At 47.8% G+C, this 288,358-nt stretch overlaps 6 protein-coding genes and 1 non-coding gene across 10 annotated transcripts; 2 read left to right on the top strand and 5 right to left on the bottom strand.

Moving 5' to 3' along the window:
- Positions 1–27,851: 27,851 nt before the first annotated feature.
- LOC144157781 (complement C1s subcomponent-like) lies at positions 27,852–35,104 on the bottom strand. Its single transcript, XM_077688541.1, has 2 exons — positions 34,915–35,104; positions 27,852–28,240 (listed from the first exon to the last, which is right to left on the bottom strand). The coding sequence occupies exons 1-2, from the start codon at positions 35,015–35,017 to the stop codon at positions 27,969–27,971; spliced, it is 375 nt and encodes a 124-aa protein (XP_077544667.1). The 5' UTR covers positions 35,018–35,104; the 3' UTR covers positions 27,852–27,968.
- A 25,325-nt stretch (positions 35,105–60,429) lies between these two features.
- Positions 60,430–118,480, bottom strand: LOC144158723 (P-selectin-like). Of its 4 annotated transcripts, none has more exons than XM_077689803.1 (10): positions 118,056–118,427; positions 101,633–101,731; positions 97,546–97,767; positions 91,947–92,156; positions 85,153–85,356; positions 78,636–78,830; positions 74,179–74,370; positions 71,506–71,577; positions 69,699–69,866; positions 60,430–64,992 (listed from the first exon to the last, which is right to left on the bottom strand). In XM_077689803.1, exons 2-10 carry the CDS (start codon positions 101,706–101,708, stop codon positions 64,766–64,768), a joined length of 1,566 nt encoding a protein of 521 aa, XP_077545929.1. In that variant the 5' UTR covers positions 101,709–101,731; positions 118,056–118,427; the 3' UTR covers positions 60,430–64,765. The 4 variants fall into 4 exon arrangements, with proteins under 4 accessions (XP_077545929.1, XP_077545930.1, XP_077545932.1 ...); XM_077689804.1 differs by lacking the exon at positions 118,056–118,427 and adding an exon at positions 117,525–117,905; XM_077689806.1 differs by lacking the exon at positions 91,947–92,156 and having other exon boundaries at positions 118,056–118,410.
- Positions 118,481–119,094: 614 nt separating this feature from the next.
- Positions 119,095–157,079, bottom strand: Uqcr-c1 (Ubiquinol-cytochrome c reductase core protein 1). The gene is made up of 13 exons (XM_077689801.1): positions 156,974–157,079; positions 151,582–151,803; positions 149,475–149,604; positions 148,420–148,618; positions 143,680–143,759; positions 139,993–140,108; positions 138,715–138,819; positions 135,133–135,272; positions 133,517–133,585; positions 130,188–130,304; positions 128,579–128,636; positions 122,287–122,362; positions 119,095–119,250 (listed from the first exon to the last, which is right to left on the bottom strand). Exons 1-13 carry the CDS (start codon positions 157,037–157,039, stop codon positions 119,186–119,188), a joined length of 1,443 nt encoding a protein of 480 aa, XP_077545927.1. The 5' UTR covers positions 157,040–157,079; the 3' UTR covers positions 119,095–119,185.
- A 271-nt stretch (positions 157,080–157,350) lies between these two features.
- On the top strand, positions 157,351–190,135 carry LOC144158722 (uncharacterized). Its single transcript, XM_077689802.1, has 7 exons — positions 157,351–157,771; positions 161,769–161,933; positions 166,035–166,207; positions 169,669–169,830; positions 171,199–171,363; positions 172,920–173,171; positions 182,314–190,135. The coding sequence occupies exons 1-7, from the start codon at positions 157,587–157,589 to the stop codon at positions 182,535–182,537; spliced, it is 1,326 nt and encodes a 441-aa protein (XP_077545928.1). The 5' UTR covers positions 157,351–157,586; the 3' UTR covers positions 182,538–190,135.
- A 7,261-nt stretch (positions 190,136–197,396) lies between these two features.
- Positions 197,397–197,499, bottom strand: LOC144160180 (U6 spliceosomal RNA). The gene has a single exon (XR_013320367.1). It is a non-coding gene; the product is annotated as a U6 spliceosomal RNA (small nuclear RNA).
- A 15,854-nt stretch (positions 197,500–213,353) lies between these two features.
- On the bottom strand, positions 213,354–248,717 carry LOC144159891 (uncharacterized). Its single transcript, XM_077691548.1, has 5 exons — positions 248,704–248,717; positions 248,003–248,252; positions 222,633–223,017; positions 221,793–221,980; positions 213,354–220,391 (listed from the first exon to the last, which is right to left on the bottom strand). Exons 1-5 carry the CDS (start codon positions 248,715–248,717, stop codon positions 220,242–220,244), a joined length of 987 nt encoding a protein of 328 aa, XP_077547674.1. The 3' UTR covers positions 213,354–220,241.
- A 3,495-nt stretch (positions 248,718–252,212) lies between these two features.
- On the top strand, positions 252,213–253,960 carry LOC144158720 (uncharacterized). The gene has a single exon (XM_077689800.1). The coding sequence runs from the start codon at positions 252,560–252,562 to the stop codon at positions 253,772–253,774; it is 1,215 nt and encodes a 404-aa protein (XP_077545926.1). The 5' UTR covers positions 252,213–252,559; the 3' UTR covers positions 253,775–253,960.
- Positions 253,961–288,358: the final 34,398 nt, after the last annotated feature.

Below are 288,358 nucleotides of genomic sequence, written 5' to 3'. Positions count from 1 at the left end.
TAATACGGTGTACTAAAAAGTGCGAGGTCCCAGGTTATACACGGCCCCCACAGATGTTTTCCAGTTGAAGGTTTTGTCGATCTTTACAGATCTCCAAGTGTTCTAAAATTAGTCCGTGATTCCCCATTACGGCGCGTTTAACAGCCTAGGTGCAAGTTCGGCTCACAAAACCCAATATAAATTGCGTTCTTGGCACCTTCGTAAGCATTAGCAGCCAGAAACGTGTAGACGTCGTCCGCAAAAACAACGCTCACCCGCGTCCAACGGTCACTAGGCCGAAGCCGACATGGTCCCCCACAGTGCAGCCTCTGGCTTCGAGGGCAAATGCAGCGACCCTCCTGGAAGATCTGAAGAACCACCTGTATCCCCCACCCGTCCTTATCTACCACTCGCCCACCCATCTTAGCCATCGCGTTAATCGTTGGTGTCCCCGGTTCACAGTGGACAGGAAGGGTGCCGCAAGATAGCGCACTAGCGGTGCCACAAAACGAACTCAAATGGGGCGGGTTCTTTAACGTGTGTCTGATGGAATGTTTGTAGCTTGCTTCCAACAGAGATACAGCCTGCGAGGCCGGGAGTCCAACCAGCTCTCTTGGTGCGTAGAAAAACAACGACTTAGCTAGCAGGCCACCAAGGGGTAAGCCTAACGTCCCTTTACGCCTTGAATAAGCGCTCCGCGTTGTCGCTCGCTTTCTTCGTCCTGTTCTGAGAGCTGTCCCTCGTTTCCACAGAGTACGAACCACACTCACACGCGCACGCGCGCACACACCGCAGGACACACACGTCACAGGTCCGGTTGTCTAGGCCAGCGGCGCCGCGCCGGAGGCCTGCGAGCCCGAAGGAGGAGGGGCCACGGCGGCCACTCGAGGCTTACGGTAGGACTTGATCACGAAGAAGCCCAGGCAGCCGGCGGCCGCGATCACCAGGCCCGCGACGGAGATGGCGATCAGCGCCGTGGACAGGCCGCCCGCGCCGTTGCCTGTGGAACCGGCATCCCGCTTGTCGTCGTCCCCACCACCGCCATTGGCACCGCCTGGGGGACGGTGCCAATCTGAGCAGCGCGCGAGCCGCCGCTCGAGTGAAGAAGCGTCACCGCTTGCGGCGGGACGTCACCCGGCGTCGCCACGGTGGAACAGCTCGAAGGCTCCTTCGGGTACTACGTACGATTGTGGTGAGTGCCCGGAGGGGAGTATCTTCAAAAAGGGGGGTTACAGCGCGCCGACACACCGCACTGTAACCCCCCTTTTAAAGGAGCCACGAATACAAAATACAAAAAAATTTGAAAGAACGGGCCCTTGGTAACTCCTTTAGTTCCATTGCAGCCAGGAGAGATCGTTTCTAACCTAAAAAAACGGTAGAAAAATCTTAGAAACTTTCAGATTTCGCGCTGCAGTGACGTAATACGGGCCGGATTGACGTAATGTGAGACACTGAACACATAATCATCCGTGTGTAAACAGGGCGCAAGCATTAAAGTGAAGCGATCAAACGGAACTGGAGGCCCTACTACAATCGCTCGGTCATGTTTCTTCGCGGTTGCTTTGGTCGGTGGCCATCAATCACACAAACAAGATACTGTGACGTCTCAGAGAATGCCGGCAAGAGGCTGAGGAGTAGCCTTTCCTCGCTCGTATGCTTTCTTTAATATCTCGATTATTCGCTTCCAGTTTGCAGTAGGACTTGTATCATTGTTATCGGGCGACGTAAACTTTTTATTAAACGAAACTTGTATTTTGCCTCCATGGCCCCTTTAAAGAAACAGTCACAGTCGAACCTCGTTATTATTAAGAAGTAGTATCTCGGCAGTAAATTATTTCGTTATATCCGATATTCGTCATACGGTAGAGGTAAACAGCGGCTCTAATAAATCGGCAATCGAGTTGGAGCACGATTACTAGATAAAAAACGCGTTGTTCTAGGCTTGGAACCCACTACGTACAAACGAGGTAGTCCTTATTTGTCTCCTTGTGGCATTTCACACTAAACAGACCGGAACGTGAGAACGTGGAATCACAACAAAACGAAGTTCGTTCGGCCAAACAGGACGGCCTTCTTATTTACTTGAAGGAGGATGCGGCCTTCGCCTGGTGGCTTTTCACAGACATTGTCCACGTAACAAAGGGCCTTAAGTTAATAAAAACTGGATGTTCTGTCTCACTTTTTAAAATTTTGCTTTTATTATGCTAGCTGTCGAGTTTTGAGCCTCGCTGAGGGAACCAAATATTTCTTCGATATAGCCGATATCGCGCGGCTCTCGAGGTTTCGGTTTCCTTATAAACAGAACAGGTGTCATTTAAATGAAGCGTGACCAAACAAACTTCGTATTTAATTCGCTATATCCGATAATTCGCTATATCAGTGTTCGCTATAACGAGGTTCGACTGTACTCGATATATACCAGTTGCGAAACTCCCGATAGGCCCCATGTATCAACAGCCGGTCCACGGTTGGCCCCCCTGCGCTGAGGCAAACAGGGGCAAGTTGACGTGCCTGTCATCTGTCGGCAGAAAGTTGGAGTACTACTCAAGTGCTTGCGGCTGCTGCCGTAAGTCATAAAAAGGAGAAAAAAAACAAAGAAATATAAATAAATATTAACCCAGTTATGTTTCCTAATTTTAAAGGGAAGCTCTTGTTTTATGAAGTTTTGTTTTTCAGAAAGTGTTCTTCAAGGTCCAGTTTTTGTCTCCTAGGTGCCGCGCGCGTACACTTGCCCCTCAGCTTCCGTGCCCTCAGCTTTAACGGAGCAGGGGGGTTTCGCAACTGCTATATATTGAAGAACTGTTTAAAGCTGCATCCCTAACTAGCCCACCAAGCCGTCGTCGGGAGGGATACTGTTAGGTGCTCGTGACGCCACCTACATCGGTGTTCAGGGAAGGGGTCTCGGGGGGGTTCCAGCGACATCCAATAATAGTACAGGTATGCATTTTACCAGGGCACCTTTTCAAAACGTACATCCTCGGTGAAGCTCATATACGTATTCGACTGCGATGCCATATCAGGATTTTCGAACCGATTTTAAATGTACCGTAGTTTTAGTGGTCAATCGCAGATTTTTGGGAATTGTGGCTAACCACGACAGCTTTGCGTTCGGCTAGTGTTTTACACGAAATGAATATTGATGAAAATGACTGTTGATAAACGGTAATAAAGATTGACCCAGTGGTCTCTTGTCAGAAAGTATGGTGTTCCGTTGACGCGCAAAGGAATGCCGAATAATTGGTCGAGATACTCCGTTCTGAATGGCGGTATGTCTAGTATGGGAAAACTATTGAAACGCTGCGCATCTTTGCCATATACTTCCGTTTAGTCACGTCTCTCACGACACTTCCGTTAAGCAATCTTGTTACGCCTTCTCGTTACTTTTCAGTTGAAAACAATGCACGCTCCACAAAGGCATGCTGCGCTTAAACAACAGCAATTCCTCCAGTGCATACTGCTTGAATATCCGGGAGTGTTTATTGTGCCTCGACAAGCAATTGCTTGGCGCTTGTTTTCTTATTTCTCCTGCCTTTATTTGCATTTGCCTGTTGTCGTGGTTATTCTTACCCATCGAAGACACCTAACTTAGCGCTTATTATGCAGTGGTTACGCCTAAGTGACGTTGACAGAGAAAGCGTCGTATTTACCCAGTTTAGCTGACGTCACGCGACGACTCCCACTCGCGCGTGCGACACAACGGAAAGTCCATCTGTGGAGAAAGTGGCTACTGACCACGGACGACTAGGTCCACTACCAACTGTTGCTGTTAATATATAAGGCAGTAAGGAAGTATAGGTAGAAAGGAATCGGTAACGTGTGTAAGCCGGCCTGGAGACGGATTGGCGCAATGCCAGTTCGCAGTTCGTATACGTTGACGCAAAACTTTCTGGCTTATCTGAAAGGTAGACTGCTTAGGTGTGTTATCAACCACGACTGTTCTTAGCGACAGTTCGTAAATCTCACGCGCACAGCGCCCGCCGTCATAAACAATTTTTTTAGGCCTTCCTTGTGAAATATACTTTCACGTAGTCAAGAAGAACAACGCAGGTTGATTCTGAGGAACAAGGTTTACTGGAGCGAACTTGCGCTCCGCTACAAACAAGAAGTAAACGCAAGCGGCAAAGTAGCGGTCAACAAAGCGACACGTACGGCATTCAGCGTCGACGAATTGAATGCAGTGGCGTTTACCCTGCGAGAATTGGTTCCCGCGTTCCGGAACCGTCGAATGAGATGGAGTACACTGGCGATAAAATAAGAACATTGTAGTCTATTGACGCTGCTACCCCCAACCAATAAGATAGCGTGTGCGCATACAAAATAAATCAAAGGAAACACGCGCTTCGCTTAACCCACGAGACCGCCGGGCGCGGCCAGACCCTGGCAAGAAAACACGCAAGTAAACAAAACAAAGGACATTGTTCGTATCAATACATACTACCCTGATCACACCTCAAGACCAACTTAAATGTGAGAGAGAGAATCAACTTGTATTGAGCCCAATAAAGGTATTGGCTAGTGCACGCAGGCACCGGACGGGGTGGAACCCTCTCCCGGAGTACCGTATGCGTCCAGCAGCTCCTGGCCCTTGGCTGCCAGCGAGCTCCTGGCCCTTGGCTGCCAGCGCGAGCTGGATCGTCAGGTCGGGCTAGACAACAAGGTCTCCCATCTCTCTCAGAGGTCGCGTGCGGGAATAGGAGTGAAAGGGAGTCGCACTGGGCAAGGGCATGTGCCAGACGCCTTTTCTTTTCTTGCAGAACGGGCAAGTACCCTCGTACCTGTCCGGGTACATCTTGTTTAGTAGTGCGGAATACGCTAGCGACCCCGACTGTATCCGTTGTGTCTGTTGTTTGCAGCTCAACTGCGGGTGAGGACCGGTGAACCTGCACCTGCGCTCTGTGCACATTTCGGTCATTTCTTTGTAGCTCGTGACGGGGCGCAGCAGCGCCGGCTCGTCCTCGGCCCGGAAGAACAACTCTCGTGCGTGGTAGTCGGCGAGTTCATTTCCTTCCACCTTCGAATGAGCCGGCATCCACACCAGCTCTAAGGCTCGCCCCGGGGGCCTCCGCTTGGACAGTATCGCACGTGCCGCGGAGGACACCCTCCCCTTTCGGAAGTTGGCGCACGCCCTCTTGGAGTCCGGGACTATGGTGCTGGCCCTGGGCTACGTTAGCGCGAGGGCCACGGCAACTTCCCCCGCTTCGACGGGTTGGGTCGTGCGGACCGACGCGCAGGTCACCAGGGTGTCTATGGTGGTGACTACCCCCCTCACCTTGGTTCCGTACTTGGGAAGCGCCGCGTTAGCGTAGAGGACGTCGGGGTCCTCTTCCAGCTGGCGGGCCAGCGCCCTAGCCCTTGCGGACCGCCTCCCGTCGTCCTTCCGGGCTGCATGTTCCTGGGATGCGGCTTGGTGTTTACGACGTCCGTACACTCGGGAGGTAACGTCTGGTGTCCGGTTGCGGTTCGATGCTCCATCCCATTTTGCGCAGGATGGCCCGTCCGTATTCGGTCTGACTCAGTCTTATCCTTTGGTTAGAGAGGTCCACCATTTTGTCCACCGTGTTGTGCCTGCCCATGCCCAGCAGTTTCTGTGTGTACGAGTGGACAGACACTCCCACGTGAGCTTGGTCGCCTTTCTGACCTCCGTGTCCAAAGCCTCGCGGTCCACCTTCGTCAGCTAGAGGTACGGGGCGCAGTAAGTGATGCGGGACACAATGAACGCCCGCCCCAACTTCAGGCCGTCATCTTCTTTGATTCCTCGGTTCTTGTTGGTGACTCTCCTGATCATGCTCGAGACCTGCTCGGAGACGGTCTTGATCTTGTACGTGGCCGCGGTGGCCTTGCCGTCGTCGCGTAGCAGCAGGCCCAGGATGCGGACCTGCTGCGTGGCTCGATCTTTTTGCCGTCGACCATGACAACCACGTTCGGCAGCGGTTCCTTCTTGGGCCTGCCGGGCTGCACCATCAACAGCTCCGACTTCTCTGGGGCCCAGCTCAGCCCAGAGGTCTTGGCGTTCTCATGGACGGTCTTCGCCGCCCGCTGCAAGGCTTCCTCTGCCCAGGCGTCGGAGCCCGCTCTGGACGTACACACCGTTATGTCATCGGCGTAAAATGCGTAAATGCGTGGTCCACGCCTTTGGTCTTTAGGATTAACTTAGGCAGGGGCAGGAGGGCATGTTGAAGAGCAGCAGTGACAAGACCGACCTTTTGCGGAGTACCCCTGTCTCCGAGCTCGATCGGTTCCTACTGTTCATCTCCTATCCTTATGGTCGCCGTGCGCTTGGTCAGAAAGTTCTCGACGTAGCCGTACGTGCTGCTGCCGCCGCCCGTCTTGCGGAGGTTCTCAAGCACGCTCCCGTGGGGCCAGTTGTCGAAGGCCCCTTGAGGTCACAAGTATCCCGCGGGGGAGTGCCTCGTGGCCTTCTTGAATACGAGTTAGTTTAGCTTTGGGAGGACGTCTTGGGTGAACAGGTGCCGACCGAAATCGAAGTCCTGCGGTACGACCTGCAGTAGGCGCTCATCACGAACAGGTTCTCTTCGCTGCCTATAGTTCTCATGTGTATCTCGACCAGGGTATGTTCGCAGCCCTTCTGGGCCTAGAGGTGCTGGGTGGCTGCCACGTTGCAGTGCACCAGGTCCACCGTTCCTTCTTTCCACGGGTCAAGTCACGTATCCCGGGATTCTGGGTCTGCCGCGGGTTTCCTGGAGCGTGATCCAGTCCCGCTTCTGGTCGAGGCTCTCGATGTGTAATTTAAGCTCTGCCGATTTTTTCTTGATTCCCTTGCAGTTCCATTGATAAAAGATCGTCGTCTCTCCCCGACTGTTGCGTCTGGTCTCTTATTGTTGTTGTTCCTCTTCATCGCCGTCCGAGATCACCTGGCCGTGCCGACTCGCGACCACTCCCATGATTTTACTGGTACTCGTGCGCCCCCTCCTCTTCCCGGAAAGGTCCGTGTGCCGCATTTTCGCCTCCAAGGACGAGGTCTTGGCGGCTTGTTGTTTCAGCTTGGTGGAGAAATCCTCCATCCTGTTCTCCAGCTCGATCATTTCGAGCTTCAGGATTTCCACTTGGGACCCTAGGAGCTCCAGCTTCGTTTGCATGTTGTTCTGCTGTTTGGTTAGTTGCTTAAATGCTGCGAGGACCGCCACCAGGCCGTCCTGTAGCTTTTGCATCTGACTGGGCTGTAGCGACGCGCCCTCCGGCTTCGAGGTCTCGGCGTCCACGTTCTCCTGATGGGGCGACGACGACGTGGACGGTCGCGCCTCCCGGTCGGGTCGGGGTGCGGGGTCCCGCCACCGCACCTTGCGTTTCGTGTTGGCGTCCCCGTACGCTTCGTTTGATTGAACTGCTCCAGCTAGTCTGCCGCTAGCTGATCTGCAGGTGCTGTTGTTGGATTTGACCGTGTTCTGCTTTTCGATTTGCTTTTTGAGATCCGCGCATTCGATACACTCGGCGGTAGTGGCGTTTTGTTTAGAGGGGGAAGAAGGGGAGGAAGGGGTGCCGAGGGGAGGGAATTTCTTGTTGCATGCGAGAGCAACGGAGACCTGTCGCACCTGTTTCTCGACGTGCCTGCGTCGAAGGGACCCAGCCCGGGACTTGGACTTGGAACGGGACTCTGCTTCGTCGGCTGCTGCTCCAGCCACACCTGGCACCGGCCGACGTTGGCGCCCGGCGGCGGCCCCAGGGGCCAGTCGATGTCGTCCGGCCCACGCCCCTCGCGCCGCGGGGCGTGGAGCATCGTCGGCTCTGGTGGCCCCCCTTGCGGGCCGGTGTTGCCGACCGGCGGCGAGGGGTGTTGCTGCGTTGGGGTCGCGCTGTCGGATTACTGGGTTCTTGACTTCTTTCGGCATTGTCCCGTCGGCGCTTTGCAGGTTCGATCTGCACTGAAGGCGGTTGCCCCCGCAGGGTCCGCCCTTTGGGTCACAGCTGTGTTTGAAGTCCGGGTTGGCGACGCTGCAACCCTTGCAGATTCGGTTTTAGGGATTGGGGCACACGTCCATCCGATGACCGACGCGGCCGTACTGGTAACAGATATCAATCTGCTTGCGCTACAGCGAGCACGTACTCGACCATGAGGTAACGGACGTAACGGACGTAGTTAGGGACCTTGGGCCCCGCGAAGGCGATGAGAACGGGCTTGGTCTTGCCTGTCCAGCTCGCCTGGAGGGCCGACAAGTTTTGCTCGTGCGCCACGAGTTCTTGGATTTCTCGGGCGGTGTCCGTCAGCGGAACGCCCCGTATCACTCCCTTGTATCACTCCCTTGACCATCCCGTGAGGCGCCGACTCCCAAGCGCTCACCCCGTGGGGCGTTCCGTCGATGACGAGCGCTCCACCATGGGCGTACTCGGCGTTCTCTCTCTTTGGTGTGCTAACGATGACGATGTTCTGTTGTCGATTCGGGCATACTACATCGCCCTTGGCCTTGACCCCGCCGACTTGCGCCGCCACGGTGGTGGCTCCACCTATCTCCACTCGAGACACCTCGCAGTATTGGAGGCCGCCCCGGGGTCTCATGACGATATTGATGTCATCGGGCGAGAGTTCCGGCGTGCGGGCGGCCCGCAGCAGTCTCCCCTTGTTCAAACTTCCCGCCTTGTAGTGACGTGGGTGTCCTCCGGTGGTGCCTACTGGAGCGCCGCTATCTTGGGTTCCACGTCAACGACTCCTACATTGTCCACGTCGACCATCGCCATTGGCGGGTCCTCGGCCATCTTGGCGATCTTGGTGAACTTGCGTTAGGTTTAGCTTTCCGTACTTTTTCTGTTTGCGCTTTTCGCCGGCGGTTTTCCACCCCAGCCCTTCTGAGTCTTGTTCTGGTAAAATGTCTTCGCCTTCAACTTCGTCTCCAATAACGGTCGACATTTTAGGTCAATATTTTAGGTACAGTGACCGAGGTCGGGTCTTTGTTCTTAACGACGAGTGCCTCTCGGGGATCCGTATCCACAAAAGGGACTTTAGCTGTTGAAAAATGGCCCCCTGCCCCGGATTCGGGTGTTCCGATGGTCCTTGAGACTTCATGAATCCGTGCGATGCACTTTCGGCGGGGTCCGAGTGGATTAACCGACGTAATCAGCATAAAAAGGCAGAGCCGGGGCGAAGCACGTCCACACAACTCTCCATCCGGTGGCGCCCCCTCTCCCAACCTAAATAAAGGCGACTTAGATGCGAACGTTTTCTTTTTTCTGCACGAATTCTGCCATGTATGTCCACGCAGGCAACGGTGAGTCAACGTTAGAGTGCGAGTCACTGTTAAGCTCTTGCTTGTACAAGGCTTTCACGCGGAGCGTTAAGGGCCTCATTGCGCAGAAAAGACGGCGGCGGCGTCGACCGTGCCAGAAGGGTTAGGTTAGGTATAACTTTATTGTTGCCTGCAAAACGACGGTTTCTACTCGCCGCGACGCGGGCCTGGCATCGACCTAGGGTTTGCTGTTACTCTGCACAGCGCCAACGCACCCCGTTGCCGGGTCGCCTGGTCTGTGTTTTTCGAGCGCACCCCGGGCCTGCTGGACGGCCCAAAGTTGAACGTCCTTGTCGTTACTGCGCACTGCTTCTTGGAGTTTCGGCGGACAGCTTTGTGTTCTGTCCTCCGGACGGAGACAGGCGGGGGACATATGAGGCAATAGGCTCTCTATAACGGCTATGACGACGCGAAATTAGGAAGGAATAGCAGCGACATTTCTAACAGCAGTGCACATTTTTTTCCACAAACACCTGTAGGCGCGATATACAAACACGGTAATTTAACATATTGCATCCCAACAAAAGAGCCGGGCTTGTACCCATCTTCAAACGGAATACTATCGCTTCCCTAAACAACTGAGAGTTTTAGCTGACAGTCTTCGACGGTCCGCTCCGGACCGGCGGCCCGCTCAGCGCAACCGGAGCCAATGCCGGTAGCGGCAAAGCGCGCCACGCATGCGCAAGAGCGCTTCCGCTTGCTATCGGAGCGGAGCCGACCGTGTAAAACGGTCAGCTAAAGCTCATTGATGCCTTCAGGGGCAATATTCTCGTGTTTTGTCCGTTTTGTGTTCGTTTCAAAAGTGTCCGTTTTAAGCAAGCCCTGATTGGCTAAAAGCGAACGCCCAGATGTGACGCCATGCAAGCACGGCGGACTATGAGCCGCCAGAGTTACTTGCTACGTCGAAGAGCTGCTTCTCGGAGCAGACGATTTTTCGTCTGCTTGCATGGTTCGCCTTGCATGGTTCGCTGGCGGAGCAATAAGCACATAAAATACAGTTTCAAATAGGTTTAGTCGTTTAAAATGTGTTTACAAGGACAGTTGCGCAAACGTCAACCCAAAGCCCGCCTACAACTGAAAGTACGTCACAACGAAACGGACGCAAAACGGACGTTTCTAAAACAGACAAACACGAGAATACCGGCCCTTATTTAATTACTCATGCCTTTTTGCCAGCTCCTGGTCGCGCCGGGCTATCTTATCTGTGTTTAAAGGGGCACTGACACAAAAAATTTGCATCTTGTTTTTTTTGTTGCGATAAGTAGCTAGTGACCTACTTATAACCTGTACAAACCTCATTTGCTTCAGCGTGCGACTGTTGTTTAATTAGAGGCATTTTAAATGCGGCCAGTCGCAGTTTCGGTTTCAGCGAGTGCCGCGAAACGATGGATTTGTGGATTTTGTGTGCACAAAGCTGACCACGTGACCGTCGGAGGGATATCACAGAGCAGAGCCACCGTAGCACTGTCGAATCCGCATCGACGGCAGTTTCTGCGAATGCCCCCACGTACTGATCTCGTGAGGCGCTTAATTAAAAAGCGACCGTGGATGTGACGCAGGCGCTGCGAGTGCAAATACTACCGCGGCTAAAGAACGACGCGCGACGCTCGAGACGGTGGGTGGCAAGACGCGCGCTGGGAGCAGCCGGCCGGTCTGCCTACAGGTCCGCCTACAGATGTGTTCGGCTTAGCACTGCGGCGGATATTCGAGTGCCGCTCTCGTAAGCGGTGCAGATGACAATTTTTAATGCAACCCGCCATCACATCATTAACTCCTTTCTCATGTAAGCCACCATGGTCGGGACTTGGGGGCAATTTCGTGCAGCGGTAACAAGCTATCACTCGAGCTACCTGCGCCGGCCTGGGCCACTGCGCGGCCGTGGCCGCCGCCTGCACAGCGACCGTGCGGCTAGCTCAGTGGGCTTTTCGTGCCTCGGGCGCGTTTTCGCATCCAATGGTAATAAACAGTAATAGAAACAGAGTGCCTGGAATCGCTGTAGAACTTTGGTCGCGGCCAGCTGCCCCATGAGCTGACGAAATCACGGCGCCTCCGCCGCAAACGATCGGGTCGTTCGTTCTCGAGAGTAGAAGCTCCGCCCTCCGGCCCTCCGATTGGAGCGGCGAGCCGGGCGAACCGGCGTAAAACGCCGGCAGTGCGGAAGCGGCAAACACAAACTCGTGACGTATTTGGATATTGTTTATTTACACGATATCCTCGGGATGTCGATTGCGCGTGGTCTTCTGCTGGCAGGTCGGTTCAGTTTCGCACACTTTAAAATTGATTTTAAATATGTTCTAGGCTGTATTCGCCGCTGATATTTTGCAGATGATGTATATGTGTTCCCACCAATCTATCTCCGAAGTTATCTCGCCTTCAAAATTTTGTGTCAGTGCCCCTTTAAAGCGAAGCGCGTGTTTCCTCCTTTTGTGTGCCGAACCGGCAATCTTATTTGATACGCAAAGAGTGTTGCTTTGCCGCCACTATCCTAGACTGTTCTTGTTTAATAGGAAATGTTCTCGATCTAAATCGATGTTAGCACAAACGATAGCAGTAAAGATAAACACGTGCAGAGCAAACGCGGCGGCATTCGTTTCGCCGAAGATCGTCTGTGCACGACACTTTGTTGCAGCGCAAGTTCGCTCCAAGCAATTTAATTTCCTCAAGCCGTGCGTTGTCCTTGGCTACGTGACGATATCATACAAGAAAAGTTGACCAAGGTGCTTCCGTTGTATACTATTGGCACTGCGCAAAATTATTCCGGAAACTGCTGTGGCGCGAGCGCTTACAGCAGTTCCGTTAACCGAGGGTACACCATAGGGTTCCACTTACCGCGGTTTTCTGTGGGTACCGTCGATGACTGCTGCGTAGTTTCCAATGGCGAAGAAGGTGTCCCAGAAGGTGAGGGTGGCGGTATAGAAGGAGGAGGAGGAGGTGGGGGAGGCGGAGGTGGCGGAGGTGGTGGAGGTGGAGGAGGTGGCGGCGGTGGCGAAGATGGGGGAGGTGGCGGAGGTGCACGAGACGGAGAAGGCGGGGGTGGCGGGGGATGGGTTGGAGGCGGCGGCTGAACTGCATGACAAAGACAGGAAAACCTCAGTCCCAGAAGTAGCTTCATGAATTGAGGCATCTTACACGCATACTTTACCACATATTTTTTGTGCGTGCGTGTCTGTGTGCATGCGCGTGTGCTTGCGTGCGTGTGTGCGTGGCGTGTGCGAGTGCGCGTGCGTGCGTGCGTGTACGCATGTGCGCGTGTGTGTGTGCGTGTGCGCGCGTGTGCGTCCGTGTGCGAGTGTGTGCGTGTTTGTGCGCGTGTGAGTGTGTATGAGTGTGTGCGTGTGTGAGTGTGTATGAGTGTGTGTGCGTGTGCGTGTGCGTGTGCGCGTGTGCACGCATGGGCTTTCGTGTGCGCGTGTTTTTACGTCTAGTTCATTCCCGATCATGAAGGGGCGCCGCAATGCCCGTCTGTTGAAGATTACCTCCGATTTTTCGTGCTTATTTTTAACCCTGCATCTGAACAAGCTTACGGAGTATGGTTTTCGAAGCATTTCGCGCAAGCAAGCACTGGCGGGATTTACTCCCTGGTACTGTGCCCCCTGGGAATTGAAACGATTTACGCACGTCCCATTGAACCGTTACCCTATCTTCGCTTCGCAACTACGCTTTTTAAGCACGCCCACTGGTCCTAGCGTAAATACCGTTAAACCTGGACATAACGAAGTTGACAGAAATTCGCATTTTTTCGTTACATGCAGGTTTTCGTTACATGCGGATTTCGAGTTAAATCTCGCGGGAATGAAGCAGAAACGAAACCAATCCGGTAGGCATCAGTAATGCTGAACTCACGCTTGTTCGAGGATATAGTTCACACTGAAAAACTGAGTGAATTGCGCTTGCTGCTACTGCACGGAATCCCAATTGCTTTTTGATACTTTTCGGTGCCTTGACGCGTTTCAAGAATTACACTTATGCTGAAAGGGTGCCTTTCGCGAAATTCAGGCTGTTTTCTGCAGTTAAAAATGTTGAAGGGATGCTAGATGGGACACTGTACCGTAGGGCAGTGACGTCCTTCTTTCTCGCCGGCGGACACGGCATTTAAAATTTCGAGCTTTGTCTTGAAATGAGAAATTTTATCCTATCCAGGCAGCAGAAATGGTCCATGAACAAATACGACAGATATCAGGGGACAGACGCGACTACACGCCGACAGGTATAGGCCTATCACCTAACCGACACACCGCACTCACGCGTGGAAACGCACGAGAAATTGCGGTGCGGGAGGAATTCGCTAAATTAGTACATTTTGCCAGCCGATTTTTCATTAAAAGGGCAAGAAAGCTTGACTCATCAGCGTAGCAAATTCGTTTCATCCAGGTTAACCGTCGCAACTCCTTCGTTACACAGAGGTCTCAAACACGTGGGCTTCAGTGAAGCTGGAAAAGGGGAATTGACAAACGTCTTTAAATCCAGGAATTTGTCACATATAGGTTCATTACATCCAGGTTTAACTGTAGTTGCGGGGAGATCGTGTCCCCCTACCAGGCAGCATTTCTGATAAGGAACTTCCAAGTTTTTTCCTGTGGAGGTGAAACACCCTTGAGTACCCTTGACGATACCCTTGAACAGGGCTGCGTAGGTATCTTCAATTACATCATGTTTCAGTGCTTTCAACATCACGGTCGTGACCACTCAGATTTAGAAATACAGAGAAGAAAAAATTGTTTGCCCTTTCGAGTCCACTGGGTTTCCTAATTGGTGGGTCTTCCAGACGTTTGGCAGAACTGGCCTATGGCCTTCCGGACAAACACTACCATCGATAGCCGCTGCTGGAGCGTTTCATTCAGCCATTCCCTGAGAATAGAGTTTCAATATAAGTTAGGACACAGCTTTTGATTGGACGGTACGTGGCGTACCCCACATAATGGGGGAAACGTTGATACGGCCTTCCTTTGAACATGTATATGTTTCAAGTGTCAGCAGTAATCGCGTTTGCGTCAGCATTACTCTGGTTTGCTGTTTCCTGGGCATTTTCCTGCGTGGAAGAGTACATTTGCGTCTTCTGTTTTTGTATTCTTTAAGTAGTAGTTTTGGCTGGATCATGGGCTTTTCGCTTTGGCCTCCGTTGGCAGCTGCACGGAGAAGTGTTTCGCGAGCGTGCAGGTTTGCCCTTTATTTTCCTTCCAAACCGGTGTATCCCGGTGTCCAGTGAACTTTCATCATGCCATCAAAGCGCTTAAGGTCTTCCAAAGCAGTTTCGGAATTGGGCCTTGTGTCACTAGGGCGCAGACTGTCTCCCTCTCGGTGCATATGTTAGTAAAATTATGTTATATTGCGGTGCGGCCTGCTTCCCAAGCTATTGCTGAGGCCTCGGATTCGACGGAATGTCCATTGGCCTGGTTTGTTCTTTGCTGACCTGAACTGCTCGTAAATGCGCATCGGTGTAAATGTGGACCTGACGCGCGGCGCTGCTGGCTTTTTTGGCATAAAATTTGGCCCGGGTGAGTCTTTCCGCTCAATTGCATTCCTTGGACATATTTCTTGGGGCAGGTGCTGCTTGAATTTGTTTCAGCAGTTGTGGTAGCAATATAGAGAGCTCTCCGTTAGCTGGTTACATTCTCGAATAATTGTTCGCTTGGGTTCGTAGACCGCAGTACATACAATGTTCTGGTCTTTTGCAGGTAATTCGCAGTTGATCTTGTTGGTTGTGTCTGCGAACTGCCAGTGCTTCTTCGAGTGCATTGATAGTGCCTGTGTCTAGTAGCAGCTTAGTGCTGGCCTACGAAGGAATTCTAAGAATGATCTTTCGGGGCTTTCTGGAGGGGAATGTTCAATGTACTCACCTGCGTCTTACTGATATTGATGTACGGTATTTGGTACCTGAACGGAACGGAATAACCTACGCATAATGAATACCTTCTTCTGTAAACGGGAGAGTCGGAAGTGGACCTGGAGGAGCCCGAATGGGGAGCACAAAAATGAAATAGACTTCATATTATGCGATAACCCTGGCGTCGTGCAGGATGTGGAAGTGCTCGGAAGGGTAAGGTGTAGTGACCACCGTATGGTAAGATCTCGAATTAGGCTAGAGTTGAGGAGGGACCGCAACAAGCTAGTACGAAAGAAGCCGATAAATGAGCAAACAGTAAGACGTAAAGTAGAAGAATTCAGGATCGCGCTGCAGAACCGATATTCCGCCCTTAACGAGGAAGCCGAGCTTACGACACAGGAAGCCAGCGATAACCTTACACGCATTCTCACCGAGTGTGCAGTAGAAGTCGGGGGCACTATGGCTAGACAGGATACTGGTAAACTTTCACAGGAGACGAAAGATCTAATCAGGAAACGGCAAACCATGAGAATCTCCACCGCATCTGACAGAATAGAACTAGCAGAGCTCTCGAAGTTAATCAATAAGCGCAAGACAGCTGACATACGGAAGTATAATATGGAGAGGATCGAATACGCTGTAAAGAACGGAGGTAGCCTGAAAGCAGTAAAGAGACGTCTTGGCGTGGGGAAAAATCAGATGTATGCACTTAAGGATAAGCAAGGCAATGTCATCACAAATAGGGATAAAATAGTCACAGTGGCCGAGGAGTTCTATAGGGATCGGTACAGTAGCCCGGACATACAGGATAATGCCGAACGAGACAGTAGTTCAGAGGAGATAGACATCCCACCAGTAACGACTGAAGAAGTAAGGAAGGCTTTGAAAGAAATGAAAGGGGGCAAAGCACCTGGTGAGGATCAGAAAACAGCAGACCTCTTGAAGGATGGCGGAGAAATTGTACTTGAAAAACTGGCAAACCTGTATACGCAATGCCTAATGACCGCAATGGTACCGGAATCTTGGAAGAACGCGAACATCATCCTAATCCATAAGAAAGGCGACATGAAGGACTTGAAAAACTACAGGCCGATCAGCTTACTGTCAGTCGTCTACAAGGTATTTACCAAGGTAATCGCTAACCGAATCTCTGCAACCTTAGATTTCAGTCAACCTAAAGAACAAGCAGGGTTCCGTAAAGGTTATTCAACAATGGACCATATCCACACGATCAATCAGGTGATAGAGAAGTGCGCTGAGTATACTCAACCCCTATATATAGCCTTCATAGATTATGAGAAAGCATTTGACTCGGTCGAAACCCTAGCAGTCATTAAGGCATTACGGAACCAGGGGGTAGATGAGCATTATGTAAGAATACTAGAGGATATCTATAATGGGTCTACAGCTACCATCATCCTCCATAAGGAGAGCAGTAAAATACCTATAAGGAAGGGTGTCAGACAAGGAGACACAATCTCTCCAATGTTATTCACAGCATGCTTACAAGAAGTATTCAGAACGTTGGATTGGGAACAGGTGGGAGTAAGGGTTAATGGAGAATACCTCAGTAACCTCAGATTTGCTGATGACGTTGCCTTGCTAAGTAACTCGGGGGACGAATTGCAAAGCATGCTTTCCGCACTGGGCGAACAGAGTAGAGCCGTGGGCCTGAAAATTAATATGCAGAAAACTAAAGTAATCATCAATAACCTCGGGACAGCACAGCAGTTTGAGATAGATGGCGAGGCAGTGGAAGTGGTAAGCGAATATATCTACTTAGGCCAAGTTGTGACCCCAGATCCCAACCATGAGGCAGAGATAATTAGAAGGATCAGAATGGGGTGGGGTGCATATGGCAGACATTATCAGATAATGAATAGCAGCCTACCATTGTCGTTGAAGAAGAAAGTGTATGACAGCTGCATCTTACCGGTACTCACCTACGGGGCAGAAACTTGGAGGCTCACTAAGAGGGTTCAACTTAAATTGAGAACGACTCAGCGAGCAATGGAGCGGAAAATGATAGGTGTAACATTAAGGGACAAGAAGAGAGCGGAGTGGGTCAGGGAGCAAACTGGTGTTAAAGACATATTAGTAGAAATTAAGAAGAAGAAATGGACTTGGGCAGGGCATGTAATGCGAAGGCAAGATAACCGCTGGTCATTAAGGGTAACAGAGTGGATCCCTAGAGAAGGCAAGCGCTGCAGGGGGTGGCAGAAAGTTAGATGGGCAGATGAGATCAAGAAGTTTGCGGGGATAAATTGGTCACAGTTGGCACAGGACCGAGGTAATTGGAGAATAATGGGAGAGGCCTTTGCCCTGCAGTGGGCGTAGACAGGCTGGTGATGATGATGATGATGATGATGATGATGATGATGATTTGGTACCTGATTTTGGATTTTGGAGGTGATTAGTGCACACCTCAGACTAAAACGGTCGCCGCCTAGGAATACTCTTTTTGTCAGAGATTCTCCGAAACATGTGCAGCATATGTCCTCCATGTCTGATAATGTAAGTTACTGTGATGTGTCCGTCTCCGTCACTCTAGAGTGGCAAGTCATAGAACCATGATGTGCTTGCCCAGAATGATGGTGGGCCCATCGATGACACCCGAAGTTGTGGAACATTCCATCGATGACTATCGACTCGCCAGAAACTGTTTTCTCCACGGAGAATTTTCTCTCAAGTTTAATCATATCTTTATAATACATAGTGGCTTCTGTAGCGTCGATAGCCTGCTGTAGCAGTTCTTGTACGAGTCCAGGACTTCCCGTGTTTACCCATACGGTAACATCGTACGCGTACGGGGTGCGTCAGATGTGTGGCACCGATTCCGAGACCCGGTGAATCTTTAGCTTATGCAGGTTAAACAATGTCGGGAATAGAACCGAACCTTGGGATATTCCTTTCTTTGCGGGAGTGGAAATTCTTCAGATATGTGTCCAACAATACCAACCGTTAGCACTCTGCCTCGTAAAATGTTTCTGACACAATTTCAGAGTCGTATCTCAGCGGTCAGTTTTAGCGAGTTCATCTAACGTTACATCTTGACACTCGCTGTCAAAAGTTTCGTTGAGATCTGTTGATAGTATAGCTTTCACTTGGGAATCGCTGGGCTATTTAGTAATATATTCGGAAATTTTAAGCAGTGCATCCTGTGTGGAAATGTTGGATTGGTACTCCACCGCGTTGTATTGTAGAGTTCCGTTCCTTTCAAGATGACCCTGAATGCGGTACAAGGTCATACGTTCCATGATTTTGCCAGAGTTTGAGGTTAATTGATAGGTCGTAAATTTTTGACTCGCATTGGCTTTCCTAGCTTAGGAATACAAACCATGTTGCTAACCTTCCATTTCTTCGCCACAGGTTGTCGTCCCAGCCACATACTGATGATGATGGTTGGTGTTTCATGGCGCAAGGCCAACGAGGGCAAAGAGCGCCAGCCACCTACTGTAAATTTCAAAAGTACCGACGCAACTTCCTCGGCTAGGTCCCTCAGAAGAGCCGTGGTTATAGCGTCCGGACCCGATGGCTTGTTTCCTTTTATCTCACCTGTTAATAATCTAACTTAATGCCGTCTTCATTAATCTTAATAGGTCCTAATTACACCTTAATAATCATTACCATTAGTCCTTATCCAGCCACTAATACATTTTACTCCACGTTTATCCCCCCTTACAAATGTGTGTCATCAATCCCCAATCAATCCTCAACTTTGGTAGTCTTTTATAGACGGTTAGCATGCTTTGGTTCGCTTCTGGCGCTTCTGGGGTCACGTGAATTTTTGTTCGTGTCGATTCCGGGATCCCTCAAGGTAACCTTCCAATGAAACACAATTAAGTCTTTGGCGTTGATAACGCGGCACAAAAAAAATTAAAGAGCGCATGGATTCCACACGTTATTCTACTGAATTAACGATCACTGTCCCCAATGTGGACAGAGATTGTCACCCGATCATTTTCTGAGTAATGCGAAGATTGTGTGTGGGATTGCATGCGAACGAGTTTCTTCAAAATGTGCATGAGCCCGTATACATTTGTTTTCCCACTGTCGAGGACGAACCATTTTATCTATTGAATGCTCCGATGATAGAATGTTCCGGCGACGAATGCTCTGCGAAGCGACGGCGTCGAGAAGAGGCGAGAATGAAAGACAGCCCGCGCATGCGCGCGGACCGCACGAAGCGGTATCAGCCGCGTGTCGTCTGTTACAGCGCGTAGCTGCTACTTGCGAGCATACAGTTCCATACTAATATATACTAGAAGGAAATCTGTCGCTGCAATCGCGGGCCGCCGGGGGCGGCGCCATCGCCGCGAGCGACGTTCCTCGCCTACTTGGCATAGCTAGCCACATGGCTTCTTTTTTGTCTCGAAGCCAAAATCAACAAAAAAGGGTAACATTTTTTTTCTTGTTCATCGTGCATGAAGGAGTCAGCATATTATCTCTATGGCATGAAGCTTCTGCATAATCACTGACAAATTATTCTTTTTGGTGGCTCAATTTTACAAAAATAAAACAAATTTCATGAACCTTCTACAGTAATATTGTTGCTCTGTTGCAGTCAGAGCCAACTTTTCAGCCTGTTTATGAGCCATGCCAAGGACAAGTGGAACGTGGCTGGCCGGTACATGACGGAACGCTCGCCGAAGCGCGGCTCCCCTGGACAGTGGCGCCAGATTTCCCTCTAGTGTATATTAGTATGAAACTCTATGCTTCTGAGAGCTGGAAAATCTCGCACTCGAAGGCTGAATTAAAAGAGATCAATATTCGTTTCTTTTTTTTTTTCGCTCTGAAAATAAGAGAACGTTATTCCGGATATATACTTATTATCAAAAACACTGCCCCTTCTTCTAGTTTCCAACAGGGCCAGCATCGTATTTCATTCCTATACTCGACAACAAGATAAGAACGGCAATACCTCATGCACGGTACCACTCCGCCTAAGCGACGGACCCGGATGTCAGCGGGCTTGCGCGTTTTGAAAGGAGATTGCTATGAATACGTGATATCGTCTGCCTTTCCTCACGTGATTTGTTTGCCACCGCTGCAGTCGTTCATAAGCATAATAAGTCCAAAAAATCACGGAAACGGCTCGTGGCATGTTCGAAATATTCCCAATAACGCACTTCGTGCGCCGCGCGGAGTAACATCGTAACATCCGACTGCGGTGATGAGGCTCAGCGGCAACTTCCGTTTGTGGGGAAGTATTTGTGGGGAAGCATTCACAAAATGATGGGGTATGCGTGGTCTGCGGAAAAGAAACAGGAACTGTGCTACACATTGTGTTGGAATGTGATGGTATCCATCCAAATCTACATGAAGGGAATATTGGGCTTCCAGAAGCCCTAGGATTTAAGGGTACCACAGAGGAAGTTAACTTCAAGGCTGTCGAGGCGACGAAGAGACGATTAGAGTACTGGTGGACGAAAAGCAGAGAGGGAAATATTGCCTAGGACAGTTACCACCTGTAACAGAAAAAAAAAAAGTATTTTGTGCCTAATAAGCCTTTTGTTCCTGCCCTGCTAGTATTAAACCAAGAGTGTAAAACATGGGTATATTAGTCCTTTTTGGTAAGATTACATGTCATCACCCCGCTACAAAGGGGAAACCAATAGCAATCATCATCATCATAATAATAATCGTTGCTGTTCTTAAGTTGTACCGGAGTATAGCCCTTTTTGTGACCATAGCCGGGGCTCAGGCACGCTGTAGACACCGGAATGAAATGGTTGGATGCTCCTAAGACGAGGTTATGTATACAGTAGAACCCCGCTCTTACGTTCCTCGGTGCTGCGTTTTCCCGGCTGCTACGTTGTTTTTTGTCTATTCCCAGCGATGCCCACATAGAGTCCCACGCATTAAAATCCTCACTGTTACGTCGTGGCTCAGAGTATGTTCCCGGATCATGCGTCGCGATCTGACACTCCGAAGCTGCCCGGGCAACATGCACAAACAGCCATTTTGACGTTTGATGAGGCTTGGCCGGGCCAAGAAGTTTGCGGCGATAAATTGGTCGCAGTCAGCACAGGACCGGGGTAATTGGATGTTAATGGGAGAGGCCTTTGCCCTGCAGTGGGCGTAGATAGGCTGGTGGTGGGGATGATGATGATGATGATGACCAGGCTTGGCTACGGAACTGACTGCATGAAGCCGCATGCGGGTGCAGTTCGTCACCACTAGATGGCCCTATGTTACTCTGTTCTATCACCGTCATCACTGCGCCTACAACGGAAGTATCACTTCGGAATGCCGGAAGTGCATGTTTGCCATAAAAGCACCACCTCAAGAATAGCGCGCGCTCTCGCCATCAACGTGCGCTTCAAGCTTTGAGAACACCGTTGAACTTGCAACCGCGAACTTTGTCGTGCCTTGCATGGCGTCGCGAAAACTGGAGGCGCTTTCCCTTCAGGAAAAGCTTGACGTACTGCACAGTAGACAAGCAGCCAGCGCGGAAGAGAGTCTACATCGCTAGGGACCTTGCGTTGCGACGCGTGGTGTTTTCCAGCAATCGCAAAACGCGGCGACCCTGCATTTTCGAGTTTTTAAGGTTTCAAAGCCAAAGTTGCAGAAATATGTGGTCGCAAGTCAAAGGTACGATATTTTCGTTCATTTTCGAAGGTGTCCTCACTGCTGCGTTTTCCTGGTTGTTACGTTTTGTTTTCCCGGTCCGGTGGAAAACGTATGAACGGGGTTCCACTGTATATTGTGTTTCCGTCATATGACATCATAGTTTTAAAAGTAAAGATTATCTCCTCTTCGCTCTTCGTGTAAATTTGGTTTGCGTATATTTTTTTGAGTGTGAGATCAACAACATTCCCACATCAGACGGACTCATTACAGCATCCGAGGCAGCAGGTCTGTGAGCGTTAAGTATCTTCGGCGGTGTCCCGCTTGCATATCCCGCGCACGTAACCAACGACGCGTCGGGGACACTCACCAGTCCGTTGACACGTTGGCTCGCTATCTGACCAGTTGGCATAGTTCGTGCAGAGTCGAACGGCGGTTCCCACAAGGTTGTAGCCCTGGTCGCACCGGTACTCCGCCTTCGCGCCTTCGTTGAGGACCCCCACGGCCGGCGTGAGGTCGACTTGGCCGTTCGCGATGGGCGCCGGGGGCGCGCACACAACCTCTGGAACCGAAGGGAACGTTCAGCGGGCTTAAAGTCGTCTGCTTTGTCCACACGACAATGATGCAGATTTGATCGCAAACTTCAAACAAACAATCTACATACTATTAGAGAAAACATACGAAGCAGAGGCAGCTCCCATCCACTCTCCAATGACGCCTTTATGACGTCACAGAATCTTGCTCGTGCCATCGGCGACCACCAACCAAAGTCGACGCTAAGGAACATAAACGGGCGATCGTAGCGCGGCCTCCATGGTCCTGTTTTGATAGTACAACTTGGATGCTAGCGCGCAGTTAACACACTGGTAACTGTGTTTTAGTACTGGTCCATATTACGTCACTGTAGCGCGCAATTTGAAAATGCACTAAGTATTAGGTGCGTTTTTTAAATGCGGAGCATTTCTTAGGCTCGCGATGTCACTCGTCGATGTTGTCGGCGCCGTCCACACGCTCACTGCGCATGCGCGTCGCGTCGAGGCGCAGGTGCGCGTCTCTCCCCCGTACCCTCCTCGCTCTCAACAACGGCGGTGCGGGAGGAGCGCGCTCCGTCGCTCTCAACAACAGCTGCGGCGGTGCGGGGGGAGCGCGTCTGTGCGCGCATGCGTCGTAGCTACCCGTGCGCTGCGTCGCGCTCAACAGTAACGGCGGCAGGGCGTGTACACGTGATAACGGCGTGGTGGGTGCGTGGAAAGTTCGCGCGCTTGTGTACGGAAGTGTGCGCATGCGCGTCTCTCCCCCGTACTCCTCTCCCTCGAACGCGGGCGGTGTGTATATAAGCGGCGGAGCGCGCGTTCGGAATTCAGTCAAGGGCGTCTTTGCTTGGCTTTCGCTTAACTTGACGCTTTGCTTGACGGCACCAAGCAGTAAAGACAGACCTTAACTTTACACTCCTTGCCTTCGCTTCTCCTTCATTCAATAAATAAGAATAATAAAGACGAAATAACAATTAAGCATTCCCAAACCATACCCAATTACGCTACATTCCCGCGATACCCCCACCACTCTGCGACGCATTTACTCGAGTTCCCCCCGTGGGAAGATGCGGGCGGGTTTTTTTCGTTAAAAAACTTCTCTCGTAGCTGGAATGCAGCAGAGTAACCTAACGAAAGGCTGATTATTTCAGATTAAACAATGTTGTATTTGGTCTTCATACTCCGTTCAAAGAGGATAGCGCTTTCGTTTTGGAGTCCCGTCGATGTGCGATGCCAATGTTTTAACTGCGACAGTAGTCAAACCCTGGCCCAGAATATAAACAAGAAAATAAGATGTGAGTACGGGTCGTTCGGTACTCTTTCCGGGGGTTCTTATTAATCGTCTACCAGCCATTCACCGAACGGCTGAGTATACAAAAACTGCGGCGGCACTCTGGCAAGACAGAATCGTAAACAGCTATCTCTCTCTACATAGGCACAACGTGTTTTATCTAAAGGAATTTATTTTGACAAATATAAACCGCAACTCCGCAAACACTTTTTTCGCAGGGAGGTTTTATGACCCGGCGGAAATTTTTTTCCGATAGGCAACAGACCTTCCAGTTTCAAAATATGAAGAAATTGCATTTTTATTAATGTTTTCAGAGCCCTTTTTTTTTTGTAAAATGGATGCAACTCGTGAAAAAAACTACGCGACCTCAGAAATTAAACCTGAGTCTGGTTTGAGGTTTAGAGATACGCGTTCTCAAAGTTCACCATCCCATGCATAGGCGTTCCACGTCGTATTTTGTGGCTAACGGTAGAGTGGCGAGCAAGGTTATAACCTTAATTGCGCGCCACTCTACCATAGACATATGATGTCAAAATGTGCACAAAACCCACGCACTAACAGTTGCAGGTATACGATTTGTGTTCGCGCTGGTTCCTATACAGGGCAAAAATTGCTGGCAAAATTACGTTTCCTTGGGTTGTATATGGTGATGGTCATCGCAATCCGCTGGACTCATTTCGTCGGTTCGGGACCACGGACAAAACATACAGTCACCACTACACTGCCGAGTCTAAGCAGCAATCAAAGCAGTGGGCAGCGCCACGGAAAAATCGCTGTAAAGCGAGCAAATGTCATTTTGTGGGCTACAGACCTCTGTTGTCTGGTAAACCACACTCTTAACAAAAAAATGCGCGCCAATCCACCCTGTAAAGGTGGTTGGAAAAAAGCGAAGCTGTAAACGACACCCACAACGATTACCCATGCGACGTCACTTGAATTCACACGCGTGGCTCTACAAAGATTGATTGATTGATTGATTGATTGATTGATTGATTGATTGATTGATTGATTGATTGATTGATTGATTGATTGATTGATTGTAGGGTTTAACGCGCCGATGCAACGCAGGCGATGAGGCGTGCCGTAGTGGAGGGCTTCGGATTAATTTTGACCACCTGGGGATCTTTAACGTGCGCCGAAATCTCTACACACGGGCGTTTTTGCTTTTCGCCTCCATCAGAAAAGCTGCCGCCGCGGCCGGTAATCGAACCCGCGACCTCGTGCTGAGCAGCGCAACTCTACAAAGAGTGAAACCACAGAGAAGTGAAATGCACTCAATTACACCCTTTATTACTTCAACGAGATATTCTTTGCTAAGGTTAAACCAATGCATGATCTATGAATGGTGGTTGGTTGAGTTGTATTGGTGGAGCACATGAGTGGAAACTCTATTTCTTTTTTTTTTTTTTTTTTACAAAATCAAAGGAAGCTCAAACCCGGTGTTGGACGATCTCACTTCTCCTCCGTTTCTGCCGCCGCCGACGGAAACGACGAGATTGGCGGCAGAGGCAGAGGAGAAGCGAGACGCCATGCGTTGGTGTGAACTTCTAACTCCTAGCGCATGCGCAAGGCGCGCACACGGCCGCTACCCGTGCAGTGGGCGGGGCGCACAGCGGCGCGAGAGGTGACGTGACGCTATCACGGGGTATTCAGCGCTAGAACGCAGGGGGTCAACCCGCAGATGAGCTCAGTGAGTGCGATTCGCCTGTCTCCCCCATCTTCGCATGGACTCGTAGCTAAATCGGTAAGATAACGGGGTCTCGCTCCGGTTCTCTCTTCGTTTCTTAGCGGTGCCAGTAACTTCTTTTATTTGTTCTCAGGAGTTTTCTGTTGACCCCAGCGGTCGCGGAAGAACCCTTGGGGGTAGATGTAAAAAGCTTCGCTTTAAAAGGACAGTAAAAAGGTAGTAACGGGTCGTATTTACTAACTCCTTACGAACTTTACTACCCCAAACAATGGTACGTAGGTGCTGGCACTAAATATGGACCCTAAATTCTATCGTTACTAGTTTAGACCGTGAACTTAGTAACAGCTGCTTGTTTGATACTAACATCCAGAGAGAATAACAAAATTCTATGACTCATTGAACATAATAATTACAGCACCTTCTCCACTCCACCTCACGATAAAAAAGGTTCTCAGAAATCCACATGTTGGTTTCATACGATCACTTTAAAATGCATAATTAAACCAAATTATCGCTAAAATATTTGATTTTTGTGACAAGCCCACCGACTGTATCAGAGGTCTTCCCGCTGCTGGTTATAAACGCAAGAACAGGTGTATTTCTAAGGTAACTAAGTGATACTCGCCCTCCCCGTGCGTATCGTTGGTTTTCTTGCTCAATTTATTTGTCTAAGTGTGATATGTGCGTGTTGAGTGTGTCTCTACGTCTTGCTGCGCTCTCAGCCGCTCCGCATTGTCACGCTAGCTTTTTACTATACTCGGTTACAACTCAAGAACGGCACTACCTCATGTAGTGTATCAATCCGCCAAAACGCCGGACCCGGGACGTCAGTGCGCGCGCGTTTTGAAAGGGGGTTGCTATGAATGCGTGATATCGTTGCTTTGCCTCACGCAGTTTGTCGTCACTGGAGGAGGAGGAATCAACTTTTACTGAGCCCAAGAAATCGGTGGTGCGCTCTGGCACCAGACGGGGTGGTTCCCTAGTTACGGGACCCATATGTTCCCAGCAGCTCCTGGCCCCTGTCTGTCAGTGCGAGCTGAGTCGGCAGGGCGGGGCTGGTCAACAAGGTCTCCCATCGCTCAAGGGGTTGGGGATTGGGGGTGTTGTGGGGAAGGGAAGGAGGGGGGGTCTTGAGTTCTGTACACTGGAGTCGTTTATAAGCATATTAAGTCCAAAAAATCACGGGAACGGCTCACGCCATGTTCAAAATATTCCCAGTAACGCCCTACTTGCGCCGCGCGGGGAAACATCCGGCTACGGTGATGAGGCACAGCGGCAACTTCCGGTGCCGTTCTTAAGTTGTCACCGAGTATAGGTCATGCGTGGCCAGTCAGTAAAAGCGTGCAGTTACTACCTCCAGTTACTCGGTACTAGTTACTAGTGGATGCTGCGACAAGTAACTGGTTAGCGTTCGATTAGTAAATGCCACCACCTTTTATTTTAAGAATGCATGCTTATCGACTAATGGCGGAACCGATAAGACGGAGTCGATGTTGGAACATCGCACGCTGCTATCGGGCCCCCAAAGGCGGAAAAAACAATTACAGCCGGAACTTTCGCGATATCTGCATTATTGTGGAAATGCCGGATTTTCCGTAATTTTCCGTTAATTTTTCAGTAATATTCCGTAAATTTTCCTTAGCATTTTCCGTAATCTTATTTTTTTTTTATTTCTCAGTTTTTCAAAATTTCGTCCGACCAATTATCTCTATTTGCGTTATTACAACGATTACATTTGGAACTTTCGCGAAATCTGCATTATAGGGGAAACGCAGGGTGTTACACGATTCGCCATTTTCCGTAATTATTTTATATTTTTCTTATTTTTTAGTTTTTCAAATTTTGTTCGACCAATTATCTCTATTCACGTTATTATAACGATTACAGGTTGAACTTTCCCGAAATCTGCATGATTGTGGAAATGCCATCCGGTATACGTTTTGACATTTTCCGTAATTTTTCAGTATTTTTGTTTTATTTTAGTTTTTTCAAAATTTCGTCCGACCAATTACCTCTATTTACGTTACTGTAAGGATTACAGGTGAAACTTTCGCGAAATCTGCATTATTGTGGAAAAGCAGGGCGTTACACGTTTCGCCATCTCCCCTATTTTTTTATATTTTTTTAGTTTTCAGTTTTTAAAAATTTTGTCCGGCCAGTTATTTCCATGATTACAGGTGGAACTTCCGCTATACCTGCACTTTTTTTGAAGTGCAGGGCGTTACACGTCCTGGCTGTGGGGGGTACTCGACAAAGAATTCTCCGCATTAAAAAAAAAATTGGGCCCATCTCCCCGCGAAGGGGACTCGAGTAAATGCGTCGCATAGGGGGTGGGTGTATTGCGTTAACGTTTAGTGTTTGGGGAGTTGGTGGTAGTGAATGCGTTGTATCAGCAGCTTCTTGACGTAGTTTGATGAGTCAAGGATATAAGGCGCGTTCGTTGCCTTTGATTCTGTGTCGGTTTTGTGGCGCAGTGGGAAGAGCACCATGTACCTCGCGTTCCGCCCACAGGTAGTGAATGCGTTGTATCAGCAGCTTCTTGACGTAGTTTGAATGAGTCAAGGATATAAGGCGCGTTCGTAGCCTTCCATTCTGTGTCGGCTTTGTGGCGCAGTGGGAAGAGCACCATGTACTTCGCGTTCCGCCCGCAGGGTCGTGGGATCGAAACCAGGCGCCGATAAGTATTATTTTTTTAATAGTGTAGGGGGAGCGGTGCGGACCTGTTGTTGAGAGCGAGGAGGGTAGCGTGATGCGGGAGAGGAGGAGTGGGGGAGAGGGCGCACCTGCGCGCTGAGCTGTTGCGGACGGACGGCGGACGCTACATGTGAGTTAAAGAAATGCTCTGCATTTAAAAAACGAAACCAACGCGAGGGGGTACGTATTTCGCGCCAGCAATGTTGCGCACCCACTCACCTATGCACATGGGTGCGGGGCGGTTCCACTTCCCGTCGCTCTGGCACTGGAGGATCTTGGTTCCCCACTCGCTGCCGTCGTGGGCCACCAGGCGGTAGCCGGGATCGCAGGTAATTTTGATGATGGTCGGGAAGTTGAACACCAGCGAGTCCGCTCGTCCGTGTGGGATGACGACGCCGGAGCCGAATGGGCTGCCGCACGATACGGCTGCGATTCCAGAGCGAGGGCGCTGCAGTCACACACCACCACGCACTGAACGCCTCATGAGAGCACTGGATACGGCCACTCGTTGAGAAAGAGTGAGAAAGTGAGCTGTTTCTTTCGCTCTTACGACGAACAAAATGAAAGAATGGCTCCAATCCACGCTGTGAAGGTGGTTGGAAAGAAAAAGCTGTAAACGACACCCGCAACAATTGCCCACGCGACGTCGCTTCAATTCACACACGTGACTCTCCAAAGAGTGAAACCACAGATTCCGCCTGCCGTTACCTAGAATTCGCAGGGGTGGCGTCCTGAATGCAGAAGCGTCGGCCACGCCCGACGCCACCGCTGTAGCCCGGACTTGCGTCGGCAGACATAAAAGGGGAGTACAGTCATTCGAAGGGTGAGACAGCGGAACCTAGCCATCCCCATGTGCTAGTTCGGGGCTACATCACCGCGCGACACAAGCGCGGACAGCGAAAAAATTCGGCATGTGGGCTTAGTTATTCCCATTTATACCGATTTAAACTAGTTAGTTTACTAAGTTTGAGAATGGCGAGAACGCTGAGGGAACCTTTGTGATCGCTATTTACAGGTACTAGTTCCTCCTTTCGCCTTTTGTACTGCCAGTTAAAACACAACCAAATTGGTCTTCACCAATTTAGAAAACCGAGTTCCATTCGTGGCAAGCAGTGCGAAGAAGGTATATTGGCCGGATATCTGTATGTGGTTTCTGCATTTTGTTTTCCCGCCCTGCAAAACAATCTTTTACGTATCTTTGCCGTACGACCACTTAATTCCGTCGGGTCCGGGTTACCGAAGAGGTGGTATCGAACAAGTTGATCAAGCCGTGCGAGGGAAGCACGCAATTGGCGCGACGCTGTGCCTAAGCAGGCCCAAAACAACCGTCGTTAAAGCAGACGACAAAGCCGGGTCGCGCCGATGAGCCCACCGGCGTGAGCGCGCGGGGAACGCTGGGTAAATTCGCCGCGCCATCTACACTGCGCTCCGTGAGGGAAAACCTCCCTTACCTCCGCAGCCGCGTTGTGAGTTTCTTGTCCCGCACGCCACGAAAGAACCGTAGGCTGACAGAGGAAAAAAGCTTTGCTTTAAAATGGCTGCGGCTTAGCTCGGCTAACTATGGATATGCAAAAAAAAGCTTGGCTTAGTCTAGTTAAGTCTTGGTTTCACTTGGTTAACCTTTGATTTAGCTGTAATCATTATACCGTCCGTCAAAAGCCTGTATTTGCCTGCGTTTGTGGTGCCGCTTCCGGTGTTTCCTAAGCCTAAAGGCTCGCTCTTACTTACCGTTTCCGCCTACGTCTCAAAACTTCTAACTCCCGCGCAATGCTCAGAGGGTGGTGGTGGTGGTGATTTATTAAGAAAGCAGGGCACAGAAAAGAACTGGGGATATTGTTGAACTCAGTCGGGTAGTTCACCCTCATACAACCGAGTGCAGAGAAGGGGGGGGGGGGGGTTCAAAGGATAGGAAGAGAGAAAGAGAGAGAAGAAGGAGGTGAGTGGGGGACAGTCTATGTCACGTTCGTCTCGTCCACGGCTCGACGGCTGGAAACGCTGCACAGAACCGACGTCCCGGCACCGCTCTCACTCATGGCCAAGGTCGCATGCACGCGGCGAGTCACGTGGCCAGGCGGCGAACCGGGTGGGAAGAGCGCATGCGCCAAGCCTGAACTGGCAGAGGCGCCGGGCTAGGGAGCCGCTGACGGCAGATCTCGGCCCGGCAAGTCACGTGGGGCGCAGCTGGAGCCAAAGGAAGGTAAAATCCTCCACAACGGCGAAACCGCTGCACGAGATTAGTGAAGCAAGCCAGTTCCGTATCTGTGTAATCTGCTGAAACGGCAAAGCTGACTTCGGAACGCAGGCGGCCACCTCCCGCAGTGGCCGGGGGCCGCTCACAACGCCAGTCGCCGCGGAATGTACATACTCGGGGCTGACCCCGGAAGGTCTGGACCGTCTAGTGTGTCCATATAAGGGAATGAATGTGCGCCGAGCGCAGTGGACGTCAGTCGAAGCAGCGGCACCATCTGTCGGCCCAGCGGGATACCATCGCCTGGCGTGACGGGCATCATTTACCAACGTTGGGAGTCACTGAACAGAGCTGTTTAGTGCAATAGTGCAATAACCTCGGGAGAGCACAGCGGTTTGAGATAGGTGGCGAGGCAGTGGAAGTGGTAAACAAATATATCTACTTAGGCCAAGTTGTGACCCCTGATCCCAACCATGAGGAAGAGATAATTAGAAGGATAAGAATGGGGTGCAGTGCATTCGGCAGGCATTCTCAGGTAATGAATGGCAGCCTACCATTGTCCCCGAAGAAGAAAGTGTGTGACAGCTGCAGCTTACCGGTACTCACCTACGGGGCAGAAACTTGGAGGCTCACCAAGAGGCTTCAACTTAAACTGAGGACGACTCAGCGAGCTATGGAACGGAAGATGATAGGTGTAACATTAAGGGACAATAAGAGAGCGGAGTGGGTTGATCAGGGAACAAACGCGTGTCAAGGACATATTAGTAGAAATTGAGTAGGTGGGCATGGCATGTAATACCAAGGCAAGATAGCCGTTGGTCATTAAGAGTAACACGATACACGATCTCTCCAATATTGTTCCCAGCATTTTCACAAGAGGTATTCAGAACATTGGATTGGGAACAGGTGGGCAGTATAAAGGTTAACGTAGAATACATCAGTAACCTCAGATTTGCTGACGACGTTGCCTTGCTAAGTAAATTGGGGGACGAATTGCAAAGCATGATTACCGCACCGGACAAGCACAGTAGAACCGTGGGTCTGAAAATAATATGAAGAAAACTCAAGTAATGCCCAACAGCCTAAATAGAGGGAGATAGGTGGCGAGGCAGTGGAACTGGTAAGCAAATATACGTACTACCTAGGCAAAGTAGTGACCTCGGATCCCAACTATGAGGCAGAGATAATTAGAAGGATAAGAATGAGGAGGTGGGGTGCGTTCGGCAGCCATTCTCAGACTATGAATGGCAGCCTACCATTGTCCCTGAAGAAGAAACAGTATGAAAGCTGCATCTTACTGGTACTCGCGCACGGGGCAGAAACTTAGAGGCTCACTACAAGGGCTCAACTTAAAGGAGCCATGAAGAGAAAACACAAGTTTGGTTCATTCAAAAGATTGTCTCGTTAGAATCATACTGACACCACTTTTAACGTAAACTTCGCTCAAATAAGCTACATAATTAGGAAAAACGGGAATGGTCATGCGACCCACCAGCTCATTTCCCGCAACAGAACCTATTTGATGTCACATGAGCTAAGCTCTGTGATTGGCGGAGGCTGGCAGAAGCAGACGCAAATTAGGTAGAGCTTACAAACTAGACGAACGAGCGATTTGCGCTTAAATTTAGGGCACATTCTTTACAAAACAATAAGAATGATGGGACAAACAGTGGAAGTTACGAAAGCACATGTAAACATAGAAGTACTGATGCGTTCTGCTGTTCGTACTGCGCACAGCATGCTTGGTTTAGCTGCACAGCACTACGGGGCTTGGGGTTGTCTCAGACGACACTGGCCGATTGACGCAAGCAACGGTGTCTTACGTGACCCCATTTGTCGAGCGAGCACTGTTTCAGGGAACGAATATTTTCTCCCAGAACAAAAACAAGCCAGGTTTAAATGCGGGCAAAAACAAACCAAACGCTTGCCACGGTATGGTGGCGCCATCTAGGTTACGGAACGTAAAGAAACGCGGGAACAAACCAACACCGCTGTACAGGGTGGAGACAACCTTTGAACGGTCCCGTGCCGCCGCAATTGGGCCAACGGGCTCAACGCGTTATTCTTTTCGTTTCCCACGAGACCTAGCAACGCGAAACAGACTTAATCAAACTTCTTCAGTAAACCACGTTGCTGGGATAATTTTAGCGCGGTTTTGACACAATGACTTGCTTCGGCGGCGAGCGAGCAACCGAAAATGGCGGCGCCAGCGTATACGTGTCTCTACCCTGTACGGCGGATGCGTGAATGAAGGTACTCTAGGCTGCAGAGTGGTCGGTTCCTGTGATGTCATTTGGGACCACGAAAACGCACGATTGAGCGGGAAGATCAAAATTTTAACCTAAATTGTTTAATTTCTCAGTGAATAAAGCACCGTTTGTATCCGGACAAGCGCTGGGGGCACGAAATCTTTCGAATAAAACCAACTTGCATTCTCTCTTCATGGCTCCTTTAAAAGTGAGGACGACTCATCAGAATGGAACGGAAGATGGTAGGTGTAACATTAAGGGACAAGAGAGCTGAGTGTGTCAGGGAAAAACACGTATTGGGGACATATTAGTATAGTAGAAATTAAGAAGAAATTGGTGTGGGTGGGCATGTAATGCGAAGGCAAGATAACCGTAGGTCATTAAGGGTAACACAGTGGATCACTAGCGAAGGCAAGCGTGGCAGGGGGCGGCAGAAAGTTAAATGGGCAGATTGTATCAAGATGTTTGCGGGGATAAATTGTTCGCAGTTAGCACAGGACCGGGGTAATTGGAGATTAATGGGAGAGGCCTTTGCCCTGCAGTGGGCGTAGATAGTCTGGTGGTGATGATGGTGATGATGATGGAACAGCTCGGCTGTTAATATTGTGGGTGAACTTTCATTTCGATAAAATTGGTACAGACCACCGTATACGACGTGAGGCGATGCGCAACACTCGTGCCGATTTCGATTTTTACCGTAAACGGATAATTTTTTGCGCGAGCCCAAGCACGCGTCCTAATATTTATGACAGGATGTTTTCAAATATGGTTGCCACACCCAGTACAACTCTTGACTCTAGCAAACACCGACACAAAAAAGTGTCGCTTTCTAGAAAGCGCCAAAACCTGGTCAGAAAAAGGAAGAGAAATCTTGGTTCGTACGCTGAAGAACGCCGGTCCACAATCGGATATGTAAGTTAGCGTAATTGTTTTTCACGTGTGGGCGACTTTTTATACCTTTTCACCGCGCTCTCTTCGAGCTTGTCTAATTCCTACACACGTGCACGCAAGCACTCGCACGTATATATATATATATATATATATATATATATATATATAAGGCATTTTATATATATATATATATATATATATATCAAGTATGTGGTATGAGGGATTCTGTAAGAATCCACATCAAGGATGCAGTCTATATTGCCAGGGCTATATAGAGGAACGATTAGACTTGGAAGGTGCACTGACGGGAGACACAAGCAAACGCTTCGGACAAGGTAGCTGTATAGCTCTCCGCCTGGTGTGAACGTTGAGATAAGACTTCGTCGGGGCAACGCGGCCGTCCGGCACATTCTGCACAGGTGTACGTCCCCTCAGAGAGAACTGAGAGAGGAGGAGGCTGCAGGACAGCTTAGGGAAAGGGCTTATATTTGCTGTAATTATAGGCAGGAAGGGAACAGGAATAATTATGCTGTAACCGATGTGTTTGTGATCAACTGCCACCTCCTAATACCTTCATCCCGGTGGTGGCTTCTACAGAATCAAACGCCTCGTTGTAATCTAGCGGGGTTCATTCTATCCCGCAGATTTCTAAATCACCTGTCTGGCGGCATAGACATGATACTCTGTAGCGCGTCACTGCAGCCTCTCACTGCAGCCTCTCCTATAGGTCGATGGAAATTGAGGGTGTCGCCGCATGAAGTTAATACGTAGCCGAACAGCCTGAGCTGAGAACCCGCTGATGGGTCCCTAACTCTCTAACATCACCCATCCTGAGAGTTAGAACTGGGGCGGTATTCCCGTGTTTTGTCCCTTTTGTGTCCCTTTCAAAAGTGTCCCTTTTGAGCAAGCCCTGATTGGCTGAAAGGGAACACCCGGATGTGACGCCATGCAAGCACGGCGGGGCTATGAGCCATGGCTACTCGGAGCAGATGATTTGGAGCAGACGATTTTTCTTCGCCTTATTGTTGGTTCGCTCGCGGAACAATAAACACATAAAAGATACTCTGATACGGTTTCAGTTCCTTAAAATGCGTTTGCAAGAACAGTTACGGTATTTAAATCAAATGCCCACTGCTTAACCGGAAGTACGTCACGAAGAAAGGGACGCAAAAGGGACGTTTTCAAAAGGGACAGTTACGAGAATACCGCCCCACTGGAGCGCTCCTTTTCCAGGGGCGGTATTCTCGTAACAGTCCCTTTTGAAAACGTCCCTTTTGCGTCTTTTACATCGTGACGTACTTCCGGTTAAACAGTGGGCCTTTGATTCAAATACCGTAACTGTTTTTCCAAACGCATTCTAAAGAACTGAAACCGAATCAGAGTATCTTTAATGTGTAGATTGTTCTGCGAGCGAACCAACAATAAGGCGAAGAAAAATCGTCTGCTCCAAATCGTCTGCGTCGAGCAGCCACGGCTCATAGCTCCACCGTGCTTGCATGGCGTCACATCCGGGTGTTCGCTTTTAGCCAATCAGGGCTCGCTCAAAAGGGACACTTTTGAAAGGGACACAAAAGGGACAAAACACGGGAATACCGCCCCAGGTTGGTATGTCTGAAGGCCCCAGCGTGGTGTGAGAGTGATTCTGCGAGCCTTAGCCATACCGCGGTACAAGGCAATGCGAGAGTGCACAGAAAAACGCAGCGTACTCTTCCCATTCCGTGACCATCACATAGATTACACTGGCGCCGGCTCCTTTTTAACCGCACACTCACGTCGGCAGACCAACGGGTTGTTCGTGTTCAGGATCCATTTGTTGTTGGTGCAGACGGCAGTCCGCGTGGGTTTCCCCGGCGAACTGGCATAGTAGCCACCCATACATTCGTAGTCAAGAGTCTCGCCATCCTTGAAGTCGTCTTTCGCGAAATTAGCTGATTGGATGTGCAACGTGTAGTCCTCGAGGTCGTCATTTTTACAGTCGCATCCTGCGGGCAGAAAAGAGAAGTTAGCGTCGCTTCACACCATAGAGTTTCAGGCTATACTTATATACAGTGTGTTGCGACGATAACTGGAACACTTTAAAAATTTTTCCTGAGCGATCCGCCGCTCTGTTCACGCTCAAACTTCACACAAAGGTCGCATTTTGTGGTCTATTTTGTTTGACACCGGGAACAACAACGGTAGTTACCTGTTTATTCTGAAAATAAATAAAAACGATTTTCGCCTATGGGAAAATGGCGGCGATTTGGACGTGCGAGCCCGAAAACCGGGTTTTCGGATCGTCTGTTAGCTCATTTCTAGGTGCATTTTCTGATCGTCTGCTGCACCATTTGGCTCCGTACGTGAATCCCAAGCATGCGTTTCACTCTGCAGGTGGTTCCGTCGTTCCAACATCAACTTGCGCTGGCTCGCACGTCCAAATCAGCGGCCATTTTCCCATAGGCGAAAATCGTTTTTATTTATTTTCAGAATAAACAGGTAAGTACCGTTGTTGTTCCCGGTGTCAAACAAAATAGACCACAAAATGCGACCTTTGTGTGAAGTTTGAGCGCGAACAGAGCGGCGGATCGCTCAGGAAAATTTTTTAAAGTGTTCCAGTTATCGTCGCAACACCCTGTATACCAGATATATACAGTGTGTTGCGACGATAACTGGAACACTTTAAAAATTTTTCCTGAGCGATCGGCCGCTCTGTTCGCGCTCAAACTTCACACAAAGGTCGCATTTTGTGGTCTATTTTGTTTGACACCGGGAACAACAACGGTAGTTACCTGTTTATTCTGAAAATAAATAAAAACGATTTTCGCCTATGGGAAAATGGCGGCGATTTGGACGTGCGAGCCCGAAAACCGGGTTTTCTGATCGTCTGTTAGCTCATTTCTAGGTGCATTTTCTGATCGTCTGCTGCACCATTTGGCTCCGTACGTGAATCCCAAACATGCGTTTCACTCTGCAGGTGGTTCCGTCGTTCCAACATCAACTTGCGCTGGCTCGCACGTCCAAATCAGCGGCCATTTTCCCATAGGCGAAAATCGTTTTTATTTATTTTCAGAATAAACAGGTAAGTACCGTTGTTGTTCCCGGTGTCAAACAAAATAGACCACAAAATGCGACCTTTGTGTGAAGTTTGAGCGCGAACAGAGCGGCGGATCGCCCAGGAAAATTTTTTAAAGTGTTCCAGTTATCGCCGCAACACCCTGTACACTAGAGGGACGAGAAGGAAATCTGAAATATATACCAGAGGGAAATCTGGCGCTGCAATCGCCGGCCGTCGTGGGTGCGGCCACTGCAGCCAGCGACGTTCCTCGCCTACTTGGCTTGGCTTCTCTTTTGTTTTGAAGCTAAAGTAAACAAAAAGGGTAACATTTTTTCTCGTTCATCTTGAATAAATCCTCTAAATAATCCCTGCCAAATAAATCTTTTTACAGCTTCATTTTTATGATAAAACAAATTTGATTAATCATCTACAGAAATATTGTTACTTTTCTGCAGACAGAGGCAACTTTCCAGCCTGGTTACGAGCCATGCCACGGAGAAGTGGAAAGTATAGTGAACTAGAATACTTGTATTCTAGTTCACTATAGTGGAAAGTGCCTGCCCGGAACATGCCCTAACGCTCGCTGAAGCGCGGCGATCGCCTGTAGACAGTGGCGCCAGATTTCCCTCTAGTATATATTAGTATGAGTTTCCATGCTTCCCGCGATGCATCCGAGTCAACGCAAGCCCTAGAGTGTGTGTGTGTAGGGGGGGGGGGGTGCTGTTTGTGAAGCAGGGCCCATAGAAAGTTTCGCTTCACCCGTGCCTACAGAAACGTTACTCCACACGTACACTGCGCATACAGAAGCCAGAAGAGACAGAGCCGAACCAGGTGGCGCAGCGAAGCGCAAGGAATGATTTCAGGCCAACGTAGGGCCACTCCCGAATGCTGCGAAGCTGTCAAAGGAGCTCAGTTTTTCCGTGAGGTCAGGCATTTTTAAGGGCGACGCCCCTGAGGGGCTGGGGCTGTTGGCGTCGCCCGTCGTCGTCATAATCGTCCCCTCATGTAGTCACAGAACTAAAACACCACGGGAAACTCGTTTACGCCTCGCGCTACGACGTAACGAGAACTAAAAAAATGGCCGCGTATCTGCTCCTTTCGTTGCAAATGTCGACGAAAGACGATAGTCGTCGGGCGCGCCTGCCAAGTAAATGCCTCCCTTCTCTTTTCCGCTCACCTCTCATGCTGTTACTCTTCCGTCTCCTTCCTCCCAAGATAACACGCTAGAGGTTTGCTCAAGTCAATTTAAATTTACCGTGTTCCACTGCTCCAAGTCGGGTGCCTCGATGCCAGCGCTGCCGTACGGCGGAGGGGCGCGTGAATCAGGCACCCTACTCCAACGTTTATAGAACCACGTTTTCCTACTCCATGAGCGTTCCAAGCGGAACGTGGAACCTATCCAGTAGAACCTTTCGTTAGTGTTGCCGTTTGATTTCTTAACTGCCGCCAGGAGCTATAGTAGCGCGGGCAACAGCAGGCGACGGTTTTCTGCAGTTTATGTAGTATTACATTTGCTATCGCAAAAACCAAGCATCCATGAATTTTTAATAAAGGAACACTGCAACTATCGTGTCGGGCGCTTCGACGCACCAACTGGCGCTGGCCGTGGGACGAGCAGTGCACAAATGAAACGCACGTGTCGCGCGGCGCCTTGAAACGCCGCGCATTCGGAGGAAGGTCCCGCCTGCTAGCACCGGATGCGCTAATGGCCACCACATGGGGTTGGACCCCCACGAAGGACTCGCTCCTCCCCCTTCCCCGGCCCCAGCGGCAAGACGAATGGAAAATGAAGACAGAGAGACGCGGTGCGGGCGCAGGAGAGCTCGGCCCGTCGTCTTCGGGCTCCGCGCGAGTACTGTTTTTTAGTCGCCCGCCGGGCTGTAAATAAATGTACAGTTTTGTATCGGAGGCTGAGTTTGTCGGTTGAGGATACCCGGGGTCAGATCCTCAGCGCTACTGCGGCTTGGAGGAGAAGCCCCGGGGAAAAGAACATCAATAAGATAACTTATCACTTATGTATTTATTTTCTGCGTTATATTTGCGCAATGTTTTGTTCTTGTTCAACCAAGTTGTCAAGTATGAACATTGACACCGAGCTTGGACGTTTAGATGTGGCTGTGAGTATATAAACCTAATGCGCAGTTTCTGTTTCACTTTGACCTGGTGGCTGAATCGAATCACACTGAGACAGACAGACTCACAGGCAGACCAAAATTTCTGCGTTTAATTAGCCCAAGAAAGACTATCGTTCTCAAAAAACATCGGGACGCTCGTTTACGCCCCGCGCTAAGAGCTTCATGCTTCAAAGACGCGAGACTTTTACAGCAAATCTATATACCTCTACCCCCAGAGGTTTCATTTCCGGTGGCAAAAGCGCCACGGCGCCAAGAATACACTTATACGCTGCATGCTTCGCCCCTCCCCAGGTTTCACGTAAGTGGAGATGGCCCGGGATTTTTTTGGTCTGTCTGTCTGTCTGTCTGTCTGTCTGTCTGTCTGTCTGTCTGTCTGTCTGTCTGGCCCTCGAACCACTCTTCCGGCCAAAAGTTGAAACAATTTGTCAAAAAGAAGTTTACTCAGGCAGAACCGCCCCAAACTACTAAACCTGCTGGCACTATACTCACACATGTCCTCATCATCTAGCGAAAGGAAACCTGAGACACATTTGAGATACTACAGTAAGTTCGGTTGGTTTTTACGACAGCAAGTGAATAAACAAGGCGTTGAAAGTGGCGACAGAAAGGCTGCAGCTCGTTAGAGATAAAAGGAAGCACAAAAAAAAATGGCCGCAGACACAGGCGACGGCCTTCTGCCGACCCTGCCACGTAAATAGCGCTCTTTTCTCCCACACACTCAGCTCACGCTCTTCTCCTCCCGCCTGGCTCCTCCCACGATAGACACGGTGGAGACATGCTCAATTCAATTCAATTTCTCCACGTTCCTTTGCCCCGCCATCTACTCGAACTTATGTTGTTGTTCTATTTGGAACACTGCCACAACAGGGCACCACGAGCGCTTTTTGTATTTTTAAGTCGGAACATTTTTTTTTCCAAAGGCGTGTTTTTATTTGCTATCGCAAGAATCAAGCATGCGCGTATTTTGTATTAAAAGAACAATGCCAATGTCACTTATGTATTGACGTCTTGCCTCAAATAGGCCTAATGTCTTCTTTTTGCTCAACAATGTTGACAAAAGTGAGCGTTGCTATCGGATTTAGTAGTATGGAAATCTTTTGCCTATGTAAACGTCTCGTTCAAGAATTCGTTTAACTCTTGGCGGGGCGGCTGAATCGAGACAGACCAAAATTTTCACGTTTAAGTACTTAAGCGCAAGAACACAGTTTACGTTAGCGCTGTTCCAGGAGGAACATGGACAACGAATAAAGAAAATACATGTTTTCTCCCAAAAGATGGCGCGCAAGCTGCGCGAAGGCGCAAACTTTGAATTGCATTGAACAAACCTTCGTTCAATTCATCGCGAGAGAGGGGAAGGGCGTGAGGAGCGGGGGCGGAGAGCAGCCAATGGATTGCGTCGCAGAGATGGCAGAAGACTTTCGACGACATTTGCAGTGGAGCAGGCAGATACGCGGCCAATATTTTCTTGCACTGACGATGTTTTTTTTTTTTTTCACCTTTGGACCTTTTCCCGGCAGGCACTGCGAAAGTATTTTGAGGGTGTAGGGGGCTCAAGACATTCAATCAGCGCGATCGATGATGGTGATTTTTAACGCTACAGTGATTAATTGCTGTCCACACCATCATTTCACTGACGTCATATCCGTCACAGAAGTGGCGCCAGTGCAACGAAGCAAGCGGCCTGTAAAGGGTGCACCCCTGCACACACGGTCTCCTTGCGGGGAAGCAACCTTTAGTACTTAGGGTTGTTCGTTTTCAGGTTTTGTATTTTAACAGGAAAGTGTTTTCTGCCGGGACAGACCAAGATTTCACAGGTGTAATGTCCGTCATGGAAATGACGCCGATACACCTTTGCCGAAGCAGCCCGACAGCAGGACGTCGCTCGCCAAGCACACCCAAAAGACAGCCGCCTACCCGCAAATCGTGCTCAGCTGCAGATTTCACTGCACATTTCCCTTTTGTGTTTTAGCGATTCCTATCACAGAGGAATCAACCACAGTTTTTTAAATGGTTTTTAAGCGCAAGGACTCCTTTTGCTCTAGCCCAGTTTTTCTGCTACCCAGGTTCGTGCACGCCAACATTTCGCCTTTTCTTGAGGCATTCTGTGCTTCTAGAAACGAAAGTGCGTATTATTTCGGCGTCTCAATAGTATTTTCACGAGGTAGGCTTTCGCTTTCCCAACGGAATCTCTAGTGAAACAGGGATTCATTTCAAGTAAAGTATCTTCATCGTATTCAAAATCCCTATAATAGTACAATAATTCTCTTATTCCTTCAGTTGGGCGAGATCAATCGCACGTTCTGCGTGGCATTCGAAATGTCGACATGCACTTGCGAGGCCTTCACGCGTAATGCTTTCGTCAATAAAGGGCGAAACTCATTTGCACTAGATTTTTTTTTTGTAGAATTGTTTGTTCAGCAACCTAATTTCCTACTATGTGATGTCCACCTGGGCCCTTACGGTACCTAAATAAATACAAAAATAAAACATAGCCCCCTACATAGGAATTGCAAAACTTTAATGATAGTAATGTGAGTTTTCACGGCTGGGAAACTGTGATCATCCGTCGGATTCAGACAGGAACACTGCTCACACCGTTTTTACTCCCCCGCTTTCATCGCCGTGGGGCAGCTTCCAGTGTCCCGAACACCTATACTAGGGCTGATCTACAACATCTAGTGTGGGACTGCCCCCGCTACAGTAATCCTCGGTACCATGCCCTCACCAACGTGTGAGTTGTACCCTGGCCCACGTCTCTCCAGTCCTGGTCCTGTCCGCCACCAAAAGCTCCGGCTGGGTACGCTGCTAGCTTCTGGCGCGCCCTGCTGCTTTTTCTCTTGGACCCCGCAGCACCAGTCGTTGGTGACCGGCTTTGCGGCGACGCGCAGGACACTACGACGGCTACGACTCCAGGCGACCATGGTGTTGCACCCAGGCCGCTGACGCAATAAGTTGGAGCATAATTATCCTTTCCCACTTTCTCCTTCCCTACCGATCCCCCCCCAAACCCTATGATTATCCATAGCAGCGCCCAAGCGCAACAAAATGGAATAAACATGTCTTCAACCCATGAATCAATCAGTAGCAAGCCATAATATGAAACGAATAGATGCGAATGGGGAATTAAATATTGTCACGAGTAAAACTGGGCGCTACCGCACACCGATCATCTCCGAGAAACTTAAAGTGGGTGGATTGCATTATAAAAGCAGGATCCACGTTAGATTCAATTCAAATGACAAAAAAGGGGCATGTGATCCCTCCCGACTCTGTGTACACGATGGAATACTCCCAAACACAATGTCGCCAGATTTACTTGTCACTTTAAGGAACGCAATCTCTCTTTTTCTGTTTTTAATATAATTCGTAGCAACCTGCATCTTCGTCGACTCTGCACCTAGCACGGGCGTCTCTACCTTATGCCCGTCTGCGTTTGTGGCTATCGTCTGATGTTTCTCAAGGGCGTTTCGACCTAGCTCTAATTGTTATATGACTTACTGGCTGTTTCGCGAAATTGAATGCAAGTGCAATTTTTTAAAGAGGGTAGTCTTTCTTGGGCTACTTAAACGCAGAATTTTTTGTCTGTCTGTATGTCTGTTTGTCTGTCTGTCTGGGACTCGATTCAACCACACAGCCAAAGTGAAATGAAAGCTGCGCAATAGTCTTATATACTCACAGCCAAATCTAAACGTCTAAGTCCGGTGTGAGTGTTTATACTTGTCAACATTGTTGAACAAGAACAAGACATTACGCAAATACAAGGCAGCAAATCAATACATAAGATATATTTGCAGTGTTCATTTAGCAAAAAATTCATGGATGCTTGGTTTTTGCGATTGAAAATGAAATACTACATCAACGACAGAAAACCGTCACCTCCTGTTGCCAGCGCTACCTCCTGGCGGCATTTGAGAAATCAAGCAATAGCAACGAAAAGTTCCAGTTGAGATTCACGTTCCGCTTGGAACGCTCGTGGAGAAGGGCAACGTGGTTCTATAAACGTTGTAGTAGGGTGCCTCAATTCACGCGCGTCTCCGCCGTACGGCAGCGCTGGCATCGAGACACCCAACTTGGAGCAGGGAAAGGCGGTAAATTTAAATCGACTTGAGCGAACCTCTAGCGTGTTATCTTTTTGGGAAAGAAATTGGGAAAGTAATTGGGAAAGTAATGAGTAATTTCCATAAAATTACTGGCCTGAAGTTTTTTTATTACATTACTAAATTACCAACACTCAAAAGTAATTCATTACATACTCGTAACAGCAAAAAGTAATTTAGTCACTATAATTTCATTAATTACTGCCAAAGTCTGATCGCAAGTGAAACCACGTACGTCACGATTAAAATGGGCGCGAAATGGGCCATGATTTGAAGCGCAACAAAAACACATGGACGAAGAACAGAGTAGACGAGCAGGCGCTTCTTAGTCCGTGTGTTTTTGTTGCGCTTCAAATAATGGCATCTATTCACCAACTTTCCCAGCAAGAAGTTCTTCTCAGCAAAATGGGCCCTTTTGAAATGGGCAAAATCAGAATTCCTAATCAAAATGAGATCATTTGTCCTCTAACGAGTCGTGCAGAGAGAAGCGAGCAGCACCGTACCGGTGGGCACGGGCTGTAGGATGACCAGGATGAAAAGGACGGAGGGCAGGGCACCGCCCTGCCACCCGCGCGGGTGCATGCCTCCGCCGCCACCGTATCCCTGTCAACCTGCAAGGGAAATGCGAGATGTCAGAAGGCAGTGCCAGAGTCGGTAAAGAAACAGAGTTAGAAAAGATAATTATGCGGTTTACGGATGAAGGAAGAGATACTTCCTTTCTTAAGTATAGCTCGAACTATGGTGAGTTCTAAGCCCCAATGAGTTGCGAGCCCAAGTGAATCCACATGAGCCGTGAGCCTTTGGTGAGCATTTGTGAGTTCGTCTCCCGATAAGTGCGTCCATGCCCAAACTAGCGTAAGGATCCGCAATACCATTGAGGAGCTCGTCGAACGACACATTTCTAGTCAACGCTCGACTCGGCCAAACCAAGGCAGGCCATGCGGTCCTGCAACATATCCAATGGTCGTGCTCTGATTAGCCCCACCAGGTCCACCAGTCCACCTCTCTCACCGAGCCGCTGAGACCGGGAGTGTTACCGTACCTATTCTCACCTACTAAGAAATCCCCCAGCACAATAGCACCACAAGACCAACCTTCCCCAGTCCTCACGCATATTTGACCAAAAGCCAAGAAGAAACTCTCAGGCATATTCAAGGATGCCCTTTTCCCCACCCAGTTCGTGCGCATTTACCGTTCCCCACACAACACTCAGCTGAATGTAAATTGTGCAGGAACCCGGCCGGAACAATGAAACACATAATATTCTACTGCGCAAAAAACTCAGACCTTCCGCCCTTGATCCGGTCCCCTTTCCCTGATCAGTGGGAGATACTGCTGCCCAGCTGTCGGCCTGAGGGCCAGCTCCTGCTTGTGACCAGGGCTACGGCAGCCTGGACAGCGCACGGGCTCCTGGACTGAGGAACCGCTCTCACATCATTGTGTAATAAAGTTTCCTCTCACTCTTGTCTGCTTGATACTATCTTGCTCTGGTTGAAAGCCTGAATATTAACGGGAACGTATGAGCGCGGCAGCGGTGAGGCTCTGCCTAGATGATTTGGGTAGTGACTGGTCTAAGCGAGGGGCCATTCCAGAATACATTCGGTAGTGAGTTAGAGCCAGAAGCTGGAACTTTGTCGAGGTATGGTCGGTGATGGCGATCATTATTAATATCTCCTTTATGTAAAGTTGGTGGCAAGGGCCGTCTCCTGTTGGGATTACACATACACACTTGGGAAGCTTTGGGAGGTTAATGTGGCCGCTTAACACAATTTTCACATAATTCCCAAAGGGCCGCGTGACACCTGAACGTGATAGTGCGTGAGTGTGACAGGTGCACACCAGCCGCGCAGAATCCCTATTCTCCGGAAGCCGTACGTGGCGTGTGCCAGTGTGCTTGCTGATGTAATTTGTAATGTAATTCGCTGATGTAAGCGAAAGAGACATACAGGGTGTAGCAGAAACGAAGCCGATCGAAGTAATTTGCGCCAAAACACAAAGAAACAAAAGCGGAGAGAGAGATACAATGCGATGTAGCAATAAACAACTTGAAAGAGTGTAAGTACCCCAAGGAATCATTTTGACTGATCCTCCTGGCATTTGGCTCTTTCGACTCTCATAAAAATGTTTACCAAGATTTAATAAACCTGTTATAGAGATTGCTCAAAAGAATCTTATAAACATTTTGTAAACATTCTATAGAATATTTATATTGAGTTTCCATTACAAATTAGCCACCGCGTCTTAATTAAAAGTCTATAGAGCCAAGTCAATAGAGCTTATCGGTTCTGAATGTAGTTTCTTATGAGTTTCTTATGAGGTTCTTATAAAAGAAATTTAGTAAGTTTTCTGTGCGATTCTTACTGAGTACAGTCGCAACAGCCTCTTGAGTGGGAGTCAGTTTTGAATAGAGTTTCTGGCGAATTTTTATTAAATTTATGGTAATTAATTTTTTAAAATTCTTATGGAGTATAGTCATAACACGCTGTTGCGTGTAGATAAAGTTTGAATGGAATTTTTGATGAGTTTTTATTAAATTTGCCGGCATTAGCTTTCTTAAAATTATTATTGGGTATGGTTTTAACAACCTGTTGCATGTGAGTTAGCTTTGAATACAGTTTCTAGCGGGTTTCTATTAAATTTATCTCAATTAGAATTCTATAAAATTCTTATAGTGTCCATTCATCACAACCTGTTGCATATGAGCTAAGTCTGAACAGACTATCTGATGAGCTTTATTAAATTTATATCTATTAGCTCTCTATAAAATTCTTATTGAGTGTAGTCGTAATATCCTGTTGCCTGTCAGTCAGGTTTTCAGCCAAGTTTTAACAGAGGAACTTTGTAGGGGCTCGGACTGTCCGGCGGTGATGTCCGTCACCCCAGGCGCCACCGCTCTCAAGTGCTCCCAAGACGAAGTGATGGTACGTCCATCGCGCGATCTCGGTTGATGCGGCGGGGCAGGCGGCGCAATAGCACCCCATTATATGCACCGAAAAGCTACCAGACCTCCGTGGGTGGGCTATAGAAACCCCATAGAGAGTCTATAGAAACTCAACATAATGAAGGCAATAAGATGTTTGCTGCGTGTTTGTTATAAAAAGATTATTGCCTGTCGAATGACCACCGTCCACACATTAGGAGTTCGATCGATCCTATAGAAAGGCACCACAGAGTTTTTTAAAACTCAGTATAGTGAAGACGATAAAATTCATGTTGCATTTTAGCAATAAAAGTTCATTGATTTTATACTGGCCGCAGTTTTTAAGACGAGAGATTTGGTTCACTTTATAGAAACGCAATATGAAGTGTATTAAAACTCAATGTCTTGAAGACAATAATATATGTTGGTTGAGTTTCTGCAATATAAAGTTTGTTGACTTTTTAACGAGCAGAGAGTATAAGCGATCAGTTTTAATTGACCTTTTATTGACTCTATAGGAACTCGATAGGGGGTCTATTAAAACTCAACGTCCATTTTCATAAGGACCGTGTACGCGGACGACGTTACGGTGCGGACCATACTCCCAGACCTGACTGTGCAATCCGTAACCGTTCAAAATCCATGTTATCCTGACAAAACTAAAGAAAGTGATGAGAAATAATACCTGCACCAGCTTGCCTTGCAGGTTTATCGCCAATCAAAAATGGAAAAATAATTAGGGGGCAAACGCCCGCGAAATATTTTTGTTAAAAAGCCAATCTATCGTTGAAGGATAACGAAATCACAATCCTGCAACCGTTTCACCGCTAAATATCAGGCACGTACATCAAACTATAGTAGAATCAACTTTATTAGTAAGGAAAGCCAAAGGCCGCTTTGGGGCAGAGGAAGAGGAGTATGGGAGAATATATATTAGTGTCTTCTTCCATACAGGGACGTGGCAGCTTTGCGGGGACCAGAGTACACTGCCCGTGCTAGGCCACTTTTGATGGGCAACAGTCCTATCGTGTGCAGTGGAGATTTCTCCGTGGATCGATAGTCTACTGGAGTGATTGTGGGTGCGTGGAAAGACGTGACGATGTCTGAGCGATGTTGCGAGAAGAAGGAGCAATCAGAAAATAGATGCTTCAGTAAAATGTGCTGTTGGGCTAGTTGGTGCATTATGAATTACGAAAATTGGGCTAAAAGGACAAAGGAAAAATGACGGACAATGCGCAACTCACAACTGTGAGTTGCGCATTGTCTGTCGTCCTTCCTCTGTTTGTCCTTTTAGTGCAATTTTCGTAATTCAGAAAGTAGATGCTTGAGGTGGGCAAAAACGAGTGTATTGCACGACGTACATTTAGGAGGGAAGTTGGGTGAGAACCATTTTCGGATAATGTGCGGGGTGTAGGTGGCATTTGCTTGGAGCTTGTTGTGAAATACCTCGCCGGCTCGTGGCAGGGGAGGAGAACCCTTGAGGGGTGGCAGCGATGTAGCGGTTCCTCTTGTCGCGTTTATGTGGAAGTAATTACTGCAGGTCAGGAGGCAGCGGTGTCGGAGACGGCGTACTGGGAACCAACGGGGGTGTACTACTCTCCTGTCCCGCAGTATGGGCGACCTGGTTACCCGTGCAAGCTGACTCGTGGCCAGGAACTCAATCAATGCTACAGATACCCCGTTGCGATGGGGTAGGGCAACATGGGTCAGGATTTGCTGTGTGAAGGGACTGAGAGGATGGGCTTTAGAGTTATTTAATCAGGCCGAACGAGTCCGTGAGGATACGAATGTGGGATCGGGGCACCTGCGAAACGTCAAAGCATATGAGTTTGTGGTGCAGAATACGGCATGGCGCTCAGCCTTTAACGACGTGATGAGGGCAAGAGTGAGAATAGAATGACGGAAATGAGATGAGTATACAATACAATCACACAAACCAATCTAGCACACTTCAGCAGCAGCCGGCGGAGCATATATACCAAAGGTACTCCATCGATGCACAACACTTTGTTACCGGGAAGTGCTCGCTGCTATCGCGGTGACTCCTATCGCCCAAGCGCAAAAGCACTTAAGGCTTAACAAGGTGCTCACACCGCGGGTCTGAAGCGTAGATGGTTGTGTACGCGAAGGAGAGTACATTTCACCCCAACACACACAAAGGCATCAAAGCATTTCACCGGTGATCGAAAAAACACACACACACAGCGCAAGAACACACCGAAACGTCGCCTCACCGAGCCCTGCAGACGCATGCACACATTTTCACCTGAGCAGACATAGGCCAAACCCCGTTCCTTCATCCTGACTGACACGCAAAAATGATGCGAATACGCTGGACTTACTGTCAGACGATAAGACAGCCATTTCGTTTGTGGCCAGTGCATGGAGTACGTCGCCGACTGTAAATGTCCCCGATAATACTACAACTTTCCGGACACCCTGTGCTCGCTGCCATCTCGCTTAGCGTGCTAGGATTAGAGATTTCTCCGTCTGGGCCAGCTGCCTCGTGGCTCCGATCTGCCCGCCAAATGGCAGGCAGATGCTCCACCGGATCCGCCGCATCTGACAGACACCTGCTGGCTCCTGTTCCAACGTGGCCCCTCTGTTGGCGCAGTTGGTTCTGCAGCCTCCGCTTGCCTACCAGGCTGAATTCCAGCAAACGACACGGATGGAGTGGGCTAGCCTTAAAGCAATCAACACAGCTGCAATGCGCACCATCGCCTGCCTCCCTAGACTAACACCGATACTATCTGTTGAAGCACTGCTAAAAACGCTGAATGAGCTTGTCCGTCAACGTCGCTACCGTAGAAGAAGTGACAACTGGGCTAGTTGGTAATACATTTGGAACATCTTGAAGGTAGCGCACTTGAACGTGGGCACTATAGGAAAAGAGACGACAAACCACAGCGCTGTGGTTGGTCGTCTCTTCTCCTTAGTGCCCGTGTTTAAGTGCGCTACCACCGACCAACCAATAACCCCTGACTGAACCCCACATATTCGATCGTCTGGAAATGCAGACGCGCACACCGCGGGAAAATAAGCACTGGCGGCTGAGACCCACGTTGCACAAGTCTTTGTGGACGCCGGGTCCTAAGACGGTGTAGTGATTACAGCGACTCAATGTCCCGCCTTCCCAGACGCTGCTCAGATTTACGCCTATCAAACACCTCGCATTTTGCTCCTTATATGCTGGCGGAGCTGCAGCCGTTCGGGATGGTCTACAGGTGCTGACGACGGCCGCAGGGATTTACGCCGTGTTGCCTGCAGGTGCACTGTCCCATACTGGGCACGTGTTCCTGCCTTCTCTGTATTTTGTGGGTTCGACTTAATGCGCCCCCTGCACACATTTCGGGGAGCGCACTATGACATCCTATTTATTCGACGGCCGCTGCCGTTGCTTGAGACCGCTCCACAGGAAACTTCCTTTAACAAAGGAAAGGTCTGCGTCGCGCCACACGTGCCCCAATCCTTGTGGAACAGACCTCCCCAGTAGGCTCGCTCGCTGGGAGGTCTTGCTGAGTACAGTTCATGGAACAGCCATCTCCCACTTCCAGCCACTTCCAGCGGGGGTAAGCTCATCGCACTGACGGCACTGAGCATGCACTCAAGTATGCACTGACGGCGGCGTTTCTTCTAGGTTTGGTTCCGTTAAAATCAATGAGGCGTTAAGATGCTTCACGCTTTATAGCCAACTCAATCTAACCAGAGTGTTGAAGTTCATTGGTCTGCTCTTCGCGGTGAGCCAATTTTGAGACGAAAAGCGGAGCGGCATAAATTCACACACTCCAGAAGAATTTTCTTCGGTGGGAGTTATCTTTCGTGCAGCTTCTTGCGTATCACCTCATGTTCTGACGTACTTTCGATAATGTCCATAACTGAGGTAGAGAAAAAAAACTAAATGGTTAATCTCCGAATACGTTCAACGACGACTACCTTACCAAGTCCGTTACGGCGTCGACTGAGGATGCGAAGCCACGCAGATTGGTCGCGTAGAAGGGTCGTTAACCCGCGTGGCTGCGTTTTCTCCGGGAACACAGGGCATGGCATTCCAACGGGACACTAAATAAAGGCGTAGAATCCATGCATGGATGCCTTCTTGCGAGTGGACGTCCGCACAAAACACGCGAGAGAAACTCCGAGAATAAGGCTGAATGATTTTCGCGTCCTCAAACAGCGCTCAAGCGCTGTAAGAGCACTGCGAAGACAAAATAGAACGGACACTCGGTCTCTGTAAAAGGCGACATGACGCGGAGACGTGCTTCGTCTTGGAGACCTCGCTTGCCTGAGAGTAAATTGGGGGCAACAGCGATTAAGAGAGAGTCGGAGACTCGATCGATGCGAGCTCAGTACTCACTGATGTCACGCCAGACGCCGCGGTCACGCATCCTTCCCTAGCCGTCGCCTCTTGGGTGGCATGACGAGGTCAGGGAGCCTGCTGTGGTATCGTCACGAAGGCAAGCTATAATAGGGTCAGGGTGTTCGAGCGCACGGTGCCGCCGTCTCCACACTTCAAAAACGACGGCAAAACCGCGTCCTCCGAAGTCCTCGACGCCCTGCGTTCTTCCGGAGCGGAACCACGGAATTAATTTCACCGGGTTACGCCCTCGAAAGCTGCGGAGCGCCGCCGACCTCCCATCGGACACCGCTCTCCCCGCCCTGTGGACAGCACGACACGGCGCACGATGACAATTTTGATGATGATGATTATGATAGCTGTGATGATTAGGAGAAGCCAAAACAGAAAAATGACGCGTATACTGTTGTAAAACATCTGCCAGGACCTCTGGCGCTACACGCACATGTTCCCAAACGTTCGAGACTTCTTATGGACCTCCACCGGTGCTTGCAGTTGGCAGACACTATGAAGCGCTTGGATGCGGACAACTGTACCATCATGATGATTGAAATGAAACCGACGCCCAGAAAATAGGAGAAATAACCATTTATTGAACTGTATGAGTTCCGTTGTAGAGGCCTCCTTAGTCCAGGAAGCCTTGGCCCTTGGCTGCCCGGCGTCCCCTGTCCACCAGTCGTTGTCGGCCTTGAGGGCGTGAGCTGGTCAGCTGGTCCTCCCACTGCTCCACGGTGGGGTTTGGTAGGGGGTTTAATGATGGTGACTGACGGCACTCCCACGCCATATGGTGGGGAGTGTTGGGTGTGGGGCAGTGTTGACAAGTCAGTGTGATATATGTTGCTGGGCACTTGGTCTCTGTAAAGGATGGCATGGAGTAGTGTTCCGTGGGTATATGTGTTAGTTTGCCGCTGCCTGAGGGTAATGGCGTCCTCTCTGGTCATCTTAGGTAGAAAAAATTCCCTCGCACTTCCCCGAGGGGGAGAGTGTGTAAGTGCGAATGCACGGTTGTTGATTGCGCGATTACGGTGGATATCGTGATCTTGGAGTGGAGAGGAGGCGCCCAACACCCGCAGTCACTGAGCGTAGAGAGGAGGAGGAGAGTAGCGCCCGCCGTTACGGCGAGGGCTACACGAGCGCCCTCACGCGTCGGAATGCGGAGCGCCCGCTACGCGAGCGAGAGCTCTCCCGCCCGAAGTGGAGAGGAGGCGCCCAACACCCGCAGTCACTGAGCGGAGAGAGGAGGAGGAGAGTAGCGCGCGCCCATCTCCCCCCGTTGCTAGGGAAGACGAGGAGGAAGACGAGGAGCGCGCGCACCCGCAGCTGTTGCTATGCGGACGACGGCGGCGGACGATTCAGGCTCGCTTAAGAAGTGCATTCGCACTTAAAACATTTTTATGTAGTATGGTGTAAAACTGGGCGAGCTGGTACGGTTGATAGCGCGAAGGAAGACAAGACAGCACAAGCGCGCTTTTCCTCAGTCACTCTGTGCGGCTCCGTGCAGTGGGTCGTCTTCTTTTGCGAAAATGCAACATTTTCTCTGTCCTCCACCCTGTTGCGCATGATTAGAAGCTCGTGGTCGGTTATATATATGTTTTCCAGCCACGCTCCCATCATTGGTGCCTACCTTGGGAGCTCATGGCACGACCGGCTTTATGGCTCTAGGTAAACTTCCTCAGCAGTGAGTGAGCTACTACCCAAGCGCTTTGAACTCCACCCTTGTTTAAATGCACTTATTAATAATCCACTCGGCTGTTACAATGCAAAAAAAAAACATCCTTCCTAAATTTCCCCTCTGGTGCGACACCGTCACACAAACAAATCGAGCATCTACCCAAAACCTATCGGCCATCGGATCCGCGTCGTGGTGACGAAGAGACAACACGCCTCTTATAGCAGGCTAAAACATCTTCTCCCTCCCCCACCTGTACTACTTGTTCTCCTTGTTCATCCATCCCCCCTCATTGCTTCGAATGCAACCCACAATCCCCTCGACCACATCCTGGGAGCTCTGGATGACACCCCCGCTGATGGACGCTCTATGTACACACGTGCACCGTGTCCGCGCAAATATCCTTGAACACTACGCGGACACGGTGGACTGAAAAGCACCACTAAAAGCAGGTCTTCTGGATAAAAATGGGTGAGGTTTAACTCTTGTAAACCTAGTTATAACGAGCGAAAGGTCTGTTTGGCTTGGTTTTGAAAAGATTATGCACACACTGCTTCATGAGGCTACCGTATGATTAGATTCAGTCTGTCGCTTGCGCTGAAGCGCGCGCACACGCGGCTCAGCCGGCGAGCCATCCATGGCGGTACTGAGCGACCAAGCGCCGTCTAAGCAACCGTTTAATCGCCTATTGATGCGGTATCAAATCGGCGAGGCCCCGAGGGATCGCAGCTGCGACACCTCTCCGCAGCCGATCACGTGGCATGACGTCACACATGTCACACTTTCACCCCGGAGGCTCAAAGTCATTGCGACGCTATGAATGACCTTGCAAGACATGGCGCAGTAGAGCTTTCGCTTCAACAAAGTGAGCCAGTCAAGCATGTTTCACGAGAAAACACGAAAAAAAGGTGAGGCCACTTATTTTCACGCGAAGGCATAAATGGCCCGATACGCAAGAAGGACGGCGTCCCCCCCTCCCAAGTACTGACCGAGCCCAATTTATGTAATTTTTATGCAATAAATTGACTGTGGAGAAAAGAAACTTTTCACGTTTCGCCGCTCAACGTTTGAAGCGGAAAAAGACTAGAAATTACGTAATCCTAAACGAAAAATAAAAATGCGGCCTGTGCGTTCATTAATAACTCCCAAATACAGTAATAAACTCCTCTGCAGCACTTATAGCAAGCGCACAAAAACAAAAACAAAAAAAAAAAACCTCGAATGCAGGTCAACACTGAACGCGCCCCCTGAAAAAAAAAAAAAGGGACGGTGTGTAGCGTCCGTAGAAGCGAAAGGGCACTGGCTGCGACATGGTTCATAGCCGCTGTAGTTTCACTACTATACTCGGTTACAACTCAAGAACGGCACCACCTCATGAAGTGTATCACTCCGCCAAAGAGCCGGACCCGTGACGTCAGTGCACGCGCGTTTTGAATCACCACACGTCATGACAACCGCCATCCCTCATTGGTCTTTGTGCTCTGGGGAACGGCAGAAATGGGTCTCGGTTCTATTCGCTCTGCGGCAAGGAAAACGCGCCGTTCTCGGCGAAAACAGGTTGCCAGCGGCTGCCGACGACGGCAAGCTGCCCGCGGCACGGCACGGCGCCGCTAGTGTGCCCGTACCTTAGAGCGGCAGACACACGTGCGTCGGAGCGATCCGGTTTCCGACGCGGCCCGGAAAAATATTTACAGCAGGTTGGATGCGCGTGGGAGATGCCCATGCGGTGGTCTTCCGGCAGCCAAACTGGTTTTTGGAGCCCGAGACGCGCGCATACGCGTTCTTTTCCGCTCATCTGCCACTCGCCAGGGCGGGAACAGTTGCGCACACAAGAAAAAATCACGCCATATCCACGGAATGAATGATGATAAGTGGGGCGAAGCTCGAGAGGGGGAGATCATCGGTAACCGTAACTCTCCTGTGAAAGTTCGCCCATTATAATGGGCGTCATTAATACATAATACATCATTAAGAAAGACGTAAGACTGTGTGCGTACATTCTACAAATCAACTTTTAGTTTGTTCTTGTTCGTTTGTTGTTGTTGTTGTAGGGTTCGTGAGGCTGCAAGCAAGCGCTCGTATCGGCAGGCAAACCCCGATGCAGTGAGAGCTCGCGAGGCGGCTGCAAAACGCATCAAGCAAGCTCAGCCCGAAGCTGCCGACGCGCGGTTTAAGCGCGACTTTCTAGACGAGATGCTTCGGCCTCTCTTTCGCGCACGGCGGGATCCTATCGGCGAGCGCGCGCTGCCGCCGCCCTGCGCGCCCTCCGCTCCGCAGCCTTGTCAACAACCGCCTCCTCCATCCGGTGACTCGTTGCGAAAGCGGAAGCGCGTCAACAGCGATTGCCTTTTATAGTGTCAGTCACGTGCAAGTGACGTCATCATGACGTCACTCACACCAGCGCCACCTGCGAGTGAGTCATCGAACTAGGCGGTCACGTACCACGAGACACAAGGGATGGACAGACCAACGGCTTTAGGAGCTTCGCCCCTAAAAACCCGAAATTATAGTGGGGAGAAGAAATGCGCTACGGATCCTCGTTCGCGGTGCTAGTGGAAGTAAGCATGTGCCACAATACTAAGCGTAAAGTCATCTCCGTGGACCGACCACGGAGAGAACCAGTATAATCTCAGGGATTCGAAACCACCGCCGCAGAACCGTCCAGCCCACGCGGCGTAAGGTGATTGGCGCGTGGCAGGCTACCCTCGTTTGAAGGGGTGCCTTTGGGTCCGTTCGTTTCACCTGCACCGGGTGAACCAGGTGCCGACGGGTACAGGACCACGTCATGGCTTTTGCGGCACTAACTGCCGGGTAGGTGCAGAAGCAGACGAAAAATTGGGCCCATCTCCCCACGAAGGGGGACTCGAGTAAATGCGTCGCGTAGGGGGTGGGTGTATTGCGTTAACGTTAGTGTTTGGGGGGTGGTGGTGGGGTGGTAGTGAATGTGTTAACTATTATTGCTTATTACTATTAATTATTATTATTTCTTTCATATATTAATTATTACTTTCGTGATTTTGCGACTCGAGTCCCCCTCGTGGAGAGATGGGCCCAATTTTTAAATGCAGAGCATTTCAGTAACTCACGATGTCACCCGCGTTGGCGTCCGTAGTTAAGGTGGCTAGAATGGGAAGGTGTGAGTACCGCGGCGCCTTCCTTCGGCCGCGCGTGACTCCCTTGCGCGCAGATGACACCAGGGAAAATGTGGCGCTGCCCGTCGAGGCGCGGTAGCCGCAGCCGGCCGCGCCGTCCTGCCCGCGCTCTCCCTGCCCTCGCCGTGGCCAGCTTCGTCGTACGTTGTGGACTGTCTCACGTCGTTCTCCCGTTCGGGCATCTGTTCGGGGTGCGATGCTGTCGACAGCAAAGAGGACGACGGAGCAAACGGAGAAAACAAACTAACTTGCGCATTCAGCGTAACACGTTTGCATGCTAAAGCTGCGGCAGAAATTCGCTAGTCAATGGGTGATGTGCCGCAGATTGGCTGCCGAGACCATTCTGCTGCCCTGAGCTTCACGCTATACGGTTTTATTGCCTTAGGAGGATACAGTTTCTACTTAAGGTGTGAACTAGCACGGTAATGAGAAGAAACTGAATGCAGTGAAACCTTGGATGATGCAGGCTGAATTTTACAATTTTTTTTTAATTCTTCACTTATAAAAAAATTCAGGGAAGCTTGCATTCACGCGCAATACTTGAATGACGAAGCTCTTGTAGTTGGGCATTGCCAGACGCATAGTTAAGTTTTTAGTATCATTGTTTAGTTGCATTGTTTGGGAGCTAGTAATCGTCGTAATATGCATCGAAGATGCCGTCGTCTTCGCGGCGAGTGGTAGATGCAAAGTCATCCTCAGTATTGTAGACTTCCACGTACCGTGCTCTTCTCATCAATTCTCGAGGCAGCGGTGGCGGGAACTTCCGCATTAGCGCTGAAGTTTTTTTTTTGTTTTTTCTTTTTACATGGGCGGTAGGGCTTGACGACAGCGCTGTTTTTTTTTTTTTTTTTTAACTAAAGGCACTGCCCGTGCCGAAGGCGCTCGGTGGTCGCCGCGAGGCACGCGCTCACGAGGGCTCGGCATTTTCTTGGTATCTATTTTCTGCTACGGCGAACTTACGGCTTGTACAACAGCTCCGCTGTTAATACTTTTTCTTTTCCCCCCAATAAATATACTTTTGTTCTCTCTTCACCTGTAAATACTTTTTGTTTCTTCATTACCTGTCAGTAGTTTGTTTTTCTTCGTCTGAAAATAGTTTTTCCTACTTCATATCTTCTTTTAGTATCCTCACTATGAACATTTTTTTTTTTCACCTGTTAACGCTTTTTTTTTGTTTCTTCTTCACGTGCAAATAGTTCTTCCCCGGCGAATAGTTCTTGTTTTCTTTTCAGCGGTAAATGCTTTTTGTGTGTTTCTTATATACAGGTTGATTGATTGATTGTAGGGTTTAACGCGCCGACGCAACGCAGGCGATGAGGCGCGCCGTAGTGGAGGGCTCCGGATTAATTTTGACCACCTGGGGATCTTTAACGTGCGCCGAAATCTCGTACACACGGGCGTTTTTGCTTTTCGCCTCCATCAGAAAAGCGCTTATATATACAGGTGCTAATGGGCACCTGTAAATATAGTTAAATTTGTATCTTCACATGTCAATAAACCGTTTTTTTTTTTCATTGTAAATAAACGATTTCATGACGAGACCAGATGGGTTGCTTCGATGTCTGCTATCATTTCTGATGTGAGCGGGATAACTGCATGCGGTCTAGCGGTTTGTTAAGGGTAGCAGAAAGCGCGGTGTACTCCGAGACGCCTTCAGTTATTGACAGTTTGCAGGCCCATTGGGTGTGCCGATCTCGAGGACGGCGGCCGTATTTCGAGGGAAGCGAAATGCAAGGCGCCTGCCTCTGTACCGGGTGGTGTCAGTGCACATTATACAACTACAAGTTGTTTTTTTTAATAGAAGCCGGAGCCACTTCACGTAATGTGCAAACGTGCTTTTGAAACTGCATGCAAAGCGAACTGTTCCCGTAAAACTAAATTTCATGGGTGTAATGAAATGGGCTCATAAAATTTTTTTAGTGATAAATATTCTCTCTTACTCTTCCAGAAAGCTCGCCATATCACAACGGGTTCGTTTCCCCCTTGATGGTAGAAATGCAGCCGACGCGATGCCGGCGGCGCGCTCATTCCAGCTGCGCGCTTGCCGCGCCTTGGTCAACAGCGCCGCCCGTGGCATCTGCGCGCTTTGGAGTCATGTTTCCGCCGCCGGTACTCACACCTCCCCATTCTAGCCACCTTACCGTAGTCCGCACGCTCACTGCGCATGCGCGTCGAGTCGAGGCGATAGCGAACACTGTTTTGCGAGGGGCATTGGATTGGATTCGAACACTCTCTCGCGAGGGGCATTGGATTAAATTCAATTGGATTGACTTGGCTTGGCTTAGATTTGGATTGGATTGGATTAAAGTGGATTGTGTTGGATTGTGTTGCGTCATATCCGCGGCACGTTGCGTCATAGCCGCGGCAGACGCGCTGGGGCCGGCGCATGTGCAGTACTCTCTCTTCCGCGATTTCCTCTCCTTCGGGCGCGCTGCGCATATAACCGGTGTGCCGTTCTCCGGCGAAGCAACATCTGCGCTTGGCTCAAACACCTCCACGCCGCTTTACAAGTACGCCAACGTCGTCGACTGGGACCGGCTTACGCAGTCCCCTCAACGTATATAAGCGGCGGAGCGCGCGTTCGGAAGTCAGTCAAGGGCGTCTTTGCTTGGCTTTCGCTTGACGTGACGCTTTGCTTGACTCGAGTAGATGCGACGCATTTACTCGAGTTCCCACCGTGGGAAGATGCGGGCGGCCTTTTCTTTTTTTTTGTGACGCAAGAAGTGAAGGCAAGAAGTAGGTTGTTGTAAGTCGTTATTTATTTATTTGTTGCAGTTGTCGTTGTATTTGACGCTGAGAACGACGGCTTCGTGGTCGCTTAAGTAAGCAGCGGCCGTGCGTTGCAGCAACTGGTGAAGACGAGATCGATGCAACTGCTGCCGTGTATCAGCAGCTTCTTGACGTAGTTTGAATGAGTCAAGGATATAAGGCGCGTTCGTACCCTTTGATTCTGTGTCGCTTTTGTGGCGCAGTTGTGGCGCACCATGTACCTCGCGTTCCGTCCACAGGGTCGTGGGATCGAAACCAGGCGCCGATAACTATTGTTTTTTTTTTATATAGTGTAGGGGGAGCGGTGCGGGCCTGTTGTTGAGAGCGAGGAGGGTAGCGTGATGCGGGAGAGGAGTGGGGGAGAGGGCGCACCTGCGCACTGAGCTGTTGCGGACGGACGGCGGACGCTACATGTGAGTTAAAGAAATGCTCTGCATTTAAAAGTGCGGGTCTGCATGGTTCCGCCGGACTATGCAGGATGGCGGAGCCGGCTTTTTGCACTGCTGTGAACTGTTTCGGGAGGTGCAGCTGAGTCGAACGGACCCCCTTTTTTTTAATACAGACGCTTTCAGGAAGGTTTGTGAAATGCTTGGCTACCACATTTTGTTCCTGTCATTTTCCGACGCAATTACAAAAAACTGCCTTGAGAGCCCCGACTTGCCTTAATTATAACCATTCTTTTTTCCATTCCGGCATTCTGGGCTACGGCAGCTATAGCTTAGTGTGTTGTTTTCGTGTGTCGTTTGCAAGAAATGGATTGAGCACTTTCTCCACAAAAAACTCTCGCGCACATTCTGGCCGTGAAGGCGCGGCGCGCTATGTACACGCCTGCCTAAGGTCCCTGTCCTGCCCGCACGGCGCGACACGTGGCGCGCGTGAACTGACGTACGTGGGCAGCAGCAGCCATGGCTTGCCACCAGAATGAAATTCATGGTGAAAACAAAGTTAAACATGCAGTAAATGGTATAATATTACTGGGAGAAATTGCACTGCGAATTTATACCCTTGCTTCTAGCGAAAGCTACGATGAAATGTATGCCAAAATGCTAGGCCTAAAGTTTTTATGCGAACCTGCCATGGAGGGGCATGGTTGACACGCGTGCATTGAAAACAGCGTGCGTCCTTCCCTGTTGGCTGGTGCAAGGTTGAAGCCCCGCCCACACAATATGCAGATTGGCGCATCCTGCGTCTCGTTTGCAACTGCCTAACTTGCTCGGCCTCTTCCGACCCTTACGGAAGGCTGCCTTATGGCATAAAGTAAGTCCGATATTTAAATATTGCGGGCAACTTAACAAGGAAAGGCCACCATGCGTTTCACCTCAACGTGCAGCCCATTTTAAGCACCTACCAACGAGGCTAGTGCACGAAGTGCATATATATATACACCGCATGTGGCGGCTGGACTCCTGTACCAATAGGCAAAGCGACGCCCACTGCAATGGTTTCAGAGCACTTACATCCAGAGCCGTAGCCGGGGGGGGGGGGGGGGGGTACGTTTGGGGGTTCGAACCCCTCCCGAAATCTTTTCCAGACAGCGCATAACTGTTGCTTTCGGCAAAACTACCCCCTTCCCAAAACCCATACCCCCCCCCCCCCCCCACCCCCCTGAAAAAAAATTCTGGCTACGGCCCTATTTACATCAACCAAGCCAGGCCGGCCCATGTAGAGAAATTTAGGCTTAGCGCTGTACCAGGTATTCCATCGCCCCTTCCATTAGCAGTGCGGATGACGATCTTCAACGCAATTCTTCCCTGCGTTGTTATGCCCTTTCCCACATCTGCACCTTGGTTTTCACCATGAATGTCACTCTGTCGAATAGAAGCTGTTGCAGCAGCCTACATTGGTTTGTGCACACAGGCAGCACAATGCTACCACCTCGCACAGCCCAAACGTGCACAAGACGCTTCTCTTTTGAGCTTTATCCATGTCTTGTGAACGACATACGAAATCAACACGCACGGCCACGAGTGTCGGCAGGATTTTGTATTGAGGGCGGCATGTGGCCTTTTTGGTACCCTGCCAACGTTCACGTGCAAAGCTGCTGCCATAGCCCGCAATGTTGATAGGGCAAAGGAACGGTCAAGGTAGGTAAGGGGCTGCTCTAATCGAGAGCGTGCACTTCGACAAATTAATGAAGGCAAGTGACAGTGTGTTTAACTTTGCTGCTTAGCTTGTAGCTTTGTTACTTTGCATGCTGGCCAGGCTGACATAGCACAAGAGGGGTGCGAAGTGCAGTGCAGCTAGCAGTGACTATGCTCGAAGGGGACAGGAAGGGGTCAGCCTCACCAACAGTTGGTCAGGAGCGATTGTTTAGAGGGGTGTTCTGTTTGCTAGATCATTGGGTTGCCAAAATTAATCTGAAGCCGTTTGCTACATGCCTGATAGCCCAGGTGTGGCTTTGGCACATTCAACACTGCAAATTTGAAGAGACCACAACTAGACACTGTTCAAATGACTTTGCACACACCGTTCTGCCCTTCAAGTTTGGCTAACTGGTGAACTTTATGCTACGAGAGTTAAACGTACGGGAATCCACGAGTCAGGACCCTGAAAGCTTGCCAGCTAATTTGACGCTAGGCGAGCGTGGACCAAGGGGGAACATGCCAGTCAATGAACAGTGCACACAAGACACTCCCGAGTGCAGATTCACTTGTAAGCATTAATCTGCAGTTATGCTCACCTATGGATGGGTCAGGGAACAAACCTGTGTTAAGGACATATTAGTAGAAATTAAGAAGAAGAAATGGGCATGGGCAAGGCATGTAATGCGAAGGCAAGATAACCGTTGGTCATTGAGGGTAGCAGAGTGGATCCCTAGAGAAGGCAAGCGTGGTAGGGGGCGGCAGAAAATTAGATGGGCAGATAAGATCAAGAAGTTTGCGGGGATAAATTGGTCGCAGTTAGCACAGGATCGGGGTAATGGAAGATCTATGGGAGAGGCCTTTGCACTGCAGTTGGCGTAGATAGGCTGGTGATGACGATGACGACAATGAAGCACACACGACACAGGGAATGCACTTGTGGCACAGCCATATCCTTGAGTACCCTGCGATAGTAATTGTCTAGCAATAAGTCTTCCTTTCATTTGCTCATATGAAGCTCCTACAACAGACATCCCCCCTTTCCCCCCACAAATAGAAACACACACAACACGCACTCATGGTTTTTCACTTTTTAGTACAGTTTGTACACTTGGATGGGTGGCCCACACACGGCTCACGCAGGCACAAAATCAATTTAGGCAATGGCAGCAAGCCTGCACTTGCCCCGAAGGCCGTCTCGCACACGAACGTGATCCACTAGGCAAGGCTTCAGGCGAAGGGACTTGGTAATGCCCAAAAAATAGATTGCGCATGTGCGACAGGAATGCTGGGCCCCTGCTGTAAATAATTGTACCGTGGGAACTTCAGCAAGCCTTTGCCGACAGTCTGGACCAAAAATGAGCCATATCAAATGCCTACAGAATCCTTGCAAAACATCCAACGTTGCCTTAAATTGCAAGATGAAATGCGACTGCATCTGAAGAGCAATCATGGCTGACGGGCTCACGACATTTAAACAACCACAACAAAAAATGTCACGTTTAACATGGGATTTTTGCACCACAAAAAACAAAATTACGATAGCGGAGCATTTTGGTCAAGAAAGCCTTGCGTGCTGGCGAGTTGGGCAGCGACAACGTTGTGTGTTCCTATAATGCTGCTGAGCTTTATACAAACTTTCTGCAAAATTTCCGCATCACTCAGCCAAAGCGCAAGACTCGAAACGTGCTCAACTGAAACTTTCCATTGGCGTATGGCACTAACTCAAGTCCAGGACTTTACATATACAGCAGATATCAAATGCTCACTTTGCGAAACGAAACAACCACTGCTAGCATTTCGAACAGACACTACAGCACAGCTGAATAGACTCCAGCAACAAACAAAATGTGCAGAACAAGTACTAGAGAGAAAGTGTAAGACTTAGCAATGGTTGTCACACGTATTGACAAAACCAAAAGGTTTGTTTGATTGGTAGGGACAATTCAACGGCACACGCAAAATAGGTAACAAGAACGCGAAAAGAAAAGAGAGCGTCGATTGTGGCACGACATGCGCTGAGATTCTTAAAAAACCGGTTGCTTCTGGGTAGACAGTCAGTCTCCCAAACACAAACTTCGATGTGAACGGTGCAAAAAACGGTCCGTTCAAAAATCACCGCTTTAAGCATTGCGCGGGCGATTATAAAATAAGACCACTCAGTCGGACTTTCACAGACTAGCCAGGGTACCAATAGAGCAAGTGCATTTCTAGGGCATGTATGACCACAAATCCACTGATGGTATGGATTGGCTTACGAAGAAACCACAAACAGCTTCTTAAGGTACAAAAAGCTAAGCAGACAACTTTTGCATACTCTACATATTGCATGGAAGGTTGCGAGCTTTATGACAGCAGCTAACTTCATTAAGTACGTGCTGTTATCATCATCAGCAGTGTTGCCGCACTGCGGCTCTGGTAACTCGCTACCCATCAGTCATTGGCAGCACGACCTATTCAGGGTATAAACGTGAAAACACTGCACGTCGAAGGCACAAGCGGCGCACACCGCAACCTACAATGTGCACGGCAGAAGCAGTACACTGCAAAGACAGTTGAAACATCCTAGACAGGATCCATACAAAAACAGTTCAAGCAAGACTTCTGGAAAATTCAGAGATATTTCAGATGCCCACGGGCCTCTTAGTTGTCACCCGTAGTGTAGCCACTGAATCAAGACAACGATATTAATAATACAAACGGGGAAGTGAAATTGCGACTTACATTGTAGCACAATTTGATGCCAAGACTGCATTTCGAACAAACGATACAAACAGAGCCTAACAACAATAGCGCAACTGACACAATGTTCCAGGTTCTGTATGCTTTGCTAGAAGCGTACTTGTTCCTTCCACAGACATTGTTATATCAGCACTGAAAAACGTTACACATAGTAGGTTTGCAGCGCACAAAAATGAAGGTACATAAATAAGGGCTTGTTATCAAGAGAGAGTACCCGTCGATCGCCTATTTTCATGTTTAGCAACACCCCTATCACCTCTCAAAATGGAAACACTCAACACAGACGCAAATGCAACAAAGAAATGCAAAATTGCACATAACTCGTGCCTTCAGTCCATCGGTACATTATCTGTTTCGTTTTTATCATAGAGCCGGATTTCCCCCTCGATATCTTCTTCAAAAAAGCATAACCTCATATGCCCATGACGAAAATGCTGTAACTACGACGCCCATGAGGCTTTTAATGATGCGCAATTAAAACCATTCAGAACTGTGAGAAAATGTGCTAACCAAACATAGCGGGTCAGTACATGCCCTGTCTTCGCACCGACCTACTTGAAGCAAGTATAACCTGGCCCCAGTGAGAACATCAAGCTTAGAGAACATCAGACTGAAATGAATCATTCGTGTAGCTCATTCTTAGGAGTCTCATTCGTGTAGCTCATTCTTAGGAGTCAAGTGTCGCGGGTGTCTTCCCTCACCACACAAACAGTACGCAACAGTCAATGATCGCACTTAATTTAAAAGGGGGGCAAGAAACGGCTCTGATGAATTGTGCGGAACTATTGAACAAAAACACAAAATATGGGCACAGCAAGTCTTTCTTTGGCCTCACCTAAAACACAACTGACACAAGTTTCTGAAGAACTGAATAGGCAGACGATCCCACGAGACATGCGCAGCAACCCTAGATTTTTACCTGAGTGTAGGCATTACTATGCAGGCACTACTATCTTCAGCATCGCAGCGCTGATGACGAAAACATAGGCATCTTGAACTGTATACAAATTCAGTATGCACCACCGAGAAATGAAATAGACTGCGGTGTCAGTTTTTTTTCTTGTCTCTTTTTTAAACCAAGGCACAGTTCAGGCCTAGTGTCATTTCTACGCATTCACAGCCTAGCCATGTCTGAAGCTTAGCTTACAGCAGAAAAGCGCATCAATAGGTCAAAGGTGCGGCGCTCCAGACATCTGGCAAGCTACTCTTGGCAAGCTACTTTGTACCCCGACTTAAAAAGCGCATCAAATTTCTCAATTTTTGACTGTCAAGGGCGGCGTGGTGGGAGAGAGAAAACCTGAAGCAGAAAAAGATGCCGTAAAGCACAGCACGATAGCTCGATACGTGGGTTTCCCGCACATTAGCGTCTTCTCCTCACGCAGCCTTTTTATACCCCCGCAGAGGCTGGTTATTACAGGCCACGCCTGTGACAGCCTAGTCCTTACATACAGATGTCTAGGAAATACCGTAGCTATCAGAGACCTGGTGACAGTTTCACTTACTTGTGAGTCTTCCCCAGTGTGAATCCACTTTTTGCAGAGTTCATTTTCGGACAGCCTTTCGACAATTCGCGATACAGTACTGCACTCGAACTAGAGTCCTGTCTGCCTCTTTTCAAAAGTAGCGACTTTGAAAATTAACAACAGTGGCACACTAGTGCATGGACACTGCCACTAACATTTGCTGCAGCCGCAATGTGTGGCCGGTCGGCCTTCCTTTGAACAGTGAAGACAGCTGGTGGTTCCTCACAAAGCGCGCATGATTTGCCGACTCCTCTTTTTTTTTTACGCAACGCTGTGTACCACAGACTGCGCGCGCACCAATCTAGAAATGCAAGTGCCCGTCACAAAACTGGGTAACTACGTTCCTCTTTGCCCTAGCCACACCCTTAAAGTTGGTTAAGACTGTTTAAAGTACAGTCACCAGAGCATGCGTCAAATCGGTCGCCAGCGAGAACTTCGTGAACGAGGCTCACTGCTGCTGACTGACGAGTACAGCAATAATGCCAAAGAGAATCCACCCAGCAACAAAAAGTTCGCTGAATAACAGGCGTGTCAAAGTACAAATGCGCTTGACTGCTCTAATTGTACGCACGATTATTTCACGGGTGCCGTACCAATCGCCGACTTGCAAAAGGTTAACATCCTGCAACAAGAACAGCGTCCATCTTGGATACCGAAGGCAAACATGCTTCTCGCCGGAAGTGCTTCCAGGCTTGACGACCGCGCCACTGGCACACCTTCTTGCAGCAACACTTGTGACGATACACCGTCGGCATGCTCAAACACCTGCAAACTGTTCGCCACATTTCACTGGTCCGACGCACAAAGAAAGCTGGACACGTTTAAACCGCGGCATGTTGAAGAGAGGTTCTTGTATGCACCCTTCAAGCAGTCCTGGCACACAGGTCGAAAGTCGACGCACGTTTTCTTCTGCACGACAGTTGGGAACGGCCTGCTGGTAGCCGCCCCTCCAATTCAGCCTCTGGTCACGTGTCAGTCACAGGTCTCATCATAAGCTTGTGGCGGGGAGCGGCTTTTTCAGCTGTCCTATCATAAGCTCACGGCGGGAAGTGCTTTCCAGGCCATCCAATCACAAGCTCGCGGCGGGAAGCGGCTTTCCCGGCTGTCCCATCATAGGCCCGTGGAGGCAAGGGGCTTTGCGAGCCCCTCATAGGCTCGTGGTGGGAAGCGGCTTTCCCAGCCTGGCCACCTCGTCGTTGGATATTGCATCGTACGGTCCCGGCTTGCGGATCTGCCGCCGGTAGCCCTGGGCGGGGGGCGTCCGCCGCCGCCGCCGCCGCATGATGTAGAAGAATCCCAGGCAGCACAGCACCAGAGACGCTAACACTGCCAGGCAAACACTGAGGATGATGATCCAGGGCGGAGGGGCCGTGCCTGAAAAAAGAGAACAGACGCCACGGGTTCGTTGCGGTGAGTGATATATATATATATATATATATATATATATATATATATATATATATATATATATCAGGGTGTCGAACCGGAACCGAACCGAACCGGAAACCGGAACTGAACCGGTATTTTTGCCGGAACTGAACCCGAACCCGAACCGTTATTTTTTGAGCACGCTGAACCCGAACCGGAACTGAACCGAAAAAATAAATAACGGTTACCGGTTCATGCCGAAACGGTTCGACCCTCCGTTGTTGATATTGCACAGTCAACGTGATTCAGGCCTTTTTTTTTCTGTCACGTACAGTCGGCAAAAGGCTTGTCTATAACGCTTGAGCGGCGTGTTCCGGACTGCGCGGGAGACACCTAGTGATAACGCATGGTTTGAGATTGTAGAATGTTAGCATGCGCGGCCCGCATCAGCACGATGGCTGTGTGCCTCCTCGCTGTGCCACAACTGTGGTGCAACTTCGTACCCGCTCGCGCACTTGTCCCTCCAGACAATTGAACACTATCACGCTCTATGTAACAACAGGGAAAATGAATGAGGACCAATGTAGCAATGGTCTGTTGCTGCTGGAAGAGCGAGCGTAGTGCAAGCAGACCAAACGAAATGTAACTCTCCGTAGCTTGCAGGGGATATAAAACGACTTTGCCCTTCCCTAGCTGCGACTTTATTGGAGCAATCAGGCTGCAGGAGTGCTCCACTGCGCAACAGCGAAAGCCCACACTTGATGTGTGCAAACTTTTTGCATTTCGTAATTTGTTTAAAAGGTCCGACACCTGCAAATTGTTAATACTTGACAAGTGTGACCGCAGGAGCTGCTCAGTGGCTAAGCCGTTTGCTGCTGATGCAGTCTTGTCTCTTTCAGATCTGCAGTTTTTCGAATGTGCACTTGTACTGACTGCCCAACTCGCTACATTACTTCTACTGCTCGTTCCGGAGGGGAGTACTGCTGTGGACGAATTAGCGAGCGTCTACCCATAAAAGTCCCATCCCATGCTCCGCGCGTAAAATTTCCCTTTCATTTTGTAACAGAATAATTTGTTATATGATTCCGCAATGTAGCACATGAACGATGGCCGGGGGTCAGGCCGTACGATGACATACTGCATGATTGTAATGCACACATCCGGTATAGCTATCGCAAAATGAATTGCAGCGGTCAGAGCATCAATGCAGTGACTGAGCGTTAACTAAAGCTTACTTTTAACAAAAGTGTGGCTAACACATTCGATAAGGTGACAGCTAACAAATTATTCACCGTTACCAAATAATCTAATTCATTGGTACTATTTATGTGCCTGTTGTAGAATTTTTCTGTTTTGTTACAAATATAAAGAATGTGCGCCATTGGTATTAAGCGCTGGTATTTGAACGCGCCAGTACGCAGGCCTAAATTTAAGGATTCAAGGTTAGCGTGATGAGCGATTCCATAGCGACGATTGCAATTTCAACAAAAAAGGAAAGGGCGGAAAATATGAATAGTCGCTAGGACAACATAAAGTCTGGGTGAGAAAGTAGGTGGTAAATCGTCGCCACTTCACCTGCTTTTGTAATATCTGGTAATTGTTTAAATTTGCTTTGAAATTGCGCCACTGCCCTTGGGGAACAGCAGCATTTTGAATTTTTGTTTATATTTTGATTTGACTGTCGTTTGAAACTACGAAATGTTTTTTTTTTAATTTCAGGGATAATTCAAGTTATCGAACCGGTTCGCGAATCGGTTCAAGCTCCCGAACCGGTTCGCGAACCGATTCGGTATGTGATTTTGTCGAACCGGAACTGAACCGGAACGAAATGATTTCGCCTGAACCAGAACCGTAACCGAACCGGTATTTTTTTCGGTTCGACACACTGATATATATATATATATAAATCTAGAGAAAGCTAAAACTCACAAAGCATGCAGAAATAGTATAAGTAAAGAGTTGGATACACAGCAAGAACAATAACAAAGAACGTTTACTTGCATAGCGACAACGGGACTTGCCTTCATCAGAGTACAGTTACATGATTTCATAACTGTACTCTGATGAAGGCAAGTCCCATTGCCGCTACGTAAGTAAACGTTCTTTGTTATTGTCCTTGCTGTGTATCCGACTCTTTACTTATACTATATATATACATATATATATATAGAGAGAGAGAGAGAGAGAGAGAGCTTCAGCTAGTCAGTTTCCAATTAGGAAAAAAAAAATAAAAATAAAAACGGGCCATCTCCACTAACGTGAAACCTGGGGATAGGCGAGCATGCAGCGTATAAATGTATTCTTGGCGCCTTGGCGTTTTTGCCAATGGAGATGAAACCGTTGGAGGGTAGTGGTATTCAAAGTCTCATGTCTTTGATGCAAAAAACATTCTAGCGCGAGGCGTAAACGCCCGGTGTTTTTTTAATACGCGTTACGTTCTAGCGCAAGGCGTCAATGAGTTTCTCGGTGTTTTAGTGCTGTGACTACAGGGACAAACAATGATTACGACGACGACGACAGGAGACGCCAACAGCCCCTGGTCCTAAGGGGCATTACCCTTAAAACCCCGTGTCCTTGTCGTATGTCTGGTTTCATACACCCCCGCAGCTTACCTCACCTTCAAATGAGAACATCGTGTGCAACATTCATGGGTTTCACACAGATTTAAATAATACATTCCGCTGTAGCTTAGAGCACCTTGGCAAGTTAAGATCAGCATGCCGAAAACTCAAACTTGAGGAAACACAACATAACTGGCGTTCGGGGCCAAAATGATAGCCCCAAATTATTTTACACCAACTCGGATTGAATACCTAATAAGGAGAATTCTCCATGTGTAGAAAGATGATTTTTAAGAAAAATTAGCACCGTCTGAAACAGGCAGAAAGCAATGACTGAACTCCACGCAGCTCAAGCAAAAAAAGGAAAAGAAACAAACCCCAAAGCATTGAAATAATTTTGGATAAAAGGGTGGTCAAATTTCTCAAGTCCCGAAGCTTGACAATTTTAGCGGGTGAAAGGAAGCCCTGAAGGATTACCCTAAAGAGAAACTAGTCACAAGACTTTTCAGCGATTTTCAGCGATTCAGAAATTTCAGAATTTTCAGCGATTCAGAAGACTTTCAGCAAGCGATTTGCTGACCTCTGACGTCTGTAAATTCAAAATCTCTTATTTTCCTATTTAGTGAAAGTCTGCAGCAGTAGTTCATCTTAGAAGTTTGCTTGAAGAGGAAACATCAGAGAAAAAATTTAGTACTATTGAATGCCCTTTGCTTTTAGGAGAAAAAAAAACCAGAAACTTGGCCGAGAAATATTTTTAAACATGGGCTAGATGCTCTCAGTCAACAGCTAGAAACAGTCATCAGACATTTCCACCTTGATTCAGTGTCTTTACCATGAGCCAAAGGACATGACAAACTTTCTTAGTCACGTCCCAAGAGCCCTTCGAGGGTGCCATGCACGACTATAATTTCCCGGAAGCTTACTTCGTAGACGCTTTAAAGCTTGTGACAAAATGGTGTCATCCCGCAACGACCGCACATGCCAAAGAACTTGACCAAATGAGCAGTTTAACTCTTTCGGGACCGCTCCATAGGCCATCGATCACATATGATCGATGGTTTCACGAGCCTGCAGAATACAAATTTTCGCTCGATGAACACCTAGCGACATCTAGGAGATAGTTTGAAAACTATAGTTTTCTCTTTTGTGAAGTTTCTTTTTTTATCGCCAGGCGGCAACACATCAGATATTTTATTCTGACGGGCAGTGGTTTCGAATGTAAACAAACTGGCGTCATACTCGCGCGAGCGCGATAAGAAATCCGCCTCATCTCGTCTCGCATATCTCCGCCTTCTACTGTGGATTTTAACGATGAGAGTGGCAGTGAAGAGTCGGAATGCGGCTTTAGAGATCGGATTTCAGCTCGAGTGAGGATTTAGGTGTCGATCAGCCTGGAACATCAAATCGCACTCAAAGGTGGGTGTTGGTTTCGGTTTCAATTGTCTCTGGAGTAGGTATGTGCGCTTGAAGTATGTTCTGGCTGGTTTATATTTGTTCGCTAGGGTGTTAACTACCTATGGTGGTGATCTCCTGCCACCATCTCAGAAAGGGATCAAGTTTTCGCCGAGATGAAAGCCCGGGTGTACCTGGGCGACGACGTAGCCATGGCCCTAGTGCCAAAGAGATCACGCACAAAACAAAAAACCCAGTTATACTAGCCGCATCAAACTTTCGCGATGAAGAAACGAAGCATTGTGTTAGATTTTGTATATCCTGAAATAATTTTATTCTTTTTTAATATTTTTATATTTACGCTTTCTTCTATCTTTTTCTGTAGTTTTTTTACAAAGTTCTTACTTTAAGATTTTTTCATGGTTCTATCGTCAGTGTTGAAGTAAAACTTGGTATTGTATGTCAAAGAACATATAATTAGCTGCATTTTGGTATATGCTAAGGTAGGATGGTGCCTTTGCTTTATGTAATAAAAAATTTGTAGCGAGACCTCACTTTTTCGGGTGGTCCTGAAAGAGTTAAATTCGCCTCTAGTGGGTAGATCTATGTATTTATAAACTGATTTATATATATAAACTATAAAGCCACATATATACGTATATATAATTTATAAACTATAAAGAGATGCATTTATAAACTGACACTTGGTGCTTCGCCAACGAAATGCTTGCCTCCCCCGAACACCCCAGCAGCACTCACAGGTGGGCGTGGTGGGCGGATCCCAGGCGCCGCTCGGCCTGCAGACCAGGGTGGACGGCCCCCGCAGGGTGTACCCCTCGTCGCAGCTGAACACCACCGAGGCGTTGATCCGGAAACCGTCCACGCTGAACAGCCTGCCGCTGGCCGGGCTCGACAGGGGGCTGCACTCTGTGCGGCCGCCGGGCAACCGCCGGGCAATTGCCGAGCATTGTGCACAGAGGGAGGTGGGAGGGAGGGTAATGGAGGAACCAAGGGAATGCAGGAAGGAGAACCCGGGGAGACCAAGCATGTGGGGAGGTTGTCAACAGAAGGGGATAAAGAAACGTTCGGCGAGTAATAGAGAAAAAGGATTGACAGCGGGAGACGGAATCAGGCGGAGGTAAGCCATTGAACCAACATTGGTCACAGGAGGAGGCAACCGCAACACACAAAGTACGAAAGGCCGAAGGTCAGGCGAACGCATAGTAAGTAAGGAAGCAGAGGAAGCAGGAATAAAAGATGGGTGGCGAGAAAGATGGAAGTGCTTCGCAGTTGAGCAAAGTGCAGAAAGAGAGGCAGTAAAAGTGGTCCAGACAAAAAGGTTGAATGGCAGGGGACACAAAAGCGAAGGTGGCAAGGAGTTGAGATGAAGGGTGAAACAAAAAAAAGGAAGCAAAGACACACATTAGGCATGTGACAAGTGCAAAAATTCCAAACAAATACAGCCCCACAGAGAGAGGTACTGCTTCTGTACTTCATTTCGGGGAAATTCAATGAAAATTATTAAAAACGAGTGGGGGAAAAAAAAAGGCGCTGACTCAAACCTACAATACTTAAAAACGATGACGACGGTTGAACGCGAAGCTTTCTCGTGACAGATTCTTTGGTTGTCGTTGGAGTTTTCCAAACCGCTCCAACTATGTCGAACTGGAGCAATGTGACAGACGCCGGTTTCACAACGCGCATGTGCCAGGTTCGATTCCGGCCACTGGAAGCGGTTCGTTCTTCCGTTTTGCCGTTTTCGTGTTACAGGCACCACCAGTGAGTGGGAACACTAAAGGTTCGCTTTAAAATGTTCCCTATTTGTTGCCCCTTACGAGGTACTAGACTGGCTTTTCTAAGAAAACAAGGACAGAACAAGACCCTGCTGAATGTCATGAGGAAGAAGTAGGCCATTCTTAAAGCAAAGCCAATCTCTAACTGCAAATCGGGCTTCTAGGAGAACTTTTGCACATACTTTGCAGAACTTTTCTGACGGAAATGGCTACTCAGCAAGAATTTGTAGCTCTTGTACCCTAATCAGAGAGTAGAACCTGGGGCCAAATTGATGATGCTCACCGGTGGTTCAACTCTAAAAAAAATAATAGTAATTTTTAAAAAAAATAAATAAAAGAAAAGAATAGTTGCATTGTTTGGCACCCACACTTTCTGCACAAGTTTTGTTTATTTAGGTAACTAGAAAAAGTAAATTGCTCTTCCTTTTTTTAAAGATGCACCCAACTGGCTGCAAGCTTGCCAAATTGAACAATAAAACACTTCCTTTGAAAAGCAACACGTTCTTGAAAACCCTCCTCACCCAGTCAAAGCATGACAAGATTTTTTTTTTCTTCCGTTCACCCCGTCTACACCTTTATAAAAAGCCACCAGCACGTTTTAACCCTGACCCATGTCGAGAGCACACATGCTGATTCCTAAATCGCTCATCATTAGCAGACTTTCGCTTCCTGCTGTTTCAACCACAAGTCATAATGAATAGTATCATCAAAACTCGAAAGAGTCTGAGAGCTCTCCTCTAAAGAGTTAAAAAGCCATTTTTCTTAATACTAACGTGTCGCTGGTGCCCTTGTAGTTGTAGTTGTGGTCGTAGTTGTAGTAGTTGATGATGATGATGACGATGGTGCTAGTGTTGATAAGACGATGGGAAGGAAAAAAAAAAAAAAAGTTACACGAGTGCAGCCAAGCGTCCACTCCTGACGTCACAATATGTCAGCATCACTTCTTGACGTGTAAAAGCATATATGTTGGTGGGTATGTCAATGGTGCAGCCACTATGAAACTGGTGAATCGGACATGAGAGCTTCTGATGGCTGCTGTTATCGACACTGGCCAATTCACTAAGTGGGCATGCAAGAATTTTGCTTTGGTACGTTGACGCAGGCTAATTGGAATCACAGAACCAGCCGTGACCTTTAACGAATCACCCATGCTAGTTATTTAATTATTAATTAATTAACGAATCAGCCATGAATTTCTGACAGCTGCTGCCACTGTCACTAGCAACTCCACTTGGGTCTTTGCAAGGCCATGTAGCCAATTACCCGAAAGGAATTTTCAAATTCGATTACAGTTTTTGGGCTCCACGGAGACAATAGGAAACTTTGCCCGCAGGACTCAGCTATGAGGATCTGGGGAGGACACATTTTTTCACCCACTGAACCGAGTGATGCACTAGTGATGCTCACGCATTAAAAAAAAAAAAAAAAAAAGGAAGGGCATACAGCTCAGGACAACTGAATAAATCAAAAGTAAAATGAGTCTGCACTAAAGAGAGAGAGAGAGAAACTTTATTGCGTGTCCGGCAGAGTGAATTAGGCCGTGGGGGTCGGCCCCGATCCCGGGTGGGTCGAGCCCGTAATGGTTTGCGCCACCGCAGGTCCTTCCCGCTGTCGGGTCAGGGCTTCCTCCACCTGCCGGACGGCCTGGAGTTGTGTGTTGTAGTCTGAGGAGGTGATGGCTTCACGCACTTTTGGTGGCAATTCTTGTGCTTCAGAGTGTGTTTGTAGGCCAGTGAAATCGTTGAGGATGTGCGCTGTCGTAGCGGGGGCGGTCTTGCAGATTATGCAACGGTCGGTGTTGTATAGCGTTGGGCAGATGTATCTGGCGAGCACGGGTGTCAGGATTGAGTCCGTCTGTAGCTGGCGGTATAGCACGCCTTCGCGGCGCGTTAGTTGCGGGTGTGGGGCAGGGAGTCGCTGCCTGTTGTGGCGGTACCATCTCAGGATGTCTCCGTACGTCTCCAGTGGTACTGGTTCGCTCTCTTCGGCTCGCAGTTGGCTGTTCCGATTGCGGTCCGAGTGTTGGCTGGTGTGCGTCGCACGGTACGCAAGTCCTCGCGCTGCGCGGTCAGCCTCCTCGTTCCGGTTACGGATCCGCCCCTCCGGGTCGAGCGGCGTGTGCAGGATACCAACTGATAAAGATCGGGTGCTGGCGCGTTTGGCCCGTCCTGTGGAGGAAGCGAACCGTACTGGTGCTTGTTGTGTTGTTCGCAAAGCGGAGGATCGCTGTTCGTGAGTCGCTAAGTATCGTTCTACATCGAGGGTCGGTCGCGGCGAGGGCGATCGCGAGCTCTTCTGCGTGATGCGAGTCCGTGGCCTTGAAGCTGCCGACCGTGCGGATTGTTCCATCGGATGCTGCGATTGCGACTGCCGTGTAGTAGTTGGGCCGGGCGCGGTCTTCCGCCGCGTCGACGTAGTATGCGGTGTTATCCGCGGCGTACGTGGAGGCTAGCGATCGGGCTCTAGCCAGCCGGCGTTCTGGATGGTGTTAAGTAAAAAGAAACATAAAAGAGCAAAAAGGAGAAAGTAGTGGCTAAGGTGTAGGGATAGGCGAGAGCTTATTCCTTTTTAAACACCCAAGAAAATAGTTAACTGCATGCAGTCCTTTGCTTCTATGCCTTCAAGGACTTTTTGGAGCCCATTAGAAATGCTTCCTTCCAGTCCGCACAAAATGCAATGGGCCGAACAAACTAGCCTTTCAGTACAAGTGGGTAATACATACTTAGCTTTTATGGTTTATAGAGACAGACATTTCATTTAAGCAAAAATAAAAGTATCCTCAAAGGAAGAGCAGGGCATATTCGAGTGAGAAAAAAAAGAAGAAGAAAGTTTTAATTTCATGGCTTGAGTTCCTGACTGAAGGCCAGCACTGAAAGCCAAGGGTTCCAAAAAGCAGAACATGAAACAACTCTAGAAAGACGGGTTATCCAAGTCGGATCAGTTACCACGAACCAGACAGCCACACAAAGAAAGACATCCGTGCAAGCTATTTGGAGCCGCTAAAAGTAGTGCCTTGGCAGAGTTTGAAGAAAAAACAGGGCGCAGTAATGAACTCCGTCAAATCAGGCTAATGCATTCACACTGGAACGCAGACAACAGAAATGCAAATCAGCGTGAAAAAAAAATATATATACATTTTGCAAAGAGAATGTGGCCATTGTCAAGAGAGGGCCTGGGAGCAAAGAAATATCACATTTTGTTTGGCTCAGCTAAGACGAACGAAAAACGAAATCAGTTGGCGTCAAGGCGCAACCCTGCGGCACACCGAAAACCAGCACAAAGGGGCAAGTAGGGGCGATACAAATAGGGAAAAGTAATTACTGTCATACGGCAGAAGGCAAATTTCACCAGAAGCATGCACAAGAGCGGAAATTCTAACTGCAGGGAGGAACTCTGGGATAGTACTAAAAGGGGGGAGGGGAACACAGGAAAAGGAGGCAACAGACTTTTCGTGGCGGAGCACACGGGCGGCTCGGGGTTCCAGCTCCCCAACGGCAGGCACTTGGACGACGTTTTACTGCCATCATCACAGGCTAGGATGACGGTGGTGTCGTACGGGTAGTAGCTGATGTTGCCCAGCATCTCCGCTTTCACGGCCACAACGCGGCCGTTCGGGAGATCCGGCTTCACGCACCCGTCTGGAAGCGACAGAACATCCGCGACGTCAGAAGGCCTCGCTAACAGCCGATGTTAGCCGCAAACAACAGATGCGCAAGAACGTTTTGTGTGATTTTAAAGAGGCCATGAAAACAAAATAAAACCTTGCTTAATTTGAAAGAATCAGCATTTGGCAACCCACTCAAGCACCAATGCAGCCACACAAGAAATTTATTTAACCAAAACAAGAAGAGGCAATAGACATGTTGAAAAACTTACACCTGCAGTGACGCAATAAAGTGAACACTAAAAACAGAGTTATCAGTTTGCTGCCTGCATGTTCGCATTCGAGTGATACCATCAAACGCAACTAGAGGCCCCACTGCAATCAGCCCCATTAAAGGGACACTGCCACCAATTTTTGATGTTAATATTATTACACAGTTCGCTTCCTTTACTCAACAGACTACCGTGGCTGAAATGTGAGCGGCCTGCGACGCATGGAACATACCGTGAAAACCTGCGTATAATACGAGTTTTTTTTCAAAATTTTACTATGTAAAATTTATGCCTCGTATTATATGTGGATCCCAAAGTTTTCAGCCGAAAATTTGCACTTTCGGTTTCGATTTCAGCGGAGGGTGCGCCATCTTGCGGTGGCGTTAGCTGGCTGCTGCTTCTCTCAGCCGGCGCCATTTTGATTGTTTTGACCACGCGAAGGACGCGAAGGATCGGCACGTTCACCGCAAGCATGGAGGAAACCGCAAGTCTATCACGATGTCGGGTGCACGAAGGCAGTATTCAGCTGCAATTAAAACAAAAGTTATTTTATGTGCCGAGACCATCAGGAATTGCGCCGCAGGACGGCAGTTCGGCGTCACCGAAGGCAGCATTCGCGGGTGGAGAAAGCAACTGGTGCTTGACTGGATAAAGTTAGAGGCACTAAATAAGCTACGCTTCAAAATCTTTATTTAGGGACGCTAGATAAAGTCTGTGTGGTGTCGGCGGCCTGGAGCACTGTTGGGGGTTCCCGTCAGTGCTCGTGTTGGACGCCTTTCGCTGCCACCTGGCCGATTCCGTGAAGAAGTTGTTGCGCGAACCCCGCACCGAACTCATTGTCATTCCAGGAGGAATGACATCCCAGCTGCAACCACTAGACATTTGCATCAACAAGCCTTTCAAAGACTGCATCAGGTCCTGCTACCAAGAGTGGATGAGGTCAGGAGACCCGTAAGTGACAGCTACCAGATGGCTGACGCGGGCTTCTCCAGCGGTGCTTTGTGGCTGGATCGCGGATGCGTGGGCCAGCATCCCAGAGGAGCTCGTCAGTCGCTCTTTTAAGAAATGCGGCATCTCGAACACTCTTGATGGCACTGAGGACCACTTTCTGTGGGAAAACATTTCCGACAAGGCGACTTCAGGAGACAGCGGCAGCGAACCTGACGATGACTGAACGGACATCGGGAGACAGTGCCAGCGAAAACTGACAATGACTGAAAGGTAACTGCAGTGCAAATAAATGTTTTCTGTGCTCTTTACCTCGCATTGTATGTGGATGAAAACTTTTTTTCTGATGTTGCTGTCCCAGAATTACACCTCGTATTATACGTGGGTCCGTATTATCCACGGGTTTTTACGGTACTTCGATTTTATCTGATTTGCAGCGCCGACGGAAGAGCACACGGAGTGGTGCACAGCAAATGGACATCAGCGTGACATCACTCCGTGAGAGGGAAAAGAAGTGACGAAGCCGTCTGCCTCCAACACTCGTCAGAAACTCGTGACGTCACTACAGGCGTGCGACCCGGCGAGCGGCGATTGGGCGCTGGCGCGTTCACGAAGTGATACATGTAGCCAGAGCTATAGGCATAACCGCTATGCAAAAAGACACTCTTGCCAAAAATAAGTTCCACGCGCGGGAAAGAAGCCAATAATAAAGCCCAGAATCGCAACAGAAGCCGCTATCAGGTCTTTTATTGAAAGCGATCATCAAATTTCCGCCTCAATGCTAGGCCTAACGCCTTCAGGCAGCTCATCTACTAAGCTCCGGCGGTGGGGCGGTCAAAACAGCGCCTCCTCTGGCCTTCGCAGCGTTTTGACGTTCGCACAAAATGGTGAAGTCATTCCGTGATTCTGTCACACGCGCCCTCTGGGCTGGAAGCGCGGGAAACCAAAACGGACGATTTTCAGGCCGTTCCATGTAATTAATTGAAGCGCGCTCAAGCACTTAAAGTGCTGTTTCAGGTTCACCTTGCTGTTAAGCATTAATATATCAATAAAAAAGGAACATAAAATTTTGGTGTCAGCACTCCTGTAAGTGGCCCGCTACAGAAGCTTATTCATGGCGGACCCTATCCAAACGGTGACCTTGGAGGTCGCACCCAGCAGTGACATCCGCACTGATGACAACTTTACACTTCATAGTTTAAGACATCTTTATGAGCAGCCTTTAAGCGGAGTATCTAAAACTGGTTAGCGCACTAATTAAAATTGCCTTTGCAGTGCAACACCTGCTGGTTTTGAGCAACAAACCAGTTTGCATACACTGATAAATTAGTGTGCCTAACATAATTAAAATACATCATGGACAGAGCTGCTTAAAGGTGCCATGCAGACAAAATAGAAGCTTGTTTTAATCGAAAGATTTCCTGTTTTGTGGCGCCCCCAGGGCTTGTCCCGAAGCAAACAATGCTTTATTCACCGGAAAATTAGTCAACTTAAATTAAAACTTTGATTCTGTTGCCAAATCGTGTGTTTTTGTGACGGCTGTAATAACGTCATATGTGCTGCGGAGACTTGTTTACCATTAGTCCTCCTAGAGAATACCGCAGCGGACTTATATCTGCCTTTGCTTTTGACCAGATTTGTACCTGGCTTGTTTTTTGTTCAGGGAGAAAATAATTGCCTTGTGCAACATGGTGTTTGCTCGACAAATATGGTCACGTGAGACACCGTCGCTTACGCCAATCGCCCAGTGACGTCCGAGACGACCCCAAAGCACCGCAGTGCAGCTACAAGAGCATAGTGCGCGCAGTACCAATGGCTGTACGCATCGGTACTTCTAAGTACGTGTACTTTCGTAACTTCCACTCTTCACCCCACCATTCTTACTGCTATAAAAAAAGCCCTGCATAAGTTGCGTTTGCTTTTTCCGGCCTCTGCCAATCGCAGTGCTGCCACATACGACATCATAGGTTCCGTTGCGAGAAATGGGCTAGTGGTTTGCATGGCCACTCCCTTTTTCCTAATTACGCAGCTTATTTGAGCGAAGTGTGCGTTAACAGCGGTGTCAGTATGATTCTAACGAGGCAATCTTTCGAATGAACCCAACTGGTGTTTTGCCTGCGTGGCCCTAAAATGATAAGATTAACAGAACACACACAGCGTAGCAGAAGCAGAACCCTGCCAACACGAGATGTGACGCTGCAAATCACAGAAGCGAGGCGCCAGGCTACTTTCACAGCTGCTGCTGGGACAGCTTCGTTACTGGTATGTAATTAGGTGAGAAAAATGAATTCCACTTCACTGGTCAAGGGTCCAAGCAGAGAAAGCCCCTTCCACCACTGGGTAAAGCAACGAAAGGAACAATCTCTGCCATCCTAACACAAGAACTCAACCTTCCTTTAGTGTTCCTGCAATGTCTAGTTCAGCAATCCTAAAAAAAGCTTTACCGGACAAGCACCAGGATTGCTGGCTTTGCTTTGTTTAGCAATCTTCACAGCTGGTCTTTGCTTTCTTTTTTTGCTCTCGAATGAAACAACAATCACAAGCCTTACTACGTCAACATGTCTGGAAGAGCGCTGGTTAAAATCGTAGTTACGAAGCCATTCAACCACGGTACCCAGTCAAGGCACGGGTCACACAATGTATAATGTCATAAAAAAAAGGCCATATAATGCACAAACTTGTTTGCAAATTTTTTTGGGAAAAAAAAAAAAGCTACTTTGCACGACACCTCAGTTTTATCCATATCTTCCTTGGAACAGTTGCGTACGTTCCAGAGGCAACCTCGCCGAAGTCTCACCAACCTGGTGCAATTTTCAACAACATTTTCACAAGGGTCAGTTGGCCCCGTGAGTGAGTGCTGAGCAAGCGAGTGGGCGAGTGAGTGAGTGAGTGAATGAGTAAGTAAGTAAGTAAGTAAGTAAGTAAGTAAGTAAGTAAATAAATAAATGAGGGCTGCGTGAACAACAGACACGCCTTGTTGGATTGGAGGCGGCTCAAGTGAACGGCACAAACGTGCCACACAGAGACTCGCGTGAGCAAGTAAGCCAAGCCTACGGACACGATGGCAGCTCCCACTCACCAAATCCCTGGCAGATTGGCTCTGTGTCTGACCAGGTGCCATCATTCTGGCAGCGTCGCACAGCAGGTCCCTTGAGGACGTAGTTCTTCCCGCTGCACTGGTACGTGGCCGTCGCATTCTCGTGCAGGGGCCCCCCCGCCGGACTGTGGATGACACGGCCGTGTGGGATGTCGCGGGTTGGCTGACACACCACCTCTGTGGGGGAAAAAAAAGAGCATCATTATCACCACTACCGTCATCATCATTAACCTGCTTGAGACCACGTCACAATACTCCATTCCAAGATGGGTACAAGCCAGGGTATTCCGCTGCGAAGCTGAGCATTAATTAAGGGGTGACACTGCTCTTAAAGCAACTCGTAATTTTTAAGCAAACTCTGTGAAGCTTGTCAGTCCTGCTGCTTTTTCCCCCACTGATTTTTTCAAATGTGGCATTACTTTTGGAGTCAGTCAATTATTTCCCGAGATAAGTGGAAATAACTAGCCATTTTTGGAGGAACAATAGAGAAAACAGTGTTAGTCGTACCATCGTACTCTTCATATCGTCTGGTACTATCAACCCTGGTGAGTGCAATAAGAGAATCGGTTTTTCGATGCACCACTTGGAACTAATTTTACAGCTCATTAAACTTCGGTGTTTGAAATGGGCATCCGAAATGGTTCCCCGCCACTGATGCCACCAAAGTTTAATGAGCTGTAAAATTAGTTCCAAGTGGTGCATCGAAAAACCGATTCTCTTATTGCACTCACCAGGGTTGATAGTACCAGAAGATATGAAGAGTACGATGGTACGACTAACACTGTTTTCTCTATTGTTCCTCCAAAAATGGCTAGTTATTTCCACTTATCGTGGGAAATAATTGACAGACTCCAAAAGTAATGCCACATTTGAAAAAAATCAGTGGGGGAAAAAGCAGCAGGACTGACAAGTTTCACAGAGTTTGCTTAGAAATTAAGAGGAGCTGTTTTAAGAGTCATGCCCCCCTTAAACGTGCTGAAGTGCTGCGCTCTACTTCTACACCGACCTAAAAGATACCATATCACCCCTATATAATGAAAAGGAGGTGCTGAATTGAGCTACGAGAACATTTTACAGTGAGAAAAATTAAAAAAAAAAATGGCAGCATCTCCACTCCGTGGATGATGGCTAGAATGCGGATTACGGGGACTCGAAATGACATCCAAGTTGTGCCTAGAGTGACATCCGATTTGTGCCCCGACCGTCATTCGATTTGAGCCGTGAGTTGCACCGTGATTATTCCCTAAATGAAACTGCAACTTACGGCGCAAATCGAATTTCGCTTGATTTTCGCTTGATGGTGGTGTGCGCGCGGATGGACGCGGACGGACATTGGGAGGTCCTAGAAGTCCTAAGGTACTCGGCACCGTTACAGGCGAGGGACTAAGCCGTTTGACTCTCGGGTACTGACTCATGGTCATAGCCCAGTGAGTAAGACGACTGACACTAACTCTGTCTGGTCTACCAGTCACAGGCTCGAATCCTGCCGGTGCCTGTGTGATTTTTTGCGATGGTAAATGCTACGCGTACGGACGCGGACAGACATTGTGCGGTCCTAAGGTACTCCGCACGTAAAATATTGGCACTGCTGGAGCTCGAACCCAGGACGTTCAGTCCAAATCCGCGATTCCACCCCTAGGCTACTGAAGCAGAACCGCGGAGTTGTTTCAGCAGTTGCGTAAAAGAATACGAGAAGTGCTCCGAGCAAACCAGCAGATGGTGCAGGGTGCACGCAGGAAGTGCCGCGCTTGTGTCCCCGGGGAAATGCAGTCTCGCTGTGTCCCCCACACGACCCATATAGTTTCATACAATATTAACTAGAGTGGAAACTGGAGCTTGTGTCAATGCAAACTCCAAGAAGACGCTTACGCTTCGATGGGAATGATGGGTAGTTATGGAACCGGACTGCGTAGGATCGAAACCGGCCTATGGTTGCGTAAATTGTGTTTTTTAGAAAAAAAAAAAAACTTACACCCGGTTCGCTGTTTACAAATTATATGGTGAACAAGAAAGTTACTGACCAAAAACTGGTTTCGTACGTAATAAAACGGCGCGCTTAAATAAAAAGGCAGATGCGGAGCCAAGTTGGTTTGCGGAGTAGGTTTGCCATTTTCCGCCAACTACAGTTTTGGCACTTGTAGCTTTTAATATAACAAAAAAAATTGTGTGCTCTTAAAAAAAAAAAAAAAAAGAAAAGAAACCGATTAGCTTTGGAGAAGTTATTCTAACCTGAATTAGCGACATTCATCAAGCTGCGTTCCTAACAGCCGCCGGTACTGCTGGTCTACACCGTACGAGCCAGCGTTTGCATGAAAAGTGTAGCTGCTTCAAGCCGTTCACAACCAGTGCCAGCTTCAAAAGTACATTGCTTTGCCAAATGCGCAGTGCTGCAACTCCTAATTCGCAGGCGCACTCGCCCCAAACAGCACAGTCATTTGTGTTTTCAGGCTCGCTGTGCCGGCAATGAATTGATAACCCACCCAATTTAAAACTCTGGGTATAAAACATTTCCACTCAGGACGGCGTCAGTGCTCGTGCGGCATTCTATTCAAGGAGAAACGTATTTTTGAATGCTTCTTCCAGCATAGGCAAATGCGTTCACGCAAGTGCAAAACAAAAACAAAACTGGCTGCACGATCCAATCCATGATAACTTCTGCAAGCCATCGAGTGCCAATCCGAATCCAGATCTACTCACCATGCCCATTGCGGTGGACGATCGCAGCGCCAGATTCCTCTCTAGTTGTTATTGTATAAAGCTCTATGACCCGATCAAATCCTGTCCAATGCTCGCCAGCTAATTCCTGTATCGCATAGCCCAAGCCCCATCTCTGCCTCCGAACTTTCTCATAGCCTCCGATGTTTATAAAATACATAGCTTGCACTGACGTCACTGTAGCGGCCATCTTGGAGCACCGCTCGCACGGTGGAAGGCCGTGAACTTATCTCCCCCTCCGATCTCGAGTAGCACTGGGAAAGTGGAGAGCGGTACTCCAAAAAGGGCTGTGGGGACGTCACATGCAAGCTATGTATACTGTAGCTGCGGCGATGCCGCGACAAAAACGCATTTCAGTGCAGCCGTGGAACTTTTCTGTGCTTCGGCATTCAAATTCCCGCCAATGCAGGGAAAGTGGTGCCATCTGACTGCTTTACTTGGAAATGAAATGCGACGAAGCGGTGTTGCTCAACTAAACACTGACTTTTAGGATTTGAAATTTACAGTATATTATAGTTTCATGTATCTTACATTGGTCATTAAAGGGGCCATGAAGGCAAAATACAAGTTTGTGTTATTCGAAAGATTTCGTGTTCTATAGTGCCCGTAGCAGTTTTCAGGAAGCAAACGATGCTTCATTCACTGTGAAATTAATCAATTTAGGCTAAAATTTTGATTCTCACGCCAAAACGTGTGTTCAAACAACGTTTGCAATGACATCATAAGAACAGGTCTTTTAGCTAAACTTGGTGTGGAGCGGAGACTTGCTTACTGTTAGTCAACCTAGATGGCGCCACCACACCACAGCAAGTCGTTTTCTGCCTTTGGTTTGTTTGTGATCGTATATAAACCTGGCTTGTTTTTGTTCATGGAAAAAATCGTTTCGTGAAACATGGTGCCCGCTCGACAAATATGGTCACTTAAGACACTGTTGCTTGCGTCAATCGGCCAGTGTCGTCTGAGTCAACCCCAGAGCCCCACAGTGCTCTGCACCTAAACAAAGCATAGTGCACGCAGTACTAACAGCAGTATGCATCGGTACTTCTATGTTTACATGTGCTTTCGTAACTTGCACTGTTTGTCCGACCATTCTTACTGATATAAAAAGAATGTGCCCTAAATTTAAGTGCAAATAGCTCATCCGGCAAGCTTATAATTTAGGCTGTGGCTAGCGTTCCGTCCAGACGAAACGATATACAAGTGCTAAAGTTCCATCCAGACGGAACAGAGCGCTGCGGGTTATCCTTCCGTCCAGACGGAAGCAAAACCGGCTGATTAGACGCCGTGCTCACTCTTCAGATTTGGTGCAGAGGTTGCGCCTCAGATAATGGCGCTAATGTACCGGGTTCGATTCCCCCCGGACATACTTTTTTTCTTGCGCAGTTGTGCCAGTGTTTTGTAACAGCTAACTTCGTGCCCACTTTACAATTGACGTGGTGAGAGCAGTAGGCTTTGAGCCGCTCCGGTATACCGCTCACTAGAGCCAAGGCCGACTTATCCATTGCCAGAGTTCCGATCATCTGTAGTTCTTAACGGTGATCACTAAAACTGTTATTCTGGCTAGTCAATGAGCGGAAGCGGTTCGTTCGGCTGGGTAAATATCAAGAAAGCCTGTTTAGCCGTAGTTACTAAACTTTAACCGCGGTTATCGCAAACTGCGGTTTTGGCTGTTACACGCGAAATTTTAAGTGTGGTGACCGCGGTCACTTGGTTGTGAGCGTAACAAAAATAAATTAACACACTTTTAACTTCACAATAAAAAACAAAATGGAAGCAGTGTAGACAAAAGGAAACATCGTTAAAACAGTCGCTTCAGACCCAAACGCAACGCACTCGCGCGCGGCGAGATTTAGGTGAGGGGCTTCCACAACAGCTCGCAACCGGCTAGGTCTTCTCGCGCCTGCTCGGTGTTGGGAACTTTAGGCTTAGCGTCGCGGTGGATATTTGACCGCCGTTATCTTTACAACTGCGAATTTCAATCCATAGCACAATTTTTCACCACACTAACATTTACTTTCTCGCATGTGGAAGTTCTTTTCCGCGATCAGATTGATTTCGAAGAGCGTCGTTCAGCTGTTGCTGCCGTGGTCTGGGCCGGTTCCAGCCGCTTTCAGTGCCGTGCTAGCAGGAGCGCCGGCATGTTTGCAGGCTCGGCCGACGTGCGCACCGATCGTTTCAGAGTGAGTGCTAAAAACGCACCATGATTGCCTGCTTTGGCGAACGACGCCTGGAATTTACAAATTTAGCACGGCTTTTGTCGTAGTTGATCGGGTGGATTGGGAAACGAGCCGCTGCTGACGGGCAGTCGCGCGGACTGCGAGAGCGACGCAAAGAACGCAAGCGCCTCTTGGGGGCAGCTTTGGGGCACCCGCTATTTGAGAACTTTCGTCTCCTCTGAACGCCAGGTGATTTTTTTTTCGCCTCCGCTGATGCGCCGCCACTTGCATCCAAACGGACTTGTGTGATTTGGAGCACTGCTGCTGCAGGAACTGCGGTTAGCGTGACCGAAGTGAGGTGGCCAAGCTCAGTGTGCATTAACCACGGGTAACCGCAGTTTCGTCTGTCGTGTAACGCAGCAAACTGCGGTTTTGTCTAACCGCGGTTCACTTAACCGTGGGAAACTGTGCCCGTGTAAACCGCTTCCGCTCATTGACTAGCCAGAATAACCGTGAATTAGTGATCACCATTACGAACTACAGATGATCGGAACTCTGGCGATGGATAAGTCGGCCTTGGCTCTAGTGAGCGGTATACCAGAGCGGCCGGTTGAGTGCAAAATCAAAGCCTACTTACTGCTCTCACCGCGTCAATTGTAAAGTGGGCACGAAGTTAGCCGTTACAAAACGCTGGCACAACCACGCAAAAAAAAAAAAGTATGCCCGGGGGGAATTGAACCCGGTACATTAGCGCCATTATCCGAGGCGCAACCACTACACCAAATCTGAAGAGTGAGCACGGCGTCTAATCAGCCGGTTTTGCTTCCGTCTGGACGGAACTGTACAAATTTCACGTCGGCTCCGTTTGGACGGAACTCTAAGCTCTCAGTTGTATTTTGTCTGGACGGAAGGATAACCCGCAGCGCTCCGTTCCGTCTGGACGGAACTTTAGCACTTGTATATCGTTCCGTGTGGACGGAACGCTAGCCACAGCCTATAATTTATGCCTAATTTGTGTTTGCTTTTTCTGGCCTCTGCCAATCGCAGAGATAGCTGGTATGACATCATAGGTGCTGTTGGAGGAAATGAGCTAGTGGGTCGCATGGCCATTCCCTTTTTTCCTAATTATATAGGTTATTTGAGCGAAGTGTGTATTAAAAGTGGTGTCGGCATGATTCTAACGAGGCCACCTTTTGAATGAACCAAACTTGCATTTTGTCTTCACGGCCCCTTTAAGGCTAGCAGAGTGGATCCCTAGAGAAGGCTAGTGTTGCAGGGGGCGGCAGAAAGTTCGATGGGCAGATGAGATCAAGAAGCTTGCGGGAATAAATTGGTTGCAGTTAGCATAGGACCGGAATATTCGGAGATCCATGGGAGGTACCTTTGCCCTGCAGCGGGCGAAAGTAGCTTGATGACGACGATGATGATGATATCTTACACTACCGTGTGCATCTCCTGCACAACCTAAGTGAAGATGATACTTTGAAACTTTTATCTTTAGAATTGGAGCTTTGAGATTATAACCACAGAGACAATTTTTTCTCACAGTTTTCAAAGCCATGACTAGTTTTATGTGTCCGCATGGGTGTTCCCTCTGTGCAAAAGAAGGCTGCCCCCGTTGCACTCACGCATGCACTTGGGCGCCTGCCGGTTCCACTGGCCGTTGCTCTGACAAGAGAGGATCTTCGTTCCCCACTCGCTGCCGTCGTGGGCCACCAGGCGGTAGCCCGGGTTGCACGTCACTTTGATGATGGATGGGAAGTTGAACACCAGCGAGTCTGGCCGGCCGTTGGACAGTGAGCCACCGGGGAAAGGGTTGCCGCAAGACACACCTGTGGCCGTTACAGAAAAAAAAAAAAAAAAAAAGGGGGACACACACGGCATTGTAAATCTTTGAAGAGGCCACAAAGAGAAAATACAAGTTTGGTTTCGTAAAGGAGCCATGAAGAGAAAATACAACTTCGTTTAATTTGAAAGAACTAGGATTCAGCATCTCACTCAGCTCCATTACAGCCACAGATGTTTTTTTAACGAAAAAAAAAAAACCAAGCAGTATTTAAAAACTTTCAAATTTTGCGCCACAGTGACGTGTTATGAGCAAGAATGACATCATACAGGCCAACAATAATATATAATTTTCAGTGCGTTAACTGCACGTTAGCATTCAAGTGATGCGGTCAAATGGAACTAGAGGCTCCATTACAGACGTCCAGTCATGTGTCGTCGCGACTGGTCAGTTAGGCGGCCGCCAATCGCACAAACAAGGTTCCGTGATGTCGTAGAAAAGTTGCGGGAAATTGGCTAGGGGGTCGCGACTGCTTCACACGTTTTCTTTAGTATCTCCGTTATTTGTTCGAAGATTGCGATGATATTGGTATCATTGTTATTGGGACTAAGCAGTATTTCTAATAAACCCAACTTGTATTTTGTCTTCATGGCTCCTTTAAAAGGACTGCGTTGTCCTGGCAACAGTAATACCCAATTTTACGGGGGCACATGGGTCTTTGATCAAAATGTTTATTTTTACAGTAATAATGATGACAATTGAGGGACGCACATATTTGGTTTTTCGTCCTGGTTGTAGATATAAAATTTGTTTTTGTGTAAAACGACTACTTTCAAATTCATTCCGATTTTTATAATTGATTTTTCGACAGCTGTGAAAAAACTGCCTGAGTGATGCAGCTGAACAAGGTACCAGTGAACTGTGCACAAATCAAGGAGTGCTTTAAGACTAACGGTATCATTCTATCTGGTCTGTAGCAGAAGTTACAATAGTGCAAAGTTTGAGCTTCAAAGGTGGAAAAACTAGAAAAACCGGTTTTGCCTTCCACGCCTGAACTTCGCACCGTCGTAACTTCTGCTGCGCTGTGTGTGTCAAAAAGTTTGGTTTATGAGGCGGTTGCATTATGGATCTCTGTTTCCTGAATCAGGTGCCCAGTTGCTAGTACAGTAAAACCTCGTTAGTAGAGACACTTAAGGGACCTAGAAAACATGTCTCTTGTAACCAAGGTCTCTTGTATGTAATGTTGTTAACATTGCGAACATAGGAAAACAAACCAAACCGCCTTCATTCAAATGTCTCTTATAACCAATTGCGAACATAGGAAAACCAACCAAACTGCTTTTATTCAAATGTCTCTTATTACCAAGTGTCTCTTGTAACAGTGTCTCTTGTAACGAGGCTTTAGCACATCATTCTGTTTTACCTTTTAGCCTGGGTCATCAATTCATCCGTGCCTTTTTCTACGATGTATCAAAACCAACTTTCACAACTTTCTGCCGTGCTGCACCAAGGCTTAATCTTAAGACTTCCCTCCACCCAACATTTCCCGCCAAAATGTGAGGACACAAGTTTCACACAGCCTAGGTAAATCCACCTGATTTGTTAGGCAAAGGGCATCCCATTGTCTCGATGACCGAACAATCGCTGAAGCACACTCCCCATCTTCTCAGGCAAGATCACCGAAAATAATAGGGTGACAGTCATGCGATTCAAAAAGCACAACAAATTTTTCTTCTAGACAGGGCTGCGACAAGGCATACGCTGCTTTAGGGCAGCAAATGATAATGCATCAAAGGTTTTCCCTTCTATAGGCAGTAGACAAAATGAAGACTGACCAAGTTAGCTGAGCAACATTCGAAGTCATAACTTTTAAGGGCACAGGGCAAGCCCTATACTTCGCACGCATGTTTGGCCATTCGGAGGTACATTTTTCTCGGCATCTACTACAGGTATTTACATAATGCATACATCATTTTCTTTCAAATTTTACGCTCTTTCAACTGCACCAAAATTATTAAAAACAGACTAAAATTAAAATTTTTATTATTTTTTTTCGCCAGTACCTAAATTTTGGCTTAATTTAGATATCGAAAATTCTGTAACGAAAAAAAAAAAAAAAACGCTATGCACATATTTTCGATTCTGATACATTAGACGTGACAACTTATGTAGATGACAGGAAAAAAAGAATCAGCCAGTTATCCTGGAAGATATAGGAAATATCGGTACCTATGTAATTAAAAAAAAACTGTTTTGAGATAACCGAGTTTGAAGTAAGAATTAAAAGACATGAAAAACAATACTTTTTTTGCCACAAACACCACTCGAGTCATTTATTTAGTAATCACTAGCTTCGTAATCACTGTCGAAGTCATTTTTTTGCTTTTCAGCCAGTCGTCTGTCCAGCCTTGCCCATTTTGTGAACTGTCGTGCAAGCTCTGTTCGCAAAGTATCGTTGCTTGTGGTCAACCTCCTCTTTTAGCCACTTGATGGTGGTGTTGCACCCAGGGTTCAATCCAAATTATTCTGAAATGCCGGCTCGCGTGATGATACCATCATAAATGAAAGAACGGCATCCATTGTTGCAATATTGAGAGTGTGAAGCCCAACAAAGCCATTTTTTGGCGCGCGGCTCCGAAGCAGAAATGTGGAATATTGAACATGCACAGCATCTTTGGATTGCCTTGGCTGAAAAATCAGCTATGCAATGGTTGCCAAGCAATTTCTTAATACAGCTAGTTCCAGACTAGCATTTTTTTTAATCTGGAACTGTGAGTTTCTTGATATGAAAAAATGATGACAATAAAAACGGAGCTGCACATTCTAAAATGGGACGTGGTCACTTAGTACTTGTTTACAAAAAAGCTGTTTTTGAGCCAGATGTACAACATTTTAAGTTAAGTGCGATTATGGAAAATGTGCACAAGGAGGTGAACCTTCCTAATTGCGAAAAAAAAAATAAGCCACCTTTTTTTTATATTTCGCCTTACCCCTGTACCCTTTAAATGGCGAGTTTGCTTCCAATAACAAACGTGAAGGCAAAGTAGTGATTGCCGCAACAAGCAAACTGTGGGCAATTGGAACTTATCGCTGACACGAGTGTCATTCTTCACCAAAGTTGCACGACACATGCAACAAGACACAAAACAAGCTCACTGAACACAATATTCGGGTGGGACCAGACGGCAAATGTGAAGATCAAGAAGTTGCGTACACACATTCCTTAACGCATACACTACAGCCGCCATTAATGTATACACAAATACTCTCTCGCAACTATATATGATCAAACAGTACATAAACATTCCTGTGTGCTCAGCTAAAACCAAGGCATCCCTTTTAAGCAACTTTTTGAATACTTACGCCACCAGTAGGGGGGGTTATTAACTATAATGCACTTAATTTCAGGACTACAATTCTAAGAACACTCACAATTCAGCACAGAAATTAAAGACCATCTACCGTCACTTTTAAATAACTCATGCAATGGTTCATAATCTCGAATTATTTGAATAAATTATTCATTCTAACAAATAGTAACGCAATATTAATAAACTGGGTTAAATGCAATAAATAAAATCAACATTTAACTTTACAGGCACAATCACTTGATTCACCCTTGCCATTTTTCAACAAAACAGTTCTGCAAAAAAAAAAAAAAAGGAAAAGGAGAAAAGAGCTCTTGTGGTCTTCAGCAGTTTCCAAGTTAGTGGATAATGGAATGCCAATGACAAAGATAAAAGAACATCGTGGAGTAAACCCTTGCCATTAAATTGGCAGCTCGAAAAGAACTGTTTCTGACATCATCTAAGAAGCTTCAAGCCGCAGCAGCCTATACGACTGGGTCCATTCCAGTGACTCGGGGCTTGTGTATCAACTCCAACAACTTCTTGGGGGCCAAAAAAAAGTACCTACCATAAAAAGGCTAGCTCTCATTCAAGTAAATTTTCAGCCAATCAAGTATAATAAAGCCAACCCGTGTCAACTCTTGGTGTGCCAATGAAATCTGGCAGAAAAATACAAAGGGCTCTAAATTTCACTGAATCAAGTGACAAAATCGAGTTAACTGCGGTCGAATAAATCCATTTTACTAACAGCTCGAGAAATGCGCAGCACGGAAAATTCACTATAAAGGGAGTCGGGATAAGCACTTAAGGGGGGCCACTGGTCTTGAGGACCAACAATTTGCCAAAAAATCAATTTTCTGCATTAATTTTATTTGCAGTCTATAGGTCCCAAAGAATGTACCTGCAAAGTATTATAGCTGTACCGTAAGTATTTACAAAGCTATCACCATTTTAAGTTGGCTAAATGGCCATTTTCCCCTCCATTTCCGAACTTTGTGCCTTGTTTTCTCAAAACCAGTTTTTTTCCCATGAGGTCAACTGCCGGGCACAATATCTTGGGATGTACTGGTCGGATTTGCGTCATTCTTGCTGCATTTGAAAGCTTAAGAACTGAACAGTGCAATAAAACCAGAAAAATATAAAATTTCTTTGTACCAGTACAATTTTTTATGCATTTTATTTTACGAAAACATTGATAATTGATGACCTGACATTTCATAAGTTCAGAGCAATTGCAGAAACAGTGATAAAATTACTGCTGTGGTATAGTTGCACTCCCTGGTCCTTCTAGAGCACAAAGGAACAAGAATTATTCAAGTATATCATACGCAGATAATTAAAAAATTGCCCGAAATGGAATGACATAATGTGTTGCAAAACTCTGAACTTAGTATATAGATGAAAACTGACTGCCTATTTGTGCTCAGGATGCTAAAGCACACTTAATGTGCAAATTTCAAGGAGATTGGTTCAAAAATAACAAAAGTGTCTTCAAGACCAGTGTCCCCCCTTAAGCTCAGGAACCAAAGTTGCTTGAAAGCCAACTGAAACATTTATGGCCTACAAGCTCCACCTTTCACAGGTATCTGTTCGTGCAACCAATGCTAGAGACACTCCTCTGTTTTTTTTTTTTTTTTCCTTTCTAGAAATCCAGAAAACGCTGCCGCTGCTGGAGAAATTTGGGGCAATTGAGAGAGAAACTTAATGTTGCATTCATACAATCAGAAACCTGGACTGGAATTCAAGGGGTACCCATACAGTAGAACGGACAATTGGGCTAGTTGGTAGCTGTTCATCTTGAAGGTGGAAGCGCTCACAAAACAGGAACGAAAGTAGAAAAAAAAAAGTAGAAAGTAGCGCCGTGTTGTCTATGTTTTTTCTACTTTCGTCCCTGTTTTGTGAGCGCTTCCACCTTCAAGATGAACAGTACCCATACAGTCCATGAATAAAGGCGCACATGTAAGACCCGCCTCAGCAAAACTGAACTTTGCTTTCGTGAGGTCAATAAATGCAGAGCATGACATGAAGCAGTCATGGCTCGTATAGACAACCTAGGATATCGAAGAAGATGGGCTTCACTGCGAGTTTCTGGCTCATAGTATCTTTCACTGCAAGCTTAACCTGCCCAACTGATTCAAACAGATGCCAATATCTGTAGCCCGTGCTGCACCCCAAGCACTGTGCGCTAACGTAATTACTCGAAGCACAAGCAGGCCCCCATACACACAATTCATTTGATGTTTCGCGCGACGAATTCTCAATTCAACTTTTCAATATTTGCCTCGCTGCTGTATATTACTTCCTTCAAATATAACTGCCGCTAAAATACCAGTACTCTCTCGCCTGTAGTTTTTCTCGCTGAAAATGGAATAACACCCTCTCTGTCAAATACACTCAACACTAAACTCCAGCATCTTCCGTCAATCCAAGTCACAGCTCTACAGAGACTGAACAACAGATCATCACACGATTCATAGGCCAATGTAAAGTTTCGCGAGCGGCCAGTGAAAAAAAAAGCTGGTCCCGCTTTAAAAAAGATGGCAGCATATCTGTTCCTTTCGTTTCAAATGTCGTTGAAAGACGATAGTCCACTGGCGCCCTGCCAAGTGATTGCTTCCCTTCTCTTTCCTGCTGACCTCTCATGCTGGTACTCTCCCGTCTCCTTCCTCCCAAGATAACACGCTAGAGGTTCGCTCAAGTCAATTTAAATTTACCGCCTTCCACTGCTCCAAGTCGGGTGCCTCGATGCCAGCGCTGCCGTACGGCAGAGATGCGCGTGAACTGAGGCACCCTACTACAACGTTTATAGAACCACGTAGCTCTACTCCACGAGCGTTGCAAGCGGAACGTGGATCCCATCTAGTGGAACCTTTCGTTGCCGTTGCCGTTTGATTTGCTATTGCCGCCAGGGGGTAGCGCTGGCAACAGCAGGCGACGGTTTTCTGCCGTTGATGTAGTATTTCATTTGCTATCGCAAAAACCAAGCATCCATGAATTTTTTGCTAAATGAACACTGGAAATACCTCTTATGTATTGATTTACTGCCTGTATTTGCGTAATGTCTTGTTCATGTTCAACAATGTTGACAAGCATGAACACTGACACCAGGCTTAAACGTTTAAATGTGGCTGTAGTTATATAAACCTACTGCGCAGCATCTGTGTTGCTTTGGCCAGCTGGCTGAATCGAGTGGCAGACAGGCAGACAGACATACAGACAGACCAAAATTTCCAAGTTTAAGTAGCCCAAGAAAGACTATCGTCTTTAAAAAAGACAAAAGTCGACGGACTTGTCAGCACGGTGCACGTGGGCGGCTTGCTGCTCCAGTCCCCTGACTGCAGGCACCTGGCCGACGTTCTCTGTCCGTCGTCGCAGTCGAAGATGGCGATGGCGTCAAAGTCGTGGTAGACGACGCTGCCGACACTGTGACGGCCGGGCCCTATGATCCGGCCGTGCGGAAAGTGCGGCTCCACACATCCTTGCGGAAGTTGTGGCCGGCCTAATGCAAGGAGCAACACCGGGAAACAGAGTTGAGCAGGCCCTGCCCAACTGTCAGCATGCACCTCGGGCAAGGGCGGCAGATAGCATGCACCGCTGCGTGGGAGATTAGTCGCTCTAGGTGCACTGTGGCGAGGCTTTCATACGCAGGTCGGCAGGCTTGCGCATGCGTGCACTCGCTGACCACTCATGAGTGACAGGTACTTGGGATGGACCCACGAGTGACAGCGCCACTCGCTGCGAACCCCACTTAATGCTCTTAAAACAGCTCCTGTTAATTTTCAAGTAAACTGCAAAACTGGCCAGACTTGCTGCTTTTTAAATGCAGAGCATTTCTTAGCCTCGCCTGTTCCTGCGTCGGACGGTGTCAACAGTTCCGCGTCCGCAGCAGGTGCGCCTCTCCTTCCCTCCTCTCTCTCAACAGCAGCTGGCGCGCGCATGCGTCGTAGTCAGCCCGTTCGCTCCGTCGCGGTCTCGGCCTAACAGGTGCGTGATAGCAGCGCGGTGGGGCGTGGAAGGCCGCGCGCTGCTTGCGCATGCGCGCTCTCCCCCCCGTACTGCTCTCCCTCTACTGCGCGCGCTGCAAATATAGCGGCTAGCGGTCGCTCGTGTTTCCCTCACTGTGTTGCTCCTTCCTTCCTTCCTTCCTTGGTTGACGCTCGTGCCCACGTTTACTCGTGTCTGCTGCTCCAGCATCACGGAAGAAGCGATGGAAGCAACACTGCCTTCAATCAGTACTGAGGCCCCAATGCTCTGCATTTACTCGTGTTCCCCTCGCGGGAAGGCGCGGGAATTTTTTCACCACTGATTTCAAATATGGCATTATTTTTTGAGCAATTCAATTAGTTCTAAAGATAATTAGAGATAATTAGTCCTTTTTGGGGGAACATTAGACAAAACAGTGTTGTTGGTCATAAAACTGTAATCTTTACATTTTCCAATATTATGAATATTATAAGCGCAATATGAATCGGCTTTCTGATGCACCGCTTGGAACTAATTTGACAGCTCATTAAACTTTGGCGTTTGAAATGGGCATTCAAAATGATTCCTTGCTACTGGTGCCACCAAAGTTTAGTGAGCTGTGAAATTAGTTCCAAGCGGACCGCTCCGGTTACTGCACTCACCAGGGTTCATAGTATTGGAAAATATATAGATTACAGTTCTACGACTAACGCTGTTTCGTCTATTGTTCCTCCATAAATGACTATCTGTAATTATCTTGGGAACTAATTGACTTAATCAAAAAAATAATGGCATATTTGAAATCAGTGGGGAAAAAAGCCGCAAGATTTCCAAGCTTTGCAGAGTTTACTGATAAATTAAAAGGAGCTGTTTTAAGAGCAGTGTCCCCCCCTTTACGTGCACTCAGGAGTTTGAGCACCACTCAAACTCACAACTTGGGATGAAAGGTGCTGCTCCCTTTGAGTGGAGCTCCCACATCAGTCCCCACTTGAGTCACATTTGAGTGTGAGTGGCGCTTGCTCTTGCGAGTCCTTCCAAGTCACTCTCACTAACGACTGAGCCTTCCAACCCGTGGTTTGGTAACAGCAGGCCTTACAACGAAACTAGTGTGGACATGCACATGCAGCGGCAAAAGCATGCACACTGATAACAAAGATCTGTGGCAACAATGGAAGCACGTCAAACACAGCAATAGCTTCAACAGAAAAACTGCGTTAATGCGGGCTTGTCGGTACATACTTAGTTTGATAACAGCGCTAGGACAGGACACAGAGAAGGCGACACGAGACTGGGCGCTGACTAACAACAAAGGGTTTATTTCGCCGCAGCCCCGGGAAATAAAAACAATAAAACATACAAAATAATAAAATTGCGAAGGCAAGGGCTTGTCGCTACAAAAATGCACATGCGCTAAGATTACAATCAATGACTTAGGTAATCGTGCTCCTTTTTAGTCAGCGCCCAGTCTCGTGTCACCTTCTCCGTGTCCTGTCCTAGCGATGTTATCAAACTAAGCTTCAACAGAGTTGTGGGCCAAGTCTTTGGACTGAGCACCGTTACGAAGTTGCCTGATTTGTGCCTCTGTCTGGAGTTTGGCCACGTGTTACAAATCAATTAGCATGCATAGTTGTGCGTGACACTGGCGAAATCGAAACGTGAATGTGCAAATGAGCAAGCGTCAGTGAGCTAGCAGGTACGCAGGCCAGAAGCAAAAGCCTCCTTCTAGAGACATGCCTGCACGATGCTAGAGTGCAACGAGAGTTGCTTGCAGTCACAAATGAAGTTCGAACACTTCTACAACCAGTCAGCATACACATTGGCACCTCGCGTCGGTGAAACTGAAATGTCAGCTCACTTAACAATTAAGCTGCTTCCCTCAGCTCCATGCTTGTCTGAACAGCAAGACACACGCACACATGCAGGCACATTTGTGACCGCAGAACATGGCAGGGCGGCGATAATGCTTAGAGTCGCACCATTTCAAGTGACAGTGAACACTATGACGCATACACCACCTCGCAAGTTGTTGGCACCACGGTGAAACGGACGGCAGTTACTCGAATCTAACGTGCACCTTTTTTTTCCGGAAAAATAGGGTCCCAAAATTGCATGCGCGTTACAATCGAGTACAACTCAAAATTGCAGCGCCGTATCGCCATTGACGTTTCAAGATGGCTGCTTGACTACCGAACGCGTAGCCAGCGCTTCGTAGTCGGCGCATGTTCGCCTTTGTTGTCTAGTCCTTTTTTCCGTTCCTCTGTTCTTTTCGCCATAGAATTTCGCACTGCGAAGGCACGGCGGGTTCACCACGATGCTGCGTTTAAGAAGAAAGTAATCTTGGGCGCGGAAAGCGAAGGAAATAGGGCCGCGTCGCATGCGTTCAGTGTTCCGGACACTTGCGTGCGGGACAGGCGCAAACAGAAAGAGAAAATCTTCGCAAGAAAGGGGACACGGAAAGGGTGCAGCAGACCAAAGAGGGGGCGATATCCCCAAATAGAAGACCGGCTGGCAGAGTACGTGCAGCAGCAGCGAGCTCCTCATAGACTACAGTTGAATCCCGCTACAGCGAAATTGACGGGACATGCGAAAAATTTCGTTGAAGCGAGAATTCGTTGAGGGGAAATATTTGCCCCAACACAACACGGAAATGCCAGAAAAATAGCCCCGTATGTTTCCGTATCATTGGCAGCGTAATACAATGTTTAGAAAAAGTAGTGACGCGCAATAACGTCACGTTTATTCGGATAACAAACATACCAATGGCTACCTGTTTTTTCACTGCACGCAAAGAACGCGTTTCGGAGGGGGGTGAAGAAATGCAGGCGCAAAACGTATTGCTGTACAACAAGGTGTATCTCCTGAGCTGATTATTTGCAGATAGCTGCCAGGCCGTCGGAAGCCCCCTCTCGCTTGTGGAAGGAGCAGTGCCGTTATCTTATCCTCTGACCAAGCACGGCAGCTACTGACGTTGGCAGGCAAGACGCGCGCGCTTGCATTTAACATGACCGCGCGCTCGCGACTAATATAAGATGACTTGGCTTCAAGACCAAACACGCACACATGATTTTTGCTCTTGGCTATGAAGAATGGTAGAAGGAAAATGGCAAGGAAAGCTGCTCACAACGCATACATGACGGTGCCGTGTCAGCAGCGGGGCACATTCGTGCGATTTCAACGGGATACGGATTGGCTGTAGCTCCGGCTTGGTGAACTTGGCCTCCACCTCATGTAAAGACGGCCAGCCACATCGTTACCACCATCAAACAACGGCGTCCGCTATCAGTTTGTTTTGTTTTGGGTGGCGGTGTGGGCGCACGACGCATGTTTTCGGTGAAACTAAGCGTCCTGGATGCATAAAAAGTTACAGATAGCTGGCGCTATGCTTATTTAATTGTAAAATAATGGTTCAAACCCAGCCCAAATCATCGAAAATTTCGTTGAAGGGAAAGCAAGCCTGACAAATGGTTCGTTGTGGCGAGGACTTCGTTGCATTGACTTCTATGGCTAGCTGACGGGGAATTGGAAACATTTTGTTGAAGTGGAAATTTCGTCGAAGCGGAGTTCGTTGTAGCGGGGTTTGACTGTAGTAATGACAGAGCGGCCGAGGCAGCGACGGCGCTGCCCCGGACCGTTGTCGTGGTGACTGTCTTGCCGGCAATAACTGGCAAATTTCATTTCCTGCCACCTTTGCAATAAACCTTGCTTGCTCCAAGTGAGAAAAAGTTGCACTTTTGTATTCAATATTGAAAGTCTAGTGCGCGTTACAATCGAGGACATAGTGTTTTTTCTTCTTCGGACCGCAAAAAAAAAACGGGTGCGCATTACAATCGAGGGCGCGTTAGATTCGAGTAAATACGGTAGCCGGATGTCAACCAGGAAAGACCTGTCGGCCTGCGGTACAGGGCTGGGGAGCATAGATGGCGAGCGGCTTAGCAAGTGCACAGATGACAGTACAACACAGCGTCAGCAGGAGACAGAAGTGCAGCAATAAGGACTGGCGCAGCACGGCAGTGCAAGACGAGAAAGAGAAAGAAAAGCAGTAGAACATGACGGGAGAGTGAGATACCAGGGACAGTCGTAAGGCACTTCTTCACCGGATGCCATAAGAAGGAAGGAACTGTATGCGAGATTCTCGGAGGCCCCGTGAGTTTATTGCAAAAAGACAAAGACGATGAACACAAGAGAGAAAGCCCAAGCTGCCTGAGAGAAAGAACAGAGGAGGGCCTTAGATGGAACCAAGGGGACATAAGCCTTGGCCTTGGAACTTGGCACTCATCCAACAGCACTCAATTACCAATTAGAGCTACATGACCGCTAAGCAGCTGACATGGACGGGAAAAAAATTGAAGCCGTTCCACTCAATGTGAAAGCTGTCCGAGGTGTAGAGCAGTGGTTCGCCATAATGGGCTGTAGCGCCGTTATCCGCTCACTGCCAACACCCAATGCAATTCAAATTTCCCGCCTTCGCAGTGCTCGCCGCACCCCCTGCCTGAAACTGCATCAGCGAGAGTTCTGTTCTCTTTGCGCTTGCTTTCCCTCCCACATATGTCAGCGTTGCACTGCCACATTTTTTTCGCTTACTATCGTAAAAACCAACTTCACCAGCCTTCCAACTAAATGAATGCGGGCGCTGCCGCTTAATTACGTATATTTTGCCTCAACTGCACCTGCAGTTTTCTTTGCGCTAAACAACGGGGAGATGTATGACAAGCGCCAGCGGTTCACGAGTTTCGAACGCTTATGACTATATAAACCATTTGGCTTTTGAAGCCTCTGGGTTACGCCACGACGACAGCCGCTACGACAGAACGCTGCGTGACTCTACTTGGGTCCAACGAGTGAGCTACAACGACAAGGCGAGCCCCTAAATTGCTCTGCACTTAAAAAAGACTTCTGCTCCTCCCCCCTCCGCACCCACCACTCACCCACGCAAGTCAGTGGACTCTGACCACTCTTGTCCCAGCGGCCATTGCGGCAGACGGCAGTCCGGTACTGGGTCACGGGTCCCGGTGCCTTGGGGTAGAAGCCGCCCTGACACATGTACTGCACCGTCTCGCCCTCCCCGTAGGTGTCCTTGTTCGTGGCACCGTACACCGGTTCCGTGTGCTCAGTGTAGTCACTCAGGTCGTCATGTTGGCAGTCGGCCACTGCGGCAGACAGACACACACACGGGGAAATAAATGGAGCATGCTTGACGGGTTGCCGGCGAGAGAAGTTTGTTAAACTGAACTTTCCCATACGAAAGGCTCTTTCAACTCTTAAAAAACAGTGCACGAAAACTTGCATAAAGTAGAAGACAACTATACTAGCGCCGTGGTTGTCGTCTACTTCAACCCAAGTTTTCGCGCTGTTTTCTTTTCAAGCAATAATGAGTTGGACGTCAAGTTCTTTCAACTGAAATATTTTCATAATGGTGGGTGCAGTGACGCGATGGCGAAAAATTTCACGACAGTTCGTTTCGCTGAAAAGTTGGCTCGAGTGAACTTTGTTCAGGCGAAGTTGTACAGTATGTTGAAGAAGTCCGCATTTCTTTACTCCTCCCTAGCATCTTTAGTAGTGGCACGGATATTATGGAGCCACACTGGCTCACGATGACAACCAGCAATGTTTCCAACATCAGTGAAGGCATCTTTCCTCTTCCACTTCATTCCTTCATTTCGACGCAGGATGGTGGCACCATTTTTTGCGAGTCTGATGATGCTCTCAACCTAAAGAGAGAGTTCTCTCCTTTCTCCCCCAATGATGATGATGATGATGATAAAGGTACCTGAAAACTGCTACGTATTTCTAGAAAATCAGGTTACGGTGTTGATTTTGGGTCTCCCCAGAGGAGTTCCTACAAATCCCCCTCCCGCCGCCCTTAATCTGCTGCGAAGGTACAGAGTGCCAATGCAACACAGTCCAAGGTTCATTTGTAACAGAATCAGTTTTGCTGCTACGACAGAACGGCACAACTTGGCCTTCCGATTTGTTGTAGCCCCTGCCATTCCGCACACGTGTGTGGCACTTTCCGGAAGAGCCCCCATGCTTTTTTACTTGCCTGCTTGCTTCGCCAGACAATAACACCAGTTCTTAAATAATGGCAAAACAAAAAAAAAATTTTTTTTTTAGGGATGACTACACAAGGGTGTTGAGGCTTTCACTGTTGACTACTGATCCACTGCAATTATCCAGTTGATTGGCTATTCTTTCATCAAGCACTGGCCAATCTAACCCCTGTACATATCTGTTCCTGTGTAGGGACTTTTTTTTGTATTTCTGTAAATGTTAACCACACCATATAGTATCCTGAACACATGGCCATCCAGCGACGACAGCTGATGGTATAAACAATCCAAGGCGTTCCCACAAGCTAGCATTCACGCCCAGGTAACATCTCTGCTACTACATATTTCCCATCTTAATCTAGTTTAAATTAATTTAGACCATGTTCAGCTAGATCCGAGATTTTGTTCCAGTTTTGCGCTGTCATTTCATGCTAGTGCGCAAACCCGGCAATTATCGCCGAGATCTTGCCCCACCAGCTTTGAAACACAAACAGAAAGTCTTTGCTCACAAGGTTAACTATAACATAAGCATGCGTATGCCTTCAAATGAAGTGCATTTTTGCCGAGCCAACACAGCAGAGACATGCACTTCCACGAAGGAGTGACTTATCTACCAAATATTTCAGATAACAACAAAAAAAAAATTACACAAGAGGGGGGGGGGGGGGGGAAGGAAGGTGTTCCCATACAACACAACAACTCACATACCAGAGGATAAGATAAGCTAGGATGAGATACGATTTTTGGCCCCCAAACATCTGATAATTAAAGTGAGGCACTTATCAGCATGGCAAACGCCCTCCTTGCTCCAATAAAATAATCAATCAATCAATCAATCAATCAATCAATCAATCAATCAATCAATCAATCAATCAATCAATCAATCAATCAATCAATCAATCACTCAATCAGCACTGAGGTCAGTAAATCGAGCTAACGATGAGCTGTCTTTACGGTCAAACCACAAAACAGATTTCCGGTACTAATCCATACCCGAAGGAAATCAGTCCCTCCAATCGTGTGTCGACACGGGTGCAAAGCATAGCAGGTAGCAGCGTTCCTTGCCTATTCGGCTTGGCTAGCCACATGGCTTCTTTCCACTCTTGAAGCCAAAATCAACGAGGAAAGGGCAACATTTATTCATCTTGTTTGGCTTGCATGAAGCTTCTAATTCCTGACAAATAAAGCTTTTGGGGCTCCAAATTTTTATTCATAACGCAGCCTTAAGAGGGGACACCGGTGCTGAGGACATTTTGTTATTTTTTAAACCTATGTGCTTGCAATTTATTTACCGATTGAGTGTATTTTAACATCCTGAGCACTAATATGCGGTCAGGTTTCGTCTATGGGGTGCAAGTTTAGGCTTGTGCAGCATGTTATGCCACCCGATACGGGAAAATGTTTTCATTATCTATCTATGAAACAGTTGAATAGCTTTGTCCCTTTATGCTCTAGAAAGACCAGGGAGTGCAAGTATACCACAGCAGTAATTTTAGCATTGTTTCTGCAAATGCTGTAAACTTCATAGATATCAGGTCATCAACCAATGTTTCTGTAACACTAACTACATAAAATCTTGTCCTAGCAAAAAGAAATTCTATACTCTTGTGGTTTTATTGCACTCTTCAGTTCATAAGCTTTCGAATGCAGCAAAAATGATGTAAATCAAACCAGTACATCCCAAGATATTGTACCCGGCAGCTGACCTCGTGGGGAAAAAAATTGGTTCCGAGAAAACAGCGCACAAAGTTTCGAAACATTGGCAAAAACGGTCATTTAGGCGACTTCAAAGGGCGACAACTTTATGAATACTTATGATACAGCTATAATATTTTGCAGGTACATTCTTCGGGACCTGTAGACTGTTAATGCAGAAAATTGATTCTTTGGCAAATTTTCGGTTCTCTAGACCAGTATCCCCAACCCCCCTAATTATTCCTTACAATATTGTTCTTGCTTCTTTCTAACAATTAAACAGCTATAAATAATTTTTATATCATTGTGTGTTTTTTTTTGCAGCCCCACGCAACCTTTTGGCCTGTTAATAAGCAGTGGCAAAAACAGGTGGAACGCCTCTACTCGGTACACGATGGTGCGCTTGCTAAAGCCCAGGTCGCCTAGATACTGGCGCCAGATTTCTCTAGAGGATGTGTTACACCCGCGCCACACGTGCACGAAAAATGAAATTAAGTGCTTAATGCCTTAAGTTCTCATGCCATTAATTCGCTGCTACATACAAAAAATCTAATGCCATTCGCTCTAATGCCCTTTTTGGTTTAAGGAGTTCCGCACAACTGATTCGCCTTCACGAATGCCTTAAATCTGCCTACTCGCGAACGTGATGACCACCAAATGAAACCAAGAGAGAGAGAAACAACTTTATTGAATCGCGAAACTCTCAGCACTAGAGTGTTGACGCGGAAACGTAGCTGAACTTCGAAATAAGACAGTTTTTTGGGCACTCTTGGTGGCGAAGTTTTGAAGAAGACGAAGTTCACTAAAACAGCGGCAAAAGGCAGAACATCACATCACTCGCGGTTTGGAATTTTTTGGATTTGGCTACTGCTGGCAGGCGACGGCAGCTGCTGAAGCCACTTTTAGAAACGGCTCACATTAAGAAAGCAGCACTATTTCTCGTAACCCTTTCTTCCACAAAAAAACATTTTAACCTTTGTAAGATGTTTTTCTCTACATTAACGACTTTTAAAATATGAGTGAATTTCTCTTTTTTGCTATGACCACCATCGTTCCTAACAAATTGAATGCCTCTGCGTTTTCCCGTGTAGCATGGCTCGCCCTATTAATGTCATTCAGTATCTTAAGGCCTTGAATATTTAATGTCATTTTTCGCGTACGTGTGGCACGGGTATTATTAGTACGAAACGCTATGCAACAAAATTACCCGGTTGCCCAATACAACACGGCGGTGCCTCCAAACGAGGCAGAGGGGTGAGAAAGGCAGTACCTGACGGCAGCACTTGCAGGGCGAGCAGCAGGATGACAGGCACCAGGACACCACCCTGCCACCCGTGGGGCTCCATGACACCGCCGTTTCCGCCTCACTCTGCAAGGCGACGAAGAAGGGGAGGGAGATGGAGGCCCGAGAACAATCCTTCCAGGAGACAAACTCTGCGCGAATAATAGAAGTGACTTCGCGAAAATGTGAAGAACCAAAAAGGATTATACTCGGGCACGAGTTAACAACGGCAGTAACAGCTCGTGCAGTGTTATCACTCCGCTGAAGCGACAGACCCGAATGTCAACGTGTGCGTTTCGAAAGGAGATTGCGCCTACTGCGCTACATCGTCCGCTTTTCCTCGCGTATTTTGCTTGGCGTCACTGCAGTAGCTTGTAAGCAGATTAAGTCCAAGAAATCGCGTTCAAGACACCCACAGTAATGCACTCTTTGCACTGCACTGAGGAACAGCTGGCTGCGGTGATGAGGCACGGGGGCAACCTCTGTTGTCGCTTTGAGGTTGTACCCGAGAATAGTAAAACATGTTTTCAGTTTGCCAGAAGATTGTGTACACTAACAGCGATAACTGCTCGAAAGCCGTCTTGAAGAAATAAATTTAGCAAAAAAAAAAAAAAAGCTCCAGGCCAATTCCCATTTTTATTGAAGCAGTCAAAACGGACAATGGTGACAGCTAATGGCTTCATTCACAGACAAAAATGGGCACCCACTTCTGAAGTGATCTCAAATGCGACACGCAGTGGATGACACTTGCAGTTGCTCTTTACGAGAAGGATCGTTACTTGTAACTGCCTTTTACGGAGATGAGGAATCACGATGACGATGTTTCAGGGAAAAACAGCTGCACGCCATTTTCGATGCCTTTACCAGACTCCCTCAAGATGGGCGTAATAGCAATTCTGGTTTTAACAGTGGAGAGCCGTTTAGGCTCTCGGTTCCGCCGTGGAGCGTTACCAGAAAACTATCATCATCGGCGAGGTACAGAGGGTGAAAATGCGAGGCCAAGGAGTGGGAGGGAAAAGTGGCGAGGAGGAAAGGAGCCCACGAGCAGGTGTTGAGGGTGTGCGCCTCAAAAAAAAAACAACAATGAAAAGAAGCGTCTCGTGGTCGGTATCGAACCGGGGCCCCTCGCATTATGAAACCAGCCTCTACCAAATTTTGCTATCATCGCATTCGGGGCGCACAGCATTTTGCTTTGGGTTCGTAGCACAGAGATAACGCAGACTTCTGTGAGTTGAAACATATTTTGGCTTTGGACTTCGGCAGTTTCAATTTTGGTTGATTGATCGATTGTAGGGTTTAACGCGCCGACGCAACGCAGGCGATGAGGCGCGCCGTAGTGGAGGGCTCCGGATTAATTTTGACCACCTGGGGATCTTTAACGTGCGCCGAAATCTCGTACACACGGGCGTTTTTGCTTTTCGCCTCCATCAGAAAAGCGGCCGCCGCGGCCGGGAATCGAACCCGCGACCTCGTGCTCAGCAGCGCAACGCCTTAGCATGAGCCACTGCGGCGGGTCCAGTTTCAATTTTGGATTTAGGTATGTGGATTGTGGACGCACTTTGATTTAAGGGGGCACACTGCTCTTAAAACAACTTCTTTTAATTTTCAAGTAAACTTTGCAAAACTGGTCAATCGTGCTGCTTTTTCTACAGCAATTTCATATATGCCATTATTTTTTCAGTCGGTCAATTAGTTCCCAAGATAATTAGAGATAATTAGTCATTTTTGGAGGAACAATAGACAGAACAGTGTTGGTCACAAAACTGTAATCTTTATATTTTCCAATACTATGAACCCTGGTGAATGCAATAAGAAAATGTTGATACACCACTTGGAACTAATTTTACAGCTCATTTTAAACTTTCGTATTTGAAAAGGGCACTCAAAATGGTTCCTTGCCACTGGTGCCAGCAAAGTTTAACGAGCTGTAAAATTAGTTCCAAGCAATGCATCAAAAAACCGATTCTCCTTGTAGTGAAGGGATCGTGCAGAGTGGGGGCCAATCCGCCGGTACCGGTGGCGTAACGTGCGCGCTAGAGAAAGCAGTATCGAGGAAGCAGGGAAGAAGAAGGACGTCGGAAGCTGTTCGTTTCGGAGGCAGCAAGACGGCCACCCTCGTGGTGTAGGCCCGAGGACCGTCGCCGGCTCTCCCGTCTGAGCCACCGCCCGGGCTGTCAACGAGACAACGGCCGACGAGACCACAAGAAGGTGTTGCGCCCGTGGGAGTGATCGTGGTTCCGGTGGCGGGGAGCGCGGGCAGCGAGGCCTCGGCATGGCGCAGGCCTAAGCACTTCCGTCCCGCCGCTAGCCATCGGCCACCGTCACGTCCCTGCCAGCGAGAGGACAACTCCTCATCGACTTCACTAGTCTGCCCCGTCGCCTTCCAGAGAAGTACGTCTCCGCGTCGTCGCATCAGCGATCGTCTCGTCGCGCGATCGGCGTCTGTGAGCGCGTGACTTTCTTCATGACTTTGTGTACTGTCTCCCGCACTTGAATCTTCCCGCATCTAGTTCGCTCGTGTGCTACAGTGTCTGTTCCGGCTTTCTCCATTATCCAGCTAATAGACAGATTTAGTTGGGCGTTCCGGGCGTTAGCGTATTGCTGGGCGTAAAGCGGAGCGTACGCTCGTCGCGACGCGCCCATGGATAGTTTTAGTACAGCGTTTTTCGTAGCGTGCGCTAACGCTTGTGGCGTCACCTGTTGAACCCAACGCGAAGTACCCAAATTTAACCTTGCGGCGCCACCTGTTGAACCCAACGCGAAGTACCCAAATTTAACGTTTTTTACGTGGCTAACCAAGGCAAACTGTAGCTGGACGGCGTTTCTTTTTTTTTTTTTTTAATGCGTTGACGCTGGTTTCGATTGTGAAAATCTTGCAAGTACGATAAAAAATACCCTCTTACCTTGATTCAGTATTAGGGAAAAATGTGCACCCGTCGCGATTGTTTTGCTCAACCGCGCGACGCCGAAGTTTTGAAGCAACACGCAGTGCTCGGGATACTCACTTTATTCAGCTCTGAAATATGGCAGGACCATGCGACAAATACAACTGAGCATGGCATGCGACGCTAATGCGACGCGCAAAATGAAACAGCGGTTAGGCTGGCACGGCGGTTTGGTGATACACTTCACCCGGGTGTAGCAACTCAATAAGATACACGATGCGTTCCTATTACTCACTTCCTCTTATTCGTGGAGTCCAACTACAAATCCTTCACGTTTCACACGGTAGCGCAACGTCCCCGGCTCGCACCCGAGGGCGCGACGACGGCGCAGGCGAAAATTCTTGAATTCCCTAAATGGAGGCCGCCGATCTGCACCAACACTGCGCGCATTCCCCCGCCGCGACACGCACACAAACACCGCCGCCCGCTTCGGGAGCCATCCAGGTTGTCCTTGGTCGCTCATTTCTGGTCTGCATGCCTGTTGGAACTGAAACGTTGTCGCCTAACGAGAAAAACACGCGACGGTCCGCGTTTTCAGTCGGGGAACCTCCTGCCACGACCAGCCGCCGACATCGCCGAGGCAGCAGCCATTTTGAAAGCAAGGGGCCTCCCAGCAGGTCCGCAGCGCCCCGCAAGCGCCCCGGAGCATACGCTCCCAGCCGTTGCGTGCGTAGCACCGCATCGCCGGGGCGTTTGCGTAGCGTACTGCGCATGCGCAGTCGCGAGCCGCCCCGCCGGGGCGTACGCTCGTCCGGAGCGCGCGATTTAGTTGGGCGCGCGCTCCGGACGAGCGTACGCCCCGGCGGGGCGGCTCGCGACTGCGCATGCGCAGTACGCTACGTAAACGCCCCGGCGATGCGGTGCTACGCACGCAACGGCTGGGAGCGTACACGCTCCGGGGCGCTTGCGGGGCGCTGCGGACCTGCTGGGAGGCCCCTTGCTTTCAAAATGGCTGCTGCCTCGGCGATGTCGGCGGCCGGTCGTGGCAGGAGGTTCCCCGACTGAAAACGTGGACTGTCGCGTGTTTTTCTCGTTTGGCGACAACGTTTCAGTTCCAACAGGCATGCAGACCAGAAATGAGCGACCAAGGACAACCTGGATGCCTCCCGAAGCGGGCGGCGGTGTTTGTGTGCGTGTCGCGGCGGTGGAATGCGCGCAGTGTTGGTGCAGATCGGCGGCCTCCATTTAGGGAATTCAAGAGTTTTCGCCTGCGCCGTCGTCGCGCCTTCGGGTGCGAGCCGAGGATGTTGCGCTACCGTGTGAAACGTGAAGGATTTGTAGTTGGACTCCACAAATAAGAGGAAGTGAGTAATAGGAACGCATCGTGTATCTGATTGAGTTGCTACACCCGGGTGAAGCGTATCACTAAACCGCCGTGCCAGCCTACCCGCTGTTTCATTTTGCGCGTCGCATTAGCGTCGCATGCCATGCTCAGTTGTATTTGTCGCATGGTCCTGCCATATTTCAGAGCTGAATAAAGTGAGTATCCCGAGTACTGCGTGTTGCTTCAAAACTTCGGCGTCGCGCGGTTGAGCAAAACAATCGCGACGGGTGTATCATATTTTTCCCTAATACTGAATCAAGGTAAGAGAACTTTTTATCGTACTTGCAAGATTTTTACAATCGAAACCAGCGTTAACGCATTGAAAAAAAAAAAAAAAAAACGCCGTCCAGCTACAGTTTGCCTTGGTTAGCCACGTAAAAAAGTTAAATTTGGGTACTTCGCGTTGGGTTCAACAGGTGGCGCAGCAAGGTTAAATTTGGGTACTTCGCGTTAGGTTCAACAGGTGGCGCCACAAGCGTTAGCGCACGCTACGAAAAACGCTGTACTAAAACTATCCATGGGCGCGTCGCGACGAGCGTACGCTCCGCTTTACGCCCAGCAATACGCTAACGCCCGGAACGCCCAACTAAATCTGTCTAATCTGTCTAATATAATGTTGTGTGTGCGTGTGCGAGAACACAGTAGTCAAGGCTCGTGACTTTCTATGCGGCCCGGCCCAACATTCTTTACAAAAGTGGCGAGCCTCTTCAGAAAGTTCTTAGGAGAACTATTCTGGAGACGCTGATGAGGGTGGAGGCGATTCCTTATCGAAGAGGTGGTAAAAAAAAACTGATCCATCTAGCAAAGACATATAGCACAGTCACCGTGTCCGTGTTCGTAGAAAAAAAAACAGTTCACACACCAAAATTCAAGCACGTCACCAGAAACAGGAAAGTCTACGGCGTCGTCTCTTTAAGTGCCCCACAAGACCAAGAAGACGGGCACAAAGCTATGTACAGCCGGAAACTGTCATTGAGAGTCATTTCCAGATCCTTGCATGCGTCTACACCAGAAGAGCCTACGGTTGCCTATACCACTCGGCGCCTCTTCCGCGTCGGGCAGCACGACCCTCTGCTATGGAACACACCGCGATTCCCATTCCTGCGCCTCTTAGTAGAGTGTGTATGCATAGTTAATCCGGTAGGAACAGGGCTGTATTGCCATGTGATGAGCATGTCACGTTTCTTGCGGAATCGTGGTTTTTTCCTCCGCTTGCGTCTGATCTTAATCCGTTTGCGCGGATGCTTGAGTGAAGTCGTTTTACCCTGCGTACGGCTTCGCGGAGGTATCCCGACAGCGGCGGTTAATCCTGTGTAAAGGTTGCACATCCTTAGACTCCTACGAAATAATGAGCCGATTGAAAATCTCTCAGCGTGGCGCATGACATGGCATTTGCTTTTGCGACTCAGCTTAGGCAAACGTCGAGTCTTGCAATGCTTAAAACGCCCTTGACAATCTTGCGCATGACATGGCATTTGCTTTTGCGACTCAGCTTAGGCAAACGTCGAGTCTTGCAATGCTTAAAACGCCCTTGACAATCTTGCTTTTGGGATACGCGGCTATGCGGAGTACAGACGGATGTTTTAGATTCTTTCGTGGCTGAGTTCATCGCAGTCTTCTTGCGGCTCTTTCGTTTCCGCGGTAGCCTTTGTGAGCTCGAAAACATCTCGCTGCTGCCACCTTGGCGTTCTTTTGGAATGATGTCTTCCGGGCCGTTATTTGAACATGCTTCCGGACGAAGTGAACCCTGTGGCTCATCTGTCTCAGGACCTTCTGCGTTAACGTCATTGGTGTCAGGTGCTTGTAAGTCAAGTTCTGGTTGAACTGGCACTGAGCTACAAGCTGGGGGGCTATGTTCGGAGCCTGGCACATGTACGGGGGGAAGAGATAGGTCTTTAGGACGAACGAGGCATGCTCGTGATTCCAGAGCGGCGATCTGCTTCTTGAGGGCGGCTATCCTTCGTTCATCCTCTTCCTTCCTCTTCTCATACTCCCTCAGTGCATCCCTTTCCTCTTCTTTGGGCAAACCACTTTGTCTTAATACAGCAACATCGAAGCCAAGTCGCCTGGCCTCTCTGTTCAGAGCTAACTCCACTTTAAGTTTCTCGCGCTCGCTGTCGAAGTAGTTCCGAAGCTCTTCGCCGGTCAAGCCTAGCCCCTGTCCGGCTTTCATTATTTTTTCCAGTCCGGCTATATACATTTTGATGTGCCGGCGAAATGCGAAGAACACTAGTAGGGCTCCTCTCTAAACTGCGGATCCTGGCAGGCTCGCCACTTTTGTTATGAATGGGCCGTGGACCACGCAGGCAGGCAGTAGACGAACACTGGTCAACACGTCGAAGACTATATTTAAGAGGACGGAGGACAAGCACAGGACGGTAGACGCTGGGACGTTAAAGACAGGACGGGCTTGGGTCACACGGTCGCGCAGCCCGTAGTTAGAAGGTACACAAAATAGTCTCGTAGTTGGGAAGGTCCGAGAGCAATGCCGAATAGGCAAGTTAGCTCACGCTCAGTCGCGACGCGTTTCTAACGGCTCCAACAGTAGGAAGGTACACAAAATAGTCTCGTAGTTGGGAAGGTCCGAGAGCAATGCCGAATAGGCAAGTTAGCTCACGCTCAGTCGCGACGCGTTTCTAACGGCTCCAACAGTAGGAAGGGCAGCGCCCAACAGCCTGACCGGAACGTCAGCAGTCGGCACACCAGCGCCACGATGACGGCGCCCAGACGCGCCCTCGAGCCTCGGCGGAGGGTAGCGCGGTCCCGTCTAGGGTGGCCCAGGCGCCTCACGGGGTAGTTCCCACGGACCGCGCCCTATTCCGCCGCTTCGCTTCCAGCCGTTGCCGTTTCAGCCTCCGCGATCGCTTACGCCCGGTTCCTCTTCTTTGTCATCGTCGTTGTCGTTTTGCTGGCTCACTCGCATGGCCAATCACTCTCGTGGCCATTCGTCACACTCCTATTGCATTCGCCAGGGTTCATAGTATTGGAAAATATAAAGATTACAGTTTTATGACCAACACTGTTCTGTCTATTGCTCGACCAAAAATGACTGATTATCTCTAATTATTTTGTGGGAACTAATTGACCGAGCGAAAAAAATAATGGCATATTTGAAATCACTTGGAAAAAAAACAGCAAGACTGACAAGTTTTGCAAAGTTTACTGGAAAATTAAAAGAAGTTGTTTTAAGACCAGTGTTCCCTTAGCTAAATCTGCATGGAGAAAACTTCGCTTTTTCGCCATCTTTCTCTTAAGAAAGGGGCAGACCTAACAAAAGCCATGCTAAAACTAGTGCAGACCACCATCGCCGTTTCCTCAGCCCTGGCATCTCAACTGCGAAGATGGACGGATTTTTTTGTCATCACGCTCTCCACTAACATGAGGAGGATGAAAAGCGGGATTATTTCGATCCCAATATTAATTTGCTCGTCCCAGTAGCCAGAAGAAGGCCACCACTATAACGATGGATGCGCAATGACCCTACAAAATGTGGCTTGAGCGAGGCAAGGTTGCAACACAGGCATGTGGTTACCACTGGCAATGCAGAGGCAGCCATAGGCACAGCAATGTTGCAACCAAAAGTAACACTTGAGAATGACCTTGCTTGAGCAATATTACGCAAGTGCAATTCTTTGACACGTGGCTGCTTGCACTACGAGTGGTTATACTTTGTGTCGCTTGGCACTGATTGTGGCTCCACAATCGTTCACAAGGGCTTTGTGTTTGGTTAGAGAGCCTTGATCCATCCAAATGGAAAAATATATCTCAAAACTGCCCCTAATTACTTTAATCGTCCACTGGCATCAGCCCTGCTCTTGCTAACGATCACCCCACCATAAAACATACCCTAACAAGTGCAAGGAAGCTCCAAACACAATACCACACACAAACAAGGTGGGGGGGACGTGGAACCATTACATGCCCCCCCGGTTTAGGCACTCCTGTTAGGTGCAACCACATACTGATTCGCTAAACTGATGTGCTAATAAATGATGCCATTATACTAATACACTAACCTGTTAGTATGCTACCCATGTCCAGTAAAGTAGTTTTAAAGCGGCAAAATTACAATTTTCGATCGCCATTGGAGCTGCACAAAAGCAAATTTGTAGCAACAGGGTACAATGCTCTAATACCTTTTGTAGCCCTACCACGAAACATTTTCCCTAGCAAAAATTCAAGCTCCAAACATTCTGCTGTAGCCTGGTGGCTACCAGCTACATTCAGATTGAAGCTCCCAGCGAAGTAGCTTTAACTACCCAGGACAGCAACATCGTATTTCGTACCCCTTCCCAATGGAGCCCTTCCCCTACCATATTTGTCCTGTGCTTTTATGAAAGCACGTAGCCAGTGTGGAATCCATAACTTCCCTGTTATATTTTGAAAAGCGGAAGATTTGGCACAAGCTCACCTGCAGTTCAAGGACTAGAGGCAGGTATGATCGGCAAAGCCGTCTAAGAAGCGAGGTTGCCTGCAGATCAGTGCCAAGGACAACCTTTGAGTACAGTTGAACCTCGTTATAACGAACACTGATAAAGAGAATTACCGGCTATAGCAGACTAAATAGAAAATTTGGTCGGTCTCACTTTATTTCAATGAAACTTACTCTTCTATAACGAAGCTGAAACCGTGAGACCCCCGTGCGATATTGGATACTACGAAGGCATATTTCACCAGGAGTTTGAAGAGCTACTTGAAGAAGAAGAGGAAGAAGAAGAAGAAGAAGAAGGAAAAGAATAAGAAGAGAGAGAAGAAGAAGAAAGAGAAGAAGATGAAGAAAAGAAGAAGGAGAAGAAGAAAGAGTAAAGAAAGAAAGGAAGACAAAAAGAAGAAGGAGAAGAAGAAAGAGTAAAGAAAGAAAGGAAGACAAAAAGAAGGAGAAAAGAAGAAGAAGAAAAAGAAGAAGAAGGGGAGGAGGAGGAGGAGGAGAAGAGGAGGATGAGAAGAAGAAGAAGAAGAAGAAGAAAGAGGAGGAGGAGAAGTAGAAGAAAAAGAAGAAAGAGGAAAAGAAGAAGAAAGAGGGGGAGGAGAAAAAGAAGAAGAAAAAAACCGTCGTCCGAAACCACAGAAGTATAAAGGCCCTTTTGTTCGTGGACACTATGGAAAACATCCTGCTCAGTGCTGTAAGCAGCCACCAGACGAACATCACATCGTTTATCAAATAAATAAGAATACAGGCCTGTTTTGTCAAGTGAACCTTGTTCTGATGTAATTTCAGGTACTGATGTTCCGGTTCATTGAGGTTGAAATGCAACAAGGAGAAAGGTAAGGGTTACCTCGTTTATGGCGGATTCCTATAGCCTTAAAAAACGCATTTTTGCATCAAGTATTCTTGCGAGAGTCAGATTTTCGATCTGTTAGAGCCAATTTTTACCTCTACTGGTACAACGAACATCGGATATAACCAACTAATTTGCTGTCCCGATACTACTTCATTATAACGAGGTTTGACTGCATACGTGCACTATAGTGGTGCATTAGCAGTGCACAGTCACCTGTCGCCAAAGCTGAACCGACCGGGCGAAGACCAACCGATACGAGAAGCCAAGCACAGGCACGAAAACAGGGACTTGCGTATCAGCGTGCGATAGAGATGGCCTGTCTTCGCTGCTGCCCGAATCAGTCACTCAACATGATTATCTTGAATACATGTGAACGAAAGCTGCAGTCAATCATGATCAGAGTAGCAGCAGCACATCTTTGCAAAGGCAGCTGCTGTGCTCGATCTCGTCAGCACGCCTTAAGTTCCTGTTCTCCTGTTTGAGCCGTACCACAGGCAACCTTCAGCCACTGCTCGGTCATTTCAGCTTGTGTGGCCTTCGACTTCCCGATATTATTAACGCAAAAGCAAATGCCGATAAAAAAAAAGGTTTTAAAGAACTGTGGCATGTGACCTAGGCTGATAAAGAAAACAATGCTGATAACGCAACTATGAGATCACAACAGAGGTACAGAATTCCAGAGATAATTCTTGATTACAAGTCAATGTTAGCGAGCGAGCGAATACACTTTATGGAACAGCAAACACGACATTCAGGCACTGTCCCAGTGAGAGGTGTCTATAGTCCAGGATACCTTGGTGCAGGATTATGTAAGAATACTAGAGGATATCTACAATGGGTCTACAGCTACCATCATCCTCCATAGGGAGAGCAGTAAAATACCTATAAGGAAGGGTGTCAGACAAGGAGACACAACCTCTCCAATGTTATTCACAGCATGCTTACAAGAAGTATTCAGAACGTTGGATTGGGAACAGGTGGGAGTAAGGGTTAATGGAGAATACCTCAGTAACCTCAGATTTGCTGATGACGTTGCCTTGCTAAGTAACTCGGGGGACGAATTGCAAAGCATGCTTTCCGCACTGGGCGAACAGAGTAGAACCGTGGGTCTGAAAATTAATATGCAGAAAACTAAAGTAATGATCAATAACCTCGGGACAGCACAGCAGTTTGAGATAGGTGGCGAGGCAGTGGAAGTGGTAAGCGAATATATCTACTTAGGCCAAGTTGTTACCCCAGATCCCAACCATGAGACAGAGGTAATTAGAAGGATCAGAATGGGGTGGGGTGCATATGACAGACATTCTCAGATAATGAATAGCAGCCTACCATTGTCGCTGAAGAAGAAAGTGTATGACAGTGTCACGCGTCTCACGCGGCCGAGAAATGAGGCTCAAGTTGATTCATTTGATGGCAACACACTATATTTACATAACAAAACCACTCAAACGAACGAAATCATAGTGACTGAACACACATATATCACACTAAACAGCAAGAACAGGCACGACCTCACACTACCAACACTCTACTCCTAAAGTCACTATAATACATTAACTGTATCTGTCAGATTCACACAAATCCTACCGCCGGTACCACGGTGCGATGCCGATGACGTGGCCCAGTGGGTCGGTTGGGTTACGCGTCACCCAACGTCGCCGAACGTCGCGATGGCCCGTGCTGGTGCGTCGTGGTCCGGAGCTTCCCGCTGTGCGATGACTCGGCTTCGCTGAGCAGCGCGGCTCAGCAGGCGGCCAGCAGGGTGAAGCTGCTGGTAATCGGTGGTCTTGAGCTGCCCGCTGCCAGACGGTGCGATGCCGCTGGTGCGTCGTGGGGCACGGCTCGACGGGTCGCCGGCGGTGCGATGCCGCCGGTCAGCAGGAGGCCAGCAGAGCGAAGCTGCTGGTAATCGGTGGTTCCGGGCAGCCCGCTGCCAAACGGTGCGGTGCCGCTGGTGCGTTGTGGGGCACGGCCCGAACTTGCCACCGTTCCTCCAAAGAACCCGTTCCACTCTGTCTACTCCAACTTTGTTCTCTTCCTCTTCACCTCGCATTCTACCTCTTCGATTACCCTGTGTTTCTTCTCCATTGGTCACTCCAAAATCCTTCTCACCATCCCGTATGCTGATTTTTCTTTCTCTTCATCTTTTCTGACAACAACATCTTCTGGGGCCAATCCCCCTTCGGGTATGGGCTCTTCTTACCACATGACAGACAGCTGCATCTTACCGGTACTCACCTACGGGGCAGAAATCTGGAGGCTCACTAAGAGGGTTCAACTTAAATTGAGAGCGACTCAGCGGGCAATGGAGCGGAAAATGATAGGTGTAACATTAAGGGACAAGAAGAGAGCGGAGTGGGTCAGGGAGCAAACTGGTGTTAAAGACATATTAGTAGAAATTAAGAAGAACAAATGGACGTGGGCAGGGCATGTAATGCGAAGGCAAGATAACCACTGGTCATTAAGGGTAACAGAGTGGATTCCTAGAGAAGGCAAGAGTTGCAGGGGGCGGCAGAAAGTTAGACGGGCAGATGAGATCAAGAAGTTTGCGGGGATAAATTGGTCACAATTGGCACAGGACCGAGGTAATTGGAGAATAATGGGAGAGGCCTTTGTCCTGCAGTGGACGTAGATAGGCTGGTGATGATGATGACCTTGGTGCTTCCTGGCGAGTATTCGCTGGAAGGCTAGGACTAGTGTCACTGAACAAGATACAGAGCACCGTTCCTGAGGCACGCACATGAGCAACGGCAGCAATTTTGGTGTCTATCAGTGTTGCCAGATTACCGCTTCTGCGGCCTCAACGCTAACTTTGACCAGGTCATTTGTAAACAACACTGCTGAAAACGCAGCAAAGTGGCATCTTTAGACACACTTCTGCAGCTGGAATGCTGCGAAGCGTGGTGTCTTTGATTGGTGTTCGGATTCCAAGCGATGCATAAAAAAAAAAACGATTTTCTTACTGCATTCACCAGGGTTCATAGCATTGGAAAATATAAAGATTACAGTTTTATGACTGACACTGACTCGTCTATTGTTCCTGCAAAAGTGGCTAATTATATCTAATTATCTTGGTAACTAATTGACTGAGTCAAAAAATAACCCCATATTTGAAATCAGTGGGGGAAAAGCAGCAAGACTGGCAAGTTTTGCGAAGTTTATTTGAAAATTAAAAGAAATTGTTTTAAGAGCCATGTCCCCCCTTAAAGTCAGCTTCATTACTCTACCCGAAAGCACTGCTCGGAAGACAGTTTTCCAGGAGAAATACAAGAAAATGCAAAGGCCGTAGTACTTTTTATTTGCACCGGCTTCGGACCACGCAGCTTTGTTACGTGGATCTGTGGGCACCGCGTTTTCCACCAACTGAGTCAACTAACATGCGGTGCTCACACACCAAACTAGAGACATCTGGGTGGAAATAAACAAAATGTTCTTGCATTTAAAACAAAAACCTAAGCAGTTCGCAAGGACTTGTTTAGCCACAGTGGCACAACACGTTCCCTATGGGCTGAAGAATGCTATCTAAAGCACCAGGCAACCGAGACAAAAACATTGGAAAGAATCCAAACATATTACAAGGGTCGCGCAGGGAGTACCACAGTCCTGCTTGCAAGTGACAAGCGCTGTAGTGAGTGTGCACTTATGTGTTGCAAGACGTTTTGGACAGCTGAATAAACAACTAAGTGACACGTACACTCTTGCTTGGGCTATACTGCTGTTGAGACTAAGCGGAATTCGACACAGCTACTGGTGCGAGGGGGGGGACAAGGATTGCCACAGTGTGCTTAATCACGAGACTGTTGCCCCAGCCTGTGCAAGTGCAGTGCAGATAGGAAGAACGGAAGGAAGGAAATGAAAGAAGAGAGAGGAGGATGGAGGGATAGACAAGCTGCAGCTGCCCTGTCTGCCTGCCTTACGTTTACCTTTTTTTTTTCTCTCTCTCTTTCGCCTACAGCAGTTTCCAAAGTGGTGACAGGCTGGCAAGAAGGCCTGCCGCGACGCAGCACATGTTACTCACTCGCCTGTGACCCTCACAGCTGCCACGCGCAATGCCACATGGCTGCTTTTGTAGAACACTGAATTATACAGCTGAAAAGTGTCCTGCCTGAACTGAACGTTACTGGTTAAACAATCCCCTGCGTGCGGTTAACTTCACCGCTCATTTCTTTTTTATTTCGTTTCCTCGGTCGTCTACAACCCTTTATCAGGGAAGTGTGAGCGCACGTCATTTCTTTGCCCTTGCGAGGCAAAGCGGTCTACGGCCGTTTTCCCTTGCCATCAGGAAAACCATTGCGGACAATGTCAAAAGTGTGTCTTGGGATCAGCAAAACCCCACCTCAACCAGTGAGCAACCACAAGCGAGTCGTCTGCATAGATTTGAAGTTAATTCTTCCAAGTAAGAATTTGAAGGGAAAGCTTTCTTCGTGGGACTGGGCTACCACAGCGAGTCGTCTGCATAGATCTGAAGCTAATCCTTCTAAGATTTTGAAGGGAAAGCTTTCTTCGTGGGACCGGTGACATTCCGAAAAAAAAAAGTGAGTTTTCCCATAGACTGGTTGGTAGACCAAAAAGCTCTGACAAGAACTCCGGACAAACAGCGTGTGTGTGAAAGTGGGCTTGCATTGCGTCAGATTGGTTATTTGAAAATTGCGAAAAAAGGAACGGTTGTAGATAAGGCAGTACCGGCATCGATCATGAAGGAGGAGTACAAAAGTATACCTCTATATCATAAACCTCGTATCAATATACAGTTAGATCACTCGTAGATGTGTGTACTTAGTGAGCGAAAAATTCTCGCATGGGTTCGTTTGCGTCTTGGGTCTTTGAGGGTTTAATTACGATCGACTGGACGTACATCTAGTGAAGGTTGAACTCAGTTTCAGCTTTCGCACTTCTTTCAACTGTCATTAGGAGGGGAGCGGGCGGTAAATTTTTTACATTACATCCGTGATAAACACACTGCAACGTATGTGTGCAAATTTTTATCACGCTTCTTCAACATTAAAACAAGCATCGAACACAATTGATCCCCCTTAATTAGGCAAATGAATGGCAGCAGTGCAAACACGTCTTGCCAATCAACGCGGCTTGCAAGCGAACCCTACAATCAGCACCACCTCGCTCGCCGTGGCTCCAGTAATTGAGAGAGAGCATTTGAAATCGAGACAATTATGCACGAATTGCACAGTCCACATTTCTCCCGAGTATGGTTGAATGAGTTTAGACAGCACCGATAAAAAACTGGGCAAGTTAGTAAGGAAGCATCACCGAAAAAGACGTGGAAAAGACAGCAGCATAGAATATAAACTAACCAGAACGGCGCGCTGCTTGCAATTCTAGTTGCTATTAGCGTATAATCCTATGCAGCTTAAATTTCATGTTACCTGTCTTCTTCGGTGCCTTTTTCCGTAAAATTTTAGCCCATTACACCCCACGAAGGGAAGGAAAAAAGAAGCCAATGGCTACGTTGTTACACAGCATAACTCAATTAACCACCCACTACATTCCACTGTAGGTTTCATTGGTTATTATAAGTTTGTAGTTCCTGGTCAATGACATCTGTTGGTGTCGACTCAGTGTAGCTAAAGCACGTCGAAGAGCCTTTGATGCATCATATTATTGTGATGAAGGTAGAAAATTTGAAATTCACCTTTTTAAACCTCGATTCCCCTGTGTCGGCAGCAACGTTTCCATCGAACTAAACTGTTAGCCCAACCTTTTGAATAACACAACGTTATGTGCCATTTTAGAAAAGCAACACGCGCCCAAAAAAAGAGGCACAAACATAGTGCAACTAATTTTCTTGCCGTCCAATGAAAAAAGCAGATTATGTACCAGTGACAGAAAAATACTGGCACAACTGAGACCGCACTAAACCGCCGACACTTCTACCGGCCCCGAACGTCGCCTTCATCAAAAATACCGCCGCCATGGCCGTCAGTCGAACCCACGACCTCACAAGTGCCAACCGAGCAAGCCACTATCGAAACTTCAGCCCGAGGTCGTTTCGGTCATTGCGACAACCCCCTGCGCTTTCCCATTAACTGAAAAACGAGCTTGATAACCATTAAAGCAGCAAAAATACTGTTTCCAACGCCCAGCACTTACTTCACTACAAGAAGAAGCTAGTTGGCTAACTGGGCTTCTCGGAAGAGCAAACTAAAACGAAACGAAAGCGGAGCGAATGGCACCACGGAAAGCGTAGCTGTCAGCAGAAACATCTGTTGTCGGCAATCCCTAATATTCGGTCGTGAGCGGACAAGTAGTTCGAGTTTGGGACCTCTAATTGGTTTGAAACTTGCAAACAGGCTCAAGAATAACCTTCTTACCAGTCGGGCTTCGGGACCGACAGAAGACAGGAGCACGATATCGTCGAGGTCAGCAGAGTCATTTGGTTCAAAATTGTGCGGCTATCGTTTTACGAGCTGCAGAAAACACATTTTTTTTTTCTTTTACAGCGGGGTATTCACGTAGTAAACTAGCTGGGTAGTCGCTGCTGTTACGTTTCTAGGCCTTGGGATTATTTACGAGTGCACGCCCACACAAACCAGATCGCACTGAAACGAACGACGGATGGAACGTGTACTTCTTTATCGCCTCAAGCTCTGCTGCTCGCACAGGGCGTGGCGAGAGTTCCCTGTGCGAGCAAAGGGGCTCGCGACGCCGAGACACGATAAAACGCAGCGAGCTCGAACGAAATCACAAGGCGGAAGCTATATCGCCGAGCGTAGGATGTGTCACCACTGCAACCGCGGCGATCCGACGACTCATCCGGGTTCCTCGCCGCCCGATTTTCGAAATGGGGTTTGGGCTGTTCGGGGATTGAGGGCTTCGGCCGACGCAAGCTCTGTAATACTTACGGTTGTCACGCCACCGGTGAAGCACCTTCATGCAGCCTTCTCGCATCGTCGCCTCTTGGGCGGCATGATGGAGACGAGGGGACTTCGAGCACGGTTCCGCCTTCACCGCGCGTCTCAGGGACGGCGGGCGGTTCGTTTCCGGAGTCCCCGACCCCCTCGGTGCTTTCGAGCCAGGAGCATGGGATCAATTACACCGAGAGATGCTCTATAAACTGGCTAGACGACTACTGCTCGTCGGTTACGCTCGCACAAGCCCGCAGCTCACAGCGCACATTCGCGCATCCACATCTGCTTGTGAACTTCCGCCGACGCCACTCAGCCGACAGAAAGCGGCCGACGCTTCGTATTTCACAGGAACTGCAGCTGACTACAGTACGAAGTTCAGGTGATGTCCAACGACTTCGCCCTAAGGGCTGATGAAGTAAGTTTTGTAATAAAATCTACATATTTTATAGTATTTATAAGTTTCATAAAGGAATATCTAAAATCTCGGCATACCGAATGTTCGGACTCGCGTATCTTTTTTAGGGAGAGGTCTGTACACGTTATTACTGAATGTAGCTGTAGTAAATACAACTAACTCCCGAAAAAAAAAATCCAAATTATAAGCAGCCACTCCAACCATGGTATGCAGCCCAACAAGTCTGCAATTCCAAAGCACAAATTGCAGTGCAATACCTCTACTACTACCAGCAGTTTTTGCGGAGACAAGGCATCGGGAATTAACGCAGAAACAAGACAAAATCGCGATTTGTCAGATGTGTCCTTATTGCAATATGCACAAACACTGCCTGTTCAGATGCGTGACATCTGATGCTACAACAAGGATTCACGTAATTTTTTTTTTCTTTCAAAAAGTGACATTCGAGCTGCTATTACAAGCCATGGGGTGCATTTCTCAAATTCGGAATGACTTTACCAGAAGCCCACACCAAGATGAGGCTAGGCATAACACGGCTGACAAAAATAGGCTTAGCTTTGAGACTCGTACAGGCACGTACGAAAGGTCAGGTGTGGTGTAAAGAAGGCAGCCAACCACTTTCTGGGGGGCCCTCAGGAGGGCATCTTTATTGGTGGTGAACGCCAAACACTACTATACACGACTCGGCTGGCAAGAAGAATCACTGCACCTAGAATCGGATGCGGTACATGTTGCTCCTCAGCTGGTTGTAGTCGGTCAGAGCCTCCACAGGGCCTGCAGAGACAAGACAAGCATGACGTCAATGAACTGCGCTTTTCCGAGGGATCAACATCGCATTCATTAACATCATCATGAGCCAGTTAACATTCACTGCGTGATGAAGCCCTATACACCCATCACACATCTCAAATGCGAGATTCCGTTCCTCTGTGGGTAACAAGCCCACCACCTCATTTACACACCCCACGCCATCTACTGGTTCACTTTGACCACTCAGCTATTGTTCCGAGAATGTGCTAAACGGGCCCCGCTGTTCCACTTCAGTTGCCTAAAGGGTAGAACTACGGGTTTTGGTACTAACTAGCGTCACTAAATAAGCTGCGCTTAAGAGTACCGCCACTTCGTGCACCTGGAAGTGTCTGGGGGCCATTTTGTTTCTGGCTGGAAGTGTTGCCATCTCTCCAAACGAAACCGCTGGTGGTTGTGACGGAGATACAGTGTGACCGGCCGCTCTAGCGTCCGCGCAGTAGAGAGGGAGAGAGGAGAGGCACACAGAAACAAAATGGCTGCGTCCACATGTAAACAAATATCACGTGGTGCCGGCCGACCAATGAAAATCCTGGCGGCACATAACAATGAGTGGAGAGAGTGCCGATACTCTAAAAGCCTTTATTTAGTGACGTTAGTACTCACTGCCCAAGTTCAAGCCCCAGCAGTGCAGAATTTTTTGCACGCACAGCACAGTAAATTGTTCTTTTACATCAGTTCTACACATTCTTTTCGTAATTAAGGTTTGTTATCTTTTAGGTCAGTTTAGAAGCAGGGCGCAGCATTCCAACACGATTAAATAGCATTCTACTTCACATCGGATGTGCCTGGCTTGAGCCTATCTCAGAACGGAATGCCGATTCTCAAATCCAACAGTCGGTGGTCTGCTATCTCAAAGTCTCCATCCATGCCTCTTATCTAGCAGTCACAGAGTCCACGCCTCTTATCTAGCTGTCCTGTACTCAGGGGTGAAAAGCAGCCTTTTGGAGCAGCGCAGGAAGCAGGAATAACACTTTTATTTCGAAGCACGAAAAGGCAAATTTCTGAGCAGTGCAAGCCTGTTTGGGAGCACATTTCTAGAGTAAATCATCATTTATTTGCAATTTTTAATTTCTGGTAAACACAAAAATCCGAAATTCAAATGGCTATAACTCAACATTTGATCCATACCGAGCCAGCCACTTTCTCAACAAGGTGGAAAAATAGACATTCCGAGAATTTAAGGCATCAAAAGCTGACAGAGACACAGGTAACTAAGCGAAAACTAGGGATAGAAGCGACGCTTTCAGACAAGTGAAAAATAAGCGTTCCTGTTATTACAACACCATTACAGCCACGAGAAGACCAGAGATAAGCAAAATGATAAGATAAGAGGTTTATCTTTATTCTATACCTAACGAGACTCTAGACAAATGAAAAAACTAACAAGAACTACGAGAGGCAGAAATTAAGAGGGAGATATACTAAGAGGAAACAACCAACAGATAACCTGAACTAAGTCTGACTAGACCTTAGCAAAATTAACAATAAATGTTCATGGTTACAAATCAAACAAAATAATATATTCTAGTGCATTACCCACAACATTGATCAATCTCATCTATGCAAAAATAGTGGAACTAAGTGGTGTTTATCAAAAGAAAAAAACTATGGGTGTTCATCAACCTTTTTTAGAGTGTAAACAGCAGGCCCATCGGAGGGTGGGTGAAGGTACCCCTCCCCCTCCCCCCCCCCCCCCCCTCAAAAAAAAAGAAGAAGAAGAAGAAGAGAGCTGCTAGCTTATTAGAGGAAGCTTCTCTCTTGCTTCTGCCAGGGCCGCACTGTTATCTCATCTTGTTGAACACGGCACTGGGGCATCGTGATAAGAAAAAATGGCGAGGGTGCCACTGAAGAGGAAACCTATTTTATTCTGTGTTTCGACAAAAAGCGGAAAGATTGCAATGACGGCTGGTGACGATGCATGCATCACGACACAGCGTGTGGTGCTATGAAGCTACATTTAGGGACATGGTCTGCAGATTGCCTGCACTCCAAGTTGTTGGCTTCCAAGTGTGTACCATAAAACCCTGCGGCCACTTGGAAACCATGAAGTTGCGATGAGTGGCTCAGAGCGTTAGTCCTTTAGGGAGTCCGCCGGAGCACGCCACATCGTGAATGACAGCTGAACGAAAGAGTCCCTAGTGCTCCCTCCCTGCACAATGCGATCATCATCTCACAGTTGCTTCCCATTCTGCGGCACCATGCTCGGGAGCAGTTTCGGCGGAATACAGTCGAAGCTCGTAATAACGAAGTAGTACCGGGACAGCAAATTAGTTGGTTACAACCGATATTCGCTATAACAGTAGAGGTAAAAGTTGGCTATAGCAAATCGACAATCTGGATCGTGCAAAAATACTTGATACAAAAACGCATCTTTTTGAGGCTTCGAATCCGCTGTAAACAAGGTAGCCCATACCTTCCTCCTTGTTGAATTTCGAGCTCAATGAACAGGAAGATGAGTACGTGAAATTACAACAGAACAGAGTTCACTTGACAAAACAGGACTGCGTCCTTATTTATTTGACGAAGGATGTGATCTTCGTCTGGTGGATACTCACAGCACTGAGCAGCATGAAGTTTTCCACAGTGTCCATGGACAAAAGGACCTTTATACTTCTGCAGTTTAGGACTACCGGGGTTTTTCCGATTACCTTCTCAGCCTCCTGGTCAAATACATATTTCTTCGTTATCTCTGATATCGCACGTGTGTCTGACGGTTTCAGTTTTGTTATAAAAGAATAAGTGTCACTGAAATAAAGCGTGACCAACAAAAGCCTGTATTTAGTTCGCTATAGCCGATAATTCCCTATATCAGAGTTCGTTATAACGAGGTCCAACTGTACTGCCTTTTGGAGCAGGATGGCGCAGTAAAAGCGGATTGGAGCAGCGCGGCGCAAATGGTGCAGTGCCTCCACCCCTGCCTGGACTGCTCGTGAGTTAGCTATTCCCCACAGCAAAACCGAGGTGACCAAAAAGTAGCACGCAACATCCCGATCAACTTACCGACACCAGCGACGGCGGGGCAGCGGTCGTACAGGTATTTGGTGCACACGTCCCGCACAGTCTGCGACGTCACCGCCTGCAGTGCACAGAAAGGGAGCACTCAGCAGGTGGTACGGAAGCAGTCACTCTCGTTTTAACAGCGAAGATGTTTAGCAAATCGCAATTCTTCCTGTCCGCAGTTTAAAATACCCAAGAAATTGCCGAGCGTGCGCACGGGAGCGCGGGCCTTGCGGCGACCGCACGGCAGTTACCAAAACCAAGAAAATGAGTAGCGCTTGTGGGTGCGAGCCTCGCAACGACCGCCCAGCGTCCCCTGCACACGTTTGTCAAGCCAAGAATGTCCACTTGAAAAGATTGCCCCCCCCCCCCCCCAAAAAAAAGAAAAAAAAAAAAAAAGAAAGAAAGAAAGAAAGAAAGAAAACAAACTTCAGCAACCGCCGTAATCCTAGCAAGACTTGCTCAGAATAAGAAACACACGTCATAGTGTATGCCCCTCTAAGTGACGCACAATGAGTAAAACTTCCAAAAAAATGAAAATGAAGTCATCAAAGTGGTTGCGGCTGCAAAGCAGCAGCAAACCGGCTGCAATCGTGGACTTAAACCATCGTGATGGTCATGACGGCTGCATACAGCTTTGTTATCTGCAAGTCTTGCGCGTTAGTTTGAGCTTCCTTCATGTTTTTCATTTTGTCCTCGCATGTTTTTCATGCGTGAAATTGAAAGAGTGTGCGAAGAGATTTGCAAAACAGGCATCCAAATGACCAAAGGACGAGGAACCAATGGCCATAAAGCATTTTACACACATGACATGAAAGCGACAAAAGTTTAAACTGGGATCCCGCGCACTGAAGGCTACACCTATGTCATGAGGCACACTGTTAGAGAAGCAGCTATGAGAATTTATTTTGATTGCCTGGAGCTTTTCATTCAAACGCGCGCCAAAATCTCACGCACGGGTGTCTTACTTTTCGCCTTCATTAGAAGATTAGCCCCAGCAGCACAGAATGACTCTGCTGCTCTGAAATTTCTGGTCCTTGACATACCATAAAGAATCGCACAAGCTAACTTAAAGGGGCCATGCAGACAAAACACAAGTTTGGGTCATTCGAAAGATTCCCTCGTTAGGAAAAAAGGGAATGGCCATGCGACCCACTAGCCCATTTCCCGAAACACAACCTATGATGTCATATGCCCAGTTGTGCGATTGGCTGAGGCCGGAAAAAGCAAACGCAAATTAGGCAGGGCTTATAAATGCCAAATGAGCTATTTTCACTTAAATGTAGGGTACATTCTTTTTATAGCTGTAAGAATGGTGGGATAAACAGTGGACGTTACAAAAGCAGATGTAAACATAGAAGCACCGATGCGTACTGCTGTAGGTACTGTGCGCACTATGCTTGTTTTAGCTGCATAGCACTGCAACTCTTTGGGGTTGTCTCGGATGACACTGGCCGATTGGCATAAGCAATGGTGTCTTACGGGACCGTATTGGTTGAGCGAGCACCATGTTTCACAAAACGATTATTTTCTCTTTGAACAAAAACAAGCAAGTACAAATACGGCCAAAAAGAAAGCAAAGGCAGAAAACGGCCCGCTGCGGTATGGTGGCGCCATCTAGGTTGACTAATGGTAAACAAGTCTTTGCTTCACCAGAAGTTTAGCTTGAAGACCCGTTCTTATGACGTCATTGCGGACGTAAAAACACACGATTTGGTGAGCGAATCAAAATTGTAACTTAAACTGTTTAATTTCTCAGTGAATAAAGCCCCGTCTGCTTCCGGACAAGCACTGGGGGCACTATAAAACACGAAATATTTCGAATAAAACTAACTTGTATTTTGTCTGCATGGCCCCCTTAAAGAATGTTGTTACCAAGCTACTTACCCTTTAAACCGTAAATTCATCTTTTAATAAGCAAAGCTTATTGACCCAAATTGAACCCAACGAACGGTTCATTCCTGGCACCATCCACCTGACCTTCAAGCCAAGCCAAGGTCAAGCCGACGACTTGTGTGGTTGAGCAGTGGAAGCGTCTAATTGCTACTTCGTTCCATGGGGAGGGGGATTCGCACCTACAACACGACTGGGCCAAGAAGCGCCTGTGTTTTGCCTCACGGTGCAATTGTGCGCGTGTTCACTGCGAGATCTCAGCGCAAAAATCGAGTTATCGGTCTACAAACTTAGTTTAATTGCGTTCAACCACAGCAGAGTTTAGGCCCATAATTTCATGTATGCATCGTGTTCAAGACTTTTAACAGTTTCTTCAGAATGACTGCCGTCAAAGCCCGAGAGAAATAAAATTTTCTCGCACCGGGGTGAAAGTGGGCTGGAGCCTTTCGGAGTAGCTAGACTGTAGGAATAATGCTGTTTTGGAGCGGCTTTGGAGCAGTAAAAGGGCAGTTTGGGAGCAGTGCAAGTCTATTTGAGAGCCCCTTTCCATGTTCATTTTTCGCATTTTTTTTGTTTCTGCTAAACACACACAAAAAGATTAAGTGGCTTTTACTCAACATTTCATACTGAACCTGACCCCACTTATGTCAGATTATGTTCCTTTCGTCAAATATGTTCCCCTAATAAAAACCCCACAGCTGATGCCACCAGCATCAACCAAGTGAAAACTACATGTAAGCAATACTTTGAATAGTTCCACCTGACATGACTTCAGAGAAGAAAAAAAAAATCACTGTTATTACAACGCTGTTGCTGGCATAACAAACAACCAAGACTAGAGAAGTGAAAAGTTGTTCCCTTTTGCAGCTAACAATAAAAAGGCAACTTCATCTTACACCTCACAAGACTACAGACAAATAAAAAAAAAATGCTCCCCTTATTATGCCTTTAATCGCATAAGAAGCTATGAGGGAACTAGAGATAAACAATGCACTGCATACTAAACCAGACTACAGCTCAGAGAGATCGAAAATAAATGCAGCAAGAAAAAAAACTCCTAGTGTGCTATTGCATTCTTGACCACTAATGCAAGCTTGTATCAATGTCAAAAAAAAAAAAAAAAAGAAAAAGAAGGAAAAAAAAAAAAAAAACCAAAGGGACAGTGAACGTACTCCTGTTTATCAAGCTGTTTTTATCGCACGTAAACAGCGCACTCCTGCATCACTTGTTTGGAGCTTGTATCTCGTCATGTGTGACTAAGCACTGAAGCATAGCCTTCGGAGCATCAAGTGCACTCGAGATAAGATAACGTGGTGTGGGCTTGACTGAACAGTAAAACTACTTCAGTTCTGCTTTTTACAATAAGCGGAAACATTGCGATGGCAGCTGGTGGCAACACATGCATCAAGGAGCAGCGAGGTGAAGCCGTATTTCAGGGCGAAATTCACGTTTAAACCTCCAGTTGAACTTCACTCCCAAGTCCTGCCAAAGAATGTTGTAAGCAATAGAAGAAAATTGTGAGGAGTGACACAGAGCGCGAGTCCTTAAAGGGGGGTTACGCAGACAAAAAACAAGTTTGGCTCATTCGAAAGATTGCCTCGTTAAAATCTAACACTGACACCACTTTAACGCACGCTCCACTCAAGTAGTAAGCTATATACAGTTAAACCTCGTTATAACGAGACGGGCTATAACGAAATAATGGATATAACGAGCAAATCGTAATTCCCCTTGAAAGTCCCCATAGAAACCAAGGTATTTAAAACCTCGTTTTAACGAGGTAAAATTTGCCCGTTACGGGATATAACGAACTAATTTCGTTGAGAAATCAAATTTTGAGCTAATTTTTAAACTGCGCAACGCGGATTTGAGACAGCGCGCGACGCGGCAACTGTATTAGCAGTTCAAAACTCCCGCCACGCACGCGAAGCTGGATGGCGCGCCATGCGGACGTGGCGCCCGCGAAGCCATTCCCACCCTCCTCTCACTGCGCATGGCAAGAGGCCTTCAATATACAGTCTCGGACTTACCGCGGGCTTCCCGAGAAGCAGTCCGACGTTCGATTTTCACATGCATCCCTATGGCTTCGGGGAATCCTCGGACTACCCGCGGACTATTCGCGGTGAGTCCGAGAAGAGCCCCAATGCGTTGCCTTACTCCCCCCCCCCCCCTATGCCCCTGTTCGTATCGCCGACGTCGATGCGTAGTTGTGTGTGTGTGTGGGTTTTGGCAGTCTTCAGCCTTATCTTTTATCGTACTACTCGTGTGATTCCAAACACGCCAGTGCGACAGGCGGGAAGCGAAAGCGAAAGACTATCACGCTTGAACAGAAGATGGCTATGATAAAAGCCGTCGCATCGGGCGCGAAGGAAGGTAAGGTGCACTTCGTGGTAAGGTGGCAAGAGACTGACGCGTGGACGAGTACGCTGTTCACCATTGTGAGCAACTGAGTCCATCGTCAGTGCTGTTGCACGTGGCGTGAAAGGAAGCGCTAAGGACGGCGTCGGAGGCACTAGATGCGGTGGACGTGCTGCGCCGCTACTTCGGTGCGCACGAGGGCGGCGAAGATGGCGTGAACATAGCGGCCGCAGCTGAGTGAGCCATCGCTCGCATCAGGAAGGTGCATCAATGTCCAATTACGGACTTCTTCGAGCCAAGTCTGTTTGAAATACGAGTTTCGAACTACAATAAAGTAGGTTCGTAACTTCTCCTTTTTACCTCCGGAATGTGTTTATTTTACTGACTACCGTCGTGCGCCAAGATGCTATTTCGCTCGCTTTTTGTTTTAGGCAACTACAATGCGTATTATTTGCAGTAAATGTCGGCTACGGCTATAACGAAATATTGGCTATAACGAGCAAATCGCGGTGCCCCTTCAATTTCGTTATAACTAGGTTTAACTGTAATTAGGAAAAAAGAGGATGGCCATGCAACTCACTCGCCTGTTTCTCGCACTAGAACCCACGACGTTTATGGGCAGCTGTGCGATTGGCCGAGGCCGCAAAAGCAAACGCAACTTAGGCAGGGCTTATAAGTTTGCTGAATGAGCTGTTTTCACTTAAATATAGTGCCTATTTATTTTATAGCAGTAAGAATGGTGGGGTAAACAGTGGAAGTTACAAAAGCACACGTAAACATAGATGCACCAGGGTGTACTGATGTTGGTACTGTGCGCACTATGCTTGTTTTAGCTGCACAGCATTGCGGCGCTTTGGAGTCGTCTTACACGGCACTGGCCGACTGTGGCGTATAAGCGACGTTGTCTTACGTGACCCTGTTTGTCGAACATACTCAATATCTTAATATACCAGATTTAGGGGAAATCCCCAAGGTGGAGTAAGTTTCTTCAACTGCAAAGTTTCTGAGGAAGCTGTACAGCTTTCCTTAGCAGCCGTACGACTGCATTCAGGTGGATGTCAAACTTTCCTTTGCATACCCAATATCTCACGGAACGATTACTTTCTGCCGCAACAAAAAACAAGCGAGGTGCAAACACGGTCAGAAACAAAGTGAGTGTGGATAGCAGTCCTGAGCGCCATTGTGGCGGCATCTAGGAGGACTGACAGTAAACAAGACGTTTTGCCATTCGCGGAAGCCCTAGTGGGCATACTAACGTTCGCTTTAAAGTGCCTGCCTTAGATATGTCATCACAGACGCCATCAGACACACGATTAAGCGGGCGAATCAAAATTCTGGCTTAAATTGTTCAATCTCCCAGTGAATAAAGCATTGCTTACTGCCGGACAAGCGCTGGCGGCAGTATGAAACGCCGAACCTCTCGAACAAAACTTGTATTTTGTCTTCATAGCTCCTTTAAGGGGGTCCCCACCTTAGTGCGGCACATCACGATTGGTTGGCAGCTCAACGAATGTGATTGTCGTTAAACACTCTCACTGTTGCCTTGCACTCTGAGGCACACGGAGGCACTACGTGGGAGCAGTTTCGGTGCAGTACTGTCTCCTGGAGCAGAATGGTGCATAAAAAAGCAGATGGGTGCACAGGTAATGCAAATGGCAGAGCACTTCCAGCCCTGCTCATACCTTTTCGCCTAAATTCTGTCCCCCGCATGTCGCGTGCTAAAAAGCTTCACTGGTCATTCAAGTGGAAAGGCTTACGGTTTTATTCCCTTTTGCACTGCACACACGTTACCTCAGTTGGGCGGATAACGTGCGGCTAAAGTGCTATTTTTAAATGTAGCCAATTTCTTGTGTTCTCTCGTACGGAAACTTTCGGACACGGTCGGGAAAATGCGCGGCCAGGGGCCCCGCCTATTTTCACGAAGAAAGATCTTTGCTAGTGCTCCGGTCCTCAGCAAAAAAAGGCTTCGTGTAAACTGCCTTGCCAGGCAAAGCGGGGACAGACATGAACAGGAGCGCATCAAACATGCTCGGGGGGCACTCACGTCGATTCTTGCCTCCAGCTCGGGCAGCGGAATGCGGCGTCCGTAGCACAGCATTTGCCTGCAACAGAGCAGAACGGTTAACATTCAGGGTGGTCTCAAAATACGTCATCCACGAAGGTGAAACCTGAGCAAGGCAACGAAACAAAAGTGTTCCGATTTCAACATTTTAGCTAACTTTCACGACTGCAGAAAAATGGCTGATTTTAAGTGCTTCCAGAATTTTTTTTCTTCTCTTGAGCTACTGGACGCATTTAGCATTGCTATGCATGAAATTGTAGCTGATAGATTTCTCTTTCAAGCGCATAACAGCAGTTTTGTGAAAGGTGTGATTATTTAGAGTTTACTGGTCAATAAAACAAACAAAAAAAAAAGCACGGAAAAAGTGTATCAAAACACAAATAGGCGATTTTACTGAGCCCAAAAATTATTTCAAGATATAGGAATTGTTGCTACGTTCCTAAGCTACGATTCAGTATACACATCAATGCTGCGCACCAAGGTCTGGATTTTTGTGGGCCCACCAACCTAACGGCCCCGACGGCTGTGCCACTCCGCGAAGCCACTCGAGAGTCATTCGGTCCCTCCAAATATGCATTCAAGCATGCTTGTCTGTGTTCTCGCACAAAATCCTTATCACTGCTTGTTTCAGCCTGACAGTTTCAGGTCCCAGTCAATGGCTGATTTTTCGAACTGATGGGGATGGCAAAAATATTCGATGAAGAGGAACTGAGAAAACTTTGGTTCCCCAAACAAAATCACTGACATTTCACGGGGCAGTTCGATGAAAATGCTGAAGCTGCCACAAACACCAGAAAATTTGGTGTGGGGTAAGTTGGATGGTGACTTCAAGGGCACCAGCAACACTTCTGCACCCTACACGGGTCAGGAGCTGGGCTCACAACGCTGTGCTTTTGCAGTACTACGGGCAAGAAGGCAAACTCCACGGTGAAGCTGTGGAGTTTTAAGGGGGACTTCTTTTAATTTTCAAGCAAACTTCGTGAAATTTGCCTGTCTTGCTGCTTTTTTCCCACTGATTTCAAATGTGGCACTATTTCTTGAGTAAGCCAATTAGTTACCAAGGTAATTAGAGATAATTAGACATTTTTGGAGGAACAACAGACAAAACAGTGTTGCTCAAAAAACTGTAAACTTTACATTTTCCAGTGCTATGAACCCTGGTGAGTGCAATAAGAGAGGATAGGTTTTTTGCTACACCACTTGCAACTAATTTCACGGCTCATTAAACTTTGGTGTTTGAAAAAATGGGCACTCAAAATGGTGCCTTGCCACTGGTGCCACCAAGGTTTAACGAGCTGTAAAATTAGTTCCAAGCAGTGCATCAAAAAACCGATTCTCTTACTGCACTCACCAGGGTTCATAGCACTGGAAAATATAAAGATTACATTTTTGTGACCAACACTGTTTTGCGTAATGTTTGACCAAAATTGGCTAATTATCTCTAATTATCTAGGGAACTAATTGACCAGAGAGAGAGAGAGAGAGAGAGAGAGAGAGAGAGAGAGAGAGAGAGAGAGAGAGAGAGAGAGAGAGAGAGAGAGAGAGAGAGAGAGAGAGAGAGAGAGAGAGAGAGAGAGAGAGAGAGACCCACCGGCCGATGTCCTCGCAGATGGGCGTCGTGCCGTCCAGCTGCAGCAGCATGTTGGTCTTCAGGAGGTTCTTGGCTCGCGTAACTTCCCCCTCTGTGGCACTCATGCAGATGCGCATCCTGTGTCAAAAAAGAGGGGAAGGGTCACTCGCCAGGCTGTAGCAGAAAACGGGATACATCAACCCCACGACCCAACACAGGGCATGGATTTGCGGACTGTTTCAGAGCTTCGTAAGGGAAACTCACCCGTTAACATTCCTACGGGACTTACTACTTCATGACCTGTGGACTTAAGGGGGCTCACTGGTCTTAAACCAAAAAAGTTTATTTTTGCAGGTATTATGATGAAAATTGGGGGGCATATGTAGTTTTTCATTCTGATTGTAGATATAAAATTTGTTTTTGAGTAAAAAGATTATGTTCAGATTTATTTGGATTTTTATATTCGATTTTTTGACAGCCTTTGTAAAAAAACTGCTGGAGGGATGCAGTTAAACAGGGTACCAGTGAACTGTGCACAAATCGAGGAGTGCAATAAGACTACCATTATCGTTCTATCTGGTCTGTAGCAGAAGTTACAACCGTTTGAAATTTGGGCTTCTAAGGTGGCAACCAGAAAAACCGGTTTTCCCTTCCAACCCCAAATTTCAAACGGTTGTAACTTCTGCTACAGACCAGATAGAACGATAATGGTAGTCTTATTGCACTCCTCGATTTGTGCACAGTTCACTGGTACCCTGTTTAACTGCATCCCTCCAGCAGTTTTTTTACAAAGGCTGTCAAAAAATCGAATATAAAAATCCAAATAAATCTGAATATAATCTTTTTACTCAAAAACAAATTTTATATCTACAATCAGAATGAAAAACTACATATGCCCCCCAATTTTCATCATCATAACTGCAAAAATAAACTTTTAGATCAAAGACCAGTGAGCCCCCTTAAAAAGGTTTTACAAATTAATAGACATGTGCACAGCAGCCTAGTTTGCTTATTTTAGATATCGCATTCACTCGAATCTTACGTGCACCTTTTTTTTCCGGAAAAATAGGTCCCAAAATAACATGCGCGTTACAACTGAGTACGACTCAAAACTGCGGTGCCGTATTGCCATCGACGTTTCAAGATGGCCAGCTATTCGTAGTCAGCGCAGTATTTTTTTGCGTTCCTCTAAAGTTTCTGCCATGGAATTTCTCACTGCGAAGACACGGCGGGCTCACCGCGATGCTGCGTTTAAGAAGAAAGTAATCTTGTGCGCCGAAAGCGATGAAAATCGGGCCGCGTCACGTGCGTTCAGTGTTCCAAACACTTGCGTGCGGGACTGGCGCAAACAGAAAGAGAAAATCTTTGCAAGCAAGGCGACACGGAAAGGCATACCTACCAACCTGGTGACTTGGAAATTCGTAAAACCCGCGGTCCAAGGGGGGGGGGCAGCGCACTAATGTTTTACAAGTTTAAAAGGACTAACGTTCTGTGCCAAGCGCTCTCACGTTTTCACAACCATAAGTGAAATTCGCCAGTCTTGAAGAGTAATGAGCAACAAGGCAGGAGGAGCAAATTCTGTCGTGTACGATTTTACAAACACTCGGTACAGTATTGTCGCGGCTTCGCGTCATTGCACTGCGAAGCACCTACCGCGGTCGTGCCACAGGTCGTAGTGCATTGGTCGCGGCAGTCATACGAAGAGCGACGTGAACACGGAGGTCCTAACTGGCCCCCGAACGACGTGCTCTAAACAGGCTGGTCGAGGTGGAAGCGAATTCCGGACATGGATGTGTAGCCCACCCCGAGAAGGCGACAAAGTCGCAGCTTCTGCTGATGATGATAACAAGAGTACGTACTGCCCTTTCGTGGCGGCGCAAGGGGGCAGTGTCGTTTTAATGGATATTCCCTTTTTTTCGAAAATCAAAATATTTTCCGTAAAATTTCGGGCAAGATTCGTAAAATCGTAAGACTGGTCGAAATTCGTACATTTTACGGAAAATTCGGAAGAGTTGGCAGGTATGGAAAGGGTTCAGCGGACCAAAGAGGGGGCAATATCCCTAAATTGAAAACCCGCTGGCAGACTACATGTAGCAGCAGCGAGTGGCTCAGAAACCCATAACGACAGATCCGTCGCTGCCCCAGACAGTCTTCGCGGTGACTGTCTTGCCGGCAATAACCGGCACATTTCATTTCGTGCCACCTTTGGAACAAACTTTGCTTGTTCCAAGTGAAAAAAAAGTTGCATTTTTGTATTAAACAATGAAAGTCTCGTGCACGTTACAATATAAGACAGCGTATTTTCTTCTGTGCAGAAATAAAAAAAAAAATAGAACTCAAAAGGAAGACCGCTAGCGCCATCTAATGAAAACCAGATAAAATAGAATGCATTTCTTGTTTGTTTTTTATTTCAGTAAACATGTGCTATGTTCCTAAAAGAAGCAAACTAGCCCGTTAGGAACATTTCGATGGGTTTGTAAAACTTTTCGCATCGGCGCACGATGCTTTTTTATATCGCGGGTTATGAATTTTACTAATCCCATAGAAAAGCAATCAGGTGAGTCCCCCCCACCCATAAAGGTGTCGACTGCCAAGTCACCCAGTTTACTTGGCACCTGCCAATTCCACTCCGTGCACGACACTGTCCACTTGCAAGTACGGTACCCAAACAGTTCCTAACAAACAGCCACCAAGGCAAGCGACGCCTTGCACCCATAACTATGCCTTACAACGGCGCTCGATAAAGGTTGAAGGGGGAAAGGAGAGGTCACACACAGAGCTTGTTCTAACAGCAGAGTAAGTAATTGTTATAACAGCACTAATCATTTTTATACGGATGAACTTCCTTAACACATTTTACTCTTCTACACAGTTTTGCAGACGTTGCACAGTGAGCAGATCAGTTCAGTCCTACCAAAAGTTTCGTCATTCAGTAACGCACCGATGATAGTTTCGTAAGACACAAGTTTTTCTTCTGTCGCAGTTGCTAAGAAAACAAACTTGTACACGAGATGCTGCTCCATACTGATTGAAATTATCCCCCACTGTAAAACTTTCACAGCATATCTGATAAAAGCGTGGAACCCTTTAAAAAAATAGGCATTGCAGTGTTTTTTTACTGGGCAAGTAAAATAAAAGCATTTGCATTTGCCTCCGAAACGCTGCAGCAGAACATCCTTCAATGCAAGAAACACACCCAAAGATGCCTTTCTCCACATCAGAATGAACATCCAAAGGTTTGCACATACAGTAAAGATGCTGTGCCCATTTTGATGTCGAAGTTATTTCTTTGTTCACGTTTGTGAGTTTCTGTGCAAACGAGTAGTACCAGCTTCAACGTGTGCACTCACCATTCCCGCTGGATGGCGTGCACAAAGAAATCCATCTCCTCGCGGCCCTCGGAGACAAAGTAGATGCCCCTGAAAGACAGGCAGAAAGACACACAAGTTGGCAGAGGAACAAGCCAAACACTTACAGTAGAATCTCAATAAACGGAAATCGCTTAAACGGTACAGTAGCCTGTAAGTTGGTTGGTTTTGTATTCAGATAACGTAAAAAAAACTCTCAGCAATCGGAACTAAAATTTCCGCATCACCGTGTAAGCGGAACCCGAAATGGAGCTTCCTGTGAAACCCATTGGCATGTAAATCAGCTTTTTACGATTCTGGCTGTTTGGTTTTTTTTTTTTTTTTTCCCCACATTTTGTTTTAGCCTCGTTGGACTCACAAGCCTCATCTCGTTAGTGGTCGGCCATGTTCACGCAATGAATGCAACATAGCAGTTCTTGTTCAAGTCGTTCGGTCTCGATTCAAGACTCCCCGAGATTACAGGGCTCAGCTGCTGCTGCCTCGTTCGCGCCATCATGGAGCTATTTATTAGCACTTCATTACCGCGTTGCCATCTTCGAAATTCGGGGGCTCATAAGAACTCACGAAGTTGAGGCCTCTAGCCTCCGTGAAGATACAGTTGCAAGGACTCAAACAAAAATATTTCATGCATTTTGTAGCGCACAGTGACTCATTGTTGCCAAACCAGCTTTGTGGATGTTGCGCCTAAACCTCTTGTAGTTTTCTTGCTTTCTGAAAAGCAATAAGCTAAATTCACCTTTTAGTGCTTAGAGTTCCACGAAATGGTATTGAGAGTGTGCACGCACACAAATGTGCACTTCCACACATCTATCTCGGTAAACGGAACTCAATTTTTCGGTCCCTTGAAATTTCGTTAACCGAGAGTCTACTGTAGTTCCCACTTCAGTATTTCGGGAAAGCAGGGGGCAAATACGTCATACCCCAGAAGTTCAGAGCTGGAGTTTCCTTTCATCCGGAGGGTAAATTCCTTTTTACAAACAGCAGGTGAGTACCAGCGAGTGCCGCATCAAAAATAGTGTGCACAAACAACGAAGAAATAGGCGGGCACTAAAACGCGGCACTCGCACTCTTCGCAACACAGTGGAGCCAGTAGCATTGTGAAAACTAACAGTGGTCCCTCCCTTGTTGTTAAAACACTGCAGCTGGCCTTTTTCTGTTGCAACAAGGGTCTGGTTACTTTGGCCATGCTTGTTAAATTTGATAGGGAAAAAAAAAAAAAAAAAAAAAAAAAAAAAAAAAAAAAAAAAAAAAAAAAAAAAAGCCTCTGTGCGCACCCACGCAGTGAAGACAGGTTTCTGCAGCTGTCAGATTTGCCGGGGGGGAAACCAGCTAGCAAACTGTTCTTCTGGCTGACCTGCACAGCTCTCCCGTAAAGCCCCACTATATCCCTCAAGAGTTTAAGCAGGGTCATGTTCCGAAGGTAAAGAGCTTGTGATGTGACCCTTGAATTGTGCCTCTGTAGTCGTATTCGGCAAAATAATAACGGCCGAATTGTTGCGATGACACCATGTTGTTTGAACGTCTGAGAAAGGCAGCCCTTGTGGTAGAGTGAGATTCTGAAAAGTAAAAACACCACCTTTCTCTCCTCTTTTACGCACCAGAGTCCCGTGTCCTTGTAGCAGGTGTTGAACGACTGGAAGCTGTGGCAAGGGTTGTGGGGGTCTTTGGCGCACTCAGCCGCCAGCCGGCTGGAAACGTTGCTGCCGCCTCCGTGCGAACGGTCCCAGTTGCCAATCAGCTGCACCAACCAAGGCAGAAACAGAGAGACACGCCTGGTCAGAGGGAAAGGCAACTGCAAACAACTCCTTCAAAGGAAACAACAGTGGAAACAAGTTAGCACAAGCCAGGCACATCTGGTATACCCCAAGGATGCGCACTAGTGCCGACCTTATTTAAGGGGAGACGCGGGTCTTGGAATCTTGAAATTTGGCCAAAAAATCGATTTTTAGAAATCGCCATTTTCGGAAAGTAGAGCTATTTTTCTACCGGTTAGCAAAATATCCAGACCCAGGAGTACGTATTTGAGCCATAATATCAATTTATAGCACCGACGCCCGCTAAAATCGGCCAAGATTCGACGCGAAAATAGCATTTTTTCGACAACTTGCCCCTCGGGTTCTACTTGCACCACGGCGTCCATCTTGGTCTCATTCGAAAGCGCGTCTTTTCGTTTTCAATTCCCCGCCAGAACCACTCCGTTTCGTCCGTTGGTTGCGAGTAAAACTGGGGTAGAAAAGAGACGGATCGCGCCGCCTAATTGGTTACTGACTGCACGTGACCGCAGGGCGCAACCTCATTGGCTGGGTGCCGTGGGTCGTCTGCTCGGCACTCTCATCACAGGGCAACGGCAGCCCCGCATGGCGTAAAAATAAAGTAAAGATGTCTATCGATAACCGAAAGGAAGAACAGGTATTATTAAAAGCGCCTGAAATACGATTTTCTGCTCCTGTGATGACGACTTATCGCGAGAACGGCGCCGAGACAGAGGTAGGCTTAGCGCCCGCGCGGGCTGCCGAGACGATAGCGTAGCGATATGATTACGCCTGCGGGGGCACTAAGGTGCGTCTATCTTTCGATCAGTAGCAAATAGAAAAAAAAAGAAATGATAAAGTGGAGGATGCCGCATGCCGACGTTGCAAGGGAAGTGTGTTCATTCTGTTATCAACGATGCTGCGGCGGTTCGGCCCGCACTCCGGCGCGCGCATACTCGTCGGCAGGTTACCATATAGATGAGCGATTTGAGAATTATAAATGTTCGCACTGTGCACAATGCGCGTTGGTGACGTGATATACGAGTAGATTAAACCGAAAACGTGGTTATGCCACCTAGCCAAGCGCATGCACGTTATAGAACAGTGGCGGGCATTCCGTTACCAGCCCCTTCGCTGCAACTCGCTTCCCGCGATGCAAATCCGATTTGATTGCTACAAATGAAGCAGTAACATAACAAAATAGCGTTTACAACTGTGGTGCACGCTCGGCACCTCAGCCCTAGTCGCCGAAGAGAGACGGCGCGATGCCAACAGCATAAAAATTGAAGCAACGTTCTGGCTTTGCTTTTGTTCAGTTTTTCTGCCAGGTGCCATCTGTAGACAGAGGATTTCATAATTTTCCCACCAACTGATTTCAGCAGACTTGGTATGCTCGTGTTGAGCGAAACGCGAGCTACATTCTTTCTTTTTTTCATATGCTCAATAGATAAAACTGTCACTTGTAGTAAAACTTCAACTGCGATTTTCTCAGCTTCCCTTTTTTTGCATATGTGCCTAGCCTTACAGGGGTTTTGAGGTAGTTTTTTTCAAAGGATTTCTACAAGTGTTATACCGTTGAATTCGGGATAAAATGAACTGCATGCTGAAGCTATTTTAATTGGCTCATTTTGCTTCAAATAAATGTTATGAGTAATAATTAGAGGTCATTAAGTTTTCAGAAAACTGTACTTGGCATAATTAGATTAATTCTATCCAATCAACTATCTTTACAGGAATATAAATAGCTTCAGCATGCATGGCAGGTCTTAAGCTACACATCCATACCGTTTATTTAAAAAAAAATGGAATAAAAAGTTCCTTAAAGGCCCGTAAGAAATTACTTAATTAGGCTCCAGTGTTTTCTTTATAACTCAAAAAATAATTCTACCACTTGAAAACTAATTACATATTTGAAATGAGGAAGACAAAACACACATGCACAGTGATTTTCATTATCACAGACCAATTAATAAAAAAGTTCATTTCAAGACCCACGCCCTTAACCCTTTGTGGTCCACCGTCGCCCGACAATGCAACACAGCTGTAGCAGTCTGCTTCGGGCGCCATTCGACAAGGGTGTTGGTGGTTAACTTTGCGTTTTTCTTCACTGCGATGTGCACGCATTCTTTGTAACATAATGCGCCACCTATTGAGGGATAGTGCGCGCTATTTTTGTATACATGATGCGCCATCACTTGAGGGTCAAGTAAACTTTGTTGAAGTTTACTTCTTTTTGGGCTAGGGTGTAGCACATTATTCAGCATGGGCCTTCTGGATCCCAGAGCATTATCAGTTGCACACTGTTCGTTGAGAAGCATGGCCGCTTTCTCACCGCGTGCATTTTACACTGCTGCATTTAGCAAAAGCAACGATGATATTAGTGAGGAAGAGAATTTTCACCGTGTGGTTTTATGCTGGTGCATTTAGTGAAAGCAATGATACCTGAAAGTGAAAGCAATGATAGTGATAGTGAATAGTGAAAGCAATGATCACCTCCATCAGGAGGTGATGGCAGTGATTCGACAAAAGTGAGTGCCCAAATATCGGTAAAGGAGTTGCGAGCAGAATGCAAGAGAAAAAAAAAGGTGAAAACGGGCATGCGATCCCACTCTGGTTCAATGTAAGCTCCATGCAGGGAAATGACTACCGTAAAACACCAAGCAAGCGCCCCCCAAAACGTGTAGATAATTGGCTTAGAGATAGGGAGGGGGCCCTTATTCGGATCGGGCCCCAAACTCAAGATGGCGGCACAAAATGGCGGCGATCGCGAGAAAGGCACTGTAGCCTTCATTATGCAAAATGTTTATTTATGAGTCATGACACTTCTAGGCAATGATAAAAACGTAAATTTTCACATTCACTTCAATCACTGTTAAATCCGCAAAACGATTCTTCAGAATTTGATCCCAAAATAAGGTTCAGGCCCTCGGTCTGCAGCTCGTCTGGGTCCTCGGGGACAAAAAAGTTTTGTTGCAGCAAAACTTCGTAGTTCTTATCCCACTCACGTATACTTTTACCGTCCTATTTGGACATGCGAGAAGTGAGGTGCACGTTTCTGCCATTTTTCAGATGCCAGTCCACTACTTCGAGCTTCTTTTTTACTGTGTACGAATGCATAGTGAACAAAGGCCACCGCTCCCGAAAAAAAATGGCGGCGATGACTGGTAACGCGTTCTCGTAGCAGCAACGACTTGTATTGGATAGGATTCGGCATCCAAAAGCCTGAAAAAAAAAAAAAACGCTTTCGGAATGACGTGTACAGAAATTCTAAATTCCAGGAAAATGCTTGGGGGGCGCTTGCATGGGTGGGGGCGCTTGATCAGTATTTTACGGTAGGTTTTGTTCACGCTTCAAAGCAGGTCTCTTGCGCAGCAAACCTCTCACACCCCTCTTTTCCCTGACCCTTCGTAAACGGATTCTACGTCGTACCGTGTTGGCCACCATGAGCGGAATGTTGTCTGGATCCGCCCAGCCGCAGCTCTCGACGGCGATGGCCACGTGCGCATACGGCATGTCGTCGTCCCGGACTCGGACCTGCATGAAAAAGGCCCAGCACTGTTGCACAAGCAAACCTCCAAACCAAGCCAGAGAGACACAAACCATGCCGTCCTGATAGCCAAGTGTTCCGGTCTGTAAAGACCAATACTGTTTCTCCCAAAATGCCTAAAACGCGCAATGTCAGTAACACTTATGCAAGTTTGGTATCATACAATTGAATGTCATGCCAGTGCAACTAACTGTGTGGGGTTGACCAAATGGGGCTCTCCAAAAAAAATGGGTCCTCCCAAATTGCTGTGAAATGGTTCATGTGACAATTCCCTCACAGGTGCAACCTCTAAAGCTCCCTCCTTCCACCATGGGAAGGAGTGGCCCAGCCCTCCCCAAGTTCGTGAAAGGCTAATGCATCCGAATTTCACCAAGTTCGGAATCACTAAAGTTGAGTAAAGGCGTGCCATTAAAAAAAGAAAAGTAAGCCATAAGTAAGCCAAGTGGGACAACTGACAAGAAGTGGTTTGGAGCTTGATGGTAGCAAGTGTTGAGACCGAGATGAGAATGACTAGGAGCAGCCAAGCCTATTGCCTGTAAACGCAGATGTGTGACACGATAACATAGCCCCGATACTACTGTTTCTTTCTCCAGGAAGTCCTGGAACTCTCACTGATATACAGGAGCACTTCAGGGGCAATGAACACGCGCAGCTCACCGCATCGCAAATTTGTTCCACTTTGCAAACTTTTTTAAAAAAATGTTGCTCGAGTGCATGAAAGGGCGAACTTGTGAGCACGACCGAGAGCCTGTGAACAAGGACGAAATACAGCTGCTTCTCGGCACCTGCATTTGGCAACGCATAGTGCAGAACCAGACACCGGCAAGCTACTTTACATAAACACCGCTTTTAGAGACGCCGATTTCCCACAAAACATTCACAGAGACAACAGACTCAGTGACGACAGACCGACGACAGAGAGGCGACAGACGACAAAGAAAAAATATGTTCGAACAAAATTTAACCGAAAAAGTTGTTCAATTGGTAGTTCAATTGTAGTTCAGTAGTACAATTACCCAGTCCGAAGGTTGACCGCGCCTTCAGAGGACGTTGACCTTAGCCAGAAAGTTATGCAGGATTGAGCACTACGTGGGACACATATGTAGGACACCCTTTCCCTGCCCTCACAAGTGACAACGTGTGAAGAAGAGGGCACGCACCTCGCTGCCGGTGAAGCGGCACGGCAGGTCGACGGGGGGCACCTGGGCTTCATAGTTGGTCTTCACCGAGCCAAAGTGTTGCTGGGCCAGCTTCACCAGCTCGTCGTGCTTCACCCCTGCGGCCACCACAAGAGGAAGAGGGAAAATGAACGTGGTTTCTTGCAAATGAATGCCGCTTCTTTTTGCGTTCTCATTTTAGGTGCAGAGCACCTTAGGACCGCACAATGTCCGTCCGCGTCCGTACGCACAGCAGTTACAATTGCAAAAAATCACATTGGCACTGGCACGATTCGAGCCTGTGTCTGGTAGACCAGACAGAGTTAGTGTCAGTCGTCTTACCCACTGGGCTACGACCGTGAGTTAGTAACCGAGAGTCAAACAGCTTACTCCCAATGTTCGTCCGCGTCTGTACGTGCGCACACTCGCCATCAAGCGATTTAGGGAATAATCAAGGTTCAAATACGGCTCAAATAGAATGACGGTCGGGGCGAAAATCGGATGTCACTCGGGGCGCAACTTGGATGTCATTTCGAGTCCCCGTACTCCGCACCCTCGTCCTGAACTGAGAAAACCGCCCGCTTGACTCCTCTCATTAAATAAAGTTTATTCTCTCTCTCTCTCACTCGCCATCATCCACAGAGTGGAGATGCTACCATTTTTGCTTTTTTCCAACTTGTAACAATCTCACAATTACTTAGGAATGTTAAATTACCCTAGTTTTCTTTCCTGTATAATTTTCGTTTTTTTTCTTTTTTGCCGTTCTGTTGTCGAGTAGCTTGTGTTGCCTACAATGTATTCTATTTTTTGTTTTTCGCCACTACTGTCTGCTGCTTCAAATAGATTTTTTTATGTTCACTAACACAGGAGGCCCCGATTCAGTCTCCGGCTGTGGGCCCTCCTTCTGTATACAAAAATTTTGTAATTTATCAATTGCCTAATAAAATGCTTTCCGGCTCTGACTCTGAAAAGTGCGGAAAGAGACGAAAAACATGCGTTTCTTTTCTCTGGCTCCTTCGAGAAGATGTAACACGGGTGCAAGATGCACTTAAAGAGGCCATGAAGACAAAACGCAAGTTTGTGTTATTCGAAAGATTTTGTCTGAATGCAAACGATGCTTTATTCACTGAGAGATTAATTAATTTAAGTTAAAATTTTTATTTTCCTGCTAAATTGTGCATTTTCGGTCTGCAAGGACATCACAGGACCAACCGCTCCGCAGCCGATTGGGAACACGGCCGGACTGGAGGAGCGGCGGGTGAGCACTTCCTTGGTTACCGTTAGTGAACCTAGATGGCGCCACCATGCCGTGGCAAGCTGTTTTCTGCCTTTGGTTTGTGTTTTGACCGTACTTTAAACATAGCTAGTTTTCGTTCGGGGAGAAAATAATCTTTTTGTGAAACAAAGTGCTCGCTCGACAAATATGGCCATGTAAGACACTGTTGCTTGCGTCAATCGGCCAGTGTCATCTGAGACAACCCCAAAGCCCCGTAATCCTGTGCAGCTAAACCAAGCATAGTGCGCGCAGTACCAACAGCAGTACACATCGGTACTTCTATGTTTACGTCTGCTTTCATAACTTCCACGGTTTGTCCCACGATCCTTACTGCTTTAAAAAGAATGCGCCCTAAATTTATGCGCAAATATCTCGTTCGGCAAGCTTATAAGATCTTCCTAATTTGCGTTTGCTTTTTTCCGCCCTCCGCCAATCGCAGAGCTGGCTGGTATGACATCATAGGTTCTGTTGCGGGAAATGAGCTAGTGGGTCGCACGGCCATTCCCTTTTTCCTAATTATACAGCTTATTTGAGCAATGTTTACGTTAAAAGTGCTGTCAGCATGATTCTGACGAGGCAATCCTCTGAATGAACTAAACTTGCATTTTGTCTTGGTGGCCCCTTTAACTCTTTCGCTACCGCGCCTATCAAAATCGATCAATTTGATCGATACTTTTGGGAGCGCCTTTTCATAGCGTTCCAGGCGTTTCTCGAACAAGTAAAGCTGTTCGGAGTTAGATCAGAAAATGGCCTTTCAAAAGCAGTTTTGTTTTCATTTTTGCAACGGAAACGTGATTTTTGACACGCTTTTGAATCACCTGGGTATGGAAAAGGGGCGTGGTCATCGCGCGTCACGGCTACCAACGAAGAATGCGTGCAACTCGTAATTACTCTGCACCAGCGCTTGTTTTTTGCTATCAGGGCGTGAATGGGGAACTAGCGAACGATTTTCAATCGTCAGGTTCGCGCTCTGACAGTAATAATCCCAGAAATCGGCTGAAAATGTCAAGCAGTGGCTGGTTGCAAAGCTACTTTATGATTTTAGGCAGTTTTATTGCCTTTTCGCAAGTTGTCCTAAGTACTCTGGTAGTTCTACTTACCCCAGAACCATTCGCAAACAGTTTACAACAGTTTCGGTTTCGTTTCTGCATCGCGAAATTCATATTTAGCGCTACTACGCAGTTACCCAACTTCAAGGCTACCTGCCATGGCGCCTGAAGCGTCCGCGACTGATCCTCGAACAAAGCACGGCGCTCCTGATTTCCCCCCACCCTAACCCGATTTCTGCGATAAGAACTTCAGATGCAAGTCAAAAGGTCACACCCAGTCGCCAGATATCTGTTCCGCCGAGGACAGCGCTTCAAACTGGTCTTAGACTGCCAGCTGTTCGCCTTCCAGTTTCGTTTCCATGCAAGGGTATATCCGGGTGTCTAATGTTGCTGCTTAGTTGAACTGTCTATTCGGACGGAGTCTCTGATAAGTTTTTGTACTGTTTCATTTGAAAAATGTTAGGTGGCGCTGCAAAGAGGAGGCTCGTTGTGCTGATCTTTTTCAGCGCGCAGCTGCTACTCGGCCAAAGATCGCAGGGCACGATTCTAGCTCATCGTACCTCATTTTTGCGAGCAAGGCTACAATTGCGAGTAAGAAGATGATAATAAAGCTCAGCTTTATGTTTTGAGAGATAACTGACCGTGAACGACAACAAGCATCAGCCACGGCGTTCCGTTTTCAGCTTCATGCATGTTTTTTTCCGCATCAAGTGCTTGTCCCAAATATTGTGCTCGCTGTAAATGCAAAGTCAGCCATTGACAAGATGTTTTTATGTTATGTGGGGGCAAATTGGTGCCTCTGATAACGTCAAACCGCCAGATTTATTCCAGGGAACCACCCGAAATTGCACATTTTGAATTAGAGGTTGGGCTTCACCGCACGACACGAGCACCGTGCATGCTAACATTTTTTTTTTATATCTGAAAAACTGTTCCGCGCAAGTCGACAATTTCTTTAGGGTGTGTTTTTGAAATGTTTCCCTACAAAATGTATATTCTAATTTTTTTCTACTACCGGTGGTTTGATATACACAACTCCTTTTTTATCATTTTTTTCGACAACTGGACAAAAATTTTGATTTTGATATTTTTTTTCACAACTATGATATACGAAAACCTTTAAAAAACTGGTGTTATTGGAAAGGCCGTTAAATATTCTGCATTTTGTGCTCCTGCAATTAGTGCCTAACCAATTTTTTACCAGAAAAAAAAATGTTTTCTTGGACCCCTAAAAATTGGTCAATTTTCTGCGGTAGCGAAAGAGTTAAAGTTCGTGTCCTAATGACAAGAGTAAGGTGTGGAATGAAAACAGACGGAGCGCAGAGGAAGAGAACAATTCAGGGAGCAAGGAATGCGGAAACCTACCCCCAGCTCCTGCAATGACGATGCGAGGTGCCTTGTAGTGCAGACTGATGTAGTCGATGAGATCCTGCCTCTGAATGCTCCTGTGAAACAGAGAAGAAAGAGGGGGAAGGGGGAGGGGGGGGGCGTGAAGAGACCATCCCACACTCGCTCACTTCGACATGACAAGCACGCAATTCCTCCAGGTTCCCACAATGAACCATACAATCTAAAAACACCTTCCCGTTCCCGGCCTATTTTTTTCCTTTTCTTTTTCTTCTTTCCTCCAAAACACATTTCAACCTAAATGTGGATGGCAATCAGGAAAAGAGGCAACTAAACACTATGTATCGATCTACTATGATTTCCCTCAGAAAAGTCCCATAGATTTACACGGACTATTAGGCTTTGTGTGAATAGTCATGTTTTAGATCGAAGCGAATTCGAAGCGAAAAGTCCTTGGGGTCGAACACTTTCGAAGCGAATTCGAATAGTAGTCAGGTGTCACTGAGCTTCCAGGCCTGGCGAGATCTTCATAAAAAAGTTCTGTATCGGGTTGGCACGCGTGGATGCATTGACCATGTGACTTGACTAACTGAAGCCACTAATGTCCACTGAAGTTTAAGTGCAGAGTACAACCAGCAGCTCCTTACTGCACACGTGCCACACGGTAACCAAATTTTTATGTTACCATTTCATTGTTTGAAAGAGTCAAATGGGAGCCTTGACTACTTTGACGAACGTGTGTGCGTATAATGGCTACGACAACACTCCAAATGTGGCTTAGCTTGTCTTGGCTCCACACGTAGTCAAGATGTAGGCCCGATGTCAATGGCACTGCGACTTGCCTAACGAAACCAAAACTCCTCATAGTACTTGAATGCAGTTTTGATATTCAATCACCCCGAAAAATTCGGGAATTTTAAATTCGGGTTGAAGAGACTTCGAATATTCGCACAAAACTACCGACAATCCCATCCATGTATAAAACAAATAAGATGAAGAATATCCATCCCCAGTCTGCAGCTGATAAATCCCATTCTACCTCAGGGGCTGTCATCAAAACGTTCTGTCAGCCTTTGCTAAAGGCAATACAGTCGAACCCCGCTACAACGAACGCCGCTTCAACGAAATTTCCGCTTCAACGAAATATTTCCAATTCCCCGTCAGCCAGCCATAGAAGTCCATGCAACAAAGTCCTCGCCACAACGAACCATTTGTCAGGCTTGCTTTCGCTTCAACGAAATTTTCAATGATTTGGGCTGGGTTTGAACAATTATTTTACAATAAAATAAGCATAGCGCCAGCTTTATGTAACTTTTTATACATTCAGGACCCTTAGTTTCACCGAAAACATGCGCGGTGCGACCACACCGCCAAAAAAAAAAAAAAAAAAACACTCATAGGCGGACGCCATTGTTTGATGGTGATAACGATGTGGCTGGCCGTCTTTACATGAGGCGCAGGCCCGGTTCACCAAGCCGGAGCTACAGCCAATCCGTATCCAGTTGAAATCGCACAAATGTGCTCCGCTGCTGGCGCGGCGCCGTCATGTATGCGTTGTGAGCAGCTGTCCTTGCCGTTTTCCGTCTACCATTCTTCATAGCCAAGAGCAAAAATCATGTTTGCATGTTTGGTCTTGAAGCCAAGTCATCCTATCTTAGTCATGAGCGCGCAGTTGTGTTAAAGGGGTCCTGAAATACCTTCCGCCGATGCGTGGATGTGCATGTAACCAAATAAAGCAATGTATTAGCAATCTCCTCCCGAAAGAATTTTGTTGAAGCGATGAGTATTAGCTGAGAAATCGTAAATCAAAAACCGCGCATTATCGTCGCGCCGCGTTTCCTCCTCCTTTCAACTTACTCTCCGCTGTTGACGCCGAGCGAGCCTTCCCTCCCATGATGCTGCGCTCCTCGGCGGTGACGTACTTCCGCTATTGCGCTGCTCACACGGCCGTCTGCTACTGGCAAGCTTTGTTGACACCATGAATCCCGCACACCGCTCAAGGCTGGAAAAGCGAACGAAAAATCTGGCCCCATGTGTGCGGCGGCCTGGCCTTGCCCCTTCGCGGTGTACGTTGCTGAAGTTCATATCGGCGGCGCGTGACTTTTTATCGGCGGCGAACTCGCAGCCGCACGGGGAGGATCCTGCGCTCGCTCCCTTGGATGCACAGCGCACTGTTCATCCAAAAAGCGCCGTATCAGATGTGGCCCCGCTGGTGCCGGGTCTTATTTTGTGGCCGTGGTAATTCCTGCCAGCGGCATGTGAAAAAGACATTTTAAACCGATGCAGAACCCGTGCACAAAACGCCAGTTCAGCTTGGGGCGGCGCGTGGTGGAGAGCGGCAACGTTGGCAAAACATGCTCCGCCACGGCTCTGAGCTTCCTCGCGCTGGAGCGAGCACCATTTCTTTGACAATATCAAACATAGGTTGTCCTGGCAACAAGGCACCAACCGCTCTAGAAGTCAGTTACGGTTGCGTGATCCCGGTTCAGCTTGGTGCCCCACCTCGCGGCATATGGGCACTGCAGGCATACTACTCACTCCCATTTGGAAGTGCGAGATGCGTTTGGCATTACAGGAGGCGATGGTGAGTGTGTTGTGGACGCCTTTGTTTCGCGATGAAATGCGACGTTGTGCTTCTGCGGGTGGATAGTGCTTCCCATGGTCTGGATTATCTTTCTCAAGCGGCGTACGACTGAACCTCGCATGGGGTATGTGCAGTGTGCGTGGCTAAAAGCCATCTCGGCTTGTGCGCCAGAGTTAAGTGACTTGCTGTTCGTCCCCGCAAACCGCGCGCGAGGTGAGTGCCGAATTTACGAGGGGTAGGAGGAGGCAACCCATCGTCTGTCAATCGCGGTTCGGACTTGCAACGCATGTTGTGACGTTGTGTTCGTTCGAAACGCATCTCTGGATTGTTTGGAAGTTGAATAAAATGTATGCGTCAAACCCGGGCATTCGGCTCAGGGCGTTCTCTGCGATTGCAAGAAAGAAGTGCCACGGGGCTTCAACGCTTTCTTTATGGAACGTACTCAAGTACGAGAATATTCATGTCGTGTCATGGCCCTGTTGCATTCAATACAAACGGTTAAGCGTTTATTTACACTTGTTTCGTTTGTCGTAAAATGTCCAAGCACTGCGGCACTCCGCTGGCAGATCAGCCGGCGAGCCGACGCTGAGCAGACGACTCATCTCTTTGCCGGAAGTGCGTGAAAAAGCCGCCCAATAGCAGGATGTCTAGCTCATGACGAACATCTGGGAATCGATGATGTAGACATGTGAAGATGGCGGCGTCCAAAAACACGAAGGAAAGGGTGAGAAAAAAGCGACAAACTTTGCAACAAAAGTGTGAGCTTTCCGCTGCGCGTAAAAGAGTAATACTTGGCACAGATGATGTTGACGACCCAATCTAACGATTGCGCTAGTAAATTTAGTGTGCTCAAAACGCCTTTCAGGGCCCCTTTAAATGCAAGCGCGCGCGTCTAACCTGCCAAGGTCAGTAGCTGCCGCGCGTGTCAGATGATAAGATAACGGCACTGCTCCTGCTACAAGTGAGAGGGGGGCTTCCAACGGCCTAGCAGCTATCTGCAAGTAATCAGCTCGGTGGACACGCCTTGTTGTACAGCAATACGTTTTGCGCCTGCATTTCTTCACCCCAGTCCGCAACGCGTTCTTCGCGTGCAGTGAAAGAACGGATAACCATTGGTATGTTTGTTATCCGAATAAACATGACGTTATTGCGCGTCACTCCTTTTTCTAAACATTGTATTATGCTGCCAATGATGCGGAAGCATACGGGGCTATTTTTCTGGCCTTTCCGTGGTGTGTTGCGGCAGATTTCACCTCAACGAATTTTCGCTTCAACGAAATTTTTCGCACGTCCCGTCAATTTCGTTGTAGCGGGATTCGACTGTACCCCTCTACCCCACACCGCCTCCCCTTCCAAAACATCTGCAAGACACAGTGACTTTGAATGTCATCTCAATTATACCCGTTAGGTTCTCCAGTGGGGGAATCGCGATTTGGACAGATTTGGGAGGATTTAAATGTCTGTGTGGTTGGCTGAGTAGGTTGGGGTGCGGTCGCGGTACGAGCCAAGGCCACAAAAGGGGGAGGACGGTAAGAATGATGGGAACGAAAATGATGATGAAAAGGTGGAGGAGGGTGATGATGATGTTCACATTGTTGATAAGGAAAATGAGGAGGATGAAAGAGTTGTGGTTATAATGATGATAAAATGATAGGAGGAGTCTGACTAAAAAAGGGGAGGTGGCAAATGATGGGGATGAAGATGATGAAAAGGGTGATGATGATGTGCATGTTGGTGATAAAGAAAATAAGGACAAGGACGAAAGAGGGTTGCGTTTATGATGATGATGATACGAGGAGTCTGACTAAAAGGTGCAGCAGGATGAGGATGATAATGATGAAAACATAACGAGAAGGTGAAGAAGGGTGATGATTAAATGGACAACGGTGATGAGGAGGAAAAATAAATGATAAGGAGTCGGATTAAGAGGCAGAAGACAAGGACGATAAGGAGGAGGAGGAGGAGAAGGATGAGAACAGGAAGTTTTAGCATAGCAGCTAGCGTACGCTTTGCCAGCGACGGTGGGTACTGGGATGGGCTGGGCATGTGCGCATTTGTTCCAATGCGGAACCGTCCACCCTCTCTCTAATGGTGGTGGTGGTGGTGGTGGTGGTGGTGGTGATGATGATGCTGATGATGATAAGGAGGAGGAGGAGGACACTGCCGTCACTCACTTGATGTTCTCGGTGGGGCCCAGGATGGTGAGCCCCAGGGAGGTGCCCTGGTAGGCGACGGAGTGAAGGTGGTCGAAGACCACCTCCTGCAGGTTGGTCTCCACCTCCTGCATCTCGCGCAGGATCACCCCCCGCTCGCGCTCGATCTCCGCCTCCCCAAACTTGCTGTTCTGCAGAATGTCAGCCAGGATCTCCACCGCTGCGTTGCCAGGCAGAGAGGAAAAGACCACCCGAGCTCAGGCATCAACTGTTCATTTTGCTGGGGGATTAAAAATATTTTTGTGCAGGCAGTCCCCAGAAAGGATTACAGTAGAATCGCAATGCTGCAAATCTCGTGGGACGGCGAAAAATATTTGTATCATGCGAAATTCGTATGAACCAGCCAAGACTAAGAAAGTTAGCACTAAAAAAAAGTTTTAGTTTATTTTTTTCTTACTTTCACGTGAAGAAATCCGTGATTTTTTTCTGCTTTTTTTGTAAACCTCCATGTTGCCAGGCAGTCCTTCCTTCGCACTTTCTTCGCAAGTAAAACTTCACGCTCGTCTCCTCACTCGCGGTGCCCAAGCTTACTACACGCCGCAACAAATAAGGCATGAACCGCATGGCGCGTTCACGTGCAATCTTTTCACACCCACGTCGACGGTTGTGCGCTTGTGGAAGCTTCTGCCTCGGTTAGAAAATGACGCGCGACGCGTGTGGCTGTGGGAGGCGCCTGACGATTTGTGCCAATGGAAAGGCGCACGCCTCACGACAGCAGTTTTGAAGCGCTCGAGACAGCTAGCCCGCTCCACTGAAGATGTTTAGGCTTACCACCACGGCAGATTTTGATGGGTGCTTTCACTAGCGGTGCGGATGAAGTTTTGCTCCTGTGAAGGCCCCTTTCACTTTCGTGTTTTGCCGGTTCCCATAAAAGAGGGATCAACCACAATTTTTGGCCACCTGGGGATCTTTAACATGCGCTAAAATCTTGAACACGCGGGCGTTCTTGCTTTTTGACAAGCGGCCACGTCCTCGTGCTCCAGCTACCAGTAGTTGCTCCTTGCAGCCCTGCTTACCCCTGGGCATGTCCTTGGAGAGACACTTGGCATAGTAGACGGTCTGCTCCCGCGACGTGTACGCGTTCAGGTGGGCGCCCATGTTCTCCACCTCCAGCTCGAGGTCCATCTGCGACCGCTTGGCTGTGCCCTGCACCCCAATCAAGGGACAAGTTACGTGCGGTACGTAACCAAGCTACGTAACCCTTCTGGTTGCGACAAACTGGATGGAGAACGAAAAAGAAAAATGCCCGCTTTAATTGTTTCTCCCTAAACACACAAACCATCGTTTGCTGTCTAAAAAAAGCCATATGAGGTTCAAAAGGCGTTGGTCTTTCACTTCACGCAACAAGTCAATCAGCCATTAGTGCCCCTTGAAGAGCTGTGACTACTATCCGGCAACCACAAGTGCATCTACAAATACGCCGTTTGGGCTACTTCACCTAGGTGCACGGCTTTCAGCATGGTTGATGCATAACAAACTTTGTACACCGCCATTGTGAAGCACCCAGAAACTTCTGCACTTTAGCCAACTAAGTGAAACTGGAAATAAATTGCGTGACTGTCTGTTGGTTTCGCACGTATCGCAGCAGCAATCAGGGGCTGTGGCCACGAAAGAATTACGCACGATGCTTTAATTAAACTTTCTCAGAATGTGAAGGCGAAAGACTAGTTGGGGGGGCCTTCTATTAATCTCCTGCTGAACTTCTCGTGTCAAACTTTGTGGCTGCGCCCTTCAATACCAAATCAACCCTTCGACAGCACCCTCCGAAGCTTGTTCCACTCGCATGCCATCGCCAGGAGTCCCCTGTTCGACTCCATTGGTACCTCCACCTCTCAAGGAGGCTTGTAATGCAGCAGCAGCAGCAGCCCCATCCTCCTTTGGCGCAGCCATTTCCCTTTCCAATGCGCTCAGTGTTGCCCTTTCTCAGAGCCCTCCTAATAACCCTCCTCCTGCACTGCTGCTTCTATTTTGTTGTCACACGACCCCCAGCTCACGCTCCTCAGCTTGCGCCCTTTCCTGGTGCACTATCCCCGCCTTCCACTACTGGGCTCACATAACTACAACATTTTTCAGGCCACCTATTTTCAGTTAAAACGGTAGGTTGTGCACGTAGGTACATCATTAAAAGGATAACCAGTGCAAAACAACAAAACACATTGGGAGCTTGCTAGTTAAAACACTGCGCTAAATTGACATTGAGCTCTTAGTGAGACTGCAAGAAAAAGAGGTGACCATAACAACTATCAAGAATTGAGCACAGATAGTGTTTTGTGTGGCAATTTGGAATGTCTTTCTTTCTATGTCTATGTTCCCAATGTTTTTCTGATAGGGTCGGAAAATGAAGGCCAGTTGAAAATGCGCTTTTGTAATGTGTTTATATTGTGTTCCGCCATCCTTCGTCTTCGTCAACGTCAATTTAGCGAAGGGTTTTATAGCAAGTGGAAGGGTACAAAAAGGCAAAGCGCCGATTCACAGCAGAAATATTCAACTGAACGCAGTGCCTTTTTACAGCAAGCATCCAGCCAAAAGAAAACAGGGGCTACAGACGATTACAATTAGCACAACAGCCCACGCACAGATTTTCCCTTGCACCCCACGACACACGTGCTCCAACAATAGAGATCTGAACCTTTCGCCTTAAAGGGACCCTGCAACACTTTCAATAAATGCTTTCACTCTTTCCTTCGCATCTGGAAGCACTGCGAAAGCTATGGTTATCGCCAGCACGGAGCACCACTGCGTGATTTGCTTGTCACGGCAAAAACACCTTCCGTTTCTGCTTTGCTTCTGTAGCTTTCTTGTTAAAGCGGCAGTCAAATGCGTTCATTGCTGCAAATGAAGGAAAACCGGCCAACAGCCACTACATGGCCTTAATGACGCAATTCGAGCGGTCGAAGAACGCCAAGACCAAGGAAGAGAGAAAAACCTTTTGAGCGAGTTTCCAAGTTACCTGATGGGCAAATTGGGCATAGAGCCCTCATTTTTGGCCGAGGCACTTTGCAACCCTTTAATCCAAGTACTGGGTGTGTTGGATGACTACGTTCTGCAAGCATTTAAGATTTTATAGAGATGCTGAAAAAAAAAAAGTGTTTCAGGATCCCTTCAAAAATGGCCGCCACTTGCCTTGAAGGCCATGTGCTCGAGGAAGTGGGCGACGCCGTTGTTCTTCTCGCTCTCGTACCGGCTGCCGGCGTCAATCCAGACGCCCACGGTGCACGTCGGGTTGCCCGCGTCCTCCGTGGCCACCCGCAGTCCATTGTCCAGAGTGGTCACCACTGTCTCGGGCACGTTGAGCAGTGCCTGGCTGAGCCGGGTCGACGCCAGCTGGTGAGCGCGCCGAGCGACCTGCGACCCCAAAACACGAGCGGCTTTGTGGTTAAAGGAGCACTGAAACCAAAAATTTATGCTCCTTTTTTATTGATTTTATCAATGCTTAACGGCCTGGTGAACCCGAAGCAGCACTTGAGCGCGCAATAATTAATTACACTGAATGGCCTGAAAATCGCCCGCTTTGGTTTCCTGCACTTCTAGCCCGGAGGGCACGCGTGACAGAACCCCGGAATGACCACACTGTTTTGTGCTGACGTCAAAACACTGCTACGTGACTTTTTTTTCCCTCTCACGGAGTGATGTCACGCTGATGTCCATTGGCTGCGCACCGCTCCGCGTGCTGTTCCGTCAGCGCGATAAATCAGATCAAACTGAAACGTGTTCCCCGCGTCGCAGGCCGCTCATATTTCAGCCAGGGTATTCTGTTGTGCAAAAGAAGCAAACTCTGTAATAACATTAATAGCAAAAATTGGTGTCGGTACTCCTTTAAGGGGGCACGTGGGTCTTCGGGACCGAAAAATTGCCCAAAAACAGCATTTGTTTGGTATCACTTTTCTCTCGATTTGCACAGCTTTTCCTCCGAAAATTCTGTACGTGGAAGAGTACGACGTACCTATAAAAGCCATAGAGGCCCGATTTCAACAAATCAATAACAATTTTCCCACAATTCCCCACTTTTTCGACACGAGTGGTATCGCGGTGAAATGAAATTCTCAAGAGGAACATCCCAGCATGTAGTGCAGCCAGGAAGATCATTTATTTTGCAATGTGAAGCTGAATGTTCAAACCACCCCATAAGGGAAGCAGATCTTACATTTTGTGCTTCAGTGGTTGTTTAATTAGCATTACATTCAGTCGGTTAGCAGGAGTACTTCAAACCTAGAAGTTAAAATTGATGTAAACGTGTATGTGATTGCAAAAAAAAAAAAAAAAAACCTGCTTCCCACATTTCATTCTCCACAACTTCTGGTATCTATTCATGCCTTGCTGGTAATGTTTTGTTGAATAGTTTTTTTTTTCCTATGTTCTCAAGAACAATCAAGGAAAATATTTAACTCAGAAACTAATTACCTCACATCAAAACTAATTAGATATTTGAAATCAGATAAAAAACTGAACAAGCCCATGAAGGAGCCATGAAGACAAAATACAACTTTGGTTTATTAGAAAGGCTGCTTTGTCCGGATAAAAAGGATACCAATTTCGTTGCAAACTTCCAAAAAATAATGGAGATATTAAAGAAAACGTGTGGAGCTGTGGCGACTCGCTAGCAGTCTTAGGCAGTAACTAGTTACTAGTAACGCGTTACCGGTAACTAGTTACTTTTTTCAGTAACTCGTAACTGTAACTAGTTACTTTTAAGTTAGAGGAACTTGTAACTGTAACGATAATTATTGTTACAGTTACTTTGTTTCTATAAAAAAAAATATCCAACAGCAACACTCATTAATGACCGTTGTACAGTTTGCGCGTTTTACTTTTTCGTCCTTTCCCCCAGAGAACCTTCGTCTACTTCATCTATGCCAGCTCACTCCCTTTGCATAGGTGAAAAAGATCTGAACTTGAAATGTTTAGGCGTGCACGTGGTGTTCTACGTGGTCCACTCAGGGCTCGAAGTTTCTAAGCTGCAGTATTTTCCTCAGCAGCGCGACATCGCTCTCACCCATACCCTGCGACACGCGCCTAAGCACACGTGGATGCATGTTGACGCCCCTCGCCACATCTGGAGTGCAGTGAACAGGAATAGAAAAATCGATTTTGTAGAATTCAAATTTGGCGCCCTTCCAAGACCGCCTCATAGTCTTTACAATGGCAGAAAGAAGGCGCCAGGAGTCCGCTAGAAGTAGGAGTTCCTGTATAAACATCCCCCTCGCGAGGGGCACGATCAAATGCAGAGCATTTCCTGGGGCGCACGACGTTAAGTAGTTTGCGTTACGTCAATGTAGTTGCACTTGTGGCAACTGCTGACGAGAGAGCGCTCGTCAGCAGTAATTTGAATGTGTCAACAATATAAGGCGCGTTCATAGAGTCCCATTCTGTGTCGGCTTTGTGGCGCAGTCGGTAGAGCACCATACACATTGCGCTCCGCCCGCAAGGTCGAGGGATCGAAACCTGGCGCCGGATAGTATTTTCTTTTATATAGTGTAGGGGGAGGGGTGCGGACAAGGACGGTGCGGACTACGACGGGACAATGCGGGTGACATCGTGAGTTACTGAAATGCTCTGCATTTAAAACAAAGGCTAAACGGAATACAAAGGCGAACAGGAAAACAAACACCCACAAACGTCGCACAACGCACTGAAACCTCTGCACCTTCGCCAAAGCCTGGAAAACTCCGGTCAGGGCGTCTCTTTCTCATTAGCGACGTGCAGCCCCGTTTGCAGGGTCATAAAACGCCGCGGGGAGTCTCTCGGCGGCCTCGCACTCGTCCAGCCCTAAGCGCAATGTAGAGTGTTCGATTCAGTGTCGCACTTGCGACCATTGTGCGAGATCCCTGGCCGTATTTGGGACCATGCATTTGGGACCTGTGGTCTAGAAGAGGCTTCATAGAGCTGTCAACAGTGCTCGAACGAGGTCGAGGAAGTAATAAATTTCATGCCCCTCCACACATACGACGACCCCAACAATCGTGGCCCCCGATTGCCCTCACACCAGCCAGTATCTTGGCCGGCAGACGTCTGACCACACTGCCACTGCACGAAGAAATGCTCTAGGAAAGCCTCGCGACTTCGTTTAGAAGGCTGTGGCCGAAACGAAAACAGTAGCTACATCTGCGCCTGAAGGTTGGGTGCAAGGAATACTTGGGCGAGCTTCGTTCGGCCTACGCCTCAAAGCAAACGAAGGGAGGGGTTCCTGGGATCGGCGACGTGACTGCTGTGGAAGGCTGGGATTGTGAAAGCAGTGTTTTCCGGTCGAGACGGCAAAATCCGCCTTTGTGAGGGGGGAGGAGGAGGAGGGGGGAAACAGCAAAGCGTTCATTTCAGTCTCTATTCCCTTTGGAAATATCTTGTCTCATTCCGGGGATGGGGGTGGCTGGGGGCTGGTGCGGGAGAACGACTCCAAGGGCCCACGGACAAACGTCGCCTCGGCAACGGCTCAAATTGGTCCCCGTCTCCGACCACAAGTACGAAATAAAAAGTTAACGAAGCGCTTCCAAAAACACTTCGACAACCGAAGTACTCCCACGTCCGTTTCCCCTTTCCTCCAAGGGCCTTCCGTCGATCCGCCACCTCCGCCCCCCCTTTCCCCCTTTCTCTCACCACGCGGGGCGGTCAAGCGACAGCATTGTAGGCGAAAATAAGTTCAGTTGACATTGAAAGATTGTTTCAGCTGTGTCGTCCTGCAGCTCTGTATGGTATAAGTTCGGCTTTTAAAAACAACTAATTCTATGCTACAATGATGTCTGCAAATAAATTTCTTGCAGCGAGAGTGTAGCGACAAAATAATAAAGTTCCTTATGATGGATAGCAACACCTCGTAATAAAAAAATGAGGCGTACACAACGATTGTTGGTTTGGGCATGAAAGTGCATCACTTAAGGTTCCCCTCGTGTAGGCTTTACTAGGTGTAATTTTTACTACCTGCATGCCTTCTTGCGTTTTTATTAAATAAGCCAAATCTTTTTAGCTATTACATAGTTTTATACAGTAACGGAAAAGTAACGACGTTACTTTTTTGCAGTAACTGTAACTGTAACAGGTACTTTTTTGGGTTAGGTAACTGTAACTGTAACACTGTTACTTTTTTTCGGTAACGTGCCCATGACTGCTCGCTAGCCAGTTTCTAGCAACTTTTCTATGACGTCACAGAATCTTGTTTGGGCGATTGACGGCAGCCGAACTGATCAATCGCCAGAACACATGACTGGACGATCGTAGTGGGGGGCCGCTAGTTCCGTTTGATCGAATCACTCGAATGCTAACGTGCACCTAACCCCCTGAAAATTTTGTTTTTATTGCTGGCCCATATGACGTCACTCGTGCCGATAACACGTCACTGTGGTGCAAAAGTCCTCAAGTATATTTCTTGCGTTTTTCTCGGTTAAAAAACATCTTTCGTGGACGGAATGAAGCTGAGTGAGGTACTGAACTCTAACTCTTTAAAGTTAAACAAAGTTGTATTTTTTCTTCATGGACCCTTTAAGACACGGGTGAAAGTGAACGTGGCATTTCACAAGCGCAGGTCTGATATCCAGCCAGAGTACGCAACCTTTTAAAGCGAAGCTATTTATGCCTCCCTGACGTTAACAAAAAATCCCATGTGCGATCGCCTCAACCAACAGCCTTTCAAAAAACAAATAGAACCTCTAGCAAACCTTAAAACGAAATAAGTATTATCTAAACAGAAATCAACGTCTGTGGTCAAGCAATTGAAAACTCCCATCAGCGATCACCTCAACAAATCACCCAGCGATCCTAAAAGTAAATCAGCGTTTTCTAAAAAGAAATCAGTCTCCGGACAAGTAGCCTGGCAACTGCCCTCAAAATTCTGAGTTCTTAACAGTTAGCAGGCGCTCCTGCGGTGTGCTGTACAGCCGTTTGCTTCGACTTCCTGCTGTTCTTTACCAGCAAGCAACGGTAAACTTGAAGGTCAACTGTATCCCCACACAAATCCGTCATAGACGCAGCAATGAACTCGTTCGCGACCTTTTTACACAGTTCAACGCTAAGTTTCTAGGTCCGTTTCCGAGCAAAAGTCTCCCACACGAACTCACGGAACAACCATTGGCCGAATGCTTCACAGCAGAAGGCCCCCAAAAGTTCCTCTGGTGCTTTAAGGCAACCAAAGCCAGGAATTTGCGCCAAATGTGCCTACAAGCACGAACTAAGTGACAGTTCATTCATGCTCTTCGGTCTGACCTAGCTTCTAGGGCAGCGCGTGTACCGGCGCCCGGCAACACGCTGAAGCATCAGTTAATGGACGGCGCACGAGCCTTGGAGCTACTTCAGCCACAGAAGGCACCTGTGACAGCAATTCCACAATCGCGCTGACAGAACATCGGCACAGGGCAAACCTAAAGCGGTCACAGAAGGTCAACCTGGCTTCCACATTGCACGAGCCGCCTCCAACCTCACCTCCTCTGGCTCGCTATCAGGCACGCTTAAAGAAGTATTCTACCCGAACGTGCGCTGCGTTAAACAACTACCTTTAAGATTAAGAACTTTGATAGTTGAGACAACTTACGGGCGACTTCTTGGCCGCATTTCGAAGAAGAATCGCGGTACCCTTGAGCAGCCTCGAGGTCGCCATTTTTTGCCGAGTGCTCTCGCCCCGACCGGAACTTGCGAATCTGCCGGAAATTCAAAACTCTTCAGGACAAATTACCCCCATTCCTGTCGCCCTGCTAACACAGAAGCGAAGCAGTATGAGCGCCACTTCAAAGGTAATTTCGACTTCTTGTTACTACCAATCCAGTTAATACAAAAAGTAATAAATGAAAACAAATACTATAATAATATAAATATTACGATTATAAACAATATATTAGAGAGAAAATGCACAGAAACTGTGATATTTTGTAAACTTTCATTGTTCACGCGTCAGTTGAGCAGGCTACCCTGAGCGAGACATGTGACGGGGTTTCGGAGGGGGATGGGCGCAGCCCGCCGTCGGAAACAACAACGTCGTTGCAGCGCAGAATTCACCTTCTCTGACGCACGTACTCGCTGTTTATCTTTGCGAAACAGCTTCTAAGCATTGATCGTCGGGGTCGCCCTGTCGGCGCCGTCGTTCGAGTCGGTGCGGGCGCGGCGGTCGCCTTGTTTTTGTGCGCACGCCGGGAGCAGACGACGACGATATGTCGGCCTCGGCTCCTCCGTTGACGACCATCGGCTCACCGGACGTCTCGTCGTTCCCGCCGTCTTACAGCGAAGCGACCCGGCAACACGCGTCCCTGGGCGGTGGACTGAGCTTCGTGGACTTCTTGCCTTATTGCATCAGCTCGGGGGGACTTTTCAGCACGCCGACATTCGAGCAGTTCAGGTATACGCGCGCGGCTTTGTGGGTCGCCTTTAGCGCGTGCGCTCCGACGTCCTTGGGGGTAATGTTCTGCTATTTTGCGACACGTTAAGGAAAAAACACGCTGTTCGTGATTGCGAGGGAAGTGGTGTCGAAGTTTAATGGCTGAATCATGCACAGGCACTCTGTTTCAGACGCGCAATTTACACGGGAATCTTTAAGAAATTACGATTGCCTGGATGCGAGGCAACACATTTCGACGGCCTGTGACGTACGGGAATCAAGTTTCACTGGGCGGTCGCAAGTCCGCGTCCTTGGTGCGTAGTCTAGTAGCGGATATGTTTACACCATCAGTGGCAAAGTCAAAGGGCGTGCTGGAGGAAAAAGGGGGGTACGTACTCGTCTCCATGGCCGGGAGGTCATCTCAGCTGAAAAGCACGTGAACCGTCTCAGCACTTGCTTTATTTTTGAACCACTAAGCATATACGGGAAAAAGTTCGCAAATATTTTACCCTATGTGTATGAATAATTAATGTCTGCACTCTGAGGTGGCACATCTAGTAAACTAACGTTGCACCCGTGTGTCAAAAAGAAAAGAACATCCAGCCGCCGTGCACATATATGCAAAAAAAAAAAGAGTGGTATAGGTTCAATTGCTTCGATCATGGTTCGATTGTACATGGTACATGATTGTACATGGTCCATCATGGTTCGATTGTACAATTTTGTATGTCACACACAATCCAAAAAGAGTGCAGGCGTAATTTGGACACCAGTATGTGCAACGGCACTCAAACACCCAACACGCTGTGTAGTATGACCATAACAAGACAAAGTTTCCAGGCAGAACGATTGTGTGTGATACATTCCACCTTTTGTTACACGACGGAACCACCGGTGCCTTAGTGCATTTAATCATTTAACGGTACACGGTGCAGCATGGTGATACTTGACACAGGCACCCGTCATCTTCCGTACGCGGTTTAGTCACTATACCGTGCCCCTGTTTTCTCACTCATCTAGATGCGGGTTCGATTACAACCGGAGACTCCACCGAAAGTTCTTTTCTAGCTGTCCAACTCGTTTTTTGAGGTGAACGGCAGAGAGACAGGGGCAAAATATCAACATTTACATATCCCAAGAAAGATGTCATGTCTAGAAAAACCTGCCTGTCTTGAGAACAAGATTCATGTGCTCTGGACTGAAGCGGTGACATCTTCAAGTACTACCAGGTTTAAAATAGCTTACGCTTGAGCACACCTCAACTTTAGATACCGTATTTTCTGGTCCGTAAGTCGCACCCCCCTCAAAACTGCAGTTTTTCAGAGAAAAAAAAAACGTTATAAGTCACAAAGGTGTATAAGATGCACCAGTGTACAAAACGCATTTGTTAATCAGGTAAACTCATAGAGGATCAGTTCGTCAGAAAGTGCAGCGAAAGTACACATGGTTGCAGCGGCCGCCTCCTCTGAACGCATCCCCCGGAAAGCAGTGCTAGACACATGCATCTACCGTCCAAAGTGCACCGGTGGATGAGACGCACCAACGAAAATTTCAGAAAAAAGTCGCGACTTATACACAGGAAAATACGGTACTTCAATGTTAAAATGCAGAGCAAAAGCTGAGATAACATTACTCAATGTTCCAAGCTCTGTTTTTATCGATTTTTCTTTTTCTAGCCCAGTGCAGCCTACAATGTTTTTGAGGAGGAACGGGAAATCTGAAGCAGCGGCAAGAAACAGAGGGGGAAAGGACTAGGCAGACCTATTAATGGGGCCGCATGTACCCCGACACAGGTTATCTCAAAAGCAAGGTGTTATCAGCAGACGTTGTATCAGTTCACAGTCCAGAGCACACCATTCGTGCATTCCACACGAGCATGTAGTTGTGTACATTGTGTTGGCCATTTGCTCGGCTTTTGTGCATTCACACATATGACTCCTCAATCATTTTATTCATCAATGGTTGCATTGTGTGTCAACGAACCGTCGGAAAGTGCAACGTATTAAAGAATTAACTCTTATGAAAATTTTAAAGCGTAGCAATTTCAATGTGCTAACACTTCATGCAGCGATAGTATTTTATGGGTCAATTTTTTTTAGGCAACTTCGGTGGCAATACGTGCTCGACTGATTTGCTTGCCTTGCAACAATCGAACAGTAATTTTTTGCCTTGGTTAAGGTTACTGTTGCTTCACGGGTCATTGTGGTGCTGAGAAGATCTGAAATGAAGTGAGATAAGGTCTATTGTATTTAATTTGGCCTCGGTTAATGCAGTCAACATGTAAATGTATGTTGGAAACATGTACAGACACCTATGCCAGTGCTATCATTCGGAATGTAGCCGTGTTGGCATTGCCAAGCAAAGATATTGAGGTATGTGCCAGCTCACGGTAAGGAGGGGAAGGAGGAAACGTTGCGAAGAGAAAAGTGTAAAGGTGAACCTAGTGAACGCACCTGTCAAATTAGGAATGTGTATTAGAGGCACGTACTGAGGTGTACAGCCATGGACTAACGAAACGCGGACACGAAAATATGAACCAGAACACATGAAATTGAGAAATACTGTTCTTCGAGGTCCAATATTGGCATGCTATTGGTATATTTGGAAATTGATTTGATTGATTGTGGGGTTTAACGCGGCGACGCAATGCAGGCGATGAGATGCGCCGTAGTGGAGGTCTTCGGAGTAATTTTGATCACCTGGAGAACATTAACGTGCACCGAAATCTCGTACACACGGGCATTTTTGCTTTTCGCCTCCATCAGAAAAGCGGCTGCCGCGGCCGAGAATCGAACCCACGACCTCGTGCTCAGCAGCGGAACGCTTTAGCCACTGAGCCACCGCGGCGGGTTACATCGTAAGGAGTCATTAAAGGAGCCATGAAGAGAAAACACAAGTTTGGTTCATTCAAAAGATTGTCTCGTTAGAATCATACTGACACCACTTTTAACGTAAACTTCGCTCAAATAAGCAACATAATTAGGAAAAACGGGAATGGTCATGCGACCCACCAGCTCATTTCCCGCAACAGAACCTGTGATGTCACATGGGCTAAGCTCTGCGATTGGCGGAGGCTGGCAGAAGCAGACGCAAATTAGGTAGAGCTTACAAACTAGACGAACGAGCGATTTGCGCTTAAATTTAGGGCACATTCTTTACAAAGCAATAGGAATGATGGGACAAACAGTGGAAGTTACGAAAGCACATGTAAACATAGAAGTACTGATGCGTTCTGCTGTTCGTACTGTGCACAGCATGCTTTGGTTTAGCTGCACAGCACTATGGGGCTTGGGGTTGTCTCAGGCGACACTGGCCGATTGACGCAAGCAACGGTGTCTTACGTGACCCCATTTGTCGAGCGAGCACTGTTTCAGGGAACGAATATTTTCTCCCAGAACAAAAACAAGCCAGGTTTAAATGCGGGCAAAAACAAACCAAACGCTTGACACGGTATGGTGGCGCCATCTAGGTTACGGAACGTAAAGAAACGCGGGAACAAACCAACACCGCTACAGGGTGGAGACAACCTTTGAACGGTCCCGTGCCGCCGCAATTGGGCCAACGGGCTCAACGCGTTATTCTTTTCGTTTCCCACGAGACCTAGCAACGCGAAACAGACAATATGATTCAAACTTCTTAAGTAAACCGCGTTGCGGCGATAATTTTAGCGCGGTTTTGACACAATGACTTGCTTCGGCGGCGAGCGAGCAACGGAACATGGCGGCGCCAGCGTTACGTGTCTCTACCCTGTACGGCGGATGCGTGAATGAAGGTACTCTAGGCTGCAGAGCGGTCGGTTCCCGTGATGTCACTTGGGACCACGAAAACGCACGATTGAGCGGGAAAATCAAAATTTTAACCTAAATTGTTTAATTTCTCAGTGAATAAAGCACCGTTTGTATCCGGACAAGCGCTGGGGGCACTATAAAACACGAAATCTTTCGAATAAAACCAACTTGCATTTTCTCTTCATGGCTCCTTTAAGTGTGCTCATACTTTTTTCTCCATTGAACTGCAGGGTACTGGTGCAGCGTGCAAACGACTGGCTGAAGGAGAACGGCACGTGGGAGGTGAAGACATGCGAGAGCGTCGAGTTCAAGACCTCCTCCGAGGTGGTCAACACCGAGCGCATGACCTACTACGAGTACGGCGAGCAGAGCACACGCTACGTCCGCAGCCTGAGGTGGGTTCTCCGGGCACTGGCTGCATGCTGTACTGTGCCAACGTCACGGTCTCGTTTGTGTGTGTTGTTTTTGAAAGGGGCCATGAAGACAAAAGGCAAGTTTGGTTCATTCAGAAGATTGCCTCGTTAGAATCATGCTGAGACCACCTTTAACGTAAACTTCGCTCAAATAAGCTGTATAGTTAGGAATAAAAAGGGAATGGCCATGCGACCCACTAGCTCATTTCCCGCAACAGAACCTATGATGTCATATCAGCCAGCTCTGCGATTGGCGGAGGCAAACAAAAGCCAACACGAATTAGGCAGAACTTGTAAGCTTGCCAAACAAGCTATTTGCACTTAAATTTAGGGCACATTCTCTTTATATCAATAAGAATGGTGGGACAAACAGTGGGAGTTATGAAAGCCCACGTAAACATAAAAGTACCGATGCGTACTGCTGTTAGTGCTGCGCGCACTATGCTTTGTTTAACTGCACAGCACTGCGGGGCTTTGGAGTTGTCCCAGACGACACTGGCCGATTGAAGCAAGCGACAATGTCTTACGAGACCATATTTGTCGAGTGAGCACCATGTTTCACGAAACGAATATTTTCTCCATTAACAAAAACAAGCCAGGTTTAAATACGGTCACAAACGAACCAAAGGCAGAAAAGGGCTTGCTGCGGTGTGGTGGCGCCGTCTAGGTGGACTAACAGTAAGCAAGTCTCCGCCCCACACCAATTTTAGCTGAAAGACCCGTTCTTCTGATGTCATTGCAGACGTCGTTCAAACACACGTTTTGGCGGGAGAATCAAATTGTTAACCTTAAACTGATTAATTTCGCAGTGAATAAAGCATCGAACGAACCAAAGGCAGAAAAGGGCTTGCTGCGGTGTGGTGGCGCTGTCTAGGTTGGCTAACAGCAAGCAAGTCTCCGCTCCACACCAATTTTAGCTGAAAGGCCCGTTCTTCTGATGTCATTGCAGACGTCGTTCAAACACACGTTTTGGCGGGAGAATCAAAATTTTAACCTTAAACTGATTAATTTCGCAGTGAATAAAGCATCGTTCGCTTCCGCACAAGCGCTGCGGGCACTATAGAACACGAAACCTTTCGAGTAAAACAAACTTGTATTTTGTCTTCACGGCCCCTTTAAGAAGACGGCTTTGTTGCAATGATGATGATAGCAAGGTCATCGCAGACTTTGAACATGTAATGGAGATATTGTGGCAAACAGATGTGCCAGTGGTGATGCCCCAGCTACTTTCCTGCGACGTCTCTATGACGTCGTCGTCCATCCGAAGCCATCCAAAGCCACGAGACATGGCTGGGCAGTTGCAGCGGGACTTCTGTGTCCGTTCGATCACACCACTTGAATGCTAACCTGTAGTTAATGCACTGATAACCATGTGTTTATGGCCGGAATCTGCTGCATTATTTCTGCCCATTTTACGTCACCGTAGCTCGAGATTTGAAAGTTTCAATATCTATCGCATTTTTTTTTTGTTACAAAAATGTGCGTGTATGGGGGGGGGGCTGGAAGCTAGTCTTTCATTGTTGAAAATTAAGCGCAAACTATAAAACACGCACAAGAAGAAGGACGACACCGGCACTTACTAACAACTGAAAGGTTTATTTTCACAGAAAACACATACATATACAATATAATACCCTCAGAGCCACCAAAACAAACACGTGTATTTGCTGCATATGTGCGTATGTGGGTAAGACAAGAAACTTGGCTGACCCCCGTACCTACCCTCTTGCCTGAAGAGCTGTTACTTCTTCTTTCGCAGAAATACTGAGAGAGAATTGGCCAACACATCCCGAGCCCGTAATCTGTATGTGGAATGCTTCGGCCAGTTCTTTTGTTGTGCGATCACGGTGCTTGAAAAGTACTCCCGTGTTGCAAAAAGCTCATTTCACAGCCACATTTGGAACAATATGAGAGGCCAAATGCGTGCAAGGTTTCCCTTTCAAAGAAGAGTGATGCTCCCCGAGGCATACAATAGTGCAGCGGCCAGTCTGGGCCACTTACACACGACCACAGGTCAGAATAATGCAGTAGACGACATTAGTCTTGCGTGGTACAAGACGCATTCCAGAATTAATTGTACACCCACGTTATGCAGCAGCACACCCACCGGTGTCAGGTCTGTAGCCAACCATTGAGCATAGACTGCTCAGTTTATACTTGGCAGAAAAAAAAACCACCCGAAGGCGGAATCTGTCAGCTGTCTTTTTCGAACGGCAAGACAGCGCATGCACATACGGTATAGCAGCCACTTTTTCGCTTTCGTCCAGATTAGGGTAGATAGGGGGTTAGCCCAGTTTTTTTGTCTTACCCACATATGCGCATGTGCAGCGGTGACAGGTGTTTGTTTTGGTGGCTCTGAGGGTATTATATAGTATGTGTGTTTTCTGTGAAAACAAACCTTTACGTTGTTAGTAAGCGCTGGTGTTGTCCTTCTTTCTTGTTCGTGTTTTATAGTTTGTGGTTAATTTTCAACAACGTATGTTCACCAATTAGCTCCACTGTCAATTTTACTTTAGTTCTTTAAAAGTGAACAAAGTTGTATTTTCTCTTTATAGTCCCTTTAAGTGTGTATGGAACTTCTGAAGTATTAAATGTGAGCATGTGTGTTATGTTTCTCACTTTTTGTGTGTGTGGCATTGAAAAGGCATTCAAGCCAATTTTTATGATGCCCTGAAAGAAGCATACTTCTGTGAATTCCTTACTACATGGATTGAAAGAAGCCCAAAATGTCTAATCTGCTTTCTGGAGGCCAGAGTGTGTGTAGTAGTCGAGAGTGCTATGGGTAGTGTAAGGGTTCTTCCTGTCATGAGTATGGAAATATGCATGGTAAAACTCAACTGGGCCGCCGTACGACCGAATGAAAAACTTGCAGCTCAGACGACATGCAGCAGTGTAGTAGTTGTGGTAGTACTTATTTTTGTTACGATGTCAGCCAGATACAAGTGTTGGTCGGTTGGCAAACTTGCTGGGTTTCTTTGTACAGTTGTACGTTTGTTGCACTGAGCTTGAGTACAAATTGTGGAAAACTTGAGAGGAGGTAGAATGGATCAGAATTAGGTAGCCTATGGTTGCACTGTTGCCATATGATTGTCAGTTTGTGATTTGCATGCCCGTAAGGGTCTTCGAAGTCTTCTACATGGTTTCTGGGCCTCTCTTTCTGCCAAAATTTGCTGCCATGGATATGCGAAATTCCGTCTTTGCAAAGCTCGCGTTTTTTTTTTTTTTTCTCATAATTTTATGTACATTGATAAATTGGATGTCTTGCACAGCATGAGGGCTGTGTGGGGAAGCTAGACACAAAGGTTGCGCAAGAAATAAAAGCACGAGCTAATGCATTGCATACTAAGCACTGGGCCACAGGTTTTATTCTCTGCTGTTGCAGGATTTTTTCTTTTTTCTTTGACATAGGTGGAAAACAAAAAAGGCCTCCTTGTGTCGAGATTTCGGTGCATGTTACAAGATGTCCAGGTGATCAGAATTAATCCGCAGCCCTCTCATAACTTTCCTGTGGCACATAAGGCCCAGTCTGACTCTAGATGCAAGAGCCAGTTGGTTTGGAAATCGAACAACCCCTCCCCCTGCTCTGTGCAGTCCCCCTGTGCTTCTGTTGTTCCCCCTAAAAAAAGATCTCTGGCACATTCGTGGCTGACAACCACTGCACTATTGGTTTGTGCAAAGACTTGTAACAGTCAGATACAGGCAGCGATGGCAACCAGTCTCATACAAATAAAGTGGCAGCCCATAATATTAATAAATCACAATTGTCTCGTGTCTTAGCAGCACCCCATTAATGCATTATTCATTCCTTTTGTGAATAAAAGTCTTTTTCACCATGACTTCCTCATCAGAAGAGTGCTTGAGCGACACAGTTTCTCAGCTCCTCCACTTTCTTTTGATTCTGTAGTGAAGTCATGTAAGAGGCTCTAGGCTGCCAAGGCTGTCTCTCACTACAAGGGGACTGTGTTTCAGAAGAGATTACCTTTGCCGTTACAATCGAGCAGCTGGATATATGCGAGTGTGTGACGATACTACTGCCCTGGGGCTTCAGTTGGCTTTGGCTGCGGCTTCTGCTGCTGCACGCAGGCTGTGGCTTGTGCCCCGGCTGGACCAGACGCGCCCTGCCCAGCAGCTGGAGTACCGCAACCTGATCCCCCAACAGACTGGCCACGCGGGGCTCTTTGGCATGCCCACCTTTGAAACGCTGCACGAGGTGCTCGAGCGGTACAACCGGGAGCTCATGTACCAGCCTGCGCCAGGTACTGTCCATGGGGGAGCTTTTGTCATCACTGTCATCATCATGATCATCACCAGCCTATCTACGCCCACTGCAGGGCAAAGGCCTCTCCCATTAATCTCCAATTACCCCAGTCCTGTGCTAACTGCGACCAATTTATCCCCGCAGACTTCTTGATCCCGTCTGCCCACCTAAATTTCTGCCGCCCCCTGAAACGCTTGCCTTCTCTAGGGACCCACTCCATTGCCCTTAATGACCAACGGTTATATGGCCTTCGCATTATATGCCCTGCCCACGCCCATTTCTTCTTAATTTCTACTAATATGTCCTTAACACGCGTTCGTTTCCTGACCCACTCCGCTCTCTCGCACCATCGTCATCAGCGTATTTATGGCCACTGGGGAACGAAGGCCTCTCCCATAGAGTACTATCTCCTCCTTTCCCGCATCCTCCAAATCCAATCTTTGCCCCCAAATTATCTTGTCCCAATCAGCTACTGAGTCTTCTACTATATTTCTCACCGGTCACTATGCTGCTGAATCAGTAGTCATTCTGTTCTATACATGTTCGTTCATTCATTCATACATTCATTCATTCATAGATTAATTTATTTATTCATCCATTCATTCATTCATTCCTTCATTTATTGTTTCATTTGGGCAGTACAGTGCAGAAATGACGGCGAGGCAAAGCAAAAGGAGGCATACCCTCCTGACCACGCTTCACCCCGCTTCAGCAGCAGTAAAAGCAAACAACAAACAACATGCAGTACATATATAAAAATAGTCTTCAGACATGAAGAAATAAGAAAAAAAAAACATTTCACTTTAATGCCGTAGGATAACGTCATAATAATTTTTTTAGTAAGAGCACACATCAGCTCGGGCAACATAAACCAGTACAAGGAATCACGAGGACAAAGATGGCACTTTAAAGTACTCGAACATACAAATTTGCATCATTGTAATGATAACTCATTCGCGGAATGAATGTATATTTATATATATATTTATTCATTCATACATTGATTGATTGATTGAGATAACTTGTAGGGCCATTGCGGCATTATATAGCAGTACAGTATTATGGGATGGCTACATATTTACAAATACCTTGACTAGGCAATAACGTAAAACTGTAGAAACCCAGCTATAGGATCAGTGTCGTACAGGACAAAAGGTATAGCAGCTTAAAAAAAAATGACGTGGGCACTATGTGACAAATGCAAATACGGTCGAAGAAAGCAGGAACTTTTAAGCCAGCAAAATGGCTGTGGCAACACGAGGCAATGAAAACGCCGAGCCACAGAACAACACATATATTTAGAACACGTCAGCAGCTGCCGGGCCGAATGCTCGGAGTTCCTTGGAGCACTGACCGCTCGCGCGAGGAGGCTCGCGTAGTGAGCCTCTGAATAGTGTTTCATCGTGTTCGTCTTCGTCGATGCTGCATGGCGGAGCCGTGGAGTAAACCGGAAGGATGCTTTTAGAGGCCGTCTTGTGGGTGTTGTTGTCTGTTGTGGCTGGGGAGGGTGATCCACAATTAGTATTGTGGATTCGTCTGGTTGTGCAGAAAGCGGCTCCTCAATAAAGGCTGGTTTGAGGCAATCAACAGAAATAGTGTCCTGTCTGCCATCCAAGTCCACTGGGAAATGCTTATCAGCACAATGAATGACGCGGTAGAGTCCGTCGCAAGGAGGCTGAAGTGGTTTGCACACAGCGTCATGGCGGACAGAAATGTAGGGGGACTTTGTCAGCTTGATGGGCACATGGGTGTCCACACGCTGCTGGCGGCGTGGTGCAGGCGCACGAAGTGAGCGAAACGAACCTCGTAGTTTGGTCACGTAGTCGGTCGCAATCAGGGCACGGTTGTGATTCGGAATCAGTGAAAAACTCTCCCGGCAGGCGTAGCGGTGCACCAAAGACGATCTCTGTGGGTGTGGAGTGCAGATCCTGCTCCAAAGTAGCCCGAAGGCCCAGCAGAACCAACAGAAGGGAGGTGGACTATTGTGTAGCGTCCGGCTGTGCCCTGAATGCGGTCTTGAGGGAGCGGTTAAAACGCTCCACGAGCCCGTTGCAATGGTGGTAGGCTGTGGTGCGGATGCAGGAAGTGCCAAGAACGGTCAGCAGGTTATTGAAGAGTGCCGACTTGAACTGGCGACCTCGGTCAGTGGTGATAGTTGATTGAACACCATAGCGGGAAACCCAGTTCGCAACAAATGCGTTGACGATGGTTTCACTATGGATCTCAAGAAGAGGAGACGCTTTGGGCTCACGCATGAAGCGATCCACGCAAGTTATAGTAGATATGCGTACCCTTTTGGTGGACATCCAACAATAATTGAAAACTGAATGCTAGCAAAACCAAAGCCGTACTTTTTCATCCACGTCGTAAAATCAGCGCAGTTGCACCTATTGTAATCAATCAGACTCCAGTCAAATTTGTTAAATGTTTCAAAACACTAGGTGTCTATTTCGAAGAAGCTGCATCATAGATTAAACACACTGACTATTTAATCCAGAAATTATCCCAGATCTCCGGCCTTATGCGCCGTTATTGTTGTTCTTTTCCAATCTCAGTTAACTTTCTACTTTACAATTGTATTTTTAGCTCTGTGCTTAAGTACAGCGTACTAATCTGGGCTACCACAACTCGAAAAAATATAGGAAAAATAACAGTTTTACAAAAACGAACTATTCGCCTAGTCAGCGAGGTTCTGTATCTTTCTCCTACATGAGAACTATTTAAAAAGTACAGTGTTATTCGCATGGATTCTTTTTAAAGTTATAAACTGTGCTGACGTTACAAACAAGCAGTAGTAAATAACGGCTCACTAATTATTCTAGCTGGTCTAGAAAAGCTCTCTTCGACATATTCTACTCGCAATCCTGAAACCTGGAAAGTGAAAAAAATGCCGAACAAATGTTGCGACGCAGATTGCCGTCTTTACTGAATAATTTTGAGGAAATTTCTGCCATTCCCTTTGACCATATGCGCAGCATCTTTATACTTAACTCATGATGTTGTTATAAGAATATTTTCCTCGTTCTCGCTACTGTATTTTTAAGTTCCTATTTTTCCAAACCCTGTTTAGTATGTATTCGAGTAGTGTTTATAGTCACTGCTTACATTGTATATACGTTGCGTTTTTTTGTTTGTATTGATTTTTGTTAATATTGGCCAATGCCACTTGCCACCTGTCGCACTGGGGGCTGGTGCTAGTCAAGCTGTTTTACGGCTTTTTTCCCAGCTCCCTTGGCGCGAACGTGTTTGTTGTTTTTTCGCGCAAGAATAAAATCGCATCACATCACATCATCACAAGCAATTGCTGCAGCTGCAATGAGATGATAGCTCAACGTATTATATATGTATTTCCACACCGCCCGAGCCTATCTTTTCTTTCACCCTCGTGTGTTTGGGAAGTTTTAACACTAACTCTCCCCTGGCAGATGGTGATTGGCGATGCCCTCGTATGCCCTGCAGGTCGGGTGCTGGCTGTTGAGACGCAGGAGATGAAGATCCCCAGCTACTCGAACTTTGACCCCGACCGGTCGTACTGGTCCGAGTACGGCGGTCGCAACCGGCACTTTCTCTTTGTGGTCCGCGTCTTCTACGAGCTGGGAACCATCGGCTGTGAGGAGATCGGTGAGTGGGGTCTGAGCAAGCTTGGCCACTCTAGAGGGACTGTGGGAAGCATTGCTTTGCTACAATTTGTAAAGGATGGGGACTTTTTAATCATCATCATCATCATCATCATCACCAGCCTGTCTACGCCCACTGCAGGGCAAAGGTCTCCCCCATTAATCTCCAATTACACCTTTCCTGCGCTAACTGCGACCACTTTATCTCTGCAAACTTCTTGATCTCATCTGCCCATCTAACTTTCTGCCGCCCCTGCAACGCCTGCCTTCTCTAGGGATCCGCTCTGTTACCCCTAATGACCAGCGGTTATCTTGCCTTCGCATTACATGCCCTGCCCACGTCCATTTCTTTTTCTTAATCTCTACTAATACATATGTCCTTAACACGTGTCTGTTCCCTGACCCACTCCACTCTCTTCTTGTCCCTTAATGTTACACCTATCATCTTCCACTCCATTGCCCGCTGAGTCGTTCTTGATTTAAGTTGAACCCTCTTAGTGAGCCCCCAAGTTTCTGCCCCGTAGGTGAGTACCAGTAAGATGCAGCTGTCATACACTTTCTTCTTCAGGGACAATGGTAAGCTGCCATTCGCTATCTGAGAATGCCTGACATATGCGCTCCACCCCATTCTTATCCTTCTAATTATGTCTGCCTCATAATGCACAGTTGCAATTCTGATGACGTGTATGTCTGTGTGGGGCCATGTTTTCTGCATATCTACATGCGAAGGAACTAGCTCTTAAGGTGACTTGCTCACTGTGTACACGACAAAGCGCTGGCACTGAAAAATAGCTCCTCAGGGTTGGAAACTGTAATTGGGGCCCCTGTAAATAAGGGGGGGGTGTTGGAAGAACTTTGTGGGCTTGGTGGTGGTGTTTGAGGCTGTTGCATTGCATTAGTCGGAGCAGCCCTAATTTCAACGGAATTTCTACCAGGGCATGTGGTTACATCTGCTGCTTTGTATCACAACTGGGGGTGTATGCCTGACTTGAAGCAAAAACTTGCTCACATATGTGCATGCACATGTCACAACACATCGCCATCATCATCATCAGTGTAACGAGGTGTACAATCATAATATACCACTACCTGTGTGTCGCTGTTTCCCATACACACCCGCAGATAGACTCCTAAAAGTTACGAGAATACTCGAGTGGTGCTTGTTGCACTGAAGCACACCCCATTGTCACATTTGATGTTCCACGTCATTCCTCCGAAAAGGCAAGGACTGTAATTTCCTGAAACTGAAAATGAACACTGCAAGCTTTTTGAATTCCCCGAGGAATGTTTTTGGCGTGAGTTGCTCAGCCGTTGTTCACTTCAGAAGTATCTTGCCTGTGGCACACGATTTTTAATGGTTGTGTGGTCGCAGGGGCGGCCGACTTCGTGCCCCTGCGGGAGTCGACGGGCGGCCTCTTCTCGTTCCCGCGGTACGAGCCCTTCAGCAACGTCATTGGCCGAGCTGCCCAGTGGTGCTCCCAGCAGTCGTCCCTGCGTTTCTGCAACGCCCAGTCCCTCGAGATCAAGCTCAAGTCGGGTGAGCGTCTGGCAGCGTCGTGGTCGCGGGATTTAAACAGCGAAGCTGTTTGGCCAATCGCAACTTCTCGTGTCCGCACTTAAAAATACCAGGAAATTGCCGAGCCCCCACACGTGAGTGCGGGCCTCGCGGCGACCGCCCGACAGTTAACAAAACCAAGAAAATGCCTAGCGCTCGTGTGTGCATGCCTCGTGAGGGCTGCCCAGCGTCCCCGGCGCACGTTTGTCAAGCCAAGCATACCCACTTAAAAACATTGGCCGAGATTGGCCAAAAAAAAAAAAACTAGCATTCGCTGTAATCGTGGAAACCTTGCTCGGAACGAGGAAGACACGTCATAGCTTACATGCACCCCTCCAAGGTGATGTGCAATAATTACCACTTCAAAAAAAAAATGAATGAAGCTCACACTTATAGCAGTAATGATGGAGTAAAGGTCGTTGCGGCAGCGAAGAAGAAGCAAATTGGCTGCATTTGGGAAATTGGACCCTAGTGATGGTCGTGAAGGTTGCCTACAGCTTCACCACTCCCAAGTCTTGCGCGTTGGTGTGAGCTTCCTTTTTTTTTTTTTTTTTTTTTTTTTTTGTAGTAGCAACTTTGGGTCTGTCCGTTAAGATATGCTGTAGGGCTGTTCACCGGATAACTGCGTGAAAATCGAAGCTTTTAATGTGTAGAATTTTTTGCCAAGTATCCTCGCAGCCCCGACCATGCAACGTCCTCCATTTGCAAAAACATGCATAATTGGCGGAGTTAGCACACTTGGGCATCATAATAGCAGAAATGGCGATAATTGGTCCAATGGAGTATTGGAAGACCTTCAAATAGAAGAAACGAAAGTTTAAAAAATCATGCAAGCGAACTTATGAAATCAGAAACAACGATCTTGCACACTTTCCCTCAAAGTGATGGCAAAAACAAAGAAGTCTGGAAAACAACAATGGGAACAAGAATAAAAAAATCGCAGCAATGCACCGACCGTTTCAAGCCTTGCATTTGCACAAAAATGCATGATTGGCAGGGTTAAGGCAGTTGTAAATGTAAATCATTCAAAAAAGCAGAGGAAGCAGAGGAAAGGTATAAAGCAATAAAATAACCCAGCATATTTGCTAACTCATAGCCAAATGCAGCTATAAAAACTCAAGATAAAAACTCAAGATATAATCACTCAAAACAGCTTCCCTTAATTGTTAGGTAAACTCTGTGAAACTTGTCAGTCTTGCTGCTTTTTTTTCCCGCCGATTTCAAGTACCCGTGGCATCATTTTCTGAGTCAGCCAATTAGTTCCCAAGATAATTAGAGATAATGAGCCATTTTTGGAGCAACTATAAACCAAACAGTGTGGGTCATAAAGCTGCCATCTTTATATTTTCCAATACCATGAACCCTGGCGAATGCAATAGGAGAGTCGGTTTTTTGATGCAATGCTTAGAACTAATTTTATAGGTCATTAAACTTTAGCGGCACCAGTGGCAAGGAACCATTTCGAATACCCATTTTAAACGTTGAAGTTGAATGAATGCCCCCCTTGCAAACCCTGTACACTCCTTCCCTTTTCGCAGGCACCGTGGCGGACACGCAACGCATGTCGTACACGGAGCACGCGGAGCGGACCACCTTCTACGTGCGGGTGCTGCGGGTGGCCTACAGCAAGGAGCCCGCACCCCTGGAGGGGGGCCTTCCCCCCTCCCCCCCGCTGTCCCTGCACTGCAAGACCTTCATGCCCCTGCAGCTGACGCGCGGGATCTTCGTGCCCGAGTTCGAGAGCCTCTCGGCCACCAAGAAGCGCATCGAGGCCTGGATACGGGCCACCGGTGAGCAGGCTTGAGCCGCTACTGTTAACGGCGTTACACACAGTTCTCCGGTAATATTCAGTGAAACCCTGATAATACGGCTTTCAAGAGACCGTATGAAAGCGTCGTATGTCCGCGGTGTTGTATGATCAGGGTGCGGGTAAATGCAGGCTTAGTAGACAGTCTCACGTGACAGGTGGCTAAGGACTTACTTATATTACTATATTTAGCAAGTCCTTGCGTTATTTGCGAAATCGCTAACTGAAATCCTAAGTTTAAAAAAAAAAGAAGAAGCAGCACCTGCTTTGTGCCCCCATCCCTTCAACGTTGTCTGCGCTAGCCCGCCAGCCATGCACTGTGTGCCATGTGACCCCCACGCTGTCTGGTGGTAGGCCGGCAGCCGTGAACTTCACGCATGCCAGATAAGCTGGGAAAAGCGACGCGGCCTAGCAAATTGAGAGGGAAGAGGGCGAGAGTGTGGAACTGCCAATGCCAAGCGAAACGAATGACAGTACGAGGCGGTGATGGGGGAAAAAAGGCACAAAGAAAGGAGCGGAGTGGCGATGCTGCTTTGAGAGACACTGATAAGCAGAGAGCAGAGATAGAGGGCAAGAGAGCGCCGTGAAAGGAAGAAACTTGGGTTGAGCGGGCGAGGGAAGCGGATGTTCAGTCGTCGTCGTGGGGTCGTGTCGTATGTGTTCTCACGTTTGTCGGCTCGATGGGAGCTCCAAATTCACGGTCCACCAGCCATCTAGACTGACTTGCGCGGTTGGCACATTGGTGTTCTGCTGCCGCGTGGGGCCTTCAAATGTTAACTCCCGCCCGCCCGCACCCATCTGCTTGCTTGAGTCTGTTCGGCAAGTGGTGTGGCCCGCCTTTGGACCTTTGCACACCAAGCAGCGTCAAACGGGGGTTAAGAATAAAGAAAGGTCGGGACGAGGCAGCGAAACGGTGTAAGAGGGGGCAAAAACACCGGTTTATTCCTGCCAGGGTCCATCATATTGATACGAGCTAGACCAGTCAGTTACAGAAGGCATGGTATGAGAGAGCGGCCACCCAAGCAAGAAACCGAACTACACGCGCGTCTCTGTCAGCATCTTCTTCATCTTCCCTCCTTGATGATGATCCCGACTCACAGCTCATCCGTGTACCCTTTACAGCGAGCGTATCAAATGTCTCGTAACAGAACCCCCCTCCCGTAAGAGCACCGAGCTCAGGGCGAAACTGTAGGCTGTGAACGGTTTGGCTTTAGACGGACGGCATGGACTACATCAGTCTCGGAGGGCGGGATGAGTTAGACGGAACGACAGGGGTGATTTGATAGTTCACAGCAGTCACTTGATGCAGTACACGGTATGGGCCGTAGTAACGGGCGAGGAGCTCCTCGGAACACCCTACTTGGCGTGCAGGACACCAGAGCAGCACAGGGGATCCAGGCGCAAAGTGGTGGGCGCTGTGGCGTCGATCGTAATGGGACTTTTGAGAACCCTGGGATGACGTAAGCCTGGTGCGTGCTATGCTGCGGTCAAAGTCAACCAGGGCAATGGCATCTTGTGAATAGCTAGAAGGCGGTGTGGTTTGTTTGAGTAAAGTGTCCACAGGCAATACGTGCTCTCGACCGAAGAGGAGGTAAAAAGGAGAAAATCCGGCGGTATCATGACGGGTTGAGTTGTATGCGAATGTAATGAAAGGCAAAGCAATGTCCCAGTCGCGATGGTCATCCGAAACGTACATGGAAAGCATATGCGTTAGAGTTCTGTTACGTCACTCTGTAAGACCGTTGGTCTGCGGATGGTAGGAAGTTGTAAATTTGTGCGTGCTTGCACAGGAGCGAAGGACGTCATCGACTACTCGCCACAGGAAGTTTCGTCCGCGGTCAGTCAATAGCTGACGAGGAGCACCATGATGGAGGATCACCTCGTAAAGGAGAAAATCTACCGCATAGGTAGCACAGCTGGTTGGAAGGACCCGTGTTATTGCACAACATGTCGCATAATCAGTGGCCACTGCGATCCACCGATTTCCGGCCGCAGACTGGGGAAAGGGGCCAAGCAGGTCTAAACCAACGCGGAAAGATGGTTCGACCGGTATGTCCGGTGGCTGAAGAGGGCCGACAGGCAGCATCGTCTGTGCTTGCTGACGTTGGCACTTGTCGCATGCATCGACGTAACGGCGAATAGAGCGGTAAAGCCCTGGCCAGAAGAAACGCTGTCGGACACGCTCGTATGTTCTGGAAACTCCTAAATGACCAGCTGTTGGATGGTCGTTGGATGAGGGGGAAATATAAGTTTACTAAGAGTTTTTAGAAGCAGTATTTCTTGGTTTATAACTGAAGTTTCTTCTCTGGTGACGTGCCACTGCTGTCGGGGCTACTGACTTGGCTGCTGAATGAGCTTCCGAACCTCGGTTGCCGCTAAATCTCATTCGCCTCAAATGACATTCGGTATTCTCGTGCAGCGCCAAAATAATGACATTTACTCTAAATATCATTAGATCTGCCGTGTGACAGGGGTATTAAGTTGGTCCATAGGGTCTATGGCGAAGGTGTAAGACAGCCCTGGCATGACCCCTGCCATATGTGGCAGTAAACTGTGGGGCCACGTACGAAACTGCGACTTTGCACCGTCCCTGTTATTAATGCAAAAGCAATAATTAACTCTGTGGGTGGGAATTCCGGCATCCGCAGGTTGAAGAATGGCCAGATTGGCTACAAATTGCACAGGGAATTGCTCCTGCAGACAAAGTGAAGACACTGAGGTGGAAATGAAATTTCTAAAAAAAAAATCTGGTTAATTCCTCTGTCATAGGAATCGGTGAAACGCAGAAGTGAAATGTGCAGCGAATTCTGCAACTGAGCATGATTTGCTGGTCGGCGGCTGTCTTGTGGGTGTGCTTGGCGAGCGACGCCCTGCTGGCGGGGCGCTTCGTCAAAGGTGTACTGGCGTCATTTTTGTGATGGATATGACGTCAGTGAAATATGGGTGTATACCGGCATAAAACACTTTCGTGTCAAAATATAAAACCCAAAAACGAACAACCCTAAGTGTAATGTACTCTTTAGTGCTAAAGGTTGCTTTCCCGCAAGGAGACCTTGTGTGCAGGGGTACACCATTCACAGGCCGCTTGCTTCGTTGTTCGGGAGTCATTTCCGTGACGGATATCACGTCAGTGAAATCTTGGTGGAGCCAGGAATAAAACACTTTCGTGTTAATTTGTGTCTGGGTGGGGTTTGAATCATGGACCTCGGCAGTACAAGACGAGCGTCCGTTCACAAAATCGGCGCATCTTCGTGGCTCTACCCAGTGTATGCGTTGTGGCTTTTGTAATAAAAATGTGTGTTACCGGCATGTGCCGAGACCTACATGACTAACAGTCGAGTCCACTTATAACGATACCATCTACAGTAGAATCCCAAGAAACGGAAATCGCTTAAATGGAATTGCCCCTTAAACGGAACAGTAGCCCGTACGTTGGTTGGTTTTGTATTCAGATAATGTAAAGAAACTCTCGGCAATCGGAACTAACATTTACGTGTCACAGTGTAAACGGAACAACTTCTTGTGAAACCCATTGGCATGAGAATCAGCTTTTTACGGTTCCGGCTGGCTCATTTTTTTTTCTTCCACGTTTTTTTTTAGCCTCGTTGGCCTCGTCAGCCTCATCTTGTTTGTGGTCAGACGTGTTAGCGCAACGAATGCAACATTGCAGTTCTTGTTCAAGTCGATCGGTCTCGATTCAGGACTCCAGAGATTACAGGGCTCAGCTTTTGCCGTCTCGTTCGTTCAATCGTGGTGCTATTCACGCTTCATTACCGCGTTGCCATCTAAATTCGGTGGCTCGTAAGAACTCATGAAGTTGAAGCCTCTAGCCTTTGTGAAGATACAGTTGCAAGGACTCAAACAAAAATAATTGATGCATTTTGTAGTGCACAACAAATCATTGTTGTCAAATCAACTTTGTGAATGCTGTGCCTAAACCTCTTTGTAGTTTCCTTGCTTTCTGAAAAACTATCAGCTACATTCACCGTCTAGTGCTTAGAGTTCCATGAAATGGTATTAAGAGAGTGTGCGCACATAAATTCGCACTTTCACACATCCATCTCAGTAAACGAAACTCTTGTTAACCTTTTGAGGGTCACGGCCGTACATGAACGGCATTGGCAAACACTTTCAAAATGGTGAATGACGTACATGTACGGCATCGCTTGTATCTTTAGAAAAAGCACGCCTTTTTCACCAACTTCTCTTGCTTGGCATGTGCTGCCACACTTCGGAAATACGTGAAATTTTTTTCTTGCACCGATGGCTTTTTTTATTTTTTTTTATAATTTACTTCAGCGGCGCGCCGGCTATCCCTTGCGCATCCGCTAACGAGGGGGCGCGCTGGGTATCGCCCACAGGGTACCCGGGCGCCTCTTGCTTCTTGCGCCTGCCACAGACCAAGGTCGCCTGCGAAACTGATGAGGCTCTTTTCTCGTTTTTTTTGTATTTTATGAGCGGTGCGCCATCCATCGCTCCCGCATCCGGCCGCGCGCGCCGGCGGCCGCGCAGCGGCTGGTTTCGGTTTTGTCTGCAGGGCGCTTCCCGCTTTTTGCGCCCGCGAAACTGGTGTTATCTGATTTTGATTCACTCAAAAGCTGCCGGCTTGTTACTCTCTCGTTTTTATTTAGAATTTTTCTTGTGTAACGCCATAATAAACCACATGTATGTAACAACACAAATGATTTTTTTTTTCACTTTACGGTCACCCAAAAAAATTTTTGGTTTTTTTATGTCGGTATAGATTCGTCCGTAGAATTTAAATCAGCAATAAAAAACATCGACCATGGGGGGATGCATTTGGGGAAAAAATTCGACCCTCCAAGGGTTAAAGGGAACTAATTTTTTCGGTCCCTTGAAGTTCCGTTTATCGAGAGTCTACTGTATAACAAAGTATCGGATATAACGATGGACTACTATGGCACCGTCCACTTTTGTATGTGTTCTACAGTAAAATAAACCGCTTACTATTTAAAAATAAACTGCCTCGCATCCCGTCGACCCCCTAGAAAACAAGTCAACTACGTCAGTTACAAGGAATCGAAGGGAGGAGGGGAGCAGTTTTCCTTCCAAACCCCCTCTCGGCGCCGCCGCTTTGCCACTGCCCCCGTGCCCACTTTGAATTTGACTGAGTGCCTCTTCAACTGCCTCCATTTCTCCACAGAAGGGACGTCGGGGCCAATGTTTTGGAAATGTCCGAGTTTCTCACTGAAAAGGCGATAGTTGTGCGGGTGTTGCGGACAGCGGTCACAGTGACGACTCTGACTACACAGTTGCGCGGCCTATTCGGGTAGTGTCTACACAGGAGGCCCAACGCATGATACTGTCCCTCAGGGACTTCCTTTCCACCAAGGAACCGTCCCTCAGCTAGGTGAAGCACCTATAGATGCTCTTGAAAAAGATGCGCGTGAGCTTCGCGTGTGGTACACAAAGCTGATCGCCTATTTCTGCAAATAAGTAGTAGTACGATCTTGCTTGCATGCGAATAAAATGTTTTGAGCTCTGTTTCGTCTTTTTTTTCCGTGACCGGCTTACAACAATTATCGGTTCTAACGATGAAATTTCCTTGGCACATGGATATAAGTGGACTCGACTGTAATACGAGCCTGCTAATTACAGGAGTAGGAATTAGGCGAGTAGCAAAGCAAAACACGTTCCTGCTAAATATCCTCTTTGATTGGTGGTACGAATGCAGGCATGTGGTTGAGTCAGAGCAGTCAAGATAGCAAGAAAATGTGCAAAGTGAAAAGGATGACCATAATAACGACAGGACACATTCAGCAATCGGACGCTTATACTTTTTCAATCGCTACATCATGAGAGGAGTTTTGGTGCCCTTGTATTCTTATGCTCACCCAAGCAAAAGCTTCTTTGCTTTGAGACAACTCGTTTTAACATGTAAGACATCTGTTTCAAAAAATATTCAAATTTTGGGTGTCTAATGCACCAAGGCAACCCCTGGGCTAGAGGTTCACTGAAGCGGAGGCCTCCGGACCAATTTGACCTCCTCGGGATTTTTAAAGGGACCCTGCAACACTGTCAATAAATGCTTTCACTCGTTCCTTCGCACCTGGAACCATTGTGAAAGCTTCAGTTATCCCCAGCACGGAGTGGCACTGTGTGATTTGCTCGTCACAGCAGCACTACCCGCCTTCTGTTTCTGCTGTGCTTTTGTGGCTTTCTTTTAAAAGTGGCTATCGAATACGTTCATCGCTGCAACTGAAGGAACACCGCCCAATAGAAGCTACACTGCTGTGATGATGTAATTCCAGCGATCGAAGAACGCCAGGAGTGGGAAAGAGAGAAAAATCTTTTGATCAAGTTTCTAACTAACCTAATGGGCGTAGAGCAGCAATTCGTAGCTGAGGCACTGTGCAGCCCTGTAATTTAAGTACTGGGTATGTTGGTTGACTACGTTCTGCGAGCGTTTAAGATTTCGAAAGAAGTTAAAAAAAGTGTTGCAGGGCCCCTTTAACATGCGCTGAAATCTTGACACATAGGCCTTTTCACTTTTTGCTTTCATCTGTGGCACTGTGCAACCCTTTAATTTAAGTACTGGGTATGTTGGTTGACTACGTTCTGCGAGCGTTTAAGATTTCGAAAGAAGTTAAAAAAAGTGTTGCAGGACCCCTTTAACATGCGCCCAAATCTTGGCACATAGGCCTTTCCACTTTTTGCCTTCATCTGTGGCACTGTGCAACCCTTTAATTTAAGTACTGGGTATGTTGGCTGACTACGTTCTGCGAGCGTTTAAGATTTCGAAAGAAGTTAAAAAAAGTGTTGCAGGGCCCCTTTAACATGCGCCCAAATCTTGGCACATAGGCCTTTCCACTTTTTGCCTTCATCTGTGGCACTGTGCAACCCTTTAATTTAAGTACTGGGTATGTTGGTTCACTACGTTCTGCGATCATTTAATATGATTTCGAAAGAAGTTAAAAAAAGTGTTGCAGGGCCCCTTTAACATGCGCTGAAATCTTGACACATAGGCCTTTTCACTTTTTTCTTTCATCTGTGGCACTGTGCAACCCTTTAATTTAGGTACTGGGTATGTTGGTTGACTACGTTCTGCGAGCATTTATCGTGATTTCGAAAGAAGTTTAAAAAAAGTGTTGCAGGGCCCCTTTAAAGGGACACTGAAGTGATTTGTAAACATTGCGGGATTACTAGCGCAAATTGTAGTTCGGAGTCCGTAGGCATTGTTTCGACCACTCTGGCCGCGTTTACGCGAATTTATTTAGTAGAAAATCAATTCGAAAATACTGTCCTCCTCTCTTTACGCTCACCCATTTTCTGTGGCGTTTTCGTGTGACGTCAGCAGGAGATGAGCTGGAAAATGGCTGCGCTACTGCACGGTTCGCCGACCAGCCGACCTACCGATCGAGTCAGTCGGCCCAGCGTTTCGTCCGCCGGCCGCCGACGGGTCGTCGCTATTCGCTCGCTCAATTGAAACTAAGCCACAACACCTTTGTGAATGAAAGAATGTGCCTTTCCTTACTTTGTTAGTTTGTACACTGTGTCAAACTCAGAGTCCCGGTCGCTCCACACAAGCGCTGCACAAGTGCACATGCGACGCTTCGCTGACTTTACGCTAGTAGGAAAATCTAAGGCCAATTGAAGGCGGGAGAAGAGTCAGCGAAGTCAATATAGGTACTAAGAAAATAAAATCACCTGAAACTTTTACCGTACAGCGCAAAACTAGGGAGCAGGAAGCACTTTTTGCGCTGGGTAAACAAGCACAGCGGTCAGCAGCACGACCGCACATCTGCGAACGCTTTTCCGTCAAAGAAATGCAATTGCTAGACGTGAGATATTGTGGAAGTTTGGGGGACACTTACTGCAGGAGTGATATACAACAAACAGTCACATAAAGTACTTAAAATGCCTAAAATAAATAAAAGTGTAAACTGGTCATACATTATAAACGTTATATATCCATCCCGGCCTGTGCCGGCTCGTGGCCTATCGGTCTGAGGTGCTGGAATTTGGTTTGAAAGTCGTAAGTTCGAATCCCCGAGGGAACATGTATTTTTTTTTTTTTTGTGAGGTTGATTTTTTTGTATGCGGCCGATGTTTTCTGAACTGAGTTCACCATTTTTGGGCCGTGACGTTCACTGCTCCACGAGTGAGATCGCAGAACGCGCGCATACTGACAATGACGCGCTAGCGAGTTCTCGTTGGCGTGCTGTTGCCACAAGCACCGACTGCTTGCGGGCAGTGGGCCCAGGCCTGAATCAGCACACCCTTGGCCTGGTGCGAACTAGCTTTTTACGAACAGACATGAGTGAGGCAAGCTTCGAATATGCGGGAAAAGCGCATGGCATTTGAGAGTCTGCGGTGACGCGGAGGGCGTTCATCCACTGCGTAGGCCTCGTCTAGTGATTTCTACGATTCCAAGCCGACCTGGGAGGTTTATCTTAGACATTTGACAGCCGAGAACATGGCAGAAGCGCGGTACGGCGATAATTGAGAAATCGAGAATGCCCATCCAACAACGCCATCAGATGTCAAGAATGTTGTTTTACAGAACCGAAACCGAAACTTTTGATTGCTAACCTTGGGCATCGTCCAATCACGGTGCCCCCCCCCTCCTGACGTCACAGCCTTTAGTTGGTGCGGCCGCCGCAAACCGCGCATAGTAGTTTTTCTTCTTTCGCGCTTTGTAAAATAATTACCGATTTGTCAACCGGATAAACGATGAATAGTGTGTTAATTTGAGCCAGTCTACACAGTGCAAGCAAAAACGGGAGCTTGACAAATTCACTTCAGTGTCCCTTTAACATGACCCGAAATCTTGACACATAGGCCTTTTCACTTTTTGCCTTCATCTGTGGCACTGTGCAACCCTTTAATTTAAGTACTGGGTATGTTGGTTGACTACGTTCTGCGAGCGTTTAAGATTTCGAAAGAAGTTAAACTGTTGCAGGGCCCCTTTAACATGCGCCGGAATCTTGACACATAGGCCGTTCCACTTTTTGCCTTCATCTGAAGAGCGGCCATTACAACTGGGATCAAACTCGCGTCCTCGGGCTCAGCAGCACAATGCCTTAGCCACCGCGGTGGGTTTGTGTTCCGAAAGTGCCGGTGTGTCATGGTGACGTGGTTCCCCCACCCTGCACTTCGCACAGGCGCCCGTGTGCTGAGCTGCGAGACGGTGGCCATGCGGTTGTTCACCGGCGGCGAGGCCCACGCCGGCATCGAGAGCAGCTTCACATACAACAACGGAAACCGGAGCGAGTACTGGGTGTTTGTCCTTCGCGTCTACCTGGATGGTGCCTACCAGGAGCCCCCACAAGAGGTCATGCCGCCGCCGCCCGAGGTGCGCGATGTGGGCTGCTGCGCGCTGCTCTGATTGGACTCTCCCCCTCTCTCTCTCTTTCTTTCTCTTTGTGCTGTGTGTGTGAGTGACTCGGATCAGTGCTATAGCTGGTACACACTCAGATGGAAGTCAGCTTGAACTTAGACAAACACTAGGAAGATGCGAAAAATACGACACACCGCTGACTATCAACTTCTTTTTAAGTGAAGGAAACACAGGTATATACACAAAAGTGTGCCGAGAAGTCATTGATAGGATTATTGTAGATTGCTGCGCAGAAACTTTTTTTCGGCACTTAAAGGAGCCATGAAGACAAAATACAAGTGGGGTTTATTAGAAAGACTGCTTAGTCCCGATAACAATGATACCAATATCATCGCAATCTTCGAAGAAATAAGGGAGATATTAAAGAAAACGTGTGAAGCCGTGGCGACCCCCTAGCCAATTTCCCGCAACTTTTCTATGACGTCACGGAACCTTGTTTGTGCGATTGGCGGCCGCCTAACTGACCTGTCGCAACGACACATGACTGGACGTCTGTAATGGGGCCTCTAGTTCCATTTGACCGCATCACTTGAATGCTAACGTGCAGTTAACGCACTGAAAATTATATTTTATTGTTGGCCCGTATGACGTCATTCTTGCTCATAACACGTCACCGTGGCGCAAAATTTGAAAGTTTTTGAATACTTCTTGCTTTTTTTTCGTTAAAAAAACATCTTTTGTGGCTCTAATGGAGCTGAGTGAGATACTGAATCCTAGTTCTTTCAAATTAAACGAACTTGTATTTTCTCTTCATGGCTCCTTTAATGTGCAGTCTCTGGTCTTGCCGAGTATTGAAAAAGTTTATGCACAGTGGATGCCAAGAGACGGGCATAGAAGAAGGAGAAGGCCATTAACCCAACGGAGGAACAAAATTAGAAACTTTGGAGGCAGGGACTGGACTCGGCCTGCTCAGGATAGGAGTGGTTGGGGGTCAGTGGGAGATGCCTTCATCCGCCACTGGACTTCAATAGGCTGATGATGATAATGATGAGGATGAATAACCAGATGAATGACCTCCCGGCGCATTTTTGTGTGTATATGTATTCGTGTTTCCTGCAGCGACAACTCGGTCATTGGTGTCAGCGGTGTGTCGTGTTCTTCCCGTCATAGTGGTGTTCGTCTAAGTTCAAGCTGATTTCCTTCCGAGTGCGTGAGCGCTTTCTTTTTCGGGGTGTCCCTAGCTGGAGCGAGCTGCCTCCTGCTGTCTGTTCTGAATGGCGTTGTTGTTGTTACGCCCGCGAGGGGCTCAGATATAGGGAGGCGTCGTCATCGCGGCCATTGTCATCATCGTCACCAGCCCATTGCTGCCCACTGCAAGACGCAGTCGTCTCCTGCAGTGACTTCCCACCAGTTTTCCTTCGTTTCGTTTTTCTGGTGGAAGAAGGGAGTGGGTCACTTGCACACCACGCCCTTTTTACACCTGCTCTGTATTCGCGGCAGTATCTCAGTAGCTCTGCCCTTTCGCCGTGAGTGCGAAAGTCGCGGGTTTGATTCGTGGCTCCTGTAGATCTTTTCCTGGTGAAAGCAAAGACAAAGAGCTTTGGCTGATTTCCTTGTCATAGGAATTGGTAAAACACGAAAGTGAAATGTGCAACGAAATCTGCAGCTGAGCATGATTTGCGGGTCGGCGGCTGTCTTGTGGGTGTGCTTGGCAAGCAATGTCCTGCTGGCGGGTCACTTCGGCAAAGGTGTACTGGCGTCATTTCCGTGACAGACATGACGGCAGTGAAATCTTGGTGTGTTCTGGCGTAAAACAATTTCATGTTAAAATATAAAACCAGAAAACGAACAACCCCAATTATAACGTACTCTTTAGTAGTAAGGGTTGCTTCCCTGCAAGAAGACCCTGTTTGCAGGGGTGCACCCTTTGCAGGCCGCTTGCTTCGTTGTAGAGGCGTCACTTCCGTGACGGATATGACGTCACCGAAATCTTGGTGTATCCGGGAATAAAACACTTTGGTGTTGAAAACAAGGTTTCCCGCATGCGGGAGACTGTGGCAGATGTTAAAGAGGTCCAGGCACTCTGAATTAATCCAAGGCAGTCCGCCACAGCACGTCTCTTAACTGAGGTTCGGCTTCGGCATGTAAAACCGCCATTCAAATTTTTGGCACTTTTCCTGTGGAGGCTGCTGCTTATGTCATCTGGTCAGTAATTGTCCAGTGCGAGGAAATGACTATTTTATTCCACACCGTTTGTATTCTCACACGTATCTCGCTATGAGTGATGGTGCTGCTATCGCCTGCCCGTGGGAATAGCTTGAGCGCCATGTTGTTTTTTTATCGTTCACTTCATTGGTCTGTGGATACCTGTGCTTGGCTTGGCTCTCCTTCTGGCTCGTGCAAACACTTCTTGTCGTTGCAACCCCACCTTGGGTCCTCAGGAAGACAGTTACGAACACATGTATGCATTATCGAACGAGTCGGCGAGCATTTGCAGTGTTAGAAAAGGTACGTTTGCAGGGCAAAGGCAGTTGTATATTTTGGCCATTTTAATTTGAGTGACCATGTTGCTGGCGGAAGTCCTCGAGGTGTTTTAGAAACTTGACTCTCACCGGCGTGTTTCCGTCGGTGAGCCACACTGGTGTGGTCTTGTTGCATGACATGCTGTTAAGGTCAAGCTAGAACATTACATTGTTATGGCCCTAAAGCGAAAAGAGAAAAAGGAAAGCTCGTGTATGTACCCAACTGGGGATGTGGCCTGACACGATTACTGCAAGGGATGCTCAGTTTTCTCCAAATTATCGCATCCTAAAATGCTGCAGTCAGCCTGTTTCAGTGGCTATGTACCATCGACTACGTCTGTATGCAGAACAGCTTAGCGTCGTCCCTTGAAAACGCACCTCTGTGGCGTCGTGCCACATGTGGCCGTACTTGCGGATTCACGTGCACCTTCTTTCACGCACGCAACACATCATCCCCATCATCATGGTCGCAAACATTGACGACAGTGACGCATGATTGTCTCTCATGGTACATGTGATCATGGTCCATTTTCTCGTATTCAGGCATTTAATTATGCCTTATGATTACGTCCGTAACTTGTCATCGCAATTACGTTTGTACCAATTGCCTCAAGAGAGCAATTAACTCCGATTTCATTTTTTACACTTGTGCGAATGCCTCGATCGAACATTAGGCCGTTGGACTTCCTATTTTTGGTGCACTTCGGGTGTGTCTACGCTCCCAATCAATGACAGAAAGTGCAGTGAGCAAATCAATGCTTAGTTGTTCGTTTTGGTCTGATGAGGCAGCCTAAAATGAATGACTGTTCATTTTGGGCTGCCATTCCTATTGTTCCCATTCATTGTTCATTGTTCCCATGGCCAGAGAACTGTAGCACTTGGTGAGTGCTGGAGTACGTATATCTCACGAGGGTTGCTGGGAGGGCGCATGTTCGAAACATTTAAATCTTTAAAATAAATTGGCGTATATCTGTAGATTACAGTGCCCAAAATACAAATGTACACTACTCATGGCAATTCCTTCAACAATGCAGAATGGGCATGGCCACGCCAAAACAGTTTTATCATCAAGACTCAGTTGTGGCTACACAGCTTGTGAGTGGTGAAAGGGGTTTGGCGGAGTTTTTGTGAACATTTCAATTAAAATAACATCAAGGCTGATGTTATACCTGTCAACCTTTAATGTTCCTTCAATATTGTTGCATACCATAAGATGCCACGTATATGCACTTTGTTTGGCACTTGTGCGTCCCACTAACTTCCGGAGCCGACTGTAGGCACAGCTGCAATCAAGGTTGGCATCGTTCACATGAAGAGTGGGCTTTTGCTGAAGCCCAAAGTAATTTTTATGCTACGTCAGATCAACACGCAAGCCCGGAAGCAGCTGTCTGTAACAACAGTGCAGTCGCATCTTTGTTTGCTAAGCCATGAATTATAAAAGGTTTTTACGCACACAGAAACTGATTGCATTGGATAGTACAATGCAGCTTTACGAGCCTAGTCGAAAATACCAACGGGTATGGGGTGTGTTATATATATAGCAAAATTTATTGGCTAGAGTCGCATAGTATTTGAAGGGCGCGAGCTGTAAACGGTAAGTTTCTGTTGTAATGGCTGCAATCGAAATGCTGTTTTTTTTTTGTGTAAATATTTTCATGACCCGTCACATATTAATAGGCACGAGTTTTCAGTTGTTAGTTTAAAGGGTGCCTTTTTCATACACTGCCGATGAATTCTGCCCCTTTGGTATGTTTTCCTTTGTGATATCGAGAAGAACTTCACATGCACCCCGCTATACTTATTTTAGGTATTACAATCTATGAGCATAGCTAGCAATTTTTTCTTAAAAGTTCTTATCAGTGCTTGTTGGGCACAAATCTCATTATTTCCAGAGCGACTAAGGTATATTGCATTTTTTTTTGCATCTTGTCAGAGTAAATGCGTTTGTGTTGTCGCCTTAATTGACACCAGTAACAGAAAGAACACGATTAATTGTGGAGGTTCATAAAGTGAATTCGCAGCTGCAGGCAACAGCTACCAATGTCGCAGCTGTTGCCTTTGAATTAAAAATCAAAATTTGCAGCTGCTGCCTTTGAAGCTCCTTTGAATTAATATTCAAAAATGAAGCCAGAAGGATGCTTTCGTTTTTCAAAACACTCATGTGTGTACTTGTCACGCGCATGAAACAAAGCCTAATTAACTCAAAGTTTTGGATAAGTGAATAGTTTTTCAGAGTCGCACTCAGAATAAATGAAAGTCTCGTCTGCAAAATTTCTGAAATATACTGCTGGTCAGAGATGCATTCAGAACTTGAAAATTAAAGTGTGTCTTCACAAATACAGCAAATTGCATTTTGTGTAGTTAAATTAGCTAAAACTGGGATAAGATAACTCAAAAGGTGTTTAGAACGCAACCTCAAACCATGTTACACACCATGTGCATAAGCGGTTGTTACATTGTTCATTGTAGTACTTAATGGTTCTGTTTCAGCGGAAAAACAGTTGTTTGCTGGCACATTTGTGAGGTGAGCGAAATTTTCTGTATGTGACCTGTGAATTACAATTGTATTTCTTTTAGTTATTTCAAAATAGAGCTTAAAGGGACCCTGCAACACTCTTTGAGCAGTGCGAGTAAACCTGCGCGACGTTTAGATTACGCTGCCAGGAATACCTGAGCCAAATATTACACGTGCACGTGAAGCGGTGAGCGCGCAAATCGCTCTGAAAGACGCGGAAAAACGAACCGCGCTCTCTTCAATGTTCCTCATTATGTCCCCTTGGCATGGCCTAAACGGCGTCATTGCAGCCATGGCCGTCCTATTGGCTGTCGCCGGTCAACTTCGAGCCTTATTTCTTGCATTTCCTGTGACGATCCGCCATCGTCGGCGCTTTGTACCAATCTCTTCTATGCCTGAACCTGTACGCACAGTTTTGGTGTTTCGTTTTGTTTTGAGTGTGCGCATAATTGAGCGACGAACTCAATACTCCCCTTTCAACGAGACCACGCAACAACAAATGTTTTGTGCTTCAAAAACGCCCTCCAGCCTGAGCGTGCGCTTGCGAGCAGGCAGCCATGCCTGCTTTTTCTTGGCACCAGACTAGAAATTGACCCCTCCACGTTGCAAAAAAAAGGAGAAAACTTCCCGGCCTATGATATATCGAAGGCCACCGAAGAGAACGCCGCTAGCTGCCCCCCTCTTCGGGAGAGAGTTGCAGCTTTCGTCGCTTTGTCCGCGGTCGAGTTGAGAGGGAACAATTATGCGGGATTTCTTAACGCACGTAGCTTCGGTGATAGTGAACGGATTTTCATCATTTTTTGAGGGGAGATTCCTGGGACAATAGCCTTTTCCTCAAAATACATTCTGAGTAGTCGATGGTAAGTGCTGCAGGGTCCCTTAAACCAATTTTTCCATGTTTGAAATAATAGGACCTCACAGTACTTGAAAGAGTTATCACGCGTGCGAAAACGTTTGTCAAATTTTCTCAAAATGTGTGCACCCATGTGATGCAAAAATGGGATCAGCAAAGCTCAAGTACTATGATCAGCGTGAAGGACGATAATGTGCTCAGCAAGCAGCCAGCATGCATCAGCTCGAATTATTGACATTCGACAAGTCGGAATTAAAGACACGATATAACTAATTACTAGCGGTAATAGAGCACCCTGTTCATTGGTGGAATAAAAATCATCACTACACGGACTATTGCGTGTCGTTGCTTAGTACACCATTTGTGGCGCTTGCACTAGCTTGGCATGTAGACTGGGCACACGCGTATCAATTCAAAAGTCAAATAATGAGCACTTTTTTTCTTCGTTACTCCTTTTTCAGCTAATTGTGGTTCAAAATTCCCAGTCACCACAACACAGTACATACACTCAAAAGTGCAAGACCTTGCTTGCAGCTTTCATTGAACATCAATGGTGCTATCGGCTGGCTTTATCTTTTCCCATTCAGGCAGAGTCTTTGGCCCCCACTCTTTGGTAACATGCTTATCTGTTTGTCTCCAATTGATTTATCTACTGCAGACACACACTTGGCATTTGCGAAGGCACTTTGTGTGCTTATCAGGAGCTGCTTGCTTACACTGCACTTTGTTCGTGCAGGAACAATCTGCGAAATTATCTTTTTTTCTCCAAAAATTGCTTTAATTTCAAGGGCCTGTTGGCTTGCTCTCTCTCTCTCTCTGTATTTTTTTTTTCATTTACAACAAGCATTTGAAAAACCTTTAGATAAAACGAAAGAGGAATTTTCGTGGTATTTCACCAATCACCGATCATAGCGATAAAACTTTGGCAAAACTAGAGCAATTGTAGCTCAGTGATTTAGTTTTCAAGTTTTTTTGTTTTGTGCATGGGCCTGCATCACGCATGTTTTTTGGAAACGCGTGGGAAAATTCACACTTTGTAGAAGCTTCACGAATTTTCGCCACCAATTTCGAACATTTTTGGCTGAAAGTTGTGCGTCCGTGCGTGATCGTGCATCTGTGGTGACGGCGTTCTCCAAGTGGTGAATGTGTGATGCAAGTGGTCGAACTTTTGTACGTCTCATTAAACCGGTGAAGAATCTGTCGCTTCTAGGCAAGTTTAAGAATGTGCTACTCTATAATCCCAGTGTTGGCAGCGTGTGCTGTAGTTGTAACAGGTCTCACAAGCCTTGCTGCTGCTGCTGCTGCTGCCGCTGCTGCTGTACAGGAGACTGTTCTCCTGGTAGCCCAAAACTCTGCATATGTGTTCAGCGTGGCCAGTTGTGTGAGCGCCGCTACTTCTACAATTTTCTTTTCGATGTGAAGTTTAATTTCACCTCGGCCGGTATTTCTCAAGTTAAGCATGTTGGCACTGCGTGTGATGTCAGCTGCTGTCGGTGAATGTGTTTTTTAAAGCCATCCAAGCGACATTAAACGCATCACTGAGCGAGTCTCTCTTGGTCCAAGCATCCGTGGTTGTTAGTGTGCGCATTTACATTTTCAGTTGGAGTAGTTGTGATAAAAAAATGATATAAAAGACAATTTTTATTGGTGACTGCAACGCTGGAACTTGTTTTAGCTTTCCACGTCCAGTTGTTGTGACATGTACAATGATCTGTGTGAAGACGGTTGATTAAAGTTTGTGCTTTTTGAAGTACGACGAGCTGTGTCGTGTATTGGAATGTATCGGAACGTATGGAACATGGAACGTGTGCTTCTCGCAACCTGAGGTTGCGACATACGTATTGGCAATCATGATTTCTTGTGCCAATTAAGGCACATCTCCGAACTTGCAAAGGCATGCTACCTAACACAACACCGTAAGGTGCACAAATTGTTAACTGGTGTGAAGTTGTCGCAGGATGAACTTTTTACCTTGAAAAGAAGGTGTCTTTGTGCCTGGGCGGACAATAAAGTGTGAGACAGGTTCAAACGGCGAGTGGCGACTGCTCCGAGAAGTGTACCTTAGTACATTGCTGAATGTTTGTTGTGCCTCTAACACAGCTCTTGTGGGCCGGGAGCCTGCTCCTCGTGTACTTTGAACATATATTCTGTGAGCACTGTGACAGACAGAGAATGGGTAAAACTATGTGACTGCGGCTTCCAGGTAAGCCATTTGCAATACGACTGAACAGATCACACCCGACTGCTCGAATTTCTTCCAAACCTGCCACAATACAGGAGAAAGTTCTTCACCAATAACTGCACTTATGTATTTGTCACTGGTGCGTTTTTTGCTGTCAGTTCAAATAATTTTGGCAGGAGAGGTAAGCGATGTAAACACCGTAGTGTCTGTAAACATGTCAAGCAGGGCTCTAAGAAGGGCCCGAAAGCTGTCTTCACTCTCTATTGATTACAACTCCTTGCTGCAGTGTCGGCAGGTTCATTTGACGTGAGCTCTAGCATATGGCGATTCATGCGGCCCAGCCCTTTTTCCCCCTTTAACAATTGCAAATGTACTTCGACTACTGCAGCAACAATACAACCAACTTCCTGGGTCTGTGTTCCTACAGTGCCTTCTGGGAACTGGAAAAAAAAAGACACTTTTGTAGACCAGTTACATAGCCACAGAAATCGTTCATGCACTGATATGGGCAGAAACATGGTTTCGTTAAGGGAAAAAGGATTCGTTCCACATTTAACACAAAATTATAGGCGTGCAGAGAGGTACACTTGGCTACGCCTGTACTAGCATCTTCAATTTGTATTAGCAGATGTGTTTTAGTTTAGTTACAACACAAGGGCAATGTCTACACTACAAAGCTACAGCATTCTAGGCAAAGGCTGCAGTTTTACTGTGTTTTATGTGTGTAAGTAGCTAAGATGACATCGTCTACAATTCTCACACTTCGTTGCACTGGGAAGTGAGTTCAGTGCCCGACACAGCAGCTAAAGCATGCGTTAAATCAATATAGGGTCGGCGGGTTTGATTCCTGACAGCTGTCTTTTTAATCGGGGTGAAAAAGAGGCCAGGTACAGCTAACGTTTTCTTGGAGTTGTAAATGCATAAGACTTGATGTCACATTGAACTACGTGGAGCGCTCCCTTAGGTCAGTAAATTGTTGTTGCAGCCAATACGAATTGCTGAATCGGGTGCAAGCCTCTGAGCTGCCAATCCCACTCAGTGAGTTGTTTTTGAGAATTTGAATTGATTATGTTAACATCACAGCCAAATGGCAATGCGGTAGCTGTCGTCATCTATGGTCAATCCCCTCATGTAAGCATGTCAGCATTGTGGGTGGGTACGTTGGCCCTGCAGCCGAACGGAAATTGGTGAAATGTACGTGAGCTGGCAGTTGCCATTTACTGGCTAATCCACCTGAGTGGGCATATTGTAACGGCCATATTCGGCTTTAACACGTGATTACCTTAACATTGAGCTTAACAGCGTGCCAATCGAAGTCAAATTTGTTGTACTTCGAGGTACATGCATTGGTTGTTAACGCTTTCTAAGTCAAAGGCCATAACGTGTTCACTAGGGCCATGAAGCCACAGTGGCATTGGGAGGGAGAGATTATAAAAACTTTTATTGACACCACTGGCCTCAGGGGCCACCACCACGCCTTGTGCTCGGGTGACCAGTGGGCACTCGGAGTCTGGGCGCTGGGAGTTTGGAGGAGGCGCCACAGCTGTTCCTCCGAGGGGGTTAGGGGCGGGTGAGCCGGGGGCAGCGTGTTGCGGGAGAGAGGCGGTAGTAATCTGTAACCTTCCTGTAAGTAGTGAGGGAGTCCCTGGCGGAGTAAACTTCTTGACGGGGAGTGGTCTCGTCAGGCGCACGGGTGACGAGTGCTCGAGCTGCCTGATGAGCCCACTCTGCGCCGTCTAGTCCCGTGTGTGCCGATAACCAGAGGAGCTCGGTAGGAGTCTGGGGGGCTGAATTTTGGAGCAGAATTTTGCAGGCTAGCGTGGAGATACAACCGCTAGCAAAAGTTTTGATGGTCGTTTTTGAATCAGATAATATTTGATCGGGGAGGCCGGTGTGCGAGAGCCAGGGCTCCGGCCACCTCTTCCGCAACATGTGAGGTTGTGGTGGGAATAGTGAGAGACGTGAGAGGAGTAGTAGTCGCTGAGGAGACGACAGCTACAGTGAAGGCCGGCTTGTGCCTGTGTGTGGCAGCATCTATGTAGATGGTGTTTGGCGAGGGGGGGGAGTGGAAATGAGGGAATGCGCTCGAGCAGCTCGTCGGGCAGTATGATGAGTAGGGTTCATATTACGAGGGAGTGGACGGATTGTTATGCAATCTCTGTAATCGGGTGAAATGCGAGCCGTGGGGTTGATGTAAGAGGAGTATGTATTTGTGCCTCCTTAAGTAAGAGTTGGCCAGGTGTGTGTTTAGCAAGGCGATGTGTCTGGCGCGTACGGTGCGCTTCAATTAATTTGTCCAGGGAGTTGTAGGTGCCGATGGCCCAGAGTTTGGCAGTGGATGCATGAGGAGGAGAGTCGAGAGCAGCCTTGTAGGCCTTATGGATGAGCCCATCTACTTTGGTGACCTCTGTGGTAGAGAGGGACACATATGGGAGGGAGCAGGTAATACGACTCGGTAGAAATGCCTGGATCAATTAGCAGCGGTCCTTCCCGTCAGGCCATGGCCCCTAGCAGTTACGCGCCTCAGAAGTCCTACGATTTGCATTACATGTAAGGAAAGGGTGTGTAGGACCGATATGTTTCGGCGATTGGATTGGATAGTCGACTAGGCTGAGTATTTTTATGCGATTCGCAGTTGGTATTAGAGCATTATCCAGATATACATGCACGCTGGGTGCTGTTTTAGGGGTGGTGGCGTGTGGCGATAGCATGAGGAGTTTGGATTTTGGTGGCGAGCATGTTAAACCAGCTTCCTGGGCTGCATGTCATACCGCTGAGACTCCTGCTTGAAGTGTTGCTTCTATATCCACGTCGCTGCCCCCAGTTACCCAAAGGGTGATGTCATCAGTGTTCACTCCAGTGTCGTGTCTCTTTGGACGCTATTTTCTTCTCACATTGGCTGATCAGGAGATGTCTCTAGAGGTGTCTCTAGCATAGCCGAGGGATAATGTCGGGGATGGGGGGGAAGATGGGAAACAGCGAGATTAAAGCGGAGGGGGGAGAGGACTGAACCTTGTGGAGTGCCTATGGACGGGAGTTGGTAGGTGGGGGACTGGAGGTCACTGAATTTGTAGCATGACATGCGATTTGAGAGGAATGCCTTCACATAATTGTATTTTATTTATTTATTTATTTATGTATTTTATTTATTTATTATTTATTTATTTATGTACGATCCCCGGGAGCTATGCTGGCAAGGCCTCGAAGTATGGCTTGATGACTTACCAAATCAAATGCTTTTTGTAAGTCTAGGGCTAAGATATGGCCCAATAGTGTTTGGGGGGTTGCTGGAGGAGATCTGTGTACAGACACAGGTGTACGTCATTAGCCACAAGGCCTGCATAGAATTCATACATGTGTGGGGAAAGTAATCGTTTGTCCTCAATGTAGTTATTGAGCCGGGCAAGTAATACTCGCTCCATCAGTTTTCCTAAGCAGGAAGTTAGCGATATAGGCCAAAGGTTGGTGTGGAAGAGGGGTTTCCCTGGTTTAGGGATGAGAGTGACCTCTGCGTGAGTAAACTCGGGGGGGGGTGCCTGGGGGGGGGTGCCTGCTTCCCAGTAAGCGTTAAACAGATCGGCGAGATATTCTATTGAAGGATCGTCTAAATTATGGAGCATTTTATTGGTAATGCGGTCATTACAGGGAGCTGACTGCAGTCGAAAGTCATGTAGGACTGCCCTCACTTCAGCTTCAAGGATTGGCAGATCAGAGGGTTCATTAGGGTGGCCGGTGAATTGAGGCAGTGGCTCAGATGAGCCTGCTGGGACGTACTTCTGGGTTAGTGCATGGGGCCTGGTGTGATTGGAGTTGGTTAACTGGCGGGCTAGTTGGGTTATATGAGTAGATTGGATAGTTGGAGAGGAAGTGGAATTCATCAGGCCCGCTGCGGTGGCTCAGTGGCTAAGGCGTTGCGCTGCTGAGCATGAGGTCGCGGGTTCGATTCCCGGCTGCGGCAGCCGCTTTTCTGATGGAGGTGAAAAGCAAAAATGCCCGTGTGTACGAGATTTCGGCGCACATTAAAGATCCACAGGTGGTGAGAATTAATCCGGAGCCCTCCACTAAGGCACGTCTCATAGCCGACGTTGCGTCGGCACGTTAAACCCTACAATCAATCAATCAATCAATCGGGGTCCATCAGATGCCTTAGGAGAGCCTACGTGCACTTCGTGCTGAGGCCGTTTCGATTCTGTCACATACAGTGTCCCAGGCTGCCTGGACTAGTGTTTGGGAGTGGGTTTCTATTGCCTTTACGAGGTGGGAAATGCGGGTTTTTAGTCACCTGTTATAACGTTACTTACGCCAACGATGTTTAAGGCTGCCAAGAGCTTCCCACATGTGGTGTAGTCCGGCGGCTACGTGGGGAGACGGTGTGGCTGGGTCGAGGGGACGTTGGTGCATGTGAACATCGTGGAGAAGTAGTTGTGTCGACTGTGCTAGGGGTGTAAGTGTTGGGTCACTGGAGTTAGCAGAAGCACGAAATTCCCGGAAGGCAGCCCAATTGGTTATATGAGTTTAGAGCTTGCGTGGGGGGTTAGAAGCTTGCAACTGTATAATGCGGTGATCGCTGCCTAGTGAATACGGTCTAGACACTGCCAGGTGGTTGGCCCTGTGCGACAGGTGATCGTGAGGTCCGGTGTAGTGTCTCTTTGGGCGCTATTTCATTCTCGTGTTGGCTGATCAGGAGAGTGAAATGCTGAGTTTGGAGGAGCCCCCAGAGGTGCCTTCCTTTCTTAGTATCGCAGGGGATAGCCCCAGGTCGTGTAGGGAGCGTTGAAGTGCCCAGTAATAACGAGGGGGTACGCATGCTCACCTTGCTGAAGCAAACTAGTTAATCTATGCGCTAAAATAGTCTTCATTCAGCAGTATCTGTCCGGCCTGCGTAGCAACACACAGCTTACCTAGTTACACCTACAACAAAGTAATTAAGTTTGAACAAACTGCCCTCTGCCTTGCTCATGAAAAGAAGGCAAGGGGTAAAAGCAGTACACAATAAAACTGCATTCAAAGAAATACCGGAGGCAGACTTTATCTTATATAAACTCAACGGTAATCAATTAGTAATAATTCGTAAAGCGTCCGGTTTTTCACACTTGCGCCGCAGTACAGTATACCTAACATGTAACTGGTGAAACGGCAGCGGAGGCTGTCCAGAACAACGTGCCGTGACCTCGGCGCGCGAACGTCGCTCTATCGTTGCACCATCCCGAAGTCGCCGGCTGCAGCTGCTGCGTCGACCCTTGGCGGCGACTCACTTGGTTTCGTCGCGAAATAGCGAAGTGGGAAATATATCAGGTGCGGCACGGCCGCGATGACGAGTATTTTCTTCCACGACAGCCGCAGTTTCGACATGATTTGGTTCGGAACACCACAAACCTCTCGTAGGGCCCAAGTGAGAACGAATGAATGAATGACACACGGCACAGCTGGGGCTCGGGCGGAGTCGGTAGGGCCGTTCCACACGCCAAACGGCCTCGATCAATAACGTCAGGTTTGTCCTAGCGCCCTATGTAGTTGAAATTCTGGTAGTCACGGCATAAACGTCGAAGTCGCGTCGTAAAACCAGTAAAACCCGCAGCCTGGACCAGACGTGAGGTCGGAAACTGAAACTATTTCGTCATGTAACGACACCGAAGACCGAAATATGGGCGAACAACCTGAACCGTGGCTGAACAACCGCAAAATTTTATTATTTCCTGGTTTTATTATTTATTATTATTATTATTGAATGCCTGTAGTGTAAATAATAAAACTAGTAATGTTATTAGAAGGACAGACGACATTTTTTTATGGTTTTTATTTGCTTCATTCGACCAAAGTGGCACTAAATATCCGGTGATTTCCCGTCGTAACAAATTGTTTTTCTTTTTGTAATAATTACATTTTTACCAGATCAAGTGAGCGGTTCGCTTGCCATGACATCGCGAATTTGATCCTGCAAGTCTGGTGCTTTCTCTATCCGCTCCAATTCTTTGTTCCTATCAAATTATTCTTCACGCGGAAGTGCCTCCTTGAGATACCTTTGATAATTATTAACAAAACGTTGTAAATTTCAACCCAAAAGTTCCGTAAATAAGCAATATTAAGTAGCTTTGGAAATATCAAAAATAAAAAATTCTGGTAAATTTGGTTTTAAAGTAAACTGTATTTTTATAAAAAGTATTGAAAGCAAGCATTCCTCTCTGTCCTTGTATAGCCGTATAAATGTGAGTGCTCAAGCTTCGCTGTCAGTGTTCGGTCCGGATCCCACGAGACAATCCTTGTAATGTTCAGTTCTCTCCCCGGAATAGACAACTGTTGATGCATAACTTCTCTCGGTGGGAGTGTTTGACCGACACTTTTTGCAAATTTCAGGAAGCAGTGACAGTTTCTGAGTGTCTACAGCAATTAGATTTTTTTTTTTTTTTGACCTACGGAAATTGGTGCATGGTGTTACTAACTGCGGTGCCCCGTACAAGACGGTTAATTGGGAAAATGGGGGTAGAATAAAGGTGGAAACGTGATGTATAAATTATCGTCGTAAGCATTTTGAAAGCATGCGCTGTTGAAAAAAAAAAAATCTCTGTCGAACTCTTCACGATTTTGCGTTTCATCGTTGCGACGGGGCCATACTAATCTGCCGTCACTCAAATTTTAGTAAGGTGTTTAAAATAGTCAAAATTGTTTGAACGTGTTGGCGCGGTCTTAACATTTGTCATTTCGGAAGCACACACACCGGCAAGACCATAATTCTAGCAGGTGTGTAACTGACGTACACAAAAACTCGACTGTGCTCACTGCCACGAATTTTAGTAGGAGCACCAGCACAATTTGTGGAACAGAGGCAGAAACAGCAAAAAATGTGGAACGCTTCACGATTTTGCGTGTCATCCTTGCGCAGGGGCCATGCTAATCTTCTCTGTATCGTTCCAATTTTAGTATATGTACTTTGGAAGTACAACAAGGGAACTTTGGGTAACGTATATATACCCGCCACATACTTTTTAGCAGCAATGCGGTGACACAAGCTGGGTAATAGACGTTTTTGAACGCATAAAGAAGTTTTTACTCATACAAATACAACCAGTATATGAATACCCTTCTTTTACAATAACTTTTATTTTTGTATGCATATAAGAACTAATTTTAATCTACTAATAATTACGGTAAGCTTGAGCGATGTGAACAATTGTCAGCACGGCTATGTTGGGCTGTCCCTATCCGCACGCCTCGCGCGGATAATTTTTAAAACAGTCCGCACGCCTCGCGCGGATAACTTTTAAAACTGTCCGCACGCCTCGCGCGGATAATTTTTAAAACTGTCCGCACGCCTCGCGCGGATAACTTTTAAAATTGTCCGCACGCCTCGAGCCCGAATGCAGCCGATGTAGCGCCGTGTGCCGAGTTTCTTTTTCCGGGTGTCATTATGGACGCACCAGTTTCTTCCGCTCTCAACTTGGATGCTATCCGCGTGTTACGTTGTCGTGGCTGGTTACTTTAGTGTTCGTACGATGATTTCCTTACTTAAACCAAGTGCAGCGTCGGTCCTGAGCCAGCCAGCTCACTGGTGAAGCCGGCGTGCTAAGCCCTCGTCGGAGAAACGGCGACCACGACGACACCGACCCATCTCCTGAAGAATCGAGGACGAAGTTTGCCATCGCTAATTCTGCACTTCCTATCCTACAAGCCACGATGCAACAATGTGCCAGAGATCACCACACGAACAAATGCCGTGCTGTGATATGGCGAATACTGTGAGGTGAAGATGATTGTGTGCATCGGGGCGTAGAGCTCGACGTACTACCACATTCGTCTTGTGATTGCGGTGACAGCATAGCACATGGTAAATGCGCGAATGAGGTGGGGCCGAGTGCAGGGTGTGTTCTCTGCGCTATCGCACTTCATGTCGGCGCATTCGGCGGCTGAGTGCGATGCTTGCACGGGCAGCGATTGTTGCAGGCAGCCGTAGCAAGCAATGCGCGGTTGCACTAGTCAGCTACGGTCGCCTTGGCGTTTGTTTAGCGTCCGAGGTTCTTTCATTCAACGTAGCTGCTACCCGCGTAACATTGAAGGGAAAAAACGCAATTATCGCACGGAACTGATAACCTGAGCATGCGTGTGGTATATTCTGTGCAGACCTTGAGTGCTTAGTATTGTTCTGCGGGTGCTTGCTTGCTACTGCGCGTATTAGTTTTCAGGCTAGAGGAACAGGCACAGTGCCAAAGCGATACTGAATCAAGTGTTCATTTGTTTTGAAAACAACACAAGGGTACGTATAATAACGCTCACAGCACAAAATAAAATCTAACCCTGTTTGCTGTCCTTTAATCTGCCCGTTTTTTTTTTATTGTGAGCATTATGGTTTACCCACTAGCTGACCCCCTCATGTCCTAGCTGTGCTAGATGTGATGAGGCATCAAAGACCCTTCGAAAACACTGCGTATGAAAAATCAGTCGACTTCTTGCCTATAAAAATTTAGTTCGAAATTACAAGCGCTCCATTTTAAAGCACTCGCTTTCGTGGAAACTGCTGTTGTGTGAAACGAGTCTGATGCATTTAAACAACACACATCATTGCCACATTCTTTCTAGGTAGCAGCACATTGTATGCACTGCTATTATGAGCGCGTTAAATCATTATAAATGTGGTATTCATGCCTAGAGAGAGAGAGAGAGAGAGAAATCTGTACTATATAGGCAGTCATAGTCTAGATTGCCTGGCCGTCTCCTAATCTTCATCAGAAGACGGCCAGTCTGCAAATCTACCAGAGTTCCTCACTAACCCGAATGCCATGACCACCAGAAGTTCTTGCATAGACTTCACGTCCACACCATGATCCGCGCTCAGCCAGTCTTCCCAGGAAGCGTGTTGCGGCAGGTATAGTGGATGGCACCCCCAACAGAGGGGTAGTACTGGTGGGGTGTGAAGGGCAGTTGGTTGTCGGGCAAGTGGTGCAGGAGGATTCCATTTATATAGTGGACACGAGGCTGGGCAAGAAGGGAAGGGGTTTGTGCATTTCGGACCGTAGATGCAGCTTCACGGGACAGGGTGAGGTGGGGGACCGGGACACACTGCCTACTGGCACTAGCACATGTGCAATATGTGGGCTTGGATATGCAAAGCTTCTCAGCAAAACTGTACATGATATACAAAGCTTCTCAGCAAAACTGTACACAACTCAGGGTCTGCTATAATGCCAAAAAGGGCACTGGCAAGCATTTCATCACACGAGTTCTGGGTGTGTCACGTCTTTCCTTTGTCATTGTTCCAGCCATGCTGTTTTTTCCTGTTGTGCAGAACCAACACACGGCCACTGTTCTTTATTTTATCACATGATGCGATATGTGTTGACCCCTAGCCAAAAATTCTGTGTGCGTGCATCATGTGTCGTTCAAAATTTTTCTGTTCAATATACTATATATGGTAATAGAGGAGCTAGAGCCAAAAGCAAACACTTCAACAGCTGATAATTCCAACCTGTGCCACCAGATTGTTTGTATTATGAGTGCATGAGACGGCGCACATATTAAAAGAGTAGTTACTTATAATGTTCAGTTCTTGCTACGAGACTGAACTGGGCAAACCTTTTTAGACCATAGGTAGTGCAGGTGTTTCAAGATATGTACTCGCTCATGTTGTGCTGTTTATCAATTTCTTTTTCTTGGGTTGATGTTCTGCCTTTTTTTGCACCGTTTTGCCTTTTGAATATGTGCGAAGCTTGAAATTGTTTTATGAAACAGTAAAGTTCCAACTTCTGAAAGATTACATACACAAGAAGCTATTTGCATAGTTGCTCAAATTGGAAATTTCATGTCAGTAGTCTTTTAAATCGCCTTTATTCTTCACAGGGGCAACGAAGATGAGAACAGGGCTGCTTTCGACATAGGTGCCTTTGTAACACCACTCTTCACTCAGCACAAAGAAAAAAGTAAACAAAATTGCGTTTCAGGTTGCTATAAAAGCACCATTACCTTGTTCATAATTTTTTAATGAAAAGGGAAATAGGTGACATCAGTGCCAGAGGAAGGTGCCCGGAAATTTTCATTCATGTCAAAAGCAGGTAGAATGCAGTAGCTTCTGGTGGTATTATGCAAAGGGAGGGGTAGTAATGTGGAGTCATAAGCGTGATTGTTAAACACATTATTGTTGCATTTGATTGAGTGCTGGAATCACCACAGTTGAAACACCTTACATGATACAATTTTAATGTTGAGGCAGTGCTGTTGCCTAACTCACCGTGCTTGTGATGTCAGCTTGTGAAATGAGAGCAGCCTTAGTAAAACTTTACTGAAAGAAATGCTAAAGATAAACTAATCTGAAATCTACTTTTACTCGCTAGTAACTTTTTTCCGAAAGAAATTGAGCACAATAAAGCTTTTGCCCAAACAGCATCATATTGTTTTCATTTTTTTTTCTGGATCACGCTCCTCACCCTTTCACCCGCAGACGATAACTCTGGGTGGTTGATGTTAGCCTCAACTGTAGCTTATGGTGTAGTTTTTAGGTGAAACTGTGCAGACATTTAGAGAGTGCGTTTTGGATGGAATCGGTGCAACAGAAACGAAGAGAGGGCAAGAAACATAAGGACGGTCGCTGGTCTAACAACTCATGCTACACTTGTTGGATTTATCACGTAGCCACAGCTTTAGCCATGAAAAACATCATGGCTTCTGAGTGCACGACAAACTATCCCACTGCACTACAACTAACCTGAAGTTGATATTGGAAAGTGTTCGGTATTTTTCAGCAGGCTATTTAACCGAAAATGGTATCCTGGAGCCAATGTGCAGCGAGTTCATACATAGTTTCACTAAGCCTGCCTGTGCAGAAGGAGCTAACATGAGGCCAAATGTGAAGAATATGCAAGATTTTTCAAGTGACAAAGACTTAGTTTCATCTATATGCATTAAGTTGACTTAATTCCTCAACCATATACTGGGTCTTTACAGTGACATTTCACCCGTTGTCCACGGGTAGTCGCAAGATTCTCCACACCACAGGAATACATGTGAGCAAGAAATGCCAGATTGCCTCTCGGGGAGTTCGTAGAGAGTCCAGGACTGATAATTGAAAACCCCTACCGTTGTTGCATAATGACTTCTGTTGAGCACTATTTGGCTAGCAAGTTTTTTCTACTCCCCTTACGCGTTTTTTTCCTCCTTCACAGGTTTCCTTTTAGAGTAAAAAAGGAAGACCTAAATGGGATTGAGAAGAAAGGGTAGGAAAGGCGGTAAAGGAAAGGACAGTGAAGAGTAATGGAACGGTGACGGGTCAACAACCAATAGACTATCTCCACTGCACACACTGCCAAGAATGGCCTTGGTCCCACAGTGGATGATCAGCACCCTCCTCGGCAATGGGCCGGCTGGTCAAGACTGCGTTTGTGTGAGAGGAGCTTCCTCCTCCTGGAAACAGCGCAAGGCAGGGAGCAGGACATCAGAGGGCAGAGATTTTTGAGATAAAGAAAACAACAGAACCTGACGGCGGTAACTTAGCAAGGATTCACATAAGGCGAAGGGAAAATGTGGTCGGCAAAGTGGTTACAAACATTCAGGCTGTGCTCTTGCAACCACTGTATAGAGATCTTGAACAGCGACCATGGATACGCTGACAAACTCAAAGCATCACCAACCTACTTCAGGTCCTTCACTGTATTTATTGAACTAGCATACACGTTATCTTGCGTCGTACAATGCTTACAGCATTGACAGCACAACATGCGTCTAAGAGTACGAGTACATGTGACGACGTCTGGGTGGGTGAGGTTGTGGGGGTGATTCCCCCCGCCTCTCAGTGGAATAGCTACTTCTGTGTGCAACACAAAGTGGGCCTGAGAAATAGTAGCAATGGCTGTACACCACCACGAGGGAAGGTGTTACGGTCAGAGGAGGCTCGCTGTGAAAATGAGGATAGAACACCAAGGCCACTAGCAACTGGAGGAACTTCGCTGTTTTTTGCTCTCATTTACAAAGTTTACGCCGTCACCGCAATCGCAAGACGAATGTGGTAGTACGTCGAGCACTACACCCCGATGCACACAATCATCTTCACCTCACAGTATTCGCCATATCGCAGCACAGCATTTGTTCGTGTAGTGATCTCTGGCACATTGTTGGAACGTGGCTTGTAGGATAGGAAGTGGAGAACTAGCGATGGCAAACTTCGTCCTCGATTCTTCAGGAGATGGGTCGGTGTCGTCGTGGTCGCCGTTTCTCCGACGAGGGCTCAGCACGCCGGCTTCACCCGTGAGCTGGCTGGCTCAGGACAGCACACAACGCGAAGCCGAGCGTTAGCAGACCGACGCTGCACTTGGTTTAAGTAAGGAAATCATCGTACTATAGCGAACACTAATGTAACCAGCCACAACAACGTAACACGCGGATAGCATCCAAGTTGAGAGCGGAAGAAACTGGTGCGTCTATAATGACACACGGAAAAAGAAACTCGGCACACGGCGCTGCATCGGCTGCATTCGGGCTCGAGACGTGCGGACAATTTTAAAAGTTATCCGCGCGAGGCGTGCGGACAGTTTTAAAAATTATCCGCGCGAGGCGTGCGGACAGTTTTAAAAATTATCCGCGCGAGGCGTGCGGATAGGGACAGCCGCTATGTTGGTTTGCTAACTACTAGCGACCTCTAGGTTCCGGAAAAGCAACCACAACGCTCCGCGCGAACTTTGAACGCACCTATTGTAACGAAATAAATACTAACAGTAAGTTCTCCCCATGTTATTTCAAGAAAAAGAAACGCCAAGCTGGTAATAAAAGCATAAATGCGCTAGTCTATTTGAACCAATAAATTTACTGCGTTTTTCTGCAGCTTTGTGGGAGCGTCGTCAGTGTATGCCTGATCGTACATTTGAGCGCTACGATAGTCTTCCGGTGATATTGCTGCGGATCTGGAGGTATTATACTAAGATAGCAATAGTGTTAGAATTATTTGTTGGCAACTGTTTGCAACTTGTTTCAAAGACTTGCGACCCGATTGATGTACTCTGCTGTTCCTGCTGTTTGATTTCACTAGAAGTCGTTAATTTCTCGCTGTTTTTTTTTTTTTTTTTTAGTGGAAATGATGGTTACTTCGAGCGACCGATACAGTTCGGGTAAAATGTGCGACGCATTCTTGGATGATGAGTTTTCATCAGGCGCGCTGTCTACCTCTTAGGCATTTGTTCCAGGACGCCGGAAACACTTAAACGTCTGAAGGCCACGATTATGAAACTTTGTGGTGATGTTTTCAGTGCAGAAAAATCTAGTCAGGCCACAGATGTTCAAGCGAAAGCGAGTTATCCACCGCTGTCATGTTGGCTGAAATAAGCAGAAAACTAAATACTTTGTTGCCCTTGAAAGACACAGTCACTGATCGTTAAACCGTTCTTGCGACCTCAGGAGTTCAGAAATCAGGAGCCTGATTTAGGTAACGACTTTCTAAACTTGAGAGAGTAGATGCTGCCGGTGAAGTCCAGTCTGTATCTGCTGCACTCAACGAGTTTAATTGCACGGCAAGATATTTACTCTTTCAACTGGTAGAATTAAACAAACAGAAGGCGCATATAATTGTACTGAAGTCCAACGTCATATCGCTCCGAAACTTGGAATACCCACACTTCGTTCTAAAAATTAACAATGAAAGTTCTGCAGTTATCGCCCGTTTCCACAACCAGCAACCGAAGAACTTCTGTAGGCCTTCTTTTTTTTTTTTTATTTGGTATATTTTTTTCATGCGTCATATGAAGAAAAGATAAGAGCCAGTAAGTAGAAAAGAGAGGAGGGGTACAAAATTACAGGTAGCCAGGAAATCGAGCTGGACAAATCTAAAGGTAGCCACGGAGTTCCGTCTCGTGTAATAAGTTCAGCAGTGACCTGGAGTAGCGGTCCACAAAAGATGCTTGACACAAGGAACATAAGTGTCCGGCTCCGTGGAGCCGGACACTTGGGACATGTTCTTGGGCCTTCTGGTGCGGACCCCAAGTCCAGGTGACTGAAGGTGTGAGAGCCGCCCCAGCCCAAGGCCTCCTGAGAGAAGCTTCCTCCAGCCGGGAAAGATTAGGTGGGAGGGAGCAGACATACGGCAGCAGACATGAAGAATCGGTCTCGCGAGAACGATTTCCCATTCATGTGGAGAGGCGATGGAGGGGTGTTCGTTGTGAAAAAGAAAGCGACCACCAAGGCGGGAAATTAGACATGTTTCCGTCTTGCACAAGTGGCAGAATAAATCTGGACAGCCTTCATCCCATTTGATGAATAGAAAATTATCATGTCTGATTTTTTTTTTCAAAGGCGCCATGTTTGTTCATAATGGCTCGTTCGTATAGCTACCTGGGAATGTGTGTGCAGATTTACTGCGTGTATGCTTGGCGAAAGCCTGGCAGGGCTTATTACGTTTGCCGTTGACGGGGCACTTTCAGTTCTATCTATACTATCTGACAGGTATTTCTTAAAACCCATGTCCACTCGTCGGCACAGCAGTTACGCCATTTTTCCAGCACAGTGGTATATAGACATCCACTCGCACCCGCTTTAATCTACCGGAATTCATCTTGATCAACCTTGTTTCATTTTAATCGTTCCAGCACAGTGGTATATATCGACATCCACTCGCACTTTAATCTACCGGAATTCATCTTGATCAACCTTATTTCATTTTAATCGATCTCAATTCTTCTTAGCCCACTTAATCCACGTTAATTACACTTGATTCCACTTTATTAACTGTGACTATCAACTAATTAACCATAATTGACCTGGTAATCATGAACATTCGCCTATCTGGTATGCTTTGGTTCGCTTCCGGCCTCTCTTGGGTCAAATGATATTTTTGTACCAGATTTTGTACCGTTCGTGTCGATGTCAAGGTGGTTCAAAGTCATCGGCCAATTAGACATATCAGGCTTTCGCCCTAATGAAGGTTTCCGTTATTTTCACTCGAACCAACCATGAACCAACCACGCTTTCAAGATTGCGTGCCAACAATTCACGAGCACAATTATATCTATGGGACACTGAATCAGACTATTTTTACTTAACTGGTCATTATTCAGTGCCATGATTTCGCCGAATTCCTTCACCGAGACAAATATTCTGATACCCTGCACGCCCTATCGACATCACTTCGAATTTTAACCCAGCCTATACTAGCCATGACTACATCACGATGATAAGGAGGGCGCATTTCTTTATTTATTCCATGCGATTTTCCTCATCAAGACCTTTAACTTGATGCCCAACAAGCCCTAGTGGCATCACTTTGAATTTTCACTCAATCCATGACACACCACGACTATCTCATATAGCTATAGCCAGGGAGCATTTTTGTATTTGTCCGACGCGATTCCCCTCAACAAGACCTTTAATTTTATATCCCACACACCCTAGCAGGATCATTTGGAATTTTAATCAACTCTAACTAACCATGACTCTCATGACTGTAACCAGGACTCATTATTTATATGCCCCACGTGATTCCCCTAATTGAAACCTTCAATTGGATACCCCACATGCTTTATTGGCCTCACCTTGAATTTTATCCCATGAGATACTCACCATGACTACCTCATGATTAGAACCACGAAGCCTTTTTTTATTTGTCCCACGTTATCCCCCTCATCAAGACCGTAAATTTGATACCCTAGGCCTACATGAACCAGCGGGGTCACTTCGAATTTTAGCCCAATATAAGACTCGCCATGACTATCTCATGACTGTAACTAGGAAGCATTTTCGTATTTGTCCCACGTGCATACCCTCATCGAGACAATTAATTTGGTACTCAACACATCCCAGTGGCAGCAATTTGAATGTTCACTCAAACGATGACTAACCATTACTCTCTCATGATATAGCCATGCCGCATATTTGCATATTTGTGCCACGTGGTTTTCCTCATCGCAACCTTCAATTTGATGCCCCGCACACCCTAGTGGCGTCATTTTGAATTTTAACCCAATTTATGACCCACCATGACTATATCACGATAATCATCAGGAAGCATTTCTGCATTTGTCCCACGTGATTTCCCTCATCGAGACCTTTAATTTGACACGCCACACACCCTAGCGTCATGAATGTGAAGTTTAACCCAATCTATGACTAACCATTACTAGGTCATAAATACCCATAACGCATTTTTGTACCACGTGATTCCCCTCATGTAGATATTGAATATGATTCCCCGCGCGCCCTCGCGACATCATTTTGAATTTTAACCCAATCTATGACTTAATATGACTTGCCTGATGACTATACACAGGAACCATTTTTTAACTTACCCCGCGTGATTCCGTTAATCGGGACCTTTAATTTGATACCTGACACGCCTTAGCGACATCAGTTCGAATTTTCATCCAATGTGTCTCATAATGCCGTCATTATTCTATCTAAACGGGCGCCGCCCAGTCAATTCAGTTCACAATTCATTTAAAACAGCGGAGGGGACAGCAGCCGCCCCCTTCTCCCCCCGGTGCTCACCCCGGCGCTCACCGGCTGAGAGCAATGTACACGCCCTCCTCTTCGCAGATTTGTCTTTTCTCCTTCTTCTTGAGCGGTTCCCCTACGGGAAGATGACGACGGTGGTTGAACGCGAAGCTATCTCGTGATGGATTCTTTAGTTGGCCACTCCCTAGGGGCATCCTGCCACAATCATCATCAGAGGCGCTGCGGACTGGGCACGGACGCTGGACATCCCCCCGAGCAAGAGATGCTTCGCATCTAAAACTTTTTTATGCCTGTACGTCTTTACTTTCTCTACACGAATGTATGTTGGGATTGTTGTCTGTATTACTGTCTCTATTCTTGTTATGTGTGTACTATACTTTTGCCCCCCCCCCTTATGTAATACCCCGCAAGGGGCCCTCAAGGGTGCAATAACTGGTGATGATGTATGACGCGATAGCGTTACTTCGACTCCCAGAAAGCGTTTTGGAACTAAATTGCTGCATTTGCGACGCAGGCTTCACGAGAACTGACGGTCAGCGAAGAGATATTGGTTAGCAGGAAGGGTGTGCGATCGCCGTGTGCCAGAGGAGACTGAGGCCCTCCACGCTTCTGTGGCTTAAGATGGGAGCGCGAAAGGATGCGGCTGCGAGGCGTTGGTCAGTGTGAGTGAGCGAGAACGTAACAGCGTTATTGCTTCGAAGTGTTTATTTTCTGATTTCTGTGCTAGACTGAACGTTTTTTTTTTGTTTTTTGCGAAGAGGAAGAGAGAGAGACAAAGTTGAGAATACTGGAGGGGTTTTGGAAAAGTGGATAAAGAGATGTGCGAGAGCTCAAAGGTGGAACTTGAAGTCTAGGCCATGGATGCAGAAGGTCCTTCCCTTGCCCTTCCAATCAGCTCGCGCTGATCCTGAGATAACGAGGTGGTCAAAACTTCCTCCAATGTTTCAATGGAAGTAGAATGTGTGATGTTTGAGTTGTTCGCCCGTGAGCATACCCCTGCACGCGCCTAGTTTACGGAGAAGAGGGTAAGTGTCTCCCCGAATTTAGCGAAGTTTTAATTAACCGATGATGTTTTCACCCAACATCTTCGCTCACATTTATTGGTAGATACTTGTGTTGGTTTATCCACCACGGAGTTCGCAGTTGTTCGACACGGAGACCCCCTTTAGCACCGAGGAAGATCATGTTTCTGGGCGTAAGATTACGCGATGTTAACGTTTTTCGGGGAGGAGAGGGCTGTAGTCGTGGTCGCAAGTAGCACGGTGTGTGAGGTGGCACGCGGACCTTTTGGTCGGTGCCTCGATCTCTTCAAACCCTTGTGCCCGGGTGTCCTGGTGACATCCTAACTTTATTCATTACGGAATGGAATATATTCACAAATCTTTCAGCTATTCTGCCTGCCGCAAACAGTTTAATGCCCTTTGAGAAGTCTACAATAATGTTACACTTCTGTTTGGTACTTCAGCTATTTGGATTGCCAAGAGGATGACTCCGACGTCCACTTCTTTATTCCTGTAGGTAGGAGAGTCATGCAGTCAAAATATTGCTAGAATAGCCACCTACGACAATTGCTGCCGTCTACTATCATAAATGCCACAGACGGTGCATAATTTGTTCCCATGATATTTCACATTCCTTGAATTGACTTGATCCTGTCACATTTCCTTTCCTTGCGTAGGTTTGAATCCATGTTTTTGGTGGAGTTTTTTTTTACTAGAGCCGCTGGATCGGTCACATGACCGTGCTGGCGTGCACACGATATTTCCCCCTAAGGGGGGGAGGTACTAAGTACTGTCTTTTATACGATGACTCTGCCCGATTTCGTTTTTCGAGCCATGCCCTTGGTGCCAGGCAAGCGGTTTGTCTGGTTTCTTCAAATGTGCTTTAACGACACAATTTAATTGGGGACCTATTCAATGTCCACATCACCAACAGAACATTGAAGTCTATGGCAGGACGAAGGCCTTCGCCCGCTCCTGTGCGGTGCTGCTCAAACTTATTCTTTGCCTCCGAATTTTCTTACTTCGTCCGTCCATAGAGCGAGAGGCCTTCCCTTCTTTGAGACCCATCTCTATCTGTCCATTTTGTTACGCTGCTGGCCCACCGGCCGTCGGTTTGTCGCACACTAAAAACTACAAGGTGGAGGGGTGCCTTATATGCGGTCCTGATGATCGTGTTCACCTGATCTTCTTCGCTGCAGGTAAGTTACAATGGTTCGACCCCACTGTAAAATCCGCCTTGTGATCAAGCGCTTCGTAAGTCATATAGTTTCATCTCTCATTCTTGCTCTTCTCTAGGTTAGGCGTTTGATGATGTTGGCACAGGGTTAAAAATTTTCTCTTTCAAGATGCCAATCGCGGACGAGGTCAGGGGCATGATCCGGGTGGACGCGATCCCGCGCAACATGCACCCCGACTACAACGAGGGCAGACGAAAAGCGAGGGCCAAGGCACTGGCGGAACTACACGCCGGAGACGCGGGTGTCCGCTACGTAGACGCAGCCGAGTACGAGAACGGAAGCGGTTTCGCCGTTACCGTGGTCGACTCCGGAGGCAACGTCAGGGCGGCGGCCAGTACGAAAAGCGACAAACCAGAATATGCTGAGGAAGTGGCCGTAGCACTAGCCCTTAAAGACCTAGGGTGCACCACCATGCTCAGCGACTCAAGGCAAGCTGTCAGCAACTTCGCACGAGGAAGGGTCTCCCGAGCTGCGGAGAAAATCTTGAGAGGGGCGCCAACAATCGCGGAAAAGAAGAAAATCAAGTGGTTCCCGGCACACGCAGGAGAGGTGTCGGACGTCAGTGCGAACCACAACGAAACCGCACACGCCCGGGCGCGCGAACTAACAGGCCGCGCCGGGCCAAACGGGGAACGCCCGTGGCACAGCACGAGAGACAGAATGACGGGCTACAAGGAAAAAAACCCAGGCATATCGACTCGCGAGACGAACGCTCCCACCCCCCTGCAAAGGGCTGAGCAGAGAGCAAGCAGTCGTGTACAGGCAGCTCCAGACAAAAACGATCATGAGCCCGTCCCTAATGCACAAGATGTACCCGGAGACGCACCCTGACGATACGTGCAGGGTGTGTCGTAAAGCCACCGCGACCCTCGAGCACATCGTCTGGGACTGTCTCAACTTCCCGGAAGAATCCACGACAGGAAGACTGCCGCCCGCCTTTGAGGAGGCGAAGCGATCCGAAGACCAAGACCTCCAAATCCAGGCCGCCAAGCGGGTCCTCGTAGCGTTGACCAGGCAGGAGCCCGAGCGAGCCGATGACGGGAAGCGAGGCTCGGGCCTGGCGGCGACGGCGAGGGCGACTCCGGCCAAGTCTGAAGTCTTAGTGTAAGGCTTTAACCGCCGGCCCAATAAAAGTTTTTTCCAATCCAATCCAATTGTCTTTCCTTTTTGGTGACTGTGAAGCCGGATCTGCCGCTTGACTCTAGGGCACGCCGAGCATTCTTACGTGACTGATCTCTGGGAGGATATCTGTACCTATTTTCAGGGTGACTTTTAACATTGCCGCGTAGTGCCTTGCGTCGTTTGTCAAACAAAGCTTGCGCCGGTAACAGAAGCGCGGGAATATCGAACATATTTGGAAAATTCGTGTATTAGACGCTATACATTGGGTTTTATTTCAGTTGGTTTCTGTTCAAATTGTATGCTTTCCTTGATTTCTGAGTGACTGGCGCTAATCCTTTGCCTTGTTTTAGTTTGGTGACACAGCGTTGGCACTGGCTTCAGTCACCGTGGAAACGTGGCCGCGGCGGCTCAGTGGGTAAGACATTGCGATACTGAGCCCAATGACGCGGGTTCGATTCCCGGCCGCGTGAAATAAATTGCCCGGACGCTCAGACGCGAAAGAGAGAAAAGGAGGAGTGCGAGTGGGAAAGGCGAAGGGCGCTTGGCTTTTCCGCCGTTGTGCACACTCCCTGCGCTCTGGGACCTGCCGGAGCCCCCGGAGCTGTGCCCTCTGCGCTAGCCTGTGCTTATGTTACGTGAAGTGTTTCAATCGGCATGTTGTATTTCGCTTTCTGCGACGGCCGCGCTGTGGATTGAACGCGTAATCATTCATATTCTAACGAAGTTACGAGTGCTTCAACCGTGCCTGTGTTGGATTTCGCGTTCTCAACAGGTGTTTCCCGCCGCTTATGCACTTACGTGAAGCGGCAAGTGTTTGGATCAAGCCGGTCGTGGTTTGGGTCACGACAGCCGGTCGTGGTTTGGATACACAGTGTGCGCTACCGCATCCGCTCCTCATGCTCTTACGTGAAGTGCTTCAACCGTGCCTCTGTGCGTGATTACGCGTTCTCAGGCGTTGCCCGCTGCTGTAGATTTCGAAGTGCCTCAACCGTTCGCCAATCGCAGTGTATATGAACCGGTTGTTTCTCGAGCGTGTATCTAGATCTACACCATTCACCCTGTGGTGATCGACCGCCGCTGTAAAAGTTATAAAGTCAACCTTTAATTGTCAGGTGTTGCCCACCGCTGTGGATTTCCAAGTGCCTCCTCAGCCGTTCGCAAATCGCCGCCTGGTTGGAACGGCTGTTTGTCAAACGTGGATCTGCACTGTTTACCCTACATGGAATCAGCTTAACCTTTGGCCCGAAAATTGCATTTTGTGCCCTGATTGTTTCTGCGATAGTGCAGACCACGGGTGCAGACAACCGTGTTGCTTCAGATATATTTTTTTTCTAGCGTTCCGTGCTGACGAGACGGCAATTGGAACTCCCTAAAGTTTCGTCAGGCGGAATGATAACTGGCCAGAGTCCTTCAGTGATTTACTATTGCTCTATTTCACGCTCTCGGTCGTTCGCAAATCGCCGCGTGGTTGGAACGGCTGTTTGTCAAACGTGGATCTGCACCGTTTACCCTACATCCCTACATGGAATCAGTTTAACCTTTGGCCCGAAAATTGCCCTGATTGTTTCTGCGATAGTGCAGACAACCGTGTTGCTTCAGATATATTTTTTTTCTAGCGTTCCGTGCTGACGAGACGGCAATTGGAACTCCCTAAAGTTTCGTCAGGCGGAATGATAATTGGCCAGAGTCCTTCAGTGATTTACTATTGCTCACATGCGTTGCCTCCATCAGGCAGGATGACCTTTAATTGAGTTATTCAGTAAAGCTTGGGTGTTGGGCTAGTTGGTATGAAGACATGAGGAAAAGCAGAGCGCTGAAGTTTAAAAGACGACCACAGAATAAAGGAGCAAACGAATCACACCAAGCGTTTCGTTTGTCCCTTTATTCTGTGGTCGTCTTGTAAATTTCAGCGCTCTACGTTTCCTCATGTCTTCATTGTGGCCTTTGGTGTGTGCTTCCGTTGCTAAATGTGTTGTCCGGTGCTTAATCAAATTTCGCCCCCGTTTTCTTAGGCTACAGCCACGGTAGCCATTGTTTTCACCTGTCGTGCAGTTCACATGGTGAGAGCAGAATTGCTTAAAAATGCTCACTTCTGGAAGCATATTTGGGAAACTGGTCATTATAATGCAATAATCATCACATCAAAGGCTATGTGACAAACTTGCTAACACCCACGCTTTGCAATCGGTCTGCTGTACGCTGAATTTGCGCACGAGACACTCTTTTAAGAGTGAAGTGTACATGCATGTGTTGCTGCAGGCCAGCTAACAGTGCTGAACTGGCTGTAAAAGTTGGTCTGCCAGAAAAACCACAATTTTTCAAAGCCTTTTCTTTTATTCATCGAACTGGCTTTTTCTCTTTCGCTTTTTGGAAACATATCAGGGCACGTCACAAAGCGCCCAGAGCAAACCAAGCCCGACTATTCAGTTGTTACCGCCTTCTTAAAAACTTTTCTGATTACCCTTCACTTTTCAAAGTTACGTTCTATCATTCTGTTACATTCTACCTAATGCTACCTTGGTGTGGCGGCGTACAGCAAAATAGGCCACCCAGCCCCATCTTTTTGCTGGCAGGGCATTATGACATCGGCAAAGCTTCCCTAGGAACGCCCGCAGTGGCACCACCTAGGAAAAGCTGCTACGCGAACATGCCTGCGCCATTGATCAAAGCATTTCACAGCCGTCTTGTTTCCTGCTGATTGTGCTCATAATCCCCTGCTGTCACTAGCTGCTTTATCTGTATGCGCTAAGTCACTAGCTAGGTACAGTACTACAGTCTCTAGTGCACCCACATGCATGCATTTTTGTGGCTGTGCTTGTAGGCAAGGCAAAACATTCTGATGAAATCGACACTGCAACAAAGTGTGGGATGAGGCATCATATTTTATGTTTGCTAGATGAGGTTTTTGTCTTTTAAGAAGCACAAGACCAGGAGAAGTTCTTGCACACATTCATATCCCTGCATCAGTGTTTGCTTCAGAACGCTTCGACTAGTTCCACCAGTCATGTCTTGACATCCGCAATTAGTAATGTCACAAGTTGTCGTGCAGAACAATATATGGGGCAGCCGTGCCTGTTTTCACGCCACTTTGGGAATTTTCATGCACTAATAAAGTACTGCTGCTGCAAGTGGCATATTATTTGTATTCACAACACTGTAATTACTGATGCTGGCCAACTTGCTTTTGCACTTTAGTGTCTCTTTAGGCGTCTGTATTGTACCGTAAATCCATTAGGTCCCTCCTGGGCAGATGTGCTGAACTATGCTCCTGTGCTATGTCGCTTTTGCATCCCAATATATTTACTTCCTCTTTCTCTCTTTTTAAGCATAGCAGCAACCTTTGAGGTGCAAAAAGTGTCGAAACATGAAAAAGTTCAGTGTAGTTCTTCGTGCTTGAAATGAGTGAGCTACATTCTGCGCATATTACACCTTGTGGCATTTCTGCTGCCCACAGGCCTGAAAGAAGGACACGACAAGTGCTTGACTTGCAACAAAGTTTATTTGTTTGCACCACAAAGATATGCAAGTACAAAACATCAAAAGCAAGAATCACAAGCAGGAGCCTGCGTCCTAGCCTTAAAAAGGTGGCATTATGCGAACCATAAAAACACAACTTCAGTCATATGCATACTCCTATCACTCAGTACATTCACATTAACAACTTCAGCAATTGTAGCAGCACCCACACAAACAAAGCACAGCAACATCTCTCACTAAGTGCATTGGCAAAAAAATTCACCTACACAGTCTGTACAGATGATTAACAAGCAAAGCTGTGACATACAGTTGCTGTTTTATGTGTGATGCGTGGCCTACCCATTGAGCTGTGCTTCACAGAGTAGCTTGCTGCATGTGCGCTCTGCTGCGAGAGACGCCTTAATGTTCCCTTTGATGTGGCATTCCCAAGTAGCACTGTCGGTAGGTGTGAGAGTGTAGCTGTGTCATCTATAAACCTATAAGCCAATCTCTGTCTTTGTCGAGAGTTCGACGGAATGCCATCTGGTCAGGTAAAGGCATTTGTATAAATGTTGCAACAAAATTGACGTTTCGGGATCCGTATGGATCCCTTGTTCATAATGGATTGATGGCTTAGCCGCAGGCTCCTAAGTAGCGTTGAGCGCATGACGTAATGTACGGGAGTACACATGGTTTAGAGTGCCAGATGATCTGTTGATTGCGTTGCTTGTTGTCTGAATTATTAGCGATTCAAGATTGAGCCTCGTTGCGAAATTCTTTCCCGGCGACCACTACATAATTCAGTCACAAATCTCCCATCAAAGAGCGAGCAGCCAAAAAATTGGCACTGCGTGCATAACAAATTGGAAGAACTTCCGAGAAACCACCCCCGCTGATCGGATAACAGTCTCGAGGAATGGACTACCAAGCTCATTCAAGAGGCAAGAAAACACGCCAAGGAACTTTCTCTTACGCAGGATAACCCAGCCATCGATGCCCATCTCCTCCACCTCTGGGACGCCCGTAGAGGGCTAATCAGGCGGTAGAAAAAGAACAAGACGAACCGCAAGCTGAAGATCCGCATTGCGGAAATTACGGCAGAAGCTGAAGTGTACGCCCGTGAGCTGAGCCAGCACAACTGGACGCAGTTCTGCAACAAGCTGCAAGGAACGCTGGGAACCTGCCGCACAGGGTACCTGCTCCGTTCCCTAATGGGCCCCGGTGAATATAAGGCGGTCGCAGCAGACCAGCTTCGCCGATTAATCCACAATTACCCGGGCACAGAAGAAGACTTGTTGGACGAACTTATTAAGCAAGCCTTGGCGCCCCCACCTCACGTCCAACCCACCCAGGCACCTGACTACACAGGCGATCCGAATCCCAAAATGGATGAGCCGTTCTCCATTGCTGAAATCGAGCCGGCAGCTTACAACCTCACCCGAAACACCACTCCGGGTCGAGACAAAATCCCTAACAAATTATTGCGAAACCTCGACCATGCCGTCCTAGAAAATCTTCTAGTCTACATCAATGAGTGCTGGCTGGCGGGTTCCTTGCCCCCACAGTGGAAACACGCAGACGTCACTTTCATCCCCAAGCCCGGCAAACCCTTGAACTCCAAGAATCTGAGGCCTATTCCTCTGACCTCATGTGTCGGCAAATTGTTTGAACACCTGGTTTACAACCGGCTCTCGCCCCACGTTGAAGACAACGGCTACTTCCCTGACACGATGTACGGCTTCCGCCCACATCTGTCAACCCAAGACATACTACTTCAGCTTAAGGAGGAAGTGCTGGACGACTTTAATAGCCACAGCAAGCGGTCCATCTTGGCCCTTGACATTAAGGGGGCATTCGACAACGTTTCTCACCAAGCCATCCTTCAAGGCCTCGCATCTACAAACTGTGGCGAGCGCACATTCCAATACTTTGTCTCCTTTCTAAACCAGCACACAGCAACAGTGGGCATCGGGCACCGTCGATCCGACGCATTTAAAACCCTGCCAAAGGGCACTCCGCAGGGGTTGGTAGTATCCCAATTACTATTCAACCTCATAATGAAAGACTTGCCACCCCTACTAAAAGCCATCCCGAATCTTCGCCACGCAATATACGCGGACGACCTAACGCTCTGGGTCCCCACTGGATCTCCGGGCGACCAGCAAGATGCACTTCAAGCAGCCATTCAGGTCACCCAACAATACCTGAAAGCCCGAGGACTCGATTGTGCCCCCGAAAAATCTGCCCTTCTAACCCTGTGCAAAAGGACATATAAGAAGCGTCCAGATCCCATACCAGATCCAGAACTTACCATTAATGAGCAACGCCTCCCCAATGTCCCACTCCTACGCATATTAGGCCTCACCATACCAAAAGATGGCTCAGGCGCTCAGACTATCCTTCCCTTGCAACGGACTCTTGACCAGCTCATTAACCTCATCCGCAGGATCTCCCATCAGCGACTTGGGCTACAAGAAGCTGACACCCTGCGCATCATTCACGCCCTCCTTATTAGCCAGGTTACGCCACCGTATTTGGCCCTGAAACCCGCAGAGAAAGAAAAGCTAAACATCGCCATACGCCAGGCCTACGAGGCCGCCCTTGGACTGCCTCCAAAAATAGCAACAAGAAAACTTCTGCAGCTCGGCATCCATAATACATGGGAGGAACTGGAAGAAGCTCATCGCATCTCCCAATTCACGCGACTTAAGCTCACGCCAACCGGCAGGGCTACACTTACCCGGCTCGGCTACAGGCCTCCCCCAAAATGCGAACAGAGGCAACGCATCCCTCTAACCATCCGACAGTACATCATAATCGCACCCATTCCCAGAAATATGCACCCCATCTATAACAAGGCACGCCGAGAATTCCGGATACGAGCCCTTAGAAAATGCTTCCCCAACTCTCCCTGTACTCGTTACACGGATGCCTCTCCATACCACCAACAACCGGAACATGCCGTGAGTGTCACCGGAGCCAACAGTGCAGAACTGACGGCCGCTACAGTACACACGACATCTATTGAGGCAGCAGAAGGACTTGCCATCGCTCTAGCCGCCACCACTGGAAATGACTACTTCACTATAATCCGCCTGCCGCAACTTCCTGCTAGGTCGAATAACACCCACGGCCTTAAAAATTCTGCAAAGTGTGCACCAGCTCCCGGAAATGCACATCATCCGGACCCCCGGACATGAGTCCTTCGAGGGGAACGAGGCGGCACACGCCGCTGCCCGCGTTCATACACACCAGGCCGTTTCTCAAGAAGGCGAAGTCATGCAGCCCCTTCGCTCTCCCAAGCCCGCTACTCTGAATTCATACGCGGACATCCTCGCCCATTACCGCCACGAACGACGACGCTTCCCGCCACCACATCCCCATTTATCCAGAGCACAGGCGACTGCCTTTCCTCCATGCCATGTACCCCACCCTCTACTACTCAACGTGTAATTTCTGTCACCAACCAGGCACCCTGTACCACATGGTATGGGAGTGTCAGAAAACCCCATCTCTTACCCCAAATCCTCACCCAACGTACGAGCAGTGGGCGGACCAGCTGGCCAGCTCCGACCTCTCAGTCCAGCGTATCCTGGTGGAGAGGGCTAGGGCAGCCAGCGCGGACCAGGGCTTCCCGGACTACAGGAGGCCCCCCACCTGGCGGGCACCTGAAGCTCGTCTTAATAAAGTTTATCCACTCCACTCCGCGGCTATGATGCGCGCGTGGTCCCACTCTATCTTGTGGCCCATCTTCTCGGCATGCTCTGCAAGTGCATTCGTCACGGTGTGGCCCTTGGTGACGTCATTTTTGTGCTGTTTAAGACGCCGGCAGAAATTTCCGCTTTCACCAATGTATACCGATTCGCAGTCGGCGCATGGGATTTTGTAGACCACACCAGGGAAACGTTGCCGAGGGAGGATCCTTTATGTTAAGCAAGTCACCCTTGAGCTTGCTTGCTTGCACATGCGCGATCTGCACACCACGTTTTCTGAAGACACAAGCAAGGGCTCCACTTCCAGGCAGTTCCTCCACAAGGACATGACATTAGTGTATCGCACGCCGTTCGATGTCACTGAGCTCTGCACCTTGCTACGGTTTTGCCTGTCTAACGCTTGCTTCTCGCACAAAAGCGAATTCTACAGGCAAGTTTTCGGTACCACTATGGGAGCATCTATTTCAGTCACGACTGCAAATATTACAATGGAAGCAATTTAAAACAAGGCATTGGAATTATTTTAGCCGATACCCAAGGTGTTCCCGAGATACTTCGATGACTGCTTCTGCGGTAAGGTGTACATCAGACAAACCAGCCGATGCGTAAATGACCACCTCAGGGAACATGATCTTTCCATGAAGAATGGCACCGGGTCGCATTTGCCTCATCACTACCGCGAGTGTGGCAAAGGATGCCTTCCGAGACTGACAGAGACAATCATTATCGGAAAGAGTCGTGACACCGTGGCGCAAGAACTGCGCGAAGCGTATTTTATCAAAAAAAAAAAACAAAAAAAAACAGCGCAGGCTGTATCAGTGGAGCATCGCTATCCCTGTTTTCGAAGGAGTACCGGATCCTAGACAACATGCGATAAAAAGGTGTGATTGTTGCCTTCAGCTGTGGCTATTTTGTTTTTATAGTATCTTTTTCAGATCTATTATCCTTTGTGTATGTTTGTGCGTTTGTAGACAAGCTACTTATATCGCTGTCTTTCCTTGGAATAAATCAGTTGTTAGTAGCGCATCTGTCTCGTCGTTCTTCGTTTTTTCTGTCCTCGTTTGTAGCGCTCGATTTTCCTTAAGCAATGAACCAACTAGCCCAACAGCATATTTTACTAAAAAAGCGGACCCTGATTTACAACGCTACTTGCTCGTACGATTTCGAAAAGGAGCTTTTGTTATAGCCGACGCTTCAGCTATCACGTCTCTCTCTTTGAAGGGAACAAACCGCACGCGGGCTGCGATCGATCACTATTTTTACCATACATTATGTGCAAACAGCTTCGTGAATATCAACCCAGTATTTTTTGCCTTGCTGCCCATCGGGAAACGAATTATAAAACGGATCTAAAACGATAAGCCAGCTTCCACAGCTAAATGATGCACTAAAGCACGAAAACATTTCCTATCTGCCACTGTTTTCTACTTTAACCAGAGACAGGTGCTGCTGAAAACATTTTACTTTCAAATAAACTAAATCTAACGCTCAAAGTAAATACTTCACTTGGGAATTGAACTTTTAAAAATCTAGTCTATTATTTAGGAGAGGAGAAGTTTCGTTAGTTTTCGCACTTGACGAAGACGACGGCCGATATTTGTGCTGATGTATTTGTTACTTAGAGAAAGGCTGATTTTGGCTCACTTAGCGAGTGAGGCAAAAGTCACACAAGCGTTTATAGCCGCGTGTACAACAACTCTATTTAGGTCGTCAAACTTTTGAAAAGGTCTAAAGGATAGAGGTGGCGTTGGGCCAGCCCAAATATGGCCCATATTGGACGCGGGATGCAAGCGGCCAAAAAGTTATAAAATATCTTTTTTTTTTCTGTGGTAAACGCAATAGGAATGACAAATGTAAGGCATGTGCTCATTTCGCGCTATTTTTATCTTTGAGTAAAAATTTTATTTTTAAGTAAAAAGAGGTTTGCTAACACCAAGACATTCGCAAGCGCGTGAATAGTTTGTAGGCTTCTCATCTTTCTTTCTTTTTTTTTACATTGAAAAAAAAAAAAAAAGGCGGATACGCCTGCCTATGCGGTTAGTTTAAACATGTGATGGCGACGGCGGTACAGCGCGCTGGTGTAGCAGAGAAACCCCGGGCGAGCACATCCCTGCACCTGGCGGAGCGCCCTGCAAGTCGCCGGAGAAATGCAAGCTTCACGGGACAGGTTCCCCAACCTCCGTCACAGGCAGCTCGGAACTTGTTTCGGCAACTCTCCACCAGGTGCAAACGTCGTCTGCATGGAGCTACTTTGAACGATGGTACCTAGTGTGCAGTGTGCTTGCAAAGCTCAGGATTTCACCAAGGTGATTTTAAGAGCTTAGACTGCTTATTTGGACAAAGAAAAATTTGAGTGCAGTTGGCCTTTAATGCCGAGACATGTGCATTTAAAAATATTGGAGTTATTTCCCGTGAGTTTTCACTATTCATTTACGACTTGTAGTGCCATTCACACACCTCCGGAGAAAACATAACCCTAAATGGAGAGGCCCACACAAGGGGCACCCTATTAGGTGCCTTCTGTCCCTTCTGTAGTCCGAGAGCTTTGGCGTGCGGCACCCCATCTCTGACGCTGAGGTTCGGGGCGTGAGGACCGCTTGACCTTCTTGCTAGCCGAGCTCTTGGCCAGCAGGCACTCTACCTGGTCCCCGGTTGACCCCAGGGCGACGCCTGGCAATGCTTGTGGGCTGGACCTTGAGGGTACAGCCGCACCTCCGGGCGCTGGTGAAGCCTGCCTTCATGGGCAGGCTCCTTCCTGGGGTTCCTTTCTGATCTTGTGCATCTGCCGCAGCAGCTGCTGAAGGGCAGTGGCATAATATGGGTTGCCAGCAGCTAGGGAAGGCTGGCGCCACCACTCCTCGTAGATCTTCTGCAGCTTTGCAGTGTCCTACGAAAAATTTGTTCAGGATATACCACAGATTTACTCAAAATTTGTTGCATCTCCTATCTTTACTATTGTCTTCTTTGCACTGCTGAAGTAATAAGGGTGTTCCGTAGGTATTCAACTATGGGCCTACCGGGAAACCCATTAGGGCAGAAAAATGTTCACAGAACTCACCTTCCCCTGCCAAGCTTAGATAACCAGTTTGGACCAGAGAATACTACGCAGGTATTTACAGATTAGTTTCACAAACATTAATGCATTCATTGAACTAAATAAAACACAAGAAAAAGCTTTGTTTAGTGCCATGTTCAGTTACATAATAATGACTGATTGATTGATTGACTGCGAGGTTTAAAGTACCGAAACTACACCTTGCTTATGAGGCGCGCTGTAGTGGAGACAGCTGGGGTTTAATTTTGGTCACCTAGGAACAGCTAGGAAGAGTTAACGTGCGCCGAAATCTCGACACACAGACGCTTTCGCTTTTCACTTCTATCAGGAAAATTGCTACCGCAGCCGGTATCGAACCCATGTCCTTGGGCTCAGCAGCACAACACCATAGCCACTTTAGTCTCACAGAACCCAAGCAACGCCTCTTCAAAATCCCAGGGTTCCTCAAAGCCTTACTTGAGAGCCCCTGACCTAGCGCTTTCGCAAGGCACCTTTTTATTCACAGGGCCTTAGTGGCATACAAGGACTATTCAGCGAAACACACAGAAAAAACATTAAGACCAGAATGTAAAATTTTACATCAGAATGTAAAATTTTACATCTCAAAAACTTGCACTGTGCAACTGACTATGTATCTAATGGTATGAGATTGGATCCTGGCAGAGTCTGTTTAACACTTCTTCTTTTAAGCTGGGCTGAAGACTGTCCCACCTGGTGGGGGCCCCTAACACCAGCACAGTGCTGTTTAATGAAAGTTTATTCCTCCTCCTCTTAGCACCCTCCCTATGTCAGAAAGGGCCTCGGAAGACATACGACAGCCAGCATACAAAATTTCACACTAGCTGTGACATATGAATACTACTTCATTCTTGCTCCCCTTTACATGCATTGGAAAAACTTGTTCGTCTTGCTTCTGCTATGATGCTACGCAGTCATGTTGGATTGCCTTAATTTTTGGAGTGTCTTTTTTGGCATCCTGTAGCCTTCTTCTACTTAGCTCCTGCAATTGTACCTTCGTAAAAATAAATTTTACTACAAGAGACCCCTGAAAAAATGCATGCACGTGGTTATAAAATAGGTAGCTCTTTACAAAAGTGGAGTGTGTTGCTGAGAAACAGATCTTGTTCAGGTGTCTAGTTGCTACCTAGGTGTCCAGTAACTGGAGTAAGGGTCACAATTATTAGGCTTTGCTAAAATAAATGCACGAGCACAAGCCACACCTCAACACCTCACGTTGGTGACTGCTTCCAGTTGAGCCCTGGGCCTCCAGCTGTGGCTCGGTATCCATAGGCAGCTGCTGCTGTTCAGGCTCTGCTGCCACCGGTTGGCCTTGCCCTGTGGGTGTGCTGGTGCTGGCTTCTTGGGAGTTGTCCTGTGTTTGCTTTCCCAGTCAAGCTTCCTGAATGCCCCCTCCAGACATGCTGTAAACAGTTAGGAATAGTGAAAACTGACTGTGAATCAGATCGAATATTCTCAAATACGAATAGTAGAAACCAACCGCGAATTACATATATTCGAATGTAAATGGCAAAAGATTACTGCAAGTAAATTATTTTCAAATGTGAATAGTGAAAATTCACTTCACATTGAATTTGATTCAAATTGCGCATTGCTCCCACGCCAGGCTGCTGTTAGCTGTGCCACGTATAAAGATGTATTATGAGCTGCACTGTTGTGGCTAATACCACACGCCCATTTATTCCTTCTAAGTGGAACAAAAATAGTAGAGCGAAGGTATGTACTGAGACATATGAACGTCTGGGCCATAATTTAAAAGTAGTTTTACAAGCACAGGCTTTCAGTCAGGCTGTGCCATCTTCATTAGGACAGGTGCATCAGACAAGTCTAGTTAAGTGCGCCGTGGCTGTGCATGTGCTCATCGCTGCCTTTCTCCCGAATTAGAGAATTCAACACTGCAGAACAGAGTTTCTGCGATACCTTTCCGTCTACACTGCATGATAGCTTGCTTGAAGCTGAAAATTAAACAGAGAGATACCATGTTTGCATAAACGTTGGCACAGGTCACATAAAAGTAGCAATATATGGAGTGTGCTGGGGTACATAGCTACTTACAATGTTCAACGTGATTTGGTGCTCTTCTGTCCAGCTTAGTGAGGGGGCTCACTCCTTCGTCGCCATACTGCCCTCTCCGCCACCCGCAGAACCAGTGGTAGACGGTGCTGACTGGGGGATTTACAGCGCTGCTAGCGAGCAGGCCCTCACCGTCCTCCTGCCTTGCCAGCTTCGTTTTATGAGGAGCTAGTGCGGCTGCTGGGGTCGTATCATCTTGAAAGTAGCGGAAGAATGCGGCACTTTTGTCCGATGTGGGTTTTAGAACGCGAAGCCCATCGGCGCAGTCGAGCCCGTGGTTGAGCACCTCATGCAGCTTGATGACAGCAGTCGGCGAGACTGGCCAGTTGAGGAATGGGTCGTTCTGCTGAGTTGCTTTTGTGACTTCCTAATTTTGACATCTACAAATGCTTAGCAGTAGTAGAATGCTTTCCGGCAGTTTCGTTCAAGCTTCTGTGCTGACACCTTCACTCCTTGTGGAACACAAACCTGTAAAAAGAGAATATCACAAATTATCTCAATTCTCAAAATATTATTTAAAGCTTGATATACAGTGACTAACCTGCAATATATTTTTTACTTAAATTACAATTTTATGAAACACAAACGTGTTAAACGGTAATATTATGAATTATTTTAGTTGTGAGAATATTATTGAGAACCAGATATGCAATCTGTAACCTGCAAATGTTTTTTTTACTTCAATTACCCACTTCATCTGACAAGTTTCACAATCAGACAACTAAGAAATGCTGAAGTTCCAAGGTGATGCGCATACTGTATTAAAGATGTGCCTCCAAGTCATGTTCTGATCTACTTCGCGGAATAAGAAATTGTACAGGTTTAGCACTCGCCTTTCACTTAATTTTCCCATGTATGAAAAATGGCGTTTTAGGAAAATTTGTGTTGGTACCAAGCAAAAAAAAAAAAAAAACTTGCTCAATCGCTCACGAAATCGAAGCGGAACAGTTGCATGTTATGCTCTTGCATATAACACAATTCTCTCCAAAATAGGACAGTTATATGCTTCCCACATTTCGGTTACGTTTAAATCCACTCAACACGTAATAACACGACAAGTTTAAAGCCTCTTTTAAAGCATTTTCAGTTGGTCTTTTTTTCCTCCTCAGCAAGGGGTGCCCCTTTATAGACCGAAGGGGGCAGGAGATAATTGGCTAAAAATCATTCATCTGTGAAAATGTTAAAAGCATGACACACATGCTTGACTCTTTTTGCTCGGACCATACTATGAAGCGTTATTTGTTTGTGAATTAGAATTACATCACACATTATTCTGATATTGTTTAATCGTAAGGAAAAATAAATTAATTTGAACATGAAGCGAAATGCGGATTGTTTTTGCACGGGTGCTTCAAATCGTGGTCAAAAAATCCCAGCCCAACTCAATGTAATGTAATTTAAGCTATATGTTCTTTCACCTCGGCCAAGAGAACATACAACGACCAAGTTCAGCTGTTCTTCCCTTTGAAATTGAGCGTGAAAGACGGCGGCATCGATGATTGACCCGTGGCGTTGTTCAGCGTGACGGAAGCAAGTGTGATCAGTAGTAACCAGATTTTTAAGCCACCGCTACTGTAATAAATGCGTAGCAAAAAAAAAAAAAAAAAAAACTCGCTGGTGTAGCTTCGCAACTGCAACTGATCAGTCTGTCTTGATTTTACCAGGTCGGGTAGGGGGGTGATTTGGCAACGCCTCCGAGGACCTTGCCACAATAAATAAAGACACTGCCGAAGAGCATCTATGGTAGTACCTCATTGGGTTGGGGGCTCCCAGTCGACGATCCACGACGCACGGTTGCCTCGCCGTAGTAGTCAGCCATGCGTACGCATCCCCGCACGAAGCACGTCCACGTTATCGACGCTGGCTTTGCAGTCTGGTCGCGCCCGCGCATGTCACAACGGCTGAAGAAATTAACTGCTACTTCGCCGTCGAACTAGAAAAAAACCGTAAAATTGCAGCAAACTCTACGCCACTGATGCTGCTGGTGCCGTGAACGTAAGGTCCCAGGGGCCTTACGTGAACGAGCCCTAAACAAGAGCAGAGGAGTGCGGAGTACGTTTACTGCTTTGTTCGCACGCCGGCAGAACCAGCCTAAACATCAAATAGCAGGGACGGAGTGCGGAGTACGTTTGGTGCTTTGTTCGAACTTCGCACACCGCAACGTTTTTATGGCGCAAGGTTTGTTTTGCATTCAACAGGTGGCGCACCGCAAACGCGCAATTTTTAAATTGTAAGCCGCGGCATTCGCGCTCACGTCTCCGGCTACGGATGAGATTTCTTTTTCTTGGAATGCATTTTTAGCATTTCTGCGCGTACTGTAGCACGATATCACGTTACTGTGATCGCCTACAGCATCAGCAACCATGCTTAAAATAAGACATATTCCCGCTGCATTTTTTATTCAGTGACAAAAAAGTAAATTCTCAACAAGAAAAGTGGGGGGAGGGTTCATTATGAGAGTAAATACAGTAGCTCTCATTTTAAGCACAAAAAACTACACTGAACTTTTTCATGTTTCGACACTTTTTGCACCTCAAAAATTGCTGCTATGCTTAAAAAGAGAATGAGGAAGTAAATCTACTGGGATGCACAAGCGACATAGCACAGGAGCATAGTTCAGTACATCTGCCCAGGAGGGACCTAATGGTTTTACGGTACACTATAGACGCCTAAAGAGACACTAAAGTGCAAAAGCAAGTTGGCCAGCATCGGTAATTGCAGTGTTGTGAATACAAATAATATGCGACTTGCAGCAGCAGTACTTTATTAGTGCATGAAAATTCCCAAAGTGGCGTGAAAACAGGCACGGCTGCCCCATATATTGTTCTGCACGACAACTTGTGACATTACTAATTGCGGATGTCAAGACATGACTGGTGGAACTAGTCGAAGCGTTCTTCTGAAGCAAACACTGATGCAGGGATATGAATGTGTGCAAGAACTTTTCCTGGTCTTGTGCTTCTTAAAAGACACAAACATCAGCCAGTAAACATAAAATATGATGCCTCATCCCAGGCTTTCTTGCAATGTCGATTTCGTGGGAATGTTTTGCCTCGCCTAGAAACACAGCCACAAAAATACATGCATGTGGGTGCACTAGAGACTGTAGTACTGTACCTAGCTAGTGACATACAGGTAAAGCAGCCAGTGGAAACAGGAAAATTAGCACAATCAACACGAAGCAGGACGGCTTTCAAATGCTTTGATCAATGGCGCATGCATATTCAGCAGCTTTTCCTAGGTGAGTAGCGCCTGCAGGCGTTTCTGGGGAAACATGGTCAAGTAGCGCGGTAAAGACGGGACAAAAGTAGAGACCACACAGGACTAGCGCTAGACATCAACTGAAATTTTTACTACACACATCAAAAGATATACAGGAAGGGCGCATGCGTGAACATGCTCAAAGCACAAAGAAAAAAGACAAGGTCAAGTGGTGCATTTTGTTACGCACGTGGCAAGTTCGCATCCAGATAATCTATTTCTTTTTTTGATGAACTAATAGATGCCGTGCTTACACACTTTTCACCGGCTTTCATGATGCACCACGCTTCAAACAATTCACGGCTGGCTTGGTCCTTAAAACAGCACAATGTTACTGTCTTCTCGTAAATTGGAACACAGTGTGGAACGCACCGGCAGCGGCGGCAATGGTCAGCTAAATGGCCCCCCGCAGCGAGCGCTTGAACAGCTGTACGGTGCTCCCAGAGCCTGTCATTTATGCACCTACCAGTCTGCCCAATATAGCATTTTCCACCAGATAGAGGCACTTCGTATACAACACCTTGTTTGCAACCAACAAACAGCATGGCATGCCTCTTCTTCGGTTACCCTTCTTCTCGCCATTCACAGCAGAGCACATTCGTGCTAGTTTTTATGGGGCGGAGAACACAACGTCGGCACCACATTTCCCCGCCACCTTTTTAAGGCGGTTGGAGAAATTGTGCACGTAAGGGACGACTACAGGCCTCCTTTCTTTGCGAGGTTCATCTCGCCCTTGACGCCGTGCCCCTGACTTGACGTCACGCAATAGGCTTTCAACCACTGCTGCTATTACTTCCCGAGGGAAGCCGGCATCTTTCAAACGTGCAACTTGGTGCTGAACACTATCGGCGACTTGGTGCTGACAAGACTTCTCGAGGGCACCGCGAAGACAGCTAACGCCAATACCCCTTTTCACTATCTTCGAATGCGCTGAACGATAATCCAAAATTGCCTTTTTTGACCGTGGCTGATACGCCCAACACACGCGTGTTCCACAGAAATTAAAACACACATCAAGGAAATGCAAGGACCCATCATTTGGTAATTCATGAGTGAATTCAAAGCCGTCAGAGCACTCCAGAAATGTTTTCTTAACTGTCTTGACTAAAAGGTTTACTTCTTCTGGCTCCACCGACCTAGTAACAATCATGTAATCATCGACATATCTAAATATCTTTGCTGTCTTAGCCGTGTCAATATATGCCTCAATGCTGCAGCCCCAGACAAACGTCTTCAAATTTTCCTTCTTCCCACACACCATATCCGACTGGAATAATCTGCCTGTATCTGTTGTCTGCAGCATTGATGGGATTGAACATATTGAAAATTGAGACAGTATGTTTTTACAAGTTACTGTATTTTACCCTGTGTTGTCGGTTTGTTTATATTTGAGTGATTCCTGCTTGGGTCCTGGGTGGGGCCTGCAGTATGTCATAAATAAATAAATAAATAAATAAGCTGGTCCGCAGCAACACATGCAATGTACACTTAACTCTTAAGCCAAATACAGCCACCATAGCACATTGTTTTCACCTGTTTTGCAATTCACACAGTGAGAGCAGAACTGCTTAAATATGCTCCTTCTGGAAGCGTCTTTTGGGAAACTGGTCATTAGGAATGCAATAGTCATCACTTCAAAGGCTCTGTGACAAGCTTAATAACACCCACGCTTTGCAATTGGTCAGCTGTACACTGAATTTGCAATCCAGACACTTTCCTAAGCGGTCGCCAGCGACAAAGAAAAAGGGGGGTGGGGGGTCACAAGAGATTTGAACCCTGGAACAACACATTTAGCAACGGAAGCGCACACCAAAGGGTCATCCTGTCTGACTGAGGAAATCGTCCGAGCAGTAGTAAATCATTGAAGGACTCAGGCCAGTTATCATTGCGCCTGCCGAAACTTTAGCGAGTTACAACTGCCGTTTCGTCAGCACGGAACGCTAGTGAAGAAAAAAAAAAGAACGAAAGCAACATGGTCGTTTGCGCTATCACAGAAAAACATCGGGGCACAAAATGCAATTTCCGGGCCAAAGGTTGAGCCGATCACATGTAGGGTGAACGGTAGATCTACGTTTGAGAAACAGCCGCTCCAACTACGCGGCGACTGGCGAACGGTTGAGGCACTTCGAAATCTACAGCGCCGGCCAACACCCGAGAACGCGAAATCACGCACAGAGGCACGGTTGAAGCACTTCACGTAAGAGCATGAGGAGATACAGTAGAGCGCACACTGCGTATCCAAACAGTTGCCGCTTCACGTAAGAGAACGCGAAATATCCAACACAGGCACGGTTGAAGCACTCGTAACTTCGCTAGAATACGAAGGATTAAGCGTTAAATCCAAAGCGCGGCCGTCGCAGAGAGCGAAATAAAACACGCCGATTGATACACTTGTCGCTTCACGAAAGTGCCCGAGCAGAGGCTAGCGCAGAGCGCACACTTCTCCGGCGATATTCAACGCCGGCAGGGCGGTCCCAGAGCGCGGGGAGTGTGCACAACGGCGGAAAAGCCAAGCGCCCTTCGCCTTTCCCACTCGCACTCCTCCTTTTCTCTCTTTCGCGTCTGAGCGTCCGGGCAATTCATTTCACGCTTCCCGGCCACGGCAGCAGTTTTCCTGATGGAAGCGGAAAATAAATACGCCAGTGTGCCGACGTTTTAGTGGACGTGAAGATCCCCAGGTTGTCGAAATTATTCTGAAGCCCCGCACTTTACGGTGCGCATAGCATCCCGGGTGTGGCGCGGGCACGTGAATTCCCGAAAATTTGAACTTTTATCTACCGAGGAAGAGGTGCTTTTATTGTGATGCGGTAGTTTCGCGTACGACTGGCGACTATATCTTTGGAAGAGTCGAACTTCTCCTGTGAACGCCGCTGAGCATTTGGCAATATGTCGCAGCAGTGAAAATTGGAAAATAAATTGTTTTGCAGCATGGGCTGCGCGGCAACTGTGAATTCGCGGGCGCAATTCGCGGACACTCGCAACTCGCTCCCTCAGTCGGAGCTTCTGGGTGGCAGCGATGACGTATTTTCGTGGATGTTTGATGGGCACGGCTGATAGCGGACGGCTAGCAGGCACGGGGAAATCGAAAAGTGAGCTTAATAATGCTATCGCGTTAAAAAAGAAAGCGACACGACAGAGGCGCGCAATATCAACTGGAAACCTTATGTTCTAAAGAAATCACAGATATACCCCTCAATGATCACATATCAGACAAGTGTAGCCGCCGTACATGCGCACCTAAGTGCAAACGCACCCTCACCAATTTATCTCTTTTTTTTGGAAAGGACATTTCTGTATCAAAGGTGCCCAATGATTCGTCTGAAGTACCCGCGGTTATTTCAAGACACGCAATTGAGCCTGGCCATGAACATGCTATATTTAGTTGCATTACCGTCCGTTCAGCGTTGCAGTCACTCCTCTGGCCTTGCACCGTGAACGACGAGCTCCAATAGTGCCCCAGCGTTCTGCTGTGGGCTGAAGTAGCAATTTCCGAGGATCCTTAACAGCCACGAAAAAATACGCTGCCATGGTCATCTGAGCGAGCGATTCAGCTGTCGGCGAGTTGCTGAACACCGTTGACGAGGAGAACGCGGCGCCATCATTGCTCTGATTGGGCAAGACTCATCGGACGCAACCGCGGTCACCATTCGCCTGTGTGGGTCATGGCCAAGGCTTGTGATGCTGGAGCGGGCCATAACCCGGCCAACTGGAACATATACGACAGCCATATGCCTGAGTTGAACGTGTTCGACGAGTTCGAAGAGTGGCCGGACGGCTTCTGCCGCTACGTGTACCGTGCCGACTGCGTAGAGGCCCAGCGACATGCGTCAGGCTGGGCCATGCGACTCAGCTGGGCCAAAGACAAGCCGTACTTCCAACAGAAAAAAAAATGCCTCGGTGTTATCGTATGCAGCCTGCAGTGCGTGTCAGACACCGGACGCAGCGTGCGTCTAAGGCCACGTATCTCCAACGAGGACCGCAAGAACCAGGAAGGCAAGCCGTGCCGTAACCTTGGGTGCCTTGGGAGCTTGCAATTACAGCCTTGCAGTGGTTACTGCGGATCCCCGGTAGTGCACATCTGGCGCCACACAGACTCGGCGGTGTTCTTCCAATCTGAGGGATTCCATGACCACCCGCGCCCCAACGAACGCCAGCGTGTACCTATGAGAAAGTCAGCGAGACTTCCTGACGGAGGAAACACTGAGAGCACAGGAAAAGAAAGTCGCGGTGATGTGCTCTACAAGCTCGTCAAACGCAACACCCCGGAGCACACCTCCCTGCCCTCCTTCGAGCAGGAATTCACGCCTTTCCTGACGTCTGCATATGTAATGGGTAACATTGCGGCATCGGGGCAGTGTTCATGCTCTCGGTCCGAATGCCATTGCGGCGTCTCTACAAGCCAAGCAGCAGCAGCGGCATCGCAGCCTCACTACCGAAAGGCTGCTGACCCATGTGGTACGGCTGCCGCAGTGTCCCCAGCTTTCGAGGTGCAGTGTGGCTCGGTCCTCCACGCCATGGACCACACCGTCACACCTGAAGGTCAACCGTTAGGCACACGACACTGCAGCAGCCAACAACACGGGGCTGCATCTTCTGTCCCAGCACACTCAGAAGCGGGTGAAATGTGCCACGTCGTGATGCCAGTGGACGACCCTTCCATAGAGCCTCATTCATCAATGCTGCGCTACTTCGGTGGTGCGGCCGAGAGCAGGAGTCTTCATACTGCCGAGCACGATTCCTCTGTGCCCATCACGCAGCTTGACCACAAGACCGGGCAGACTCCAGCGCAGCGCCCTTTCCCGGATGCAAGCAACAATGGCATCTGACGCCCCACTCTTTTCTTCCGCAGGTAGAGGTAAAATCTGTTAGCAACAATGCGCGAACGCGTGGCTTTCGATACGTGCAGCTCAGCCTGCTGATAGCCACCGGCGTGACCAGCGAGATTAGGGGACGGCGCTGCGGCATCTTGGCATGCGAAAGCTATTGCCGATGCTTCCTTGCTTCGGGGGGAGAGATCCGACACCGAAATGCTCTCACCACGACCGCCGCCCACGCCTATATTAAACATTATCTGACGCTGATAACCAGCGCAGTCTCGTTGTCGCCTTTGGTATGGTTCCCACATGCGCCCTTTTTTATATTCGAACCATACCAAAGGCTATCACAAGACTGCACTGGTTATCAGCTTAAGATAACGTTTATTATAGGCTTTGGCGGCGTTCGTGGTGAGGGACCTTCGGGGTCGAACCTTGCCCCCCAAAACACGGAAGCATCGGCAATAGCTTTCGCATGCCAAGCCGCCGCAGCGCCGTCCCCTAATCTCGCTGGTCACGCCGGTGGCTATCAGCAGGCTGCGCAGCCCGTATCGAAAGCCACGCGTTCGCGCGTTGTTGTTTACAGTTTTGACCTCTGTACGAGCAAGGGTTGTGGGATGACCGACATTGAAAACGTCGTTGTATTATTAGCCTGCATTAACAGTTTTTAACAAGTTGCGCTTTCTACACAAAGGAGTTAAAAGAAGAGTGAAGGTGTATTTGAACTTGAGACAAGTGCACATGCGTGCCCGCTACATGTGCCTGATAGTTGTGCCCTGGAAAGCTTGCTTGTCCTGTCTTAGAAATAAACATTTCAGTTCATAGTAATCGCCGGAGTAGTTACTTCTTCTTTTTCATGTGTACATACCCCCAGGATTTAATCAACAAATGATTACTAAGAGCTCAGCCCTCCTCGTCTAACGTGTATCTAGAATATCAATTAAGCATCTAACTTGATAAAGAATCATCTACAAGACCAATGGCTGTTCTTCAACAGACTGACACGATGAAAGTGTACCGGTATGTTGACGACTGTTAAGTCTTTACGAAGTGGTTAACAAAAATCAAAAACGAAATTGAGTTGATCTTACTTTGGACTTGTTTCTAGGTAAACCTAACGGCCTCTACTTAACAAAGAACAACCTGAATGCAACCTTTTTTTATTTTTAGACCTGGTGATTAAGTTTAGTACGGTTTATGTGTGCTACCGTCTCGCACCACGCTCTCAAAACACACTTTTGTCTTTTAATTCGGCCTTTCCGTCGACTGCAAAAATAGGGGTGGCCATCCCATGTTGAAAGGAGGCTCTTAACTCGGACTTTGCCATTCCTCTGCCCCACAAAGTTGTGATGTTTAGATCCAACCTTAATGACGCCGACATCAGAATACGCTGCCGCTGTATGGGACTCCGGTATTGATTAATTAACAAACGCAGTTGAAGCAATACAAAATCGCCTGCCAACTTCATTTTATTAAGCAATTATCACCGTACATAAAGCATTTCAAATGTGCAATTTACTTTACTGACACGAGATCTTTCGCTATGCGGCCACGTTATTTATAGATATATGTCTGCTTCATAAAATATAACATCATCCCATATTACGCCACGTGTTCCTCTCATGATCATTCGTACATTTAACAACGTCTTGTTCATCGTCAGAAGATCAAATTTTTCTCATGCGACACCAATACATTTCATTACTCAATTTTTCTCGCACGGTAAGAGAGAGTGCGAGAAAAAATGCGAAAACCACCTTCCCGAACAGCGTGTGTCCATACGATAAAATAAATTGTTCAGATCACTTTTATCCGCTCCATTCTCTCTGTACACAGCTTCTATTCTATTCCTTTAGTACACATGGAGCATATCATTCTCGCTGTTTTCAGTGGTGATACTACACGTTGACGCCTGAATGCTCCATTTATTGTATTACGCCCACATATATTTTATATTGTACATTGAATGAATATCGCCTTTGAGCTGCATTCTTTTGCGCTTGTGCTTGCTTTCTTCTGACATTACAATCAGTGTCCTGTTTTTCTTTTTATGCTGCTTTCTTTCAGCAACATGGTGCTCTAGAACCGATCGCAGAAAAAACTGTGCTCATTCGAACTGCATCATTCTGCGCGCCGGTTGGATTTAGTCGTGTTGTCAGTTATTCTTCTGTTACATTTCTTTTCATCTGTACCCTTATGCAACCTCACACCCACTCCCTTCTGCAACGCCCGACCGGGGCCCTGCGGGTACACTGAAGCAATAAATGCACAGACAAGTGCCGGTCATCGGAAAAACTTCTTATCCAGCGTAGCCGAATCCCTACTACGTAGCCTAAGCGAGCGGAAAGAACGGAGCGGTTTCTCACGAAGGAAGCAAGAAGGCTAGACCCTGCCGCGCCGCTATTCTAGTGCCATGAAGGTGGACTAAATGTTAAACCGCACGAAATGATTAGCCACTGCGTGATGGCAAACAATGACTAAAAGGAGTACCTTATCTGAAAAAAAAAATCAGCACAGAATATCTGACTTGCCGTGAGCGCGTAATAACTGCAATTACCGCGCAATGCAACCGAAGCTGCGTTGGCATGAACTGAGGATCGGACGGTAAGCTTCAAAAGCACGCGAATTTTTCAGACTGAATACCTCTGATGACTTAAGCAGAGGATTGACGTGGATGTGTGTCCGAACTGAAATTTGATCAGTCTGATATCCGGTGAAGTACTGACCAACGCATCTAAATACCAATAAAGCTTTTTGTCTCAGTCAGTGGGGGCGACACGTGCGCAATCGAACCATTTTCGGGTACTGTTTGAAAGGTACCTTTGGAATAATTAACTGGACTTAGTGGCGGCAGTTTACCCGACAGGATTAAGCCTTTTGTATTTTCTGCTTTGGGTACATGACTTCGTTTTCTCCCCGTTCTCTTTACATTGCCTTGCATATGTGAATGCCTTCTCCCCCTGAGCAGCCGCCCTGGATGTTCCTGCCCATACCAGTCACGACTACTGTTCCCGGTGTCACGAGGAAGGAGTATATTCCGGCCCCCGCACTAAAGTTCCTCGCCCTCGACTACATGTCGCGGATATACAGAGACCACACATATGTGTACACTGATGGGTCGGTATCATCAACATCATCCACTATCGGTGTGTGGATACGGTGATCCCGTACTACCATCAGCGCCATGCTCAGTCACAGAACGTCAACTACGGCTACCGAACTTGCAGCTCTGAGGGTGGCTTTCGCTCATATCGTCAAGCAACACGCTCGAGAGTGGGCCATCTTCACAGACTCAAGGGCTGCCGTTCAATGTCTAGAATCTTTACCAAAAGACCAGCTTGTGTGTGACATACACGCTTTACATCTCCAAGTTTTACAAGCGCACCATCACATTGCACTTCAGTTGATTCCAGCACATTGTGGGATAACTGGCAACGTGAAGGCGGACATTGCTGCATCCGTTGCGCATAAGCATCGTGCATCGGCAATAGCTATACCATTCTTCAGGAAAGATGCATATATACTTGCATCCAGCGTGGCATAGGACATGCAGCGTGCAGCCTGGGATGACGTATCACGTCATTACACGCCGTTATCTTTCATCGATCCAAACTGCAAATTTAAAATGCAACCAGGACTTTCCAAGTGGCGGCAAAAGCAATTCTACATCGCATGCGGTTGAATGTCGCATACACGCGCAAATTCCTCTTCAAGATAAAACAGGCTACGTCGCCACTCTGCCCACACTGTGATGTGCGAGAAACCCTGCAGCACCTGCTCTGTGAATGTGCTCGATTCAGTGCTCAAATAGTATCCCTCGCAGTGACTTTGGTACTGCCGCTTTCCGTGGACATGCAGCTAAATGACGTTTTAGGACCATGGGCTTGTCTCAAATGTGCTTTACGGGCTACCAAAGCTCTGATAGAGTACCTGCAACACACAGGTCTAGACGAGTTGCTGTGAATAACTCGCCGTATATGTACGCATCAACTTCTTGAACATCATCGCCATCATCTTCATCACGACATCAACTGACGTAGCAAGTTAGGCATTTTAGCCCAGCTAACATCGCCAGACTTCATTAAATATCGCTCTCTCTCTCTCTCTCCCTGGGCGCTTGCAGGCGATACATTTTGTAAGTTAGCGCTGTTCTTATGTATCCTAAGTCTACTTCACGTTCTGCGGACATTTTTACGTGCAAACGTGCACAAAACTGCCGATCTGACACTGCAGATGGTATTCACTGAAAAGTTTCACTGCCAATTTCTTCGCTTGGCAACACCGGAAACGGCAACGGACATGACCCGGCTTGTGCCACTGATACGGCATGCCGCAGAAAAAAAAAGACTGCAGTGCGTCGTCTGTTCCGTTTCAACCCGATTCCGAACGGTGCTGTCAACAGATATTAATAGCAATCACATTGGTGTCGAGACATTACTTTCCGTTCAGTGGTGTAAAGTTTCGAACGGCCAACACACATCCAGTGCTTAGCACGGACAAGTACCGCCATCCCGCGGACCCCGACGTAACCGGTGACGGCGACTCACATGGTTGCCCGCATTCGTGCCTGGCCAGTGAATACAACCTATTCTGTTGAAACATTTCGTTTATTATGTTATTACATGCACCATAGCTGCGGCACTAAAGAAGGTGCCAAATTACCTATGCAAACGAAGACGAATTTCACTAACTGAGGAGAAATTCAAGTGACAATTTACTATGGAATGAAAGACCAGAAAAAAAGAGTCCCAGTCTAAGAACGCTTCACGTAGATAGCCAAACCATGAAGTCTGGTCTGGTCTTTTTGACTTCACGCGGTAATCAGAGAACATGCCAGTTGTACATCCCAAGGTATGGACCAAGCCCGCAATATGTCGTAAATGCACGCATTAACCGTACACATCTTTGAGAATGGGCTTCTACCTATGTACCTAACAACCCAGAGATTGCACTGTTCCCCTGGACTTCGTTCAGTGCAATCCGGTCAGCCATCTGAGGGTTATCGTTATCAGCACCTACATGTCACCCGAGGATAGTCCTCGCAATTCCAGAGTCCCTGGCAGCCCAAGAGGAAAGAGGGTTGTTCAAGAGCTTTGAAGACACCTAAACAGATCTCGGGGACAGGGAAATGGACCAACGCAAGCGTCACGACGAAACTGCGAAGAACCCGTTATATGAATGGCACACCCTCTTGAGTGGGACATACATCCGAGTCAGAAAGCCCAACACTTCCAACGCGTCGCCGTTATAAGGTCTAGCCGGCAGCCAGTGCTCCCGCGAGACGAACACAGTCATTTTATGACCATGCAATGGCCTACATCTACATGCCATCGGAACGCTAGCACTAGCGAGGGCACCGAGCAAAACGGTGCAAAGACAAAAAGATCTTAAGTTTCTGGACAGTCACCATTGATCCAAACCAAAACTTCGGCATTGCAAGCACACCACACACTCAAGCGGCCTCATACCTGAAAACTCTGAGAGCTATCGGCATCAATGCGAAACTGTGTGAAGTAACAGGCTATGTGGCGCTCCAGAGAACTCAATTAGGAAATTATTCACCAAATTCGACAAAAAATTACAGAGGAAGCCCTCCTAGACCTGACACGGGCAGCGGGTAAACGTTGAAAATTAGCGCTAACTATAAAAAACTAACAAGAAAGAACTAAGACAACGGCACATACTGACAACTGAAAGGTTGATTTTTACAAGAAACACACAAATGCACACGCAGAGCCAGCAAAACAGACACGTGTCACCGCCTCCCATTGGCATACCTGGGTACGACAAAAGAACTGTGCTGCCCTGGCACCTACCCCCCTCCTTTAAATGTTGCTGCTTCCTTCTCCAAAATACTGAGAGGGAGGGCTCGCTAACAAGCTCGAGCCAATCTTGTGCATGTAAAATGCTTCGGCCGGTTCTCTTGTTGTGTAATCACGTTGTTTGAAAGTAGGCCCGTGTTGTAAAAGCGCGGTTCACCGCCACATTCGAAACAATGGGGGGTCAATGGAGTGCTAGGGTTCCACTTCCCAGAAGAGTGATGCTTCCGTAAGGTGTAGTCTTGCCCACATACACACGACCACAGATCAGAATAACGAAGTATAGATGGTATTAGCGTTGCACACTACAAAACGTATTTCATTGTTTGTTGTACAACCACGTGCGGCATCGCCAGCACCGGTGCCAAATCTTTTGCTAACCATTGAACATAAACTGCTCAAGTTTTTTCTTGGCAAAGCAGAGCACCGGAAGGCCGAACCTGTCAGCTGCCTTTTTCAAACGAAATGAAAGCGCACGTACATAGGGCATGACAGCCACTTTTTCACTTTGGTCAAGATTAGGCTTGTGCGCTGCCTTGCGATTGTTTCACAATATGCGCACACACGGACTGCAACACACAAAAAAAGGATAGCCGCATTTCTCAGCCGAACAACCGGATCACAGAAGCTGCGTTGCGTCTTATCGTGACACGACATGTTAATGGACGATTTCAAGCTCCTGAGCGGAATTCGTTTTTCAGCCCTTGGATGGTTTCTAAAGCAAAGCTTTCTACCTTTACCAGTAAATGATTTTTTGTAGCCTGCGCGACAGGAAACTTCGACGCGGATGGAGATGGAGCGGGTGGTTTTTGCAACCGGAGCAAAGTGTAGATGGCGCGGCGATGGGGTGCTATTTAGGGTGCCTCGATGCGGGCCCGCTCCGCTGAGGGTGAGGACAACCGCGTCGTCTGCTAGCGCGACCGCCATTTTCTTGCATCCGCTAGGCGCGGGGCGCGCGTTTGCTGCGTGACGCGCCTTGATAGTGCTGGTCTCGCTAACAGTGTGGGCTTGATTTGGCTTTACTTTTGATAGACATTCTTTTTCTAGCGTAGATGAACAGAAGAGTAAGGTTTTGGTGAAGGATTCTCTATTTTGAGGTGACAAGCGAAGGTATGGTGAATGCCTTTCTTTTTTTACGATAGGTGACACGGCGGAAAACTTCACGCCGTCGTGTCATACCGGTGCCGTGAACTTGCTGTCGCTGCGTTTACATATAAACATAGCACAAAGTAGGCGGAGTACACGAAGGAAGGGAACTGCTGCATATTCAAGTGCGAATGTCCGGCACGCTTACAGCCACTGAAACTATTATTCGGTACTTACATATATAGGATTTCCTGGCGGCAAAGTGTGTCATGCATGCACTGTGCAATCTGAACGTGATTGATTGATTGGTGAGGTTTAAAGCGCCTACGCTACATAGGTGATGAGGCGCCGTAGTGGAGGGCTACGGATTAATTTTGACCACCTAGGAATCTTTAACATGCGCCGAAATCTCGAACAAACGGGCGTTTTGTATTTTCGTCTCCATCAGAAAAACGGCCGCTCGTCGAGAATCGAACCAGCGTCCTTGGGCTGCAATCTAAACATAAAGGCTTACACGGATGTAGGAAAATCATTTAATACCTTGAAGCAAAAATATACTATGCACAAAGTGATGAACGACATCCTCCACTGCTGATACATAATACATTATGTACAAAATGATACAAACACACTTCCCTGCAGTTATAATACAGGTAATGATGATTACGCTCGAATGTTTTCGAACTTGCTCTTTGAGGTTTTGAATTGCGTTCTCAGCATGTGTGTGATGTTCTTGAAGTGCGGTGTATCTTCTTTCCAGGTCTGCCAACTGCTTTTTCAACTCAGCTCAATCCCTTTGTGTCTCACTAGCTGTGAGAGTTTTATTGGTCGAGTTTGGAATTTCGACATTCAAAGCTTCGACACCTGGGCTGTTGAGTTGGAGGTTTTCCTATGACGTCTCTTGTGATACCGTCTCTTGTGATACCGATGGCGTCTCTTGTGAGTTGACTCGGGGAGGATTTCCGCTGTCTGATGATGCGTGAAGTTTTTCAGCGGGGTTGTCCACCTCTTCATTGTTGGATGTGGGCTCAGGCTGCGTTCTGTCTCCGGGTGGCTTTCGCTGCTTTGGACCGATTTTTAAAGTAATGTACGCACTTATACGAAAACACGCAGTGAATGAAATGGTAAATGCCGACCTCTGATTGGGAAAGGCGTTAGCACAGCATTTGGCTTCAGCTCCATCCATCCATCTGCACGGATTTGTCAAAACAGGATCCTTCAAAGTGAGCCGCACGCTAAATTGTCAATATAGGTGCCTTTTGCTCCCGAGAAATAAGAATAAATGACGGGAAATCAAGCCAATCAAACAAACCGGCATCCACGCGTATCGGCTCACATCCCCACATGATTCACATAATAGAGGTGTAATTAACACATTTCTTTTCACCTCCATGCGCTACTTTTATGGCATGATAAGCGACAATAAATGTCTTAAATATTAAAATTTTTGCGCACAACAAGATTTATAACATACCTTAAGTTGAGACAACACGGAGAAACACGAGCATAACGCGTCGCATGCAGTTTTACGCTTTGGGATATATCATTCACACTGCCAAAAAATTGGCTTTTGGGGAAGTAAGCGTGATGCGCCGGGGTGACGCTTCGGGACTGAGAAAGGTCGCACAACTTTTTACAACGAGCGCCTTATTTCGTGATACAAAGTGAAATGACTAAAGATGCAAAGCGCCACATGTTTTATATCGCCCCCCGCTTTAAGAGGCCACGTCCGTTTGCATCGATCGAAATATAAAAAGGCCGCAAAAGCATGATGAAACCTCCAACATAAACACGTAAAACCGTGCGTCTGGTATCGAGAAACAGCCGCACAGACAAGCTTACAATAGCCCCAAATAGATTTTGCACTGCTTGGAAGCCGGGTACTTGCACTGCATATGCAGGAGTGCTTCGTCGGCTGCTACTTGTCCGGCTTGATCTTCACCGTCCACAGAAGCCGCCTTTTTGGGTCTCTAGGACACGAAACATGCTCCAGAGATATTTATCGCTGCTAGAACACAAGAGAACGCAGCACCCAGCCATTCTGCAAAGAGATTTTGTGAAGAGCGCCGCTTTTCGCGCGCCTAGCGCGGGAGTCGGCGGGGGCGGGATGCAAGAAAATGGCGGCGGCGCCTCCCGAGAACCGGTCTTGGCGGCGGCGACGACCCCTTCAAAGAGTGGCGCCACCCTCCGCAGAGCGGGCGCGCATCGAGGCACCCTAGTGCTATTACCCAGCGTTCCCCGCTCACAGTTTCTTGTTCGCACCGGCGGCCGCGTTGGGGGACGGCTTTGTCGTTTGCTTTTACGACGGTTATTTCTGTCCTGTTCTGGCTTGCGTCGGTTTAATTGCGCTCTCCCTTCGCACGCCTTGATTAACTTGTTCGACAGCACATTCTGGGTAACCCGGACCCGATGGAATTAAGTGATCGTACGGCAAAAATACCTTAAAAATTGGTTATGTAGGGCGGTAAAATACAAGGTAGAGACCACATACAGACATCGCCCGCTAGTGAAACGCTACCTTTTGCGCACTGCTTGCCACAAATGCGACTCCGTTTTCTGAATTGGTGAATATCAATTCGGTTGTGTTTTAACAAGCATTACAAAAGGTGAAAGGAGCAACGGATCTGATGAATAGCGATTATAAAAGTTCTCTCAGCTTTCTCGCCATTCTCAACTTACCAAAGTAACTAGTTTAAATTGATATAAACAGAAATCACTAAGCTCCCACGCGGAATCGTTTCGGTGTCTGCGCTTCTGTCGCGCGGTGGTGTAGCCCCTAGTTAGCACATCAAGATGGCTAGGTTCGGCTGTTTCACCCTTCGAAAGACGCTCCTCTCCGTTTTCTGCCGATGCACGGCCGGACTAAAGCGGCAGCGTCGTCCGCGACTCTAGCCCGGCTGTGGCCGACGCTCCTGCGTTAGGGACACCACCCCGTGAATTCCAGGTAACAGCTGGCAGAATCTTTGGTTTCGCTCTTCGCAGAGCCATGCGTGTGAATTCAATTGACGTCGCATGGGCCATTGTTTCGGCTGTCGTTTAAAGCTCTTTCAAACCACCTTCACAGCGTGGACTGGAGCCGATTTTTTCTGCCAAGTATACACTGGTCAGAGCATAGCAATGGTTAGCAAGACAGTTGTCACCGGTGGACGCGTTGCCTCACGTGTTTGGAGAATCGTGCAGGGAATACGTTTTGTACCGTGCAACACTAATGTCGGTTAACTGCATTATTCTGACCGGTGGTCGCGTGCATGTGGGCCAGACTGGCCGGTGCATTAATGTGTGCCTTAACAGACATCACTCTTTTTTGAAGGGGAAACGTCGCACTCAGTTGGCCTCACATTGCTCCGAATGTGGCTTTGAATCGAGCTTTCACGATACGGAAGCACTTTTCAAGCACCGTGATCGCGCAATCGGAGAGCTGGCCAAGACATTCCACATACAGATTAGAAGCTCGAGCTGTGTTAGCCAACCATCTCTCGGTATTTCTGAGAAGGAAGGCACAGCTCTGAAGGAAAGAGGGTTGTTGCGGGGGGTCAGATTATGTTTTTGTGTCTTACCCACGTATACGCATGTGTATCAACGACAGGTGTCTGTTTTTTTACTGTGAGAGAGTAGATATGCTTTTTCTGTGAAAATAATACTTTCATTTGTTAGTATGCAATGATGTCGTCCTTTCTTCTCCGTATTTTATATATGGCGCCTAAGTTTCAACAATGTATTTTCACCAACTAGCTCGACTCTCAATTTCACTTCGGGATATAACGTAACCCAATGGACAATGCTCTGACACTCCATTTCAGCAGTGATCAGTGGTGGCGTCACACTTTTCAACGGTATCACTCGGCACAAACCGGATTAAGGGCTCATCTTGGTACTGAGGGTACTTGGAATAACTGGCCTCGATGGTTTTGGTGGGAGGCTGTTCTCGCCGTGAGAGGACTGCACTAGCCATGGTCATATGCAATGCGTATGACAACCTTAGTCTCTCTGCAATCTTACAGGTCCTAAGTTGTCTTCTCCTACCAGACATAGTCTGTGACTTTATCCGACACTTTCTTCAACACCAGTCTTTTTCTATTATCTTCCACGCGACACATTTCTTCCTTCCCATTACCCCCCATCCTGTAATTTCTGCACACTCTCCCACTTTCGTGCCATCCTTTGCTGCCTCACTCCCCGCACCTTTTCCATACCCATTTTCGCTTTTCTACTCTGCGGTCCTCATGGAAAGCGAGGTTATGACCTCAGCACCTTTCGACAGTGACAATCGAGTGTTACCCTCCGTCAGTGACCCCTTGTGGGCTGAATGTCCAACGAGAAAAAAAATCCAACGTGTCTAAAGCTCCAATTCGTCACGTGATCAGCGAGCCTGAATGTACAACGAGACGAAAGATCCACCAAGTCTGACTGTCCAACGAGACGAAAGATCCACCAAGTCTGAAGGTCCAATCGAGCCTGAATGTCTAACGAGACGAAAGATCCAACGAGACAGAATATCCACTGTTGGACGATTCGTCTCGTTGGACCTTCCGTCTCGTTGGACCTTTAGACGCTGAATCGTCAGTGACTCTTTGACGTCATTCCTTTTATTTGGGCATCAAATGTAATGATTCTTGCACTGTCACCATATCGCTCGATCTAGACCACACCGCTCAAGGTCATGTCGCTCAGCAAAGGCCGTGCATATATCCATTTAAAACTTACCGCTGAGCACAAAAGGTTGAGTGGTGAAGCTGTATAATTGCCTTCAGGAATTGGGGTTAGAAGAGCTCTGTTGCATCGTTCATTACTTTCCAATGATGATTGCGATGGCTTTGTGGTCACGGTGATAAGGTGCAGTCCCAACCGACGGCACGTTCATTGACAATGTCAGGTCTGTGCACAACTGCTGCGGCATTATTTTACTGCTTTCCATAAGCGTGACGTAGCAAAGCATACCCCTCCAGAACATATCGTTCTCGTGAACCGCTCTTTCTGGTGCAGAAATATCAACATTTGAATTTCCCAGCACCACAATGAAGGGTTTAACACACACGATCCAAGTATGACCATAGACTTGAGAGATTACAAATGCATGTCCAGGATTCCGAAAAACAGGATGGTGCCGTGCGTCTGATCGCTACCATATCCACCGTACATTATCATCCGCGCGCAAAATGCATTCAACTGCAGAAACCTGGGGATAAATGATGCACATCAAAGATCACTAGCCTGCTGTTGCGAGTAAAGTGCTAGGAGTTTCTACTCACGGACACGAAATTTCCTCGGTACACTAGCTCATAGCCCCGTCGTTCCGCCATATACTTACCAATATGTGCGAAATTTAATCAGGACGAAGGTAATACAACGATTGCCACTTTAGTTCACCGTTATTTTTGGTGAGCATCGATCCATGGAGACAGTGTTGAGAAATAAAGAAGCGCAGGCAGGGGGCGACAGTAGGAGAAGAGGAAGAGGAGGATCGGGGTGCGCGCTCGGCCTCGCTTATCGACTCGATCACCACATCGGAAGCCAGACGCTGGTCCTCTTTCGTTACACATTTCGTTACACATTTTCTGGTGCCGAAACCCGGGAACCGGCGCACGAGCGAATCTACGTTCGACGGCGCAGCGGCTCCGAGGCACGCGAGGCTTGGATACCTTCGTACTGCTTTATCCTGGAAGCCTTGCCCTCGGCCGCCGCCCCTTTCGGCTCGTGCCCAAGCCCGCCCTTGTTCCCTTGTTATTCGCAACCCCAGCGTCTTGCTTCATCGACTGGTGCCATGGACGCTCTTCGTATTAAGCGAAAGGGAACCAGTAAACCAGACGTCCGGTTATCAGCGATGCCTACGAACGACTGCCGCGAGAGCCGCGCTCGTGGAGCGAGCCCCCGCTGCCTGCCTCGTGGCGCGCTTCTTTCTCTTTATTCAACATACTCCCGCGGCCCCAAGTTGATCAGGGGTTTGCTTCAAAAAAGCACAGCCGCTGCACTGGACGACGTATTTCCCGTCCCGATGACAGGCGTAGGGAACACGAGCGCACAACTCCGTCGCGTCCGGGAAATAGTTGAAGAATGCGCCCAAGTTGCCAGAAGGCCGGCGGCGAATTGTCCTGTACGAGCACTACGTCCCCCACTTGGAGCCTGGAGGGAAGCTGCGCTGTTGCCTCGTGAGCGGATCGGAGCAACAGGAGGTACTCTCGTTTCCATCGACGCCAAAGACGCTCCGTTACGATCTGACGGTGCCGAGCTCGTCTGCGTAGCTCGCTGCCCGTGGACAGCGGTTCTGGAAGGCCGAGTTGCTGAGGCAGGCACGTGTTACTTTTGCCCAGCCAGAAGTGCGCTGGGGTCAGCGGGTATGGCTCAGCCGCGTCTGCCGAGATATACGTAAGGGGCCGGCTGTTAATTACTGCCTCGACTTCGCAAAGCGTCGTCTGCAGCTCTTCAGTAGTGAGGCAACTGCGGCCGAGAATTCGCCGTAATGTCTCCTTGGTGAGCCGGATTAAGCGTTCCCACCAACCACCCCACCACGGAGCTCTTTCGACGTTAAATTTCCAGGAAATGTTGCGGCCGCTGCAAAAATCAAGGACGGGGTCTTCCGGAGCCGAACGGAGAGAGCGTGCGCAGTGGTGGAAGGCTAAGGCGTTATCCGAGTAAATTGTCGATGGAATACCGCGTCTAGCGATAAACCGCCTGAAAGCAGACAAGAAGCTCGATGACGTCATCTGAGATGTGAGCTCAAGGTGGACGGCTCGTGTCACACCACAGGAGAAAACGGCGACGTAGGCCTTTGTTTGCGCAGGATTCTTCGTGCGACAGAACAGCGGTCCACAGAAGTCTACACCGACAACTTCGAACGGACTGGATTCAGTGATACGATCTCGTGGTAGAGGCGCAACTGGAGCTGTTTCTGGTGTGAGTTTGTGTCGACGACAAAGCAAGCATCCGTGCAGCACTGTCTTCACCACTTGACGACCCTTGATAATCCAAAATCGGTCTCTCAGTTCTGTGAGAGTGCTGTCAACACCCGCGTGCAACAGGCGCTGGTGGGTTGCGATGATTAGTAGCCGGGAAAAGTCGTGACGGCCCGGCAGGATGACGGGGTGACGGGTGTCAACCGAGGATCCTAACTGCTGTAGGCGTCCGCCGACGCGCAGGATTCCATCGTCGTCCAAAAACGGCCGTAGTAAAATGAGGCGAGTTGCAGTTCCGGCACGCTGACCACGTGACAACGCTCGCATATCCTCCGGAAAAGCTTCGTTCTGTACGAACCGGAGCCAGTAGCGTTCCGCCTTGAGAACTTTATCGCTCGTCAGTGGTCCCCTTGCTGAATGCGTTAACTTTCGCGTATTTTCGACGAAGCGCTGTATCCAGGCAGTTACCCGAAGAAGCCTGGAGTACCGACTGTACGACTTGATACTTAGCAACGGCTCAGCTGGCGTTGTTACTAGCGCGCATGAAGCTGTCTGTAGAGATGGCGGTTCACCGACGTCCGCAACTCTTTCTCTGTCCGTTGGCCTATCCTGAGATTGCAGTGCGAGCCAATGTGGGCCATGCCACCACATTTCCGTGGCTGCGACAGCGGATGCGGCAAGGCCTCGAGTAATCAAATCGGCTGGGTTATCCTTGCTGCGACAATGAGCCCACGTCCCTTGGCCTTGTGTCAGTCGTTGTATCTCGGACACGCGATTTCTCACGAATGGCGGCCATCGGCTCGGTTCCCCCGAAATCCAATGGAGGGCGATTTTTGAATCGGTCCAGAAGAAATACCGAACTTCTGACAGGCACGGTAGCCGTTTCAGGAAATCAAATAGTCGGGCAGCTATCAAACAGGCGAGGAGCTCAAGGCGTGGGAGAGAGGTGGTTTTGATGGGTGCAATGCGGCCTTTGCTGAGCAGCAGGTTCACTTCCCATCTTCCGGTTTCCCATGATAACGACCGGACGTAGACAGCAGTACCATAGGCTCTCGGGCTTGCGTCAGCGAACACGTGGAGCTCTCGAGTGTCGTGTTCCGTGTACTTCATCGTGAAGGCATGCCGTGGCAAGCAAATGCGTCTTAGGTCGCTGAGCTCGCTGCACCAGCTGTTCCACGCATTGAGTTGAGCCGTCGGCAGTGGTGAATCCCACGGATGCTGCAGTTTCCATAAGTCTTGGAAAATGATCTTCGCTCGAACGGTGAAAGGGGCCAGAAATCCTAGAGGGTCGTAGAGCCGCGCGAACGACTGGAGCATTGTCCTCTTTGTCACTGGCTTTGTGGATACAAAGGTGGCGACATTGTCCGCACTTAGCACGACACTGTCGTCTGAGCGGTCCCACTGCATACCGAGCACCTTCATGTTACAAGGGTCCCCTCCTTCCGTTTCAAAAGCCACGTTGTCTTCAAGGAATTGGCTTCGCAGGGACGAAAGGTTCGAGGCCCATTTCCTCAGTTCCATACCAGCACCCGCCAAAATGGACCTCGACTCGGCGTAGATACGCTTGGCTTGCTCGGCGTTGTCGACCCCGACGACAAGGTCGTCCACGTAAAACGCGTCGACCAGTTTGGCGACCGTGTCTGGGAACTGCTCTTTACATTCCTTTAGGTGGTGACGAAGTGTTGCGGCGAGTAGGAATGGGCTAGACGTGGCTCCGAATGGCACTCTTGTCATGCGCCAGTGGACTATCTGAGGAAGAGGGTCTTCTTCATTCGGAAGGTGCTCCACCCAGAGGAACCTTAAAGCGTCCCGATCTTCCTCGCGAATAACCATCTGCAGGTACGCTTTCTTTATGTCTGCCACGAGAACGACGTGATGGCACCGGAACTCAACCAGCAACTTCAGTAAGTTTGCGTCTAACTTTGGGCCTTTCAGTAGCACGCTGTTCAAGGATGGATGGCAGGGAACATGGGACGACGCGTCGAAAACAACTCGAAGCTTGGTTGTCACAGCATCACGACGCACGACACCATGGTGTGGCATATAGTAGGTGTTCGGTTTCCCATCCTCTTTGTCGCAGGTCACTCGTTCCGCATGGCCCTCATCAAAGTATGTGCGGATGGTCTTGTCGTATTGCCTTAGTAAATCTGGCTGACCGCGGAAGCGTTTGAGCTGCATACAGAGCCTCTGCTCTGCTCTGCAGCGTCTTGCTTCATCGACTGGTGCCATGGACGCTCTTCGTATTCGCCGAGATGTCCTGCGAGCGACCGTATCCGGGACCATGACAGTCCTCGACGCCTTGCTGCGGAGCCACGCAGCAACGACCCTTGATAGACAAAATGTCCTCGACCTCATCTTGCATGACCAGGTGAGCCTACACCAACTCGACGCTCAAGTTCAGGACAACCTGAAGGATGAAGAATTTGATGCCGACGTTTTGGAAGCGATCGATTTCGACGAGCGTATCTGCGCCCTGCGAACGCGCGTACGCTTCTCCGCGAGCGAAGACTCTTCCGCAAGCCCCGTCCTTCAACCTCAGGCGGCCCTGTTCACCACCCGCACCGCACCCTCGTCTATTTGCTCGCTCCCCAAGGAGGCCCGGCGGACATTGGTCCCGGGTTTCGGCACCAGAGAATGTGTAGCGAAAGGGAACCAGTAAACCAGACGTCCGGTTATCAGCGATGCCTACGAACGACTGCCGCGAGAGCCGCGCTCGTGGAGCGAGCCCCCGCTGCCTGCCTCGTGGCGCGCTTCTTTCTCTTTATTCAACAGACAGAACGTATCCCTAAGCTCTTCCGACCGCGTACGAAATGATTGTGTTAGTGCGTGCACTGAAGATCTTCGTTTATTCGCCACTTCGTACACCGTTTTTCCCGAAACGAGATCTCGTAGTAAGAGAAATCTCTCCTTCAGGCAGATATTCGCCCCAGAACAAGTTCAGGTGCCGTCGTTCAGAGATGCAGTTCTACCACGAAGAAACGAGATATTTACGTCTCCGGTACCCGGACCCTTTTATCGGTGGTAGCCAAAGGATGCCTTACGACGTCCCGGCTGCGGCGGACACGACGTTGTGCAGTCACGCTCTGTGCAAACGCGAGCGAAATTCCTGCCATTTTCTTCGCATCTATGTGTTGCGTAGACTTGCGCGCCGCCTGCGTTATGCACTGTGCAGTCGACAGTTTCTTATGGCTGGCACTGCTGGATTCTCCGTCTACTTTCAGCGTCGTCTAATTCGGGTACACATCTGTAGTCATTGAAGACAAAAGCACAGGTCGATTCCACATCTCGACGGGTGCCTCTGTGTCTGAGCTAACATCTCCACGCACTAAGCCTTGTGAAGTTATGCCTAGAACCTCTTGCGTGGCCCAGTCATCCGAACCGTCACTCGCGTTCCCGGGGTTTTGCCCCGAATTCATGCCGCCGCTTGACGCATAGTCAACTGCTCCGTCCGAATCCCCCGTCGGCCTATTAAGCATCATCACGGTCTGCTGGTTGCCAGTTGCTTCATTCGACTTGGCCGGAATGGTCTCTTTGGTGTTGTCAGCAGTAGTGCCGTTAGGATTGGAAATGCCGGAGTGGTTTGTCGAAGCGTTCGACAGCTGCTGCGGCTGCACGCTGTGGCTCAGCTCGCTGTCCTCAGAGTCTGCGGTGTCGGGCATCATGTTGACGATGAAAGCCACGGAAACCGCCAGGACGATGGCCACTCCAACGTGCGGCGAGACTTTGGCACTGCTGCGAGAATCAGATTACAGCAAAAAGGGGGTTTTAAAGACAAAACACGTCTGATTATTAAAAGCCTGCAAGAAGTAGCCCATTTATACAAGAACATGTGATGCAATGTGTTGTATCAATGTGAGGCATGCACCGACACGGTGCATATATGCTTCTCAAATTTCGCTTCGGAGTGTCGCCCTGCTTGTGTTTACCTCCGTATTTTAGTAGGTATATTTTCTCGCTTAGTGAACATGAAATTAATACAACTCCCACAGCAGTTTTGATTCATTTAGAAACATGTTTGCCTCGATAACAATGACGGCAATGTTATCGCAAACTTCCCACAAAGAATCGAAACATTCACTCACATCCTCGCCACAATGCTACAGAATGAATATTCGGATCACCTAGGGTGTTGAAAAAGGATAAATGAAGTGGCCGAGCGTTCAATTGAAATGATAAAAGTCACCTGCGCAGAGACATAGCTGTACGCAAAACGCATTCACGCATCTCGTGTTGTCCAAGTACACACGAAATTTGTGATGTTAAATGATCTGTTTGACTTCGTCATTTGCCGAATTCGCACAATTGGTCACCCCATTTGTTCATCCCGCTGGGCTGTGGCGAGCGCTTCTGATCAAGACGTCCAATGAGTCAAGAGGTCCAAAGAGACAAGAGGTCCAATAGTCACGTGGCAGGCGAGTCAAGAGGTACAACGTGTCAAGAGGTCTAACGAATCGAAAGGTCCAACGTGTCGAAAGATCCAACGGGTCAAGTGGTCCAACGCGTCAAGATGTCCTACGCGCCAAAAGGCCTAACGAGCCTTGCTTTCTTTTGTCCTCTCTATTTATAATTTCTCCTTAGCCGTTCTGAATACATTAACACGTACAGCTCATTTTATAAAATGGCTGGATCCAATAAAATCTCATAGTAATATTTGGTCGCTTAAAGGAGTAGGGACACGAAATTTCACAGCTGAGATAACTATGTAAAATGCTTTCTTTTTATTATGGGACCTCTCCCAGAGTTCCAACAGTAGCTGTTTCGTATAACGTATTTTATATCCATCTTAATCTCAGCTCGCACAAGAAAGCCCAGAAAGGGGTATACCATGACATCATGTACTACTTGCCCCAAACTGCCGATGTCTGGGCTCCCGTGACGTAGCGGACGCGCTGGCTGCGGTTGGCGCGCCGCTACACCGTGTGTACACGTCATGGATTTGGGGTAAGGCTGAAAGGTGGGCTAGTTGGTTTTGACTTAGAACCATTTCACCAGTGAAAAACGAACAGGGACCTAGAAAGAAGCAGATGGAACAAGCGCTAGCGATTGTCGGCCGGTCTGGGCGAGCGCAAGCGGTCGCTCACGCGCGCGTCCACACCCGCAGCGGTGATACAAGAATGGTGGCGTCAAGTGCTATTTCCTGTCATGGCGGCCACTCGTTCGTTTTGTGAAACCGAAACTGACACGAATAAACGACGCCGTAAATGATTGTTTAGGCTGCTATCGACCGTCTAATGAGGAGTAATAGGTACCCATAGCAGCGAAAAAACGTTACACGAAAATTTTGTTTCAGTACTCCTGTGAGTTACGCGGGTCTATATTGCGATTAATGGCTGTTTGTGATGGTTACTGACTGTTTTAGTAATTTTGATGTTTCTTTACTATACGACTACTATATGGTTATTGTCGAAAAGTAGACACTGTTTTCCAGATTGCGCGGTTATATTACTATTAACGGCTCCTGGTAACGGTTAGTGACTTCTTGAGTGACATATTTGGTACTTTTAGAATTTAGGGTCGGTGTTCCAGTCTACGCGCTTTATTACACATAATATACAAATTATACAGACATACACTTCAGCATCTTACGTATAGCCTTCCCTTTAAGTATCTCAGTACTCCTTATCGTCAGTACTTCCTTGCGTATCATTGACCAGTCCTGGGTTCTCGTTTGTTCTGTTTTTTGTAATCGTGACTAGCCATCGCGGCTCCTCTGAAAGGTTGCCGAATGCTGTAGTCCCCAAACCGAAATAATCCTCTTTCAACGCGTAGAACGATGCAAGCGTTTCTTTGTCCCTATAGTAAAATATTTCAGCATAGTAAAATATTTCAGATTCCATTACGCAAGTTCCCAACGCCGGCACACCCTTTCAATTAGCTACTCTTTCTATGCTAATTATTTTACTGGAGAAAGGTGTACAGATAAATGTTTATTGAAACAGAAACGCAGAGTTACAGGAACCATTCATTGAACAGTTGAATGATATTAAAATGGAATGACATGTCCACCACAATCAAGTAAACACAAACGTTGAAGAAGCGCCCTACGAAGTGACGTGCACGTAGCGTCGTAGACCAAAATGTAGCGGTGTTTGCCCGGTGAGCATCTCGTTTTCATCGTTATTTTATCCCGAACCATCGAATTGGATCGGCAACACTGTTGATACACAAAAATATCGAACGGGGGAAACCATCTTCACATACTAAACAAGGTCGCCCGGCGCGGCGCACAATAAATAGAGGAAACCTCGGCTCAGCTCTAAAAAGCTAAAATAACCTGGCGCGGCCAGGCGCTGGTAAAAAAAGGCAAGACATGCTCGGGGAAATATATACACTACCTATACACAATTATATACATAAAAAAATTCACTATATTGAGGCGTTACAATTTCAATTGATGCACAACTATATACATGCAAAACGTATATACAGAGACGCGTTAAACAATCAACTTTTCGTAATAACACCGCCAGAGAGAAAGAGAGAGAGAGAGAGAAAGCTCTTTATGAGCGGAAAGCAGAGAGGTCTGCCGGAATGTTAACGCCGCTATACATGTTACTCTGCGGGGTACTGAGGAGGGAAAAAAGTTGCATGAGGAAGAAAGGAAGACTGGACAATAGGAAGACTGCGCCGCCGGGAGAGGGCGCAATCAGGTTTTGGCGGCGCGTGTCCCTAAATCCTGGGCATGAGAAGCGCGGGAATATCTAAAATAATTGGAAAATTAGTGTATTAGACGCTATGCATTAGGTTTTATTTCAGTTCGTTTGTGTTCATATTGTATGCTTTCCTTGATTTACGAGTGACTGGCGCTAATCCTTTGCCTTCTGTTTTAGTTAGGTGACAGTGCTGGCGCTGGCATCACTCCCGGTAGAAACGTGGCCGCGGTGGCTCAGTGGGTAAGGCATTGCGCTACTGAGCCCAAGGACGCGGGTTCGATTACAGGCCACGGCAGCAGTTTCCCTGATGGAAGGGGAAAATAAATACGCCATTTTCCCGAGTATTTAGTGCACGTGAAGATCCCCAGGTTGTCGAAATTAATCTGGAAGACGTCCCCTACGGCGCGCTTCGTAACCCGGGCCTGGATTGGGCACGGGAATTCCCGAAAATTTAAATTTTTATCTACCGGTAGAGAGGTGCTTTTATTACGATGCACCAGTTTCGGGTACGACTGGCGACTATATCTGCTGAGCATGCTGCCACCTACAGGACGTAGAACGAACTTCCCTGCGCAGGCGTGGCATCTGCTGGAAATGCGTGTCCGTTGTTCTATATCTGCCATAGTATTATTGTCCTCCTTCCCACGCGTCAGTTGCCGTTGTGTCATATTCCAGATTTACGCGAACACTCGCAACTCGCTCCCTCAGTCGTATACCGTCGGGGTGGCAGCGATGAAGTGTTTCCGTGGACGCTTCATGGGCACGGCTGATAGCGGATGGCTAGCAGGCACGGGATAATCGAAAAATGAACCTAATAACGCTATCGCATTAAAAAAGAAAGCGATACGACAGAAGCCCACAGTATCAACTGGAAACCTCATGTTCTAAAGAAATCACAGATATACCTCTCAATGGCCACGTATATCAGACAAGTGTACCCGCCGTACACGCGCACAGATCCTAAGTGCAAACACACCCTCACCAATTTTTTATCTCTTTTTTAGGGAATGACATTTCTGTATCAAAAGTGGCTAATGCTTCGTCTGAATTACCCGCGGTTATTTCAAGACACGAAATTGATCCTGGCCAGGAACATGCTATATTTAGTTGCATTACCAACGATCAGCGTCGCAGTCACTCCGCTGACCTTACACCGTGAACGACGAGCTGCAATAGTGCCCCAGCGTTCTACTGTGGGCTGAAGTAGCAATTTCCGAGGATCCTTAACGACCACGAAAAAATACGCTGCCATGGTCATCTGAGCGAGCGATTCCGGTGTCGGCGAGTTGATGAACACCGTTGACAACGAGAACGCGGCGCCATCATTGCTCTGACTGGGCAAGACTCATCGGACGCAACCGGGGTCACCATTCGCCCGGGCGCGTCATGGCCAATGCCTGTGACGCTGGACCGGGCCATAACCCAGCCAACTGGAACATCTACGACAGCCATATGCCTTATTTGAACGTGTTCGACGAGTTCCAGGAGTGGCCGGACGGCTTCTGCCGCTACGTGTACCGTGCCGACTGCGTGGAGGCCCAGCGACATGCGTCAGGCTGGGCCATGCGACTCAGCTGGGCCAAAGACAAGCCGTACTTCCAACAGAAAAAAAAATGCCTCGGTGTTATGGTATGCAGCCTGCAGTGCGTGTCAGACACCGGACGCAGCGTGCGTCTAAGGCCACATGTCTCCAACGAGGACCGCAAGAACCAGGAAGGCAAGCCGTGCCCTAACCTTGGGTGCCTGGGGAGCTTGCAATTACAGCCTTGCAGTGGTTACTGCGGATCCCCGGTACTGCACATCTGGCGCCACACAGACTCGGCGGTGTTCTTCCAATCTGAGGGATTCCATGACCACCCGCGCCCCAACGAACGTCAGCGTGTATCTATGAGAAAGTCTTCGAGACTTCGTGACGGCGGAAACACTGAGAGCACAGGAAAAGAACGTCGTGGTGATTTGCTCTACAAGCTCATGAAACAGAACACCCCGGAGCACACCTCTCTGCCCCCCTTCGACCAGCAATTCGCGCCTTTTCTGGCATCTGCAAACGTAAAAGGTAACATTGCGCCATCGGGGCAGTGTTCATGCTTTTGGTCCGAATGCCATTGCGGCGTCTCTACAAGAGGAGCAGCAGCAGTGGCAGCATCGCAGCCTCACTACCGAAAGGCTGCTGACCCATGTGGAACGGCTACCGCAGTGTCCCCAGATTTCGAATTGCAGTGTGGCTCGGTCCTCCACGCCATGGACCACACCATGACACCTGAAGGTCGACCGTTAGACACACGACACTGCAGCAGCCAACAACACGGGGCTGCATCTTCTGTCCCAGCACACTCAGAAGCGGGTGAAATGTGCCGCGTCGTGATGCCAGTGGACGACCCGGCCATAGAGCCTCATTCATCAATGCTGCGCTACTTCGGTGGTGCGGCCGAGAGCAGGCGTCTTCATACTGCCGAGCACGATTACTCTGTGCCCATGACGCAGCGTGACCACAAGACCGGGCAGACTCCAGCGCAGCCCCCTTTCTTTCATATGACGCCCCACTCTTGTCCTCCGCAGGCCAATAGGTACGAGCCAGGGGTGTGGGATGACCTACAGTGATAACATCGTTGTATTATAAGCCTGCATTAACAGGTTTGAACAAGTTGCGCTTTCTACACAAAGGAGTTAAAAGAAGAGTGAACGTGTATTTGAACTTGAGACAAGTGCACATGTGTGCCCGCTACATGTGCCTGATAGTTGTGCCCTGGAGAGCTTGCTTGTCCTGTCTTAGAAATAAACATTTCAGTTCATAGTAATCGCCGGAGTGGTTACTTTTTCTCTTTCATGTGTGCAGCCTCCCAAATTTTTAATAATACAGCGGGAGCGATGACCGATCGGCATGTCAGCGTTTCGTTACGGTGTTCACGGGCAAAATACGCGAGTGTGCGCGCACGCGCATAGGGCTACTTGCTGTATGCGTGCCGTCTGCTACGCTGTTTCCTTGAGAGTGGTACTCCCCATGCCACTGCATCTGAATGGCTTTCTTCACGAGAAACCGTGGTTGTTTGAAGCGCATGCGCATATCAAATGTGCGTTTGATTTTTCTTTCGGATCACTTACCCCGCACATTGTGATGAATGCCACTCAAAAAATAAATAAACGTATAACAGAACCAGTTTTATGACCGGAATGGCCTTAGGCAACTGTGCGATATAATGCGACAAATATGATAAAAATACAAACTTGTGCCCCACGCTACTTATTACCTATCTTTGGCGGTAGCGAAACTACCTTGCAAGGTTAGAAATACAGGGGGTGTGTTGCCCTGAGGAGAACAGCGGAGCACGCGACGCTCCCGCAATACATATAGTTCTATGCGCGTGGGCGAATACTCTCTCCAATTTTGCCGGTGAACATCGTGATAAGGCACTGACAAGCCGATCGGTCGTCGCTCCCGCTATATTAAATGCAGAGCATTTCTTTAACTCACATGTAGCGTCCGCCGTCCGTACGCAGCATCTCAGCGCGCAGGTGCGCCCTCTCCCCCACACCTCCTCTCCCACATCACGCTACCCTCCTCGCTCTCAACAACAGGTCCGCACCCCTCCCCCTACACTATATAAAAAATGATACTTATCGGCGCCTGGTTTCGATCCCAAGACCCTGTGGGCGGAACGCCAGGTACATGGGGCTCTTCCCACTGCGCCACAAAAGCGACACAGAATCAAAGGGTACGAACGCGTCTTATATCCTTGACTCATTCAAACTACGTCAAGAAGCTGCTGATACACGGCAGCAGTTTCATCGATCTCGTCTTCACCAGTTGCTGCAACGCACGACCACTGCTTAAAGACCCCTTAGCAGTACACTTTAGCGACCACGAAGCCGTCGTTCTCAGCGTCCAATACAACGACAACAGCAACAAATAAATAAATAATGACTTACAACAACCTACCCCTTTCCTTCACTTCTTGCGTCAGAAAAAAAGAAAAACTGGGCCCATCTCTCCACGAGGGGGGACTCGAGTCGCAAAATCACGAAAGTAATAATTAATATATAAAATAAATAATAATAATTAATAGTAATAAGCAATAATAGTTAACACATTCACTACCCCCCCCCAACACTAACGTTAAAACAATACACCCACCCCCTACGCGACGGATTTACTCGAGTCCCCTCTCGTGGGGAGATGGGCCAAATTTTATTAAAAATTTGGGAGGCTGTACATACTCACCGATTCAAATGCGGAGCAAAAAAATTCAGCAATGCCAACTTGTGGCCAAGACAACCACGTGAAGTTGCCAAGAGTCTGGTCATCAAAGGTAGTGGTTTGTCTCGTGTAATACCAATGTGGCGAGAACTGCAGACGGTGTAAACTAAAGTACGTGCAATTTTAAACCCTTATTTTTTGCGTTTCTGTTCATGACGTGCTTGTAGACTAGATGATCCGTCTGATGGCCCGCTACGAAGACACTGATCGAAATATAATAAACAAATTTTTTTCATCTATAACAGGGCCTGGTCACGGACACGGGGCCCTCCCTAGGCTGAAAAATAAATGACCGGTCCTGGGCATGAGACGACGAGGGCCCGGGCGGGGTCCGGGCCAGGCTCACTTATGAATGCCGGGCCAGGGTTTCACAAAGCGGGCTCGGGCTTTAAAATCAGGCTCGTGCAGTGCTCTAATCATAGCCCCGTCGTTCTGCCATATACTATATTAATATGTGCGAAATTTAGCCATCACAAGTACGTAATACAACGAATGCCACCTTAGTTCATAGTTGTTCTTGGTGAGCATCGAATCATGGTGACAGAACGCTTCCCTACTGCTCTGCTGACCGCATAAGACACGGTTGTGTAAGTGCGTGCACAGAAGATCGCCGTTTATTCACCACTTCATGCACGGTTTTTTTCCGAAACGAGATCTCATATTCAGCGAAATCTCGCCTTCAGGTAAATATTCCCCCCCAAGAACGCGTTCACCTGCCGTCGTTGAGAGATCGAGTTCCACCAGAAAGAAGCGATACGTTACATTTCCGGTAACCGGAGCCCACCATCGGCTGTAGCCAAAGGCTGCCGTACGCCGTCCCGGTTGCCGCGGACACTTCGTTGTGTAGTCCCGCTCTCTGGAAACGTGAGCAAAATTCCTGCCGTTTTCTTCTCATCTCTGTGTTGCGTAGACTTGCGCTCCGCCCGTGTTATGCGCTGTGCACTCGACAGTTTTTTATGGCTCGCACTGTTATACTCTCCGTCTACTTTCAGCGTCGTCTGATTCGAGTACCCATCTGTAGTCATTGAAGACGAAAGCACAGTTCGATTCCACATCTCCGCGGGTGCCTCGGTGTCTGACCTAACTTCTCCACGCACGAAGCCCTGGGAAGTAATGCCTAGAACCTCTTGCGTTGCCCAGTCATTCGAGCCGGCACTCGCGTTCCCGGAGTTTTGCTCTGAGTTGATGCCGCTGCTTGAAGCATTGTCGACTGTTCCGTCCGAATCCCCCGTCGGCCTATTAAGCACTGTCACGGTCCGCGGGTTGCCAGTAACTTCATATTCGACAAGGCCGGCGTGGTCTCTTCGGCGTTGTCCGCAGTAGTGCCGTTTGGATGAGAAATGCCGGAGTGGTTGGTCGAAACGTTCGACAGCTGCTTCGGCTGCACGCTGTGGCTCGACTCGCAGTCCTCAGAGTCTGCCGTGTCGAGCATCATGTTGACGATGCCAGCCACGGAAGCCGCCAGGACGATGGCCACTCCAACGTGCAGCCATAATTTGGCACTGCTGCGAGAATCAGATGGAATAGAGCATAAAAGGGTGTCATAAAGACAAAACACACGTGTGGTTCTTAAAAGCTAGCAAGAAGTAGCGCTTTTAGACAAGAGCATGTGAGGCAATGTACAATATCAATGTGTGACATGCGCCTAGACGGTGCATATATGTTTCTTCTCGAAATAAATTTCACTTGGAACTGTCGCTCTGTTTGTGTTCACCACCGTCTTTTAGGATGTGTCTTTTTGCGCATAGTGCACATGGACTTAAACCCTCTCGCCCAGCTGTTTTGATTCATTCAGAAGCATGTTTGTTCCGATAACAATGACGGCAATCTTATCGCAAACTTGCCACAGAGAATCGAAATATTCACTCAAAGTCCTCGGAGGGCGCCTCCGCCACGATGCTGCAGAATGACTATTCGAATCACTAGAGAGTCGAAATACAATAAATTAAGTGGCCGAGCATTCAATTGACCCTATGCAAAATGCGCCCCGCCATCTCACGTCGACTCCGGTAACTAGGTCCGCCATTTTGGTACGGTCGTTTGAAACCGAAACCAATTAGCAAAATATAGAAGGTGGGCATTGACCGCTCTTGGTGATGGACTACAATGCCGCAGCATTGCTTCGTGCCGCAGTGCACGCAATGCGGAAATACCGGTCCAAATGGAGAAAAGGTACGTGAAGTTCCACGTCTTTGAACAAACTTTCTGACGCGAACTATGCCGGCGCGAGCAACCTTTGTGACACGCTGGGCGCGGTGCGCTGGGAGCGAATAATTGTCGTTGGTTCGCTAAGCGCGGGATTCCGTAGACGCTGTTCGGATAAAAAATACAGCTGCGTGGGAATTCTGTGGTGCAGCCTTTGTATTCTAAATGAAGCCTGAGCGTGCGCCACCTATTCATGCGACTGACAGCGACGCTCGACCGGGAAAAGAGTACCACACGTTGCCAAAATTAGGCTGTTTCTTTACTCGTCCCTGTGGCTCTGCGCCCGCTTCATTCCATTGTGAAATGGTACCGCTTAGCCCCTACACGTGCCTTTTCTTACCTAGGGCTGTAAACAAACTTTTCTTGCCGCACTACGCCGTCACGGCGCGGTTGAAAATTTCCTTTGTGGCGGGCGCGCACGGTATGGGAGTGTGTTGTTGGCTTCTTTTATGTTGCATTAATCCGCGTGTCGTTGCAGAAGTGGCGTGCACTGTTTATGATGATCTAACGGTGGAAAATGCGAGCGTCGAGCTTTTGCACTTGGTTCCCGATTTGCCGGGCTGAAAGGTTTGTTGTTACATTAAGATTAACTTGGTGCCTATTGTCATTTCAGCCACGATGTATTTACTGTCGAATATTTTGCGACTAAAATACACACTCACTCCTCTAGTTTGTCACATGCTGCATGCATGCCTTCGACGTAATGATAGCGGCCATTGATGTAGGTAGCTGAGACAATTTTCAAGTTTTATTCAAAAAAAAAAAAAAAGAAAACGACCACAGTTGCATCAGGCCGCCGCGCATCAGCTTGAGTGGTTTTGCATTTTTTGTATCCACAGTGAAAATCACAGTAAATTAAACTACTTCGCTGATTTATACCCGCGTACAGTGTAGCAAACTGTGGAAATAAATGGAACAAAGGGAAGCATTTGCGCACCCCTGCATGCCGCGGTCTAGTAAACACGACGTTGCCCAGCCTCTGCGTGCTCGCGAGATGACCACGGTGAAATGTGGCATGAATGCTTGCTGGTAGCTCATAGGTGACCCTTCAGGTGCCATGGCAGTCCTTGTTTCTGTCACTGTGGTGGTGAGGCCAGCACAACTGGGGCAAAAAACCCATTCCCAAGGCTACCAAGTTTTCTCCCAAGCGCCTGCACGGCACTTAGTTGCTGCTCGCATTGCTCCTGTACTCGACGTGCATCGAACAGACGCATTGGCAAGGGAATGCAGGGGCCATTTTCTGGCGGGCTTCTCCAGTCAATGTCTTGGACACTCGCTGGCTTGATGCTCTGCTGTCGTGGACGTCCCCATTGTTGTGGCAGCTCAGTGCACGCAAGCTCCGGTGGCTCCTCTTAAAACCTTCGGCTTGCAAGGGGGCGAGTAGGTGCACAGCAGCCAGGATGTGACTCCATGCTCCACTGCAAACCGCCGGGCACTCGCACGCTGCCTCCACAATCGCCCCACTGTCCGTCTCAAAGGTGAGGCACACAACATAGGGACGGCCACTTTACTTCTGGGAGCGAAAGCAGCTGCTGACCACATGGATGAGCCCAACCTGCAAGAACAGAGAGAGTAACAGTAAATATCACTCAGGGAAGAACAGGACTAGTCCGCTACAGTTTATGGTAAAGGGACCAAGTAGAAAACAGTGGCCGCAGCCTCAAAATGACCAGATTTTGTGTCTTGCTTAACACTGCTGCAAGGGCAATAATCTACACCTCAAACAGCAATGATGTCAAAATTGTTTGTCAAGTTCGAGCGTGCAAGTATCTCTGCATGCTTTGTTAATGTATTTTCAAGAGAAGGAAGTTTAACATTTGAAAACCTCACAGTGGGTAATGATACCAGTACCCGCATAATCGTGTTCGTCATAACTTACGCAAGCAATAATATGATTATCTTGAACTCACTTCCAGCACCCTTGGAGATAAACAGGTAAACATTCGGGCTATACCGATGACCCATCGAATAAAAAAAAATCTTCTAGTTCAGTGAGTTCGAGCTAAAGAGGTTTTACTGTATTATCTATTTATACGCACCAAAACATGCGCTTTAGAAACAAACACAACCACCCCATCGCCAAAAAAACGAGAAGAAAGACACACAAACAGATTTTTGCGACAGAACATGCGCAATAAATAATGAAAACACACACACAAAAAAAGAAAATTCAAGGCGAATGTGCGCTTTTGTGGTTGACTTCGCCGCAAAACGCGATTGCTTTGCGGCAAACGCGCGGGCGGACGACCGTCACAGAAAACCGCCGAAACCTTTTCGTAATTATCTTCGCCAAAAATCATCCTGTAAATTCGATGTACAGCATTTGAAAATATCTAATCCACCCACTAGCGGTACGTCTGGCGACTGTCGCTTTCCTCTTTCTCGGTTACTGCAACAGGGTCGCCGCTACGCATTTGCATGGTAAACAATGGTGAACAAAGTGGTATACAAATGCTCATACCGGTTAACTCGCGTCAAATAAAAAAGAAAGAAGGATTTACTTACTGTTAGACGCACGTGTTCGTCCGCACCGATGAAGGCGAGCAATGCGCGTCGGTGTCTAGGCGGCATGCCCTGCTCCGCTGCCGCTGGGATGGGTGTTTGGCGCGGCACCCCGAGTGGTATAAGTCTTCAGACACAGTCGGTAGCGCAGTCAAGTCATTCGTCCACAATCCGCGGTCGGGAGCCGGAAAACGCCGTCCAGTTTGAGCCATACAGTGTTACCGTCACCTACTCTTCCACAGTAAACAATACGAGACTTCCAGATCGGCGCCCGTACCTATATGGCCGCGGTCTCGTTTACATCAGTGTTGCTAGATCACCAAGCAATTTCGCATAAGGTCTATTGAACAGATAAAAGGCGCCTGCGGACGGACATAGCTCTATGCAAAACGCCATTCCCGCCTTTCGTGTTGTCCAAGAACACATGAAACTTTTGAAGTCAAATCATCTGCTTGGTTCGTCATTTGCCGAATTCGCACACTCGGTCACTGTGCAGGGCTGTTGCGAGGACTACCTACGAGGGCTTCTAAGGGTGTTAAATAAAGTAGACGAGGCAGTGGCGACTCCGAAGCCATTTAAAGAGGTCCTGAAATACCATCCGCCGATGCGTGGATGTACATGTAACCAAATAAAGCAATGTATTAGCAATCTCCTCCCGCAAGAATTTTGTTAAAGCGATGAGTATTAGCTGAGAAATCATAAATCAAAAACCGCGCATTATCGTCGCGCCGCGTTTCCTCCCCTTTCAACTTACTCTCCGCTGTTGACGGCGCGCAAGCCTTCCATCCCGTGATGCTGCGCTCCTCGGCGGTGACGTACTTCCGCTATTGCGCTGCTGACACTGCCGTCTGCTACGGGCAAGCTTTATTGACACCATGAATCCCGCACTCCGCTCAAGGCTTGAAAAGCGAACGAAAAATCTGGCCGCATGTGTGCGGTGGCCTGGCCTTGCCCTTTCGCGGTGTACGTTGCTGGAGTCTTATTCTGGTAACGTTGGCTCACGGAGCGTTGGCTGGAGTTTCTATCGGCGGCACGTGACTTTTTATCGGCGGCGAACTTGCAGCCTCACGGGGGGATCGTGCGCTCGCTCCCTTGGATGCACAGCGCACTGTTTATCCAAAAAGCGCCTTATCAGATGTGGCCCCGCTGGTGCCGGGTCTTATTTTGTGGCGGTGGTAATTCCTGCCGGCGGCATGTGAAAAATACATTTTAAACCGATACAGAACCCGTGCACAAAACGCCAGTTCAGCTTGGGGCGACGCGTGGTGGAGAGCGGCAACGTTGGCAAAACATGCTCCGCCGCGGCTCTGAGCTTTCTAGCGCTGAAGCGAGCGCCATTTTTAGACAATCTCAAACATCGGTTGCCCTGGCAACAAGGCACAAACCGCTCTAGAAGTCAGTTACGGTTGCGTGATCCCGGTTCAGCTTGGGGCCCCACCTCGCGGCATATGGGCACTGCAGGCATACTACTCACTCCCATTCGGAAGTGCGAGATGCGTTTGGAATTACAGGAGGCGATGGTGTGTTTGTTGTGGATGCCTTTGTTTCGCGATGAAATGCGACGTTGTGCTTCTGCGGGTGGATAGTGCTTCCCATGGTCTGGATTATCTTTCTCGAGCGGCGTACGACTCAACCTCGCATGGGGTATGTGCAGTGTGCGTGGCTAAAATCCATCTCGGCTTGTGCGCCAGAATTAAGTGACCTGCTGTTCGTCCCTGCAAACCTCGCGCGACGTGAGTGCCGAATGTACGAGGGGCAGGAGGAGGCAACCCATCGTCTGTCAATCGCGGTTCGGACTTGCAACGCATGTTGTGACGTTGTGTTCGTTCGAAACGCATCTCTGGATTGTTTTGAAGTTGAATAAAATGTATGTGTCAAACCCGGGCATTCGGCTCAGGGCGTTCTCTGCGAATGCAAGAAAGAAGTGCCACGGGGCTTCAACGCTTTCTTTATGGAACGTCCTCAAGTAAGAGAATATCCATGTCGTGTTATGGCCCTGTTGCATTCAATACAAACGGTTAAGCATTTGTTTACACTTGTTTCGTTTGTTGTGAAATGCGCAAGCACTCCGGCACTCCGCTGGCAGATCAGCCGGCGAGGCGACGCTGAGCAGACGACTCATCTCTTTGCCGGAAGTGCGTGAAAAAGCCGCCCAATAGCAGGATGTCTAGCTCATGACGAACATCTGGGAATCGATGACGTAGACATGTGAAGATGGCGGCGTCCAAAAACACGAAGGGAAGGATGAGATAAAAGCGACAAACTTCGCAACAAAAGTGTGAGCTTTCCGCTGCACGTAAAGAGGAATACTTGGCACAGATGATGTTGACGACCCAATCTAACGATTGCGCTAGTCAATTTAGTGTGCTCAAAACGCCTTTCAGGGCCCCTTTTAACAGCGATTTAATCAGATGGTTCTGCAGGTGGTTACCTTCCCTCTGCACCTACCTGCGTTTCTCTGCACCAGGACCGGCGTGAGGTGACGGCGACCTTCCGGGTCGACCTCGCACTGCCGGGTACGCGGTGTCGCAGGGGCGGCAGGGCATCCGGGGCAGCGCGCGTTCCTTGTCCTCTGCCACGATGGCCTCCGTGCTGGCGGCGGCGCTGATTGGAGCGTCCAGGATGCCAGCCTCGAAATTCCTTAGGCTGCTCGGTATCGAGCTGTTCGAGGGACCGGCGTACTTGGCGTTCACCAAGGCAGCCGAGATGGACGCTGCGGGGGGCTGCTTGGCCGTGCGTCTGACTCCCCGCTTCTTCTTCTTAACGCCCTTCCTCATCCTGTCAGCAGAAAGCAGAAAGTAGCGGCTGTGTTTTTTAGTGAGAATGCGCTGGTTGGGCTTCTTATTTATGCAACATTAATCTTTGTTGCCACGCAAGTGTACAGAATGGACGTAGGATGATTCGGGGACTGGTGAATATGTGTGTATCCAATGTACCGTTGCTTCTGCTGTTTTCTATCATTGTCTTCGTTCTTCGATTTCGCTCTCCCGAAGCGAGGTGGTGCACGGCACCGAAAGGAACCTTCAGAAGTTCAGGCATGTTTGTTTATGAGTGGCGAAATTAGCATATTTTTACTCCTTGTACCAGGTGCGAAGGTATGAGTATTAGCAAACACGTGCAAGTGCTGTGCTGACAAATGATAACTTTTCCAAGAAAGTATTTGTTAGTTGTGACCAGACCAACCTGCCAATTTTGGACATAATATGTATTAGGCAGACGAAAAAAGATGAGTTCAGCTTATCATAGGAATCGCTTTTTACATAAACGTGTTCTGCCTTCTGTCGTGCAACGTACACTTGGTCGATTGCACGCGTACTATAAGTTCTTCCGAGCGTAGGTGGTGGAGGACCAACACGTGGCCAGGTCCGGCAGCACGGACGCAGTCGTAAATCTGTAGCTCATCTCGGGCACCCGGAGCTCCGACGCATAGCGTCGTACCAGACCTCACTATTGCCCATCTAATCAGACGGCGCTGCATGTCACACTGAGCTTACGCCTCACAAAGACCACAATGAATGCCATTGAAGGTTCTGGAACCATTGTGGAAACGTGCAACAGTTTATCGATTTTTTATCGAAATGGGAAGGTCAACTGATAGAGACCGTCCCGCCCTCGAGGCCCACGCATCATTTCTCCGCCAGAGACGTCTCCCACACCCCCCCCCACTCCACGCAGTGCGCATGCGGGGCTCCGGTTTCATCAATGATCAGTACGAGAAACAGTTCCAGCCGGTATGAGCCTCCTATGCTTACCCAGAAGAAACGTGATCGCAAAATGTCTATAGAGCGGCATCAGGTGAGACCCCCATTTGAAGGTGTAGTGCATAAGCCAGCACAATTTCTGTTACAATGGCGATATGCATGACGATCAGGTTACAGAACAATCTCGGCAGACCGTAGGATGCAAATTCAACGAGTTCAGGAGAAGGTTTAGCGCCATAGGGTATTAGGAAGCACCTTAGCATGGAATACGAACCTAGGCCGGCACAGTCGCTGGGGGTGATAAATTGCAGATAGGCCCGGGGTTGCCTGAAGCTTCTTGCTTTGAACTTCGGTGCTAAGAAGAAGCCAAGGGATGACTCTGACAGCAGAGTCTATACAGGCTCGGGAGAGGTCTTCGTGGGTCGACGTTGAAAGGGTCTCAGGTGAGGCCTCTAGAGGAGCAAGAGATGCAGGCAGCGGCTTTCCTTGCTGGCACTGATGATGATGATGGTGTCGGTGCTTGTCTTGTTTATGATGATGGTATATGATGATGGGAATCATAATATACAGCAAAACCCGATTTTGAGAGACTGACCAAGAAAGCTGTATGTGCATTCAGCGGAGCTAGATTGGGGGCAAATAATAATAGCAAGATCAATAAAAGGTATGCAAATAGGAAAACATCAGGGCCCTTCCAGTCTGTCGAAAGTATGACCAGCGAATCTGGGCGCACTATAATCAGTGGACGAACCAAGCACGTTTGCTTGTAATTTGCAATTCAGCATTTTTTGTAGCTAATTAGCTAAATGGAATTCGGAAAAACTACGGTTTTTATTCTAGCGTACCAACATAGGGCTGTCGGTGTTATTTCAGTGTCGTATACGTGTCGGTGTACCACACCAGCCAAACCGCTATGCGGCGGATGGCAACAGTAAGGACGCGTAGGGCTGTGAGATGTATACAGTCAAACGCCGCTACAACGAACGCTTCTACTACGAAATGGCCTGTACAACGAAGCATGCCGTATGGCCTGGCCAGATTCCGGTGTTTCCTATGTATTGTGAACGCCACTACAGCGAATACCACTACAGCGAATTTGCCTGTTTAACGAAGAAAATCATGCGGTCCCAATCGCTGAATTGTTGTTTGATAACGAATACTGCTAGCCGCACACGTGGTAACGCGCAGCAGCGAACTGAATCCGAGCAACCGGGCTGCTCGGTATAGGCTCGGGGCTGCGTCGCCGCGGCCCGCTGCTGCCGCCGATGGCACTCGCTAATGCAAACGGCCAGACCAAGGTCACCCCGGGCTATCTTTTAAAGAACTATAAAAATTAAAAATGCCGATAATGCCGCTGCACTGCTGCTGAGGGATGTAGCCAGCGGGAGGAGGGAGTTCGAGCCCCCGCCTTTCCCCCTCCTTCAGAAACATTTTCCCAGCAGCGCGCGTAAGCGAGAGATAGTGTTTCCTCCCACAAAACTCCTCCCCGGGAAGCCCACATGTTTCCTTTTGCGCAGCCAGAGAGGGGACGGTTCACCTAATTGCGCCTTTGGCCCTCGGGGCGAAGAACACAATCACTGAGGGGGCGCAAACGCCTGCACAGAATGGCGGCGTGGCCCGACTGCGGTTACTCGCTCTTTTTAAGGCATTGGCCTGTAGCTGAACCAGTTGTACCTTCGGCCTTTCTTGTGTCGACAAACGCCGAATAGACAAAATAGGAGCGCGGAAGACATCGACAAACAATTTCCATGTCGCCTCGGAACTTCCAGGCTGGGTGGCCTTCCTTTTCTTCCGCTCCCTCCACTGTTTTCCTACCGACGGAAAAGCAGTCTGGACCGAGTTTCGTCGTCGCAGCAGGGTCTACAGTGTAATAAATAAAATGAGAAATGGCGCAAAGCAGGCGCGGTACGTCGGCGTGGTCCCAAGTCCTGACTTGCTGTTCTGCTGTTCCCGAAGCACTTGCACTTTTTAGCGAGAAGAAAGGAGGAAAAGGGCGATCGGTGTGCAAATTTGGGATGAAACGTGTACATTTGAGAATTTTTTTTTAGAATGACAGGGCGGTTGCGAGAAGGAAGGGACAAAGGGCAACAATGATTTGGAGGAGAGATTTCGGGCTAGTCTTGGGGAGGCGGCAGCAGAAAAACGGCGTAAGAAGAGTCAGCTAAGTGTGCGCATGCGCGCACTGCCTGACTGCGGAGAGAAGCGAGTCTGCTGCTGATCTGGTCTGTAGCGTGGTTGTTCGATTGTGCCGTGTTCGTGTTGCAACGTCTTGGAATCACGATTAGTGCAGATGAAGTTGCAGGGACTAAAAAGCGACGACAATTCAGCCTCGATGAGAAGATGAAGATCATCAGTGCCATGCAGAGCGGCTGGAAAAAAAAGGACGTAGCCGAGGAGTATGGTATCAGCGCATCGACCTTGTCGACGTTCCTTAAGGACAAATAAAAGATACAGGAGCAAGTGGCACACCATGAAACGGACCCGTCAAGGAAGCGGATCCGTGCAGCCACATTTCAGGATGATGACGCCGCCATCTACACGTGGTTTGCCGATGTACGTGCAAGGAAGATTCCTGTCAGCTTGCCGGTGCTGTGTCAGAAGGCCAAACAGTTCGCTTTCGCCCTCGGCATAGATGAAGCGTACTTCAAAGCGACGAGTGGCTGGCTGAGAAGCTTTAAACAACGAGATGGCATTGTTTTCAAGACTGTGGCTGGCTTAGAGGCCGACGCACCGCACGATCTCGCCGACAATTGGCGTGAGTCCGAACTGCTGAGAGTGCTGCAGGAGTACAGGCCGGAAGACACATTTAATGCTGACGAAACTGCTCTTTTTTATGAATTGCTACCTCAGAAGACCCTCTGCGAGAAAACAGATCGCTGCAAAGGGGGAAACAAGTCCAAGCAACGTCTGATTGTGCTGCTCTGCTGCAATGGAGCATAGACTGAAAAGCTGAAGCCGCTAGTGATTGGGAGGTCGGCAAAGCCACGATGCTTTAAGGGCGTGCGTAGCCTTCCAGGAGATTAAGTTGCGAGAAAAAAGGCCTAAATGACGGCGGACTTTTTCCAAACCTGGCTTTTGCAACTGGAGAAAACAATGCGCCTTCAGAATCGCAAGATTGCTCTTCTCATCGACAACTGCGCCGCACACAACAAGATCCCGGTGCTAAATCACGTGGAAGTGATTTTTCTGCCGCCGAATTGCACGTCGGTGCTGCAGCCATTGGACCAAGGGATCATACGGTCCGTTAAAGGCCGCTACCGCACGATGATGCTGCAGCGAATTCTGCTCAACCTCCAACACAACATTAAAGGCTAATTCGAATTATTTGCTTACTTTCTTCCACTAACTACGGTAAAATGCATTCGCATTTTTCAGTTATTGCAAACTACAGCAGCCTGCCCGATTAAATTGAAGCTCTATTATCTTTATCATCATTTAAAAGGCTTCTTAAAAAGTTTCTTCTGGAGTGCTGAATGGTACATAACAGGAATAGTGAAATTGTTTTGTGTATTTTCGAGTATTATTCGTTGCACTTTTGCGTATTGTTTTTTCTCGCTGAATTTATGTTTGTAGTGCTGCACTTCTTTTCCTTTTTGCTTCATCGTGTTTTCTCATACTGAGTGAATGTAATTATGCCTGCTTTTGTTTCTTGTGGCATAGGGTGTTTAGAAATTTCACCTAGACGAGCGGTTTAGCGTTTTCTATCTCGGGAAAATTCCTTAGTGTTCTTTTGAATATTACTATAGTTTTACATGTATAATATTGCGTTTCCTGTTATTCTATTTGTCATTTTTTTTCTCCCCTTTCCAGTCCGCCCTAAATATACTACCTATTTTGTATTGCTATATTGCCAATATTTTTTTATAATTTACATTACTACTCTGCAATGCATATAGCTCTATAATATGCCACTGTATATTATGATTCTAGAGGCTTCAACTGTGTTTTATTTTCTATGTAATATTTAACCGAGGATCCTGATGCAGTCTCGACTATGGGACCCTCGTCTGTATAATTTTGCTTTGTAACCTTCATCTTCTTGTAAGATGGAATAAACTTCTGCTTCTTATATATGCTTATCTGCTTTATAGGGTGTCAATTTATTGCGCGATACATATAACGAAGTGACGTGTATAACGAACAATTACCACGGTCCCGCACGCTTCGTTATACAAGCGTTTGACTGTACCCTCATCACAACGAGTATATGTCGAAGGTTTACAGCGTGAAGCCTGCCCGAGCCAACCCGCCTCCCTTACCCACCCACATGCACCCAGAAACAACCAACGGTGATGTGCGCGTGCTTAGACGTGAAAGCCGCCTGCCAAAATGTCGTTCTGGGAGCTCCTCAAGCTGTACGGCAACTTCACCATGGAAAACGTCACTATACGAGCCCCTGAAGAAATAAACCTAAAAAAGCTACGGTGGGTTTTGCTACGGTGGTAGTTCCATATAGTGAATTTATAATGTAGCGTGTAGATAAAACTAGACAGCAGTTTTAATAAGTAAGCATACGGATTGGCAAAAATGGTGACACAGCTGTGGAAAAAGCACCGGCAAAAGACCTTCGTCTTTCCACTCTTCCAGTCCACGCTCGCGCTGCCGTTAGCGGGACTGACCACGTCGCCACTGCAATGTGAGTTACCATGACAATATATTAGCATTATTGGCTCACATCGGCGTACCAAGTGGGCAAGTTGCTCTTCCTTCGGGAGGGATTCGCAGCTACTCAGCCAGGTGGAGCTTGAGGCGGCAACAGCGGTGGCTGCACGTTCTGCAGCAGCGGATTTCCGTTGTATGCAAGCCCATTCGCGCTTCTGTGCGCGTCGAAGGTCCTTTAATTCGCGCTCTTCGTCCTCCAAGCTAACAACACCCATCACTACCATAGCGAGTTAAAAGGGCAACTGGTGGAACAGGCATCGATTGTGGCAAGGGGTATAAAACTTGGGAAAGCGGCGCCGGCGGTGAGCATACTCCTGTACATTGCCTGGGTTACAGAGAAGAGGGTAAGTGTTTCCCCGAATTTAGCGCAGTTTTAATTAACCTATGATGCTTCCACCCAACATCTTCGTCCACTTTTATTGGTATAGATACTTGTGTTTGTTTATCCACCACAGAGTTCACAATTCTTGGACACAGAGGCTCCCTTTAGCATGGAGGAAGATCGTGTTTCTGGGCGTAGGATTACGCGATGTTAACGTTTTTAGGGGATCGGAGGGCTGTAGTCGTGGTCGCACGTAGCACGGCGTGTGAGGTCTCGGACCTTTTGGTCGGTGCCTCGATCTCTTCAAACCCTTGTGTCCGGGTGTACTGGTGACGTCCTTAACTTTATTCATTACTGACTGGAATATATTCACAAATCTTTTAGCTATTCCGCCTGCCGCGAACAGTTTAAGGACTTTTGAGAGTCTATAATAATGTTACACTTCTGTTTGCTACTTCAGCTATTGGGATTGCCAAGAGGATGGCTCGAACGTCCGCTACTTTATTCCTGTAGCTAGGAGAGTCATGCAGCATTGCAGTCACAAACATTGCCAAAATAGACACCTACGACAATCGCTGCATTCTACTGTCATAACTGCCACAGTCGGTGCATAATTTGCTCCCATTATATTTCACTTTCCTTGAATTGACTTGATCCTGTCACATTTCCTTTCCTTGCGTAAGTTTGAATCCATGTTTTTGGAACAGTTTTTTTTATTAGAGACGCTGGATCGGGGACATGGCCGTGCTGGCGTGCACTCGATAATTCCCCGTAAGGGAGGGGGGTACTAAGTACTGTCTTTGATACGATGACCCTGCCCGATTTCGTTTTCCGAGTCACGCCCTTGGTGCCAGGCAAGCGGTTTGTCTGGTTTCTTCAAATATATTTTAAAGACACAATTTAATTGGAGACCTATTGAATGTCCACATCACCATTGAGGTCTACGGCAGGACTATAAGGCCTTCACCCGCTCCTGTGTGGTGCTGCCCAAACTTATTCTTTGCCTCCGAATTTTCTTACTTCGTCCGTCCATAGAGCTAAAGGCCTTCCCCTTCTTTTAGACCCATCTCTGTCTGTACATTTTGTTACGCTGCTGGCCCAACGGCCGTCAGTTTGACTCAAGCTAAAACTGCAAGGTGGAGGGCTGCCTTATATGCGGTCGTGATGATCGTGTTCACCTGATCTTCTTCGCTGCAGGTAAGTTGCAATGGTTCGACCCCCACAGTAAAATCCGCCTTGTGATCAAGCGTTTCGTAAGTAATATCGCTTCATCTCTCATTCTTGCTCTTCTCCTGGTTAGACGTTTCATAATGTGGGCACGGGGTTAAAAATTTTCTGTTTCTTTTTTGATGGTTGTGAAACCGGCTCTGCCGCTTGACTCTAGGGCACGCCGAGCATTCTTACGCGACTGATCTGTGGGAGGATATCCGCACCTATTTTCAGGGCGACTTTTAACATTTCCGGGTAGTGCCTTGCGTCGTTTGTCAAACAAAGCTCGCGCCGGAAACAGAAGCACGGGAGTGCCGAAAATAGTTGGAAAATTCGTGTATTAGACGCGATACATTGGGTTTTATTTCTGTTGGTTTCTGTTCATATTGTATGCTTTCCTTGATTTCTGACTGGCTGGCGTAATTCCCTTGCTTTCTGTTTATGTTTGGGGACAATGTGCTGGCGCTGGCATCACTCACGGTTGAAACGTGGCCGCGGTGGCTCAGTGGGTAAGGCTACTTAGCTACTGAGCCCAAGAAGCGGGTTCGATTCCCGGCCACGGCAGCAGTTTTCCTGATGGAAGCGGAAAATAAATACTCCAGTAAGCCGAGGTTTTAGTGCACGTGAAGATCATTAGGTTGTCGAAATCAATCTGAAGCCCCCCACTATACGGTGCGCATAGCAGCCCAAGTGTGGCTTGCGCATGTGAATTCCCGAAAATTTAAATTTTGATCTACTGTTGGAGAGGTGCGTTTATGGTGATGCACCAGTTTCGGGTACGACTGGCGACTATATCTGCTGAGCATGCTGCCACCTACAGGACGTAGAACGAACTTTACTGCGCAGGCGTGGCATCTGCTGAAAATGCGTGTCCGTTGTTCTATATCTGCCATAGTATTATTGTCCTCCTTTCCACGCGTCAGTTGCCGTTGTGTCATATTCCAGATTTACGCGAACACTCGCAACTCGCTCCCTCAGTCGTATACCGTCGGGGTGGCAGCGATGAAGTGTTTCCGTGGACGCTTCATGGGCACGGCTGATAGCGGATGGCTAGCAGGCACGAGATAAGCGAAAAATGAGCCTAGTAACGCTATCGCGTTAAAAAGAAAGCGATACGACAGAAGCCCACAGTATCAACTGGAAACCTTATGTTCTAAAGAAATCACAAATATACCTCTCAATGGCCACGTATATCAGACAAGTGTACCCGCCGTACACGCGCACAGATCCTAAGTGCAAACACACCCTCACCAATTTCTTATCTCTTTTTTCGGAAATGACATTTCTGTATCAAAAGTGGCGGATGCTTCATCTGAAGTACCGGCGGTTATTTCAAGACACGAAATTGATCCTGGCCAGGAACATGCTATATTTAGTTGCATTGCCGTACGATCAGCGTTGCAGTCACTCCTCTGACCTTACACCGTGAACGACGAGCTGCAATAGTGCCCCAGCGTTCTAATGCGGGCGGAATTAGCAATCTCCGAGGATCCTCAACAGCCACGAAAAAATACTCTGCCACGGTGATCTGAGCGAGCGAATCAGCTGTCAGCGAGTTGCTGAACACCGTTGACGAGGAGAACGCGGCGCCATCATTGCTCTCATTGGGCACGACTCATCGGACGCAACCGTGATCACAATTCGCCTGTGTTGGTCATGGCCAAGGCCTGTGACGCTGGAGCGGGCCATAACCCGGCCAACTGGAACATCTACGACAGCCATATGCCTGAGTTGAACGCGTTCGACGAGTTCGAGGAGTGGCCGGACGGCTTCTGCCGCTACGTGTACCGTGCTGACTGCGTGGAGGCCCAGCGATATGCGTCAGGCTGGGCCATGCGAGCAGCCACGGCCAAAGGCAAGCCGCACGTTCTGCAAAAAAAATGCCTCGGTGTTATCGTATGCAGCCTCCGGTGCGTGCCAGACGCAAAATGCAGCGTGCATCTCAGGCCAGCTTCCTCCAACGAGCTCCGTATGGAGCAGGAAGGCAAGCCGTGCAGAAACCTTGGGTGCGTGGGGAGCTTGCAATTACAGCCTTGCCGTTGTTACTACGGATCCCCGGTACTGCACCTCTGGCGCCACACAGACTCGGCGGTGTTCTTCCAATGTGAGGGATTCCATGACCACCCGCGCCCCAACGTTAAGACCGAACGTCGTCGTTTATATGTGAAAGATTCAGCGGGACATCCTGACACAGGAAACATTCAGTGCACAGGAAAAGAACGTCGTGGTGATTTGCTCTACAAGCTCATGAAACAGAACACCCCGGAGCACACCTCTCTGCCCCCCTTCGACCAGCAATTCGCGCCTTTTCTGGCATCTGCAGACGTAATAGGTAACATTGCGCCATCGGGGCAGTGTTCATGCTTTTGGTCCGAATGCCATTGCGGTGTCTCTACAAGAGAAGCAGCAGCAGTGGCAGCATCGCAGCCTCACTACCGAAAGGCTGCTGACCCATGTGGTACGGCTACCGCAGTGTCCCCTGATTTCGAGATGCAGTGTGGCTCGGTCCTCCACGCCATGGACCACACCGTGACACCTGAAGGTCGACCGTTAGACACACGACACTGCAGCAGCCAGAAACACGGGGCTGCGTATTCTGTCCCAGCACACTCTGAAGCAGGTGAAATGTACCACGTCGTGATGCCGGTGGACGACCCGGCTATAGAGGCTCCTTCATCAATGCTGCGCGACTTCGGCGGTTTGGCCGAGAACAGGCGTCTTCATGCTGCCGAGCACGATTCCTCTGTGCCCATCAGGCAGCTTGACCACAAGACCGGGCAGACTCCAGCGCAGCGCCCTTTCCCGGATGCAAGCAACAATGGCATCTGACGCCCCACTCTTTTCCTCCGCAGGCCAATAGGTAGAGGTCAAATCTGTAAACAACAATGCGCGAACGCGTGGCTTTCGATACGTGCAGCTCAGCCTGCTGATAGCCACCGGCGTGACCAGCGAGATTAGGGGACGGCGCTGCGGCATCTTGGCATGCGAAAGCTATTGCCGATGCTTCCTTGCTTCGGGGGGAGAGATCCGACACCGAAATCCCCTCACCACGACCTCCGCCCACGACTTTATTAATTATTATCTGACGCTGATAACCAGCGCAGTCTCGTTGTCGCCTTTGGTATGGTTCCCACATTCGCCCTTTTTTATATTCGAACCATACCAAAGGCTATCACAAGACTGCACTGGTTATCAGCGTAAGATAACGTTTATTATAGGCTTTGGCGGCGTTCGTGGTGAGGGACCTTCGGGGTCGAACCTTGCCCCCCAAAACACGGAAGCATCGGCAATAGCTTTCGCATGCCAAGCCGCCGCAGCGCCGTCACCTATCTCGCTGGTCACGCCGGTGGCTAACAGCAGGCTGCGCTGCCCGTATCGAAAGCCACGCGTTCGCGCGTTGTTGTTACCAGTTTTGACCTCTGTACGAGCAAGGGTTGTGGGATGACCGACATTGGTAACGTCGTTGTATTATTAGCCTGCATTAACAGTTTTTAACAAGTTGCGCTTTCTACACAAAGGAATTAAAAGAAGAGTGAAGGTGTATTTGGACTTGAGATAAGTGCGCCGGGGCTCCCACAACGTATGCCTGGTAGTTGTACCCTGGGAGAGCTTGCTTGTCCTGTCTTAGAAATAAACATTTCAGTTCATAGTAATCGCCGGAGTAGTTAGTTCTTCTTTTTCCCGTGTACATACCCCCAGGGTTTAATCAACAAATGATTACTAAAAGCTCGGCCCTCCTCGTCTAACGTGTATCTAGAATATCAATTAAGAATCTAACTTGATAACGAATCATCTACAAGACCAACGGCTGTTCTTCAACAGACTGACACGATGAAAGTGCGCCGGTATGTTGACGACTGTTTAGTTTAGCCTTTATAATGTGGTTAACAAAAATCAAAAACGAAATTGAGTTTATCTTGCTTTGGACGTGTTTCTAGGTAAACCTAACGGCCTCTACTTAACAAAGAACAGCCTGAATGCAACCTTTTTTTAATGTTTAGACCTGGTGATTAAGTTTAGTACGGTTTATGTGTGCTAGCGTCTCGCACCACGCTCTCAAAACACCCTTTTGTCTTTTAATTCGGCCTTTCCGACGGCTGCAAAAATAGGGGTGGCCATCCCATGTTGAAAGGAGGGTTGTAACTCGGACTTTGCCATTCCTCTGCCCCACAAAGTTGTGATCCTTAGATCGAACCTTAATGACGTCAAAATCAGAATACGCTGCCGCTGTCTGGGACTCTGGTATTGATTAATTAACAAAAGCAGTTGAAGCAATACAAAATCGCCTGCCCACTTAATTTTATTAAGCAATTATCACCGTACATAAAGCATTTCAAATGTGCAATTTGCTTTACTGACACGAGATCTTTCGCTATGCGGCCACATTATTTATAAATATATGTTTGCTTCATAAAATATAACATCATCCCATATTACGCCACGTGTTCCTCTCATGATCTTTCGTACATTTCACAACGTCTTGTTCATCGCCAGAAGATCAAACCTTTCTCATGCGACACCAATACATTTCATTACTCATTTTTTCTCGCACGGTAAGGGAATGCGAGAAAAAAATGCGAAAACCACCTTCCCGAACAGCGTGTGTCCATACGATATACTAAATTTTTCAGATCACCTTTATTCGCTCCCTTCTCTCTGTACACAGCTTCTATTCTATTCCTTTTGTACACATGGAGCATATCATTCTCGCTGTTTTCAGTGGTGATACTATACCTTGACGCCCGAATGCTTCATTTATTGTATTACTCCCACATATATGTTATATTGTACATTGAATGAATATCGCCTTTGAACTTCATTCTTTTGCGCTTGTGCTTGCTTTCTTCTGACTTTACAATCAGTGTCCTGTTTTTCTTTTTATGCTGCTTTCTTTCAGCAACATGGTGCTCTAGAACCGATCGCAGCAAAACTGTGCTCATTCGAGCTGCATCATTCTGCGCACCGGTTGGATTTAGTCGTGTTGTCAATTATTCTTCTGTTACGTTTCTTTTCTTCTGTACCTTTATGCAACCTCACACCCACTCCCTTCTGCAACACCCGACCGGGGCCCTGCGGGTGCACTGAAGAAATAAATGCACAGATAAGTTCCGGTCATCGGAATAACTTCTTATCCATCGTAGCCGAATCCCTCCTACGTGGCCTAAGTAGGCGGAAAGAACAGAGCGGTTTCTCACGAAGGAAGCAAGAATGCTAGACCCTGCCGCGCGGCTATTCTAAGGCCATGAAGGTGGACTAGATTTTAAACCGCACGAAATGATTAGCCACTGTGTGATGGCAAACAATGACTAAAAGGAGTACCTTATCTGAAAAAAAAAATCAGCACAGAATATCTGACTTGCCGTGAGCGCGTAATAACTGCAATTACCGCGTAATGCAACCGAAGCTGCGTTGGCATGAACTGAGGATCGGACGGTAAGCTTCAAAAGCACGCGAATTTCTAAGACTGCATACCTCTGATGACTTAAGCAGAGGATTGACGTGGATGTGTGTCCGAACTGAAATTTGATCAGTCTGATATCCGGTGAAGTACTGACCAACGCATCTAAATACCAATAAAGCTTTTTGTCTCAGTCAGTGGGGGCGACACGTGCGCAAGAGAACCGTTTTCGGGTACTGTTTGAAAAGTACCTTTGGAATAATTAACTGGACTTAGTGGCGGCAGTTTACCCGACAGGATTAAGCCTTTTGCATTTTATGCTTTGGGTACATGACTTCGTTTTCTCCCCGTTCTCTTTCTATTGCCTTGCATATGTGAATGTCTTCTCCTCCTGAGCAGCCGCCCTGGATGTTCCTGCCCATAACAGTCACGACTACTGTTCCCGGTATCACGAGGAAGGAGTATATTCCGGTCCCCGCACTAAAGTTCCTCGCCCTAGACTACATGTCGCGGATATACAGAGACCACACTCATGTGTACACTGATGGGTCAGTGTCATCAACATCATCCACTATCGGTGTGTGGATACCGTGATCCCGTACTACCATCAGCGCCATGCTCAGTCACAGAACGTCAACTACGGCTACCGAACTTGCAGCTCTGAGGGTGGCTTTCGCTCATATCGTCAAGCAACCCGCTCGAGAGTGGGCCATCTTCACAGACTCAAGGGCTGCCCTTCAATTTCTAGAATATTTTCCAAAAGACCAGCTTGTGTGTGACATACACGCTTTACATCTCCAAGCTCTACACGCGCACCATCACATTGCACTTCAGTGGATTCCAGCCCATTGTGGGATAACTGGCAATGTGAAGGCGGACATTGCTGCATCCGTTGCGCATAAGCATCGTGCATCGGCAATAGCTTTACCATTCTCCAGGAAAGATGCATCTATACTTGCATCCAGCGTGGCATGGAACATGCAGCGTGCAGCCTGGGATGACGTATCACGTCATTACGCGCCGTTATCTTTCATCGATCCCAATTGCAAATTTAAAATGCCACCAGGACTTTCCAAGTGGGTACAAGCAATTCTACATCGAGTGCGGCTGAATGTCGCATACACGCGCAACTTCCTCTTCAAGATAAAACCGGCTACGTCGCCACTCTGCCCACACTGTGATGTGCGAGAAACCCTGCAGCACCTGCTCTGTGATTGTGCTCGATTCAGTGCTCAAAGAGTATCCCTCGCAGTGACTTTGGGACTGCCGCTTTCCGTGGACATGCAGCTAAAGGACGTTTTAGGACCATGGGCTTGTCCCAAACGTGCTTTACGGGCTACCAAAGCTCTGATAGAGTACCTGCAACACACAGGTCTAGACCAGTCGCTGTGAATAACTCGCCGTATATGTACGCATCAACTTCTTGAACATCATCGCCATCATTTTCATCACGTCATCAACTGGCGTAGCAAGTTAGGCATTTTAGCCCAGCTAACATCGCCAGACTTCATTAAAGATCGCTCTCTCTCTCTCTCTGGGCGCTTGCAGGCGATACATTTTGAAAGTTAGCGCTGTTCTTATGTATGCTAAGTCTACTTCACGTTTTGCGGACATTTTTACGTGCAAACGTGCACAAAACTGCCGATCTGACACTGCAGATGGTATTCACTGAAAAGTTTCACTGTCAATTTCTTCGCTTGGCAACACCGGAAACGGCAACGGACATGACCCGGCTTGTGCCACTGCGCCGGCATGCCGCAGAAAAAAAAGACTGCAGTGCGTCGTCTGTTCCGTTTCAACCCGATTCCGAACGGTGCTGTCAACAGATATTAATCGCAATCACATTGGTGTCGAGACATTACTTTCCGTTCAGTGGGGTAAAGTTTCGAACGGACAACACACATCCAGTGCTTAGCACGGACAAGTACCGCCATCCCGCGGACCCCGACGTAACCGGTGACGGCGACTCACATGGTTGCCCGCATTCGTGCCTGGCCAGTGAATACAACCTATTCTGTTGAAATATTTCGTTTATTATGTTATTACATGCACCATAGCTGCGGCACTAAAGAAGGTGCCAAATTACCTATGGAAACGAAGACAAATTTCACTAAGTGAGGAGAAATTCAAGTGACAATTTACTATGGAATGAAAGACCAGAAAAAAAGAGTCCCAGTCTTAGAACGCTTCAGGTAGATAACCAAACCATGAAGTCTGGTCTGGTCTTTTTGACTTCACGCGGCAATCAGAGAACATGCCAGTTGTACATCCCAAGGTATGGACCAAGCCCGCAATATGTCGTAAATGCACGCATTAACCGTACAGATCTTTGAGAATGGGCTTCTACCTATGTACCTAACAACCTAGATATTGGACTGTTCCCCTGGACTTCTTTCAGTGTAATCCGGTCAGCCATCTGAGGGTTATCGTTATCAGCACCTACATGTCACTGAGGATAGTCCTCGCAATTCCAGAGTCCCTGGCAGCCCAAGAGGAAGGAGGGTTGTGCAAGAGCTTTGAAGACTCCTAAACAGATCTCGGGGACAGGGAAATGGACCAACGCAAGCCTCACGACGAAACTGCGAAGAACCCGTTATATGAATGGCACACCCTCATGAGTGGGACATACATCCGAGTCAGAAAGCCCAACACTTCCAACGCGTAGCCGTTATAAGGTCTAGCCGGCAGCCAGTGCTCCCGTGACACGAACCCAGTCATTATATGACCATGCAACGGCCAACATCTACATGCCATCGGAACGGTAGCACTAGCGAGGGCGCCGAGCAAAACGGTGCAAAGACAGAAAAAAATCTTAAGTTTCTGGACAGTCACCATTGATCCAAACCAAAACTTCAGCATTGCAAGCAAACCACACACTCAAGCGGCCTCATACCTGAAAACTCTCCGAGCTATCGGCATCAATGCGAAACTGTGTGAAGTAACAGGCTATGTGGCGCTCCAGAGAACTCAATTAGGAAATTATTCACCAAATTCGACAAAAAATTACAGAGGAAGTGCTCCTTGGCCTGACACGGGCTGCGGGTAAACGTTGTTGAAAATTAGCGCTAACTATAAAACACGAACAAGAAAGAACTAAGACAACGGCACTTACTGACAACTGAAAGGTTTATTTTTACAAGAAACACACAAATGCACACGCAGAGCCAGCAAAACAGACACGTGTCACCGCTTCCCATTGGCATACGTGGGTACGACAAAAGAACTGTGCTGCCCCGGCACTTACCCCCCCTCCTTTAAATGTTGCTGCTTCCTTCTCCAAAATACTGAGAAGGAGGGCTGGCTAACACAGCTCGAGCCACTCTTGTGCATGTAAAATGCTTCGGCCAGTTCTCTTGTTGTGCACTCACGTTGCTTGAAAGTACGTCCGTGTCGTAAAAGCTCGGTTCACCGCCACATTCGAAACAATGGGGGGTCAGCTGAGTGCTGGGGTTCCACTTCCCAGAAGAGTGATGCTCCGTAAGGCATAGTCTTGCCCAAATACACAAGACCACAGATCATAATAACGAAGTATAGATTGTATTAGCGTTGCACACTACAACACGTATTCCATTGTTTATTGTACAACCACGTGCGGCAACGCCCGCACCAGTGCCAAATCTTTTGCTAACCATTGAACATAAACTGCTCAAGTTTTTTCTTGGCAAAGCAGAGCACCGGAAGGCCGAACCTGTCAGCTGCCTTTTTCAAACGAAATCAAAGCGCACGTACATAGGGTATGACAGCCACTTTTTCACTTTGGTCAAGATTAGGCTTGTGCGCTGCCTTGCGATTGTTTCACAATCTGCGCACACACGGACTGCAACACACAAAAAAAGGATAGCCGCATTTCTCAGCCGAACAACCGGATCACTGAAGGTGCGTTGCGTCTTATCGTGACACGACATGTTAATGGACGATTTCAAGCTCCTGAGCGGAATTCCGTTTTTCAGTCTTTGTGTGGTTTCGAAAGCAAAGCTTTCTACCTTTACCAGGCAATGATTTTTTGTAGCCTGCGCGACAGGAAACTTCGACGCGGATGGAGATGGAGCGGGTGGTTTTCGCAACCGGAGCAAAGTGTAGATGGTGCGGCGATGGGGTGCTATTACCCAGCGTTCCCCTGCGCACAGTTGCTTGCTAGCACCGGCGGCCGCGTTGGGGGATGGCTTTGTCGTTTGCGTTTACGACGGTTGTTTCTGTCCTGTTCTGGCTTGCGTCGGTTCAATTGCGCTCTCCCTTCGCACGCCTTTATTAACGTGTTCGACAGCACATCCTGGGTATCCCGGACCCGATGGAATTGATTGATTGATTGATTGATTGTGGGGTTTAACGCGCCGACGCAACGCAGGCGATGAGGCGCGCCGTAGTGGAGGGCTCCGGATTAATTTTGACCACCTGGGGATCTTTATCGTGCGCCGAAATCTCGTACACACGGGCGTTTTTGCTTTTCGCCTCCATCAGAAAAGCGGCTGCCGCGGCCGGGAATCGAACCCGCGACCTCGTGCTCAGCAGCGCAACGCCTTAGCCACTGAGCCACCGCGCGATGGAATTAGGTGATCGTACGGCAAAGGTAACTTAAAGATTGGTTATGTAGGGCGGTAAAATTCAAGGTAGAGACCACATACAGACATCGCCCGCTCGAGAAACGCTACCGTTTGCGCACTGCTTGCCACGAATGCGACTCCGTTTTCTGAATTGGTGAATACCAATTCGGTTGTGTTTTAACAAGCATTAGAAAAGGTGAAAGGAGCAACTGGATCTGATGAATAGCGATTATAAAAGTTCTCTCAGCTTTCTCGCCATTCTCAAACTTACCAAAGTAACTAGTTTAAATTGGTAGAAACAGAAATCACTAAGCTCACACGCGGAGTCGTTTCGGTGTCTGCGCTTGTGTCGCGCGGTGGTGTAGCCCCTAGTTAGCACATCAAGATGGCTAGGTTCCGCTGTTTCACCCTTCGAAAGACGCTCCTCTCCGTTTTCTGCCGATGCACGGCCGGACTACAGCGGCAGCGTCGTCCGCCACTCTAGCCCGGCCGTGGCCGACGCTCCTGCGTTCGGGACACCACCCCCGTGAATTCCAGGTAACAGCTGGCAGAATCTGTGGTTTCGCTCTTCGCAGAGCCATGCGTGTGAATTCAGTTGACATCGCATGGGCCATTGTTGCGGCTGTCGTTTAAAGCTTTGCTTTCGAACCACCTTCACAGTGTGCACTGGAGCCAATTTTTTCTGCCAAGTATACACTGGGCAGTATATGCTCAATGGTTAGCAAGACAGTTTTCACTGGTGGACGTGTTGCCTCACGTGTTTGGACAATCATGCAGGGAATACGTTTTGTACCGGGCAACACTAATGTCGGTTAACTGCATTATTCTGACCGGTGGTCGCGTGCATGTGGGCCAGACTGGCCGGTGCATTAATGTGTGCCTTGAGAAACATCACTCTATTTTGAAGAGGAAACGTCGCACTCAGTTGGCCTCACATTTCTCCGAATGTGGCTTTGAATCGAGCATTCACGACAGGGAAGCACTTTCAAGCACCGGGATCGCGCAACCGGAGAGCTGGCGAAGACATTCCACATACGGATTAGAAGCTCGAGCTGTGTTAGCCAACCATCTCTCGGTATTTCTGAGAAGGAAGTCACAGCTATGAAGGAAAGAGGGTTGTTGCGGGGGTCAGAGTATGTTTTGGTGTCTTTCCCACATATGCGCATGTGTATCAACGACAAGTGTCTGTTTTGTTAGTGTGAGAGAGTACATATGCTTTTTGTGTGAAAATAATCCTTTCATTTGTTAGTATGCACCGGTGTCGTCCTTTCTTCTCCGAGTTTTTTTTTTCATGCCTAAGTTTCAACAATGTATGTTCACCAAGTAGCTCGACTCTCCATTTTACTTCGGGATATAACGTAGCCCAATGGACAATGCTCTGACACCCCATTTCATCAGTGATCAGTGGTGCGTCACACTTTTCAACTGGCCTCGATGGATTTGGTGGGAGGCCGTTCTCGCCCAGAGAGGACTGCACTAGCCATGGTCATATGCAATGCGTATGACAACGTTAGTCACTCTGCAATCTTACAGGTCCTAAGTTTTCTTCTTCTACAAGACATAGTCTGTGACTTTATCCGACACTTTTTTCAACCCTAGTCTTTTTCTAATATCTTCCAAGCGACACATCTCTTCCTTCCCATTACCCTCCATCCTGTAATTTCTGCACACTCTCCCAGTTTCGTGCCATCCTTTTCTGCCTCACTCCCCGCAACTTTTCCATTCCAATTTTCGCTTTTCTTCTCTGCGGTCCTCATGGAAAGCGAGGTTATGACCTCAACCCCTTTCGAAAGTGAGAATCGAGTGTTACCCTCCATCAGTGACCGCTTGTGGCCTGAATGTCCAACGAAACAAAACATCCAGCGAGTCTAAAGGTCCAATTCGTCACGTGATCAGCGAGCCTGAATGTCCAACGAGACGAAAGGTCCAAACGAGCCTGATTGTCCAACGAGACGAAAGATCCACCGAGTCTGAAGGTGCAACTGAGCCTAAATGCCCATCGAGATGAAAGATCCACCGAGACTAAAGGCCCAACAATGCGGTAAGTTTAGTGTGCTCTTCGGATAAAGCGGACAGCAATTGGCTTCAATCAGTTATGTAAAATTTTGCCCCATCAACTGACCGTTTTGACAATTTTGTTATTCTTATTCATGTAGGACTATTTTGCGTCCATGTAACGTGTTGCACGTGAGCGTATTGATTGATTGATTGATTGATTGGCTCTGGAGTTATAGCGCCGACGCTACACAGACGATGACGCGCGCCGTAGTGAAGGGCTCCAGATTAATTTTGACCACCTGGGGACCTTTAACTGGGCCGAAATCTCGAACGAACGGGCGTTTTTGCTTTTCGCCAACATATGAAAAACGGCTGCCGTGGCCATAAATAGAAATATAGAACCCGCGATCTCGGGCTCACCAGCACAAAAGTGAGCGCATTGCCCCGCGATGTTCAGTGGTCAAATTCAGCAATATCGTCTGTCAATAAAACAAACGATAAAGTTTCGGTTTTTTGCGTACTGCAATTCTGCAGGGTCTAATCAGTTGAGTTCCTCACACACAGAGTGGTAGCATCTCTAAATAAACATGAAGGTTGTCGTCAGATAATCATATTTGGATAAATACCCGTTAGCTAGAAAAACAAACTTCTTGCGCTTGCCATTTTCATTGAAATCAACGCATGGTCCAATCTATTGAGTTGGCAGGTGCACTAAAAAAATTATTCAAGTAAAGCTTGATGGCATTTAACGTGCAGACAAAAGTAGCTCGAGAGACAGCGGAAGGTGTAATTGAATGGGTAGAGCAACGGCAACCAGCCGTGTGACTTTTTCGCTCTGTAGCTTCAAACAGAACTGTCCATTATTTTACAGTTGTAGTTTATTACATGGGCGCAAGGCGAAAAGTGATCCGAGGATGACAAAGATGTTCAAATTGTTATCATTCACTTAAAACTGAAAATTTCAGAGTAAAAGATACTGTGAGGCTTTGCGGACAGCCGTGAGAGGAGGGGAGGGGCTACGGACCACATTATGACGCCTAATTGATTTGAACGAGCGCAATACTTGAGGTACATGTACGCTTTTGCTTATGGTACTTCACTCTGTTGCCTTGTTTTTACTTGATGGGAAAAGCGACTGTGATTGCCAGCAACCAAGCCGAAACTTCGTGTTTCCTATTGCAGTACCTTATTCATGCACTGAGCGGCCATATTCTAGACATAAAAAGGTTTAAAATGAGATTGTTATATAAATGCATTTCTAATATCAATGTTTGCAAAGCCAGCAATACTGTTACACTATTCTGAACTCCGCGCCGAATCGTCACAACAATATGCGACTTTCTCCCTTTTTCGTCAATCATTGAGCTGCCTGGTGATAGTTGAGCCGACGAAGAGTACTGTGAACATTGCACACGACAAGAAAAAAAATCGAGTTGTAATTTTAAGAGTATTACACTCCCGAGTTAATTGGTCAGTAAGTACCAATCAACTGCTTTTTTTATTTGTTTAACTTGTGATTGTGTTTGCATTGCATAGACGGGCGCACATAAACATGCTTTTCTTCGTTTAGGCAGTCGCTAATACCGCATTTATTTTAAGTCCCAAAGAAGAAAACATACCCTGCGAGGTCTGCGGCGGCCACAACTGCAGCAGTAAGGCGGAATGAAGCAAACCCATCTTGCGATGTAAAGGACGACGGCTAAGATTTTAGAGTTCATGCATGCGCACCTACGTTTGTGTAAAGAATGTTTTTTTTTAGGAAATACTTTAGTGGAATTCGCAACAAGTATGTGCCGGAATAAAATTACTCGGGTTTATTTTGGGAGAGTTCAAAGTAGTTTAGGTTTTGGTTTCACCGTGAAACATGCCCATATTTTCCATCGATATCTGTGATCGTGCATTAGCCATACTTCAGGAGTGACCATGACCCCCTAGTCACATGTTTTTCACTTCAGAGACGGACTGGATCAACTGGATGAAATAAAGAAATTCGGGGGTAAACTGTGGACTCGAGCAGCGCAAGACAGGAGCGGGTGGATGTCAATGGGAGAGGCCTTTGTCCTGCAGTGGACCTGATTAGGCTGATGACTATGATGATGACCGTTTCTATTGAGCAAGTATTGTTTCATATAGGTGACGTACAAAGCTTCGCCGTAAGCTGCGTTTGCCTGTGTGACTGGTGCATCTGCAAAAAATCTAAAGCAAATAAAAAGCGAAGAATTGTATGTAATAAGGAAAATAAACCAAGTGAAATTTTTTATCGTAAACCTTAAAACCATTTCGCAGGGTGAAACACCAGACCGGTCTTCAGCACGACCACACATTTTCGTTCGCTAATCCGGCCAGAAAAAGCGTAGTAGCTGCTCATCAGATATTTGCGGGGGCTAGGGTAAAGCGTATTGCACAAACGTTATTTAATTCTATGCTCAGCTTATCAGCTCAAAGTACTTCAACCCAACCAGTAAACAGCAATGTCCGATGCAATGTTGGAAGCGCCTGTCCTGTCCTGTTTCTTGAGTGCGCCTATTTTTACCGTTAAAAACATGTCGCAGATGTCCAATATGACGGAGGTTGGCCTCAACATATGTACTTGTTATTTGTAAGCATCGTTGCATGTTACCGAAGCGTAATTTGATGAAGCACGAAGCGTTGGCATCCACTGTGCGATTTGAAATCTAGGGGTAGAGGTCTTTTTTTATTGGCCGAATGTGTTTAATTGGGCGATTCGCCGACGACGTGGCGGATAGTACGGAGAAAATGCGTGTAGGTTAGATCCGTAGCTGTGGGTGAGACGCCCCGCGGTTCATCATCTCCGATGAAGCGGAGCACCGGAGTTCAGCCACTGCGCCCACCTCGGCCCGGCCTTACTGCATGAAACGATACTTGTTAGCTTGAAGCGCCGCAAGGAGGTTTATGCCGCGCATTTCTGCAGTCAATAACATGTCAATAGCGGATAATGTAGATTTCTGAAGTATGACGAATGCGTGATTACAGATAACCTCAAAAACCATATTGCACAGCGGAACCGAAACCGAAACTGTCTTGAACACCACGAAATGTACCACAAAACTACATTCTTCCAATTCCACTTCATGCCAATTGCACCAATGTTTTTCCTCACAAAAAATAGCACTGACAAAAGCGCAATTGCGTATCCATGAAATTTAGTACGCTAAACAGCGTCCAATCGTATTTCAAGACGTTCGCCTCACAGGAAACGTCACGCGACGTGCTTGGACGATACCCAGGATTTTAAACTTGATGTAAATGCAGATGATTGCCTGTCAACATTATTGTTTTAGAAGTAGCTGTACTGCTACTAGGTAACAAGCACATGTATCGGAATATAGTTGTCGTTTATTTTTAGAGTTGTTCAAACCAGTTTCGATTTTTGTTCGCCGCAGCAACATGCTTGGCGTCTAAAGTTATCGCTGATTGAATGTCGTTGTCGGAGGCATTATAGGTCACATAAGGATGCCAGACGCACTTAAAGGAAGAGTCAACCGATTTTTGTCGATTATATGCTCTCCTGCTCACATGAAAGCCAGCGTTTTAAATAGTCCAGTAACCACAAGCAATTCATAAAATAATTAGCGGAAATAATTTCAATTTGGCAGCAAACTTCCTGAAATCGGAAGGGTGGCGGTCCGTAGTGTCGAAATTTGACACTACAATATGTGTCCCTGTCACGGGACCTGCAAACCTAGCAGCTACTGTAAAATGCTGAAACGTTTATTTACGCATTCAAAAATCTTTTAACCCAAGGATTTGTATAAGTTTAAATTGCATAAGTATTTTTAAACAATATTTTGAAAATTTGTACGACACGCCACCCACCGTCGCTCTCAGTGTGGCTAACTGAGCCTCCATGCCCAGAATCAACGGCAGCGTTCAGTAAACAGACCCAAATGAAGGAGCTTTGACGATTCTGCCTAAGTCAGGGGCGTTTGTTCTGCCAAAATATTTGGTTTCAGTTCTCAAATACGCCTACGGCAGCTTAAAAAAAAAGTCGCGCCCGGGGAGATTCGAACTTCCGAGCTCCACAACCTGAAGACAGATTCTACCTGTCATCTGTCCCCACAGATGGCGCAAGCGTGCAAAATCGACTGTTTAATTAAAAAAAACACGTAAAAGAATACAAAAGCCTGCGATTCACGCTTTTTTTAGCTGGGGACAAGTTTTGAAGTATCTTTTTCATTTCGTATACAGACAAAAGTATGTTGCGCGCTACTGGGTGTCATGGTTGCCACCATAATTTCTTGAGAGGACACATACGGCTGGTAGATCTAAAAATTCCGATTTAAAACGTTCTAGGGCGCTACCAGCAAAACCTTTTCGGATTAAAATGTTTGAAGTGATGCCCTTTCATTTGGGACAGCGAACATATACTCGACAAAAAAACCTCCGTCGCATGCCCCCGCGCGAGGGACACGAGTAAATGCAGGGCATTGGGGGTGGTCACGTGGCGTAGGTTGTGGTAGTTGGCGGTGGCAGTTGTAGTTGTTGTTGTCGTAGGGGTTGGGTAGTTGGGTTGCGAGACGAGAGAGAGAGAGAGAGAGAGTCGAGAGACGTAAGTACGTAACGTGTTATTTATTGCCATCGTTTGCACCCCACCGTCTCTGCGGGGCAATCGGTTGGATCTTTATTATTATTCTTTTCTTTCTTATTATCCCTCTCGGGAGGGCAGTGCGCCATCGTCGAAGTTCATAAGCGATGGAAGCAACACCTTCAACCAGTACCGCGACGCGAGCCAACGTCAGCGTTGCAGTACCAGTTCAAGACATCGTGTCATCCTCTTCATCGACGGCGGTAGAAGACAAGGCGGCGAGACGGCGCGCTGCCGACGCCGAACTTCGTGCACGAGAAGCCGCGGCCAAACGTCAACGTCGGGCCGCGGATCCTTCGCTCGGGCAACGAGTATATTCGTAGCGCGCGCACTAGAGGGAGAGGAGGTAGCACCTGCTGCTGCAACGCCTCTTTCAGCGCCCGAGCACGCGCATGCGCGCCCGCACCTGTTGTTGAGAGCGAGGAGGAGCGGGGGAGGGGCGCACGTCCTGGCTGGCTGCGGACGCCGAGTTACGGATGCATAACATCGTGAGTTAAAGAAATGCTCTGCATTTAAAATCGGTTGTCTGTCCCTTTCAAGTCGTAATGTGCACTATACGGCGCGTTCGCAGTGGCTGCACGCCCTTCGCAGCATCGGAGACGCTCAGCTTCTCCCTCAACTTCGGAGCTTGCCTTGCTCGTCTCTGTGTCTTAAGCGGCGCGTTCGCACGAGGCCGGCAGTCCGCGGATTGGCCACCGTGCCTCCAAGCTGCCGGTGATATGTCAACGCCACGCCAACGAAAACTCGCCAGCGCGTCAGTGTCTGCCTGCACGTAGTAGTCTCTAAACTCGCTCATACTGCAATGATGATTGCAGCGCAAAATGGTGAATGCCATAGATGATAAAACGTTATCTATACAAAAAGAAGAAAACAGCCCCCCCCTCCAAAAAAAAAAAAATTCAACCGGAGATTCGAACCTCCTGCTACGATGCACTGCATTAAGTGCTTCAGAGCACTCGTCCACGCCACATTTGTTTCTTTTCTCCATGAAAAACTTGCGGTTATTATGCAATACCAAAGGTAGCATTTATCCAAGAAGGTTAACACCCCAGCACCTACATTAAGGCCGCCGCCAAAACTTCAGCCAGCAGACACGACCGTCCAACAGGTGCAGCCACTCTGGTGGGCCACTTTCATCCGCATAGATGCTCTCCACCAACGCAGCCAGCTCCCGAAAAACGGACTTCGTTGGGCGGGGGAGTTCCGCATTCCGGTCAATCATGCGGCACTTCTACAAGCTTTACGATCCCATTACTAAAAATATATCATAGGGCACGCCAGTAGTATAGTAGTGCCTACTACTAGTAGCAGTAGTACCTCAAAACTGTAATTCTATTTTTCAGACAACATTCCTGTTTTTGGTTGTCTTTACTGTCTACATGTATTCGATTCTAGTTTCTGTAAATTTTCTTTTCCTTTTTTTGTGTGTGTTATGCTTGAACATTGCTCTGTACCTCGTCACTTGGCCTCACTTATGTAATGCCCTCGGGCCTTTAAGGTTGAAAAAAATGAAATGAAATCTAGAGAAGGCGAGAACCGCATTGTCTGAAGGGACATGGACACTTAAACGTGTCCATGTTTAACAGTTTGTTGCAAAACATCCCAAAATCCCAAAAACCACCACATCCCGGCATAAAACAAAACAACGATTAATGGCTTCTGCTCGATAAAAGCGGCAATTATCCGAGCAAGAGATAGACATTCCTTTGTTGCGCAAGTATGTTTTCACTAAGAGTTTTGATGTAAGCACTCAAAGGAAAATTTTTTAAGTGCGAATGCACTTCTT

The sequence above is a fragment of the Haemaphysalis longicornis genome, unplaced genomic scaffold, assembly GCF_048455015.1.
Source record: "Haemaphysalis longicornis isolate Haplotype H1 unplaced genomic scaffold, Haemaphysalis longicornis Haplotype H1 scaffold_10, whole genome shotgun sequence".
In the NCBI taxonomy this organism is placed as follows: Eukaryota; Metazoa; Arthropoda; class Arachnida; order Ixodida; family Ixodidae; genus Haemaphysalis; species Haemaphysalis longicornis.
Note: the sequence above shows the minus strand (reverse complement) of the source record. Positions and strands in the feature narration are given on the sequence as shown.

Coding starts and splice junctions, on each gene's coding strand:
- LOC144157781 (XM_077688541.1), bottom strand. CDS start 35,017: ATGGGTGGCTACTATGCCAGTTCGCCGGGGAAACCCACGCGGACTGCC. Junction 28,241..34,914: donor CAACCCGTTGGTCTGCCGAC/GTGAGTGTGCGG, acceptor CTGGAATCGCAG/CCGTATCGTGCGGCAGCCCA.
- LOC144158723 (XM_077689803.1), bottom strand. CDS start 101,708: ATGGAGCCCCACGGGTGGCAGGGTGGTGTCCTGGTGCCTGTCATCCTG. Junction 97,768..101,632: donor CCTGCAAGTGCTGCCGTCAG/GTACTGCCTTTC, acceptor TGTCTGCCGCAG/TGGCCGACTGCCAACATGAC. Junction 85,357..91,946: donor CACGTGCACCGTGCTGACAA/GTCCGTCGACTT, acceptor TAACGGCCACAG/GTGTGTCTTGCGGCAACCCT.
- Uqcr-c1 (XM_077689801.1), bottom strand. CDS start 157,039: ATGGCGACCTCGAGGCTGCTCAAGGGTACCGCGATTCTTCTTCGAAAT. Junction 149,605..151,581: donor TCGAGCACATGGCCTTCAAG/GCAAGTGGCGGC, acceptor ATTGGGGTGCAG/GGCACAGCCAAGCGGTCGCA. Junction 135,273..138,714: donor CGCTCATGGTGGCCAACACG/GTACGACGTAGA, acceptor TGGTTGGTGCAG/CTGATTGGCAACTGGGACCG.
- LOC144158722 (XM_077689802.1), top strand. CDS start 157,587: ATGTCGGCCTCGGCTCCTCCGTTGACGACCATCGGCTCACCGGACGTC. Junction 157,772..161,768: donor CCGACATTCGAGCAGTTCAG/GTATACGCGCGC, acceptor ATTGAACTGCAG/GGTACTGGTGCAGCGTGCAA. Junction 171,364..172,919: donor CGAGATCAAGCTCAAGTCGG/GTGAGCGTCTGG, acceptor CCCTTTTCGCAG/GCACCGTGGCGGACACGCAA.
- LOC144159891 (XM_077691548.1), bottom strand. Junction 223,018..248,002: donor CAACTGGCAACCAGCAGACC/GTGATGATGCTT, acceptor TGTCAAAATTAG/GAAGTCACAAAAGCAACTCA. Junction 221,981..222,632: donor ACCAAATCACGTTGAACATT/GTAAGTAGCTAT, acceptor AACTGTTTACAG/CATGTCTGGAGGGGGCATTC.
- LOC144158720 (XM_077689800.1), top strand. CDS start 252,560: ATGGCCAATGCCTGTGACGCTGGACCGGGCCATAACCCAGCCAACTGG.